At 56.8% G+C, this 249,757-nt stretch overlaps 7 protein-coding genes and 1 pseudogene across 10 annotated transcripts in view; all 8 read left to right on the forward strand.

Moving 5' to 3' along the window:
- LOC308609744 (putative GTP-binding protein 6) overlaps positions 1 to 2,024 on the forward strand; it is a 2,340-nt gene extending 316 nt beyond the window's left edge. Inside the window, exons 3-5 of the mRNA XM_081223454.1 lie at positions 293 to 363; positions 1,215 to 1,373; positions 1,561 to 2,024. Of these exons, the coding sequence (XP_081079580.1) occupies positions 293 to 363; positions 1,215 to 1,373; positions 1,561 to 1,607 (277 nt within the window). The 3' untranslated portion in view covers positions 1,608 to 2,024. The remainder of the gene's footprint in view (positions 1 to 292; positions 364 to 1,214; positions 1,374 to 1,560) is intronic.
- A 1,302-nt stretch (positions 2,025 to 3,326) lies between these two features.
- On the forward strand, positions 3,327 to 5,945 carry LOC308609721 (putative GTP-binding protein 6; the record flags this gene model as incomplete). Its single annotated transcript, XM_081223431.1, has 5 exons — positions 3,327 to 3,396; positions 3,843 to 4,024; positions 4,152 to 4,282; positions 4,609 to 4,679; positions 5,528 to 5,945. 5 exons carry the CDS (start codon positions 3,327 to 3,329, stop codon positions 5,785 to 5,787), a joined length of 714 nt encoding a protein of 237 aa, XP_081079557.1. The 3' UTR covers positions 5,788 to 5,945.
- Positions 5,946 to 7,800: 1,855 nt separating this feature from the next.
- On the forward strand, positions 7,801 to 8,704 carry LOC308609746 (putative GTP-binding protein 6). Its single transcript, XM_081223458.1, has 2 exons — positions 7,801 to 8,330; positions 8,458 to 8,704. Exons 1-2 carry the CDS (start codon positions 8,313 to 8,315, stop codon positions 8,674 to 8,676), a joined length of 237 nt encoding a protein of 78 aa, XP_081079584.1. The 5' UTR covers positions 7,801 to 8,312; the 3' UTR covers positions 8,677 to 8,704.
- Position 8,705: 1 nt separating this feature from the next.
- Positions 8,706 to 13,011, forward strand: LOC308609722 (uncharacterized protein; the record flags this gene model as incomplete). Its single annotated transcript, XM_081223432.1, has 3 exons — positions 8,706 to 8,985; positions 9,834 to 12,637; positions 12,765 to 13,011. Coding segments are annotated over 2 exons (540 nt in total), but the record flags the coding sequence as incomplete, so codon positions are not given.
- Positions 13,012 to 16,417: 3,406 nt separating this feature from the next.
- Positions 16,418 to 19,433, forward strand: LOC308609745 (putative GTP-binding protein 6). Of its 3 annotated transcripts, XM_081223456.1 has the most exons (6): positions 16,418 to 16,947; positions 17,075 to 17,205; positions 17,532 to 17,602; positions 18,454 to 18,612; positions 18,800 to 18,902; positions 19,376 to 19,433. In XM_081223456.1, exons 1-5 carry the CDS (start codon positions 16,930 to 16,932, stop codon positions 18,844 to 18,846), a joined length of 426 nt encoding a protein of 141 aa, XP_081079582.1. In that variant the 5' UTR covers positions 16,418 to 16,929; the 3' UTR covers positions 18,847 to 18,902; positions 19,376 to 19,433. The 3 variants fall into 3 exon arrangements, with proteins under 3 accessions (XP_081079582.1, XP_081079581.1, XP_081079583.1); XM_081223455.1 differs by lacking the exons at positions 18,800 to 18,902; positions 19,376 to 19,433 and having other exon boundaries at positions 18,454 to 18,720; XM_081223457.1 differs by lacking the exons at positions 18,800 to 18,902; positions 19,376 to 19,433 and having other exon boundaries at positions 17,532 to 18,108; positions 18,454 to 18,534.
- A 1,744-nt stretch (positions 19,434 to 21,177) lies between these two features.
- LOC308609743 (putative GTP-binding protein 6) lies at positions 21,178 to 24,776 on the forward strand. Its single transcript, XM_081223453.1, has 5 exons — positions 21,178 to 21,257; positions 21,385 to 21,515; positions 21,842 to 21,912; positions 22,764 to 22,922; positions 23,110 to 24,776. The coding sequence occupies exons 1-5, from the start codon at positions 21,240 to 21,242 to the stop codon at positions 23,154 to 23,156; spliced, it is 426 nt and encodes a 141-aa protein (XP_081079579.1). The 5' UTR covers positions 21,178 to 21,239; the 3' UTR covers positions 23,157 to 24,776.
- Positions 24,777 to 25,484: 708 nt separating this feature from the next.
- On the forward strand, positions 25,485 to 218,368 carry LOC308609741 (putative GTP-binding protein 6). Its single transcript, XM_081223451.1, has 16 exons — positions 25,485 to 25,567; positions 25,695 to 25,825; positions 26,152 to 26,222; positions 27,074 to 27,232; positions 27,857 to 27,944; positions 28,637 to 28,845; positions 29,356 to 30,000; positions 34,748 to 34,885; positions 35,438 to 35,508; positions 35,636 to 35,766; positions 36,093 to 36,163; positions 37,019 to 37,177; positions 38,582 to 38,790; positions 215,661 to 215,809; positions 216,152 to 216,304; positions 216,728 to 218,368. Exons 1-16 carry the CDS (start codon positions 25,550 to 25,552, stop codon positions 216,849 to 216,851), a joined length of 2,526 nt encoding a protein of 841 aa, XP_081079577.1. The 5' UTR covers positions 25,485 to 25,549; the 3' UTR covers positions 216,852 to 218,368.
- Positions 218,369 to 230,979: 12,611 nt separating this feature from the next.
- Positions 230,980 to 231,836, forward strand: LOC308609708 (phosphoethanolamine/phosphocholine phosphatase-like; annotated as a pseudogene). Its single transcript has one exon. The product of its transcript is annotated as a phosphoethanolamine/phosphocholine phosphatase-like (transcript).
- Positions 231,837 to 249,757: the final 17,921 nt, after the last annotated feature.

Here is a 249,757-nt window from a genome sequence, read left to right on the forward strand (position 1 = left end):
CCCTCCTTGGACCCCTTCTTGCTTTCCCTACCTGGAGTGTTGCCAGGGTGGTGAGGGTGGAATGTGGCCAGTGGGGACGTGGTCAAGCGGCACACCTACCAGGGCACGCGGCCCACAAGGAGCGCCACCCAGCAAGGGACCCTGCGTCCCCGCCCGTGAAGGCCCACGCGGCGGGGAGGTCCCGAGCGAGCCTGTTCTTCCTGTCTAGATGCCCACTCCCCACCCAGGGCTCTGTGCCAGCCTCCCACGGGCACGTGCCCCCGTCTCCTGCGCCGACCCATTTCCACGCCAGGTCCTGCCTGAAAAACCACGTTGCCCACCTGGGCGGCCGAGGGCGGGACTCCCGCAACGTCACGGGGTCAGGTACAGTGTCTGACGTCTTGTCACCGGGAGCTCAGAAGGGCGGGTGTCGTGGCCACCACCCCTACAAAGGGGACGACGTCCCTCAGAGGTCCTGCTGGGGCCTCGTCCGTGGTCACAGTCAAAGGAGGGTGTCAAGGTGTTTCCCTGGTGCGGCCGTAACGAAGGACCACGAACCGGTGCCTTAAAACCACAGACATTGATCCTCCGTGAGTCCCGCAGAGCAGATCAAGGAGTTACAGGGGCTGGTTCCTTCTGGAGGCTCCAGGGGAGGGTCCTTCCCGCCCCTTCCAGCTTCTGGGGGCTCCGGGCGTCCCTGGGCTCGTGGCCGCGTCCCTCCCGTCTCTGCCTCTATCTTCACGTGGCTTCTCCTCTGTGTCTCTCCTCTTCTGTCTCTTAGAAGGACCCTGTCATTGGACGTAGGGCCACCCTCCTCCAGGAGGACCTCATCTCAGACCCTTCCCTGCATCACACCTGCAGAGACCCTGTTTCTTAATAAGGCCCCATTTGTAGGTCCTGGGGGTCAGGGTGTGGACACATCTTTGGGGCACCACTCAGCCCGCTGTGGGTATCATGGGGGCCCTTCTGAGGCTCTCCCCTTGGCCTCTTCCTCCTGGGTAAAGGGGAGCCCAGGTGACCTCAGAGGGCAGAAGTGCCAGGCCGCCTCGCGCTGGGCAGAGCTGTCTCAGGACAGAAGGTGTGGGGGCCAAGTGTACAGGGGAGCAGGCTGGGATGGGGAGGGGGGTCCCTGCAGCCCCAAGAGGGAGCCTGTCCACGTCCCCCGCAGGCACCCCCGTGTCTCTTGCGCCTTTCGTGTCTGCCCACTGACATCTTGCCATCTTGCATGTTTCTAGGAGAGTCTTTCCTGCAGGGGCAGCAGCGCCTCCTGAAAGATAAGGAAGCGAAGATTCGGAAGGCCCTGGACAGACTCCGCCGGAAGAGGCTTCTCCTGGGCCCGCAGCGGAGGCGGCGGGAGATCCCTGTGGTCTCCGTGGTGGGCTACACAAACTGCGGTGAGGAGTGGGCCCGCCGGGGCTGGGCGGGGTGCGCTAGGAGAACCCGCTTGCCGACCCGGCGAGACTGGGTGCTCGCGGAGGGCTATAGCCCCCGGTGAGGAGGATGGGACTCGGGCCCCATCCCTGGGCGTCTCGGGGGCGACGCGGCCCCCGTGTGACTGCTGTGCGCTGACGTCCCTCTCAGTGGATGTCCTCCAGACTCTGAGAACGACGAAGTGGGGACAGTTGTAAGTCCGTTGACAGTGGGCAGGATCTTCCAGGGATCAGAGTGAGAGCCGGATTGTGTGGTAAGCGTGTGTTTAGCTTTGTAAGAAACTGCCAGACCATCCTCCAACGTGGCCGTACCATCTTGCGTCCCTCCCAGCGATGCGTGGGGGGGGGGTGCTGCACATGCTTGTCGGCATTTCGTGTTGTCAGGATTGTGGATTCCGGCTGTTCTGATAGGTGTGTGGTGGTGCCTCATTGCTGTTTTAGTTTGCATTTCCCTGATGACAGAGGACGTGGAGCATCTTGTCACACGCTCATTTGCCATCAGTATATCTTTTTGGTGAGGTGTCTGTTACGGCCTCTGGCCCACGTTGTAGTAGGTTGTTTCCTTATTGCTGAACTTTAAGAATTGTTTTTATATTTTGGATACCAGTGCTTATGGATGCGTGTTTTGTACGTATTTTCTCCTAGGTCTGTGGCTTAACTTCTCAGTCCGCTGATGACGTCTTTGCAGAGCAGGCGTGTTTAATTTTCCGTGTTGTCATATGCTCAGACTCCGGGATCCTTTCTCTGCCGAGTCCAGTCTACCAGCAGGCCCATGAGAGGCGCTCGTCATTTCTGCCAGAGCGCTTGTGATCTCTAGCAGGTCTTTTTGGTTCTTTCTCGGGATTTCCACCTCTGCTTGCCTTGCCCATCCGTCCTTGCATGCTGTCTACTAAATCCATCAGGGCCCTTGGCACGTTCATCATAGTTGTTGTAAATTCCTGGTCCAGTAATTCCAGCATCCCTGGCACGTCTGGTTCTCACGCTTGCTGTGTCTCTTCGGGTTGCCTTTTGGTGCGCCTGGTAATTTTTTCTCGATAGCTGGACGTGATGCACGAGGTGAAAGGAACTGCTGTAAGTGGACCTTTGTGGGGAGGGGCTGATGTGTGGGGGAGGGGAAGCCTGCTGTGGTCCTGGGATCAGGGTTCAGTGCCTTACGGTGCCTGTGCCCCTGGGCTGTCACCTGCACAAGTGCTTCTCCGTTTCCATCCCCACCGAATCCTAACCCTGGCCTTCGGGGTGGGGTTGCGGGGTGCCAGACCCCCAAGCGAGCAGCTGTGCAGCGCAGCAGGAGGGAGGCCGCTGGCCCCCGCGCAGGCTCTCACCACGGAGCTGGGGCCGCGGCACCTGGGATCGGGAGAGACAGCACCTGCAGGGATTACTGCTGGGTCAGACCTGCAGCTGAAGGACGGAGGTCAGGCGTGACCAAGCACCTGCTGACCTGAGCGACCAGCAGCTGGAGGAGGTGGGACGAGCTGGCGGGCCCATGGGGAGTCACACCCAAGAAGACTCCGCCTCCCCTTGGCCTAGAGAATGGGGGACCCCGCCCCCTATGTCCCAGAGGATGGGGAGACCCCACCCCCCATGTCCCAGAAGATGGGGACCCCCGCACAGCCCAGAGAATGGGGGGACCCTGCTCTGTGGCCTCAGGCCCTGCCCGGCCCCTACTCCCGAGCCTCTGGCCTGTGTCCTGGCTGTGCCCTGAGGAGGGTCAGGTGACCCCAGAGACGGCAGCACCCAGGTGTCCGGGGAGTGGGGACAGACAGCGAAGCAGGGGCGCCACAGAGGGGCCGCGGCTCTGAGACTCTGTGCGAGGGTGGCCTCCCAGGGGGCGGGGGCGGGGGCGTGGGGACGGGATGGGGGGCTGGCCTCCCGTGGGGCTTGGGGCGCACGCTGGATGGCTGGTCGGTGGTGGACACGATGGTGGTGCCCACCAAAACGCCAGACCGGAAGCTCATCTTCGGCAGAGGGACCTTGGAGCGCCTGACAGGTGAGTCCAGCACACGTGTCCCCATCACCCTCCCAGAAACAGAGCAAGCATGGCCGTCCCTCTGGGCCTCACAGGAACTTGGATGAGACGGCAAAAGCCACCACGCCCGCGTGAGAATTCAAACGAGGCCCCAGGACACAGGCGGGACCTGTGAGAGTCGGGCGCACGCCAGCCCCGCGCCCCAGCCCAGCCCAGCCCACGCCCCGCCAGTGCCCGGCGGAGGGGGTCCTGCGTGTGACCCCTGCCTTCCATGGACCCCGACGTCCCCGCCCCAAACCCATGTCTAGCTCACAGCTCAGAGCCGGAGACGTGCCAAGGGGGGCGCTCACCGCCCATCTGTTGTCTAACGGGCACTCAGTCCCCGTGGGGTCACGGGACCCCCATGTGTGTGAGATCTACTCCCCTGACGAGGGACCCGGTCCGGTCCTCCCCGACCCACACTTGACAAATACTGTGCTCAGAGACTCGGGGTGTCCGGCGAACACGGCCAAAGTGCAGGGTCCCCAGACAGACATCGTGGGCATGCAGGCCTCTGAGAGGCCAGCCTCTTTTCCTAGAGAAAATCAGAGGGTCCCCGGAAATCACCGCCGTCTTCCTGAATGTGGAGAGGATGGCTGCAGCCACCAAGGTACCTCAGAAGCTCGCTGTTTCCCGCCCACGGCGGCTGAGGGAGTGGGTCAGTGTCCCCGTGAGGACACAGGTCTCCACGGGCCTGGGGTCACCACAGGTCCCCTCCCTCGCACTCCATCTTCTAGAAAGAACTGGAAGCCGCCTGGAGCGTGCGGGTGTTCGACCGATTCACGGTGGTTCTTCATATTTTCCGCTGCAGCGCCCGCACCGAGGAGGCCCGGCTGCAGGTGGCACTGGCCGAGCTCCCCCTGCTCAGGTACCTGCAGAGCCTGGGCTCGGGGCAGACGGAACCCTCCTTGGACCCTTTCTTGCTTTCCCTACCTGGAGTGTTGCCAGGGTGGTGAGGGTGGAATGTGGCCAGTGGGGACGTGGCCAAGCGGCACACCTACCAGGGCACGCGGCCCACAAGGAGCGCCACCCAGCAAGGGACCCTGCGTCCCCGCCCGTGAAGGCCCACGCGGCGGGGAGGTCCCGAGCGAGCCTGTTCTTCCTGTCTAGATGCCCACTCCCCACCCAGGGCTCTGTGCCAGCCTCCCACGGGCACGTGCCCCCGTCTCCTGCGCCGACCCATTTCCACGCCAGGTCCTGCCTGAAAAACCACGTTGCCCACCTGGGCGGCCGAGGGCGGGACTCCCGCAACATCACGGGGTCAGGTACAGTGTCTGACGTCTTGTCACCGGGAGCTCAGAAGGGCGGGTGTCGTGGCCACCACCCCTACAAAGGGGACGACGTCCCTCAGAGGTCCTGCTGGGGCCTCGTCCGTGGTCACAGTCAAAGGAGGGTGTCAAGGTGTTTCCCTGGTGCGGCCGTAACGAAGGACCACGAACCGGTGCCTTAAAACCACAGACATTGATCCTCCGTGAGTCCCGCAGAGCAGATCAAGGAGTTACAGGGGCTGGTTCCTTCTGGAGGCTCCAGGGGAGGGTCCTTCCCGCCCCTTCCAGCTTCTGGGGGCTCCGGGCGTCCCTGGGCTCGTGGCCGCGTCCCTCCCGTCTCTGCCTCTATCTTCACGTGGCTTCTCCTCTGTGTCTCTCCTCTTCTGTCTCTTAGAAGGACCCTGTCATTGGATGTAGGGCCACCCTCCTCCAGGAGGACCTCATCTCAGACCCTTCCCTGCATCACACCTGCAGAGACCCTGTTTCTTAATAAGGCCCCATTTGTAGGTCCTGGGGGTCAGGGTGTGGACACATCTTTGGGGCACCACTCAGCCCGCTGTGGGTATCATGGGGGCCCTTCTGAGGCTCTCCCCTTGGCCTCTTCCTCCTGGGTAAAGGGGAGCCCAGGTGACCTCAGAGGGCAGAAGTGCCAGGCCGCCTCACGCTGGGCAGAGCTGTCTCAGGACAGAAGGTGTTGGGGCCAAGTGTACAGGGGAGCAGGCTGGGATGGGGAGGGGGGTCCCTGCAGCCCCAAGAGGGAGCCTGTCCACGTCCCCCGCAGGCACCCCCGTGTCTCTTGCGCCTTTCGTGTCTGCCCACTGACTCGCCACCTTGCATGTTTCTAGGAGAGTCTTTCCTGCAGGTGCAGCAGCGCCTCCTGAAAGATAAGGAAGCGAAGATTCGGAAGGCCCTGGACAGACTCCGCCGGAAGAGGCTTCTCCTGGGCCCGCAGCGGAGGCGGCGGGAGATCCCTGTGGTCTCCGTGGTGGGCTACACAAACTGCGGTGAGGAGTGGGCCCGCCGGGGCTGGGCGGGGTGCGCTAGGAGAACCCGCTTGCCGACCCGGCGAGACTGGGTGCTCGCGGAGGGCTATAGCCCCCGGTGAGGAGGATGGGACTCGGGCCCCATCCCTGGGCGTCTCGGGGGCGACGCGGCCCCCGTGTGACTGCTGTGCGCTGACGCCCCTCTCAGTGGATGTCCTCCAGACTCTGAGAACGACGAAGTGGGGACAGTTGTAAGTCCGTTGACAGTGGGCTGGATCTTCCAGGGATCAGAGTGAGAGCCGGATTGTGTGGTAAGCGTGTGTTTAGCTTTGTAAGAAACTGCCAGACCATCCTCCAACGTGGCCGTACCATCTTGCGTCCCTCCCAGCGATGCGTGGGGGGGGGTGCTGCACATGCTTGTCGGCATTTCGTGTTGTCAGGATTGTGGATTTCGGCTGTTCTGATAGGTGTGTGGTGGTGCCTCATTGCTGTTTTAGTTTGCATTTCCCTGATGACAGAGGACGTGGAGCATCTTGTCACACGCTCATTTGCCATCAGTATATCTTTTTGGTGAGGTGTCTGTTACGGCCTCTGGCCCACGTTGTAGTAGGTTGTTTCCTTATTGCTGAACTTTAAGAATTGTTTTTATATTTTGGATACCAGTGCTTATGGATGCGTGTTTTGCACGTATTTTCTCCCAGGTCTGTGGCTTAACTTCTCAGTCCGCTGATGACGTCTTTGCAGAGCAGGCGTGTTTAATTTTCCGTGTTGTCATATGCTCAGACTCCGGGATCCTTTCTCTGCCGAGTCCAGTCTACCAGCAGGCCCATGAGAGGCGCTCGTCATTTCTGCCAGAGCGCTTGTGATCTCTAGCAGGTCTTTTTGGTTCTTTCTCGGGATTTCCACCTCTGCTTGCCTTGCCCATCCGTCCTTGCATGCTGTCTACTAAATCCATCAGGGCCCTTGGCACGTTCATCATAGTTGTTGTAAATTCCTGGTCCAGTAATTCCAGCATCCCTGGCACGTCTGGTTCTCACGCTTGCTGTGTCTCTTCGGGTTGCCTTTTGGTGCGCCTGGTAATTTTTTCTCGATAGCTGGACGTGATGCACGAGGTGAAAGGAACTGCTGTAAGTGGACCTTTGTGGGGAGGGGCTGATGTGTGGGGGAGGGGAAGCCTGCTGTGGTCCTGGGATCAGGGTTCAGTGCCTTACGGTGCCTGTGCCCCTGGGCTGTCACCTGCACAAGTGCTTCTCCGTTTCCATCCCCACCGAATCCTAACCCTGGCCTTCGGGGTGGGGTTGCGGGGTGCCAGACCCCCAAGCGAGCAGCTGTGCAGCGCAGCAGGAGGGAGGCCGCTGGCCCCCGCGCAGGCTCTCACCACGGAGCTGGGGCCGCGGCACCTGGGATCGGGAGAGACAGCACCTGCAGGGATTACTGCTGGGTCAGACCTGCAGCTGAAGGACGGAGGTCAGGCGTGACCAAGCACCTGCTGACCTGAGCGACCAGCAGCTGGAGGAGGTGGGACGAGCTGGCGGGCCCATGGGGAGTCACACCCAAGAAGACTCCGCCTCCCCTTGGCCTAGAGAATGGGGGACCCCGCCCCTTATGTCCCAGAGGATGGGGAGACCCCACCCCCCATGTCCCAGAAGATGGGGACCCCCGCACAGCCCAGAGAATGGGGGGACCCTGCTCTGTGGCCTCAGGCCCTGCCCGGCCCCTACTCCCGAGCCTCTGGCCTGTGTCCTGGCTGTGCCCTGAGGAGGGTCAGGTGACCCCAGAGACGGCAGCACCCAGGTGTCCGGGGAGTGGGGACAGACAGCGAAGCAGGGGCGCCACAGAGGGGCCGCGGCTCTGAGACTCTGTGCGAGGGTGGCCTCCCAGGGGGCGGGGGCGTGGGGACGGGATGGGGGGCTGGCCTCCCGTGGGGCTTGGGGCGCACGCTGGATGGCTGGTCGGTGGTGGACACGATGGTGGTGCCCACCAAAACGCCAGACCGGAAGCTCATCTTCGGCAGAGGGACCTTGGAGCGCCTGACAGGTGAGTCCAGCACACGTGTCCCCATCACCCTCCCAGAAACAGAGCAAGCATGGCCGTCCCTCTGGGCCTCACAGGAACTTGGATGAGACGGCAAAAGCCACCACGCCCGCGTGAGAATTCAAACGAGGCCCCAGGACACAGGCGGGACCTGTGAGAGTCGGGCGCACGCCAGCCCCGCGCCCCAGCCCAGCCCAGCCCACGCCCCGCCAGTGCCCGGCGGAGGGGGTCCTGCGTGTGACCCCTGCCTTCCATGGACCCCGACGTCCCCGCCCCAAACCCATGTCTAGCTCACAGCTCAGAGCCGGAGACGTGCCAAGGGGGGCGCTCACCGCCCATCTGTTGTCTAACGGGCACTCAGTCCCCGTGGGGTCACGGGACCCCCATGTGTGTGAGATCTACTCCCCTGACGAGGGACCCGGTCCGGTCCTCCCCGACCCACACTTGACAAATACTGTGCTCAGAGACTCGGGGTGTCCGGCGAACACGGCCAAAGTGCAGGGTCCCCAGACAGACATCGTGGGCATGCAGGCCTCTGAGAGGCCAGCCTCTTTTCCTAGAGAAAATCAGAGGGTCCCCGGAAATCACCGCCGTCTTCCTGAATGTGGAGAGGATGGCTGCAGCCACCAAGGTACCTCAGAAGCTCGCTGTTTCCCGCCCACGGCGGCTGAGGGAGTGGGTCAGTGTCCCCGTGAGGACACAGGTCTCCACGGGCCTGGGGTCACCACAGGTCCCCTCCCTCGCACTCCATCTTCTAGAAAGAACTGGAAGCCGCCTGGGGCGTGCGGGTGTTCGACCGATTCACGGTGGTTCTTCATATTTTCCGCTGCAGCGCCCGCACCGAGGAGGCCCGGCTGCAGGTGGCACTGGCCGAGCTCCCCCTGCTCAGGTACCTGCAGAGCCTGGGCTCGGGGCAGACGGAACCCTCCTTGGACCCCTTCTTGCTTTCCCTACCTGGAGTGTTGCCAGGGTGGTGAGGGTGGAATGTGGCCAGTGGGGACGTGGCCAAGCGGCACACCTACCAGGGCACGCGGCCCACAAGGAGCGCCACCCAGCAAGGGACCCTGCGTCCCCGCCCGTGAAGGCCCACGCGGCGGGGAGGTCCCGAGCGAGCCTGTTCTTCCTGTCTAGATGCCCACTCCCCACCCAGGGCTCTGTGCCAGCCTCCCACGGGCACGTGCCCCCGTCTCCTGCGCCGACCCATTTCCACGCCAGGTCCTGCCTGAAAAACCACGTTGCCCACCTGGGCGGCCGAGGGCGGGACTCCCGCAACGTCACGGGGTCAGGTACAGTGTCTGACGTCTTGTCACCGGGAGCTCAGAAGGGCGGGTGTCGTGGCCACCACCCCTACAAAGGGGACGACGTCCCTCAGAGGTCCTGCTGGGGCCTCGTCCGTGGTCACAGTCAAAGGAGGGTGTCAAGGTGTTTCCCTGGTGCGGCCGTAACGAAGGACCACGAACCGGTGCCTTAAAACCACAGACATTGATCCTCCGTCAGTCCCGCAGAGCAGATCAAGGAGTTACAGGGGCTGGTTCCTTCTGGAGGCTCCAGGGGAGGGTCCTTCCCGCCCCTTCCAGCTTCTGGGGGCTCCGGGCGTCCCTGGGCTCGTGGCCGCGTCCCTCCCGTCTCTGCCTCTATCTTCACGTGGCTTCTCCTCTGTGTCTCTCCTCTTCTGTCTCTTAGAAGGACCCTGTCATTGGACGTAGGGCCACCCTCCTCCAGGAGGACCTCATCTCAGACCCTTCCCTGCATCACACCTGCAGAGACCCTGTTTCTTAATAAGGCCCCATTTGTAGGTCCTGGGGGTCAGGGTGTGGACACATCTTTGGGGCACCACTCAGCCCGCTGTGGGTATCATGGGGGCCCTTCTGAGGCTCTCCCCTTGGCCTCTTCCTCCTGGGTAAAGGGGAGCCCAGGTGACCTCAGAGGGCAGAAGTGCCAGGCCGCCTCACGCTGGGCAGAGCTGTCTCAGGACAGAAGGTGTGGGGGCCAAGTGTACAGGGGAGCAGGCTGGGATGGGGAGGGGGGTCCCTGCAGCCCCAAGAGGGAGCCTGTCCACGTCCCCCGCAGGCACCCCCGTGTCTCTTGCGCCTTTCGTGTCTGCCCACTGACTCGCCACCTTGCATGTTTCTAGGAGAGTCTTTCCTGCAGGTGCAGCAGCGCCTCCTGAAAGATAAGGAAGCGAAGATTCGGAAGGCCCTGGACAGACTCCGCCGGAAGAGGCTTCTCCTGGGCCCGCAGCGGAGGCGGCGGGAGATCCCTGTGGTCTCCGTGGTGGGCTACACAAACTGCGGTGAGGAGTGGGCCCGCCGGGGCTGGGCGGGGTGCGCTAGGAGAACCCGCTTGCCGACCCGGCGAGACTGGGTGCTCGCGGAGGGCTATAGCCCCCGGTGAGGAGGATGGGACTCGGGCCCCATCCCTGGGCGTCTCGGGGGCGACGCGGCCCCCGTGTGACTGCTGTGCGCTGACGCCCCTCTCAGTGGATGTCCTCCAGACTCTGAGAACGACGAAGTGGGGACAGTTGTAAGTCCGTTGACAGTGGGCAGGATCTTCCAGGGATCAGAGTGAGAGCCGGATTGTGTGGTAAGCGTGTGTTTAGCTTTGTAAGAAACTGCCAGACCATCCTCCAACGTGGCCGTACCATCTTGCGTCCCTCCCAGCGATGCGTGGGGGGGGGGTGCTGCACATGCTTGTCGGCATTTCGTGTTGTCAGGATTGTGGATTTCGGCTGTTCTGATAGGTGTGTGGTGGTGCCTCATTGCTGTTTTAGTTTGCATTTCCCTGATGACAGAGGACGTGGAGCATCTTGTCACACGCTCATTTGCCATCAGTATATCTTTTTGGTGAGGTGTCTGTTACGGCCTCTGGCCCACGTTGTAGTAGGTTGTTTCCTTATTGCTGAACTTTAAGAATTGTTTTTATATTTTGGATACCAGTGCTTATGGATGCGTGTTTTGCACGTATTTTCTCCCAGGTCTGTGGCTTAACTTCTCAGTCCGCTGATGACGTCTTTGCAGAGCAGGCGTGTTTAATTTTCCGTGTTGTCATATGCTCAGACTCCGGGATCCTTTCTCTGCCGAGTCCAGTCTACCAGCAGGCCCATGAGAGGCGCTCGTCATTTCTGCCAGAGCGCTTGTGATCTCTAGCAGGTCTTTTTGGTTCTTTCTCGGGATTTCCACCTCTGCTTGCCTTGCCCATCCGTCCTTGCATGCTGTCTACTAAATCCATCAGGGCCCTTGGCACGTTCATCATAGTTGTTGTAAATTCCTGGTCCAGTAATTCCAGCATCCCTGGCACGTCTGGTTCTCACGCTTGCTGTGTCTCTTCGGGTTGCCTTTTGGTGCGCCTGGTAATTTTTTCTCGATAGCTGGACGTGATGCACGAGGTGAAAGGAACTGCTGTAAGTGGACCTTTGTGGGGAGGGGCTGATGTGTGGGGGAGGGGAAGCCTGCTGTGGTCCTGGGATCAGGGTTCAGTGCCTTACGGTGCCTGTGCCCCTGGGCTGTCACCTGCACAAGTGCTTCTCCGTTTCCATCCCCACCGAATCCTAACCCTGGCCTTCGGGGTGGGGTTGCGGGGTGCCAGACCCCCAAGCGAGCAGCTGTGCAGCGCAGCAGGAGGGAGGCCGCTGGCCCCCGCGCAGGCTCTCACCACGGAGCTGGGGCCGCGGCACCTGGGATCGGGAGAGACAGCACCTGCAGGGATTACTGCTGGGTCAGACCTGCAGCTGAAGGACGGAGGTCAGGCGTGACCAAGCACCTGCTGACCTGAGCGACCAGCAGCTGGAGGAGGTGGGACGAGCTGGCGGGCCCATGGGGAGTCACACCCAAGAAGACTCCGCCTCCCCTTGGCCTAGAGAATGGGGGACCCCGCCCCCTATGTCCCAGAGGATGGGGAGACCCCACCCCCCATGTCCCAGAAGATGGGGACCCCCGCACAGCCCAGAGAATGGGGGGACCCTGCTCTGTGGCCTCAGGCCCTGCCCGGCCCCTACTCCCGAGCCTCTGGCCTGTGTCCTGGCTGTGCCCTGAGGAGGGTCAGGTGACCCCAGAGACGGCAGCACCCAGGTGTCCGGGGAGTGGGGACAGACAGCGAAGCAGGGGCGCCACAGAGGGGCCGCGGCTCTGAGACTCTGTGCGAGGGTGGCCTCCCAGGGGGCGGGGGCGTGGGGACGGGATGGGGGGCTGGCCTCCCGTGGGGCTTGGGGCGCACGCTGGATGGCTGGTCGGTGGTGGACACGATGGTGGTGCCCACCAAAACGCCAGACCGGAAGCTCATCTTCGGCAGAGGGACCTTGGAGCGCCTGACAGGTGAGTCCAGCACACGTGTCCCCATCACCCTCCCAGAAACAGAGCAAGCATGGCCGTCCCTCTGGGCCTCACAGGAACTTGGATGAGACGGCAAAAGCCACCACGCCCGCGTGAGAATTCAAACGAGGCCCCAGGACACAGGCGGGACCTGTGAGAGTCGGGCGCACGCCAGCCCCGCGCCCCAGCCCAGCCCAGCCCACGCCCCGCCAGTGCCCGGCGGAGGGGGTCCTGCGTGTGACCCCTGCCTTCCATGGACCCCGACGTCCCCGCCCCAAACCCATGTCTAGCTCACAGCTCAGAGCCGGAGACGTGCCAAGGGGGGCGCTCACCGCCCATCTGTTGTCTAACGGGCACTCAGTCCCCGTGGGGTCACGGGACCCCCATGTGTGTGAGATCTACTCCCCTGACGAGGGACCCGGTCCGGTCCTCCCCGACCCACACTTGACAAATACTGTGCTCAGAGACTCGGGGTGTCCGGCGAACACGGCCAAAGTGCAGGGTCCCCAGACAGACATCGTGGGCATGCAGGCCTCTGAGAGGCCAGCCTCTTTTCCTAGAGAAAATCAGAGGGTCCCCGGAAATCACCGCCGTCTTCCTGAATGTGGAGAGGATGGCTGCAGCCACCAAGGTACCTCAGAAGCTCGCTGTTTCCCGCCCACGGCGGCTGAGGGAGTGGGTCAGTGTCCCCGTGAGGACACAGGTCTCCACGGGCCTGGGGTCACCACAGGTCCCCTCCCTCGCACTCCATCTTCTAGAAAGAACTGGAAGCCGCCTGGGGCGTGCGGGTGTTCGACCGATTCACGGTGGTTCTTCATATTTTCCGCTGCAGCGCCCGCACCGAGGAGGCCCGGCTGCAGGTGGCACTGGCCGAGCTCCCCCTGCTCAGGTACCTGCAGAGCCTGGGCTCGGGGCAGACGGAACCCTCCTTGGACCCCTTCTTGCTTTCCCTACCTGGAGTGTTGCCAGGGTGGTGAGGGTGGAATGTGGCCAGTGGGGACGTGGCCAAGCGGCACACCTACCAGGGCACGCGGCCCACAAGGAGCGCCACCCAGCAAGGGACCCTGCGTCCCCGCCCGTGAAGGCCCACGCGGCGGGGAGGTCCCGAGCGAGCCTGTTCTTCCTGTCTAGATGCCCACTCCCCACCCAGGGCTCTGTGCCAGCCTCCCACGGGCACGTGCCCCCGTCTCCTGCGCCGACCCATTTCCACGCCAGGTCCTGCCTGAAAAACCACGTTGCCCACCTGGGCGGCCGAGGGCGGGACTCCCGCAACGTCACGGGGTCAGGTACAGTGTCTGACGTCTTGTCACCGGGAGCTCAGAAGGGCGGGTGTCGTGGCCACCACCCCTACAAAGGGGACGACGTCCCTCAGAGGTCCTGCTGGGGCCTCGTCCGTGGTCACAGTCAAAGGAGGGTGTCAAGGTGTTTCCCTGGTGCGGCCGTAACGAAGGACCACGAACCGGTGCCTTAAAACCACAGACATTGATCCTCCGTGAGTCCCGCAGAGCAGATCAAGGAGTTACAGGGGCTGGTTCCTTCTGGAGGCTCCAGGGGAGGGTCCTTCCCGCCCCTTCCAGCTTCTGGGGGCTCCGGGCGTCCCTGGGCTCGTGGCCGCGTCCCTCCCGTCTCTGCCTCTATCTTCACGTGGCTTCTCCTCTGTGTCTCTCCTCTTCTGTCTCTTAGAAGGACCCTGTCATTGGACGTAGGGCCACCCTCCTCCAGGAGGACCTCATCTCAGACCCTTCCCTGCATCACACCTGCAGAGACCCTGTTTCTTAATAAGGCCCCATTTGTAGGTCCTGGGGGTCAGGGTGTGGACACATCTTTGGGGCACCACTCAGCCCGCTGTGGGTATCATGGGGGCCCTTCTGAGGCTCTCCCCTTGGCCTCTTCCTCCTGGGTAAAGGGGAGCCCAGGTGACCTCAGAGGGCAGAAGTGCCAGGCCGCCTCACGCTGGGCAGAGCTGTCTCAGGACAGAAGGTGTGGGGGCCAAGTGTACAGGGGAGCAGGCTGGGATGGGGAGGGGGGTCCCTGCAGCCCCAAGAGGGAGCCTGTCCACGTCCCCCGCAGGCACCCCCGTGTCTCTTGCGCCTTTCGTGTCTGCCCACTGACATCTTGCCATCTTGCATGTTTCTAGGAGAGTCTTTCCTGCAGGGGCAGCAGCGCCTCCTGAAAGATAAGGAAGCGAAGATTCGGAAGGCCCTGGACAGACTCCGCCGGAAGAGGCTTCTCCTGGGCCCGCAGCGGAGGCGGCGGGAGATCCCTGTGGTCTCCGTGGTGGGCTACACAAACTGCGGTGAGGAGTGGGCCCGCCGGGGCTGGGCGGGGTGCGCTAGGAGAACCCGCTTGCCGACCCGGCGAGACTGGGTGCTCGCGGAGGGCTATAGCCCCCGGTGAGGAGGACGGGACTCGGGCCCCATCCCTGGGCGTCTCGGGGGCGACGCGGCCCCCGTGTGACTGCTGTGCGCTGACGCCCCTCTCAGTGGATGTCCTCCAGACTCTGAGAACGACGAAGTGGGGACAGTTGTAAGTCCGTTGACAGTGGGCAGGATCTTCCAGGGATCAGAGTGAGAGCCGGATTGTGTGGTAAGCGTGTGTTTAGCTTTGTAAGAAACTGCCAGACCATCCTCCAACGTGGCCGTACCATCTTGCGTCCCTCCCAGCGATGCGTGGGGGGGGGGTGCTGCACATGCTTGTCGGCATTTCGTGTTGTCAGGATTGTGGATTCCGGCTGTTCTGATAGGTGTGTGGTGGTGCCTCATTGCTGTTTTAGTTTGCATTTCCCTGATGACAGAGGACGTGGAGCATCTTGTCACACGCTCATTTGCCATCAGTATATCTTTTTGGTGAGGTGTCTGTTACGGCCTCTGGCCCACGTTGTAGTAGGTTGTTTCCTTATTGCTGAACTTTAAGAATTGTTTTTATATTTTGGATACCAGTGCTTATGGATGCGTGTTTTGCACGTATTTTCTCCCAGGTCTGTGGCTTAACTTCTCAGTCCGCTGATGACGTCTTTGCAGAGCAGGCGTGTTTAATTTTCCGTGTTGTCATATGCTCAGACTCCGGGATCCTTTCTCTGCCGAGTCCAGTCTACCAGCAGGCCCATGAGAGGCGCTCGTCATTTCTGCCAGAGCGCTTGTGATCTCTAGCAGGTCTTTTTGGTTCTTTCTCGGGATTTCCACCTCTGCTTGCCTTGCCCATCCGTCCTTGCATGCTGTCTACTAAATCCATCAGGGCCCTTGGCACGTTCATCATAGTTGTTGTAAATTCCTGGTCCAGTAATTCCAGCATCCCTGGCACGTCTGGTTCTCACGCTTGCTGTGTCTCTTCGGGTTGCCTTTTGGTGCGCCTGGTAATTTTTTCTCGATAGCTGGACGTGATGCACGAGGTGAAAGGAACTGCTGTAAGTGGACCTTTGTGGGGAGGGGCTGATGTGTGGGGGAGGGGAAGCCTGCTGTGGTCCTGGGATCAGGGTTCAGTGCCTTACGGTGCCTGTGCCCCTGGGCTGTCACCTGCACAAGTGCTTCTCCGTTTCCATCCCCACCGAATCCTAACCCTGGCCTTCGGGGTGGGGTTGCGGGGTGCCAGACCCCCAAGCGAGCAGCTGTGCAGCGCAGCAGGAGGGAGGCCGCTGGCCCCCGCGCAGGCTCTCACCACGGAGCTGGGGCCGCGGCACCTGGGATCGGGAGAGACAGCACCTGCAGGGATTACTGCTGGGTCAGACCTGCAGCTGAAGGACGGAGGTCAGGCGTGACCAAGCACCTGCTGACCTGAGCGACCAGCAGCTGGAGGAGGTGGGACGAGCTGGCGGGCCCATGGGGAGTCACACCCAAGAAGACTCCGCCTCCCCTTGGCCTAGAGAATGGGGGACCCCGCCCCTTATGTCCCAGAGGATGGGGAGACCCCACCCCCCATGTCCCAGAAGATGGGGACCCCCGCACAGCCCAGAGAATGGGGGGACCCTGCTCTGTGGCCTCAGGCCCTGCCCGGCCCCTACTCCCGAGCCTCTGGCCTGTGTCCTGGCTGTGCCCTGAGGAGGGTCAGGTGACCCCAGAGACGGCAGCACCCAGGTGTCCGGGGAGTGGGGACAGACAGCGAAGCAGGGGCGCCACAGAGGGGCCGCGGCTCTGAGACTCTGTGCGAGGGTGGCCTCCCAGGGGGCGGGGGCGTGGGGACGGGATGGGGGGCTGGCCTCCCGTGGGGCTTGGGGCGCACGCTGGATGGCTGGTCGGTGGTGGACACGATGGTGGTGCCCACCAAAACGCCAGACCGGAAGCTCATCTTCGGCAGAGGGACCTTGGAGCGCCTGACAGGTGAGTCCAGCACACGTGTCCCCATCACCCTCCCAGAAACAGAGCAAGCATGGCCGTCCCTCTGGGCCTCACAGGAACTTGGATGAGACGGCAAAAGCCACCACGCCCGCGTGAGAATTCAAACGAGGCCCCAGGACACAGGCGGGACCTGTGAGAGTCGGGCGCACGCCAGCCCCGCGCCCCAGCCCAGCCCAGCCCACGCCCCGCCAGTGCCCGGCGGAGGGGGTCCTGCGTGTGACCCCTGCCTTCCATGGACCCCGACGTCCCCGCCCCAAACCCATGTCTAGCTCACAGCTCAGAGCCGGAGACGTGCCAAGGGGGGCGCTCACCGCCCATCTGTTGTCTAACGGGCACTCAGTCCCCGTGGGGTCACGGGACCCCCATGTGTGTGAGATCTACTCCCCTGACGAGGGACCCGGTCCGGTCCTCCCCGACCCACACTTGACAAATACTGTGCTCAGAGGCTCGGGGTGTCCGGCGAACACGGCCAAAGTGCAGGGTCCCCAGACAGACATCGTGGGCATGCAGGCCTCTGAGAGGCCAACCTCTTTTCCTAGAGAAAATCAGAGGGTCCCCGGAAATCACCGCCGTCTTCCTGAATGCGGAGAGGATGGCTGCAGCCACCAAGGTACCTCAGAAGCTCGCTGTTTCCCGCCCACGGCGGCTGAGGGAGTGGGTCAGTGTCCCCGTGAGGACACAGGTCTCCACGGGCCTGGGGTCACCACAGGTCCCCTCCCTCGCACTCCATCTTCTAGAAAGAACTGGAAGCCGCCTGGGGCGTGCGGGTGTTCGACCGATTCACGGTGGTTCTTCATATTTTCCGCTGCAGCGCCCGCACCGAGGAGGCCCGGCTGCAGGTGGCACTGGCCGAGCTCCCCCTGCTCAGGTACCTGCAGAGCCTGGGCTCGGGGCAGACGGAACCCTCCTTGGACCCCTTCTTGCTTTCCCTACCTGGAGTGTTGCCAGGGTGGTGAGGGTGGAATGTGGCCAGTGGGGACGTGGCCAAGCGGCACACCTACCAGGGCACGCGGCCCACAAGGAGCGCCACCCAGCAAGGGACCCTGCGTCCCCGCCCGTGAAGGCCCACGCGGCGGGGAGGTCCCGAGCGAGCCTGTTCTTCCTGTCTAGATGCCCACTCCCCACCCAGGGCTCTGTGCCAGCCTCCCACGGGCACGTGCCCCCGTCTCCTGCGCCGACCCATTTCCACGCCAGGTCCTGCCTGAAAAACCACGTTGCCCACCTGGGCGGCCGAGGGCGGGACTCCCGCAACGTCACGGGGTCAGGTACAGTGTCTGACGTCTTGTCACCGGGAGCTCAGAAGGGGGGCTGTCGTGGCCACCACCCCTACAAAGGGGACGACGTCCCTCAGAGGTCCTGCTGGGGCCTCGTCCGTGGTCACAGTCAAAGGAGGGTGTCAAGGTGTTTCCCTGGTGCGGCCGTAACGAAGGACCACGAACCGGTGCCTTAAAACCACAGACATTGATCCTCCGTGAGTCCCGCAGAGCAGATCAAGGAGTTACAGGGGCTGGTTCCTTCTGGAGGCTCCAGGGGAGGGTCCTTCCCGCCCCTTCCAGCTTCTGGGGGCTCCGGGCGTCCCTGGGCTCGTGGCCGCGTCCCTCCCGTCTCTGCCTCTATCTTCACGTGGCTTCTCCTCTGTGTCTCTCCTCTTCTGTCTCTTAGAAGGACCCTGTCATTGGACGTAGGGCCACCCTCCTCCAGGAGGACCTCATCTCAGACCCTTCCCTGCATCACACCTGCAGAGACCCTGTTTCTTAATAAGGCCCCATTTGTAGGTCCTGGGGGTCAGGGTGTGGACACATCTTTGGGGCACCACTCAGCCCGCTGTGGGTATCATGGGGGCCCTTCTGAGGCTCTCCCCTTGGCCTCTTCCTCCTGGGTAAAGGGGAGCCCAGGTGACCTCAGAGGGCAGAAGTGCCAGGCCGCCTCGCGCTGGGCAGAGCTGTCTCAGGACAGAAGGTGTGGGGGCCAAGTGTACAGGGGAGCAGGCTGGGATGGGGAGGGGGGTCCCTGCAGCCCCAAGAGGGAGCCTGTCCACGTCCCCCGCAGGCACCCCCGTGTCTCTTGCGCCTTTCGTGTCTGCCCACTGACATCTTGCCATCTTGCATGTTTCTAGGAGAGTCTTTCCTGCAGGTGCAGCAGCGCCTCCTGAAAGATAAGGAAGCGAAGATTCGGAAGGCCCTGGACAGACTCCGCCGGAAGAGGCTTCTCCTGGGCCCGCAGCGGAGGCGGCGGGAGATCCCTGTGGTCTCCGTGGTGGGCTACACAAACTGCGGTGAGGAGTGGGCCCGCCGGGGCTGGGCGGGGTGCGCTAGGAGAACCCGCTTGCCGACCCGGCGAGACTGGGTGCTCGCGGAGGGCTATAGCCCCCGGTGAGGAGGATGGGACTCGGGCCCCATCCCTGGGCGTCTCGGGGGCGACGCGGCCCCCGTGTGACTGCTGTGCGCTGACGCCCCTCTCAGTGGATGTCCTCCAGACTCTGAGAACGACGAAGTGGGGACAGTTGTAAGTCCGTTGACAGTGGGCAGGATCTTCCAGGGATCAGAGTGAGAGCCGGATTGTGTGGTAAGCGTGTGTTTAGCTTTGTAAGAAACTGCCAGACCATCCTCCAACGTGGCCGTACCATCTTGCGTCCCTCCCAGCGATGCGTGGGGGGGGGGTGCTGCACATGCTTGTCGGCATTTCGTGTTGTCAGGATTGTGGATTTCGGCTGTTCTGATAGGTGTGTGGTGGTGCCTCATTGCTGTTTTAGTTTGCATTTCCCTGATGACAGAGGACGTGGAGCATCTTGTCACACGCTCATTTGCCATCAGTATATCTTTTTGGTGAGGTGTCTGTTACGGCCTCTGGCCCACGTTGTAGTAGGTTGTTTCCTTATTGCTGAACTTTAAGAATTGTTTTTATATTTTGGATACCAGTGCTTATGGATGCGTGTTTTGCACGTATTTTCTCCCAGGTCTGTGGCTTAACTTCTCAGTCCGCTGATGACGTCTTTGCAGAGCAGGCGTGTTTAATTTTCCGTGTTGTCATATGCTCAGACTCCGGGATCCTTTCTCTGCCGAGTCCAGTCTACCAGCAGGCCCATGAGAGGCGCTCGTCATTTCTGCCAGAGTGCTTGTGATCTCTAGCAGGTCTTTTTGGTTCTTTCTCGGGATTTCCACCTCTGCTTGCCTTGCCCATCCGTCCTTGCATGCTGTCTACTAAATCCATCAGGGCCCTTGGCACGTTCATCATAGTTGTTGTAAATTCCTGGTCCAGTAATTCCAGCATCCCTGGCACGTCTGGTTCTCACGCTTGCTGTGTCTCTTCGGGTTGCCTTTTGGTGCGCCTGGTAATTTTTTCTCGATAGCTGGACGTGATGCACGAGGTGAAAGGAACTGCTGTAAGTGGACCTTTGTGGGGAGGGGCTGATGTGTGGGGGAGGGGAAGCCTGCTGTGGTCCTGGGATCAGGGTTCAGTGCCTTACGGTGCCTGTGCCCCTGGGCTGTCACCTGCACAAGTGCTTCTCCGTTTCCATCCCCACCGAATCCTAACCCTGGCCTTCGGGGTGGGGTTGCGGGGTGCCAGACCCCCAAGCGAGCAGCTGTGCAGCGCAGCAGGAGGGAGGCCGCTGGCCCCCGCGCAGGCTCTCACCACGGAGCTGGGGCCGCGGCACCTGGGATCGGGAGAGACAGCACCTGCAGGGATTACTGCTGGGTCAGACCTGCAGCTGAAGGACGGAGGTCAGGCGTGACCAAGCACCTGCTGACCTGAGCGACCAGCAGCGGGAGGAGGTGGGACGAGCTGGCGGGCCCATGGGGAGTCACACCCAAGAAGACTCCGCCTCCCCTTGGCCTAGAGAATGGGGGACCCCGCCCCCTATGTCCCAGAGGATGGGGAGACCCCAGCCCCCATGTCCCAGAAGATGGGGACCCCCGCACAGCCCAGAGAATGGGGGGACCCTGCTCTGTGGCCTCAGGCCCTGCCCGGCCCCTACTCCCGAGCCTCTGGCCTGTGTCCTGGCTGTGCCCTGAGGAGGGTCAGGTGACCCCAGAGACGGCAGCACCCAGGTGTCCGGGGAGTGGGGACAGACAGCGAAGCAGGGGCGCCACAGAGGGGCCGCGGCTCTGAGACTCTGTGCGAGGGTGGCCTCCCAGGGGGCGGGGGCGTGGGGACGGGATGGGGGGCTGGCCTCCCGTGGGGCTTGGGGCGCACGCTGGATGGCTGGTCGGTGGTGGACACGATGGTGGTGCCCACCAAAACGCCAGACCGGAAGCTCATCTTCGGCAGAGGGACCTTGGAGCGCCTGACAGGTGAGTCCAGCACACGTGTCCCCATCACCCTCCCAGAAACAGAGCAAGCATGGCCGTCCCTCTGGGCCTCACAGGAACTTGGATGAGACGGCAAAAGCCACCACGCCCGCGTGAGAATTCAAACGAGGCCCCAGGACACAGGCGGGACCTGTGAGAGTCGGGCGCACGCCAGCCCCGCGCCCCAGCCCAGCCCAGCCCACGCCCCGCCAGTGCCCGGCGGAGGGGGTCCTGCGTGTGACCCCTGCCTTCCATGGACCCCGACGTCCCCGCCCCAAACCCATGTCTAGCTCACAGCTCAGAGCCGGAGACGTGCCAAGGGGGGCGCTCACCGCCCATCTGTTGTCTAACGGGCACTCAGTCCCCGTGGGGTCACGGGACCCCCATGTGTGTGAGATCTACTCCCCTGACGAGGGACCCGGTCCGGTCCTCCCCGACCCACACTTGACAAATACTGTGCTCAGAGGCTCGGGGTGTCCGGCGAACACGGCCAAAGTGCAGGGTCCCCAGACAGACATCGTGGGCATGCAGGCCTCTGAGAGGCCAGCCTCTTTTCCTAGAGAAAATCAGAGGGTCCCCGGAAATCACCGCCGTCTTCCTGAATGCGGAGAGGATGGCTGCAGCCACCAAGGTACCTCAGAAGCTCGCTGTTTCCCGCCCACGGCGGCTGAGGGAGTGGGTCAGTGTCCCCGTGAGGACACAGGTCTCCACGGGCCTGGGGTCACCACAGGTCCCCTCCCTCGCACTCCATCTTCTAGAAAGAACTGGAAGCCGCCTGGGGCGTGCGGGTGTTCGACCGATTCACGGTGGTTCTTCATATTTTCCGCTGCAGCGCCCGCACCGAGGAGGCCCGGCTGCAGGTGGCACTGGCCGAGCTCCCCCTGCTCAGGTACCTGCAGAGCCTGGGCTCGGGGCAGACGGAACCCTCCTTGGACCCCTTCTTGCTTTCCCTACCTGGAGTGTTGCCAGGGTGGTGAGGGTGGAATGTGGCCAGTGGGGACGTGGCCAAGCGGCACACCTACCAGGGCACGCGGCCCACAAGGAGCGCCACCCAGCAAGGGACCCTGCGTCCCCGCCCGTGAAGGCCCACGCGGCGGGGAGGTCCCGAGCGAGCCTGTTCTTCCTGTCTAGATGCCCACTCCCCACCCAGGGCTCTGTGCCAGCCTCCCACGGGCACGTGCCCCCGTCTCCTGCGCCGACCCATTTCCACGCCAGGTCCTGCCTGAAAAACCACGTTGCCCACCTGGGCGGCCGAGGGCGGGACTCCCGCAACGTCACGGGGTCAGGTACAGTGTCTGACGTCTTGTCACCGGGAGCTCAGAAGGGCGGGTGTCGTGGCCACCACCCCTACAAAGGGGACGACGTCCCTCAGAGGTCCTGCTGGGGCCTCGTCCGTGGTCACAGTCAAAGGAGGGTGTCAAGGTGTTTCCCTGGTGCGGCCGTAACGAAGGACCACGAACCGGTGCCTTAAAACCACAGACATTGATCCTCCGTGAGTCCCGCAGAGCAGATCAAGGAGTTACAGGGGCTGGTTCCTTCTGGAGGCTCCAGGGGAGGGTCCTTCCCGCCCCTTCCAGCTTCTGGGGGCTCCGGGCGTCCCTGGGCTCGTGGCCGCGTCCCTCCCGTCTCTGCCTCTATCTTCACGTGGCTTCTCCTCTGTGTCTCTCCTCTTCTGTCTCTTAGAAGGACCCTGTCATTGGACGTAGGGCCACCCTCCTCCAGGAGGACCTCATCTCAGACCCTTCCCTGCATCACACCTGCAGAGACCCTGTTTCTTAATAAGGCCCCATTTGTAGGTCCTGGGGGTCAGGGTGTGGACACATCTTTGGGGCACCACTCAGCCCGCTGTGGGTATCATGGGGGCCCTTCTGAGGCTCTCCCCTTGGCCTCTTCCTCCTGGGTAAAGGGGAGCCCAGGTGACCTCAGAGGGCAGAAGTGCCAGGCCGCCTCACGCTGGGCAGAGCTGTCTCAGGACAGAAGGTGTGGGGGCCAAGTGTACAGGGGAGCAGGCTGGGATGGGGAGGGGGGTCCCTGCAGCCCCAAGAGGGAGCCTGTCCACGTCCCCCGCAGGCACCCCCGTGTCTCTTGCGCCTTTCGTGTCTGCCCACTGACATCTTGCCATCTTGCATGTTTCTAGGAGAGTCTTTCCTGCAGGGGCAGCAGCGCCTCCTGAAAGATAAGGAAGCGAAGATTCGGAAGGCCCTGGACAGACTCCGCCGGAAGAGGCTTCTCCTGGGCCCGCAGCGGAGGCGGCGGGAGATCCCTGTGGTCTCCGTGGTGGGCTACACAAACTGCGGTGAGGAGTGGGCCCGCCGGGGCTGGGCGGGGTGCGCTAGGAGAACCCGCTTGCCGACCCGGCGAGACTGGGTGCTCGCGGAGGGCTATAGCCCCCGGTGAGGAGGATGGGACTCGGGCCCCATCCCTGGGCGTCTCGGGGGCGACGCGGCCCCCGTGTGACTGCTGTGCGCTGACGCCCCTCTCAGTGGATGTCCTCCAGACTCTGAGAACGACGAAGTGGGGACAGTTGTAAGTCCGTTGACAGTGGGCAGGATCTTCCAGGGATCAGAGTGAGAGCCGGATTGTGTGGTAAGCGTGTGTTTAGCTTTGTAAGAAACTGCCAGACCATCCTCCAACGTGGCCGTACCATCTTGCGTCCCTCCCAGCGATGCGTGGGGGGGGGGTGCTGCACATGCTTGTCGGCATTTCGTGTTGTCAGGATTGTGGATTCCGGCTGTTCTGATAGGTGTGTGGTGGTGCCTCATTGCTGTTTTAGTTTGCATTTCCCTGATGACAGAGGACGTGGAGCATCTTGTCACACGCTCATTTGCCATCAGTATATCTTTTTGGTGAGGTGTCTGTTACGGCCTCTGGCCCACGTTGTAGTAGGTTGTTTCCTTATTGCTGAACTTTAAGAATTGTTTTTATATTTTGGATACCAGTGCTTATGGATGCGTGTTTTGCACGTATTTTCTCCCAGGTCTGTGGCTTAACTTCTCAGTCCGCTGATGACGTCTTTGCAGAGCAGGCGTGTTTAATTTTCCGTGTTGTCATATGCTCAGACTCCGGGATCCTTTCTCTGCCGAGTCCAGTCTACCAGCAGGCCCATGAGAGGCGCTCGTCATTTCTGCCAGAGCGCTTGTGATCTCTAGCAGGTCTTTTTGGTTCTTTCTCGGGATTTCCACCTCTGCTTGCCTTGCCCATCCGTCCTTGCATGCTGTCTACTAAATCCATCAGGGCCCTTGGCACGTTCATCATAGTTGTTGTAAATTCCTGGTCCAGTAATTCCAGCATCCCTGGCACGTCTGGTTCTCACGCTTGCTGTGTCTCTTCGGGTTGCCTTTTGGTGCGCCTGGTAATTTTTTCTCGATAGCTGGACGTGATGCACGAGGTGAAAGGAACTGCTGTAAGTGGACCTTTGTGGGGAGGGGCTGATGTGTGGGGGAGGGGAAGCCTGCTGTGGTCCTGGGATCAGGGTTCAGTGCCTTACGGTGCCTGTGCCCCTGGGCTGTCACCTGCACAAGTGCTTCTCCGTTTCCATCCCCACCGAATCCTAACCCTGGCCTTCGGGGTGGGGTTGCGGGGTGCCAGACCCCCAAGCGAGCAGCTGTGCAGCGCAGCAGGAGGGAGGCCGCTGGCCCCCGCGCAGGCTCTCACCACGGAGCTGGGGCCGCGGCACCTGGGATCGGGAGAGACAGCACCTGCAGGGATTACTGCTGGGTCAGACCTGCAGCTGAAGGACGGAGGTCAGGCGTGACCAAGCACCTGCTGACCTGAGCGACCAGCAGCTGGAGGAGGTGGGACGAGCTGGCGGGCCCATGGGGAGTCACACCCAAGAAGACTCCGCCTCCCCTTGGCCTAGAGAATGGGGGACCCCGCCCCTTATGTCCCAGAGGATGGGGAGACCCCACCCCCCATGTCCCAGAAGATGGGGACCCCCGCACAGCCCAGAGAATGGGGGGACCCTGCTCTGTGGCCTCAGGCCCTGCCCGGCCCCTACTCCCGAGCCTCTGGCCTGTGTCCTGGCTGTGCCCTGAGGAGGGTCAGGTGACCCCAGAGACGGCAGCACCCAGGTGTCCGGGGAGTGGGGACAGACAGCGAAGCAGGGGCGCCACAGAGGGGCCGCGGCTCTGAGACTCTGTGCGAGGGTGGCCTCCCAGGGGGCGGGGGCGTGGGGACGGGATGGGGGGCTGGCCTCCCGTGGGGCTTGGGGCGCACGCTGGATGGCTGGTCGGTGGTGGACACGATGGTGGTGCCCACCAAAACGCCAGACCGGAAGCTCATCTTCGGCAGAGGGACCTTGGAGCGCCTGACAGGTGAGTCCAGCACACGTGTCCCCATCACCCTCCCAGAAACAGAGCAAGCATGGCCGTCCCTCTGGGCCTCACAGGAACTTGGATGAGACGGCAAAAGCCACCACGCCCGCGTGAGAATTCAAACGAGGCCCCAGGACACAGGCGGGACCTGTGAGAGTCGGGCGCACGCCAGCCCCGCGCCCCAGCCCAGCCCAGCCCACGCCCCGCCAGTGCCCGGCGGAGGGGGTCCTGCGTGTGACCCCTGCCTTCCATGGACCCCGACGTCCCCGCCCCAAACCCATGTCTAGCTCACAGCTCAGAGCCGGAGACGTGCCAAGGGGGGCGCTCACCGCCCATCTGTTGTCTAACGGGCACTCAGTCCCCGTGGGGTCACGGGACCCCCATGTGTGTGAGATCTACTCCCCTGACGAGGGACCCGGTCCGGTCCTCCCCGACCCACACTTGACAAATACTGTGCTCAGAGGCTCGGGGTGTCCGGCGAACACGGCCAAAGTGCAGGGTCCCCAGACAGACATCGTGGGCATGCAGGCCTCTGAGAGGCCAGCCTCTTTTCCTAGAGAAAATCAGAGGGTCCCCGGAAATCACCGCCGTCTTCCTGAATGCGGAGAGGATGGCTGCAGCCACCAAGGTACCTCAGAAGCTCGCTGTTTCCCGCCCACGGCGGCTGAGGGAGTGGGTCAGTGTCCCCGTGAGGACACAGGTCTCCACGGGCCTGGGGTCACCACAGGTCCCCTCCCTCGCACTCCATCTTCTAGAAAGAACTGGAAGCCGCCTGGGGCGTGCGGGTGTTCGACCGATTCACGGTGGTTCTTCATATTTTCCGCTGCAGCGCCCGCACCGAGGAGGCCCGGCTGCAGGTGGCACTGGCCGAGCTCCCCCTGCTCAGGTACCTGCAGAGCCTGGGCTCGGGGCAGACGGAACCCTCCTTGGACCCCTTCTTGCTTTCCCTACCTGGAGTGTTGCCAGGGTGGTGAGGGTGGAATGTGGCCAGTGGGGACGTGGCCAAGCGGCACACCTACCAGGGCACGCGGCCCACAAGGAGCGCCACCCAGCAAGGGACCCTGCGTCCCCGCCCGTGAAGGCCCACGCGGCGGGGAGGTCCCGAGCGAGCCTGTTCTTCCTGTCTAGATGCCCACTCCCCACCCAGGGCTCTGTGCCAGCCTCCCACGGGCACGTGCCCCCGTCTCCTGCGCCGACCCATTTCCACGCCAGGTCCTGCCTGAAAAACCACGTTGCCCACCTGGGCGGCCGAGGGCGGGACTCCCGCAACGTCACGGGGTCAGGTACAGTGTCTGACGTCTTGTCACCGGGAGCTCAGAAGGGGGGCTGTCGTGGCCACCACCCCTACAAAGGGGACGACGTCCCTCAGAGGTCCTGCTGGGGCCTCGTCCGTGGTCACAGTCAAAGGAGGGTGTCAAGGTGTTTCCCTGGTGCGGCCGTAACGAAGGACCACGAACCGGTGCCTTAAAACCACAGACATTGATCCTCCGTGAGTCCCGCAGAGCAGATCAAGGAGTTACAGGGGCTGGTTCCTTCTGGAGGCTCCAGGGGAGGGTCCTTCCCGCCCCTTCCAGCTTCTGGGGGCTCCGGGCGTCCCTGGGCTCGTGGCCGCGTCCCTCCCGTCTCTGCCTCTATCTTCACGTGGCTTCTCCTCTGTGTCTCTCCTCTTCTGTCTCTTAGAAGGACCCTGTCATTGGACGTAGGGCCACCCTCCTCCAGGAGGACCTCATCTCAGACCCTTCCCTGCATCACACCTGCAGAGACCCTGTTTCTTAATAAGGCCCCATTTGTAGGTCCTGGGGGTCAGGGTGTGGACACATCTTTGGGGCACCACTCAGCCCGCTGTGGGTATCATGGGGGCCCTTCTGAGGCTCTCCCCTTGGCCTCTTCCTCCTGGGTAAAGGGGAGCCCAGGTGACCTCAGAGGGCAGAAGTGCCAGGCCGCCTCGCGCTGGGCAGAGCTGTCTCAGGACAGAAGGTGTGGGGGCCAAGTGTACAGGGGAGCAGGCTGGGATGGGGAGGGGGGTCCCTGCAGCCCCAAGAGGGAGCCTGTCCACGTCCCCCGCAGGCACCCCCGTGTCTCTTGCGCCTTTCGTGTCTGCCCACTGACATCTTGCCATCTTGCATGTTTCTAGGAGAGTCTTTCCTGCAGGGGCAGCAGCGCCTCCTGAAAGATAAGGAAGCGAAGATTCGGAAGGCCCTGGACAGACTCCGCCGGAAGAGGCTTCTCCTGGGCCCGCAGCGGAGGCGGCGGGAGATCCCTGTGGTCTCCGTGGTGGGCTACACAAACTGCGGTGAGGAGTGGGCCCGCCGGGGCTGGGCGGGGTGCGCTAGGAGAACCCGCTTGCCGACCCGGCGAGACTGGGTGCTCGCGGAGGGCTATAGCCCCCGGTGAGGAGGATGGGACTCGGGCCCCATCCCTGGGCGTCTCGGGGGCGACGCGGCCCCCGTGTGACTGCTGTGCGCTGACGTCCCTCTCAGTGGATGTCCTCCAGACTCTGAGAACGACGAAGTGGGGACAGTTGTAAGTCCATTGACAGTGGGCAGGATCTTCCAGGGATCAGAGTGATTCAGGTGTCATCGAGGAAGACCTCACAGTCTGTTCTCAGCTTTGTCTGCACGAGCACATCAAGTGGACTCCCCGTGGGGGACAGAGTGCAGGGCGTCCTGTAGGGTCCCCGGTGCCCTGAGATAAGGGGAAAGCACCCAGTTCCCTGCACTGCGGGGACTCAGTCCACAGCGCTCGCTGGGCTGCCCTGAGGCCCCGCCCCGCCACGTGCTCGGGAAGCACCGCCATGCCGGGCCCGTCCCTGTATCAGGCGCTCACGGTCTGCGTCCAGAGGAGGGAGGGAATGTCCCACAGACGTGCACAGGAAGCTGTGGGGCATGCAGGCTTGAAAAGTCATAAATGTCTACAGGTAAAATCACCCATGCCGGGAAACCCCGACGGCCCCTCCTGGCCGCATCCTCAGAGGGCGGCGTGTCCTCTAACTGTCAGAGCATCCAGTGAGTGTCCGCTTGGTCCCGACTCTCACCGGCCGGGAGTTCGGGGCCCTTCACTGAGCAGCGGCGTCCAGGCTGCGCCCCGCCCTCCAGTGACTCGATGGCAGGACCCGTCACCACCTCCTGGTGGACCAGGCGTAGCCAGGGCGTGTCCCTGGGCTGGACGGTTACTGCTGGTGCCCCTGAGCCTGGGCTCAGTGGACAGTGTCCACGTTGTCAGGAAAGGCTGTGGAGGCGGGTGCTCTAGGGCCCCTCAGGTACACACAGCACTGTCTACACCCTCACTACCTATCTGCACACAGTGCACCCCCTACTCCACCATCCCCTCGTCTACACAGACATCACACCACAGCTCGGTTACTCCACGGTACCATCCCTCCGCCTGTGTGGACGCCTGCCCACCTCACATGCACGTCACCACTGTCTGTGTCTACGCCGTCTCTCCCTTGTACACCAGCACGCTTGCCCTGGCCCTGGTCCACTTTACCCTGAAGCCTAGACCGCGGCAGCTCAGTCCACGCACAGCCCGCGCAGCGTCCCACGGGTCCTGCACAGAGTTCCCAGCGCACAGACCTCCTGCCCCTGCCCACCCTCCAGCGGCATGTGGTCAGCGTGGGGCAGCCCCGAGGTCCACAGTGCTCACTGGGGGACCAGAGGGGTCTGACACGCACGGTCCCCTTGTGCCCCACGTGCAGGAAAGACCACGTTGATCATGGCGCTGACGGGGGACGCTGCCATCCAGCCCCGGGACCAGCTGTTTGCCACGCTGGACGTCACAGCGCATGCGGGGTGGCTGCCCTCCCGGGTGACCGTCATCTACGTGGACACCATTGGCTTCCTCTCGCAGCTGCCCCACAGCCTGGTCGAGTCCTTCTCGGCGACCCTGGAGGATGTGCGCCACTCGGTGAGTGTGGAGGGCCAGGTCGCCTCAAATACCCAGAAACGGGAGGCAGGTCCCCTCATCCCAACATCACGGGCCAGGGTCCCCTCATTACAACATCTAGGGAAAGGGTCCCCTCGTCACACCATCAACGGACAGGGTCCCCTAATCACAGCATCAAGAGACAGGGTCCCCTAATCACAACATCATGGGGCAGGGTTCCCTCATCGCAGCATCACGGGGCAGGGTCCCCTCATCACTGTATCAAGGGACAGGGTCCCTTCATCACAGCATCACTGGGAAGGGTCCCCTCATCACAGCATCATGGGACAGGGTCTCCTCAGCGCGGCAACCCTAAGGCAGGACCTGGGACCCCAGGGCTGCACTCGGACCATTAAGGCAGCGTTTGGGACTCCCGGGGCCGCCCTCGGACTTCCACCAAGGCAGGGTCTGGGACCCCTGGAGCCACACTCGGATCCACCAAGGCAGAGTTCAGGGTTCCGGAACTGATCCCCAGATGGAACTGATCCCCAGGACCGGACCCGGACCCTGCGCGGAGGCCTGACCGGGGCGCGGAGAGGTGGCGAGCGTGGGGGAGCGCCCACCGGGTTGGGTGCCCGGCCGGGCCCTGCTCCGGCACCACCTGCCTTGGGAGGTCGCCTCGACCACCCGCGGCAGAGAAAAGCATATCCCCAGGCTGCGGCGTCCCAGACTGGCCTCCCGGCCCGGACCGCGCGCACCAATCAGGCGTCTGCGAGCACGTGACCCGGGCGGCCAATGGGCAACTGCACGAGAGCACGCTCCCGAGGCCCCGCCCGTGGCGTAGGAGCGCTTGCGGTATGTGCGCCCTGCGAGCCGCTGTCCGCCCGGGGTCCTGGCTCTTTCGCGTCGTTCGTGGCTGCGGGGCTCCGAGGGCCGCGCCGCCGCTGCCACCCTGCCCCGAGCGCGCGCTCGCCGCCTTCCGCGGGGGCCTGGGGGGCCCGGAGGGGCGAGGGGGTGGGGGGCGGGGCCCACATGCAGGTGGCCGGAGAAGTCGGACTGGAGGAAAGGAGGAGGCTGAGGAAGCGGAGGAGGAGGAGCTGCTGAGGAGGGACCCTTTGCTGCCGGCGGGAGCCCAGCGCGTGTGCTTGCTTCACCCTGACGTCACGTGGGGACCCGGGAAGCCGCAGGGGACCCGAGGTGACCGGGACTGTGGCCGTGGACTCGGTGGGGGTGGGGGTGGGGGTGGGAGTCATGAAGAGGGCCAAGTCTCGGAACTTAAAGGGCGGGGACGCCGGGGGCGGGTTTCGAGGTCTGGCGCTCTGGGCAGAGACGCCGACGGGCGGGACTTCTGATTGGCCGGACTGAAGGGGCGTGGTGTTGGGGGGCGTGACTCTGAGGGCTGGAGCCCATAGGGCAGGGCTTCAGGGAGCGGGGCTCCGAGAGCTGGAGCTCGTAGAGCGGGGACGTCGGGGGCGGGGCTCCTGAGTGGCCGGGTTGAAGGGGTGGGGCTTATGGCGGCGTGACTCCGAGGGCTGGGACCCCTAGGGCCGGGCTTATGGGGGCGGGGACTCGGAGGCTGGGCCGCCCCCACCCGACCCGCTCCCGGGAGCCGCATCCCTGCAGCGGGCCTGGAAATGCTAATTCTGGGCTGGGGCGCCTTCCCCCGTGCACACAGCGGGTCCGGGGCCCCTTCCCCTTTCGGACGCGCCCCAGGTTGTCGCTCGGCCCTGCTGCCGCGCGCAGCATCCCCATCTGTAAAGGAAGAGAATCCAACAACTAACGCCGGTTTGCACGGGGTGTGTCCCTCAGCTTTAAGCCTTTATTGACCCGCTTTCACTGTGTACCACTGAGTACTGCGCCCAAAGGTTGTGCACAGGCGTGTTCACAGGCCCTTTGTAGCAGAAACCGTGAGCCCGGCTGAGCCCCTGAGACGCCTGGGACCTGCCTCCATGGCCCTCGGCCATCAGCAACCCCACTGTACCCGCTCCGGTGGGGCTGGGGGGACAGCAGACACGCCAGGCAGGAGCCCGCCGCCTGACCTGAGTGCTGTGTTCAGAACCCAGCGGGAAGGCGGACGGAGGGGGGCGGGGACGGGGCCGTCTCACCAGGGTGGTCCTGGATGGCCTGGGGAGACGGACCCCACGGATGAACAGGGACAGTGTCCAGGGTTAGGGCTCCTGAGCGAGCACGTCCTGGGCCCTCCTGGGACCGCCGCTCCTCGGCTGTTTCGGGGCTGTCAGAGGCAAGTCACTGCAGTGGTGCAGCCATGCGAGGAGTCAGGTCATCACAGGTCTTCTGGGTTTGAGCAGAGCAGTGACCCAGTTGCGGGGGAGGGGTGGCATTCTCCGTATTCCTTTCCTCCTCTTAGACCTTTATTGAGATACAGTTCGCAGAGCGTAAGATGAACCGCTTTGAAGGGTACCACTCGGAGGCAACTAGTACGTTCACAGCCTTGTGCAGCCACCACCTGTGTCTGGTTCCACAACGTGCTCATCTCCCCGGAAGGAGACCCTGTGCCCTCAGTAGCAGGCCTCCCCCCTGCTTCTCCCGCACCCAACCCCTGGGAACCGGGAATCGGCCTTCTGGCCCCGTGGATTTGCCTGTCGTGGACATTTCACGTGAGTGATACGTGGCCTTGTGTGTCTGGCTTCTCTCACTGAGCGCCACGTTTCTGAGGCAGACGGATGTCGTAGCCTGTGTCAGTGCTTCATTCCTTTTTTTTCTTAAAAACTTTTGTTTAGGGTGCTTTTAGTTTCACAGCAAAATTGAGAGGAACGTATGCAGATTTTTCACATATACTCAGTGCCCTCACCAATGGATGGCCTCTGCCGTTTTCAGCATCCCCGCCAGACGGTGAATTTGTTATAGCTGACGAGCCTATGTTGACATAACGTCGTCACCCCAAGTCCACGGTTTACATTAATTAGGGTTCACTCCTGGTGGTGTACATTCTGTGGGTTTGGGCAAATGGATGGTGACATGTATCCACCGTTACAGCATCACACAGAGTAGTTTCACTGCCCTGAACATCCCCTGTGCTCCACCCATTCATCCCTCCCTCCCCCTCTTAAACCCCTGACAACCAGTGGGCCTTTTACTGTCTCCATTGTTGGGCCTTTTCCAGAGTGTCATAGAGCTGGAATCACACAGTCTGCAGCCTTCTCTCACTGCCTTCTTTCACTCAGTCATATGCATTTAAGGTTCCTCCATGTCTTTTCATGGCCTGACAGCTCATTTCACTTTAGCGCTGAATAATATTCTGTTGTCTGGATAGACCACAGTTTACTTATCTAGTCATGTACTAAAGGACATCTTTGTTGCTTCCGTTTTGACAATTATGAATAAAGCTGCTATAAACATCGATGTGCAGGTTTTTGTGCGGCTGTAAGTTTTCTCATCCTTTGGGCAAATAGCAAGGAGTATGAGAGCCGGATTGTGTGGTAAGCGTGTGTTTAGCTTTGTAAGAAACTGCCAGACCATCCTCCAACGTGGCCGTACCATCTTGCGTCCCTCCCAGCGATGCGTGGTGGGGGGGGTGCTGCACATGCTTGTCGGCATTTCGTGTTGTCAGGATTGTGGATTCCGGCTGTTCCGATAGGTGTGTGGTGGTGCCTCATTGCTGTTTTAGTTTGCATTTCCCTGATGACAGAGGACGTGGAGCATCTTGTCACACGCTCATTTGCCATCTGTATATCTTTTTGGTGAGGTGTCTGTTACGGTCTCTGGCCCACGTTGTAGTAGGTTGTTTCCTTATTGCTGAACTTTAAGAATTGTTTTTATATTTTGGATACCAGTGCTTATGGATGCGTGTTTTGCACGTATTTTCTCCCAGGTCTGTGGCTTAACTTCTCAGTCCGCTGATGACGTCTTTGCAGAGCAGGCGTGTTTAATTTTCCGTGTTGTCATATGCTCAGACTCCGGGATCCTTTCTCTGCCGAGTCCAGTCTACCAGCAGGCCCATGAGAGGCGCTCGTCATTTCTGCCAGAGCGCTTGTGATCTCTAGCAGGTCTTTTTGGTTCTTTCTCGGGATTTCCACCTCTGCTTGCCTTGCCCATCCGTCCTTGCATGCTGTCTACTAAATCCATCAGGGCCCTTGGCACGTTCATCATAGTTGTTGTAAATTCCTGGTCCAGTAATTCCAGCATCCCTGGCACGTCTGGTTCTCACGCTTGCTGTGTCTCTTCGGGTTGCCTTTTGGTGCGCCTGGTAATTTTTTCTCGATAGCTGGACGTGATGCACGAGGTGAAAGGAATTGCTGTAAGTGGACCTTTGTGGGGAGGGGCTGATGTGTGGGGGAGGGGAAGCCTGCTGTGGTCCTGGGATCAGGGTTCAGTGCCTTACGGTGCCTGTGCCCCTGGGCTGTCACCTGCACAAGTGCTTCTCCGTTTCCATCCCCACCGAATCCTAACCCTGGCCTTCGGGGTGGGGTTGCGGGGTGCCAGACCCCCAAGCGAGCAGCTGTGCAGCGCAGCAGGAGGGAGGCCGCTGGCCCCCGCGCAGGCTCTCACCACGGAGCTGGGGCCGTGGCACCTGGGATCGGGAGAGACAGCACCTGCAGGGATTACTGCTGGGTCAGACCTGCAGCTGAAGGACGGAGGTCAGGGGTGACCAAGCACCTGCTGACCTGAGTGACCAGCAGCTGGAGGAGGTGGGACGAGCTGGCGGGCCTATGGGGAGTCACACCCAAGAAGACTCCGCCTCCCCTTGGCCTAGAGAATGGGGGACCCCACCCCCTATGTCCCAGAGGATGGGGAGACCCCACCCCTCATGTCCCAGAAGATGGGGACCCCCGCACAGCCCAGAGAATGGGGGGACCCTGCTCTGTGGCCTCAGACCCTGCCCGGCCCCTACTCCCGAGCCTCTGGCCTGTGTCCTGGCTGTGCCCTAAGGAGGGTCAGGTGACCCCAGAGACGGCAGCACCCAGGTGTCCGGGGAGTGGGGACAGACAGCGAAGCAGGGGCGCCACAGAGGGGCCGCGGCTCTGAGACTCTGTGCGTGGGTGGCCTCCCAGGGGGCGGGGGCGTGGGGACGGGATGGGGGGCCGGCCTCCCGTGGGGCTTGGAGCACACGCTCCCCATCTCACAGAGAACACGCCTGGGGCCCCGCAGAGCTGTCCTCCAGGCCACCGCCCTTCCAGACCTGAGTCAGCCTCGTCCACCCTGTCTGGGCCCAGCCCCGGGGCATGTTTGCGTCACTGCCCACCTGCCTGCTCTCCCTCAGGGGAGAGTCTCTGCTGCCCCGTGCCCCCTTCCTCCTCGGGAAGGGCCATGAGGAGGAGAGCCTAGGGCGGGGTGGCCCCGTCAGCCCTCCATCCATGGCCTGTGCCGTCAGTGTCCTGGGCTCCTGCCCTGGGTGGGCCCTGCCTCTCCCACCACCCACGCCCCACGCGCGTACCCATCATCATCATCATCATCATCATCCTGACCGTTCACGGCCAGGGACCCTGGGTGGGCGCTGCTTTTTTGGGGCCAGGCTCGGTATGGGCAGCCACTGGGGCCAGGTTAAAACCAGGCTGGGCTCACCGAGGACAGGGAACCCACGGGGACACAGCCCACCCTGCAGGCAGTGCGGCAGGTTCTATGGGCCCTTGGGAGCCTCACAGGGGACGCTGTCCAGTGGGTCACAAGGGACCATGTGTCCCCACGGGGCAGACATCCCAGATTCCAACACGGGGGGCGGGGGGCGGCCATCCCCGCATCCTTGCTCAGCTCAGTGCCCTCCTCCCCTCCCCGGTCCTGTGTCCACCCCTCCTGACTATCTACCCAGAAGAACAGAGCTGCATTTCGAGCAAATGCTGACTGGGGCGCACTCTCGGGACCATTGTGTAGGCAGGAAGCAGGAAGCCGTCCCAGTCCGGGGCACGTGGCCCTGGGCAGGGCTGGACACAGCCCGGGGCTGACCCAGCTGGAAATGACCCTCACACTGGCCTGTCTCTCCCCAAAGTTGAGTGGCAGGTGGTGGAGGCACAAGCGCTGGTGCACACGCTGGATGGCTGGTCGGTGGTGGACACGATGGTGGTGCCCACCAGAACGCCAGACCGGAAGCTCATCTTCGGCAGAGGGACCTTGGAGCGCCTGACAGGTGAGTCCAGCACACGTGTCCCCATCACCCTCCCAGAAACAGAGCAAGCATGGCCGTCCCTCTGGGCCTCACAGGAACTTGGATGAGACGGTAAAAGCCACTACGCCCGCGTGAGAATTCAAACGAGGCCCCAGGACACAGGCGGGACCTGTGAGAGTCGGGCGCACGCCAGCCCCACGCCCCAGCCCAGCCTAGCCCACACCCCCCAGTGCCCGGCGGAGGGGGTCCTGCGTGTGACCCCTGCCTTCCATGGACCCCGACGTCCCCGCCCCAAACCCATGTCTAGCTCACAGCTCAGAGCAGGAGACATGCCAAGGGGGGCGCTCATCGCCCATCTCTGTCTAACGGGCACTCAGTCCCCGTGGGGTCACGGGACCCCCATGTGTGTGAGATCTACTCCCCTGAAGAGGGACCCGGTCCGGTCCTCCCCGACCCACACTTGACAAATACTGTGCTCAGAGACTCGGGGTGTCCGGCGAACACGGCCAAAGTGCAGGGTCCCCAGACATTATGGGCATGCAGGCCTCTTGAGAAGCCAACCTCTTTTCCTAGAGAAAATCAGAGGGTCCCCGGAAATCACCGCCGTCTTCCTGAATGTGGAGAGGATGGCTGCAGCCACCAAGGTACCTCAGAAGCTCGCTGTTTCCCGCCCACGGCGGCTGAGGGAGTGGGTCAGTGTCCCCGTGAGGACACAGGTCTCCACGGGCCTGGGGTCACCACAGGTCCCCTCCCTTGCACTCTATCTTCTAGAAAGAACTGGAAGCCGCCTGGGGTGTGCGGGTGTTCGACCGATTCACGGTGGTTCTTCATATTTTCCGCTGCAACGCCCGCACCAAGGAGGCCCGGCTGCAGGTGGCACTGGCCGAGCTCCCCCTGCTCAGGTACCTGCAGAGCCTGGGCTCGGGGCAGACGGAACCCTCCTTGGACCGCTTCTTGCTTTCCCTACCTGGAGTGTTGCCAGGGTGGTGAGGGTGGAATGTGGCCAGTGGGGACGTGGCCAAGCGGCACACCTACCAGGGCACGCGGCCCACAAGGACCGCCACCCCGCAAGGGACCCTGCGTCCCCGCCTGTGAAGGCCCACGTGGCGGGGAGGTCCCGAGCGAGCCTGTTCTTCCTGTCTAGATGCCCACTCCCCACCCAGGGCTCTGTGCCAGCTTCCCACGGGCACGTGCTCCCGTCTCCTGAGCCGACCCATTTCCACGCCAGGTCCTGCCTGAAAAACCACGTTGCCCACCTGGGCGGCCGAGGGCGGGACTCCCGCAACATCATGGGGTCAGGTACAGTGTCTGACGTCTTGTCACCGGGAGCTCAGAAGGTGGGGTTGTCGTGGCCACCTCCCCTACAAAGGGGATGACGTCCCTCAGAGGTCCTGCTGGGGCCTTGTCCGTGGTCACAGTCAAAGGAAGGTTTCAAGGTGTTTCCCTGGTGCGGCCGTAACGAAGGACCACGAACCGGTGCCTTAAAACCACAGACATTGATCCTCCGTGAGTCCTGCAGAGCAGATCAAGGAGTTACAGGGGCTGGTTCCTTCTGGAGGCTCCAGGGGAGGGTCTTTCCCGCCCCTTCCAGCTTCTGGGGGCTCCGGGCGTCCCTGGGCTCGTGGCCGCGTCCCTCCCGTCTCTTCCTCTGTCTTCACGGGGCTTTTCCTCTGTGTCTGTGTCTCTCCTCTTCTGTCTCTTAGAAGGACCTTGTCATTGGATGTAGGGCCACCCTCCTCCAGGAGGACCTCATCTCAGACCCTTCCCTGCATCACACCTGCAGAGACCCTGTTTCTTAATAAGGCCCCATTTGTAGGTCCTAGGGGTCAGGGTGTGGACACATCTTTGGGGCACCACTCAGCCCGCTGTGGGTATCATGGGGGCCCTTTTGAGGCTCTCCCCTTGGCCTCCTCCTCCTGGGTAAAGGGGAGCCCAGGTGACCTCAGAGGGCAGAAGTGCCAGGCCGCCTCGCGCTGGGCAGAGCTGTCTTAGGACAGAAGGTGTTGGGGCCAAGTGTACAGGGGAGCAGGCTGGGGTGGGGAGGCGGATCCCTGCAGCCCCAAGAGGGAGCCTGTCCACGTCCCCCGCAGGCACCCCCGTGTCTCTTGCGCCTTTCGTGTCTGCCCACTGACTCGCCATCTTGTATGTTTCTAGGAGAGTCTTTCGTGCAGGTGCAGCAGCGCCTCCTGAAAGATAAGGAAGCGAAGATTCGGAAGGCCCTGGACAGACTCCGCCGGAAGAGGCTTCTCCTGGGCCAGCAGCGGAGGCGGCGGGAGATCCCTGTGGTCTCCGTGGTGGGCTACACAAACTGCGGTGAGGAGTGGGCCCGCCTGGGCTGGGCGGGGTGCGCTAGGAGAACCCGCTTGCCGACCCGGCGAGACTGGGTGCTCGCGGAGGGCTATAGCCCCCGGTGAGGAGGACGGGACTCGGGCCCCATCCCTGGGCGTCCCGGGGGCGACGCGGCCCCCGTGTGACTGCTGTGCGCTGACGCCCCTCTCAGTGGATGTTTTCCAGACTCTGAGAAGGAGGAAGTGGGGACAGTTGTAAGTCCATTGACAGTGGGCAGGATCTTCCAGGGATCAGAGTGATTCAGGTGTCATCGAGGAAGACCTCACAGTCTGTTCTCAGCTTTGTCTGCACGAGCACATCAAGTGGACTCCCCGTGGGGGACAGAGTGCAGGGCGTCCTGTAGGGTCCCCGGTGCCCTGAGATAAGGGGAAAGCACCCAGTTCCCTGCACTGCGGGGACTCAGTCCACAGCGCTCGCTGGGCTGCCCTGAGGCCCCGCCCCGCCACGTGCTCGGGAAGCACCGCCATGCCGGGCCCGTCCCTGTATCAGGCGCTCACGGTCTGCGTCCAGAGGAGGGAGGGAATGTCCCACAGACGTGCACAGGAAGCTGTGGGGCATGCAGGCTTGAAAAGTCATGAATGTCTACAGGTAAAATCACCCATGCCGGGAAACCCCGACGGCCCCTCCTGGCCGCATCCTCAGAGGGCGGCGTGTCCTCTAACTGTCAGAGCATCCAGTGAGTGTCCGCTTGGTCCCGACTCTCACCGGCCGGGAGTTCGGGGCCCTTCACTGAGCAGCGGCGTCCAGGCTGCGCCCCGCCCTCCAGTGACTCGATGGCAGGACCCGTCACCACCTCCTGGTGGACCAGGCGTAGCCAGGGCGTGTCCCTGGGCTGGACGGTTACTGCTGGTGCCCCTGAGCCTGGGCTCAGTGGACAGTGTCCACGTTGTCAGGAAAGGCTGTGGAGGCGGGTGCTCTAGGGCCCCTCAGGTACACACAGCACTGTCTACACCCTCACTACCTATCTGCACACAGTGCACCCCCTACTCCACCATCCCCTCGTCTACACAGACATCACACCACAGCTCGGTTACTCCACGGTACCATCCCTCCGCCTGTGTGGACGCCTGCCCACCTCACATGCACGTCACCACTGTCTGTGTCTACGCCGTCTCTCCCTTGTACACCAGCACGCTTGCCCTGGCCCTGGTCCACTTTACCCTGAAGCCTAGACCGCGGCAGCTCAGTCCACGCACAGCCCGCGCAGCGTCCCACGGGTCCTGCACAGAGTTCCCAGCGCACAGACCTCCTGCCCCTGCCCACCCTCCGGCGGCATGTGGTCAGCGTGGGGCAGCCCCGAGGTCCACAGTGCTCACTGGGGGGCCAGAGGGGTCTGACACGCACGGTCCCCTTGTGCCCCACATGCAGGAAAGACCACGTTGATCAAGGCGCTGACAGGGGACGCCGCCATCCAGCCCCGGGACCAGCTGTTTGCCACGCTGGACGTCACAGCGCATGCGGGGTGGCTGCCCTCCCGGGTGACCGTCATCTACGTGGACACCATTGGCTTCCTCTCCCAGCTGCCCCACAGCCTGGTCGAGTCCTTCTCGGCGACCCTGGAGGACGTGCGCCACTCGGTGAGTGTGGAGGGCCAGGTCGCCTCAAATACCCAGAAACAGGAGGCAGGTCTCATCATCCCAACATCACGGGCCAGGGTCCCCTCATTACAACATCTAGGGAAAGGGTCCCCTCATCACACCACCAACAGACAGGGTCCACTAATCACAGCATCAAGAGACAGGGTCCCCTAATCACAACATCATGGGGCAGGGTTCCCTCATCGCAGCATCACGGAGCAGGGTCCCCTCATCACAGCATCACTGGGCAGGGTCCCCTCATCAGTACATCAAGGGACAGGGTCGCTTCATCACAGCATCACAGGGAAGCGTCCCCTCATCACAACATCATTGGGCAGGGTCCAGTCATCACAGCATCACTGGGAAGGGTTCCCTCATCACCATATCAAGGGACAGGTTCCTCTCATCACAGCATCACTGGGCAGGGTCCCCTCATCAGAGCATCACAGAAAAGCATACCCTCAGCACACCATCAAGGGACAGGCTCCCCTAATGACAGCGTCACGGGGCAGGGTCCCCTCATCACCACAGCAAGGGACAGGTTCCTCTCAGCATCACTGGGAAGGGTCCACTCATCACAGCATAATTGGGCAGGGTCCGCTCATCACCCAATCAAGGGACAGGGGCCCCTCAACACAACATCAAGGGACAGGGTGCCGTCATCATAGCAGCAACAGACAGGGTCCCCTCATCACAGCATCACGGGACAGGGTCCCCTCATCAGAGCATCAAGGGACAGGATCCCCTCGTCACCACATCACGTGACAGGGTCCCTGCATCACAGCATCAAGGGACAGGGTCCCCTTATCACAGCATCACTGGGCAGGGTCCCCTCATCACGACATCAAGGGACACGATCCCCTCATCACAGCACCACGGGGCCAGGTCCCCTCATCACAGTATCACGAGACAGGGTCTCCTCATCGCAGCATCAAGGGATAGGATCACCTCATCAAACTGTCAAGGGATAGGGTCCCCTCATCGCAGTACCATGGGACAGGTTCCCCTCATCACAGCATCACTGGGCAGGGTCCCCTCATCAGAGCATCAAGGGACAGGGTCCCATCGTCACCACATCACGTGACAGGGTCTCCGCATCACAGCATCACGGGTTAGGTCCCCTCATCACAGCATCACGGTACAGGGTCCCCTCATCACAGCATCACTGAGCAGGGTCCCCACATCACCACATCACCACATCAAGGCACAGTGTCCCCTCATCACAGCATCACGGTACAGGGTCCCCTCATCACAGCATCACTGAGAAGGGTCCCCACATCACTACATCAAGGCACAGTGTCCCCTCATTACAGCATCACGGTACAGGGTTCTCTCATCACAGAATCATGGAACAGGGTCCCCTTATTACAACATCAATAGACAGGGTCCCTCATCATGGCATCAAGGGACAGGATCCTCTCCTCACAGCATCACGGGACAGGGTCCCCTCATCACCCAATCAAGGGATAGGGGCCCCTCAACACAACATCAAGGGACAGGGTCCCGTCATCACAGCAGCAACAGTCAGGGTCCCCTCATCACAGCATCACGGGACAATGTGTCCGCATCCCAGCATGCCGGGACAGTGTCCCCTCATCACAGCATCTCTGGACAGGGTCCCCACATCAGCACATCAAGGGACAGTGTCCCCTCATCACAGCGTCACGGTACAGGGTCCCCTGATCACAGCATCACGGGACAGGGTCCCCTCATCACAGCATCACTGGGCAGGGTCCCCACATCACCACATCAAGGGACATTGTCCCCTCATCACACCATCACGCGACAGGGTCCCCTCAGCACAGTATCAAGGGTCACGGTCCCCTCATCACAGCATCACGGGTCAGGTCCCCTCATCACAGTATCACGAGACACGGTCCACTCATCACAGCGTCACGGGACAACGTCCCCGCATCACAGCATGAAGGGACAGTTTCCCTCATCCCAGAATCACTGGGCAGGATCCCCTCATCACCACACCAATGGAGAGTGTCCCCTAATCACAGCATCACGGGACAGGGTCCCCTCATCAGAGCATCACGGAAAAGCATCCCCTCATCACAGCATCAAGGGACAGAGTCCCCTCATCACAGCATCATGGGTCAGGTCCCCTCATCACAGTATCACGAGACAGGGTCCCCTCATCACAATATCACTGGGCAGGGTCCCCTCATCACCACACCAATGGAGAGTGTCCCCTAATCACAGCATCACGGGTCACGTCCCCGCATCACAGTATCACGAGACAGGGTCCCCTCATGACAACATCAAGGGATAGGGTCCCCTCATCACAGCATCACTGGGTAGGGTCCCCACATCACCACATCAAGGGACAGTGTGCCCTCATCACAGCATCACGGTACATGGTCCCCTCATCACAGGATCACTGGGCAGGGTGCCCTCATCAACACACCAAGGGACAATGTCCCCTCATCACAGCATCAGTGGACAAGGTCCGCTCATAAAAGCAACACGGGCCAGGGTCCCCACATCACAGAATCAAGGCACAGGGTCCTCTCATCGCAGTATCATGGGACAGGGTCCCCTCATCACAGCATCACTGGGCAGGGTCCCCTCATCACGACATCAAGGGACACGATCCCCTCATCACAGCATCACAGGGCCAGGTCCCCTCATCACCGTATCACGAGACTGGGTCTCCTCATCGCAGCATCAAGGGATAGGGTCACCTCATCAAAATGTCAAGGGACAGGGTCCCCTCATGACAACATCAAGGCCTAGGGTCCCCTCATCACAGCATCAAGGGACACGGTCCCCTCAACTCAACATCATGGGACAGGGTTCCCTCATCACAGCATCGCGGGACAATGTGTCCACATCACAGCATCACGGGACAGGGTCCCCTCATCACAGCATCACTGGGCAGGGTCCCCACATCACCACATCAAGGGACAGTGTCCCCTCATCACAGCATCATGGTACAGGGTTCCCTCATCACACAATCATGGAACAGGGTCCCCTCATTACAACATCAAGAGACAAGGTCCCTCATCACAGCATGAAGGCACACGATCCTCTCCTCAGAGCATCACGGGACAGGGTCCCCTCATCACCAAGTCAGTGGGCAGGGTCCCCTCATCACCACATGAAGGGACATTGTCCCCTCATCACACCATCACGCGACAGGGTCCCCTCATCACAGCATCACTGGACAGGATCCCCTCATCACCTCACCAATGGAGCGTGTCCCCTAATCACAGCATCACGGGACAGGGTCCCCTCATCAGAGCATCACAGAAAAGCATCCCCTCATCACAACATCAAGGGAAAGGGTCCCCTCATCACAACATCACTGGGAACGGTCGACTCATCACAGCATCACGGGACAGGGTCCCCTCATCAGAACATCAAGGGACAGGGTCCCATCGTCACCACATCACGTGACAGGGTCCCCTCATCACAGCATCACTGGGCAGGGTCCCCTCATCAGCAAATTAAGGGACAGGGGCCCCTCAACACAACATCAAGGGACAGTCTCCCGTCATCACAACAGCAACCGACAGGGTCCCCTCATCACAGCATCACGAGACAATGTGTCCGCATACCAGCATCACGGGACAGGGTCCCCGCATCACAGCATCAAGGGACAGGGTCCCCTGATTACAACATCAAGAGACAGGGTCCCTCATCACAGCATCAAGGGACAGGATCCACTCCTCACAGCATCACGGGACAGGGTCCCTCATCAACACATGAAGAGACATTGTCCCCTCATCACACCATCACGCGACAGGGTCCCCTCACCGCAGCATCAAGGGACACGGTCCCCTCATCACAGCGTCACGGGCCCAGGTCCCCTCATCACAGTATCACGAGACAGGGTCTCCTCATCGCAGCATCAAGGGATAGGGTCACCTCATCAGAAGGTCAAGGGACAGGGTCCCCTCATGACAATATCAAGGGATAGGGTCCCCTCATCACAGCATCACTGGGTAGGGTCCCCACATCACCACATCAAGGGACAGTGTCCCCTCATCACAGCATCACGGTACATGGTCCCCTCATCACAGCATCACTGGGGAGGGTGCCCTCATCAACACACCAAGGGACAATGTCCCCTCATCACAGCATCACTGGACAAGGTCCGCTCATAAAAGCAGCACGGGCCAGGGTCCCCTCATCGCAGTATCATGGGACAGGTTCCCCTCATCACAGCATCACTGGGCAGGGTCCCCACATCACCACATCAAGGGACAGTGTCCCCTCATCACAGCATCAGTGGACACGGTCCCCTCATCACAGCATCACGGGTCAGGTCCCCTCATCACAGTATCAAGAGACAGGGTCTCCTCATCGCAGCCTCAAGGGATAGGGTCTCCTCATCAAAATGTCAAGGGACAGGGTCCTCTCATGACAACATCAAGGGCTAGGGTCCCCTCATCACAGAATCGCAGGACAGGGTCCCCACATCACATCAAGGGACAGTGTCTCCTCATCACAGCATCACGGGACAGGGTTGCCTCATCACAGAATCATGGAACAGGGTCCCCTGATTACAACATCAAGAGAGAGGGTCCCTCATCACAGCATCAAGGGACAGGATCCTCTCCTCACAGCATCACGGGACAGGGTCCCCTCATCAGCACGTCAATGGGCAGGGTCCCCTCATCACCACATGAAGAGACATTGTCCCCTCATCACACCATCACGCGACAGGGTCCCCTCACCGCAGCATCAAGGGACACGGTCCCCTCATCACAGCGTCACGGGCCCAGGTCCCCTCATCACAGTATCACGAGACAGGGTCTCCTCATCGCAGCATCAAGGGATAGGGTCACCTCATCAGAATGTCAAGGGACAGGGTCCCCTCATGACAATATCAAGGGATAGGGTCCCCTCATCACAGCATTACTGGGTAGGGTCCCCACATCACCACATCAAGGGACAGTGTCCCCTCATCACAGCATCACGGTACATGGTCCCCTCATCACAGCATCACTGGGCAGGGTGCCCTCATCAACACACCAAGGGACAATGTCCGCTCATCACAGCATCACTGGACAAGGTCCGCTCATAAAAGCAGCACGGGCCAGGGTCCCCTCATCGCAGTACCATGGGACAGGTTCCCCTCATCACAGCATCACTGGGCAGGGTCCCCTCATCAGAGCATCAAGGGACAGGGTCCCATCGTCACCACATCACGTGACAGGGTCTCCGCATCACAGCATCACGGGTTAGGTCCCCTCATCACAGCATCACGGTACAGGGTCCCCTCATCACAGCATCACTGAGCAGGGTCCCCACATCACCACATCAAGGCACAGTGTCCCCTCATCACAGCATCACGGTACAGGGTCCCCTCATCACAGCATCACTGAGAAGGGTCCCCACATCACTACATCAAGGCACAGTGTCCCCTCATTACAGCATCACGGTACAGGGTTCTCTCATCACAGAATCATGGAACAGGGTCCCCTTATTACAACATCAATAGACAGGGTCCCTCATCATGGCATCAAGGGACAGGATCCTCTCCTCACAGCATCACGGGACAGGGTCCCCTCATCACCCAATCAAGGGATAGGGGCCCCTCAACACAACATCAAGGGACAGGGTCCCGTCATCACAGCAGCAACAGTCAGGGTCCCCTCATCACAGCATCACGGGACAATGTGTCCGCATCCCAGCATGCCGGGACAGTGTCCCCTCATCACAGCATCTCTGGACAGGGTCCCCACATCAGCACATCAAGGGACAGTGTCCCCTCATCACAGCGTCACGGTACAGGGTCCCCTGATCACAGCATCACGGGACAGGGTCCCCTCATCACAGCATCACTGGGCAGGGTCCCCACATCACCACATCAAGGGACATTGTCCCCTCATCACACCATCACGCGACAGGGTCCCCTCAGCACAGTATCAAGGGTCACGGTCCCCTCATCACAGCATCACGGGTCAGGTCCCTTCATCACAGTATCACGAGACACGGTCCACTCATCACAGCGTCACGGGACAACGTCCCCGCATCACAGCATGAAGGGACAGTTTCCCTCATCCCAGAATCACTGGGCAGGATCCCCTCATCACCACACCAATGGAGAGTGTCCCCTAATCACAGCATCACGGGACAGGGTCCCCTCATCAGAGCATCACGGAAAAGCATCCCCTCATCACAGCATCAAGGGACAGAGTCCCCTCATCACAGCATCATGGGTCAGGTCCCCTCATCACAGTATCACGAGACAGGGTCCCCTCATCACAATATCACTGGGCAGGGTCCCCTCATCACCACACCAATGGAGAGTGTCCCCTAATCACAGCATCACGGGTCACGTCCCCGCATCACAGTATCACGAGACAGGGTCCCCTCATGACAACATCAAGGGATAGGGTCCCCTCATCACAGCATCACTGGGTAGGGTCCCCACATCACCACATCAAGGGACAGTGTCCCCTCATCACAGCATCACGGTACAGGATCCCCTCATCACAGGATCACTGGGCAGGGTGCCCTCATCAACACACCAAGGGACAATGTCCCCTCATCACAGCATCAGTGGACAAGGTCCGCTCATAAAAGCAACACGGGCCAGGGTCCCCTCATCACAGAATCAAGGCACAGGGTCCTCTCATCGCAGTATCATGGGACAGGGTCCCCTCATCAGAGCATCACTGGGCAGGGTCCCCTCATCACGACATCAAGGGACACGATCCCCTCATCACAGCATCACAGGGCCAGGTCCCCTCATCACCGTATCACGAGACTGGGTCTCCTCATCGCAGCATCAAGGGATAGGGTCACCTCATCAAAATGTCAAGGGACAGGGTCCCCTCATGACAACATCAAGGCCTAGGGTCCCCTCATCACAGCATCAAGGGACACGGTCCCCTCAACTCAACATCATGGGACAGGGTTCCCTCATCACAGCATCACGGGACAATGTGTCCACATCACAGCATCACGGGACAGGGTCCCCTCATCACAGCATCACTGGGCAGGGTCCCCACATCACCACATCAAGGGACAGTGTCCCCTCATCACAGCGTCACGGTACAGGGTCCCCTGATCACAGCATCACGGGACAGGGTCCCCTCATCACAGCATCACTGGGCAGGGTCCCCACATCACCACATCAAGGGACAGTGTTCCCTCATCACAGCATCACGGGACAGGGTTCCCTCATCACAGAATCATGGAACAGGGTCCCCTCATTACAACATCAAGAGACAGGGTCCCTCATCACAGCATCAAGGGACAGGATCCTCTCCTCACAGCATCACGGGACAGGGTCCCCTCATCACCACGCCAATGGGCAGGGGCCCCTCATCACCACAGCAAGGGACAGGTTCCTCTCAGCATCACTGGAAAGGGTCCACTCATCACAGCATCACTGGGCAGGGTCCCCTCATCACCCAATCAAGGGACAGGGGCCCCTCAACACAATATCAAGGGACAGTGTGCCGTCATCACAGCAGCAACGGACAGGGTCCCCTCATCACAGCGTCACGGGACAGGGTCCCCTCATCAGAGCATCAAGGGACAGGGTCCCCTCGTCACCACATCACGTGACAGGGTCCCTGCATCACAGCATCAAGGGACAGGGTCCCCTTATCACAGCATCACTGGGCAGGGTCCCCTCATCACGACAGCAAGGGACACGATCCCCTCATCACAGCACCACGGGGCCAGGTCCCCTCATCACAGTATCACGAGACAGGGTCTCCTCATCGCAGCATCAAGGGATAGGATCACCTCATCAAACTGTCAAGGGACAGGGTCCCCTCATGACAACATCAAGGCCTAGGGTCCCCTCATCACAGCAGCACTGGACAGGGTCCCCACATCACCCCATCAAGGGGCAGTGTCCCCTCATCACAGCATCACGGTACAGGGTCCACTCATTACAGCATCACTCGGCAGGGTCCCCACATCACCGCATCAAGGGAGAGTGTCCCCTCATCACAGCATCACGGGACAGGTTTCCCTCATCACAGAATCATGGAACAGGGTCCCCTCATTACAACATCAAGAGACAGGGTCCCTCATCACAGCATCAAGGAACAGGATCCTCTCCTCACAGCATCACGGGACAGGGTCCCCTCATCAGCACGTCAATGGGCAGGGTCCCCTCATCACCACATGAAGAGACATTGTCCCCTCATCACACCATCACGCGACAGGGTCCCCTCGACGCAGCATCAAGGGACACGGTCCCCTCATCACAGCGTCACGGGCCCAGGTCCCCTCATCACAGTATCACGAGACAGGGTCTCCTCATCGCAGCATCAAGGGATAGGGTCACCTCATCAGAACGTCAAGGGACAGGGTCCCCTCATGACAATATCAAGGGATAGGGTCCCCTCATCACAGCATCACTGGGTAGGGTCCCCACATCACCACATCAAGGGACAGTGTCCCCTCATCACAGCATCACGGTACATGGTCCCCTCATGACAGCATCACTGGGCAGGGTGCCCTCATCAACACACCAAGGAACAATGTCCCCTCATCACAGCATCACTGGACAAGGTCCGCTCATAAAAGCAGCACGGGCCAGGGTCCCCTCATCGCAGTATCATGGGACAGGTTCCCCTCATCACAGCATCACTGGGCAGGGTCCCCTCATCAGAGCATCAAGGGACAGGGTCCCATCGTCACCACATCACGTGACAGGGTCCCCGCATCACAGCATCACGGGTTAGGTCCCCTCATCACAGCATCACAGTACAGGGTCCCCTCATCACAGCATCACTGAGCAGGGTCCCCACATCACCACATCAAGGCACAGTGTCCCCTCATCACAGCATCACGGTACAGGGTCCACTCATTACAGCATCACTGGGCAGGGTCCCCACATCACCGCATCAAGGGACAGTGTCCCCTCATCACAGCATCACGGGACAGGTTTCCCTCATCACAGAATCATGGAACAGGGTCCCCTCATTACAACATCAAGAGACAGGGTCCCTCATCACAGCATCAAGGAACAGGATCCTCTCCTCACAGCATCATGGGACAGGGTCCCCTCATCAGCACGTCAATGGGCAGGGTCCCCTCATCACCACATGAAGAGACATTGTCCCCTCATCACACCATCACGCGACAGGGTCCCCTCACCGCAGCATCAAGGGACACGGTCCCCTCATCACAGCGTCACGGGCCCAGGTCCCCTCATCACAGTATCACGAGACAGGGTCTCCTCATCGCAGCATCAAGGGATAGGGTCACCTCATCAGAATGTCAAGGGACAGGGTCCCCTCATGACAATATCAAGGGATAGGGTCCCCTCATCACAGCATCACTGGGTAGGGTCCCCACATCACCACATCAAGGGACAGTGTCCCCTCATCACAGCATCACGGTACGTGGTCCCCTCATCACAGCATCACTGGGCAGGGTGCCCTCATCAACACACCAAGGGACAATGTCCCCTCATCACAGCATCACTGGACAAGGTCCGCTCATAAAAGCAGCACGGGCCAGGGTCCCCTCATCGCAGTATCATGGGACAGGTTCCCCTCATCACAGCATCACTGGGCAGGGTCCCCTCATCACGACATCAAGGGACACGATCCCCTCATCACAGCATCACGGGGCCAGGTCCCCTCATCACCGTATCACGAGACAGGGTCTCCTCATCGCAGCATCAAGGGATAGGGTCACCTCATGAAAATGTCAAGGGACAGGGTCCCCTCATGACAACATCAAGGCCTAGGGTCCCCTCATCACAGCATCAAGGGACACGATCCCCTCAACATCATGGGACAGGGTTCCCTCATCACAGCATCACGGTACAATGTGTCCACATCACAGCATCGCAGGACAGGGTCCCCTCATCACAGCATCAGTGGGCAGGGTCCCCACATCACCACATCAAGGGACAGTGTCCCCTCATCACAGCATCACGGGACAGGGTTCCCTCATCACAGAATCATGAAACAGGGTCCCCTCATTACAACATCAAGAGACAGGGTCCCTCATCACAGCATGAAGGCACACGATCCTCTCCTCAGAGCATCACGGGACAGGGTCCCCTCATCACCACGTCAGTGGGCAGGGTCCCCTCATCACCACATGAAGGGACATTGTCCCCTCATCACACCATCACGCGACAGGGTCCCCTCACCACAGCGTCAAGGGACAGTGTCCCCTCATCACAGCATCACAGGTCAGGTCCCCTCATCACAGTATCACGAGACAGGGTCTCCTCATCGCAGCATCAAGGGATAGGGTCAACTCATCAAAATGTCAAGGGACAGGGTCCCCTGATGACAACATCAACGGATAGGGTTCCCTCATCACAGCATCACTGGGTAGGATCCCCACATCACCACATCAAGGGACAGTGTCCCCTTATCACAGCATCATGGTACATGGTCCCCTCATCACAGCATCACGGTACGTGGTCCCCTCATGACAGCATCACTGGGCAGGGTGCCCTCATCACAGCATCAGTGGCCAGGGTCCCCACATCACCACATCAAGGGTCAGTGTCCCCTCATCACAGCATCATGGTACAGGGTTCCCTCATCACAGAATCATGGAGCAGGGTCCCCTCATGACAACATCAAGAGACAGGGTCCCTCATCACAGCATGAAGGCACACGATCCTCTCCTCAGAGCATCACAGGACAGGGTCCCCTCATCACCACGTCAGTGGGCAGGGTCCCCTCATCACCACATGAAGGGACATTGTCCCCTCATCACACCATCACGCGACAGGGTACCCTCATCACAGCATCACTGGACAGGATCCCCTCATCACCTCACCAATGGAGCGTGTCCCCTAATCACAGCATCACGGGACAGGGTCCCCTCATCAGAGCATCACAGAAAAGCATCCCCTCATCACAACATCAAGGGACAGGGTCCCCTCATCACAGCATCACTGGGCAGGGTCCTCTCATCACCACAGCAAGGGAAAGGGTCCCCTTATCACAACATCACTGGGAACGGTCGACTCATCACAGCATCACGGGACAGGGTCCCCTCATCAGAACATCAAGGGACAGGGTCCCATCGTCACCAAATCACGTGACAGGGTCCCCTCATCACAGCATCACTGGGCAGGGTCCCCTCATCAGCAAATTAAGGGACAGGGGCCCCTCAACACAACATCAAGGGACAGTCTCCCGTCATCACAACAGCAACCGACAGGGTCCCCTCATCACAGCATCACGAGACAATGTGTCCGCATACCAGCATCACGGGACAGGGTCCCCGCATCACAGCATCAAGGGACAGGGTCCCCTGATTACAACATCAAGAGACAGGGTCCCTCATCACAGCATCAAGGGACAGGATCCACTCCTCACAGCATCACGGGACAGGGTCCCTCATCACCTCATGAAGAGACATTGTCCCCTCATGACACCATCGCGTGACAGGGTCCCCTCACCACAGCATCAAGGGACACGGTCCCCTCATCACAACATTACGGGTCAGGTACCCTCATCACAGTATCACGAGACAGGGTCTCCTCATCGCAGCATCAAGGGATAGGGTCTCCTCATCAGAACGTCAAGGGACAGGGTCCCCTCATGACAACATCAAGGGCTAGGGTCCCCTCATCACAGCATCGCAGGACAGGGTCCCCTCATCACAGCATCACTGGGCAGGGTGCCCTCATCAACACACCAAGGGACAGTGTCCCCTCATCACAGCATCACTGGACAAGGTCCGCTCATAAAAGCAGCACGGGCCAGGGTCCCCTCATGGCAGTATCATGGGACAGGTTCCCCTCATCACAGCATCACTGGGCAGGGTCCCCTCATCAGAGCATCAAGGGACAGGGTCCCATCGTCACCACATCACGTGACAGGGTCCCCGCATCACAGCATCACGGGTTAGGTCCCCTCATCACAGCATCACGGTACAGGGTCCCCTCATCACAGCATCACTGAGCAGGGTCCCCACATCACCACATCAAGGCACAGTGTCCCCTCATCACAGCATCACGGTACCGGGTTCTCTCATCACAAAATCATGGAACAGGGTCCCCTTATTACAACATCAATAGACAGGGTCCCTCATCACGGCATCAAGGGACAGGATCCTCTCCTCACAGCATCACGGGACAGGGTCCCCTCATCACCCAATCAAGGGATAGGGGCCCCTCAACACAACATCAAGGGACAGGGTCCCGTCATCACAGCAGCAACAGTCAGGGTCCCCTCATCACAGCATCACGGGACAATGTGTCCGCATCCCAGCATGCCGGGACAGTGTCCCCTCATCACAGCATCACTGGACAGGGTCCCCACATCAGCACATCAAGGGACAGTGTCCCCTCATCACAGCGTCACGGTACAGGGTCCCCTGATCACAGCATCACGGGACAGGGTCCCCTCATCACAGCATCACTGGGCAGGGTCCCCTCATCACGACATCAAGGGACACGATCCCCTCATCACAGCATCACAGGGCCAGGTCCCCTCATCACCGTATCACGAGACTGGGTCTCCTCATCGCAGCATCAAGGGATAGGGTCACCTCATCAAAATGTCAAGGGACAGGGTCCCCTCATGACAACATCAAGGCCTAGGGTCCCCTCATCACAGCATCAAGGGACACGGTCCCCTCAACTCAACATCATGGGACAGGGTTCCCTCATCACAGCATCACGGTACAATGTGTCCACATCACAGCATCACGGGACAGGGTCCCCTCATCACAGCATCACTGGGCAGGGTCCCCACATCACCACATCAAGGGACAGTGTCCCCTCATCACAGCGTCACGGTACAGGGTCCCCTGATCACAGCATCACGGGACAGGGTCCCCTCATCACAGCATCACTGGGCAGGGTCCCCACATCACCACATCAAGGGACAGTGTTCCCTCATCACAGCATCACGGGACAGGGTTCCCTCATCACAGAATCATGGAAGAGGGTCCCCTCATTACAACATCAAGAGACAGGGTCCCTCATCACAGCATCAAGGGACAGGATCCTCTCCTCACAGCATCACGGGACAGGGTCCCCTCATCACCACGCCAATGGGCAGGGGCCCCTCATCACCACATGAAGGGACATTGTCCCGTCATCACAACATCACGCGACAGGGTCCCCTCACCACAGCATCAAGGGACACGGTCCCCTCATCACAGCGTCACGGACAACGTCCCCGCATCACAGCATGAAGGGACAGTTTTCCTCATCCCAGAATCATTGGGCAGGATCCCCTCATCACCTCACCAATGGAGAGTGTCCTCTAATCACAGCATCACGGGACAGGGTCCCCTCATCAGAGCATCACGGAAAAGCATCCCCTCATCACAGCATCAAGGGACAGAGTCCCCTCATCTCAGCATCATGGGTCAGGTCCCCTCATCACAGTATCACGAGACAGGGTCCCCTCATCACAATATCACTGGGCAGGGTCCCCTCATCACCACACCAATGGAGAGTGTCCCCTAATCACAGCATCACGGGTCACGTCCCCGCATCACAGTATCACGAGACAGGGTCCCCTCATGACAACATCAAGGGATAGGGTCCCCTCATCACAGCATCACTGGGTAGGGTCCCCACATCACCACATCAAGGGACAGTGTGCCCTCATCACAGCATCACGGTACATGGTCCCCTCATCACAGGATCACTGGGCAGGGTGCCCTCATCAACACACCAAGGGACAATGTCCCCTCATCACAGCATCAGTGGACAAGGTCCGCTCATAAAAGCAACACGGGCAGGGTCCCCTCATCACAGAATCAAGGCACAGGGTCCTCTCATCGCAGTATCATGGGACAGGGTCCCCTCATTACAGCATCACTGGGCAGGGTCCCCTCATCACGACATCAAGGGACACGATCCCCTCATCACAGCATCACAGGGCCAGGTCCCCTCATCACCGTATCACGAGACTGGGTCTCCTCATCGCAGCATCAAGGGATAGGGTCACCTCATCAAAATGTCAAGGGACAGGGTCCCCTCATGACAACATCAAGGCCTAGGGTCCCCTCATCACAGCATCAAGGGACACGGTCCCCTCAACTCAACATCATGGGACAGGATTCCCTCATCACAGCATCACGGGACAATGTTTCCACATCACAGCATCACGGGACAGGGTCCCCTCATCACAGCATCACTGGGCAGGGTCCCCACATCACCACATCAAGGGACAGTGTCCCCTCATCACAGCGTCACGGTACAGGGTCCCCTGATCACAGCATCACTGAGCAGGGTCCCCACATCACCATATCAAGGGACAGTGTTCCCTCATCACAGCATCACGGGACAGGGTTCCCTCATCACAGAATCATGCAACAGGGTCCCCTCATTACAACATCAAGAGACAGGGTCCCTCATCACAGCATCAAGGGACAGGATCCTCTCCTCACAGCATCACGGGACAGGGTCCCCTCATCACCCAATCAAGGGATAGGGGCCCCTCAACACAACATCAAGGGACAGGGTCCCGTCATCACAGAAGCAACAGTCAGGGTCCCCTCATCACAGCATCACGGGACAATGTGTCCGCATCCCAGCATGCCGGGACAGTGTCCCCTCATCACAGCATCACTGGACAGGGTCCCCACATCAGCACATCAAGGGACAGTGTCCCCTCATCACAGCGTCACGGTACAGGGTCCCCTGATCACAGCATCACGGGACAGGGTCCCCTCATCACAGCATCACTGGACAGGGTCCCCTCAGCACAGTATCAAGGGTCACGGTCCCCTCATCACAGCATCACGGGTCAGGTCCCCTCATCACAGTATCACGAGACACGGTCCACTCATCACAGCGTCACGGGACAACGTCCCCGCATCACAGCATGAAGGGGCAGTTTCCCTCATCCCAGAATCACTGGGCAGGATCCCCTCATCACCACACCAATGGAGAGTGTCCCCTAATCACAGCATCACGGGACAGGGTCCCCTCATCAGAGCATCACGGAAAAGCATCCCCTCATCACAGCATCAAGGGACAGAGTCCCCTCATCACAGCATCATGGGTCAGGTCCCCTCATCACAGTATCACGAGACAGGGTCCCCTCATCACAATATCACTGGGCAGGGTCCCCTCATCACCACACAATGGAGAGTGTCCCCTAATCACAGCATCACGGGTCACGTCCCCGCATCACAGTATGACGAGACAGGGTCCCCTCATGACAACATCAAGGGATAGGGTCCCCTCATCACAGCATCACTGGGTAGGGTCCCCACATCACCACATCAAGGGACAGTGTCCCTTCATCACAGCATCACGGTACATGGTCCCCTCATCACAGGATCACTGGGCAGGGTGCCCTCATCAACACACCAAGGGACAATGTCCCCTCATCACAGCATCAGTGGACAAGGTCCGCTCATAAAAGCAACACGGGCCAGGGTCCCCTCATCACAGAATCAAGGCACAGGGTCCTCTCATCGCAGTATCATGGGACAGGGTCCCCTCATCAGAGCATCACTGGGCAGGGTCCCCTCATCACGACATCAAGGGACACGATCCCCTCATCACAGCATCACAGGGCCAGGTCCCCTCATCACCGTATCACGAGACTGGGTCTCCTCATCGCAGCATCAAGGGATAGGGTCACCTCATCAAAATGTCAAGGGACAGGGTCCCCTCATGACAACATCAAGGCCTAGGGTCCCCTCATCACAGCATCAAGGGACACGGTCCCCTCAACTCAACATCATGGGACAGGGTTCCCTCATCACAGCATCATGGGACAATGTGTCCACAGCATCACGGGACAGGGTTCCCTCATCACATCATCACTGGGTAGGGTCCCCACATCACCACATCAAGGGACAGTTTCCCCTTATCACAGCATCACGGTACATGGTCCCGTCATCACAGCATCACTGGGCAGGGTGCCCTCATCACAGCATCAGTGGGCAGGGTCCCCACATCACCACATCAAGGGTCAGTGTCCCCTCATCACAGCATCATGGTACAGGGTTCCCTCATCACAGAATCATGGAACAGGGTCCCCTCATTACAACATCAAGAGACAGGGTCCCTCATCACAGCATGAAGGCACACGATCCTCTCCTCAGAGCCTCACGGGACAGGGTCCCCTCATCACCACGTCAGTGGGCAGGGTCCCCTCATCACCACATGAAGGGACATCGTCCCCTCATCACACCATCACGCGACAGGGTCCCCTCATCACAGCATCACTGGACAGGATCCCCTCATCACCTCACCAATGGAGCGTGTCCCCTAATCACAGCATCACGGGACAGGGTCCCCTCATCAGAGCATCACAGAAAAGCATCCCCTCATCACAACATCAAGGGACAGGGTCCCCTCATCACAGCATCACTGGGCAGGGTCCTCTCATCACCACAGCAAGGGAAAGGGTCCCCTCATCACAACATCACTGGGAACGGTCGACTCATCACAGCATCACGGGACAGGGTCCCCTCATCAGAACATCAAGGGACAGGGTCACATCGTCACCACATCACGTGACAGGGTCCCCTCATCACAGCATCACTGGGCAGGGTCCCCTCATCACCAAATTAAGGGACAGGGGCCCCTCAACACAACATCAAGGGACAGTCTCCCGTCATCACAACACCAACCGACAGGGTCCCCTCATCACAGCATCACGAGACAATGTGTCCGCATACCAGCATCACGGGACAGGGTCCCCGCATCACAGCATCAAGGGACAGGGTCCCCTGATTACAACATCAAGAGACAGGGTCCCTCATCACAGCATCAAGGGACAGGATCCACTCTTCACAGCATCACGGGACAGGGTCCCTCATCACCACATGAAGAGACATTGTCCCCTCATCACACCATCACGCGACAGGGTCCCCTCACCGCACCATCAAGGGACACGGTCCCCTCATCACAGCGTCACGGGCCCAGGTCCCCTCATCACAGTATCACGAGACAGGGTCTCCTCATCGCAGCATCAAGGGATAGGGTCACCTCATCAGAATGTCAAGGGACAGGGTCCCCTCATGACAATAACAAGGGATAGGGTCCCCTCATCACAGCATCACTGGGTAGGGTCCCCACATCACCACATCAAGGGACAGTGTTCCCTCATCACAGCATCACGGTACATGGTCTCCTCATCACAGCATCACTGGGCAGGGTGCCCTCATCAACACACCAAGGGACAATGTCCCCTCATCACAGCATCACTGGACAAGGTCCGCTCATAAAAGCAGCACGGGCCAGGGTCCCCTCATCGCAGTATCATGGGACAGGTTCCCCTCATCACAGCATCACTGGGCAGGGTCCCCACATCACCACATCAAGGGACAGTGTCCCCTCATCACAGCATCAGTGGACACGGTCCCCTCATCACAGCATCACGGGTCAGGTCCCCTCATCACAGTATCAAGAGACAGGGTCTCCTCGTCGCAGCATCAAGGGATAGGGTCTCCTCATCAAAATGTTAAGGGACAGGGTCCTCTCATGACAACATCAAGGGCTAGGGTCCCCTCATCACAGAATCGCAGGGCAGGGTCCCCTCATCACAGCATCACTGGACAGGGTCCCCACATCACATCAAGGGACAGTGTCTCCTCATCACAGCATCATGGGACAGGGTTGCCTCATCACAGAATCATGGAACAGGGTCCCCTGATTACAACATCAAGAGAGAGGGTCCCTCATCACAGCATCAAGGGACACGATCCCCTCATCACAGCACCACGGGGCCAGGTCCCCTCATCACAGTATCACGAGACAGGGTCTCCTCATCGCAGCATCAAGGGATAGGGTCACCTCATCAAACTGTCAAGGGACAGGGTCCCCTCATGACAACATCAAGGCCTAGGGTCCCCTCATCATAGCAGCACTGGACAGGGTCCCCACATCACCCCATCAAGGGGCAGTGTCCCCTCATCACAGCATCACGGTACAGGGTCCACTCATTACAGCATCACTGGGCAGGGTCCCCACATCACCGCGTCAAGGGACAGTGTCCCCTCATCACAGCATCACGGGACAGGTTTCCCTCATCACAGAATCATGGAACAGGGTCCCCTCATTACAACATCAAGAGACAGGGTCCCTCATCACAGCATCAAGGAACAGGATCCTCTCCTCACAGCATCACGGGACAGGGTCCCCTCATCAGCACGTCAATGGGCAGGGTCCCCTCATCACCACATGAAGAGACATTGTCCCCTCATCACACCATCACGCGACAGGGTCCCCTCACCGCAGCATCAAGGGACACGGTCCCCTCATCACAGCGTCACGGGCCCAGGTCCCCTCATCACAGTATCACGAGACAGGGTCTCCTCATCGCAGCATCAAGGGATAGGGTCACCTCATCAGAATGTCAAGGGACAGGGTCCCCTCATGACAATATCAAGGGATAGGGTCCCCTCATCACAGCATCACTGGGTAGGGTCCCCACATCACCACATCAAGGGACAGTGTCCCCTCATCACAGCATCACGGTACATGGTCCCCTCATGACAGCATCACTGGGCAGGGTGCCCTCATCAACACACCAAGGGACAATGTCCCCTCATCACAGCATCACTGGAGAAGGTCCGCTCATAAAAGCAGCACGGGCCAGGGTCCCCTCATCGCAGTATCATGGGACAGGTTCCCCTCATCACAGCATCACTGGGCAGGGTCCCCTCATCAGAGCATCAAGGGACAGGGTCCCATCGTCACCACATCACGTGACAGGGTCCCCGCATCACAGCATCACGGGTTAGGTCCCCTCATCACAGCATCACTGAGCAGGGTCCCCACATCACCACATCAAGGCACAGTGTCCCCTCATCACAGCATCACGGTACAGGGTCCCCTCATCACAGCATCACTGAGCAGGGTCCCCACATCACCACATCAAGGCACAGTGTCCCCTCATCACAGCATCACGGTACAGGGTTCTCTCATCACAGAATCATGGAACAGGGTCCCCTTATTACAACATCAATAGACAGGGTCCCTCATCACGGCATCAAGGGACAGGATCCTCTCCTCACAGCATCACGCGACAGGGTCCCCTCATCACCCAATCAAGGGATAGGGGCCCCTCAACACAACATCAAGGGACAGGGTCCCGTCATCACAGCAGCAACAGTCAGGGTCCCCTCATCACAGCATCACTGGGTAGGGTCCCCACATCACCACATCAAGGGACAGTGTGCCCTCATCACAGCATCACGGTACATGGTCCCCTCATCACAGGATCACTGGGCAGGGTGCCCTCATCAACACACCAAGGGACAATGTCCCCTCATCACAGCATCAGTGGACAAGGTCCGCTCATAAAAGCAACACGGGCCAGGGTCCCCTCATCACAGAATCAAGGCACAGGGTCCTCTCATCGCAGTATCATGGGACAGGGTCCCCTCATCAGAGCATCACTGGGCAGGGTCCCCTCATCACGACATCAAGGGACACGATCCCCTCATCACAGCATCACAGGGCCAGGTCCCCTCATCACCGTATCACGAGACTGGGTCTCCTCATCGCAGCATCAAGGGATAGGGTCACCTCATCAAAATGTCAAGGGACAGGGTCCCCTCATGACAACATCAAGGCCTAGGGTCCCCTCATCACAGCATCAAGGGACACGGTCCCCTCAACTCAACATCATGGGACAGGGTTCCCTCATCACAGCATCACGGGACAATGTGTCCACATCACAGCATCACGGGACAGGGTCCCCTCATCACAGCATCACTGGGCAGGGTCCCCACATCACCACATCAAGGGACAGTGTCCCCTCATCACAGCGTCACGGTACAGGGTCCCCTGATCACAGCATCACGGGACAGGGTCCCCTCATCACAGCATCACTGGGCAGGGTCCCCACATCACCACATCAAGGGACAGTGTTCCCTCATCACAGCATCACGGGACAGGGTTCCCTCATCACAGAATCATGGAACAGGGTCCCCTCATTACAACATCAAGAGACAGGGTCCCTCATCACAGCATCAAGGGACAGGATCCTCTCCTCACAGCATCACGGGACAGGGTCCCCTCATCACCACGCCAATGGGCAGGGGCCCCTCATCACCACATGAAGGGACATTGTCCCCTCATCACACCATCACGCGACAGGGTCCCCTCACCACAGCATCAAGGGACACGGTCCCCTCATCACAGCGTCACGGGACAACGTCCCCGCATCACAGCATGAAGGGACAGTTTTCCTCATCCCAGAATCATTGGGCAGGATCCCCTCATCACCTCACCAATGGAGAGTGTCCCCTAATCACAGCATCACGGTACATGGTCCCCTCATCAGAGCATCACGGAAAAACATCCCCTCATCACAGCATCAAGGGACAGAGTCCCCTCATCACAGCATCATGGGTCAGGTCCCCTCATCACAGTATCACGAGACAGGGTCCCCTCATCACAATATCACTGGGCAGGGTCCCCTCATCACCACACCAATGGAGAGTGTCCCCTAATCACAGCATCACGGGTCACGTCCCCGCATCACAGTATCACGAGACAGGGTCCCCTCATGACAACATCAAGGGATAGGGTCCCCTCATCACAGCATCACTGGGTAGGGTCCCCACATCACCACATCAAGGGACAGTGTCCCCTCATCACAGCATCACGGTACATGGTCCCCTCATCACAGGATCACTGGGCAGGGTGCCCTCATCAACACACCAAGGGACAATGTCCCCTCATCACAGCATCAGTGGACAAGGTCCGCTCATAAAAGCAACACGGGCCAGGGTCCCCTCATCACAGAATCAAGGCACAGGGTCCTCTCATCGCAGTATCATGGGACAGGGTCCCCTCATCACAGCATCACTGGGCAGGGTCCCCTCATCACGACATCAAGGGACACGATCCCCTCATCACAGCATCACAGGGCCAGGTCCCCTCATCACCGTATCACGAGACTGGGTCTCCTCATCGCAGCATCAAGGGATAGGGTCACCTCATCAAAATGTCAAGGGACAGGGTCCCCTCATGACAACATCAAGGCCTAGGGTCCCCTCATCACAGCATGAAGGGACACGGTCCCCTCAACTCAACATCATGGGACAGGGTTCCCTCATCACAGTATCACGGGACAATGTGTCCACATCACAGCATCACGGGACAGGGTCCCCTCATCACAGCATCACTGGGCAGGGTCCCCACATCACCACATCAAGGGACAGTGTCCCCTCATCACAGCGTCACGGTACAGGGTCCCCTGATCACAGCATCACGGGACAGGGTCCCCTCATCACAGCATCACTGGGCAGGGTCCCCACATCACATCAAGGGACAGTGTTCCCTCATCACAGCATCACGGGACAGGGTTCCCTCATCACAGAATCATGGAACAGGGTCCCCTCATTACAACATCAAGAGACAGGGTCCCTCATCCCAGCATCAAGGGTCAGGATCCTCTCCTCACAGCATCACGGGACAGGGTCCCCTCATCAGCACGTCAATGGGCAGGGTCCCCTCATCACCACATGAAGAGACATTGTCCCCTCATCACACCATCACGCGACAGGGTCCCCTCACCGCAGCATCAAGGGACACGGTCCCCTCATCACAGCGTCACGGGCCCAGGTCCCCTCATCACAGTATCACGAGACAGGGTCTCCTCATCGCAGCATCAAGGGATAGGGTCACCTCATCAGAATGTCAAGGGACAGGGTCCCCTCATGACAATATCAAGGGATAGGGTCCCCTCATCACAGCATCACTGGGTAGGGTCCCCACATCACCACATCAAGGGACAGTGTCCCCTCATCACAGCATCACGGTACATGGTCCCCTCATCACAGCATCACTGGGCAGGGTGCCCTCATCAACACACCAAGGGACAATGTCCCCTCATCACAGCATCACTGGACAAGGTCCGCTCATAAAAGCAGCACGGGCCAGGGTCCCCTCATCGCAGTATCATGGGACAGGTTCCCCTCATCACAGCATCACTGGGCAGGGTCCCCTCATCAGAGCATCAAGGGACAGGGTCCCATCGTCACCACATCACGTGACAGGGTCCCCGCATCACAGCATCACGGGTTAGGTCCCCTCATCACAACATCACAGTACAGGGTCCCCTCATCACAGCATCACTGAGCAGGGTCCCCACATCACCACATCAAGGCACAGTGTCCCCTCATCACAGCATCACGGTACAGGGTCCACTCATTACAGCATCACTGGGCAGGGTCCCCACATCACCACATCAAGGGACAGTGTCCCCTCATCACAGCATCACGGTACATGGTCTCCTCATCACAGCATCACTGGGCAGGGTCCCCTCATCACGACATCAAGGGACACGATCCCCTCATCACAGCATCACGGGGCCAGGTTCCCTCATCACCGTATCACGAGACAGGGTCTCCTCATCGCAGCATCAAGGGATAGGGTCACCTCATCAAAATGTCAAGGGACAGGGTCCCCTCATGACAACATCAAGGCCTAGAGTCCCCTCATCACAGCATCAAGGCACACGGTCCCCTCAACATCATGGGACAGGGTTCCCTCATCACAGCATCACGATACAATGTGTCCACATCACAGCATCGCAGGACAGCGTCCCCTCATCACAGCATCAGTGGGCAGGGGCCCCACATCACCACATCAAGGGACAGTGTCCCCTCATCACAGCATCACGGGTCAGGGTTCCCTCATCACAGAATCATGAAACAGGATCCCCTCATTACAACATCAGGAGACAGGGTCCCTCATCACAGCATCAAGGGACAGGATCCTCTCCTCACAGCATCACGGGACAGGGTCCCCTCATCACCCCGTCAATGGGCAGGGTCCCCTCATCACCACATGAAGGGACATTGTCACCTCATCACACCATCACGCGACAGGGTCCCCTCACCACAGCGTCAAGGGACACGGTCCCCTCATCACAGCATCACAGGTCAGGTCCCTTCATCACAGTATCACGAGACAGGGTCTCCTCATCGCAGCATCAAGGGATAGGGTCAACTCATCAAAATTTCAAGGGACAGGGTCCCCTGATGACAACATCAACGGATAGGGTTCCCTCATCACAGCATCACTGGGTAGGGTCCCCACATCACCACATCAAGGGACAGTTTCCCCTTATCACAGCATCACGGTACATGGTCCCCTCATCACAGCATCACTGGGCAGAGTGCCCTCATCACAGCATCAGTGGGCAGGGTCCCCACATCACCACATCAAGGGTCAGTGTCCCCTCATCACAGCATCATGGTACAGGGTTCCCTCATCACAGAATCATGGAACAGGGTCCCCTCATTACAACATCAAGAGACAGGGTCCCTCATCACAGCATGAAGGCACACAATCCTCTCCTCAGAGCCTCACGGGACAGGGTCCCCTCATCACCACGTCAGTGGGCAGGGTCCCCTCATCACCACATGAAGGGACATTGTCCCCTCATCACACCATCACGCGACAGGGTCCCCTCATCACAGCATCACTGGACAGGATCCCCTCATCACCTCACCAATGGAGCGTGTCCCCTAATCACAGCATCACGGGACAGGGTCCCCTCATCAGAGCATCACAGAAAAGCATCCCCTCATCACAACATCAAGGGACAGGGTCCCCTCATCACAGCATCACTGGGCAGGGTCCTCTCATCACCACAGCAAGGGAAAGGGTCCCCTCATCACAACATCACTGGGAACGGTCGACTCATCACAGCATCACGGGACAGGGTCCCCTCATCACAGCATCACGGTACATGGTCCCCTCATCACAGCATCACTGGGCAGGGTGCCCTCATCAACACACCAAGTGACAATGTCCCCTCATCACAGCATCACTGGACAAGGTCCGCTCATAAAAGCAGCACGGGCCAGGGTCCCCTCATCGCAGTATCATGGGACAGGTTCCCCTCATCACAGCATCACTGGGCAGGGTCCCCACATCACCACATCAAGGGACAGTGTCCCCTCATCACAGCATCAGTGGACACGGTCCCCTCATCACAGCATCACGGGTCAGGTCCCCTCATCACAGTATCAAGAGACAGGGTCTCCTCGTTGCAGCATCAAGGGATAGGGTCTCCTCATCAAAATGTTAAGGGACAGGGTCCTCTCATGACAACATCAAGGGCTAGGGTCCCCTCATCACAGAATCGCAGGGCAGGGTCCCCTCATCACAGCATCACTGGACAGGGTCCCCACATCACATCAAGGGACAGTGTCTCCTCATCACAGCATCATGGGACAGGGTTGCCTCATCACAGAATCATGGAACAGGGTCCCCTGATTACAACATCAAGAGAGAGGGTCCCTCATCACAGCATCAAGGGACACGATCCCCTCATCACAGCACCACGGGGCCAGGTCCCCTCATCACAGTATCACGAGACAGGGTCTCCTCATCGCAGCATCAAGGGATAGGGTCACCTCATCAAACTGTCAAGGGACAGGGTCCCCTCATGACAACATCAAGGCCTAGGGTCCCCTCATCATAGCAGCACTGGACAGGGTCCCCACATCACCCCATCAAGGGGCAGTGTCCCCTCATCACAGCATCACGGTACAGGGTCCACTCATTACAGCATCACTGGGCAGGGTCCCCACATCACCGCGTCAAGGGACAGTGTCCCCTCATCACAGCATCACGGGACAGGTTTCCCTCATCACAGAATCATGGAACAGGGTCCCCTCATTACAACATCAAGAGACAGGGTCCCTCATCACAGCATCAAGGAACAGGATCCTCTCCTCACAGCATCACGGGACAGGGTCCCCTCATCAGCACGTCAATGGGCAGGGTCCCCTCATCACCACATGAAGAGACATTGTCCCCTCATCACACCATCACGCGACAGGGTCCCCTCACCGCAGCATCAAGGGACACGGTCCCCTCATCACAGCGTCACGGGCCCAGGTCCCCTCATCACAGTATCACGAGACAGGGTCTCCTCATCGCAGCATCAAGGGATAGGGTCACCTCATCAGAATGTCAAGGGACAGGGTCCCCTCATGAGAATATCAAGGGATAGGGTCCCCTCATCACAGCATCACTGGGTAGGGTCCCCACATCACCACATCAAGGGACAGTGTCCCCTCATCACAGCATCACGGTACATGGTCCCCTCATGACAGCATCACTGGGCAGGGTGCCCTCATCAACACACCAAGGGACAATGTCCCCTCATCACAGCATCACTGGACAAGGTCCGCTCATAAAAGCAGCACGGGCCAGGGTCCCCTCATCGCAGTATCATGGGACAGGTTCCCCTCATCACAGCATCACTGGGCAGGGTCCCCTCATCAGAGCATCAAGGGACAGGGTCCCATCGTCACCACATCACGTGACAGGGTCCCCGCATCACAGCATCACGGGTTAGGTCCCCTCATCACAGCATCACGGTACAGGGTCCCCTCATCACAGCATCACTGAGCAGGGTCCCCACAGCACCACATCAAGGCACAGTGTCCCCTCATCACAGCATCACGGTACAGGGTCCCCTCATCACAGCATCACTGAGCAGGGTCCCCACATCACCACATCAAGGCACAGTGTCCCCTCATCACAGCATCACGGTACAGGGTTCTCTCATCACAGAATCATGGAACAGGGTCCCCTTATTACAACATCAGTAGACAGGGTCCCTCATCACGGCATCAAGGGACAGGATCCTCTCCTCACAGCATCACGGGACAGGGTCCCCTCATCACCCAATCAAGGGATAGGGGCCCCTCAACACAACATCAAGGGACAGGGTCCCGTCATCACAGCAGCAACAGTCAGGGTCCCCTCATCACAGCATCACGGGACAATGTGTCCGCATCCCAGCATGCCGGGACAGTGTCCCCTCATCACAGCATCACTGGACAGGGTCCCCACATCACAGCATCACTGGGCAGGGTCCCCACATCACCACATCAAGGGACAGTGTCCCCTCATCACAGCGTCACGGTACAGGGTCCCCTGATCACAGCATCACGGGACAGGGTCCCCTCATCACAGCATCACTGGGCAGGGTCCCCACATCACCACATCAAGGGGCATTGTCCCCTCATCACACCATCACGCGACAGGGTCCCCTCAGCACAGTATCAAGGGTCACGGTCCCCTCATCACAGCATCACGGGTCAGGTCCCCTCATCACAGTATCACGAGACACGGTCCACTCATCACAGCGTCACGGGACAACGTCCCCGCATCACAGCATGAAGGGGCAGTTTCCCTCATCCCAGAATCACTGGGCAGGATCCCCTCATCACCACACCAATGGAGAGTGTCCCCTAATCACAGCATCACAGGACAGGGTCCCCTCATCAGAGCATCACGGAAAAGCATCCCCTCATCACAGCATCAAGGGACAGAGTCCCCTCATCACAGCATCATGGGTCAGGTCCCCTCATCACAGTATCACGAGACAGGGTCCCCTCATCACAATATCACTGGGCAGGGTCCCCTCATCACCACACCAATGGAGAGTGTCCCCTAATCACAGCATCACGGGTCACGTCCCCGCATCACAGTATCACGAGACAGGGTCCCCTCATGACAACATCAAGGGATAGGGTCCCCTCATCACAGCATCACTGGGTAGGGTCCCCACATCACCACATCAAGGGACAGTGTGCCCTCATCACAGCATCACGGTACATGGTCCCCTCATCACAGGATCACTGGGCAGGGTGCCCTCATCAACACACCAAGGGACAATGTCCCCTCATCACAGCATCAGTGGACAAGGTCCGCTCATAAAAGCAACACGGGCCAGGGTCCCCTCATCACAGAATCAAGGCACAGGGTCCTCTCATCGCAGTATCATGGGACAGGGTCCCCTCATCACAGCATCACTGGGCAGGGTCCCCTCATCACGACATCAAGGGACACGATCCCCTCATCACAGCATCACAGGGCCAGGTCCCCTCATCACCGTATCACGAGACTGGGTCTCCTCATCGCAGCATCAAGGGATAGGGTCACCTCATCAAAATGTCAAGGGACAGGGTCCCCTCATGACAACATCAAGGCCTAGGGTCCCCTCATCACAGCATCAAGGGACACGGTCCCCTCAACTCAACATCATGGGACAGGGTTCCCTCATCACAGCATCACGGGACAATGTGTCCACATCACAGCATCACGGGACAGGGTCCCCTCATCACAGCATCACTGGGCAGGGTCCCCACATCACCACATCAAGGGACAGTGTCCCCTCATCACAGCGTCACGGTACAGGGTCCCCTGATCACAGCATCACGGGACAGGGTCCCCTCATCACAGCATCACTGGGCAGGGTCCCCACATCACCACATCAAGGGACAGTGTTCCCTCATCACAGCATCACGGGACAGGGTTCCCTCATCACAGAATCATGGAACAGGGTCCCCTCATTACAACATCAAGAGACAGGGTCCCTCATCACAGCATCAAGGGACAGGATCCTCTCCTCACAGCATCACGGGACAGGGTCCCCTCATCACCACGCCAATGGGCAGGGGCCCCTCATCACCACATGAAGGGACATTGTCCCCTCATCACACCATCACGCGACAGGGTCCCCTCACCACAGCATCAAGGGACACGGTCCCCTCATCACAGCGTCACGGGACAACGTCCCCGCATCACAGCATGAAGGGACAGTTTTCCTCATCCCAGAATCATTGGGCAGGATCCCCTCATCACCTCACCAATGGAGAGTGTCCCCTAATCACAGCATCACGGTACATGGTCCCCTCATCAGAGCATCACGGAAAAACATCCCCTCATCACAGCATCAACGGACAGAGTCCCCTCATCACAGCATCATGGGTCAGGTCCCCTCATCACAGTATCACGAGACAGGGTCCCCTCATCACAATATCACTGGGCAGGGTCCCCTCATCACCACACCAATGGAGAGTGTCCCCTAATCACAGCATCACGGGTCACGTCCCCGCATCACAGTATCACGAGACAGGGTCCCCTCATGACAACATCAAGGGATAGGGTCCCCTCATCACAGCATCACTGGGTAGGGTCCCCACATCACCACATCAAGGGACAGTGTGCCCTCATCACAGCATCACGGTACATGGTCCCCTCATCACAGGATCACTGGGCAGGGTGCCCTCATCAACACACCAAGGGACAATGTCCCCTCATCACAGCATCAGTGGACAAGGTCCGCTCATAAAAGCAACACGGGCCAGGGTCCCCTCATCACAGAATCAAGGCACAGGGTCCTCTCATCGCAGTATCATGGGACAGGGTCCCCTCATCACAGCATCACTGGGCAGGGTCCCCTCATCACGACATCAAGGGACACGATCCCCTCATCACAGCATCACAGGGCCAGGTCCCCTCATCACCGTATCACGAGACTGGGTCTCCTCATCGCAGCATCAAGGGATAGGGTCACCTCATCAAAATGTCAAGGGACAGGGTCCCCTCATGACAACATCAAGGCCTAGGGTCCCCTCATCACAGCATCAAGGGACATGGTCCCCTCAACTCAACATCATGGGACAGGGTTCCCTCATCACAGCATCACGGGACAATGTGTCCACATCACAGCATCACGGGACAGGGTCCCCTCATCACAGCATCACTGGGCAGGGTCCCCACATCACCACATCAAGGGACAGTGTCCCCTCATCACAGCGTCACGGTACAGGGTCCCCTGATCACAGCATCACGGGACAGGGTCCCCTCATCACAGCATCACTGGGCAGGGTCCCCACATCACATCAAGGGACAGTGTTCCCTCATCACAGCATCACGGGACAGGGTTCCCTCATCACAGAATCATGGAACAGGGTCCCCTCATTACAACATCAAGAGACAGGGTCCCTCATCCCAGCATCAAGGGACAGGATCCTCTCCTCACAGCATCACGGGACAGGGTCCCCTCATCAGCACGTCAATGGGCAGGGTCCCCTCATCACCACATGAAGAGACATTGTCCCCTCATCACACCATCACGCGACAGGGTCCCCTCACCGCAGCATCAAGGGACACGGTCCCCTCATCACAGCGTCACGGGCCCAGGTCCCCTCATCACAGTATCACGAGACATGGTCTCCTCATCGCAGCATCAAGGGATAGGGTCACCTCATCAGAATGTCAAGGGACAGGGTCCCCTCATGACAATATCAAGGGATAGGGTCCCCTCATCACAGCATCACTGGGTAGGGTCCCCACATCACCACATCAAGGGACAGTGTCCCCTCATCACAGCATCACGGTACATGGTCCCCTCATCACAGCATCACTGGGCAGGGTGCCCTCATCAACACACCAAGGGACAATGTCCCCTCATCACAGCATCACTGGACAAGGTCCGCTCATAAAAGCAGCACGGGCCAGGGTCCCCTCATCGCAGTATCATGGGACAGGTTCCCCTCATCACAGCATCACTGGGCAGGGTCCCCTCATCAGAGCATCAAGGGACAGGGTCCCATCGTCACCACATCACGTGACAGGGTCCCCGCATCACAGCATCACGGGTTAGGTCCCCTCATCACAGCATCACAGTACAGGGTCCCCTCATCACAGCATCACTGAGCAGGGTCCCCACATCACCACATCAAGGCACAGTGTCCCCTGATCACAGCATCACGGTACAGGGTCCACTCAGTACAGCATCACTGGGCAGGGTCCCCACATCACCACATCAAGGGACAGTGTCCCCTCATCACAGCATCACGGGACAGGTTTTCCTCATCACAGAATCATGGAACAGGGTCCCCTGATTACAACATCAAGAGACAGGGTCCCTCATCACAGCATCAAGGAACAGGATCCTCTCCTCACAGCATCACGGGACAGGGTCCCCTCATCAGCACGTCAATGGGCAGGGTCCCCTCATCAACACATGAAGAGACATTGTCCCCTCATCACACCATCACGTGACAGGGTCCCCTCACCGCAGCATCAAGGGACACGGTCCCCTCATCACAGCGTCACGGGCCCAAGTCCCCTCATCACAGTATCACGAGACAGGGTCTCCTCATCGCAGCATCAAGGGATAGGGTCACCTCATCAGAATGTCAAGGGACAGGGTCCCCTTATGACAATATCAATGGATAGGGTCCCCTCATCACAGCATCACTGGGTAGGGTCCCCACATCACCACCTCAAGGGACAGTGTCCCCTCATCACAGCATCACGGTACATGGTCTCCTCATCACAGCATCACTGGGCAGGGTCCCCTCATCACGACATCAAGGGACACGATCCCCTCATCACAGCATCACGGGGCCAGGTTCCCTCATCACCGTATCACGAGACAGGGTCTCCTCATCGCAGCATCAAGGGATAGGGTCACCTCATCAAAATGTCAAGGGACAGGGTCCCCTCATGACAACATCAAGGCCTAGAGTCCCCTCATCACAGCATCAAGGCACACGGTCCCCTCAACATCATGGGACAGGGTTCCCTCATCACAGCATCACGATACAATGTGTCCACATCACAGCATCGCAGGACAGGGTCCCCTCATCACAGCATCAGTGGGCAGGGGCCCCACATCACCACATCAAGGGACAGTGTCCCCTCATCACAGCATCACGGGTCAGGGTTCCCTCATCACAGAATCATGAAACAGGATCCCCTCATTACAACATCAAGAGACAGGGTCCCTCATCACAGCATCAAGGGACAGGATCCTCTCCTCACAGCATCACGGGACAGGGTCCCCTCATCACCCCGTCAATGGGCAGGGTCCCCTCATCACCACATGAAGGGACATTGTCACCTCATCACACCATCACGCGACAGGGTCCCCTCACCACAGCGTCAAGGGACACGGTCCCCTCATCACAGCATCACAGGTCAGGTCCCTTCATCACAGTATCACGAGACAGGGTCTCCTCATCGCAGCATCAAGGGATAGGGTCAACTCATCAAAATTTCAAGGGACAGGGTCCCCTGATGACAACATCAACGGATAGGGTTCCCTCATCACAGCATCACTGGGTAGGGTCCCCACATCACCACATCAAGGGACAGTTTCCCCTTATCACAGCATCACGGTACATGGTCCCCTCATCACAGCATCACTGGGCAGAGTGCCCTCATCACAGCATCAGTGGGCAGGGTCCCCACATCACCACATCAAGGGTCAGTGTCCCCTCATCACAGCATCATGGTACAGGGTTCCCTCATCACAGAATCATGGAACAGGGTCCCCTCATTACAACATCAAGAGACAGGGTCCCTCATCACAGCATGAAGGCACACAATCCTCTCCTCAGAGCCTCACGGGACAGGGTCCCCTCATCACCACGTCAGTGGGCAGGGTCCCCTCATCACCACATGAAGGGACATTGTCCCCTCATCACACCATCACGCGACAGGGTCCCCTCATCACAGCATCACTGGACAGGATCCCCTCATCACCTCACCAATGGAGCGTGTCCCCTAATCACAGCATCACGGGACAGGGTCCCCTCATCAGAGCATCACAGAAAAGCATCCCCTCATCACAACATCAAGGGACAGGGTCCCCTCATCACAGCATCACTGGGCAGGGTCCTCTCATCACCACAGCAAGGGAAAGGGTCCCCTCATCACAACATCACTGGGAACGGTCGACTCATCACAGCATCACGGGACAGGGTCCCCTCATCACAGCATCACGGTACATGGTCCCCTCATCACAGCATCACTGGGCAGGGTGCCCTCATCAACACACCAAGGGACAATGTCCCCTCATCACAGCATCACTGGACAAGGTCCGCTCATAAAAGCAGCACGGGCCAGGGTCCCCTCATCGCAGTATCATGGGACAGGTTCCCCTCATCACAGCATCACTGGGCAGGGTCCCCACATCACCACATCAAGGGACAGTGTCCCCTCATCACAGCATCAGTGGACACGGTCCCCTCATCACAGCATCACGGGTCAGGTCCCCTCATCACAGTATCAAGAGACAGGGTCTCCTCGTTGCAGCATCAAGGGATAGGGTCTCCTCATCAAAATGTTAAGGGACAGGGTCCTCTCATGACAACATCAAGGGCTAGGGTCCCCTCATCACAGAATCGCAGGGCAGGGTCCCCTCATCACAGCATCACTGGACAGGGTCCCCACATCACATCAAGGGACAGTGTCTCCTCATCACAGCATCATGGGACAGGGTTGCCTCATCACAGAATCATGGAACAGGGTCCCCTGATTACAACATCAAGAGAGAGGGTCCCTCATCACAGCATCAAGGGACACGATCCCCTCATCACAGCACCACGGGGCCAGGTCCCCTCATCACAGTATCACGAGACAGGGTCTCCTCATCGCAGCATCAAGGGATAGGGTCACCTCATCAAACTGTCAAGGGACAGGGTCCCCTCATGACAACATCAAGGCCTAGGGTCCCCTCATCATAGCAGCACTGGACAGGGTCCCCACATCACCCCATCAAGGGGCAGTGTCCCCTCATCACAGCATCACGGTACAGGGTCCACTCATTACAGCATCACTGGGCAGGGTCCCCACATCACCGCGTCAAGGGACAGTGTCCCCTCATCACAGCATCACGGGACAGGTTTCCCTCATCACAGAATCATGGAACAGGGTCCCCTCATTACAACATCAAGAGACAGGGTCCCTCATCACAGCATCAAGGAACAGGATCCTCTCCTCACAGCATCACGGGACAGGGTCCCCTCATCAGCACGTCAATGGGCAGGGTCCCCTCATCACCACATGAAGAGACATTGTCCCCTCATCACACCATCACGCGACAGGGTCCCCTCACCGCAGCATCAAGGGACACGGTCCCCTCATCACAGCGTCACGGGCCCAGGTCCCCTCATCACAGTATCACGAGACAGGGTCTCCTCATCGCAGCATCAAGGGATAGGGTCACCTCATCAGAATGTCAAGGGACAGGGTCCCCTCATGACAATATCAAGGGATAGGGTCCCCTCATCACAGCATCACTGGGTAGGGTCCCCACATCACCACATCAAGGGACAGTGTCCCCTCATCACAGCATCACGGTACATGGTCCCCTCATGACAGCATCACTGGGCAGGGTGCCCTCATCAACACACCAAGGGACAATGTCCCCTCATCACAGCATCACTGGACAAGGTCCGCTCATAAAAGCAGCACGGGCCAGGGTCCCCTCATCGCAGTATCATGGGACAGGTTCCCCTCATCACAGCATCACTGGGCAGGGTCCCCTCATCAGAGCATCAAGGGACAGGGTCCCATCGTCACCACATCACGTGACAGGGTCCCCACATCACAGCATCACGGGTTAGGTCCCCTCATCACAGCATCACGGTACAGGGTCCCCTCATCACAGCATCACTGAGCAGGGTCCCCACATCACCACATCAAGGCACAGTGTCCCCTCATCACAGCATCACGGTACAGGGTTCTCTCATCACAGAATCATGGAACAGGGTCCCCTTATTACAACATCAGTAGACAGGGTCCCTCATCACGGCATCAAGGGACAGGATCCTCTCCTCACAGCATCACGGGACAGGGTCCCCTCATCACCCAATCAAGGGATAGGGGCCCCTCAACACAACATCAAGGGACAGGGTCCCGTCATCACAGCAGCAACAGTCAGGGTCCCCTCATCACAGCATCACGGGACAATGTGTCCGCATCCCAGCATGCCGGGACAGTGTCCCCTCATCACAGCATCACTGGACAGGGTCCCCACATCAGCACATCAAGGGACAGTGTCCCCTCATCACAGCGTCACGGTACAGGGTCCCCTGATCACAGCATCACGGGACAGGGTCCCCTCATCACAGCATCACTGGGCAGGGTCCCCACATCACCACATCAAGGGGCATTGTCCCCTCATCACACCATCACGCGACAGGGTCCCCTCAGCACAGTATCAAGGGTCACGGTCCCCTCATCACAGCATCACGGGTCAGGTCCCCTCATCACAGTATCACGAGACACGGTCCACTCATCACAGCGTCACGGGACAACGTCCCCGCATCACAGCATGAAGGGGCAGTTTCCCTCATCCCAGAATCACTGGGCAGGATCCCCTCATCACCACACCAATGGAGAGTGTCCCCTAATCACAGCATCACAGGACAGGGTCCCCTCATCAGAGCATCACGGAAAAGCATCCCCTCATCACAGCATCAAGGGACAGAGTCCCCTCATCACAGCATCATGGGTCAGGTCCCCTCATCACAGTATCACGAGACAGGGTCCCCTCATCACAATATCACTGGGCAGGGTCCCCTCATCACCACACCAATGGAGAGTGTCCCCTAATCACAGCATCACGGGTCACGTCCCCGCATCACAGTATCACGAGACAGGGTCCCCTCATGACAACATCAAGGGATAGGGTCCCCTCATCACAGCATCACTGGGTAGGGTCCCCACATCACCACATCAAGGGACAGTGTGCCCTCATCACAGCATCACGGTACATGGTCCCCTCATCACAGGATCACTGGGCAGGGTGCCCTCATCAACACACCAAGGGACAATGTCCCCTCATCACAGCATCAGTGGACAAGGTCCGCTGATAAAAGCAACACGGGCCAGGGTCCCCTCATCACAGAATCAAGGCACAGGGTCCTCTCATCGCAGTATCATGGGACAGGGTCCCCTCATCACAGCATCACTGGGCAGGGTCCCCTCATCACGACATCAAGGGACACGATCCCCTCATCACAGCATCACAGGGCCAGGTCCCCTCATCACCGTATCACGAGACTGGGTCTCCTCATCGCAGCATCAAGGGATAGGGTCACCTCATCAAAATGTCAAGGGACAGGGTCCCCTCATGACAACATCAAGGCCTAGGGTCCCCTCATCACAGCATCAAGGGACACGGTCCCCTCAACTCAACATCATGGGACAGGGTTCCCTCATCACAGCATCACGGGACAATGTGTCCACATCACAGCATCACGGGACAGGGTCCCCTCATCACAGCATCACTGGGCAGGGTCCCCACATCACCACATCAAGTGACAGTGTCCCCTCATCACAGCGTCACGGTACAGGGTCCCCTGATCACAGCATCACGGGACAGGGTCCCCTCATCACAGCATCACTGGGCAGGGTCCCCACATCACCACATCAAGGGACAGTGTTCCCTCATCACAGCATCACGGGACAGGGTTCCCTCATCACAGAATCATGGAACAGGGTCCCCTCATTACAACATCAAGAGACAGGGTCCCTCATCACAGCATCAAGGGACAGGATCCTCTCCTCACAGCATCACGGGACAGGGTCCCCTCATCACCACGCCAATGGGCAGGGGCCCCTCATCACCACATGAAGGGACATTGTCCCCTCATCACACCATCACGCGACAGGGTCCCCTCACCACAGCATCAAGGGACACGGTCCCCTCATCACAGCGTCACGGGACAACGTCCCCGCATCACAGCATGAAGGGACAGTTTTCCTCATCCCAGAATCATTGGGCAGGATCCCCTCATCACCTCACCAATGGAGAGTGTCCCCTAATCACAGCATCACGGTACATGGTCCCCTCATCAGAGCATCACGGAAAAACATCCCCTCATCACAGCATCAAGGGACAGAGTCCCCTCATCACAGCATCATGGGTCAGGTCCCCTCATCACAGTATCACGAGACAGGGTCCCCTCATCACAATATCACTGGGCAGGGTCCCCTCATCACCACACCAATGGAGAGTGTCCCCTAATCACAGCATCACGGGTCACGTCCCCGCATCACAGTATCACGAGACAGGGTCCCCTCATGACAACATCAAGGGATAGGGTCCCCTCATCACAGCATCACTGGGTAGGGTCCCCACATCACCACATCAAGGGACAGTGTGCCCTCATCACAGCATCACGGTACATGGTCCCCTCATCACAGGATCACTGGGCAGGGTGCCCTCATCAACACACCAAGGGACAATGTCCCCTCATCACAGCATCAGTGGACAAGGTCCGCTGATAAAAGCAACACGGGCCAGGGTCCCCTCATCACAGAATCAAGGCACAGGGTCCTCTCATCGCAGTATCATGGGACAGGGTCCCCTCATCACAGCATCACTGGGCAGGGTCCCCTCATCACGACATCAAGGGACACGATCCCCTCATCACAGCATCACAGGGCCAGGTCCCCTCATCACCGTATCACGAGACTGGGTCTCCTCATCGCAGCATCAAGGGATAGGGTCACCTCATCAAAATGTCAAGGGACAGGGTCCCCTCATGACAACATCAAGGCCTAGGGTCCCCTCATCACAGCATCAAGGGACACGGTCCCCTCAACTCAACATCATGGGACAGGGTTCCCTCATCACAGCATCACGGGACAATGTGTCCACATCACAGCATCACGGGACAGGGTCCCCTCATCACAGCATCACTGGGCAGGGTCCCCACATCACCACATCAAGGGACAGTGTCCCCTCATCACAGCGTCACGGTACAGGGTCCCCTGATCACAGCATCACGGGACAGGGTCCCCTCATCACAGCATCACTGGGCAGGGTCCCCACATCACATCAAGGGACAGTGTTCCCTCATCACAGCATCACGGGACAGGGTTCCCTCATCACAGAATCATGGAACAGGGTCCCCTCATTACAACATCAAGAGACAGGGTCCCTCATCCCAGCATCAAGGGACAGGATCCTCTCCTCACAGCATCACGGGACAGGGTCCCCTCATCAGCACGTCAATGGGCAGGGTCCCCTCATCACCACATGAAGAGACATTGTCCCCTCATCACACCATCACGCGACAGGGTCCCCTCACCGCAGCATCAAGGGACACGGTCCCCTCATCACAGCGTCACGGGCCCAGGTCCCCTCATCACAGTATCACGAGACATGGTCTCCTCATCGCAGCATCAAGGGATAGGGTCACCTCATCAGAATGTCAAGGGACAGGGTCCCCTCATGACAATATCAAGGGATAGGGTCCCCTCATCACAGCATCACTGGGTAGGGTCCCCACATCACCACATCAAGGGACAGTGTCCCCTCATCACAGCATCACGGTACATGGTCCCCTCATCACAGCATCACTGGGCAGGGTCCGCTCATAAAAGCAGCACGGGCCAGGGTCCCCTCATCGCAGTATCATGGGACAGGTTCCCCTCATCACAGCATCACTGGGCAGGGTCCCCTCATCAGAGCATCAAGGGACAGGGTCCCATCGTCACCACATCACGTGACAGGGTCCCCGCATCACAGCATCACGGGTTAGGTCCCCTCATCACAGCATCACAGTACAGGGTCCCCTCATCACAGCATCACTGAGCAGGGTCCCCACATCACCACATCAAGGCACAGTGTCCCCTGATCACTGCATCACGGTACAGGGTCCACTCATTACAGCATCACTGGGCAGGGTCCCCACATCACCACATCAAAGGACAGTGTCCCCTCATCACAGCATCACGGGACAGGTTTTCCTCATCACAGAATCATGGAACAGGGTCCCCTGATTACAACATCAAGAGACAGGGTCCCTCATCACAGCATCACGATACAATGTGTCCACATCACAGCATCGCAGGACAGGGTCCCCTCATCACAGCATCAGTGGGCAGGGGCCCCACATCACCACATCAAGGGACAGTGTCCCCTCATCACAGCATCACGGGTCAGGGTTCCCTCATCACAGAATCATGAAACAGGATCCCCTCATTACAACATCAAGAGACAGGGTCCCTCATCACAGCATCAAGGGACAGGATCCTCTCCTCACAGCATCACGGGACAGGGTCCCCTCATCACCCCGTCAATGGGCAGGGTCCCCTCATCACCACATGAAGGGACATTGTCACCTCATCACACCATCACGCGACAGGGTCCCCTCACCACAGCGTCAAGGGACACGGTCCCCTCATCACAGCATCACAGGTCAGGTCCCTTCATCACAGTATCACGAGACAGGGTCTCCTCATCGCAGCATCAAGGGATAGGGTCAACTCATCAAAATTTCAAGGGACAGGGTCCCCTGATGACAACATCAACGGATAGGGTTCCCTCATCACAGCATCACTGGGTAGGGTCCCCACATCACCACATCAAGGGACAGTTTCCCCTTATCACAGCATCACGGTACATGGTCCCCTCATCACAGCATCACTGGGCAGAGTGCCCTCATCACAGCATCAGTGGGCAGGGTCCCCACATCACCACATCAAGGGTCAGTGTCCCCTCATCACAGCATCATGGTACAGGGTTCCCTCATCACAGAATCATGGAACAGGGTCCCCTCATTACAACATCAAGAGACAGGGTCCCTCATCACAGCATGAAGGCACACAATCCTCTCCTCAGAGCCTCACGGGACAGGGTCCCCTCATCACCACGTCAGTGGGCAGGGTCCCCTCATCACCACATGAAGGGACATTGTCCCCTCATCACACCATCACGCGACAGGGTCCCCTCATCACAGCATCACTGGACAGGATCCCCTCATCACCTCACCAATGGAGCGTGTCCCCTAATCACAGCATCACGGGACAGGGTCCCCTCATCAGAGCATCACAGAAAAGCATCCCCTCATCACAACATCAAGGGACAGGGTCCCCTCATCACAGCATCACTGGGCAGGGTCCTCTCATCACCACAGCAAGGGAAAGGGTCCCCTCATCACAACATCACTGGGAACGGTCGACTCATCACAGCATCACGGGACAGGGTCCCCTCATCACAGCATCACGGTACATGGTCCCCTCATCACAGCATCACTGGGCAGGGTGCCCTCATCAACACACCAAGGGACAATGTCCCCTCATCACAGCATCACTGGACAAGGTCCGCTCATAAAAGCAGCACGGGCCAGGGTCCCCTCATCGCAGTATCATGGGACAGGTTCCCCTCATCACAGCATCACTGGGCAGGGTCCCCACATCACCACATCAAGGGACAGTGTCCCCTCATCACAGCATCAGTGGACACGGTCCCCTCATCACAGCATCACGGGTCAGGTCCCCTCATCACAGTATCAAGAGACAGGGTCTCCTCGTTGCAGCATCAAGGGATAGGGTCTCCTCATCAAAATGTTAAGGGACAGGGTCCTCTCATGACAACATCAAGGGCTAGGGTCCCCTCATCACAGAATCGCAGGGCAGGGTCCCCTCATCACAGCATCACTGGACAGGGTCCCCACATCACATCAAGGGACAGTGTCTCCTCATCACAGCATCATGGGACAGGGTTGCCTCATCACAGAATCATGGAACAGGGTCCCCTGATTACAACATCAAGAGAGAGGGTCCCTCATCACAGCATCAAGGGACACGATCCCCTCATCACAGCACCACGGGGCCAGGTCCCCTCATCACAGTATCACGAGACAGGGTCTCCTCATCGCAGCATCAAGGGATAGGGTCACCTCATCAAACTGTCAAGGGACAGGGTCCCCTCATGACAACATCAAGGCCTAGGGTCCCCTCATCATAGCAGCACTGGACAGGGTCCCCACATCACCCCATCAAGGGGCAGTGTCCCCTCATCACAGCATCACGGTACAGGGTCCACTCATTACAGCATCACTGGGCAGGGTCCCCACATCACCGCGTCAAGGGACAGTGTCCCCTCATCACAGCATCACGGGACAGGTTTCCCTCATCACAGAATCATGGAACAGGGTCCCCTCATTACAACATCAAGAGACAGGGTCCCTCATCACAGCATCAAGGAACAGGATCCTCTCCTCACAGCATCACGGGACAGGGTCCCCTCATCAGCACGTCAATGGGCAGGGTCCCCTCATCACCACATGAAGAGACATTGTCCCCTCATCACACCATCACGCGACAGGGTCCCCTCACCGCAGCATCAAGGGACACGGTCCCCTCATCACAGCGTCACGGGCCCAGGTCCCCTCATCACAGTATCACGAGACAGGGTCTCCTCATCGCAGCATCAAGGGATAGGGTCACCTCATCAGAATGTCAAGGGACAGGGTCCCCTCATGACAATATCAAGGGATAGGGTCCCCTCATCACAGCATCACTGGGTAGGGTCCCCACATCACCACATCAAGGGACAGTGTCCCCTCATCACAGCATCACGGTACATGGTCCCCTCATGACAGCATCACTGGGCAGGGTGCCCTCATCAACACACCAAGGGACAATGTCCCCTCATCACAGCATCACTGGACAAGGTCCGCTCATAAAAGCAGCACGGGCCAGGGTCCCCTCATCGCAGTATCATGGGACAGGTTCCCCTCATCACAGCATCACTGGGCAGGGTCCCCTCATCAGAGCATCAAGGGACAGGGTCCCATCGTCACCACATCACGTGACAGGGTCCCCGCATCACAGCATCACGGGTTAGGTCCCCTCATCACAGCATCACGGTACAGGGTCCCCTCATCACAGCATCACTGAGCAGGGTCCCCACATCACCACATCAAGGCACAGTGTCCCCTCATCACAGCATCACGGTACAGGGTTCTCTCATCACAGAATCATGGAACAGGGTCCCCTTATTACAACATCAGTAGACAGGGTCCCTCATCACGGCATCAAGGGACAGGATCCTCTCCTCACAGCATCACGGGACAGGGTCCCCTCATCACCCAATCAAGGGATAGGGGCCCCTCAACACAACATCAAGGGACAGGGTCCCGTCATCACAGCAGCAACAGTCAGGGTCCCCTCATCACAGCATCACGGGACAATGTGTCCGCATCCCAGCATGCCGGGACAGTGTCCCCTCATCACAGCATCACTGGACAGGGTCCCCACATCAGCACATCAAGGGACAGTGTCCCCTCATCACAGCGTCACGGTACAGGGTCCCCTGATCACAGCATCACGGGACAGGGTCCCCTCATCACAGCATCACTGGGCAGGGTCCCCACATCACCACATCAAGGGGCATTGTCCCCTCATCACACCATCACGCGACAGGGTCCCCTCAGCACAGTATCAAGGGTCACGGTCCCCTCATCACAGCATCACGGGTCAGGTCCCCTCATCACAGTATCACGAGACACGGTCCACTCATCACAGCGTCACGGGACAACGTCCCCGCATCACAGCATGAAGGGGCAGTTTCCCTCATCCCAGAATCACTGGGCAGGATCCCCTCATCACCACACCAATGGAGAGTGTCCCCTAATCACAGCATCACAGGACAGGGTCCCCTCATCAGAGCATCACGGAAAAGCATCCCCTCATCACAGCATCAAGGGACAGAGTCCCCTCATCACAGCATCATGGGTCAGGTCCCCTCATCACAGTATCACGAGACAGGGTCCCCTCATCACAATATCACTGGGCAGGGTCCCCTCATCACCACACCAATGGAGAGTGTCCCCTAATCACAGCATCACGGGTCACGTCCCCGCATCACAGTATCACGAGACAGGGTCCCCTCATGACAACATCAAGGGATAGGGTCCCCTCATCACAGCATCACTGGGTAGGGTCCCCACATCACCACATCAAGGGACAGTGTGCCCTCATCACAGCATCACGGTACATGGTCCCCTCATCACAGGATCACTGGGCAGGGTGCCCTCATCAACACACCAAGGGACAATGTCCCCTCATCACAGCATCAGTGGACAAGGTCCGCTGATAAAAGCAACACGGGCCAGGGTCCCCTCATCACAGAATCAAGGCACAGGGTCCTCTCATCGCAGTATCATGGGACAGGGTCCCCTCATCACAGCATCACTGGGCAGGGTCCCCTCATCACGACATCAAGGGACACGATCCCCTCATCACAGCATCACAGGGCCAGGTCCCCTCATCACCGTATCACGAGACTGGGTCTCCTCATCGCAGCATCAAGGGATAGGGTCACCTCATCAAAATGTCAAGGGACAGGGTCCCCTCATGACAACATCAAGGCCTAGGGTCCCCTCATCACAGCATCAAGGGACACGGTCCCCTCAACTCAACATCATGGGACAGGGTTCCCTCATCACAGCATCACGGGACAATGTGTCCACATCACAGCATCACGGGACCGGGTCCCCTCATCACAGCATCACTGGGCAGGGTCCCCACATCACCACATCAAGTGACAGTGTCCCCTCATCACAGCGTCACGGTACAGGGTCCCCTGATCACAGCATCACGGGACAGGGTCCCCTCATCACAGCATCACTGGGCAGGGTCCCCACATCACCACATCAAGGGACAGTGTTCCCTCATCACAGCATCACGGGACAGGGTTCCCTCATCACAGAATCATGGAACAGGGTCCCCTCATTACAACATCAAGAGACATGGTCCCTCATCACAGCATCAAGGGACAGGATCCTCTCCTCACAGCATCACGGGACAGGGTCCCCTCATCACCACGCCAATGGGCAGGGGCCCCTCATCACCACATGAAGGGACATTGTCCCCTCATCACACCATCACGCGACAGGGTCCCCTCACCACAGCATCAAGGGACACGGTCCCCTCATCACAGCGTCACGGGACAACGTCCCCGCATCACAGCATGAAGGGACAGTTTTCCTCATCCCAGAATCATTGGGCAGGATCCCCTCATCACCTCACCAATGGAGAGTGTCCCCTAATCACAGCATCACGGTACATGGTCCCCTCATCAGAGCATCACGGAAAAACATCCCCTCATCACAGCATCAAGGGACAGAGTCCCCTCATCACAGCATCATGGGTCAGGTCCCCTCATCACAGTATCACGAGACAGGGTCCCCTCATCACAATATCACTGGGCAGGGTCCCCTCATCACCACACCAATGGAGAGTGTCCCCTAATCACAGCATCACGGGTCACGTCCCCGCATCACAGTATCACGAGACAGGGTCCCCTCATGACAACATCAAGGGATAGGGTCCCCTCATCACAGCATCACTGGGTAGGGTCCCCACATCACCACATCAAGGGACAGTGTGCCCTCATCACAGCATCACGGTACATGGTCCCCTCATCACAGGATCACTGGGCAGGGTGCCCTCATCAACACACCAAGGGACAATGTCCCCTCATCACAGCATCAGTGGACAAGGTCCGCTCATAAAAGCAACACGGGCCAGGGTCCCCTCATCACAGAATCAAGGCACAGGGTCCTCTCATCGCAGTATCATGGGACAGGGTCCCCTCATCACAGCATCACTGGGCAGGGTCCCCTCATCACGACATCAAGGGACACGATCCCCTCATCACAGCATCACAGGGCCAGGTCCCCTCATCACCGTATCACGAGACTGGGTCTCCTCATCGCAGCATCAAGGGATAGGGTCACCTCATCAAAATGTCAAGGGACAGGGTCCCCTCATGACAACATCAAGGCCTAGGGTCCCCTCATCACAGCATCAAGGGACACGGTCCCCTCAACTCAACATCATGGGACAGGGTTCCCTCATCACAGCATCACGGGACAATGTGTCCACATCACAGCATCACGGGACAGGGTCCCCTCATCACAGCATCACTGGGCAGGGTCCCCACATCACCACATCAAGGGACAGTGTCCCCTCATCACAGCGTCACGGTACAGGGTCCCCTGATCACAGCATCACGGGACAGGGTCCCCTCATCACAGCATCACTGGGCAGGGTCCCCACATCACATCAAGGGACAGTGTTCCCTCATCACAGCATCACGGGACAGGGTTCCCTCATCACAGAATCATGGAACAGGGTCCCCTCATTACAACATCAAGAGACAGGGTCCCTCATCCCAGCATCAAGGGACAGGATCCTCTCCTCACAGCATCACGGGACAGGGTCCCCTCATCAGCACGTCAATGGGCAGGGTCCCCTCATCACCACATGAAGAGACATTGTCCCCTCATCACACCATCACGCGACAGGGTCCCCTCACCGCAGCATCAAGGGACACGGTCCCCTCATCACAGCGTCACGGGCCCAGGTCCCCTCATCACAGTATCACGAGACATGGTCTCCTCATCGCAGCATCAAGGGATAGGGTCACCTCATCAGAATGTCAAGGGACAGGGTCCCCTCATGACAATATCAAGGGATAGGGTCCCCTCATCACAGCATCACTGGGTAGGGTCCCCACATCACCACATCAAGGGACAGTGTCCCCTCATCACAGCATCACGGTACATGGTCCCCTCATCACAGCATCACTGGGCAGGGTCCGCTCATAAAAGCAGCACGGGCCAGGGTCCCCTCATCGCAGTATCATGGGACAGGTTCCCCTCATCACAGCATCACTGGGCAGGGTCCCCTCATCAGAGCATCAAGGGACAGGGTCCCATCGTCACCACATCACGTGACAGGGTCCCCGCATCACAGCATCACGGGTTAGGTCCCCTCATCACAGCATCACAGTACAGGGTCCCCTCATCACAGCATCACTGAGCAGGGTCCCCACATCACCACATCAAGGCACAGTGTCCCCTGATCACAGCATCACGGTACAGGGTCCACTCATTACAGCATCACTGGGCAGGGTCCCCACATCACCACATCAAGGGACAGTGTCCCCTCATCACAGCATCACGGGACAGGTTTTCCTCATCACAGAATCATGGAACAGGGTCCCCTGATTACAACATCAAGAGACAGGGTCCCTCATCACAGCATCAAGGAACAGGATCCTCTCCTCACAGCATCACGGGACAGGGTCCCCTCATCAGCACGTCAATGGGCAGGGTCCCCTCATCACCACATGAAGAGACATTGTCCCCTCATCACACCATCACGTGACAGGGTCCCCTCACCGCAGCATCAAGGGACACGGTCCCCTCATCACAGCGTCACGGGCCCAGGTCCCCTCATCACAGTATCACGAGACAGGGTCTCCTCATCGCAGCATCAAGGGATAGGGTCACCTCATCAGAATGTCAAGGGACAGGGTCCCCTTATGACAATATCAATGGATAGGGTCCCCTCATCACAGCATCACTGGGTAGGGTCCCCACATCACCACCTCAAGGGACAGTGTCCCCTCATCACAGCATCACGGTACATGGTCTCCTCATCACAGCATCACTGGGCAGGGTCCCCTCATCACGACATCAAGGGACACGATCCCCTCATCACAGCATCACGGGGCCAGGTTCCCTCATCACCGTATCACGAGACAGGGTCTCCTCATCGCAGCATCAAGGGATAGGGTCACCTCATCAAAATGTCAAGGGACAGGGTCCCCTCATGACAACATCAAGGCCTAGAGTCCCCTCATCACAGCATCAAGGCACACGGTCCCCTCAACATCATGGGACAGGGTTCCCTCATCACAGCATCACGATACAATGTGTCCACATCACAGCATCGCAGGACAGGGTCCCCTCATCACAGCATCAGTGGGCAGGGGCCCCACATCACCACATCAAGGGACAGTGTCCCCTCACCACAGCATCACGGGTCAGGGTTCCCTCATCACAGAATCATGAAACAGGATCCCCTCATTACAACATCAAGAGACAGGGTCCCTCATCACAGCATCAAGGGACAGGATCCTCTCCTCACAGCATCACGGGACAGGGTCCCCTCATCACCCCGTCAATGGGCAGGGTCCCCTCATCACCACATGAAGGGACATTGTCACCTCATCACACCATCACGCGACAGGGTCCCCTCACCACAGCGTCAAGGGACACGGTCCCCTCATCACAGCATCACAGGTCAGGTCCCTTCATCACAGTATCACGAGACAGGGTCTCCTCATCGCAGCATCAAGGGATAGGGTCAACTCATCAAAATTTCAAGGGACAGGGTCCCCTGATGACAACATCAACGGATAGGGTTCCCTCATCACAGCATCACTGGGTAGGGTCCCCATATCACCACATCAAGGGACAGTTTCCCCTTATCACAGCATCACGGTACATGGTCCCCTCATCACAGCATCACTGGGCAGAGTGCCCTCATCACAGCATCAGTGGGCAGGGTCCCCACATCACCACATCAAGGGTCAGTGTCCCCTCATCACAGCATCATGGTACAGGGTTCCCTCATCACAGAATCATGGAACAGGGTCCCCTCATTACAACATCAAGAGACAGGGTCCCTCATCACAGCATGAAGGCACACAATCCTCTCCTCAGAGCCTCACGGGACAGGGTCCCCTCATCACCACGTCAGTGGGCAGGGTCCCCTCATCACCACATGAAGGGACATTGTCCCCTCATCACACCATCACGCGACAGGGTCCCCTCATCACAGCATCACTGGACAGGATCCCCTCATCACCTCACCAATGGAGCGTGTCCCCTAATCACAGCATCACGGGACAGGGTCCCCTCATCAGAGCATCACAGAAAAGCATCCCCTCATCACAACATCAAGGGACAGGGTCCCCTCATCACAGCATCACTGGGCAGGGTCCTCTCATCACCACAGCAAGGGAAAGGGTCCCCTCATCACAACATCACTGGGAACGGTCGACTCATCACAGCATCACGGGACAGGGTCCCCTCATCACAGCATCACGGTACATGGTCCCCTCATCACAGCATCACTGGGCAGGGTGCCCTCATCAACACACCAAGGGACAATGTCCCCTCATCACAGCATCACTGGACAAGGTCCGCTCATAAAAGCAGCACGGGCCAGGGTCCCCTCATTGCAGTATCATGGGACAGGTTCCCCTCATCACAGCATCACTGGGCAGGGTCCCCACATCACCACATCAAGGGACAGTGTCCCCTCATCACAGCATCAGTGGACACGGTCCCCTCATCACAGCATCACGGGTCAGGTCCCCTCATCACAGTATCAAGAGACAGGGTCTCCTCGTTGCAGCATCAAGGGATAGGGTCTCCTCATCAAAATGTTAAGGGACAGGGTCCTCTCATGACAACATCAAGGGCTAGGGTCCCCTCATCACAGAATCGCAGGGCAGGGTCCCCTCATCACAGCATCACTGGACAGGGTCCCCACATCACATCAAGGGACAGTGTCTCCTCATCACAGCATCATGGGACAGGGTTGCCTCATCACAGAATCATGGAACAGGGTCCCCTGATTACAACATCAAGAGAGAGGGTCCCTCATCACAGCATCAAGGGACACGATCCCCTCATCACAGCACCACGGGGCCAGGTCCCCTCATCACAGTATCACGAGACAGGGTCTCCTCATCGCAGCATCAAGGGATAGGGTCACCTCATCAAACTGTCAAGGGACAGGGTCCCCTCATGACAACATCAAGGCCTAGGGTCCCCTCATCATAGCAGCACTGGACAGGGTCCCCACATCACCCCATCAAGGGGCAGTGTCCCCTCATCACAGCATCACGGTACAGGGTCCACTCATTACAGCATCACTGGGCAGGGTCCCCACATCACCGCGTCAAGGGACAGTGTCCCCTCATCACAGCATCACGGGACAGGTTTCCCTCATCACAGAATCATGGAACAGGGTCCCCTCATTACAACATCAAGAGACAGGGTCCCTCATCACAGCATCAAGGAACAGGATCCTCTCCTCACAGCATCACGGGACAGGGTCCCCTCATCAGCACGTCAATGGGCAGGGTCCCCTCATCACCACATGAAGAGACATTGTCCCCTCATCACACCATCACGCGACAGGGTCCCCTCACCGCAGCATCAAGGGACACGGTCCCCTCATCACAGCGTCACGGGCCCAGGTCCCCTCATCACAGTATCACGAGACAGGGTCTCCTCATCGCAGCATCAAGGGATAGGGTCACCTCATCAGAATGTCAAGGGACAGGGTCCCCTCATGACAATATCAAGGGATAGGGTCCCCTCATCACAGCATCACTGGGTAGGGTCCCCACATCACCACATCAAGGGACAGTGTCCCCTCATCACAGCATCACGGTACATGGTCCCCTCATGACAGCATCACTGGGCAGGGTGCCCTCATCAACACACCAAGGGACAATGTCCCCTCATCACAGCATCACTGGACAAGGTCCGCTCATAAAAGCAGCACGGGCCAGGGTCCCCTCATCGCAGTATCATGGGACAGGTTCCCCTCATCACAGCATCACTGGGCAGGGTCCCCTCATCAGAGCATCAAGGGACAGGGTCCCATCGTCACCACATCACGTGACAGGGTCCCCGCATCACAGCATCACGGGTTAGGTCCCCTCATCACAGCATCACGGTACAGGGTCCCCTCATCACAGCATCACTGAGCAGGGTCCCCACATCACCACATCAAGGCACAGTGTCCCCTCATCACAGCATCACGGTACAGGGTCCCCTCATCACAGCATCACTGAGCAGGGTCCCCACATCACCACATCAAGGCACAGTGTCCCCTCATCACAGCATCACGGTACAGGGTTCTCTCATCACAGAATCATGGAACAGGGTCCCCTTATTACAACATCAATAGACAGGGTCCCTCATCACGGCATCAAGGGACAGGATCCTCTCCTCACAGCATCACGGGACAGGGTCCCCTCATCACCCAATCAAGGGATAGGGGCCCCTCAACACAACATCAAGGGACAGGGTCCCGTCATCACAGCAGCAACAGTCAGGGTCCCCTCATCACAGCATCACGGGACAATGTGTCCGCATCCCAGCATGCCGGGACAGTGTCCCCTCATCACAGCATCACTGGACAGGGTCCCCACATCAGCACATCAAGGGACAGTGTCCCCTCATCACAGCGTCACGGTACAGGGTCCCCTGATCACAGCATCACGGGACAGGGTCCCCTCATCACAGCATCACTGGGCAGGGTCCCCACATCACCACATCAAGGGACATTGTCCCCTCATCACACCATCACGCGACAGGGTCCCCTCAGCACAGTATCAAGGGTCACGGTCCCCTCATCACAGCATCACGGGTCAGGTCCCCTCATCACAGTATCACGAGACACGGTCCACTCATCACAGCGTCACGGGACAACGTCCCCGCATCACAGCATGAAGGGACAGTTTCCCTCATCCCAGAATCACTGGGCAGGATCCCCTCATCACCACACCAATGGAGAGTGTCCCCTAATCACAGCATCACGGGACAGGGTCCCCTCATCAGAGCATCACGGAAAAGCATCCCCTCATCACAGCATCAAGGGACAGAGTCCCCTCATCACAGCATCATGGGTCAGGTCCCCTCATCACAGTATCACGAGACAGGGTCCCCTCATCACAATATCACTGGGCAGGGTCCCCTCATCACCACACCAATGGAGAGTGTCCCCTAATCACAGCATCACGGGTCACGTCCCCGCATCACAGTATCACGAGACAGGGTCCCCTCATGACAACATCAAGGGATAGGGTCCCCTCATCACAGCATCACTGGGTAGGGTCCCCACATCACCACATCAAGGGACAGTGTGCCCTCATCACAGCATCACGGTACATGGTCCCCTCATCACAGGATCACTGGGCAGGGTGCCCTCATCAACACACCAAGGGACAATGTCCCCTCATCACAGCATCAGTGGACAAGGTCCGCTGATAAAAGCAACACGGGCCAGGGTCCCCTCATCACAGAATCAAGGCACAGGGTCCTCTCATCGCAGTATCATGGGACAGGGTCCCCTCATCACAGCATCACTGGGCAGGGTCCCCTCATCACGACATCAAGGGACACGATCCCCTCATCACAGCATCACAGGGCCAGGTCCCCTCATCACCGTATCACGAGACTGGGTCTCCTCATCGCAGCATCAAGGGATAGGGTCACCTCATCAAAATGTCAAGGGACAGGGTCCCCTCATGACAATATCAAGGCCTAGGGTCCCCTCATCACAGCATCAAGGGACACGGTCCCCTCAACTCAACATCATGGGACAGGGTTCCCTCATCACAGCATCACGGGACAATGTGTCCACATCACAGCATCACGGGACAGGGTCCCCTCATCACAGCATCACTGGGCAGGGTCCCCACATCACCACATCAAGGGACAGTGTCCCCTCATCACAGCGTCACGGTACAGGGTCCCCTGATCACAGCATCACGGGACAGGGTCCCCTCATCACAGCATCACTGGGCAGGGTCCCCACATCACCACATCAAGGGACAGTGTTCCCTCATCACAGCATCACGGGACAGGGTTCCCTCATCACAGAATCATGGAACAGGGTCCCCTCATTACAACATCAAGAGACAGGGTCCCTCATCACAGCATCAAGGGACAGGATCCTCTCCTCACAGCATCACGGGACAGGGTCCCCTCATCCCCACGCCAATGGGCAGGGGCCCCTCATCACCACATGAAGGGACATTGTCCCCTCATCACACCATCACGCGACAGGGTCCCCTCACCACAGCATCAAGGGACACGGTCCCCTCATCACAGCGTCACGGGACAACGTCCCCGCATCACAGCATGAAGGGACAGTTTTCCTCATCCCAGAATCATTGGGCAGGATCCCCTCATCACCTCACCAATGGAGAGTGTCCCCTAATCACAGCATCACGGGAGAGGGTCCCCTCCTCAGAGCATCACAGAAAAGCATGCCCTCATCGCACCATCAAGGGACAGGGTCCCCTCATGACAGCGTCACGGGGCAGGGTCCCCTCATCACCACAGCAAGGGACAGGTTCCTCTCAGCATCACTGGAAAGGGTCCACTCATCACAGCATCACTGGGCAGGGTCCCCTCATCACCCAATCAAGGGACAGGGGCCCCTCAACACAACATCAAGGGACAGTGTGCCGTCATCACAGCAGCAACAGACAGGGTCCCCTCATCACAGCATCATGGGACAGGGTCCCCTCATCAGAGCATCAAGGGACAGGGTCCCCTCGTCACCACATCACGTGACAGGGTCCCTGCATCACAGCATCAAGGGACAGGGTCCCCTTATCACAGCATCACTGGGCAGGGTCCCCTCATCACGACATCAAGGGACACGATCCCCTCATCACAGCACCACGGGGCCAGGTCCCCTCATCACAGTATCACGAGACAGGGTCTCCTCATCGCAGCATCAAGGGATAGGATCACCTCATCAAACTGTCAAGGGACAGGGTCCCCTCATGACAACATCAAGGCCTAGGGTCCCCTCATCACAGCAGCACTGGACAGGGTCCCCACATCACCCCATCAAGGGGCAGTGTCCCCTCATCACAGCATCACGGTACAGGGTCCACTCATTACAGCATCACTGGGCAGGGTCCCCACATCACCGCATCAAGGGACAGTGTCCCCTCATCACAGCATCACGGGACAGGTTTCCCTCATCACAGAATCATGGAACAGGGTCCCCTCATTACAACATCAAGAGACAGGGTCCCTCATCACAGCATCAAGGAACAGGATCCTCTCCTCACAGTATCACGGGACAGGGTCCCCTCATCAGCACGTCAATGGGCAGGGTCCCCTCATCACCACATGAAGAGACATTGTCCCCTCATCACACCATCACGCGACAGGGTCCCCTCACCGCAGCATCAAGGGACACGGTCCCCTCATCACAGCGTCACGGGCCCAGGTCCCCTCATCACAGTATCACGAGACAGGGTCTCCTCATCGCAGCATCAAGGGATAGGGTCACCTCATCAGAATGTCAAGGGACAGGGTCCCCTCATGACAATATCAAGGGATAGGGTCCCCTCATCACAGCATCACTGGGTAGGGTCCCCACATCACCACATCAAGGGACAGTGTCCCCTCATCACAGCATCACGGTACATGGTCCCCTCATGACAGCATCACTGGGCAGGGTGCCCTCATCAACACACCAAGGGACAATGTCCCCTCATCACAGCATCACTGGACAAGGTCCGCTCATAAAAGCAGCACGGGCCAGGGTCCCCTCATCGCAGTATCATGGGACAGGTTCCCCTCATCACAGCATCACTGGGCAGGGTCCCCTCATCAGAGCATCAAGGGACAGGGTCCCATCGTCACCACATCACGTGACAGGGTCCCCGCATCACAGCATCACGGGTTAGGTCCCCTCATCACAGCATCACTGAGCAGGGTCCCCACATCACCACATCAAGGCACAGTGTCCCCTCATCACAGCATCACGGTACAGGGTCCCCTCATCACAGCATCACTGAGCAGGGTCCCCACATCACCACATCAAGGCACAGTGTCCCCTCATCACAGCATCACGGTACAGGGTTCTCTCATCACAGAATCATGGAACAGGGTCCCCTTATTACAACATCAATAGACAGGGTCCCTCATCACGGCATCAAGGGACAGGATCCTCTCCTCACAGCATCACGGGACAGGGTCCCCTCATCACCCAATCAAGGGATAGGGGCCCCTCAACACAACATCAAGGGACAGGGTCCCGTCATCACAGCAGCAACAGTCAGGGTCCCCTCATCACAGCATCACGGGACAATGTGTCCGCATCCCAGCATGCCGGGACAGTGTCCCCTCATCACAGCATCACTGGACAGGGTCCCCACATCAGCACATCAAGGGACAGTGTCCCCTCATCACAGCGTCACGGTACAGGGTCCCCTGATCACAGCATCACGGGACAGGGTCCCCTCATCACAGCATCACTGGGCAGGGTCCCCACATCACCACATCAAGGGGCATTGTCCCCTCATCACACCATCACGCGACAGGGTCCCCTCAGCACAGTATCAAGGGTCACGGTCCCCTCATCACAGCATCACGGGTCAGGTCCCCTCATCACAGTATCACGAGACACGGTCCACTCATCACAGCGTCACGGGACAACGTCCCCGCATCACAGCATGAAGGGACAGTTTCCCTCATCCCAGAATCACTGGGCAGGATCCCCTCATCACCACACCAATGGAGAGTGTCCCCTAATCACAGCATCACGGGACAGGGTTCCCTCATCAGAGCATCACGGAAAAGCATCCCCTCATCACAGCATCAAGGGACAGAGTCCCCTCATCACAGCATCATGGGTCAGGTCCCCTCATCACAGTATCACGAGACAGGGTCCCCTCATCACAATATCACTGGGCAGGGTCCCCTCATCACCACACCAATGGAGAGTGTCCCCTAATCACAGCATCACGGGTCACGTCCCCGCATCACAGTATCACGAGACAGGGTCCCCTCATGACAACATCAAGGGATAGGGTCCCCTCATCACAGCATCACTGGGTAGGGTCCCCACATCACCACATCAAGGGACAGTGTGCCCTCATCACAGCATCACGGTACATGGTCCCCTCATCACAGGATCACTGGGCAGGGTGCCCTCATCAACACACCAAGGGACAATGTCCCCTCATCACAGCATCAGTGGACAAGGTCCGCTGATAAAAGCAACACGGGCCAGGGTCCCCTCATCACAGAATCAAGGCACAGGGTCCTCTCATCGCAGTATCATGGGACAGGGTCCCCTCATCACAGCATCACTGGGCAGGATCCCCTCATCACGACATCAAGGGACACGATCCCCTCATCACAGCATCACAGGGCCAGGTCCCCTCATCACCGTATCACGAGACTGGGTCTCCTCATCGCAGCATCAAGGGATAGGGTCACCTCATCAAAATGTCAAGGGACAGGGTCCCCTCATGACAACATCAAGGCCTAGGGTCCCCTCATCACAGCATCAAGGGACACGGTCCCCTCAACTCAACATCATGGGACAGGGTTCCCTCATCACAGCATCACGGGACAATGTGTCCACATCACAGCATCACGGGACAGGGTCCCCTCATCACAGCATCACTGGGCAGGGTCCCCACATCACCACATCAAGGGAGAGTGTCCCCTCATCACAGCGTCACGGTACAGGGTCCCCTGATCACAGCATCACGGGACAGGGTCCCCTCATCACAGCATCACTGGGCAGGGTCCCCACATCACCACATCAAGGGACAGTGTTCCCTCATCACAGCATCACGGGACAGGGTTCCCTCATCACAGAATCATGGAACAGGGTCCCCTCATTACAACATCAAGAGACAGGGTCCCTCATCACAGCATCAAGGGACAGGATCCTCTCCTCACAGCATCACGGGACAGGGTCCCCTCATCACCACGCCAATGGGCAGGGGCCCCTCATCACCACATGAAGGGACATTGTCCCCTCATCACACCATCACGCGACAGGGTCCCCTCACCACAGCATCAAGGGACACGGTCCCCTCATCACAGCGTCACGGGACAACGTCCCCGCATCACAGCATGAAGGGACAGTTTTCCTCATCCCAGAATCATTGGGCAGGATCCCCTCATCACCTCACCAATGGAGAGTGTCCCCTAATCACAGCATCACGGGACAGGGTCCCCTCCTCAGAGCATCACAGAAAAGCATGCCCTCATCGCACCATCAAGGGACAGGGTCCCCTCATGACAGCGTCACAGGGCAGGGTCCCCTCATCACCACAGCAAGGGACAGGTTCCTCTCAGCATCACTGGAAAGGGTCCACTCATCACAGCATCACTGGGCAGGGTCCCCTCATCACCCAATCAAGGGACAGGGGCCCCTCAACACAACATCAAGGGACAGTGTGCCGTCATCACAGCAGCAACAGACAGGGTCCCCTCATCACAGCATCATGGGACAGGGTCCCCTCATCAGAGCATCAAGGGACAGGGTCCCCTCGTCACCACATCACGTGACAGGGTCCCTGCATCACAGCATCAAGGGACAGGGTCCCCTTATCACAGCATCACTGGGCAGGGTCCCCTCATCACGACATCAAGGGACACGATCCCCTCATCACAGCACCACGGGGCCAGGTCCCCTCATCACAGTATCACGAGACAGGGTCTCCTCATCGCAGCATCAAGGGATAGGATCACCTCATCAAACTGTCAAGGGACAGGGTCCCCTCATGACAACATCAAGGCCTAGGGTCCCCTCATCACAGCAGCACTGGACAGGGTCCCCACATCACCCCATCAAGGGGCAGTGTCCCCTCATCACAGCATCACGGTACAGGGTCCACTCATTACAGCATCACTGGGCAGGGTCCCCACATCACCGCATCAAGGGACAGTGTCCCCTCATCACAGCATCACGGGACAGGTTTCCCTCATCACAGAATCATGGAACAGGGTCCCCTCATTACAACATGAAGAGACAGGGTCCCTCATCACAGCATCAAGGAACAGGATCCTCTCCTCACAGTATCACGGGACAGGGTCCACTCATCAGCACGTCAATGGGCAGGGTCCCCTCATCACCACATGAAGAGACATTGTCCCCTCATCACACCATCACGCGACAGGGTCCCCTCACCGCAGCATCAAGGGACACGGTCCCCTCATCACAGCGTCACGGGCCCAGGTCCCCTCATCACAGTATCACGAGACAGGGTCTCCTCATCGCAGCATCAAGGGATAGGGTCACCTCATCAGAATGTCAAGGGACAGGGTCCCCTCATGACAATATCAAGGGATAGGGTCCCCTCATCACAGCATCACTGGGTAGGGTCCCCACATCACCACATCAAGGGACAGTGTCCCCTCATCACAGCATCACGGTACATGGTCCCCTCATCACAGCATCACTGGGCAGGGTGCCCTCATCAACACACCAAGGGACAATGTCCCCTCATCACAGCATCACTGGACAAGGTCCGCTCATAAAAGCAGCACGGGCCAGGGTCCCCTCATCGCAGTATCATGGGACAGGTTCCCCTCATCACAGCATCTACTGGGCAGGGTCCCCTCATCAGAGCATCAAGGGACAGGGTCCCATCGTCACCACATCACGTGACAGGGTCCCCGCATCACAGCATCACGGGTTAGGTCCCCTCTTCACAGCATCACGGTACAGGGTCCCCTCATCACAGCATCACTGAGCAGGGTCCCCACATCACCACATCAAGGCACAGTGTCCCCTCATCACAGCATCACGGTACAGGGTTCTCTCATCACAGAATCATGGAACAGGGTCCCCTTATTACAACATCAATAGACAGGGTCCCTCATCACGGCATCAAGGGACAGGATCCTCTCCTCACAGCATCACGGGACAGGGTCCCCTCATCACCCAATCAAGGGATAGGGGCCCCTCAACACAACATCAAGGGACAGGGTCCCGTCATCACAGCAGCAACAGTCAGGGTCCCCTCATCACAGCATCACGGGACAATGTGTCCGCATCCCAGCATGCCGGGACAGTGTCCCCTCATCACAGCATCACTGGACAGGGTCCCCACATCAGCACATCAAGGGACAGTGTCCCCTCATCACAGCGTCACGGTACAGGGTCCCCTGATCACAGCATCACGGGACAGGGTCCCCTCATCACAGCATCACTGGGCAGGGTCCCCACATCACCACATCAAGGGGCATTGTCCCCTCATCACACCATCACGCGACAGGGTCCCCTCAGCACAGTATCAAGGGTCACGGTCCCCTCATCACAGCATCACGGGTCAGGTCCCCTCATCACAGTATCACGAGACACGGTCCACTCATCACAGCGTCACGGGACAACGTCCCCGCATCACAGCATGAAGGGACAGTTTCCCTCATCCCAGAATCACTGGGCAGGATCCCCTCATCACCACACCAATGGAGAGTGTCCCCTAATCACAGCATCACGGGACAGGGTCCCCTCATCAGAGCATCACGGAAAAGCATCCCCTCATCACAGCATCAAGGGACAGAGTCCCCTCATCACAGCATCATGGGTCAGGTCCCCTCATCACAGTATCACGAGACAGGGTCCCCTCATCACAATATCACTGGGCAGGGTCCCCTCATCACCACACCAATGGAGAGTGTCCCCTAATCACAGCATCACGGGTCACGTCCCCGCATCACAGTATCACGAGACAGGGTCCCCTCATGACAACATCAAGGGATAGGGTCCCCTCATCACAGCATCACTGGGTAGGGTCCCCACATCACCACATCAAGGGACAGTGTGCCCTCATCACAGCATCACGGTACATGGTCCCCTCATCACAGGATCACTGGGCAGGGTGCCCTCATCAACACACCAAGGGACAATGTCCCCTCATCACAGCATCAGTGGACAAGGTCCGCTCATAAAAGCAACACGGGCCAGGGTCCCCTCATCACAGAATCAAGGCACAGGGTCCTCTCATCGCAGTATCATGGGACAGGGTCCCCTCATCACAGCATCACTGGGCAGGGTCCCCTCATCACGACATCAAGGGACACGATCCCCTCATCACAGCATCACAGGGCCAGGTCCCCTCATCACCGTATCACGAGACTGGGTCTCCTCATCGCAGCATCAAGGGATAGGGTCACCTCATCAAAATGTCAAGGGACAGGGTCCCCTCATGACAACATCAAGGCCTAGAGTCCCCTCATCACAGCATCAAGGCACACGGTCCCCTCAACATCATGGGACAGGGTTCCCTCATCACAGCATCAGTGGGCAGGGGCCCCACATCACCACATCAAGGGACAGTGTCCCCTCATCACAGCATCACGGGTCAGGGTTCCCTCATCACAGAATCATGAAACAGGATCCCCTCATTACAACATCAAGAGACAGGGTCCCTCATCACAGCATCAAGGGACAGGATCCTCTCCTCACAGCATCATGGGACAGGGTCCCCTCATCACCCCGTCAATGGGCAGGGTCCCCTCATCACCACATGAAGGGACATTGTCACCTCATCACACCATCACGCGACAGGGTCCCCTCACCACAGCGTCAAGGGACACGGTCCCCTCATCACAGCATCACAGGTCAGGTCCCTTCATCACAGTATCACGAGACAGGGTCTCCTCATCGCAGCATCAAGGGATAGGGTCAACTCATCAAAATTTCAAGGGACAGGGTCCCCTGATGACAACATCAACGGATAGGGTTCCCTCATCACAGCATCACTGGGTAGGGTCCCCACATCACCACATCAAGGGACAGTTTCCCCTTATCACAGCATCACGGTACATGGTCCCCTCATCACAGCATCACTGGGCAGAGTGCCCTCATCACAGCATCAGTGGGCAGGGTCCCCACATCACCACATCAAGGGTCAGTGTCCCCTCATCACAGCATCATGGTACAGGGTTCCCTCATCACAGAATCATGGAACAGGGTCCCCTCATTACAACATCAAGAGACAGGGTCCCTCATCACAGCATGAAGGCACACAATCCTCTCCTCAGAGCCTCACGGGACAGGGTCCCCTCATCACCACGTCAGTGGGCAGGGTCCCCTCATCACCACATGAAGGGACATTGTCCCCTCATCACACCATCACGCGACAGGGTCCCCTCACCGCAGCATCAAGGGACACGGTCCCCTCATCACAGCGTCACGGGCCCAGGTCCCCTCATCACAGTATCACGAGACAGGGTCTCCTCATCGCAGCATCAAGGGATAGGGTCACCTCATCAGAATGTCAAGGGACAGGGTCCCCTCATGACAATATCAAGGGATAGGGTCCCCTCATCACAGCATCACTGGGTAGGGTCCCCACATCACCACATCAAGGGACAGTGTCCCCTCATCACAGCATCACGGTACATGGTCCCCTCATCACAGCATCACTGGGCAGGGTGCCCTCATCAACACACCAAGGGACAATGTCCCCTCATCACAGCATCACTGGACAAGGTCCGCTCATAAAAGCAGCACGGGCCAGGGTCCCCTCATCGCAGTATCATGGGACAGGTTCCCCTCATCACAGCATCACTGGGCAGGGTCCCCTCATCAGAGCATCAAGGGACAGGGTCCCATCGTCACCACATCACGTGACAGGGTCCCCGCATCACAGCATCACGGGTTAGGTCCCCTCATCACAGCATCACGGTACAGGGTCCCCTCATCACAGCATCACTGAGCAGGGTCCCCACATCACCACATCAAGGCACAGTGTCCCCTCATCACAGCATCACGGTACAGGGTCCCCTCATCACAGCATCACTGAGCAGGGTCCCCACATCACCACATCAAGGCACAGTGTCCCCTCATCACAGCATCACGGTACAGGGTTCTCTCATCACAGAATCATGGAACAGGGTCCCCTTATTACAACATCAATAGACAGGGTCCCTCATCACGGCATCAAGGGACAGGATCCTCTCCTCACAGCATCACGGGACAGGGTCCCCTCATCACCCAATCAAGGGATAGGGGCCCCTCAACACAACATCAAGGGACAGGGTCCCGTCATCACAGCAGCAACAGTCAGGGTCCCCTCATCACAGCATCACGGGACAATGTGTCCGCATCCCAGCATGCCGGGACAGTGTCCCCTCATCACAGCATCACTGGACAGGGTCCCCACATCAGCACATCAAGGGACAGTGTCCCCTCATCACAGCGTCACGGTACAGGGTCCCCTGATCACAGCATCACGGGACAGGGTCCCCTCATCACAGCATCACTGGGCAGGGTCCCCACATCACCACATCAAGGGGCATTGTCTCCTCATCACACCATCACGCGACAGGGTCCCCTCAGCACAGTATCAAGGGTCACGGTCCCCTCATCACAGCATCACGGGTCAGGTCCCCTCATCACAGTATCACGAGACACGGTCCACTCATCACAGCGTCACGGGACAACGTCCCCGCATCACAGCATGAAGGGACAGTTTCCCTCATCCCAGAATCACTGGGCAGGATCCCCTCATCACCACACCAATGGAGAGTGTCCCCTAATCACAGCATCACGGGACAGGGTCCCCTCATCAGAGCATCACGGAAAAGCATCCCCTCATCACAGCATCAAGGGACAGAGTCCCCTCATCACAGCATCATGGGTCAGGTCCCCTCATCACAGTATCACGAGACAGGGTCCCCTCATCACAATATCACTGGGCAGGGTCCCCTCATCACCACACCAATGGAGAGTGTCCCCTAATCACAGCATCACGGGTCACGTCCCCGCATCACAGTATCACGAGACAGGGTCCCCTCATGACAACATCAAGGGATAGGGTCCCCTCATCACAGCATCACTGGGTAGGGTCCCCACATCACCACATCAAGGGACAGTGTGCCCTCATCACAGCATCACGGTACATGGTCCCCTCATCACAGGATCACTGGGCAGGGTGCCCTCATCAACACACCAAGGGACAATGTCCCCTCATCACAGCATCAGTGGACAAGGTCCGCTCATAAAAGCAACACGGGCCAGGGTCCCCTCATCACAGAATCAAGGCACAGGGTCCTCTCATCGCAGTATCATGGGACAGGGTCCCCTCATCACAGCATCACTGGGCAGGGTCCCCTCATCACGACATCAAGGGACACGATCCCCTCATCACAGCATCACAGGGTCAGGTCCCCTCATCACCGTATCACGAGACTGGGTCTCCTCATCGCAGCATCAAGGGATAGGGTCACCTCATCAAAATGTCAAGGGACAGGGTCCCCTCATGACAACATCAAGGCCTAGGGTCCCCTCATCACAGCATCAAGGGACACGGTCCCCTCAACTCAACATCATGGGACAGGGTTCCCTCATCACAGCATCACGGGACAATGTGTCCACATCACAGCGTCACGGGACAGGGTCCCCTCATCACAGCATCACTGGGCAGGGTCCCCACATCACCACATCAAGGGACAGTGTCCCCTCATCACAGCGTCACGGTACAGGGTCCCCTGATCACAGCATCACGGGACAGGGTCCCCTCATCACAGCATCACTGGGCAGGGTCCCCACATCACCACATCAAGGCACAGTGTCCCCTCATCACAGCATCACGGTACAGGGTCCCCTCATCACAGCATCACTGAGCAGGGTCCCCACATCACCACATCAAGGCACAGTGTCCCCTCATCACAGCATCACGGTACAGGGTTCTCTCATCACAGAATCATGGAACAGGTTCCCCTTATTACAACATCAATAGACAGGGTCCCTCATCACGGCATCAAGGGACAGGATCCTCTCCTCACAGCATCACGGGACAGGGTCCCCTCATCACCCAATCAAGGAATAGGGGCCCCTCAACACAACATCAAGGGACAGGGTCCCGTCATCACAGCAGCAACAGTCAGGGTCCCCTCATCACAGCATCACGGGACAATGTGTCCGCATCCCAGCATGCCGGGACAGTGTCCCCTCATCACAGCATCACTGGACAGGGTCCCCACATCAGCACATCAAGGGACAGTGTCCCCTCATCACAGCGTCACGGTACAGGGTCCCCTGATCACAGCATCACGGGACAGGGTCCCCTCATCACAGCATCACTGGGCAGGGTCCCCACATCATCACATCAAGGGACATTGTCCCCTCATCATACCATCACGCGACAGGGTCCCCTCAGCACAGTATCAAGGGTCATGGTCCCCTCATCACAGCATCACGGGTCAGGTCCCCTCATCACAGTATCACGAGACACGGTCCACTCATCACAGCGTCACGGGACAACGTCCCCGCATCACAGCATGAAGGGACAGTTTCCCTCATCCCAGAATCACTGGGCAGGATCCCCTCATCACCACACCAATGGAGAGTGTCCCCTAATCACAGCATCACGGGACAGGGTCCCCTCATCAGAGCATCACGGAAAAGCATCCCCTCATCACAGCATCAAGGGACAGAGTCCCCTCATCACAGCATCATGGGTCAGGTCCCCTCATCACAGTATCACGAGACAGGGTCCCCTCATCACAATATCACTGGGCAGGGTCCCCTCATCACCACACCAATGGAGAGTGTCCCCTAATCACAGCATCACGGGTCACGTCCCCGCATCACAGTATCACGAGACAGGGTCCCCTCATGACAACATCAAGGGATAGGGTCCCCTCATCACAGCATCACTGGGTAGGGTCCCCACATCACCACATCAAGGGACAGTGTGCCCTCATCACAGCATCACGGTACATGGTCCCCTCATCACAGGATCACTGGGCAGGGTGCCCTCATCAACACACCAAGGGACAATGTCCCCTCATCACAGCATCAGTGGACAAGGTCCGCTCATAAAAGCAACACGGGCCAGGGTCCCCTCATCACAGAATCAAGGCACAGGGTCCTCTCATCGCAGTATCATGGGACAGGGTCCCCTCATCACAGCATCACTGGGCAGGGTCCCCTCATCACGACATCAAGGGACACGATCCCCTCATCACAGCATCACAGGGCCAGGTCCCCTCATCACCGTATCACGAGACTGGGTCTCCTCATCGCAGCATCAAGGGATAGGGTCACCTCATCAAAATGTCAAGGGACAGGGTCCCCTCATGACAACATCAAGGCCTAGGGTCCCCTCATCACAGCATCACGGGACACGGTCCCCTCAACTCAACATCATGGGACAGGGTTCCCTCATCACAGCATCACGGGACAATGTGTCCACATCACAGCATCACGGGACAGGGTCCCCTCATCACAGCATCACTGGGCAGGGTCCCCACATCACCACATCAAGGGACAGTGTCCCCTCATCACAGCGTCACGGTACAGGGTCCCCTGATCACAGCATCACGGGACAGGGTCCCCTCATCACAGCATCACGGGACAGGGTTCCCTCATCACAGAATCATGGAACAGGGTCCCCTCATTACAACATCAAGAGACAGGGTCCCTCATCACAGCATCAAGGGACAGGATCCTCTCCTCACAGCATCACGGGACAGGGTCCCCTCATCACCACGCCAATGGGCAGGGGCCCCTCATCACCACATGAAGGGACATTGTCCCCTCATCACACCATCACGCGACAGGGTCCCCTCACCACAGCATCAAGGGACACGGTCCCCTCATCACAGCGTCACGGGACAACGTCCCCGCATCACAGCATGAAGGGACAGTTTTCCTCATCCCAGAATCATTGGGCAGGATCCCCTCATCACCTCACCAATGGAGAGTGTCCCCTAATCACAGCATCACGGTACATGGTCCCCTCATCAGAGCATCACGGAAAAACATCCCCTCATCACAGCATCAACGGACAGAGTCCCCTCATCACAGCATCATGGGTCAGGTCCCCTCATCACAGTATCACGAGACAGGGTCCCCTCATCACAATATCACTGGGCAGGGTCCCCTCATCACCACACCAATGGAGAGTGTCCCCTAATCACAGCATCACGGGTCACGTCCCCGCATCACAGTATCACGAGACAGGGTCCCCTCATGACAACATCAAGGGATAGGGTCCCCTCATCACAGCATCACTGGGTAGGGTCCCCACATCACCACATCAAGGGACAGTGTGCCCTCATCACAGCATCACGGTACATGGTCCCCTCATCACAGGATCACTGGGCAGGGTGCCCTCATCAACACACCAAGGGACAATGTCCCCTCATCACAGCATCAGTGGACAAGTTCCGCTCATAAAAGCAACACGGGCCAGGGTCCCCTCATCACAGAATCAAGGCACAGGGTCCTCTCATTGCAGTATCATGGGACAGGGTCCCCTCATCACAGCATCACTGGGCAGGGTCCCCTCATCACGACATCAAGGGACACGATCCCCTCATCACAGCATCACAGGGCCAGGTCCCCTCATCACCGTATCACGAGACTGGGTCTCCTCACCGCAGCATCAAGGGATAGGGTCACCTCATCAAACTGTCAAGGGACAGGGTCCCCTCATGACAACATCAAGGCCTAGGGTCCCCTCATCATAGCAGCACTGGACAGGGTCCCCACATCACCCCATCAAGGGGCAGTGTCCCCTCATCACAGCATCACGGTACAGGGTCCACTCATTACAGCATCACTGGGCAGGGTCCCCACATCACCGCGTCAAGGGACAGTGTCCCCTCATCACAGCATCACGGGACAGGTTTCCCTCATCACAGAATCATGGAACAGGGTCCCCTCATTACAACATCAAGAGACAGGGTCCCTCATCACAGCATCAAGGAACAGGATCCTCTCCTCACAGCATCACGGGACAGGGTCCCCTCATCAGCACGTCAATGGGCAGGGTCCCCTCATCACCACATGAAGAGACATTGTCCCCTCATCACACCATCACGCGACAGGGTCCCCTCACCGCAGCATCAAGGGACATGGTCCCCGCATCACAGCGTCACGGGCCCAGGTCCCCTCATCACAGTATCACGAGACAGGGTCTCCTCATCGCAGCATCAAGGGATAGGGTCACCTCATCAGAATGTCAAGGGACAGGGTCCCCTCATGACAATATCAAGGGATAGGGTCCCCTCATCACAGCATCACTGGGTAGGGTCCCCACATCACCACATCAAGGGACAGTGTCCCCTCATCACAGCATCACGGTACATGGTCCCCTCATCACAGCATCACTGGGCAGGGTGCCCTCATCAACACACCAAGGGACAATGTCCCCTCATCACAGCATCACTGGACAAGGTCCGCTCATAAAAGCAGCACGGGCCAGGGTCCCCTCATCGCAGTATCATGGGACAGGTTCCCCTCATCACAGCATCACTGGGCAGGGTCCCCTCATCAGAGCATCAAGGGACATGGTCCCATCGTCACCACATCACGTGACAGGGTCCCCGCATCACAGCATCACGGGTTAGGTCCCCTCATCACAGCATCACAGTACAGGGTCCCCTCATCACAGCATCACTGAGCAGGGTCCCCACATCACCACATCAAGGCACAGTGTCCCCTCATCACAGCATCACGGTACAGGGTCCACTCATTACAGCATCACTGGGCAGGGTCCCCACATCACCACATCAAGGGACAGTGTCCCCTCATCACAGCATCACGGGACAGGTTTTCCTCATCACAGAATCATGGAACAGGGTCCCCTGATTACAACATCAAGAGACAGGGTCCCTCATCACAGCATCAAGGAACAGGATCCTCTCCTCACAGCATCACGGGACAGGGTCCCCTCATCAGCACGTCAATGGGCAGGGTCCCCTCATCACCACATGAAGAGACATTGTCCCCTCATCACACCATCACGTGACAGGGTCCCCTCACCGCAGCATCAAGGGACACGGTCCCCTCATCACAGCGTCACGGGCCCAGGTCCCCTCATCACAGTATCACGAGACAGGGTCTCCTCATCGCAGCATCAAGGGATAGGGTCACCTCATCAGAATGTCAAGGGACAGGGTCCCCTCATGACAATATCAAGGGATAGGGTCCCCTCATCACAGCATCACTGGGTAGGGTCCCCACATCACCACATCAAGGGACACGATCCCCTCATCACAGCATCACGGGGCCAGGTTCCCTCATCACCGTATCACGAGACAGGGTCTCCTCATCGCAGCATCAAGGGATAGGGTCACCTCATCAAAATGTCAAGGGACAGGGTCCCCTCATGACAACATCAAGGCCTAGAGTCCCCTCATCACAGCATCAACGCACACGGTCCCCTCAACATCATGGGACAGGGTTCCCTCATCACAGCATCACGATACAATGTGTCCACATCACAGCATCGCAGGACAGGGTCCCCTCATCACAGCATCAGTGGGCAGGGGCCCCACATCACCACATCAAGGGACAGTGTCCCCTCATCACAGCATCACGGGTCAGGGTTCCCTCATCACAGAATCATGAAACAGGATCCCCTCATTACAACATCAAGAGACAGGGTCCCTCATCACAGCATCAAGGGACAGGATCCTCTCCTCACAGCATCACGGGACAGGGTCCCCTCATCACCCCGTCAATGGGCAGGGTCCCCTCATCACCACATGAAGGGACATTGTCACCTCATCACACGATCACGCGACAGGGTCCCCTCACCACAGCGTCAAGGGACACGGTCCCCTCATCACAGCATCACAGGTCAGGTCCCTTCATCACAGTATCACGAGACAGGGTCTCCTCATCGCAGCATCAAGGGATAGGGTCAACTCATCAAAATTTCAAGGGACAGGGTCCCCTGATGACAACATCAACGGATAGGGTTCCCTCATCACAGCATCACTGGGTAGGGTCCCCACATCACCACATCAAGGGACAGTTTCCCCTTATCACAGCATCACGGTACATGGTCCCCTCATCACAGCATCACTGGGCAGAGTGCCCTCATCACAGCATCAGTGGGCAGGGTCCCCACATCACCACATCAAGGGTCAGTGTCCCCTCATCACAGCATCATGGTACAGGGTTCCCTCATCACAGAATCATGGAACAGGGTCCCCTCATTACAACATCAAGAGACAGGGTCCCTCATCACAGCATGAAGGCACACAATCCTCTCCTCAGAGCCTCACGGGACAGGGTCCCCTCATCACCACGTCAGTGGGCAGGGTCCCCTCATCACCACATGAAGGGACATTGTCCCCTCATCACACCATCACGCGACAGGGTCCCCTCATCACAGCATCACTGGACAGGATCCCCTCATCACCTCACCAATGGAGCGTGTCCCCTAATCACAGCATCACGGGACAGGGTCCCCTCATCAGAGCATCACAGAAAAGCATCCCCTCATCACAACATCAAGGGACAGGGTCCCCTCATCACAGCATCACTGGGCAGGGTCCTCTCATCACCACAGCAAGGGAAAGGGTCCCCTCATCACAACATCACTGGGAACGGTCGACTCATCACAGCATCACGGGACAGGGTCCCCTCATCACAGCATCACGGTACATGGTCCCCTCATCACAGCATCACTGGGCAGGGTGCCCTCATCAACACACCAAGGGACAATGTCCCCTCATCACAGCATCACTGGACAAGGTCCGCTCATAAAAGCAGCACGGGCCAGGGTCCCCTCATCGCAGTATCATGGGACAGGTTCCCCTCATCACAGCATCACTGGGCAGGGTCCCCACATCACCACATCAAGGGACAGTGTCCCCTCATCACAGCATCAGTGGACACGGTCCCCTCATCACAGCATCACGGGTCAGGTCCCCTCATCACAGTATCAAGAGACAGGGTCTCCTCGTCGCAGCATCAAGGGATAGGGTCTCCTCATCAAAATGTTAAGGGACAGGGTCCTCTCATGACAACATCAAGGGCTAGGGTCCCCTCATCACAGAATCGCAGGGCAGGGTCCCCTCATCACAGCATCAAGGGACAGGGTCCCCACATCACATCAAGGGACAGTGTCTCCTCATCACAGCATCATGGGACAGGGTCGCCTCATCACAGAATCATGGAACAGGGTCCCCTGATTACAACATCAAGAGAGAGGGTCCCTCATCACAGCATCAAGGGACACGATCCCCTCATCACAGCACCACGGGGCCAGGTCCCCTCATCACAGTATCACGAGACAGGGTCTCCTCATCGCAGCATCAAGGGATAGGGTCACCTCATCAAACTGTCAAGGGACAGGGTCCCCTCATGACAACATCAAGGCCTAGGGTCCCCTCATCATAGCAGCACTGGACAGGGTCCCCACATCACCCCATCAAGGGGCAGTGTCCCCTCATCACAGCATCACGGTACAGGGTCCACTCATTACAGCATCACTGGGCAGGGTCCCCACATCACCGCGTCAAGGGACATTGTCCCCTCATCACAGCATCACGGGACAGGTTTCCCTCATCACAGAATCATGGAACAGGGTCCCCTCATTACAACATCAAGAGACAGGGTCCCTCATCACAGCATCAAGGAACAGGATCCTCTCCTCACAGCATCACGGGACAGGGTCCCCTCATCAGCACGTCAATGGGCAGGGTCCCCTCATCACCACATGAAGAGACATTGTCCCCTCATCACACCATCACGCGACAGGGTCCCCTCACCGCAGCATCAAGGGACACGGTCCCCTCATCACAGCGTCACGGGCCCAGGTCCCCTCATCACAGTATCACGAGACAGGGTCTCCTCATCGCAGCATCAAGGGATAGGGTCACCTCATCAGAATGTCAAGGGACAGGGTCCCCTCATGACAATATCAAGGGATAGGGTCCCCTCATCACAGCATCACTGGGTAGGGTCCCCACATCACCACATCAAGGGACAGTGTCCCCTCATCACAGCATCACGGTACATGGTCCCCTCATGACAGCATCACTGGGCAGGGTGCCCTCATCAACACACCAAGGGACAATGTCCCCTCATCACAGCATCACTGGACAAGGTCCGCTCATAAAAGCAGCACGGGCCAGGGTCCCCTCATCGCAGTATCATGGGACAGGTTCCCCTCATCACAGCATCACTGGGCAGGGTCCCCTCATCAGAGCATCAAGGGACAGGGTCCCATCGTCACCACATCACGTGACAGGGTCCCCGCATCACAGCATCACGGGTTAGGTCCCCTCATCACAGCATCACGGTACAGGGTCCCCTCATCACAGCATCACTGAGCAGGGTCCCCACATCACCACATCAAGGCACAGTGTCCCCTCATCACAGCATCACGGTACAGGGTCCCCTCATCACAGCATCACTGAGCAGGGTCCCCACATCACCACATCAAGGCACAGTGTCCCCTCATCACAGCATCACGGTACAGGGTTCTCTCATCACAGAATCATGGAACAGGGTCCCCTTATTACAACATCAATAGACAGGGTCCCTCATCACGGCATCAAGGGACAGGATCCTCTCCTCACAGCATCACGCGACAGGGTCCCCTCATCACCCAATCAAGGGATAGGGGCCCCTCAACACAACATCAAGGGACAGGGTCCCGTCATCACAGCAGCAACAGTCAGGGTCCCCTCATCACAGCATCACGGGACAATGTGTCCGCATCCCAGCATGCCGGGACAGTGTCCCCTCATCACAGCATCACTGGACAGGGTCCCCACATCAGCACATCAAGGGACAGTGTCCCCTCATCACAGCGTCACGGTACAGGGTCCCCTGATCACAGCATCACGGGACAGGGTCCCCTCATCACAGCATCACTGGGCAGGGTCCCCACATCACCACATCAAGGGGCATTGTCCCCTCATCACACCATCACGCGACAGGGTCCCCTCAGCACAGTATCAAGGGTCACGGTCCCCTCATCACAGCATCACGGGTCAGGTCCCCTCATCACAGTATCACGAGACACGGTCCACTCATCACAGCGTCACGGGACAACGTCCCCGCATCACAGCATGAAGGGACAGTTTCCCTCATCCCAGAATCACTGGGCAGGATCCCCTCATCACCACACCAATGGAGAGTGTCCCCTAATCACAGCATCACGGGACAGGGTCCCCTCATCAGAGCATCACGGAAAAGCATCCCCTCATCACAGCATCAAGGGACAGAGTCCCCTCATCACAGCATCATGGGTCAGGTCCCCTCATCACAGTATCACGAGACAGGGTCCCCTCATCACAATATCACTGGGCAGGGTCCCCTCATCACCACACCAATGGAGAGTGTCCCCTAATCACAGCATCACGGGTCACGTCCCCGCATCACAGTATCACGAGACAGGGTCCCCTCATGACAACATCAAGGGATAGGGTCCCCTCATCACAGCATCACTGGGTAGGGTCCCCACATCACCACATCAAGGGACAGTGTGCCCTCATCACAGCATCACGGTACATGGTCCCCTCATCACAGGATCACTGGGCAGGGTGCCCTCATCAACACACCAAGGGACAATGTCCCCTCATCACAGCATCAGTGGACAAGGTCCGCTCATAAAAGCAACACGGGCCAGGGTCCCCTCATCACAGAATCAAGGCACAGGGTCCTCTCATCGCAGTATCATGGGACAGGGTCCCCTCATCACAGCATCACTGGGCAGGGTCCCCTCATCATGACATCAAGGGACACGATCCCCTCATCACAGCATCACAGGGTCAGGTCCCCTCATCACCGTATCACGAGACTGGGTCTCCTCATCGCAGCATCAAGGGATAGGGTCACCTCATCAAAATGTCAAGGGACAGGGTCCCCTCATGACAACATCAAGGCCTAGGGTCCCCTCATCACAGCATCAAGGGACACGGTCCCCTCAACTCAACATCATGGGACAGGGTTCCCTCATCACAGCATCACGGGACAATGTGTCCACATCACAGCGTCACGGGACAGGGTCCCCTCATCACAGCATCACTGGGCAGGGTCCCCACATCACCACATCAAGGGACAGTGTCCCCTCATCACAGCGTCACGGTACAGGGTCCCCTGATCACAGCATCACGGGACAGGGTCCCCTCATCACAGCATCACTGGGCAGGGTCCCCACATCACCACATCAAGGCACAGTGTCCCCTCATCACAGCATCACGGTACAGGGTCCCCTCATCACAGCATCACTGAGCAGGGTCCCCACATCACCACATCAAGGCACAGTGTCCCCTCATCACAGCATCACGGTACAGGGTTCTCTCATCACACAATCATGGAACAGGGTCCCCTTATTACAACATCAATAGACAGGGTCCCTCATCACGGCATCAAGGGACAGGATCCTCTCCTCACAGCATCACGGGACAGGGTCCCCTCATCACCCAATCAAGGAATAGGGGCCCCTCAACACAACATCAAGGGACAGGGTCCCGTCATCACAGCAGCAACAGTCAGGGTCCCCTCATCACAGCATCACGGGACAATGTGTCCGCATCCCAGCATGCCGGGACAGTGTCCCCTCATCACAGCATCACTGGACAGGGTCCCCACATCAGCACATCAAGGGACAGTGTCCCCTCATCACAGCGTCACGGTACAGGGTCCCCTGATCACAGCATCACGGGACAGGGTCCCCTCATCACAGCATCACTGGGCAGGGTCCCCACATCATCACATCAAGGGACATTGTCCCCTCATCATACCATCACTCGACAGGGTCCCCTCAGCACAGTATCAAGGGTCATGGTCCCCTCATCACAGCATCACGGGTCAGGTCCCCTCATCACAGTATCACGAGACACGGTCCACTCATCACAGCGTCACGGGACAACGTCCCCGCATCACAGCATGAAGGGGCAGTTTCCCTCATCCCAGAATCACTGGGCAGGATCCCCTCATCACCACACCAATGGAGAGTGTCCCCTAATCACAGCATCACGGGACAGGGTCCCCTCATCAGAGCATCACGGAAAAGCATCCCCTCATCACAGCATCAAGGGACAGAGTCCCCTCATCACAGCATCATGGGTCAGGTCCCCTCATCACAGTATCACGAGACAGGGTCCCCTCATCACAATATCACTGGGCAGGGTCCCCTCATCACCACACCAATGGAGAGTGTCCCCTAATCACAGCATCACGGGTCACGTCCCCGCATCACAGTATCACGAGACAGGGTCCCCTCATGACAACATCAAGGGATAGGGTCCCCTCATCACAGCATCACTGGATAGGGTCCCCACATCACCACATCAAGGGACAGTGTGCCCTCATCACAGCATCACGGTACATGGTCCCCTCATCACAGGATCACTGGGCAGGGTGCCCTCATCAACACACCAAGGGACAATGTCCCCTCATCACAGCATCAGTGGACAAGGTCCGCTGATAAAAGCAACACGGGCCAGGGTCCCCTCATCACAGAATCAAGGCACAGGGTCCTCTCATCGCAGTATCATGGGACAGGGTCCCCTCATCACAGCATCACTGGGCAGGGTCCCCTCATCACGACATCAAGGGACACGATCCCCTCATCACAGCATCACAGGGCCAGGTCCCCTCATCACCGTATCACGAGACTGGGTCTCCTCATCACAGCATCAAGGGATAGGGTCACCTCATCAAAATGTCAAGGGACAGGGTCCCCTCATGACAACATCAAGGCCTAGGGTCCCCTCATCACAGCATCACGGGACACGGTCCCCTCAACTCAACATCATGGGACAGGGTTCCCTCATCACAGCATCACGGGACAATGTGTCCACATCACAGCATCACGGGACAGGGTCCCCTCATCACAGCATCACTGGGCAGGGTCCCCACATCACCACATCAAGGGACAGTGTCCCCTCATCACAGCGTCACGGTACAGGGTCCCCTGATCACAGCATCACGGGACAGGGTCCCCTCATCACAGCATCACTGGGCAGGGTCCCCACATCACCACATCAAGGGACAGTGTTCCCTCATCACAGCATCACGGGACAGGGTTCCCTCATCACAGAATCATGGAACAGGGTCCCCTCATTACAACATCAAGAGACAGGGTCCCTCATCACAGCATCAAGGGACAGGATCCTCTTCTCACAGCATCACGGGACAGGGTCCCCTCATCACCACGCCAATGGGCAGGGGCCCCTCATCACCACATGAAGGGACATTGTCCCCTCATCACACCATCACGCGACAGGGTCCCCTCACCACAGCATCAAGGGACACGGTCCCCTCATCACAGCGTCACGGGACAACGTCCCCGCATCACAGCATGAAGGGACAGTTTTCCTCATCCCAGAATCATTGGGCAGGATCCCCTCATCACCTCACCAATGGAGAGTGTCCCCTAATCACAGCATCACGGTACATGGTCCCCTCATCAGAGCATCACGGAAAAACATCCCCTCATCACAGCATCAACGGACAGAGTCCCCTCATCACAGCATCATGGGTCAGGTCCCCTCATCACAGTATCACGAGACAGGGTCCCCTCATCACAATATCACTGGGCAGGGTCCCCTCATCACCACACCAATGGAGAGTGTCCCCTAATCACAGCATCACGGGTCACGTCCCCGCATCACAGTATCACGAGACAGGGTCCCCTCATGACAACATCAAGGGATAGGGTCCCCTCATCACAGCATCACTGGGTAGGGTCCCCACATCACCACATCAAGGGACAGTGTGCCCTCATCACAGCATCACGGTACATGGTCCCCTCATCACAGGATCACTGGGCAGGGTGCCCTCATCAACACACCAAGGGACAATGTCCCCTCATCACAGCATCAGTGGACAAGTTCCGCTCATAAAAGCAACACGGGCCAGGGTCCCCTCATCACAGAATCAAGGCACAGGGTCCTCTCATTGCAGTATCATGGGACAGGGTCCCCTCATCACAGCATCACTGGGCAGGGTCCCCTCATCACGACATCAAGGGACACGATCCCCTCATCACAGCATCACAGGGCCAGGTCCCCTCATCACCGTATCACGAGACTGCGTCTCCTCACCGCAGCATCAAGGGATAGGGTCACCTCATCAAACTGTCAAGGGACAGGGTCCCCTCATGACAACATCAAGGCCTAGGGTCCCCTCATCATAGCAGCACTGGACAGGGTCCCCACATCACCCCATCAAGGGGCAGTGTCCCCTCATCACAGCATCACGGTACAGGGTCCACTCATTACAGCATCACTGGGCAGGGTCCCCACATCACCGCGTCAAGGGACAGTGTCCCCTCATCACAGCATCACGGGACAGGTTTCCCTCATCACAGAATCATGGAACAGGGTCCCCTCATTACAACATCAAGAGACAGGGTCCCTCATCACAGCATCAAGGAACAGGATCCTCTCCTCACAGCATCACGGGACAGGGTCCCCTCATCAGCACGTCAATGGGCAGGGTCCCCTCATCACCACATGAAGAGACATTGTCCCCTCATCACACCATCACGCGACAGGGTCCCCTCACCGCAGCATCAAGGGACATGGTCCCCGCATCACAGCGTCACGGGCCCAGGTCCCCTCATCACAGTATCACGAGACAGGGTCTCCTCATCGCAGCATCAAGGGATAGGGTCACCTCATCAGAATGTCAAGGGACAGGGTCCCCTCATGACAATATCAAGGGATAGGGTCCCCTCATCACAGCATCACTGGGTAGGGTCCCCACATCACCACATCAAGGGACAGTGTCCCCTCATCACAGCATCACGGTACATGGTCCCCTCATCACAGCATCACTGGGCAGGGTGCCCTCATCAACACACCAAGGGACAATGTCCCCTCATCACAGCATCACTGGACAAGGTCCGCTCATAAAAGCAGCACGGGCCAGGGTCCCCTCATCGCAGTATCATGGGACAGGTTCCCCTCATCACAGCATCACTGGGCAGGGTCCCCTCATCAGAGCATCAAGGGACATGGTCCCATCGTCACCACATCACGTGACAGGGTCCCCGCATCACAGCATCACGGGTTAGGTCCCCTCATCACAGCATCACAGTACAGGGTCCCCTCATCACAGCATCACTGAGCAGGGTCCCCACATCACCACATCAAGGCACAGTGTCCCCTCATCACAGCATCACGGTACAGGGTCCACTCATTACAGCATCACTGGGCAGGGTCCCCACATCACCACATCAAGGGACAGTGTCCCCTCATCACAGCATCACGGGACAGGTTTTCCTCATCACAGAATCATGGAACAGGGTCCCCTGATTACAACATCAAGAGACAGGGTCCCTCATCACAGCATCAAGGAACAGGATCCTCTCCTCACAGCATCACGGGACAGGGTCCCCTCATCAGCACGTCAATGGGCAGGGTCCCCTCATCACCACATGAAGAGACATTGTCCCCTCATCACACCATCACGTGACAGGGTCCCCTCACCGCAGCATCAAGGGACACGGTCCCCTCATCACAGCGTCACGGGCCCAGGTCCCCTCATCACAGTATCACGAGACAGGGTCTCCTCATCGCAGCATCAAGGGATAGGGTCACCTCATCAGAATGTCAAGGGACAGGGTCCCCTTATGACAATATCAATGGATAGGGTCCCCTCATCACAGCATCACTGGGTAGGGTCCCCACATCACCACCTCAAGGGACAGTGTCCCCTCATCACAGCATCACGGTACATGGTCTCCTCATCACAGCATCACTGGGCAGGGTCCCCTCATCACGACATCAAGGGACACGATCCCCTCATCACAGCATCACGGGGCCAGGTTCCCTCATCACCGTATCACGAGACAGGGTCTCCTCATCGCAGCATCAAGGGATAGGGTCACCTCATCAAAATGTCAAGGGACAGGGTCCCCTCATGACAACATCAAGGCCTAGAGTCCCCTCATCACAGCATCAAGGCACACGGTCCCCTCAACATCATGGGACAGGGTTCCCTCATCACAGCATCACGATACAATGTGTCCACATCACAGCATCGCAGGACAGGGTCCCCTCATCACAGCATCAGTGGGCAGGGGCCCCACATCACCACATCAAGGGACAGTGTCCCCTCATCACAGCATCACGGGTCAGGGTTCCCTCATCACAGAATCATGAAACAGGATCCCCTCATTACAACATCAAGAGACAGGGTCCCTCATCACAGCATCAAGGGACAGGATCCTCTCCTCACAGCATCACGGGACAGGGTCCCCTCATCACCCCGTCAATGGGCAGGGTCCCCTCATCACCACATGAAGGGACATTGTCACCTCATCACACCATCACGCGACAGGGTCCCCTCACCACAGCGTCAAGGGACACGGTCCCCTCATCACAGCATCACAGGTCAGGTCCCTTCATCACAGTATCACGAGACAGGGTCTCCTCATCGCAGCATCAAGGGATAGGGTCAACTCATCAAAATTTCAAGGGACAGGGTCCCCTGATGACAACATCAACGGATAGGGTTCCCTCATCACAGCATCACTGGGTAGGGTCCCCACATCACCACATCAAGGGACAGTTTCCCCTTATCACAGCATCACGGTACATGGTCCCCTCATCACAGCATCACTGGGCAGAGTGCCCTCATCACAGCATCAGTGGGCAGGGTCCCCACATCACCACATCAAGGGTCAGTGTCCCCTCATCACAGCATCATGGTACAGGGTTCCCTCATCACAGAATCATGGAACAGGGTCCCCTCATTACAACATCAAGAGACAGGGTCCCTCATCACAGCATGAAGGCACACGATCCTCTCCTCAGAGCCTCACGGGACAGCGTCCCCTCATCACCACGTCAGTGGGCAGGGTCCCCTCATCACCACATGAAGGGACATTGTCCCCTCATCACACCATCACGCGACAGGGTCCCCTCATCACAGCATCACTGGACAGGATCCCCTCATCACCTCACCAATGGAGCGTGTCCCCTAATCACAGCATCACGGGACAGGGTCCCCTCATCAGAGCATCACAGAAAAGCATCCCCTCATCACAACATCAAGGGACAGGGTCCCCTCATCACAGCATCACTGGGCAGGGTCCTCTCATCACCACAGCAAGGGAAAGGGTCCCCTCATCACAACATCACTGGGAACGGTCGACTCATCACAGCATCACGGGACAGGGTCCCCTCATCAGAACATCAAGGGACAGGGTCACATCGTCACCACATCACGTGACAGGGTCCCCTCATCACAGCATCACTGGGCAGGGTCCCCTCATCACCAAATTAAGGGACAGGGGCCCCTCAACACAACATCAAGGGACAGTCTCCCGTCATCACAACACCAACCGACAGGGTCCCCTCATCACAGCATCACGAGACAATGTGTCCGCATACCAGCATCACGGGACAGGGTCCCCGCATCACAGCATCAAGGGACAGGGTCCCCTGATTACAACATCAAGAGACAGGGTCCCTCATCACAGCATCAAGGGACAGGATCCACTCCTCACAGCATCACGGGACAGGGTCCCTCATCACCACATGAAGAGACATTGTCCCCTCATCACACCATCACGCGACAGGGTCCCCTCACCGCAGCATCAAGGGACACGGTCCCCTCATCACAGCGTCACGGGCCCAGGTCCCCTCATCACAGTATCACGAGACAGGGTCTCCTCATCGCAGCATCAAGGGATAGGGTCACCTCATCAGAATGTCAAGGGACAGGGTCCCCTCATGACAATATCAAGGGATAGGGTCCCCTCATCACAGCATCACTGGGTAGGGTCCCCACATCACCACATCAAGGGACAGTGTCCCCTCATCACAGCATCACGGTACATGGTCCCCTCATCACAGCATCACTGGGCAGGGTGCCCTCATCAACACACCAATGGACAATGTCCCCTCATCACAGCATCACTGGACAAGGTCCGCTCATAAAAGCAGCACAGGCCAGGGTCCCCTCATCGCAGTATCATGGGACAGGTTCCCCTCATCACAGCATCACTGGGCAGGGTCCCCTCATCAGAGCATCAAGGGACAGGGTCCCATCGTCACCACGTCACGTGACAGGGTCCCCGCATCACAGCATCACGGGTTAGGTCCCCTCATCACAGCATCACGGTACAGGGTCCCCTCATCACAGCATCACTGAGCAGGGTCCCCACATCACCACATCAAGGCACAGTGTCCCCTCATCACAGCATCACGGTACAGGGTCCCCTCATCACAGCATCACTGAGCAGGGTCCCCACATCACCACATCAAGGCACAGTGTCCCCTCATCACAGCATCACGGTACAGGGTTCTCTCATCACAGAATCATGGAACAGGGTCCCCTTATTACAACATCAATAGACAGGGTCCCTCATCACGGCATCAAGGGACAGGATCCTCTCCTCACAGCATCACGGGACAGGGTCCCCTCATCACCCAATCAAGGGATAGGGGCCCCTCAACACAACATCAAGGGACAGGGTCCCGTCATCACAGCAGCAACAGTCAGGGTCCCCTCATCACAGCATCACGGGACAATGTGTCCGCATCCCAGCATGCCGGGACAGTGTCCCCTCATCACAGCATCACTGGACAGGGTCCCCACATCAGCACATCAAGGGACAGTGTCCCCTCATCACAGCGTCACGGTACAGGGTCCCCTGATCACAGCATCACGGGACAGGGTCCCCTCATCACAGCATCACTGGGCAGGGTCCCCACATCACCACATCAAGGGGCATTGTCCCCTCATCACACCATCACGCGACAGGGTCCCCTCAGCACAGTATCAAGGGTCACGGTCCCCTCATCACAGCATCACGGGTCAGGTCCCCTCATCACAGTATCACGAGACACGGTCCACTCATCACAGCGTCACGGGACAACGTCCCCGCATCACAGCATGAAGGGACAGTTTCCCTCATCCCAGAATCACTGGGCAGGATCCCCTCATCACCACACCAATGGAGAGTGTCCCCTAATCACAGCATCACGGGACAGGGTTCCCTCATCAGAGCATCACGGAAAAGCATCCCCTCATCACAGCATCAAGGGACAGAGTCCCCTCATCACAGCATCATGGGTCAGGTCCCCTCATCACAGTATCACGAGACAGGGTCCCCTCATCACAATATCACTGGGCAGGGTCCCCTCATCACCACACCAATGGAGAGTGTCCCCTAATCACAGCATCACGGGTCACGTCCCCGCATCACAGTATCACGAGACAGGGTCTCCTCATCGCAGCATCAAGGGATAGGGTCACCTCATCAAAATGTCAAGGGACAGGGTCCCCTCATGACAACATCAAGGCCTAGGGTCCCCTCATCACAGCATCACGGGACACGGTCCCCTCAACTCAACATCATGGGACAGGGTTCCCTCATCACAGCATCACGGGACAATGTGTCCACATCACAGCATCACGGGACAGGGTCCCCTCATCACAGCATCACTGGGCAGGGTCCCCACATCACCACATCAAGGGACAGTGTCCCCTCATCACAGCGTCACGGTACAGGGTCCCCTGATCACAGCATCACGGGACAGGGTCCCCTCATCACAGCATCACTGGGCAGGGTCCCCACATCACCACATCAAGGGACAGTGTTCCCTCATCACAGCATCACGGGACAGGGTTCCCTCATCACAGAATCATGGAACAGGGTCCCCTCATTACAACATCAAGTGACAGGGTCCCTCATCACAGCATCAAGGGACAGGATCCTCTCCTCACAGCATCACGGGACACGGTCCCCTCATCACCACGCCAATGGGCAGGGGCCCCTCATCACCACATGAAGGGACATTGTCCCCTCATCACACCATCACGCGACAGGGTCCCCTCACCACAGCATCAAGGGACACGGTCCCGTCATCACAGCGTCACGGGACAACGTCCCCGCATCACAGCATGAAGGGACAGTTTTCCTCATCCCAGAATCATTGGGCAGGATCCCCTCATCACCTCACCAATGGAGAGTGTCCCCTAATCACAGCATCACGGGACAGGGTCCCCTCCTCAGAGCATCACAGAAAAGCATGCCCTCATCGCACCATCAAGGGACAGGGTCCCCTCATGACAGCGTCACGGGGCAGGGTCCCCTCATCACCACAGCAAGGGACAGGTTCCTCTCAGCATCACTGGAAAGGGTCCACTCATCACAGCATCACTGGGCAGGGTCCCCTCATCACCCAATCAAGGAACAGGGGCCCCTCAACACAACATCAAGGGACAGTGTGCCGTCATCACAGCAGCAACAGACAGGGTCCCCTCATCACAGCATCATGGGACAGGGTCCCCTCATGACAACATCAAGGCCTAGGTTCCCCTCATCACAGCAGCACTGGACAGGGTCCCCACATCACCCCATCAAGGGGCAGTGTCCCCTCATCACAGCATCACGGTACAGGGTCCACTCATTACAGCATCACTGGGCAGGGTCCCCACATCACCGCATCAAGGGACAGTGTCCCCTCATCACAGCATCACGGGACAGGTTTCCCTCATCACAGAATCATGGAACAGGGTCCCCTCATTACAACATCAAGAGACAGGGTCCCTCATCACAGCATCAAGGAACAGGATCCTCTCCTCACAGCATCACGGGACAGGGTCCCCTCATCAGCACGTCAATGGGCAGGGTCCCCTCATCACCACATGAAGAGACATTGTCCCCTCATCACACCATCACGCGACAGGGTCCCCTCACCGCAGCATCAAGGGACACGGTCCCCTCATCACAGCGTCACGGGACAACGTCCCCGCATCACAGCATGAAGGGACAGTTTTCCTCATCCCAGAATCATTGGGCAGGATCCCCTCATCACCTCACCAATGGAGAGTGTCCCCTAATCACAGCATCACGGTACATGGTCCCCTCATCAGAGCATCACGGAAAAACATCCCCTCATCACAGCATCAACGGACAGAGTCCCCTCATCACAGCATCATGGGTCAGGTCCCCTCATCACAGTATCACGAGACAGGGTCCCCTCATCACAATATCACTGGGCAGGGTCCCCTCATCACCACACCAATGGAGAGTGTCCCCTAATCACAGCATCACGGGTCACGTCCCCGCATCACAGTATCACGAGACAGGGTCCCCTCATGACAACATCAAGGGATAGGGTCCCCTCATCACAGCATCACTGGGTAGGGTCCCCACATCACCACATCAAGGGACAGTGTGCCCTCATCACAGCATCACGGTACATGGTCCCCTCATCACAGGATCACTGGGCAGGGTGCCCTCATCAACACACCAAGGGACAATGTCCCCTCATCACAGCATCAGTGGACAAGTTCCGCTCATAAAAGCAACACGGGCCAGGGTCCCCTCATCACAGAATCAAGGCACAGGGTCCTCTCATTGCAGTATCATGGGACAGGGTCCCCTCATCACAGCATCACTGGGCAGGGTCCCCTCATCACGACATCAAGGGACACGATCCCCTCATCACAGCATCACAGGGCCAGGTCCCCTCATCACCGTATCACGAGACTGGGTCTCCTCACCGCAGCATCAAGGGATAGGGTCACCTCATCAAACTGTCAAGGGACAGGGTCCCCTCATGACAACATCAAGGCCTAGGGTCCCCTCATCATAGCAGCACTGGACAGGGTCCCCACATCACCCCATCAAGGGGCAGTGTCCCCTCATCACAGCATCACGGTACAGGGTCCACTCATTACAGCATCACTGGGCAGGGTCCCCACATCACCGCGTCAAGGGACAGTGTCCCCTCATCACAGCATCACGGGACAGGTTTCCCTCATCACAGAATCATGGAACAGGGTCCCCTCATTACAACATCAAGAGACAGGGTCCCTCATCACAGCATCAAGGAACAGGATCCTCTCCTCACAGCATCACGGGACAGGGTCCCCTCATCAGCACGTCAATGGGCAGGGTCCCCTCATCACCACATGAAGAGACATTGTCCCCTCATCACACCATCACGCGACAGGGTCCCCTCACCGCAGCATCAAGGGACATGGTCCCCGCATCACAGCGTCACGGGCCCAGGTCCCCTCATCACAGTATCACGAGACAGGGTCTCCTCATCGCAGCATCAAGGGATAGGGTCACCTCATCAGAATGTCAAGGGACAGGGTCCCCTCATGACAATATCAAGGGATAGGGTCCCCTCATCACAGCATCACTGGGTAGGGTCCCCACATCACCACATCAAGGGACAGTGTCCCCTCATCACAGCATCACGGTACATGGTCCCCTCATCACAGCATCACTGGGCAGGGTGCCCTCATCAACACACCAAGGGACAATGTCCCCTCATCACAGCATCACTGGACAAGGTCCGCTCATAAAAGCAGCACGGGCCAGGGTCCCCTCATCGCAGTATCATGGGACAGGTTCCCCTCATCACAGCATCACTGGGCAGGGTCCCCTCATCAGAGCATCAAGGGACATGGTCCCATCGTCACCACATCACGTGACAGGGTCCCCGCATCACAGCATCACGGGTTAGGTCCCCTCATCACAGCATCACAGTACAGGGTCCCCTCATCACAGCATCACTGAGCAGGGTCCCCACATCACCACATCAAGGCACAGTGTCCCCTCATCACAGCATCACGGTACAGGGTCCACTCATTACAGCATCACTGGGCAGGGTCCCCACATCACCACATCAAGGGACAGTGTCCCCTCATCACAGCATCACGGGACAGGTTTTCCTCATCACAGAATCATGGAACAGGGTCCCCTGATTACAACATCAAGAGACAGGGTCCCTCATCACAGCATCAAGGAACAGGATCCTCTCCTCACAGCATCACGGGACAGGGTCCCCTCATCAGCACGTCAATGGGCAGGGTCCCCTCATCACCACATGAAGAGACATTGTCCCCTCATCACACCATCACGTGACAGGGTCCCCTCACCGCAGCATCAAGGGACACGGTCCCCTCATCACAGCGTCACGGGCCCAGGTCCCCTCATCACAGTATCACGAGACAGGGTCTCCTCATCGCAGCATCAAGGGATAGGGTCACCTCATCAGAATGTCAAGGGACAGGGTCCCCTCATGACAATATCAAGGGATAGGGTCCCCTCATCACAGCATCACTGGGTAGGGTCCCCACATCACCACATCAAGGGACAGTGTCCCCTCATCACAGCATCACGGTACATGGTCTCCTCATCACAGCATCACTGGGCAGGGTCCCCTCATCACGACATCAAGGGACACGATCCCCTCATCACAGCATCACGGGGCCAGGTTCCCTCATCACCGTATCACGAGACAGGGTCTCCTCATCGCAGCATCAAGGGATAGGGTCACCTCATCAAAATGTCAAGGGACAGGGTCCCCTCATGACAACATCAAGGCCTAGAGTCCCCTCATCACAGCATCAAGGCACACGGTCCCCTCAACATCATGGGACAGGGTTCCCTCATCACAGCATCACGATACAATGTGTCCACATCACAGCATCGCAGGACAGGGTCCCCTCATCACAGCATCAGTGGGCAGGGGCCCCACATCACCACATCAAGGGACAGTGTCCCCTCATCACAGCATCACGGGTCAGGGTTCCCTCATCACAGAATCATGAAACAGGATCCCCTCATTACAACATCAAGAGACAGGGTCCCTCATCACAGCATCAAGGGACAGGATCCTCTCCTCACAGCATCACGGGACAGGGTCCCCTCATCACCCCGTCAATGGGCAGGGTCCCCTCATCACCACATGAAGGGACATTGTCACCTCATCACACCATCACGCGACAGGGTCCCCTCACCACAGCGTCAAGGGACACGGTCCCCTCATCACAGCATCACAGGTCAGGTCCCTTCATCACAGTATCACGAGACAGGGTCTCCTCATCGCAGCATCAAGGGATAGGGTCAACTCATCAAAATTTCAAGGGACAGGGTCCCCTGATGACAACATCAACGGATAGGGTTCCCTCATCACAGCATCACTGGGTAGGGTCCCCACATCACCACATCAAGGGACAGTTTCCCCTTATCACAGCATCACGGTACATGGTCCCCTCATCACAGCATCACTGGGCAGAGTGCCCTCATCACAGCATCAGTGGGCAGGGTCCCCACATCACCACATCAAGGGTCAGTGTCCCCTCATCACAGCATCATGGTACAGGGTTCCCTCATCACAGAATCATGGAACAGGGTCCCCTCATTACAACATCAAGAGACAGGGTCCCTCATCACAGCATGAAGGCACACGATCCTCTCCTCAGAGCCTCACGGGACAGCGTCCCCTCATCACCACGTCAGTGGGCAGGGTCCCCTCATCACCACATGAAGGGACATTGTCCCCTCATCACACCATCACGCGACAGGGTCCCCTCATCACAGCATCACTGGACAGGATCCCCTCATCACCTCACCAATGGAGCGTGTCCCCTAATCACAGCATCACGGGACAGGGTCCCCTCATCAGAGCATCACAGAAAAGCATCCCCTCATCACAACATCAAGGGACAGGGTCCCCTCATCACAGCATCACTGGGCAGGGTCCTCTCATCACCACAGCAAGGGAAAGGGTCCCCTCATCACAACATCACTGGGAACGGTCGACTCATCACAGCATCACGGGACAGGGTCCCCTCATCAGAACATCAAGGGACAGGGTCACATCGTCACCACATCACGTGACAGGGTCCCCTCATCACAGCATCACTGGGCAGGGTCCCCTCATCACCAAATTAAGGGACAGGGGCCCCTCAACACAACATCAAGGGACAGTCTCCCGTCATCACAACACCAACCGACAGGGTCCCCTCATCACAGCATCACGAGACAATGTGTCCGCATACCAGCATCACGGGACAGGGTCCCCGCATCACAGCATCAAGGGACAGGGTCCCCTGATTACAACATCAAGAGACAGGGTCCCTCATCACAGCATCAAGGGACAGGATCCACTCCTCACAGCATCACGGGACAGGGTCCCTCATCACCACATGAAGAGACATTGTCCCCTCATCACACCATCACGCGACAGGGTCCCCTCACCGCAGCATCAAGGGACACGGTCCCCTCATCACAGCGTCACGGGCCCAGGTCCCCTCATCACAGTATCACGAGACAGGGTCTCCTCATCGCAGCATCAAGGGATAGGGTCACCTCATCAGAATGTCAAGGGACAGGGTCCCCTCATGACAATAACAAGGGATAGGGTCCCCTCATCACAGCATCACTGGGTAGGGTCCCCACATCACCACATCAAGGGACAGTGTTCCCTCATCACAGCATCACGGTACATGGTCCCCTCATCACAGCATCACTGGGCAGGGTGCCCTCATCAACACACCAAGGGACAATGTCCCCTCATCACAGCATCACTGGACAAGGTCCGCTCATAAAAGCAGCACGGGCCAGGGTCCCCTCATCGCAGTATCATGGGACAGGTTCCCCTCATCACAGCATCACTGGGCAGGGTCCCCACATCACCACATCAAGGGACAGTGTCCCCTCATCACAGCATCAGTGGACACGGTCCCCTCATCACAGCATCACGGGTCAGGTCCCCTCATCACAGTATCAAGAGACAGGGTCTCCTCGTCGCAGCATCAAGGGATAGGGTCTCCTCATCAAAATGTTAAGGGACAGGGTCCTCTCATGACAACATCAAGGGCTAGGGTCCCCTCATCACAGAATCGCAGGGCAGGGTCCCCTCATCACAGCATCACTGGACAGGGTCCCCACATCACATCAAGGGACAGTGTCTCCTCATCACAGCATCATGGGACAGGGTTGCCTCATCACAGAATCATGGAACAGGGTCCCCTGATTACAACATCAAGAGAGAGGGTCCCTCATCACAGCATCAAGGGACACGATCCCCTCATCACAGCACCACGGGGCCAGGTCCCCTCATCACAGTATCACGAGACAGGGTCTCCTCATCGCAGCATCAAGGGATAGGGTCACCTCATCAAACTGTCAAGGGACAGGGTCCCCTCATGACAACATCAAGGCCTAGGGTCCCCTCATCACAGCAGCACTGGACAGGGTCCCCACATCACCCCATCAAGGGGCAGTGTCCCCTCATCACAGCATCACGGTACAGGGTCCACTCATTACAGCATCACTGGGCAGGGTCCCCACATCACCGCATCAAGGGACAGTGTCCCCTCATCACAGCATCACGGGACAGGTTTCCCTCATCACAGAATCATGGAACAGGGTCCCCTCATTACAACATCAAGAGACAGGGTCCCTCATCACAGCATCAAGGAACAGGATCCTCTCCTCACAGCATCACGGGACAGGGTCCCCTCTTCAGCACGTCAATGGGCAGGGTCCCCTCATCACCACATGAAGAGACATTGTCCCCTCATCACACCATCACGCGACAGGGTCCCCTCACCGCAGCATCAAGGGACACGGTCCCCTCATCACAGCGTCACGGGACAACGTCCCCGCATCACAGCATGAAGGGACAGTTTTCCTCATCCCAGAATCATTGGGCAGGATCCCCTCATCACCTCACCAATGGAGAGTGTCCCCTAATCACAGCATCACGGGACAGGGTCCCCTCATCAGAGCATCACGGAAAAACATCCCCTCATCACAGCATCAAGGGACAGAGTCCCCTCATCACAGCATCATGGGTCAGGTCCCCTCATCACAGTATCACGAGACAGGGTCCCCTCATCACAATATCACTGGGCTGGGTCCCCTCATCACCACACCAATGGAGAGTGTCCCCTAATCACAGCATCACGGGTCACGTCCCCGCATCACAGTATCACGAGACAGGGTCCCCTCATGACAACATCAAGGGATAGGGTCCCCTCATCACAGCATCACTGGGTAGGGTCCCCACATCACCACATCAAGGGACAGTGTGCCCTCATCACAGCATCACGGTACATGGTCCCCTCATCACAGGATCACTGGGCAGGGTGCCCTCATCAACACACCAAGGGACAATGTCCCCTCATCACAGCATCAGTGGACAAGGTCCGCTCATAAAAGCAACACGGGCCAGGGTCCCCTCATCACAGAATCAAGGCACAGGGTCCTCTCATCGCAGTATCATGGGACAGGGTCCCCTCATCACAGCATCACTGGGCAGGGTCCCCTCATCACGACATCAAGGGACACGATCCCCTCATCACAGCATCACAGGGCCAGGTCCCCTCATCACCGTATCACGAGACTGGGTCTCCTCATCGCAGCATCAAGGGATAGGGTCACCTCATCAAAATGTCAAGGGACAGGGTCCCCTCATGACAACATCAAGGCCTAGGGTCCCCTCATCACAGCATCACGGGACACGGTCCCCTCAACTCAACATCATGGGACAGGGTTCCCTCATCACAGCATCACGGGACAATGTGTCCACATCACAGCATCACGGGACAGGGACCCCTCATCACAGCATCACTGGGCAGGGTCCCCACATCACCACATCAAGGGACAGTGTCCCCTCATCACAGAGTCACGGTACAGGGTCCCCTGATCACAGCATCACGGGACAGGGTCCCCTCATCACAGCATCACTGGGCAGGGTCCCCACATCACCACATCAAGGGACAGTGTTCCCTCATCACAGCATCACGGGACAGGGTTCCCTCATCACAGAATCATGGAACAGGGTCCCCTCATTACAACATCAAGAGACAGGGTCCCTCATCACAGCATCAAGGGACAGGATCCTCTCCTCACAGCATCACGGGACAGGGTCCCCTCATCACCACGCCAATGGGCAGGGGCCCCTCATCACCACATGAAGGGACATTGTCCCCTCATCACACCATCACGCGACAGGGTCCCCTCACCACAGCATCAAGGGACACGGTCCCCTCATCACAGCGTCACGGGACAACGTCCCCGCATCACAGCATGAAGGGACAGTTTTCCTCATCCCAGAATCATTGGGCAGGATCCCCTCATCACCTCACCAATGGAGAGTGTCCCCTAATCACAGCATCACGGGACAGGGTCCCCTCCTCAGAGCATCACAGAAAAGCATGCCCTCATCGCACCATCAAGGGACAGGGTCCCCTCATGACAGCGTCACGGGGCAGGGTCCCCTCATCACCACAGCAAGGGACAGGTTCCTCTCAGCATCACTGGAAAGGGTCCACTCATCACAGCATCACTGGGCAGGGTCCCCTCATCACCCAATCAAGGAACAGGGGCCCCTCAACACAACATCAAGGGACAGTGTGCCGTCATCACAGCAGCAACAGACAGGGTCCCCTCATCACAGCATCATGGGACAGGGTCCCCTCATGACAACATCAAGGCCTAGGTTCCCCTCATCACAGCAGCACTAGACAGGGTCCCCACATCACCCCATCAAGGGGCAGTGTCCCCTCATCACAGCATCACGGTACAGGGTCCACTCATTACAGCATCACTGGGCAGGGTCCCCACATCACCGCATCAAGGGACAGTGTCCCCTCATCACAGCATCACGGGACAGGTTTCCCTCATCACAGAATCATGGAACAGGGTCCCCTCATTACAACATCAAGAGACAGGGTCCCTCATCACAGCATCAAGGAACAGGATCCTCTCCTCACAGCATCACGGGACAGGGTCCCCTCATCAGCACGTCAATGGGCAGGGTCCCCTCATCACCACATGAAGAGACATTGTCCCCTCATCACACCATCACGTGACAGGGTCCCCTCACCGCAGCATCAAGGGACACGGTCCCCTCATCACAGCGTCACGGGCCCAGGTCCCCTCATCACAGTATCACGAGACAGGGTCTCCTCATCGCAGCATCAAGGGATAGGGTCACCTCATCAGAATGTCAAGGGACAGGGTCCCCTCATGACAATATCAAGGGATAGGGTCCCCTCATCACAGCATCACTGGGTAGGGTCCCCACATCACCCCATCAAGGGGCAGTGTCCCCTCATCACAGCATCACGGTACAGGGTCCACTCATTACAGCATCACTGGGCAGGGTCCCCACATCACCGCATCAAGGGGCAGTGTCCCCTCATCACAGCATCACGGTACATGGTCCCCTCATCACAGCATCACTGGGCAGGGTGCCCTCATCAACACACCAAGGGACAATGTCCCCTCATCACAGCATCACTGGACAAGGTCCGCTCATAAAAGCAGCACGGGCCAGGGTCCCCTCATCGCAGTATCATGGGACAGGTTCCCCTCATCACAGCATCACTGGGCAGGGTCCCCTCATCAGAGCATCAAGGGACAGGGTCCCATCGTCACCACATCACGTGACAGGGTCCCCGCATCACAGCATCACGGGTTAGGTCCCCTCATCACAGCATCACGGTACAGGGTCCCCTCATCACAGCATCACTGAGCAGGGTCCCCACATCACCACATCAAGGCACAGTGTCCCCTCATCACAGCATCACGGTACAGGGTCCACTCATTACAGCATCACTGGGCAGGGTCCCCACATCACCACATCAAGGGACAGTGTCCCCTCATCACAGCATCACGGGACAGGTTTTCCTCATCACAGAATCATGGAACAGGGTCCCCTGATTACAACATCAAGAGACAGGGTCCCTCATCACAGCATCAAGGAACAGGATCCTCTCCTCACAGCATCACGGGACAGGGTCCCCTCATCAGCACGTCAATGGGCAGGGTCCCCTCATCACCACATGAAGAGACATTGTCCCCTCATCACACCATCACGTGACAGGGTCCCCTCACCGCAGCATCAAGGGACACGGTCCCCTCATCACAGCGTCACGGGCCCAGGTCCCCTCATCACAGTATCACGAGACAGGGTCTCCTCATCGCAGCATCAAGGGATAGGGTCACCTCATCAGAATGTCAAGGGACAGGGTCCCCTCATGACAATATCAAGGGATAGGGTCCCCTCATCACAGCATCACTGGGTAGGGTCCCCACATCACCACATCAAGGGACACGATCCCCTCATCACAGCATCACGGGGCCAGGTTCCCTCATCACCGTATCACGAGACAGGGTCTCCTCATCGCAGCATCAAGGGATAGGGTCACCTCATCAAAATGTCAAGGGACAGGGTCCCCTCATGACAACATCAAGGCCTAGAGTCCCCTCATCACAGCATCAACGCACACGGTCCCCTCAACATCATGGGACAGGGTTCCCTCATCACAGCATCACGATACAATGTGTCCACATCACAGCATCGCAGGACAGGGTCCCCTCATCACAGCATCAGTGGGCAGGGGCCCCACATCACCACATCAAGGGACAGTGTCCCCTCATCACAGCATCACGGGTCAGGGTTCCCTCATCACAGAATCATGAAACAGGATCCCCTCATTACAACATCAAGAGACAGGGTCCCTCATCACAGCATCAAGGGACAGGATCCTCTCCTCACAGCATCACGGGACAGGGTCCCCTCATCACCCCGTCAATGGGCAGGGTCCCCTCATCACCACATGAAGGGACATTGTCACCTCATCACACGATCACGCGACAGGGTCCCCTCACCACAGCGTCAAGGGACACGGTCCCCTCATCACAGCATCACAGGTCAGGTCCCTTCATCACAGTATCACGAGACAGGGTCTCCTCATCGCAGCATCAAGGGATAGGGTCAACTCATCAAAATTTCAAGGGACAGGGTCCCCTGATGACAACATCAACGGATAGGGTTCCCTCATCACAGCATCACTGGGTAGGGTCCCCACATCACCACATCAAGGGACAGTTTCCCCTTATCACAGCATCACGGTACATGGTCCCCTCATCACAGCATCACTGGGCAGAGTGCCCTCATCACAGCATCAGTGGGCAGGGTCCCCACATCACCACATCAAGGGTCAGTGTCCCCTCATCACAGCATCATGGTACAGGGTTCCCTCATCACAGAATCATGGAACAGGGTCCCCTCATTACAACATCAAGAGACAGGGTCCCTCATCACAGCATGAAGGCACACAATCCTCTCCTCAGAGCCTCACGGGACAGGGTCCCCTCATCACCACGTCAGTGGGCAGGGTCCCCTCATCACCACATGAAGGGACATTGTCCCCTCATCACACCATCACGCGACAGGGTCCCCTCATCACAGCATCACTGGACAGGATCCCCTCATCACCTCACCAATGGAGCGTGTCCCCTAATCACAGCATCACGGGACAGGGTCCCCTCATCAGAGCATCACAGAAAAGCATCCCCTCATCACAACATCAAGGGACAGGGTCCCCTCATCACAGCATCACTGGGCAGGGTCCTCTCATCACCACAGCAAGGGAAAGGGTCCCCTCATCACAACATCACTGGGAACGGTCGACTCATCACAGCATCACGGGACAGGGTCCCCTCATCACAGCATCACGGTACATGGTCCCCTCATCACAGCATCACTGGGCAGGGTGCCCTCATCAACACACCAAGGGACAATGTCCCCTCATCACAGCATCACTGGACAAGGTCCGCTCATAAAAGCAGCACGGGCCAGGGTCCCCTCATCGCAGTATCATGGGACAGGTTCCCCTCATCACAGCATCACTGGGCAGGGTCCCCACATCACCACATCAAGGGACAGTGTCCCCTCATCACAGCATCAGTGGACACGGTCCCCTCATCACAGCATCACGGGTCAGGTCCCCTCATCACAGTATCAAGAGACAGGGTCTCCTCGTCGCAGCATCAAGGGATAGGGTCTCCTCATCAAAATGTTAAGGGACAGGGTCCTCTCATGACAACATCAAGGGCTAGGGTCCCCTCATCACAGAATCGCAGGGCAGGGTCCCCTCATCACAGCATCAAGGGACAGGGTCCCCACATCACATCAAGGGACAGTGTCTCCTCATCACAGCATCATGGGACAGGGTCGCCTCATCACAGAATCATGGAACAGGGTCCCCTGATTACAACATCAAGAGAGAGGGTCCCTCATCACAGCATCAAGGGACACGATCCCCTCATCACAGCACCACGGGGCCAGGTCCCCTCATCACAGTATCACGAGACAGGGTCTCCTCATCGCAGCATCAAGGGATAGGGTCACCTCATCAAACTGTCAAGGGACAGGGTCCCCTCATGACAACATCAAGGCCTAGGGTCCCCTCATCATAGCAGCACTGGACAGGGTCCCCACATCACCCCATCAAGGGGCAGTGTCCCCTCATCACAGCATCACGGTACAGGGTCCACTCATTACAGCATCACTGGGCAGGGTCCCCACATCACCGCGTCAAGGGACAGTGTCCCCTCATCACAGCATCACGGGACAGGTTTCCCTCATCACAGAATCATGGAACAGGGTCCCCTCATTACAACATCAAGAGACAGGGTCCCTCATCACAGCATCAAGGAACAGGATCCTCTCCTCACAGCATCACGGGACAGGGTCCCCTCATCAGCACGTCAATGGGCAGGGTCCCCTCATCACCACATGAAGAGACATTGTCCCCTCATCACACCATCACGCGACAGGGTCCCCTCACCGCAGCATCAAGGGACACGGTCCCCTCATCACAGCGTCACGGGCCCAGGTCCCCTCATCACAGTATCACGAGACAGGGTCTCCTCATCGCAGCATCAAGGGATAGGGTCACCTCATCAGAATGTCAAGGGACAGGGTCCCCTCATGACAATATCAAGGGATAGGGTCCCCTCATCACAGCATCACTGGGTAGGGTCCCCACATCACCACATCAAGGGACAGTGTCCCCTCATCACAGCATCACGGTACATGGTCCCCTCATCACAGCATCACTGGGCAGGGTGCCCTCATCAACACACCAAGGGACAATGTCCCCTCATCACAGCATCACTGGACAAGGTCCGCTCATAAAAGCAGCACGGGCCAGGGTCCCCTCATCGCAGTATCATGGGACAGGTTCCCCTCATCACAGCATCACTGGGCAGGGTCCCCTCATCAGAGCATCAAGGGACAGGGTCCCATCGTCACCACATCACGTGACAGGGTCCCCGCATCACAGCATCACGGGTTAGGTCCCCTCATCACAGCATCACGGTACAGGGTCCCCTCATCACAGCATCACTGAGCAGGGTCCCCACATCACCACATCAAGGCACAGTGTCCCCTCATCACAGCATCACGGTACAGGGTCCCCTCATCACAGCATCACTGAGCAGGGTCCCCACATCACCACATCAAGGCACAGTGTCCCCTCATCACAGCATCACGGTACAGGGTTCTCTCATCACAGAATCATGGAACAGGGTCCCCTTATTACAACATCAATAGACAGGGTCCCTCATCACGGCATCAAGGGACAGGATCCTCTCCTCACAGCATCACGCGACAGGGTCCCCTCATCACCCAATCAAGGGATAGGGGCCCCTCAACACAACATCAAGGGACAGGGTCCCGTCATCACAGCAGCAACAGTCAGGGTCCCCTCATCACAGCATCACGGGACAATGTGTCCGCATCCCAGCATGCCGGGACAGTGTCCCCTCATCACAGCATCACTGGACAGGGTCCCCACATCAGCACATCAAGGGACAGTGTCCCCTCATCACAGCGTCACGGTACAGGGTCCCCTGATCACAGCATCACGGGACAGGGTCCCCTCATCACAGCATCACTGGGCAGGGTCCCCACATCACCACATCAAGGGGCATTGTCCCCTCATCACACCATCACGCGACAGGGTCCCCTCAGCACAGTATCAAGGGTCACGGTCCCCTCATCACAGCATCACGGGTCAGGTCCCCTCATCACAGTATCACGAGACACGGTCCACTCATCACAGCGTCACGGGACAACGTCCCCGCATCACAGCATGAAGGGACAGTTTCCCTCATCCCAGAATCACTGGGCAGGATCCCCTCATCACCACACCAATGGAGAGTGTCCCCTAATCACAGCATCACGGGACAGGGTCCCCTCATCAGAGCATCACGGAAAAGCATCCCCTCATCACAGCATCAAGGGACAGAGTCCCCTCATCACAGCATCATGGGTCAGGTCCCCTCATCACAGTATCACGAGACAGGGTCCCCTCATCACAATATCACTGGGCAGGGTCCCCTCATCACCACACCAATGGAGAGTGTCCCCTAATCACAGCATCACGGGTCACGTCCCCGCATCACAGTATCACGAGACAGGGTCCCCTCATGACAACATCAAGGGATAGGGTCCCCTCATCACAGCATCACTGGGTAGGGTCCCCACATCACCACATCAAGGGACAGTGTGCCCTCATCACAGCATCACGGTACATGGTCCCCTCATCACAGGATCACTGGGCAGGGTGCCCTCATCAACACACCAAGGGACAATGTCCCCTCATCACAGCATCAGTGGACAAGGTCCGCTCATAAAAGCAACACGGGCCAGGGTCCCCTCATCACAGAATCAAGGCACAGGGTCCTCTCATCGCAGTATCATGGGACAGGGTCCCCTCATCACAGCATCACTGGGCAGGGTCCCCTCATCACGACATCAAGGGACACGATCCCCTCATCACAGCATCACAGGGTCAGGTCCCCTCATCACCGTATCACGAGACTGGGTCTCCTCATCGCAGCATCAAGGGATAGGGTCACCTCATCAAAATGTCAAGGGACAGGGTCCCCTCATGACAACATCAAGGCCTAGGGTCCCCTCATCACAGCATCAAGGGACACGGTCCCCTCAACTCAACATCATGGGACAGGGTTCCCTCATCACAGCATCACGGGACAATGTGTCCACATCACAGCGTCACGGGACAGGGTCCCCTCATCACAGCATCACTGGGCAGGGTCCCCACATCACCACATCAAGGGACAGTGTCCCCTCATCACAGCGTCACGGTACAGGGTCCCCTGATCACAGCATCACGGGACAGGGTCCCCTCATCACAGCATCACTGGGCAGGGTCCCCACATCACCACATCAAGGCACAGTGTCCCCTCATCACAGCATCACGGTACAGGGTCCCCTCATCACAGCATCACTGAGCAGGGTCCCCACATCACCACATCAAGGCACAGTGTCCCCTCATCACAGCATCACGGTACAGGGTTCTCTCATCACAGAATCATGGAACAGGGTCCCCTTATTACAACATCAATAGACAGGGTCCCTCATCACGGCATCAAGGGACAGGATCCTCTCCTCACAGCATCACGGGACAGGGTCCCCTCATCACCCAATCAAGGAATAGGGGCCCCTCAACACAACATCAAGGGACAGGGTCCCGTCATCACAGCAGCAACAGTCAGGGTCCCCTCATCACAGCATCACGGGACAATGTGTCCGCATCCCAGCATGCCGGGACAGTGTCCCCTCATCACAGCATCACTGGACAGGGTCCCCACATCAGCACATCAAGGGACAGTGTCCCCTCATCACAGCGTCACGGTACAGGGTCCCCTGATCACAGCATCACGGGACAGGGTCCCCTCATCACAGCATCACTGGGCAGGGTCCCCACATCATCACATCAAGGGACATTGTCCCCTCATCATACCATCACTCGACAGGGTCCCCTCAGCACAGTATCAAGGGTCATGGTCCCCTCATCACAGCATCACGGGTCAGGTCCCCTCATCACAGTATCACGAGACACGGTCCACTCATCACAGCGTCACGGGACAACGTCCCCGCATCACAGCATGAAGGGGCAGTTTCCCTCATCCCAGAATCACTGGGCAGGATCCCCTCATCACCACACCAATGGAGAGTGTCCCCTAATCACAGCATCACGGGACAGGGTCCCCTCATCAGAGCATCACGGAAAAGCATCCCCTCATCACAGCATCAAGGGACAGAGTCCCCTCATCACAGCATCATGGGTCAGGTCCCCTCATCACAGTATCACGAGACAGGGTCCCCTCATCACAATATCACTGGGCAGGGTCCCCTCATCACCACACCAATGGAGAGTGTCCCCTAATCACAGCATCACGGGTCACGTCCCCGCATCACAGTATCACGAGACAGGGTCCCCTCATGACAACATCAAGGGATAGGGTCCCCTCATCACAGCATCACTGGGTAGGGTCCCCACATCACCACATCAAGGGACAGTGTGCCCTCATCACAGCATCACGGTACATGGTCCCCTCATCACAGGATCACTGGGCAGGGTGCCCTCATCAACACACCAAGGGACAATGTCCCCTCATCACAGCATCAGTGGACAAGGTCCGCTGATAAAAGCAACACGGGCCAGGGTCCCCTCATCACAGAATCAAGGCACAGGGTCCTCTCATCGCAGTATCATGGGACAGGGTCCCCTCATCACAGCATCACTGGGCAGGGTCCCCTCATCACGACATCAAGGGACACGATCCCCTCATCACAGCATCACAGGGCCAGGTCCCCTCATCACCGTATCACGAGACTGGGTCTCCTCATCACAGCATCAAGGGATAGGGTCACCTCATCAAAATGTCAAGGGACAGGGTCCCCTCATGACAACATCAAGGCCTAGGGTCCCCTCATCACAGCATCACGGGACACGGTCCCCTCAACTCAACATCATGGGACAGGGTTCCCTCATCACAGCATCACGGGACAATGTGTCCACATCACAGCATCACGGGACAGGGTCCCCTCATCACAGCATCACTGGGCAGGGTCCCCACATCACCACATCAAGGGACAGTGTCCCCTCATCACAGCGTCACGGTACAGGGTCCCCTGATCACAGCATCACGGGACAGGGTCCCCTCATCACAGCATCACTGGGCAGGGTCCCCACATCACCACATCAAGGGACAGTGTTCCCTCATCACAGCATCACGGGACAGGGTTCCCTCATCACAGAATCATGGAACAGGGTCCCCTCATTACAACATCAAGAGACAGGGTCCCTCATCACAGCATCAAGGGACAGGATCCTCTTCTCACAGCATCACGGGACAGGGTCCCCTCATCACCACGCCAATGGGCAGGGGCCCCTCATCACCACATGAAGGGACATTGTCCCCTCATCACACCATCACGCGACAGGGTCCCCTCACCACAGCATCAAGGGACACGGTCCCCTCATCACAGCGTCACGGGACAACGTCCCCGCATCACAGCATGAAGGGACAGTTTTCCTCATCCCAGAATCATTGGGCAGGATCCCCTCATCACCTCACCAATGGAGAGTGTCCCCTAATCACAGCATCACGGTACATGGTCCCCTCATCAGAGCATCACGGAAAAACATCCCCTCATCACAGCATCAACGGACAGAGTCCCCTCATCACAGCATCATGGGTCAGGTCCCCTCATCACAGTATCACGAGACAGGGTCCCCTCATCACAATATCACTGGGCAGGGTCCCCTCATCACCACACCAATGGAGAGTGTCCCCTAATCACAGCATCACGGGTCACGTCCCCGCATCACAGTATCACGAGACAGGGTCCCCTCATGACAACATCAAGGGATAGGGTCCCCTCATCACAGCATCACTGGGTAGGGTCCCCACATCACCACATCAAGGGACAGTGTGCCCTCATCACAGCATCACGGTACATGGTCCCCTCATCACAGGATCACTGGGCAGGGTGCCCTCATCAACACACCAAGGGACAATGTCCCCTCATCACAGCATCAGTGGACAAGTTCCGCTCATAAAAGCAACACGGGCCAGGGTCCCCTCATCACAGAATCAAGGCACAGGGTCCTCTCATTGCAGTATCATGGGACAGGGTCCCCTCATCACAGCATCACTGGGCAGGGTCCCCTCATCACGACATCAAGGGACACGATCCCCTCATCACAGCATCACAGGGCCAGGTCCCCTCATCACCGTATCACGAGACTGCGTCTCCTCACCGCAGCATCAAGGGATAGGGTCACCTCATCAAACTGTCAAGGGACAGGGTCCCCTCATGACAACATCAAGGCCTAGGGTCCCCTCATCATAGCAGCACTGGACAGGGTCCCCACATCACCCCATCAAGGGGCAGTGTCCCCTCATCACAGCATCACGGTACAGGGTCCACTCATTACAGCATCACTGGGCAGGGTCCCCACATCACCGCGTCAAGGGACAGTGTCCCCTCATCACAGCATCACGGGACAGGTTTCCCTCATCACAGAATCATGGAACAGGGTCCCCTCATTACAACATCAAGAGACAGGGTCCCTCATCACAGCATCAAGGAACAGGATCCTCTCCTCACAGCATCACGGGACAGGGTCCCCTCATCAGCACGTCAATGGGCAGGGTCCCCTCATCACCACATGAAGAGACATTGTCCCCTCATCACACCATCACGCGACAGGGTCCCCTCACCGCAGCATCAAGGGACATGGTCCCCGCATCACAGCGTCACGGGCCCAGGTCCCCTCATCACAGTATCACGAGACAGGGTCTCCTCATCGCAGCATCAAGGGATAGGGTCACCTCATCAGAATGTCAAGGGACAGGGTCCCCTCATGACAATATCAAGGGATAGGGTCCCCTCATCACAGCATCACTGGGTAGGGTCCCCACATCACCACATCAAGGGACAGTGTCCCCTCATCACAGCATCACGGTACATGGTCCCCTCATCACAGCATCACTGGGCAGGGTGCCCTCATCAACACACCAAGGGACAATGTCCCCTCATCACAGCATCACTGGACAAGGTCCGCTCATAAAAGCAGCACGGGCCAGGGTCCCCTCATCGCAGTATCATGGGACAGGTTCCCCTCATCACAGCATCACTGGGCAGGGTCCCCTCATCAGAGCATCAAGGGACATGGTCCCATCGTCACCACATCACGTGACAGGGTCCCCGCATCACAGCATCACGGGTTAGGTCCCCTCATCACAGCATCACAGTACAGGGTTCCCTCATCACAGCATCACGATACAATGTGTCCACATCACAGCATCGCAGGACAGGGTCCCCTCATCACAGCATCAGTGGGCAGGGGCCCCACATCACCACATCAAGGGACAGTGTCCCCTCATCACAGCATCACGGGTCAGGGTTCCCTCATCACAGAATCATGAAACAGGATCCCCTCATTACAACATCAAGAGACAGGGTCCCTCATCACAGCATCAAGGGACAGGATCCTCTCCTCACAGCATCACGGGACAGGGTCCCCTCATCACCCCGTCAATGGGCAGGGTCCCCTCATCACCACATGAAGGGACATTGTCACCTCATCACACCATCACGCGACAGGGTCCCCTCACCACAGCGTCAAGGGACACGGTCCCCTCATCACAGCATCACAGGTCAGGTCCCTTCATCACAGTATCACGAGACAGGGTCTCCTCATCGCAGCATCAAGGGATAGGGTCAACTCATCAAAATTTCAAGGGACAGGGTCCCCTGATGACAACATCAACGGATAGGGTTCCCTCATCACAGCATCACTGGGTAGGGTCCCCACATCACCACATCAAGGGACAGTTTCCCCTTATCACAGCATCACGGTACATGGTCCCCTCATCACAGCATCACTGGGCAGAGTGCCCTCATCACAGCATCAGTGGGCAGGGTCCCCACATCACCACATCAAGGGTCAGTGTCCCCTCATCACAGCATCATGGTACAGGGTTCCCTCATCACAGAATCATGGAACAGGGTCCCCTCATTACAACATCAAGAGACAGGGTCCCTCATCACAGCATGAAGGCACACGATCCTCTCCTCAGAGCCTCACGGGACAGCGTCCCCTCATCACCACGTCAGTGGGCAGGGTCCCCTCATCACCACATGAAGGGACATTGTCCCCTCATCACACCATCACGCGACAGGGTCCCCTCATCACAGCATCACTGGACAGGATCCCCTCATCACCTCACCAATGGAGCGTGTCCCCTAATCACAGCATCACGGGACAGGGTCCCCTCATCAGAGCATCACAGAAAAGCATCCCCTCATCACAACATCAAGGGACAGGGTCCCCTCATCACAGCATCACTGGGCAGGGTCCTCTCATCACCACAGCAAGGGAAAGGGTCCCCTCATCACAACATCACTGGGAACGGTCGACTCATCACAGCATCACGGGACAGGGTCCCCTCATCAGAACATCAAGGGACAGGGTCACATCGTCACCACATCACGTGACAGGGTCCCCTCATCACAGCATCACTGGGCAGGGTCCCCTCATCACCAAATTAAGGGACAGGGGCCCCTCAACACAACATCAAGGGACAGTCTCCCGTCATCACAACACCAACCGACAGGGTCCCCTCATCACAGCATCACGAGACAATGTGTCCGCATACCAGCATCACGGGACAGGGTCCCCGCATCACAGCATCAAGGGACAGGGTCCCCTGATTACAACATCAAGAGACAGGGTCCCTCATCACAGCATCAAGGGACAGGATCCACTCCTCACAGCATCACGGGACAGGGTCCCTCATCACCACATGAAGAGACATTGTCCCCTCATCACACCATCACGCGACAGGGTCCCCTCACCGCAGCATCAAGGGACACGGTCCCCTCATCACAGCGTCACGGGCCCAGGTCCCCTCATCACAGTATCACGAGACAGGGTCTCCTCATCGCAGCATCAAGGGATAGGGTCACCTCATCAGAATGTCAAGGGACAGGGTCCCCTCATGACAATAACAAGGGATAGGGTCCCCTCATCACAGCATCACTGGGTAGGGTCCCCACATCACCACATCAAGGGACAGTGTTCCCTCATCACAGCATCACGGTACATGGTCCCCTCATCACAGCATCACTGGGCAGGGTGCCCTCATCAACACACCAAGGGACAATGTCCCCTCATCACAGCATCACTGGACAAGGTCCGCTCATAAAAGCAGCACGGGCCAGGGTCCCCTCATCGCAGTATCATGGGACAGGTTCCCCTCATCACAGCATCACTGGGCAGGGTCCCCACATCACCACATCAAGGGACAGTGTCCCCTCATCACAGCATCAGTGGACACGGTCCCCTCATCACAGCATCACGGGTCAGGTCCCCTCATCACAGTATCAAGAGACAGGGTCTCCTCGTCGCAGCATCAAGGGATAGGGTCTCCTCATCAAAATGTTAAGGGACAGGGTCCTCTCATGACAACATCAAGGGCTAGGGTCCCCTCATCACAGAATCGCAGGGCAGGGTCCCCTCATCACAGCATCACTGGACAGGGTCCCCACATCACATCAAGGGACAGTGTCTCCTCATCACAGCATCATGGGACAGGGTTGCCTCATCACAGAATCATGGAACAGGGTCCCCTGATTACAACATCAAGAGAGAGGGTCCCTCATCACAGCATCAAGGGACACGATCCCCTCATCACAGCACCACGGGGCCAGGTCCCCTCATCACAGTATCACGAGACAGGGTCTCCTCATCGCAGCATCAAGGGATAGGGTCACCTCATCAAACTGTCAAGGGACAGGGTCCCCTCATGACAACATCAAGGCCTAGGGTCCCCTCATCACAGCAGCACTGGACAGGGTCCCCACATCACCCCATCAAGGGGCAGTGTCCCCTCATCACAGCATCACGGTACAGGGTCCACTCATTACAGCATCACTGGGCAGGGTCCCCACATCACCGCGTCAAGGGACAGTGTCCCCTCATCACAGCATCACGGGACAGGTTTCCCTCATCACAGAATCATGGAACAGGGTCCCCTCATTACAACATCAAGAGACAGGGTCCCTCATCACAGCATCAAGGAACAGGATCCTCTCCTCACAGCATCACGGGACAGGGTCCCCTCATCAGCACGTCAATGGGCAGGGTCCCCTCATCACCACATGAAGAGACATTGTCCCCTCATCACACCATCACGCGACAGGGTCCCCTCACCGCAGCATCAAGGGACACGGTCCCCTCATCACAGCGTCACGGGCCCAGGTCCCCTCATCACAGTATCACGAGACAGGGTCTCCTCATCGCAGCATCAAGGGATAGGGTCACCTCATCAGAATGTCAAGGGACAGGGTCCCCTCATGACAATATCAAGGGATAGGGTCCCCTCATCACAGCATCACTGGGTAGGGTCCCCACATCACCACATCAAGGGACAGTGTCCCCTCATCACAGCATCACGGTACATGGTCCCCTCATCACAGCATCACTGGGCAGGGTGCCCTCATCAACACACCAAGGGACAATGTCCCCTCATCACAGCATCACTGGACAAGGTCCGCTCATAAAAGCAGCACAGGCCAGGGTCCCCTCATCGCAGTATCATGGGACAGGTTCCCCTCATCACAGCATCACTGGGCAGGGTCCCCTCATCAGAGCATCAAGGGACAGGGTCCCATCGTCACCACGTCACGTGACAGGGTCCCCGCATCACAGCATCACGGGTTAGGTCCCCTCATCACAGCATCACGGTACAGGGTCCCCTCATCACAGCATCACTGAGCAGGGTCCCCACATCACCACATCAAGGCACAGTGTCCCCTCATCACAGCATCACGGTACAGGGTCCCCTCATCACAGCATCACTGAGCAGGGTCCCCACATCACCACATCAAGGCACAGTGTCCCCTCATCACAGCATCACGGTACAGGGTTCTCTCATCACAGAATCATGGAACAGGGTCCCCTTATTACAACATCAATAGGGTCCCTCATCACGGCATCAAGGGACAGGATCCTCTCCTCACAGCATCACGGGACAGGGTCCCCTCATCACCCAATCAAGGGATAGGGGCCCCTCAACACAACATCAAGGGACAGGGTCCCGTCATCACAGCAGCAACAGTCAGGGTCCCCTCATCACAGCATCACGGGACAATGTGTCCGCATCCCAGCATGCCGGGACAGTGTCCCCTCATCACAGCATCACTGGACAGGGTCCCCACATCAGCACATCAAGGGACAGTGTCCCCTCATCACAGCGTCACGGTACAGGGTCCCCTGATCACAGCATCACGGGACAGGGTCCCCTCATCACAGCATCACTGGGCAGGGTCCCCACATCACCACATCAAGGGGCATTGTCCCCTCATCACACCATCACGCGACAGGGTCCCCTCAGCACAGTATCAAGGGTCACGGTCCCCTCATCACAGCATCACGGGTCAGGTCCCCTCATCACAGTATCACGAGACACGGTCCACTCATCACAGCGTCACGGGACAACGTCCCCGCATCACAGCATGAAGGGACAGTTTCCCTCATCCCAGAATCACTGGGCAGGATCCCCTCATCACCACACCAATGGAGAGTGTCCCCTAATCACAGCATCACGGGACAGGGTTCCCTCATCAGAGCATCACGGAAAAGCATCCCCTCATCACAGCATCAAGGGACAGAGTCCCCTCATCACAGCATCATGGGTCAGGTCCCCTCATCACAGTATCACGAGACAGGGTCCCCTCATCACAATATCACTGGGCAGGGTCCCCTCATCACCACACCAATGGAGAGTGTCCCCTAATCACAGCATCACGGGTCACGTCCCCGCATCACAGTATCACGAGACAGGGTCTCCTCATCGCAGCATCAAGGGATAGGGTCACCTCATCAAAATGTCAAGGGACAGGGTCCCCTCATGACAACATCAAGGCCTAGGGTCCCCTCATCACAGCATCACGGGACACGGTCCCCTCAACTCAACATCATGGGACAGGGTTCCCTCATCACAGCATCACGGGACAATGTGTCCACATCACAGCATCACGGGACAGGGTCCCCTCATCACAGCATCACTGGGCAGGGTCCCCACATCACCACATCAAGGGACAGTGTCCCCTCATCACAGCGTCACGGTACAGGGTCCCCTGATCACAGCATCACGGGACAGGGTCCCCTCATCACAGCATCACTGGGCAGGGTCCCCACATCACCACATCAAGGGACAGTGTTCCCTCATCACAGCATCACGGGACAGGGTTCCCTCATCACAGAATCATGGAACAGGGTCCCCTCATTACAACATCAAGTGACAGGGTCCCTCATCACAGCATCAAGGGACAGGATCCTCTCCTCACAGCATCACGGGACAGGGTCCCCTCATCACCACGCCAATGGGCAGGGGCCCCTCATCACCACATGAAGGGACATTGTCCCCTCATCACACCATCACGCGACAGGGTCCCCTCACCACAGCATCAAGGGACACGGTCCCGTCATCACAGCGTCACGGGACAACGTCCCCGCATCACAGCATGAAGGGACAGTTTTCCTCATCCCAGAATCATTGGGCAGGATCCCCTCATCACCTCACCAATGGAGAGTGTCCCCTAATCACAGCATCACGGGACAGGGTCCCCTCCTCAGAGCATCACAGAAAAGCATGCCCTCATCGCACCATCAAGGGACAGGGTCCCCTCATGACAGCGTCACGGGGCAGGGTCCCCTCATCACCACAGCAAGGGACAGGTTCCTCTCAGCATCACTGGAAAGGGTCCACTCATCACAGCATCACTGGGCAGGGTCCCCTCATCACCCAATCAAGGAACAGGGGCCCCTCAACACAACATCAAGGGACAGTGTGCCGTCATCACAGCAGCAACAGACAGGGTCCCCTCATCACAGCATCATGGGACAGGGTCCCCTCATGACAACATCAAGGCCTAGGTTCCCCTCATCACAGCAGCACTGGACAGGGTCCCCACATCACCCCATCAAGGGGCAGTGTCCCCTCATCACAGCATCACGGTACAGGGTCCACTCATTACAGCATCACTGGGCAGGGTCCCCACATCACCGCATCAAGGGACCGTGTCCCCTCATCACAGCATCACGGGACAGGTTTCCCTCATCACAGAATCATGGAACAGGGTCCCCTCATTACAACATCAAGAGACAGGGTCCCTCATCACAGCATCAAGGAACAGGATCCTCTCCTCACAGCATCACGGGACAGGGTCCCCTCATCAGCACGTCAATGGGCAGGGTCCCCTCATCACCACATGAAGAGACATTGTCCCCTCATCACACCATCACGCGACAGGGTCCCCTCACCGCAGCATCAAGGGACACGGTCCCCTCATCACAGCGTCACGGGACAACGTCCCCGCATCACAGCATGAAGGGACAGTTTTCCTCATCCCAGAATCATTGGGCAGGATCCCCTCATCACCTCACCAATGGAGAGTGTCCCCTAATCACAGCATCACGGTACATGGTCCCCTCATCAGAGCATCACGGAAAAACATCCCCTCATCACAGCATCAACGGACAGAGTCCCCTCATCACAGCATCATGGGTCAGGTCCCCTCATCACAGTATCACGAGACAGGGTCCCCTCATCACAATATCACTGGGCAGGGTCCCCTCATCACCACACCAATGGAGAGTGTCCCCTAATCACAGCATCACGGGTCACGTCCCCGCATCACAGTATCACGAGACAGGGTCCCCTCATGACAACATCAAGGGATAGGGTCCCCTCATCACAGCATCACTGGGTAGGGTCCCCACATCACCACATCAAGGGACAGTGTGCCCTCATCACAGCATCACGGTACATGGTCCCCTCATCACAGGATCACTGGGCAGGGTGCCCTCATCAACACACCAAGGGACAATGTCCCCTCATCACAGCATCAGTGGACAAGTTCCGCTCATAAAAGCAACACGGGCCAGGGTCCCCTCATCACAGAATCAAGGCACAGGGTCCTCTCATTGCAGTATCATGGGACAGGGTCCCCTCATCACAGCATCACTGGGCAGGGTCCCCTCATCACGACATCAAGGGACACGATCCCCTCATCACAGCATCACAGGGCCAGGTCCCCTCATCACCGTATCACGAGACTGGGTCTCCTCACCGCAGCATCAAGGGATAGGGTCACCTCATCAAACTGTCAAGGGACAGGGTCCCCTCATGACAACATCAAGGCCTAGGGTCCCCTCATCATAGCAGCACTGGACAGGGTCCCCACATCACCCCATCAAGGGGCAGTGTCCCCTCATCACAGCATCACGGTACAGGGTCCACTCATTACAGCATCACTGGGCAGGGTCCCCACATCACCGCGTCAAGGGACAGTGTCCCCTCATCACAGCATCACGGGACAGGTTTCCCTCATCACAGAATCATGGAACAGGGTCCCCTCATTACAACATCAAGAGACAGGGTCCCTCATCACAGCATCAAGGAACAGGATCCTCTCCTCACAGCATCACGGGACAGGGTCCCCTCATCAGCACGTCAATGGGCAGGGTCCCCTCATCACCACATGAAGAGACATTGTCCCCTCATCACACCATCACGCGACAGGGTCCCCTCACCGCAGCATCAAGGGACATGGTCCCCGCATCACAGCGTCACGGGCCCAGGTCCCCTCATCACAGTATCACGAGACAGGGTCTCCTCATCGCAGCATCAAGGGATAGGGTCACCTCATCAGAATGTCAAGGGACAGGGTCCCCTCATGACAATATCAAGGGATAGGGTCCCCTCATCACAGCATCACTGGGTAGGGTCCCCACATCACCACATCAAGGGACAGTGTCCCCTCATCACAGCATCACGGTACATGGTCCCCTCATCACAGCATCACTGGGCAGGGTGCCCTCATCAACACACCAAGGGACAATGTCCCCTCATCACAGCATCACTGGACAAGGTCCGCTCATAAAAGCAGCACGGGCCAGGGTCCCCTCATCGCAGTATCATGGGACAGGTTCCCCTCATCACAGCATCACTGGGCAGGGTCCCCTCATCAGAGCATCAAGGGACATGGTCCCATCGTCACCACATCACGTGACAGGGTCCCCGCATCACAGCATCACGGGTTAGGTCCCCTCATCACAGCATCACAGTACAGGGTCCCCTCATCACAGCATCACTGAGCAGGGTCCCCACATCACCACATCAAGGCACAGTGTCCCCTCATCACAGCATCACGGTACAGGGTCCACTCATTACAGCATCACTGGGCATGGTCCCCACATCACCACATCAAGGGACAGTGTCCCCTCATCACAGCATCACGGGACAGGTTTTCCTCATCACAGAATCATGGAACAGGGTCCCCTGATTACAACATCAAGAGACAGGGTCCCTCATCACAGCATCAAGGAACAGGATCCTCTCCTCACAGCATCACGGGACAGGGTCCCCTCATCAGCACGTCAATGGGCAGGGTCCCCTCATCACCACATGAAGAGACATTGTCCCCTCATCACACCATCACGTGACAGGGTCCCCTCACCGCAGCATCAAGGGACACGGTCCCCTCATCACAGCGTCACGGGCCCAGGTCCCCTCATCACAGTATCACGAGACAGGGTCTCCTCTTCGCAGCATCAAGGGATAGGGTCACCTCATCAGAATGTCAAGGGACAGGGTCCCCTCATGACAATATCAAGGGATAGGGTCCCCTCATCACAGCATCACTGGGTAGGGTCCCCACATCACCACATCAAGGGACAGTGTCCCCTCATCACAGCATCACGGTACATGGTCTCCTCATCACAGCATCACTGGGCAGGGTCCCCTCATCACGACATCAAGGGACACGATCCCCTCATCACAGCATCACGGGGCCAGGTTCCCTCATCACCGTATCACGAGACAGGGTCTCCTCATCGCAGCATCAAGGGATAGGGTCACCTCATCAAAATGTCAAGGGACAGGGTCCCCTCATGACAACATCAAGGCCTAGAGTCCCCTCATCACAGCATCAAGGCACACGGTCCCCTCAACATCATGGGACAGGGTTCCCTCATCACAGCATCACGATACAATGTGTCCACATCACAGCATCGCAGGACAGGGTCCCCTCATCACAGCATCAGTGGGCAGGGGCCCCACATCACCACATCAAGGGACAGTGTCCCCTCATCACAGCATCACGGGTCAGGGTTCCCTCATCACAGAATCATGAAACAGGATCCCCTCATTACAACATCAAGAGACAGGGTCCCTCATCACAGCATCAAGGGACAGGATCCTCTCCTCACAGCATCACGGGACAGGGTCCCCTCATCACCCCGTCAATGGGCAGGGTCCCCTCATCACCACATGAAGGGACATTGTCACCTCATCACACCATCACGCGACAGGGTCCCCTCACCACAGCGTCAAGGGACACGGTCCCCTCATCACAGCATCACAGGTCAGGTCCCTTCATCACAGTATCACGAGACAGGGTCTCCTCATCGCAGCATCAAGGGATAGGGTCAACTCATCAAAATTTCAAGGGACAGGGTCCCCTGATGACAACATCAACGGATAGGGTTCCCTCATCACAGCATCACTGGGTAGGGTCCCCACATCACCACATCAAGGGACAGTTTCCCCTTATCACAGCATCACGGTACATGGTCCCCTCATCACAGCATCACTGGGCAGAGTGCCCTCATCACAGCATCAGTGGGCAGGGTCCCCACATCACCACATCAAGGGTCAGTGTCCCCTCATCACAGCATCATGGTACAGGGTTCCCTCATCACAGAATCATGGAACAGGGTCCCCTCATTACAACATCAAGAGACAGGGTCCCTCATCACAGCATGAAGGCACACGATCCTCTCCTCAGAGCCTCACGGGACAGCGTCCCCTCATCACCACGTCAGTGGGCAGGGTCCCCTCATCACCACATGAAGGGACATTGTCCCCTCATCACACCATCACGCGACAGGGTCCCCTCATCACAGCATCACTGGACAGGATCCCCTCATCACCTCACCAATGGAGCGTGTCCCCTAATCACAGCATCACGGGACAGGGTCCCCTCATCAGAGCATCACAGAAAAGCATCCCCTCATCACAACATCAAGGGACAGGGTCCCCTCATCACAGCATCACTGGGCAGGGTCCTCTCATCACCACAGCAAGGGAAAGGGTCCCCTCATCACAACATCACTGGGAACGGTCAACTCATCACAGCATCACGGGACAGGGTCCCCTCATCAGAACATCAAGGGACAGGGTCACATCGTCACCACATCACGTGACAGGGTCCCCTCATCACAGCATCACTGGGCAGGGTCCCCTCATCACCAAATTAAGGGACAGGGGCCCCTCAACACAACATCAAGGGACAGTCTCCCGTCATCACAACACCAACCGACAGGGTCCCCTCATCACAGCATCACGAGACAATGTGTCCGCATACCAGCATCACGGGACAGGGTCCCCGCATCACAGCATCAAGGGACAGGGTCCCCTGATTACAACATCAAGAGACAGGGTCCCTCATCACAGCATCAAGGGACAGGATCCACTCCTCACAGCATCACGGGACAGGGTCCCTCATCACCACATGAAGAGACATTGTCCCCTCATCACACCATCACGCGACAGGGTCCCCTCACCGCAGCATCAAGGGACACGGTCCCCTCATCACAGCGTCACGGGCCCAGGTCCCCTCATCACAGTATCACGAGACAGGGTCTCCTCATCGCAGCATCAAGGGATAGGGTCACCTCATCAGAATGTCAAGGGACAGGGTCCCCTCATGACAATAACAAGGGATAGGGTCCCCTCATCACAGCATCACTGGGCAGGGTCCCCACATCACCACATCAAGGGACAGTGTTCCCTCATCACAGCATCACGGTACATGGTCCCCTCATCACAGCATCACTGGGCAGGGTGCCCTCATCAACACACCAAGGGACAATGTCCCCTCATCACAGCATCACTGGACAAGGTCCGCTCATAAAAGCAGCACGGGCCAGGGTCCCCTCATCGCAGTATCATGGGACAGGTTCCCCTCATCACAGCATCACTGGGCAGGGTCCCCACATCACCACATCAAGGGACAGTGTCCCCTCATCACAGCATCAGTGGACACGGTCCCCTCATCACAGCATCACGGGTCAGGTCCCCTCATCACAGTATCAAGAGACAGGGTCTCCTCGTCGCAGCATCAAGGGATAGGGTCTCCTCATCAAAATGTTAAGGGACAGGGTCCTCTCATGACAACATCAAGGGCTAGGGTCCCCTCATCACAGAATCGCAGGGCAGGGTCCCCTCATCACAGCATCACTGGACAGGGTCCCCACATCACATCAAGGGACAGTGTCTCCTCATCACAGCATCATGGGACAGGGTTGCCTCATCACAGAATCATGGAACAGGGTCCCCTGATTACAACATCAAGAGAGAGGGTCCCTCATCACAGCATCAAGGGACACGATCCCCTCATCACAGCACCACGGGGCCAGGTCCCCTCATCACAGTATCACGAGACAGGGTCTCCTCATCGCAGCATCAAGGGATAGGGTCACCTCATCAAACTGTCAAGGGACAGGGTCCCCTCATGACAACATCAAGGCCTAGGGTCCCCTCATCACAGCAGCACTGGACAGGGTCCCCACATCACCCCATCAAGGGGCAGTGTCCCCTCATCACAGCATCACGGTACAGGGTCCACTCATTACAGCATCACTGGGCAGGGTCCCCACATCACCGCATCAAGGGACAGTGTCCCCTCATCACAGCATCACGGGACAGGTTTCCCTCATCACAGAATCATGGAACAGGGTCCCCTCATTACAACATCAAGAGACAGGGTCCCTCATCACAGCATCAAGGAACAGGATCCTCTCCTCACAGCATCACGGGACAGGGTCCCCTCTTCAGCACGTCAATGGGCAGGGTCCCCTCATCACCACATGAAGAGACATTGTCCCCTCATCACACCATCACGCGACAGGGTCCCCTCACCGCAGCATCAAGGGACACGGTCCCCTCATCACAGCGTCACGGGACAACGTCCCCGCATCACAGCATGAAGGGACAGTTTTCCTCATCCCAGAATCATTGGGCAGGATCCCCTCATCACCTCACCAATGGAGAGTGTCCCCTAATCACAGCATCACGGGACAGGGTCCCCTCATCAGAGCATCACGGAAAAACATCCCCTCATCACAGCATCAAGGGACAGAGTCCCCTCATCACAGCATCATGGGTCAGGTCCCCTCATCACAGTATCACGAGACAGGGTCCCCTCATCACAATATCACTGGGCAGGGTCCCCTCATCACCACACCAATGGAGAGTGTCCCCTAATCACAGCATCACGGGTCACGTCCCCGCATCACAGTATCACGAGACAGGGTCCCCTCATGACAACATCAAGGGATAGGGTCCCCTCATCACAGCATCACTGGGTAGGGTCCCCACATCACCACATCAAGGGACAGTGTGCCCTCATCACAGCATCACGGTACATGGTCCCCTCATCACAGGATCACTGGGCAGGGTGCCCTCATCAACACACCAAGGGACAATGTCCCCTCATCACAGCATCAGTGGACAAGGTCCGCTCATAAAAGCAACACGGGCCAGGGTCCCCTCATCACAGAATCAAGGCACAGGGTCCTCTCATCGCAGTATCATGGGACAGGGTCCCCTCATCACAGCATCACTGGGCAGGGTCCCCTCATCACGACATCAAGGGACACGATCCCCTCATCACAGCATCACAGGGCCAGGTCCCCTCATCACCGTATCACGAGACTGGGTCTCCTCATCGCAGCATCAAGGGATAGGGTCACCTCATCAAAATGTCAAGGGACAGGGTCCCCTCATGACAACATCAAGGCCTAGGGTCCCCTCATCACAGCATCACGGGACACGGTCCCCTCAACTCAACATCATGGGACAGGGTTCCCTCATCACAGCATCACGGGACAATGTGTCCACATCACAGCATCACGGGACAGGGACCCCTCATCACAGCATCACTGGGCAGGGTCCCCACATCACCACATCAAGGGACAGTGTCCCCTCATCACAGAGTCACGGTACAGGGTCCCCTGATCACAGCATCACGGGACAGGGTCCCCTCATCACAGCATCACTGGGCAGGGTCCCCACATCACCACATCAAGGGACAGTGTTCCCTCATCACAGCATCACGGGACAGGGTTCCCTCATCACAGAATCATGGAACAGGGTCCCCTCATTACAACATCAAGAGACAGGGTCCCTCATCACAGCATCAAGGGACAGGATCCTCTCCTCACAGCATCACGGGACAGGGTCCCCTCATCACCACGCCAATGGGCAGGGGCCCCTCATCACCACATGAAGGGACATTGTCCCCTCATCACACCATCACGCGACAGGGTCCCCTCACCACAGCATCAAGGGACACGGTCCCCTCATCACAGCGTCACGGGACAACGTCCCCGCATCACAGCATGAAGGGACAGTTTTCCTCATCCCAGAATCATTGGGCAGGATCCCCTCATCACCTCACCAATGGAGAGTGTCCCCTAATCACAGCATCACGGGACAGGGTCCCCTCCTCAGAGCATCACAGAAAAGCATGCCCTCATCGCACCATCAAGGGACAGGGTCCCCTCATGACAGCGTCACGGGGCAGGGTCCCCTCATCACCACAGCAAGGGACAGGTTCCTCTCAGCATCACTGGAAAGGGTCCACTCATCACAGCATCACTGGGCAGGGTCCCCTCATCACCCAATCAAGGAACAGGGGCCCCTCAACACAACATCAAGGGACAGTGTGCCGTCATCACAGCAGCAACAGACAGGGTCCCCTCATCACAGCATCATGGGACAGGGTCCCCTCATGACAACATCAAGGCCTAGGTTCCCCTCATCACAGCAGCACTAGACAGGGTCCCCACATCACCCCATCAAGGGGCAGTGTCCCCTCATCACAGCATCACGGTACAGGGTCCACTCATTACAGCATCACTGGGCAGGATCCCCACATCACCGCATCAAGGGACAGTGTCCCCTCATCACAGCATCACGGGACAGGTTTCCCTCATCACAGAATCATGGAACAGGGTCCCCTCATTACAACATCAAGAGACAGGGTCCCTCATCACAGCATCAAGGAACAGGATCCTCTCCTCACAGCATCACGGGACAGGGTCCCCTCATCAGCACGTCAATGGGCAGGGTCCCCTCATCACCACATGAAGAGACATTGTCCCCTCATCACACCATCACGCGACAGGGTCCCCTCACCGCAGCATCAAGGGACACGGTCCCCTCATCACAGCGTCACGGGCCCAGGTCCCCTCATCACAGTATCACGAGACAGGGTCTCCTCATCGCAGCATCAAGGGATAGGGTCACCTCATCAGAATGTCAAGGGACAGGGTCCCCTCATGACAATATCAAGGGATAGGGTCCCCTCATCACAGCATCACTGGGTAGGGTCCCCACATCACCACATCAAGGGACAGTGTCCCCTCATCACAGCATCACGGTACATGGTCCCCTCATCACAGCATCACTGGGCAGGGTGCCCTCATCAACACACCAAGGGACAATGTCCCCTCATCACAGCATCACTGGACAAGGTCCGCTCATAAAAGCAGCACGGGCCAGGGTCCCCTCATCGCAGTATCATGGGACAGGTTCCCCTCATCACAGCATCACTGGGCAGGGTCCCCTCATCAGAGCATCAAGGGACAGGGTCCCATCGTCACCACATCACGTGACAGGGTCCCCGCATCACAGCATCACGGGTTAGGTCCCCTCATCACAGCATCACGGTACAGGGTCCCCTCATCACAGCATCACTGAGCAGGGTCCCCACATCACCACATCAAGGCACAGTGTCCCCTCATCACAGCATCACGGTACAGGGTCCACTCATTACAGCATCACTGGGCAGGGTCCCCACATCACCACATCAAGGGACAGTGTCCCCTCATCACAGCATCACGGGACAGGTTTTCCTCATCACAGAATCATGGAACAGGGTCCCCTGATTACAACATCAAGAGACAGGGTCCCTCATCACAGCATCAAGGAACAGGATCCTCTCCTCACAGCATCACGGGACAGGGTCCCCTCATCAGCACGTCAATGGGCAGGGTCCCCTCATCACCACATGAAGAGACATTGTCCCCTCATCACACCATCACGTGACAGGGTCCCCTCACCGCAGCATCAAGGGACACGGTCCCCTCATCACAGCGTCACGGGCCCAGGTCCCCTCATCACAGTATCACGAGACAGGGTCTCCTCATCGCAGCATCAAGGGATAGGGTCACCTCATCAGAATGTCAAGGGACAGGGTCCCCTCATGACAATATCAAGGGATAGGGTCCCCTCATCACAGCATCACTGGGTAGGGTCCCCACATCACCACATCAAGGGACAGTGTCCCCTCATCACAGCATCACGGTACATGGTCTCCTCATCACAGCATCACTGGGCAGGGTCCCCTCATCACGACATCAAGGGACACGATCCCCTCATCACAGCATCACGGGGCCAGGTTCCCTCATCACCGTATCACGAGACAGGGTCTCCTCATCGCAGCATCAAGGGATAGGGTCACCTCATCAAAATGTCAAGGGACAGGGTCCCCTCATGACAACATCAAGGCCTAGAGTCCCCTCATCACAGCATCAAGGCACACGGTCTCCTCAACATCATGGGACAGGGTTCCCTCATCACAGCATCACGATACAATGTGTCCACATCACAGCATCGCAGGACAGGGTCCCCTCATCACAGCATCAGTGGGCAGGGGCCCCACATCACCACATCAAGGGACAGTGTCCCCTCATCACAGCATCACGGGTCAGGGTTCCCTCATCACAGAATCATGAAACAGGATCCCCTCATTACAACATCAAGAGACAGGGTCCCTCATCACAGCATCAAGGGACAGGATCCTCTCCTCACAGCATCACGGGACAGGGTCCCCTCATCACCCCATCAATGGGCAGGGTCCCCTCATCACCACATGAAGGGACATTGTCACCTCATCACACCATCACGCGACAGGGTCCCCTCACCACAGCGTCAAGGGACACGGTCCCCTCATCACAGCATCACAGGTCAGGTCCCTTCATCACAGTATCACGAGACAGGGTCTCCTCATCGCAGCATCAAGGGATAGGGTCAACTCATCAAAATTTCAAGGGACAGGGTCCCCTGATGACAACATCAACGGATAGGGTTCCCTCATCACAGCATCACTGGGTAGGGTCCCCACATCACCACATCAAGGGACAGTTTCCCCTTATCACAGCATCACGGTACATGGTCCCCTCATCACAGCATCACTGGGCAGAGTGCCCTCATCACAGCATCAGTGGGCAGGGTCCCCACATCACCACATCAAGGGTCAGTGTCCCCTCATCACAGCATCATGGTACAGGGTTCCCTCATCACAGAATCATGGAACAGGGTCCCCTCATTACAACATCAAGAGACAGGGTCCCTCATCACAGCATGAAGGCACACGATCCTCTCCTCAGAGCCTCACGGGACAGCGTCCCCTCATCACCACGTCAGTGGGCAGGGTCCCCTCATCACCACATGAAGGGACATTGTCCCCTCATCACACCATCACGCGACAGGGTCCCCTCATCACAGCATCACTGGACAGGATCCCCTCATCACCTCACCAATGGAGCGTGTCCCCTAATCACAGCATCACGGGACAGGGTCCCCTCATCAGAGCATCACAGAAAAGCATCCCCTCATCACAACATCAAGGGACAGGGTCCCCTCATCACAGCATCACTGGGCAGGGTCCTCTCATCACCACAGCAAGGGAAAGGGTCCCCTCATCACAACATCACTGGGAACGGTCGACTCATCACAGCATCACGGGACAGGGTCCCCTCATCAGAACATCAAGGGACAGGGTCACATCGTCACCACATCACGTGACAGGGTCCCCTCATCACAGCATCACTGGGCAGGGTCCCCTCATCACCAAATTAAGGGACAGGGGCCCCTCAACACAACATCAAGGGACAGTCTCCCGTCATCACAACACCAACCGACAGGGTCCCCTCATCACAGCATCACGAGACAATGTGTCCGCATACCAGCATCACGGGACAGGGTCCCCGCATCACAGCATCAAGGGACAGGGTCCCCTGATTACAACATCAAGAGACAGGGTCCCTCATCACAGCATCAAGGGACAGGATCCACTCTTCACAGCATCACGGGACAGGGTCCCTCATCACCACATGAAGAGACATTGTCCCCTCATCACACCATCACGCGACAGGGTCCCCTCACCGCAGCATCAAGGGACACGGTCCCCTCATCACAGCGTCACGGGCCCAGGTCCCCTCATCACAGTATCACGAGACAGGGTCTCCTCATCGCAGCATCAAGGGATAGGGTCACCTCATCAGAATGTCAAGGGACAGGGTCCCCTCATGACAATAACAAGGGATAGGGTCCCCTCATCACAGCATCACTGGGTAGGGTCCCCACATCACCACATCAAGGGACAGTGTTCCCTCATCACAGCATCACGGTATATGGTCCCCTCATCACAGCATCACTGGGCAGTGTGCCCTCATCAACACACCAAGGGACAATGTCCCCTCATCACAGCATCACTGGACAAGGTCCGCTCATAAAAGCAGCACGGGCCAGGGTCCCCTCATCGCAGTATCATGGGACAGGTTCCCCTCATCACAGCATCACTGGGCAGGGTCCCCACATCACCACATCAAGGGACAGAGTCCCCTCATCACAGCATCAGTGGACACGGTCCCCTCATCACAGCATCACGGGTCAGGTCCCCTCATCACAGTATCAAGAGACAGGGTCTCCTCGTCGCAGCATCAAGGGACACGGTCCCCTCATCACAGCGTCACGGGACAACGTCCCCGCATCACAGCATGAAGGGACAGTTTTCCTCATCCCAGAATCATTGGGCAGGATCCCCTCATCACCTCACCAATGGAGAGTGTCCCCTAATCAGAGCATCACGGGACAGGGTCCCCTCCTCAGAGCATCACAGAAAAGCATGCCCTCATTGCACCATCAAGGGACAGGGTCCCCTCATGACAGCGTCACGGGGCAGGGTCCCCTCATCACCACAGCAAGGGACAGGTTCCTCTCAGCATCACTGGAAAGGGTCCACTCATCACAGCATCACTGGGCAGGGTCCCCTCATCACCCAATCAAGGGACAGGGGCCCCTCAACACAACATCAAGGGACAGTGTGCCGTCATCACAGCAGCAACAGACAGGGTCCCCTCATCACAGCATCATGGGACAGGGTCCCCTCATCACGACACCAAGGGACACGATCCCCTCATCACAGCACCACGGGGCCAGATCCCCTCATCACAGTATCACGAGACAGGGTTCTCTCATCACAGAATCATGGAACAGGGTCCCCTTATTACAACATCAATAGACAGGGTCCCTCATCACGGCATCAAGGGACAGGTTCCCCTCATCACAGCATCACTGGGCAGGGTCCCCACATCACCACATCAAGGGACAGTGTCCCCTCATCACAGCATCAGTGGACACGGTCCCCTCATCACAGCATCACGGGTCAGGTCCCCTCATCACAGTATCAAGAGACAGGGTCTCCTCGTCGCAGCATCAAGGGATAGGGTCTCCTCATCAAAATGTTAAGGGACAGGGTCCTCTCATGACAACATCAAGGGCTAGGGTCCCCTCATCACAGAATCGCAGGGCAGGGTCCCCTCATCACAGCATCACTGGACAGGGTCCCCACATCACATCAAGGGACAGTGTCTCCTCATCACAGCATCATGGGACAGGGTCGCCTCATCACAGAATCATGGAACAGGGTCCCCTGATTACAACATCAAGAGAGAGGGTCCCTCATCACAGCATCAAGGGACACGATCCCCTCATCACAGCACCACGGGGCCAGGTCCCCTCATCACAGTATCACGAGACAGGGTCTCCTCATCGCAGCATCAAGGGATAGGGTCACCTCATCAGAATGTCAAGGGACAGGGTCCCCTCATGACAATATCAAGGGATAGGGTCCCCTCATCACAGCATCACTGGGTAGGGTCCCCACATCACCACATCAAGGGACAGTGTCCCCTCATCACAGCATCACGGTACATGGTCCCCTCATCACAGCATCACTGGGCAGGGTGCCCTCATCAACACACCAAGGGACAATGTCCCCTCATCACAGCATCACTGGACAAGGTCCGCTCATAAAAGCAGCACGGGCCAGGGTCCCCTCATCGCAGTATCATGGGACAGGTTCCCCTCATCACAGCATCACTGGGCAGGGTCCCCTCATCAGAGCATCAAGGGACAGGGTCCCATCGTCACCACATCACGTGACAGGGTCCCCGCATCACAGCATCACGGGTTAGGTCCCCTCATCACAGCATCACGGTACAGGGTCCCCTCATCACAGCATCACTGAGCAGGGTCCCCACATCACCACATCAAGGCACAGTGTCCCCTCATCATAGCATCACGGTACAGGGTCCCCTCATCACAGCATCACTGAGCAGGGTCCCCACATCACCACATCAAGGCACAGTGTCCCCTCATCACAGCAGCACGGGCCAGGGTCCCCTCATCGCAGTATCATGGGACAGGTTCCCCTCATCACAGCATCACTGGGCAGGGTCCCCACATCACCACATCAAGGGACAGTGTCCCCTCATCACAGCATCAGTGGACACGGTCCCCTCATCACAGCATCACGGGTCAGGTCCCCTCATCACAGTATCAAGAGACAGGGTCTCCTCGTCGCAGCATCAAGGGACACGGTCCCCTCATCACAGCGTCACGGGACAACGTCCCCGCATCACAGCATGAAGGGACAGTTTTCCTCATCCCAGAATCATTGGGCAGGATCCCCTCATCACCTCACCAATGGAGAGTGTCCCCTAATCAGAGCATCACGGGACACGGTCCCCTCCTCAGAGCATCACAGAAAAGCATGCCCTCATCGCACCATCAAGGGACAGGGTCCCCTCATGACAGCGTCACGGGGCAGGGTCCCCTCATCACCACAGCAAGGGACAGGTTCCTCTCAGCATCACTGGAAAGGGTCCACTCATCACAGCATCACTGGGCAGGGTCCCCTCATCACCCAATCAAGGGACAGGGGCCCCTCAACACAACATCAAGGGACAGTGTGCCGTCATCACAGCAGCAACAGACAGGGTCCCCTCATCACAGCATCATGGGACAGGGTCCCCTCATCAGAGCATCAAGGGACAGGGTCCCCTCGTCACCACATCACGTGACAGGGTCCCTGCATCACAGCATCAAGGGACAGGGTCCCCTTATCACAGCATCACGGGGCAGGGTCCCCTCATCACGACACCAAGGGACACGATCCCCTCATCACAGCACCACGGGGCCAGATCCCCTCATCACAGTATCACGAGACAGGGTCTCCTCATGGCAGCATCAAGGGATAGGGTCAACTCATCAAAATGTCAAGGGACAGGGTCCCCTGATGACAACATCAACGGATAGTATTCTCTCATCACAGCATCACTGGGTAGGGTCCCCACATCACCACATCAAGGGACAGTGTCCCCTTATCACAGCATCACGGTACATGGTCCCCTCATCACAGCATCACTGGGCAGGGTGCCCTCATCACAGCATCTGTGGGCAGGGTCCCCACATCACCACATCAAGGGTCAGTGTCCCCTCATCACAGCATCATGGTACAGGGTTCCCTCATCACAGAATCATGGAACAGGGTCCCCTCATTACAACATCAAGAGACAGGGTCCCTCATCACAGCATGAAGGCACACGATCCTCTCCTCAGAGCTTCACGGGACAGGGTCCCCTCATCACCACGTCAGTGGGCAGGGTCCCCTCATCACCACATGAAGGGACATTGTCCCCTCATCACACCATCACGCGACAGGGTCCCCTCATCACAGCATCACTGGACAGGATCCCCTCATCACCTCACCAATGGAGCGTGTCCCCTAATCACAGCATCACGGGACAGGGTCCCCTCATCAGAGCATCACAGAAAAGCATCCCCTCATCACAACATCAAGGGACAGGGTCCCCTCATCACAGCATCACTGGGCAGGGTCCTCTCATCACCACAGCAAGGGAAAGGGTCCCCTCATCACAACATCACTGGGAACGGTCGACTCATCACAGCATCACGGGACAGGGTCCCCTCATCAGAACATCAAGGGACAGGGTCACATCGTCACCACATCACGTGACAGGGTCCCCTCATCACAGCATCACTGGGCAGGGTCCCCTCATCACCAAATTAAGGGACAGGGGCCCCTCAACACAACATCAAGGGACAGTCTCCCGTCATCACAACACCAACCGACAGGGTCCCCTCATCACAGCATCACGAGACAATGTGTCCGCATACCAGCATCACGGGACAGGGTCCCCGCATCACAGCATCAAGGGACAGGGTCCCCTGATTACAACATCAAGAGACAGGGTCCCTCATCACAGCATCAAGGGACAGGATCCACTCCTCACAGCATCACGGGACAGGGTCCCTCATCACCACATGAAGAGACATTGTCCCCTCATCACACCATCACACGACAGGGTCCCCTCACTGCAGCATCAAGGGACACGGTCCCCTCATCACAGCGTCACGGGCCCAGGTCCCCTCATCACAGTATCACGAGACAGGGTCTCCTCATCGCAGCATCAAGGGATAGGGTCACCTCATCAGAATGTCAAGGGACAGGGTCCCCTCATGACAATATCAAGGGATAGGGTCCCCTCATCACAGCATCACTGGGTAGGGTCCCCACATCACCACATCAAGGGACAGTGTCCCCTCATCACAGCATCACGGTACATGGTCCCCTCATCACAGCATCACTGGGCAGGGTGCCCTCATCAACACACCAAGGGACAATGTCCCCTCATCACAGCATCACTGGACAAGGTCCGCTCATAAAAGCAGCACGGGCCAGGGTCCCCTCATCGCAGTATCATGGGACAGGTTCCCCTCATCACAGCATCACTGGGCAGGGTCCCCTCATCAGAGCATCAAGGGACAGGGTCCCATCGTCACCACATCACGTGACAGGGTCCCCGCATCACAGCATCACGGGTTAGGTCCCCTCATCACAGCATCACGGTACAGGGTCCCCTCATCACAGCATCACTGAGCAGGGTCCCCACATCACCACATCAAGGCACAGTGTCCCCTCATCACAGCATCACGGTACAGGGTTCTCTCATCACAGAATCATGGAACAGGGTCCCCTTATTACAACATCAATAGACAGGGTCCCTCATCACGGCATCAAGGGACAGGATCCTCTCCTCACAGCATCACGGGACAGGGTCCCCTCATCACCCAATCAAGGGATAGGGGCCCCTCAACACAACATCAAGGGACAGGGTCCCGTCATCACAGCAGCAACAGTCAGCGTCCCCTCATCACAGCATCACGGGACAATGTGTCCGCATCCCAGCATGCCGGGACAGTGTCCCCTCATCACAGCATCACTGGACAGGGTCCCCACATCAGCACATCAAGGGACAGTGTCCCCTCATCACAGCGTCACGGTACAGGGTCCCCTGATCACAGCATCACGGGACAGGGTCCCCTCATCACAGCATCACTGGGCAGGGTCCCCACATCACCACATCAAGGGGCATTGTCCCCTCATCACACCATCACGCGACAGGGTCCCCTCAGCACAGTATCAAGAGTCACGGTCCCCTCATCACAGCATCACGGGTCAGGTCCCCTCATCACAGTATCACGAGACACGGTCCACTCATCACAGCGTCACGGGACAACGTCCCCGCATCACAGCATGAAGGGACAGTTTCCCTCATCCCAGAATCACTGGGCAGGATCCCCTCATCACCACACCAATGGAGAGTGTCCCCTAATCACAGCATCACGGGACAGGGTCCCCTCATCAGAGCATCACGGAAAAGCATCCCCTCATCACAGCATCAAGGGACAGAGTCCCCTCATCACAGCATCATGGGTCAGGTCCCCTCATCACAGTATCACGAGACAGGGTCCCCTCATCACAATATCACTGGGCAGGGTCCCCTCATCACCACACCAATGGAGAGTGTCCCCTAATCACAGCATCACGGGTCACGTCCCCGCATCACAGTATCACGAGACAGGGTCCCCTCATGACAACATCAAGGGATAGGGTCCCCTCATCACAGCATCACTGGGTAGGGTCCCCACATCACCACATCAAGGGACAGTGTGCCCTCATCACAGCATCACGGTACATGGTCCCCTCATCACAGGATCACTGGGCAGGGTGCCCTCATCAACACACCAAGGGACAATGTCCCCTCATCACAGCATCAGTGGACAAGGTCCGCTCATAAAAGCAACACGGGCCAGGGTCCCCTCATCACAGAATCAAGGCACAGGGTCCTCTCATCGCAGTATCATGGGACAGGGTCCCCTCATCACAGCATCACTGGGCAGGGTCCCCTCATCACGACATCAAGGGACACGATCCCCTCATCACAGCATCACAGGGCCAGGTCCCCTCATCACCGTATCACGAGACAGGGTCTCCTCATCGCAGCATCAAGGGATAGGGTCACCTCATCAAAATGTCAAGGGACAGGGTCCCCTCATGACAACATCAAGGCCTAGAGTCCCCTCATCACAGCATCAAGGCACACGGTCCCCTCAACATCATGGGACAGGGTTCCCTCATCACAGCATCACGATACAATGTGTCCACATCACAGCATCGCAGGACAGGGTCCACTCATCACAGCATCAGTGGGCAGGGGCCCCACATCACCACATCAAGGGACAGTGTCCCCTCATCACAGCATCACGGGTCAGGGTTCCCTCATCACAGAATCATGAAACAGGATCCCCTCATTACAACATCAAGAGACAGGGTCCCTCATCACAGCATCAAGGGACAGGATCCTCTCCTCACAGCATCACGGGACAGGGTCCCCTCATCACCCCGTCAATGGGCAGGGTCCCCTCATCACCACATGAAGGGACATTGTCACCTCATCACACCATCACGCGACAGGGTCCCCTCACCACAGCGTCAAGGGACACGGTCCCCTCATCACAGCATCACAGGTCAGGTCCCTTCATCACAGTATCACGAGACAGGGTCTCCTCATCGCAGCATCAAGGGATAGGGTCAACTCATCAAAATTTCAAGGGACAGGGTCCCCTGATGACAACATCAACGGATAGGGTTCCCTCATCACAGCATCACTGGGTAGGGTCCCCACATCACCACATCAAGGGACAGTTTCCCCTTATCACAGCATCACGGTACATGGTCCCCTCATCACAGCATCACTGGGCAGAGTGCCCTCATCACAGCATCAGTGGGCAGGGTCCCCACATCACCACATCAAGGGTCAGTGTCCCCTCATCACAGCATCATGGTACAGGGTTCCCTCATCACAGAATCATGGAACAGGGTCCCCTCATTACAACATCAAGAGACAGGGTCCCTCATCACAGCATGAAGGCACACGATCCTCTCCTCAGAGCCTCACGGGACAGCGTCCCCTCATCACCACGTCAGTGGGCAGGGTCCCCTCATCACCACATGAAGGGACATTGTCCCCTCATCACACCATCACGCGACAGGGTCCCCTCATCACAGCATCACTGGACAGGATCCCCTCATCACCTCACCAATGGAGCGTGTCCCCTAATCACAGCATCACGGGACAGGGTCCCCTCATCAGAGCATCACAGAAAAGCATCCCCTCATCACAACATCAAGGGACAGGGTCCCCTCATCACAGCATCACTGGGCAGGGTCCTCTCATCACCACAGCAAGGGAAAGGGTCCCCTCATCACAACATCACTGGGAACGGTCAACTCATCACAGCATCACGGGACAGGGTCCCCTCATCAGAACATCAAGGGACAGGGTCACATCGTCACCACATCACGTGACAGGGTCCCCTCATCACAGCATCACTGGGCAGGGTCCCCTCATCACCAAATTAAGGGACAGGGGCCCCTCAACACAACATCAAGGGACAGTCTCCCGTCATCACAACACCAACCGACAGGGTCCCCTCATCACAGCATCACGAGACAATGTGTCCGCATACCAGCATCACGGGACAGGGTCCCCGCATCACAGCATCAAGGGACAGGGTCCCCTGATTACAACATCAAGAGACAGGGTCCCTCATCACAGCATCAAGGGACAGGATCCACTCCTCACAGCATCACGGGACAGGGTCCCTCATCACCACATGAAGAGACATTGTCCCCTCATCACACCATCACGCGACAGGGTCCCCTCACCGCAGCATCAAGGGACACGGTCCCCTCATCACAGCGTCACGGGCCCAGGTCCCCTCATCACAGTATCACGAGACAGGGTCTCCTCATCGCAGCATCAAGGGATAGGGTCACCTCATCAGAATGTCAAGGGACAGGGTCCCCTCATGACAATAACAAGGGATAGGGTCCCCTCATCACAGCATCACTGGGCAGGGTCCCCACATCACCACATCAAGGGACAGTGTTCCCTCATCACAGCATCACGGTACATGGTCCCCTCATCACAGCATCACTGGGCAGGGTGCCCTCATCAACACACCAAGGGACAATGTCCCCTCATCACAGCATCACTGGACAAGGTCCGCTCATAAAAGCAGCACGGGCCAGGGTCCCCTCATCGCAGTATCATGGGACAGGTTCCCCTCATCACAGCATCACTGGGCAGGGTCCCCACATCACCACATCAAGGGACAGTGTCCCCTCATCACAGCATCAGTGGACACGGTCCCCTCATCACAGCATCACGGGTCAGGTCCCCTCATCACAGTATCAAGAGACAGGGTCTCCTCGTCGCAGCATCAAGGGATAGGGTCTCCTCATCAAAATGTTAAGGGACAGGGTCCTCTCATGACAACATCAAGGGCTAGGGTCCCCTCATCACAGAATCGCAGGGCAGGGTCCCCTCATCACAGCATCACTGGACAGGGTCCCCACATCACATCAAGGGACAGTGTCTCCTCATCACAGCATCATGGGACAGGGTTGCCTCATCACAGAATCATGGAACAGGGTCCCCTGATTACAACATCAAGAGAGAGGGTCCCTCATCACAGCATCAAGGGACACGATCCCCTCATCACAGCACCACGGGGCCAGGTCCCCTCATCACAGTATCACGAGACAGGGTCTCCTCATCGCAGCATCAAGGGATAGGGTCACCTCATCAAACTGTCAAGGGACAGGGTCCCCTCATGACAACATCAAGGCCTAGGGTCCCCTCATCACAGCAGCACTGGACAGGGTCCCCACATCACCCCATCAAGGGGCAGTGTCCCCTCATCACAGCATCACGGTACAGGGTCCACTCATTACAGCATCACTGGGCAGGGTCCCCACATCACCGCATCAAGGGACAGTGTCCCCTCATCACAGCATCACGGGACAGGTTTCCCTCATCACAGAATCATGGAACAGGGTCCCCTCATTACAACATCAAGAGACAGGGTCCCTCATCACAGCATCAAGGAACAGGATCCTCTCCTCACAGCATCACGGGACAGGGTCCCCTCTTCAGCACGTCAATGGGCAGGGTCCCCTCATCACCACATGAAGAGACATTGTCCCCTCATCACACCATCACGCGACAGGGTCCCCTCACCGCAGCATCAAGGGACACGGTCCCCTCATCACAGCGTCACGGGACAACGTCCCCGCATCACAGCATGAAGGGACAGTTTTCCTCATCCCAGAATCATTGGGCAGGATCCCCTCATCACCTCACCAATGGAGAGTGTCCCCTAATCACAGCATCACGGGACAGGGTCCCCTCATCAGAGCATCACGGAAAAACATCCCCTCATCACAGCATCAAGGGACAGAGTCCCCTCATCACAGCATCATGGGTCAGGTCCCCTCATCACAGTATCACGAGACAGGGTCCCCTCATCACAATATCACTGGGCAGGGTCCCCTCATCACCACACCAATGGAGAGTGTCCCCTAATCACAGCATCACGGGTCACGTCCCCGCATCACAGTATCACGAGACAGGGTCCCCTCATGACAACATCAAGGGATAGGGTCCCCTCATCACAGCATCACTGGGTAGGGTCCCCACATCACCACATCAAGGGACAGTGTGCCCTCATCACAGCATCACGGTACATGGTCCCCTCATCACAGGATCACTGGGCAGGGTGCCCTCATCAACACACCAAGGGACAATGTCCCCTCATCACAGCATCAGTGGACAAGGTCCGCTCATAAAAGCAACACGGGCCAGGGTCCCCTCATCACAGAATCAAGGCACAGGGTCCTCTCATCGCAGTATCATGGGACAGGGTCCCCTCATCACAGCATCACTGGGCAGGGTCCCCTCATCACGACATCAAGGGACACGATCCCCTCATCACAGCATCACAGGGCCAGGTCCCCTCATCACCGTATCACGAGACTGGGTCTCCTCATCGCAGCATCAAGGGATAGGGTCACCTCATCAAAATGTCAAGGGACAGGGTCCCCTCATGACAACATCAAGGCCTAGGGTCCCCTCATCACAGCATCACGGGACACGGTCCCCTCAACTCAACATCATGGGACAGGGTTCCCTCATCACAGCATCACGGGACAATGTGTCCACATCACAGCATCACGGGACAGGGACCCCTCATCACAGCATCACTGGGCAGGGTCCCCACATCACCACATCAAGGGACAGTGTCCCCTCATCACAGAGTCACGGTACAGGGTCCCCTGATCACAGCATCACGGGACAGGGTCCCCTCATCACAGCATCACTGGGCAGGGTCCCCACATCACCACATCAAGGGACAGTGTTCCCTCATCACAGCATCACGGGACAGGGTTCCCTCATCACAGAATCATGGAACAGGGTCCCCTCATTACAACATCAAGAGACAGGGTCCCTCATCACAGCATCAAGGGACAGGATCCTCTCCTCACAGCATCACGGGACAGGGTCCCCTCATCACCACGCCAATGGGCAGGGGCCCCTCATCACCACATGAAGGGACATTGTCCCCTCATCACACCATCACGCGACAGGGTCCCCTCACCACAGCATCAAGGGACACGGTCCCCTCATCACAGCGTCACGGGACAACGTCCCCGCATCACAGCATGAAGGGACAGTTTTCCTCATCCCAGAATCATTGGGCAGGATCCCCTCATCACCTCACCAATGGAGAGTGTCCCCTAATCACAGCATCACGGGACAGGGTCCCCTCCTCAGAGCATCACAGAAAAGCATGCCCTCATCGCACCATCAAGGGACAGGGTCCCCTCATGACAGCGTCACGGGGCAGGGTCCCCTCATCACCACAGCAAGGGACAGGTTCCTCTCAGCATCACTGGAAAGGGTCCACTCATCACAGCATCACTGGGCAGGGTCCCCTCATCACCCAATCAAGGAACAGGGGCCCCTCAACACAACATCAAGGGACAGTGTGCCGTCATCACAGCAGCAACAGACAGGGTCCCCTCATCACAGCATCATGGGACAGGGTCCCCTCATGACAACATCAAGGCCTAGGTTCCCCTCATCACAGCAGCACTAGACAGGGTCCCCACATCACCCCATCAAGGGGCAGTGTCCCCTCATCACAGCATCACGGTACAGGGTCCACTCATTACAGCATCACTGGGCAGGATCCCCACATCACCGCATCAAGGGACAGTGTCCCCTCATCACAGCATCACGGGACAGGTTTCCCTCATCACAGAATCATGGAACAGGGTCCCCTCATTACAACATCAAGAGACAGGGTCCCTCATCACAGCATCAAGGAACAGGATCCTCTCCTCACAGCATCACGGGACAGGGTCCCCTCATCAGCACGTCAATGGGCAGGGTCCCCTCATCACCACATGAAGAGACATTGTCCCCTCATCACACCATCACGCGACAGGGTCCCCTCACCGCAGCATCAAGGGACACGGTCCCCTCATCACAGCGTCACGGGCCCAGGTCCCCTCATCACAGTATCACGAGACAGGGTCTCCTCATCGCAGCATCAAGGGATAGGGTCACCTCATCAGAATGTCAAGGGACAGGGTCCCCTCATGACAATATCAAGGGATAGGGTCCCCTCATCACAGCATCACTGGGTAGGGTCCCCACATCACCACATCAAGGGACAGTGTCCCCTCATCACAGCATCACGGTACATGGTCCCCTCATCACAGCATCACTGGGCAGGGTGCCCTCATCAACACACCAAGGGACAATGTCCCCTCATCACAGCATCACTGGACAAGGTCCGCTCATAAAAGCAGCACGGGCCAGGGTCCCCTCATCGCAGTATCATGGGACAGGTTCCCCTCATCACAGCATCACTGGGCAGGGTCCCCTCATCAGAGCATCAAGGGACAGGGTCCCATCGTCACCACATCACGTGACAGGGTCCCCGCATCACAGCATCACGGGTTAGGTCCCCTCATCACAGCATCACGGTACAGGGTCCCCTCATCACAGCATCACTGAGCAGGGTCCCCACATCACCACATCAAGGCACAGTGTCCCCTCATCACAGCATCACGGTACAGGGTCCACTCATTACAGCATCACTGGGCAGGGTCCCCACATCACCACATCAAGGGACAGTGTCCCCTCATCACAGCATCACGGGACAGGTTTTCCTCATCACAGAATCATGGAACAGGGTCCCCTGATTACAACATCAAGAGACAGGGTCCCTCATCACAGCATCAAGGAACAGGATCCTCTCCTCACAGCATCACGGGACAGGGTCCCCTCATCAGCACGTCAATGGGCAGGGTCCCCTCATCACCACATGAAGAGACATTGTCCCCTCATCACACCATCACGTGACAGGGTCCCCTCACCGCAGCATCAAGGGACACGGTCCCCTCATCACAGCGTCACGGGCCCAGGTCCCCTCATCACAGTATCACGAGACAGGGTCTCCTCATCGCAGCATCAAGGGATAGGGTCACCTCATCAGAATGTCAAGGGACAGGGTCCCCTCATGACAATATCAAGGGATAGGGTCCCCTCATCACAGCATCACTGGGTAGGGTCCCCACATCACCACATCAAGGGACAGTGTCCCCTCATCACAGCATCACGGTACATGGTCTCCTCATCACAGCATCACTGGGCAGGGTCCCCTCATCACGACATCAAGGGACACGATCCCCTCATCACAGCATCACGGGGCCAGGTTCCCTCATCACCGTATCACGAGACAGGGTCTCCTCATCGCAGCATCAAGGGATAGGGTCACCTCATCAAAATGTCAAGGGACAGGGTCCCCTCATGACAACATCAAGGCCTAGAGTCCCCTCATCACAGCATCAAGGCACACGGTCTCCTCAACATCATGGGACAGGGTTCCCTCATCACAGCATCACGATACAATGTGTCCACATCACAGCATCGCAGGACAGGGTCCCCTCATCACAGCATCAGTGGGCAGGGGCCCCACATCACCACATCAAGGGACAGTGTCCCCTCATCACAGCATCACGGGTCAGGGTTCCCTCATCACAGAATCATGAAACAGGATCCCCTCATTACAACATCAAGAGACAGGGTCCCTCATCACAGCATCAAGGGACAGGATCCTCTCCTCACAGCATCACGGGACAGGGTCCCCTCATCACCCCATCAATGGGCAGGGTCCCCTCATCACCACATGAAGGGACATTGTCACCTCATCACACCATCACGCGACAGGGTCCCCTCACCACAGCGTCAAGGGACACGGTCCCCTCATCACAGCATCACAGGTCAGGTCCCTTCATCACAGTATCACGAGACAGGGTCTCCTCATCGCAGCATCAAGGGATAGGGTCAACTCATCAAAATTTCAAGGGACAGGGTCCCCTGATGACAACATCAACGGATAGGGTTCCCTCATCACAGCATCACTGGGTAGGGTCCCCACATCACCACATCAAGGGACAGTTTCCCCTTATCACAGCATCACGGTACATGGTCCCCTCATCACAGCATCACTGGGCAGAGTGCCCTCATCACAGCATCAGTGGGCAGGGTCCCCACATCACCACATCAAGGGTCAGTGTCCCCTCATCACAGCATCATGGTACAGGGTTCCCTCATCACAGAATCATGGAACAGGGTCCCCTCATTACAACATCAAGAGACAGGGTCCCTCATCACAGCATGAAGGCACACGATCCTCTCCTCAGAGCCTCACGGGACAGCGTCCCCTCATCACCACGTCAGTGGGCAGGGTCCCCTCATCACCACATGAAGGGACATTGTCCCCTCATCACACCATCACGCGACAGGGTCCCCTCATCACAGCATCACTGGACAGGATCCCCTCATCACCTCACCAATGGAGCGTGTCCCCTAATCACAGCATCACGGGACAGGGTCCCCTCATCAGAGCATCACAGAAAAGCATCCCCTCATCACAACATCAAGGGACAGGGTCCCCTCATCACAGCATCACTGGGCAGGGTCCTCTCATCACCACAGCAAGGGAAAGGGTCCCCTCATCACAACATCACTGGGAACGGTCGACTCATCACAGCATCACGGGACAGGGTCCCCTCATCAGAACATCAAGGGACAGGGTCACATCGTCACCACATCACGTGACAGGGTCCCCTCATCACAGCATCACTGGGCAGGGTCCCCTCATCACCAAATTAAGGGACAGGGGCCCCTCAACACAACATCAAGGGACAGTCTCCCGTCATCACAACACCAACCGACAGGGTCCCCTCATCACAGCATCACGAGACAATGTGTCCGCATACCAGCATCACGGGACAGGGTCCCCGCATCACAGCATCAAGGGACAGGGTCCCCTGATTACAACATCAAGAGACAGGGTCCCTCATCACAGCATCAAGGGACAGGATCCACTCTTCACAGCATCACGGGACAGGGTCCCTCATCACCACATGAAGAGACATTGTCCCCTCATCACACCATCACGCGACAGGGTCCCCTCACCGCAGCATCAAGGGACACGGTCCCCTCATCACAGCGTCACGGGCCCAGGTCCCCTCATCACAGTATCACGAGACAGGGTCTCCTCATCGCAGCATCAAGGGATAGGGTCACCTCATCAGAATGTCAAGGGACAGGGTCCCCTCATGACAATAACAAGGGATAGGGTCCCCTCATCACAGCATCACTGGGTAGGGTCCCCACATCACCACATCAAGGGACAGTGTTCCCTCATCACAGCATCACGGTATATGGTCCCCTCATCACAGCATCACTGGGCAGTGTGCCCTCATCAACACACCAAGGGACAATGTCCCCTCATCACAGCATCACTGGACAAGGTCCGCTCATAAAAGCAGCACGGGCCAGGGTCCCCTCATCGCAGTATCATGGGACAGGTTCCCCTCATCACAGCATCACTGGGCAGGGTCCCCACATCACCACATCAAGGGACAGAGTCCCCTCATCACAGCATCAGTGGACACGGTCCCCTCATCACAGCATCACGGGTCAGGTCCCCTCATCACAGTATCAAGAGACAGGGTCTCCTCGTCGCAGCATCAAGGGACACGGTCCCCTCATCACAGCGTCACGGGACAACGTCCCCGCATCACAGCATGAAGGGACAGTTTTCCTCATCCCAGAATCATTGGGCAGGATCCCCTCATCACCTCACCAATGGAGAGTGTCCCCTAATCAGAGCATCACGGGACAGGGTCCCCTCCTCAGAGCATCACAGAAAAGCATGCCCTCATTGCACCATCAAGGGACAGGGTCCCCTCATGACAGCGTCACGGGGCAGGGTCCCCTCATCAACACAGCAAGGGACAGGTTCCTCTCAGCATCACTGGAAAGGGTCCACTCATCACAGCATCACTGGGCAGGGTCCCCTCATCACCCAATCAAGGGACAGGGGCCCCTCAACACAACATCAAGGGACAGTGTGCCGTCATCACAGCAGCAACAGACAGGGTCCCCTCATCACAGCATCATGGGACAGGGTCCCCTCATCACGACACCAAGGGACACGATCCCCTCATCACAGCACCACGGGGCCAGATCCCCTCATCACAGTATCACGAGACAGGGTTCTCTCATCACAGAATCATGGAACAGGGTCCCCTTATTACAACATCAATAGACAGGGTCCCTCATCACGGCATCAAGGGACAGGTTCCCCTCATCACAGCATCACTGGGCAGGGTCCCCACATCACCACATCAAGGGACAGTGTCCCCTCATCACAGCATCAGTGGACACGGTCCCCTCATCACAGCATCACGGGTCAGGTCCCCTCATCACAGTATCAAGAGACAGGGTCTCCTCGTCGCAGCATCAAGGGATAGGGTCTCCTCATCAAAATGTTAAGGGACAGGGTCCTCTCATGACAACATCAAGGGCTAGGGTCCCCTCATCACAGAATCGCAGGGCAGGGTCCCCTCATCACAGCATCACTGGACAGGGTCCCCACATCACATCAAGGGACAGTGTCTCCTCATCACAGCATCATGGGACAGGGTCGCCTCATCACAGAATCATGGAACAGGGTCCCCTGATTACAACATCAAGAGAGAGGGTCCCTCATCACAGCATCAAGGGACACGATCCCCTCATCACAGCACCACGGGGCCAGGTCCCCTCATCACAGTATCACGAGACAGGGTCTCCTCATCGCAGCATCAAGGGATAGGGTCACCTCATCAGAATGTCAAGGGACAGGGTCCCCTCATGACAATATCAAGGGATAGGGTCCCCTCATCACAGCATCACTGGGTAGGGTCCCCACATCACCACATCAAGGGACAGTGTCCCCTCATCACAGCATCACGGTACATGGTCCCCTCATCACAGCATCACTGGGCAGGGTGCCCTCATCAACACACCAAGGGACAATGTCCCCTCATCACAGCATCACTGGACAAGGTCCGCTCATAAAAGCAGCACGGGCCAGGGTCCCCTCATCGCAGTATCATGGGACAGGTTCCCCTCATCACAGCATCACTGGGCAGGGTCCCCTCATCAGAGCATCAAGGGACAGGGTCCCATCGTCACCACATCACGTGACAGGGTCCCCGCATCACAGCATCACGGGTTAGGTCCCCTCATCACAGCATCACGGTACAGGGTCCCCTCATCACAGCATCACTGAGCAGGGTCCCCACATCACCACATCAAGGCACAGTGTCCCCTCATCATAGCATCACGGTACAGGGTCCCCTCATCACAGCATCACTGAGCAGGGTCCCCACATCACCACATCAAGGCACAGTGTCCCCTCATCACAGCAGCACGGGCCAGGGTCCCCTCATCGCAGTATCATGGGACAGGTTCCCCTCATCACAGCATCACTGGGCAGGGTCCCCACATCACCACATCAAGGGACAGTGTCCCCTCATCACAGCATCAGTGGACACGGTCCCCTCATCACAGCATCACGGGTCAGGTCCCCTCATCACAGTATCAAGAGACAGGGTCTCCTCGTCGCAGCATCAAGGGACACGGTCCCCTCATCACAGCGTCACGGGACAACGTCCCCGCATCACAGCATGAAGGGACAGTTTTCCTCATCCCAGAATCATTGGGCAGGATCCCCTCATCACCTCACCAATGGAGAGTGTCCCCTAATCAGAGCATCACGGGACACGGTCCCCTCCTCAGAGCATCACAGAAAAGCATGCCCTCATCGCACCATCAAGGGACAGGGTCCCCTCATGACAGCGTCACGGGGCAGGGTCCCCTCATCACCACAGCAAGGGACAGGTTCCTCTCAGCATCACTGGAAAGGGTCCACTCATCACAGCATCACTGGGCAGGGTCCCCTCATCACCCAATCAAGGGACAGGGGCCCCTCAACACAACATCAAGGGACAGTGTGCCGTCATCACAGCAGCAACAGACAGGGTCCCCTCATCACAGCATCATGGGACAGGGTCCCCTCATCAGAGCATCAAGGGACAGGGTCCCCTCGTCACCACATCACGTGACAGGGTCCCTGCATCACAGCATCAAGGGACAGGGTCCCCTTATCACAGCATCACGGGGCAGGGTCCCCTCATCACGACACCAAGGGACACGATCCCCTCATCACAGCACCACGGGGCCAGATCCCCTCATCACAGTATCACGAGACAGGGTCTCCTCATGGCAGCATCAAGGGATAGGGTCAACTCATCAAAATGTCAAGGGACAGGGTCCCCTGATGACAACATCAACGGATAGTATTCTCTCATCACAGCATCACTGGGTAGGGTCCCCACATCACCACATCAAGGGACAGTGTCCCCTTATCACAGCATCACGGTACATGGTCCCCTCATCACAGCATCACTGGGCAGGGTGCCCTCATCACAGCATCTGTGGGCAGGGTCCCCACATCACCACATCAAGGGTCAGTGTCCCCTCATCACAGCATCATGGTACAGGGTTCCCTCATCACAGAATCATGGAACAGGGTCCCCTCATTACAACATCAAGAGACAGGGTCCCTCATCACAGCATGAAGGCACACGATCCTCTCCTCAGAGCTTCACGGGACAGGGTCCCCTCATCACCACGTCAGTGGGCAGGGTCCCCTCATCACCACATGAAGGGACATTGTCCCCTCATCACACCATCACGCGACAGGGTCCCCTCATCACAGCATCACTGGACAGGATCCCCTCATCACCTCACCAATGGAGCGTGTCCCCTAATCACAGCATCACGGGACAGGGTCCCCTCATCAGAGCATCACAGAAAAGCATCCCCTCATCACAACATCAAGGGACAGGGTCCCCTCATCACAGCATCACTGGGCAGGGTCCTCTCATCACCACAGCAAGGGAAAGGGTCCCCTCATCACAACATCACTGGGAACGGTCGACTCATCACAGCATCACGGGACAGGGTCCCCTCATCAGAACATCAAGGGACAGGGTCACATCGTCACCACATCACGTGACAGGGTCCCCTCATCACAGCATCACTGGGCAGGGTCCCCTCATCACCAAATTAAGGGACAGGGGCCCCTCAACACAACATCAAGGGACAGTCTCCCGTCATCACAACACCAACCGACAGGGTCCCCTCATCACAGCATCACGAGACAATGTGTCCGCATACCAGCATCACGGGACAGGGTCCCCGCATCACAGCATCAAGGGACAGGGTCCCCTGATTACAACATCAAGAGACAGGGTCCCTCATCACAGCATCAAGGGACAGGATCCACTCCTCACAGCATCACGGGACAGGGTCCCTCATCACCACATGAAGAGACATTGTCCCCTCATCACACCATCACACGACAGGGTCCCCTCACTGCAGCATCAAGGGACACGGTCCCCTCATCACAGCGTCACGGGCCCAGGTCCCCTCATCACAGTATCACGAGACAGGGTCTCCTCATCGCAGCATCAAGGGATAGGGTCACCTCATCAGAATGTCAAGGGACAGGGTCCCCTCATGACAATATCAAGGGATAGGGTCCCCTCATCACAGCATCACTGGGTAGGGTCCCCACATCACCACATCAAGGGACAGTGTCCCCTCATCACAGCATCACGGTACATGGTCCCCTCATGACAGCATCACTGGGCAGGGTGCCCTCATCAACACACCAAGGGACAATGTCCCCTCATCACAGCATCACTGGACAAGGTCCGCTCATAAAAGCAGCACGGGCCAGGGTCCCCTCATCGCAGTATCATGGGACAGGTTCCCCTCATCACAGCATCACTGGGCAGGGTCCCCTCATCAGAGCATCAAGGGACAGGGTCCCATCGTCACCACATCACGTGACAGGGTCCCCGCATCACAGCATCACGGGTTAGGTCCCCTCATCACAGCATCACGGTACAGGGTCCCCTCATCACAGCATCACTGAGCAGGGTCCCCACATCACCACATCAAGGCACAGTGTCCCCTCATCACAGCATCACGGTACAGGGTTCTCTCATCACAGAATCATGGAACAGGGTCCCCTTATTACAACATCAATAGACAGGGTCCCTCATCACGGCATCAAGGGACAGGATCCTCTCCTCACAGCATCACGGGACAGGGTCCCCTCATCACCCAATCAAGGGATAGGGGCCCCTCAACACAACATCAAGGGACAGGGTCCCGTCATCACAGCAGCAACAGTCAGCGTCCCCTCATCACAGCATCACGGGACAATGTGTCCGCATCCCAGCATGCCGGGACAGTGTCCCCTCATCACAGCATCACTGGACAGGGTCCCCACATCAGCACATCAAGGGACAGTGTCCCCTCATCACAGCGTCACGGTACAGGGTCCCCTGATCACAGCATCACGGGACAGGGTCCCCTCATCACAGCATCACTGGGCAGGGTCCCCACATCACCACATCAAGGGGCATTGTCCCCTCATCACACCATCACGCGACAGGGTCCCCTCAGCACAGTATCAAGAGTCACGGTCCCCTCATCACAGCATCACGGGTCAGGTCCCCTCATCACAGTATCACGAGACACGGTCCACTCATCACAGCGTCACGGGACAACGTCCCCGCATCACAGCATGAAGGGACAGTTTCCCTCATCCCAGAATCACTGGGCAGGATCCCCTCATCACCACACCAATGGAGAGTGTCCCCTAATCACAGCATCACGGGACAGGGTCCCCTCATCAGAGCATCACGGAAAAGCATCCCCTCATCACAGCATCAAGGGACAGAGTCCCCTCATCACAGCATCATGGGTCAGGTCCCCTCATCACAGTATCACGAGACAGGGTCCCCTCATCACAATATCACTGGGCAGGGTCCCCTCATCACCACACCAATGGAGAGTGTCCCCTAATCACAGCATCACGGGTCACGTCCCCGCATCACAGTATCACGAGACAGGGTCCCCTCATGACAACATCAAGGGATAGGGTCCCCTCATCACAGCATCACTGGGTAGGGTCCCCACATCACCACATCAAGGGACAGTGTGCCCTCATCACAGCATCACGGTACATGGTCCCCTCATCACAGGATCACTGGGCAGGGTGCCCTCATCAACACACCAAGGGACAATGTCCCCTCATCACAGCATCAGTGGACAAGGTCCGCTCATAAAAGCAACACGGGCCAGGGTCCCCTCATCACAGAATCAAGGCACAGGGTCCTCTCATCGCAGTATCATGGGACAGGGTCCCCTCATCACAGCATCACTGCGCAGGGTCCCCTCATCACGACATCAAGGGACACGATCCCCTCATCACAGCATCACAGGGCCAGGTCCCCTCATCACCGTATCACGAGACTGGGTCTCCTCATCGCAGCATCAAGGGATAGGGTCACCTCATCAAAATGTCAAGGGACAGGGTCCCCTCATGACAACATCAAGGCCTAGGGTCCCCTCATCACAGCATCACGGGACACGGTCCCCTCAACTCAACATCATGGGACAGGGTTCCCTCATCACAGCATCACGGGACAATGTGTCCACATCACAGCATCACGGGACAGGGACCCCTCATCACAGCATCACTGGGCAGGGTCCCCACATCACCACATCAAGGGACAGTGTCCCCTCATCACAGAGTCACGGTACAGGGTCCCCTGATCACAGCATCACGGGACAGGGTCCCCTCATCACAGCATCACTGGGCAGGGTCCCCACATCACCACATCAAGGGACAGTGTTCCCTCATCACAGCATCACGGGACAGGGTTCCCTCATCACAGAATCATGGAACAGGGTCCCCTCATTACAACATCAAGAGACAGGGTCCCTCATCACAGCATCAAGGGACAGGATCCTCTCCTCACAGCATCACGGGACAGGGTCCCCTCATCACCACGCCAATGGGCAGGGGCCCCTCATCACCACATGAAGGGACATTGTCCCCTCATCACACCATCACGCGACAGGGTCCCCTCACCACAGTATCAAGGGACACGGTCCCCTCATCACAGCGTCACGGGACAACGTCCCCGCATCACAGCATGAAGGGACAGTTTTCCTCATCCCAGAATCATTGGGCAGGATCCCCTCATCACCTCACCAATGGAGAGTGTCCCCTAATCACAGCATCACGGTACAGGGTCCCCTCATCAGAGCATCACGGAAAAACATCACCTCATCACAGCATCAAGGGACAGAGTCCCCTCATCACAGCATCATGGGTCAGGTCCCCTCATCACAGTATCACGAGACAGGGTCCCCTCATCACAATATCACTGGGCAGGGTCCCCTCATCACCACACCAATGGAGAGTGTCCCCTAATCACAGCATCACGGGTCACGTCCCCGCATCACAGTATCACGAGACAGGGTCCCCTCATGACAACATCAAGGGATAGGGTCCCCTCATCACAGCATCACTGGGTAGGGTCCCCACATCACCACATCAAGGGACAGTGTGCCCTCATCACAGCATCACGGTACATGGTCCCCTCATCACAGGATCACTGGGCAGGGTGCCCTCATCAACACACCAAGGGACAATGTCCCCTCATCACAGCATCAGTGGACAAGGTCCGCTCATAAAAGCAACACGGGCCAGGGTCCCCTCATCACAGAATCAAGGCACAAGGTCCTCTCATCGCAGTATCATGGGACAGGGTCCCCTCATCACAGCATCACTGGGCAGGGTCCCCTCATCACGACATCAAGGGACACGATCCCCTCATCACAGCATCACAGGGCCAGGTCCCCTCATCACCGTATCACGAGACTGGGTCTCCTCATCGCAGCATCAAGGGATAGGGTCACCTCATCAAAATGTCAAGGGACAGGGTCCCCTCATGACAACATCAAGGCCTAGGGTCCCCTCATCACAGCATCAAGGGACACGGTCCCCTCAACTCAACATCATGGGACAGGGTTCCCTCATCACAGCATCACGGGACAATGTGTCCACATCACAGCATCACGGGACAGGGTCCCCTCATCACAGCATCACTGGGCAGGGTCCCCACATCACCACATCAAGGGACAGTGTCCCCTCATCACAGCGTCACGGTACAGGGTCCCCTGATCACAGCATCACGGGACAGGGTCCCCTCATCACAGCATCACTGGGCAGGGTCCCCACATCACCACATCAAGGGACAGTGTTCCCTCATCACAGCATCACGGGACAGGGTTCCCTCATCACAGAATCATGGAACAGGGTCCCCTCATTACAACATCAAGAGACAGGGTCCCTCATCACAGCATCAAGGGACAGGATCCTCTCCTCACAGCATCACGGGACAGGGTCCCCTCATCACCACGCCAATGGGCAGGGGCCCGTCATCACCACATGAAGGGACATTGTCCCCTCATCACACCATCACGCGACAGGGTTCCCTCACCACAGCATCAAGGGACACGGTCCCCTCATCACAGCGTCACGGGACAACGTCCCCGCATCACAGCATGAAGGGACAGTTTTCCTCATCCCAGAATCATTGGGCAGGATCCCCTCATCACCTCACCAATGGAGAGTGTCCCCTAATCAGAGCATCACGGGACAGGGTCCCCTCCTCAGAGCATCACAGAAAAGCATGCCCTCATCGCACCATCAAGGGACAGGGTCCCCTCATGACAGCGTCACGGGGCAGGGTCCCGTCATCACCACAGCAAGGGACAGGTTCCTCTCAGCATCACTGGAAAGGGTCCACTCATCACAGCATCACTGGGCAGGGTCCCCTCATCACCCAATCAAGGGACAGGGGCCCCTCAACACAACATCAAGGGACAGTGTGCCGTCATCACAGCAGCAACAGACAGGGTCCCCTCATCACAGCATCATGGGACAGGGTCCCCTCATCAGAGCATCAAGGGACAGGGTCCCCTCGTCACCACATCACGTGACAGGGTCCCTGCATCACAGCATCAAGGGACAGGGTCCCATTATCACAGCATCACTGGGCAGGGTCCCCTCATCACGACATCAAGGGACACGATCCCCTCATCACAGCACCACGGGGCCAGGTCCCCTCATCAGAGTATCACGAGACAGGGTCTCCTCATCGCAGCATCAAGGGATAGGATCACCTCATCAAACTGTCAAGGGACAGGGTCCCCTCATGACAACATCAAGGCCTAGGGTCCCCTCATCACAGCAGCACTGGACAGGGTCCCCACATCACCCCATCAAGGGGCAGTGTCCCCTCATCACAGCATCACTGTACAGGGTCCACTCATTACAGCTTCACTGGGCAGGGTCCCCACATCACCGCATCAAGGGACAGTGTCCCCTCATCACAGCATCACGGGACAGGTTTCCCTCATCACAGAATCATGGAACAGGGTCCCCTCATTACAACATCAAGAGACAGGGTCCCTCATCACAGCATCAAGGAACAGGATCCTCTCCTCACAGCATCACGGGACAGGGTCCCCTCATCAGCACGTCAATGGGCAGGGTCCCCTCATCACCACATGAAGAGACATTGTCCCCTCATCACACCATCACGCGACAGGGTCCCCTCACCGCAGCATCAAGGGACACGGTCCCCTCATCACAGCGTCACGGGCCCAGGTCCCCTCATCACAGTATCACGAGACAGGGTCTCCTCATCGCAGCATCAAGGGATAGGGTCACCTCATCAGAATGTCAAGGGACAGGGTCCCCTCATGACAATATCAAGGGATAGGGTCCCCTCATCACAGCATCACTGGGTAGGGTCCCCACATCACCACATCAAGGGACAGTGTCCCCTCATCACAGCATCACGGTACATGGTCTCCTCATCACAGCATCACTGGGCAGGGTCCCCTCATCACGACATCAAGGGACACGATCCCCTCATCACAGCATCACGGGGCCAGGTTCCCTCATCACCGTATCACGAGACAGGGTCTCCTCATCGCAGCATCAAGGGATAGGGTCACCTCATCAAAATGTCAAGGGATAGGGTCCCCTCATGACAACATCAAGGCCTAGAGTCCCCTCATCACAGCATCAAGGCACACGGTCCCCTCAACATCATGGGACAGGGTTCCCTCATCACAGCATCACGATACAATGTGTCCACATCACAGCATCGCAGGACAGGGTCCCCTCATCACAGCATCAGTGGGCAGGGGCCCCACATCACCACATCAAGGGACAGTGTCCCCTCATCACAGCATCACGGGTCAGGGTTCCCTCATCACAGAATCATGAAACAGGATCCCCTCATTACAACATCAAGAGACAGGGTCCCTCATCACAGCATCAAGGGACAGGATCCTCTCCTCACAGCATCACGGGACAGGGTCCCCTCATCACCCCGTCAATGCGCAGGGTCCCCTCATCACCACATGAAGGGACATTGTCACCTCATCACACCATCACGCGACAGGGTCCCCTCACCACAGCGTCAAGGGACACGGTCCCCTCATCACAGCATCACAGGTCAGGTCCCTTCATCACAGTATCACGAGACAGGGTCTCCTCATCGCAGCATCAAGGGATAGGGTCAACTCATCAAAATTTCAAGGGACAGGGTCCCCTGATGACAACATCAACGGATAGGGTTCTCTCATCACAGCATCACTGGGTAGGGTCCCCACATCACCACATCAAGGGACAGTTTCCCCTTATCACAGCATCACGGTACATGGTCCCCTCATCACAGCATCACTGGGCAGAGTGCCCTCATCACAGCATCAGTGGGCAGGGTCCCCACATCACCACATCAAGGGTCAGTGTCCCCTCATCACAGCATCATGGTACAGGGTTCCCTCATCACAGAATCATGGAACAGGGTCCCCTCATTACAACATCAAGAGACAGGGTCCCTCATCACAGCATGAAGGCACACGATCCTCTCCTCAGAGCCTCACGGGACAGCGTCCCCTCATCACCACGTCAGTGGGCAGGGTCCCCTCATCACCACATGAAGGGACATTGCCCCCTCATCACACCATCACGCGACAGGGTCCCCTCATCACAGCATCACTGGACAGGATCCCCTCATCACCTCACCAATGGAGCGTGTCCCCTAATCACAGCATCACGGGACAGGGTCCCCTCATCAGAGCATCACAGAAAAGCATCCCCTCATCACAACATCAAGGGACAGGGTCCCGTCATCGCAGCATCACTGGGCAGGGTCCTCTCATCACCACAGCAAGGGAAAGGGTCCCCTCATCACAACATCACTGGGAACGGTCGACTCATCACAGCATCACGGGACTGGGTCCCCTCATCAGAACATCAAGGGACAGGGTCACATCGTCACCACATCACGTGACAGGGTCCCCTCATCACAGCATCACTGGGCAGGGTCCCCTCATCACCAAATTAAGGGACAGGGGCCCCTCAACACAACATCAAGGGACAGTCTCCCGTCATCACAACACCAACCGACAGGGTCCCCTCATCACAGCATCACGAGACAATGTGTCCGCATACCAGCATCACGGGACAGGGTCCCCGCATCACAGCATCAAGGGACAGGGTCCCCTGATTACAACATCAAGAGACAGGGTCCCTCATCACAGCATCAAGGGACAGGATCCACTCTTCACAGCATCACGGGACAGGGTCCCTCATCACCACATGAAGAGACATTGTCCCCTCATCACACCATCACGCGACAGGGTCCCCTCACCACAGCATCAAGGGACACGGTCCCCTCATCACAGCGTCACGGGCCCAGGTCCCCTCATCACAGTATCACGAGACAGGGTCCCCTCATCACAGCATCAGGGGACACGGTCCCCTCATCACAGCATCACGGGTCAGGTCCCCTCATCACAGTATCAAGAGACAGGGTCTCCTCGTCGCAGCATCAAGGGACACGGTCCCCTCATCACAGCGTCACGGGACAACGTCCCCGCATCACAGCATGAAGGGACAGTTTTCCTCATCCCAGAATCATTGGGCAGGATCCCCTCATCACCTCACCAATGGAGAGTGTCCCCTAATCAGAGCATCACGGGACAGGGTCCCCTCCTCAGAGCATCACAGAAAAGCATGCCCTCATCGCACCATCAAGGGACAGGGTCCCCTCATGACAGCGTCACGGGGCAGGGTCCCCTCATCACCACAGCAAGGGACAGGTTCCTCTCAGCATCACTGGAAAGGGTCCACTCATCACAGCATCACTGGGCAGGGTCCCCTCATCACCCAATCAAGGGACAGGGGCCCCTCAACAAAGCATCAAGGGACAGTGTGCCGTCATCACAGCAGCAACAGACAGGGTCCCCTCATCACAGCATCATGGGACAGGGTCCCCTCATCAGAGCATCAAGGGACAGGGTCCCCTCGTCACCACATCACGTGACAGGGTCCCTGCATCACAGCATCAAGGGACAGGGTCCCCTTATCACAGCATCACTGGGCAGGGTCCCCTCATCACGACACCAAGGGACACGATCCCCTCATCACAGCACCACGGGGCCAGATCCCCTCATCACAGTATCACGAGACAGGGTCTCCTCATCGCAGCATCAAGGGATAGGGTCAACTCATCAAAATGTCAAGGGACAGGGTCCCCTGATGACAACATCAACGGATAGGGTTCTCTCATCACAGCATCACTGGGTAGGGTCCCCACATCACCACATCAAGGGACAGTGTCCCCTTATCACAGCATCACGGTACATGGTCCCCTCATCACAGCATCTGTGGGCAGGGTCCCCACATCACCACATCAAGGGTCAGTGTCCCCTCATCACAGCATCATGGTACAGGGTTCCCTCATCACAGAATCATGGAACAGGGTCCCCTCATTACAACATCAAGAGACAGGGTCCCTCATCACAGCATGAAGGCACACGATCCTCTCCTCAGAGCCTCACGGGACAGGGTCCCCTCATCACCACGTCAGTGGGCAGGGTCCCCTCATCACCACATGAAGGGACATTGTCCCCTCATCACACCATCACGCGACAGGGTCCCCTCATCACAGCATCACTGGACAGGATCCCCTCATCACCTCACCAATGGAGCGTGTCCCCTAATCACAGCATCACGGGACAGGGTCCCCTCATCAGAGCATCACAGAAAAGCATCCCCTCATCACAACATCAAGGGACAGGGTCCCCTCATCGCAGCATCACTGGGCAGGGTCCTCTCATCACCACAGCAAGGGAAAGGGTCCCCTCATCACAACATCACTGGGAACGGTCGACTCATCACAGCATCACGGGACAGGGTCCCCTCATCAGAACATCAAGGGACAGGGTCACATCGTCACCACTTCACGTGACAGGGTCCCCTCGTCACAGCATCACTGGGCAGGGTCCCCTCATCACCAAATTAAGGGACAGGGGCCCCTCAACACAACATCAAGGGACAGTCTCCCGTCATCACAACACCAACCGACAGGGTCCCCTCATCACAGCATCACGAGACAATGTGTCCGTATACCAGCATCACGGGAAAGGGTCCCCGCATCACAGCATCAAGGGACAGGGTCCCCTGATTACAACATCAAGAGATAGGGTCCCTCATCACAGCATCAAGGGACAGGATCCACTCCTCACAGCATCACGGGACAGGGTCCCTCATCACCACATGAAGAGACATTGTCCCCTCATCACACCATCACACGACAGGGTCCCCTCACTGCAGCATCAAGGGACACGGTCCCCTCATCACAGCGTCACGGGCCCAGGTCCCCTCATCACAGTATCACGAGACAGGGTCTCCTCATCGCAGCATCAAGGGATAGGGTCACCTCATCAGAATGTCAAGGGACAGGGTCCCCTCATGACAATATCAAGGGATAGGGTCCCCTCATCACAGCATCACTGGGTAGGGTCCCCACATCACCACATCAAGGGACAGTGTCCCCTCATCACAGCATCACGGTACATGGTCTCCTCATCACAGCATCACTGGGCAGGGTCCCCTCATCACGACATCAAGGGACACGATCCCCTCATCACAGCATCACGGGGCCAGGTTCCCTCATCACCGTATCACGAGACAGGGTCTCCTCATCGCAGCATCAAGGGATAGGGTCACCTCATCAAAATGTCAAGGGACAGGGTCCCCTCATGACAACATCAAGGCCTAGAGTCCCCTCATCACAGCATCAAGGCACACGGTCCCCTCAACATCATGGGACAGGGTTCCCTCATCACAGCATCACGATACAATGTGTCCACATCACAGCATCGCAGGACAGGGTCCCCTCATCACAGCATCAGTGGGCAGGGGCCCCACATCACCACATCAAGGGACAGTGTCCCCTCATCACAGCATCACGGGTCAGGGTTCCCTCATCACAGAATCATGAAACAGGATCCCCTCATTACAACATCAAGAGACAGGGTCCCTCATCACAGCATCAAGGGACAGGATCCTCTCCTCACAGCATCACGGGACAGGGTCCCCTCATCACCCCATCAATGGGCAGGGTCCCCTCATCACCACATGAAGGGACATTGTCACCTCATCACACCATCACGCGACAGGGTCCCCTCACCACAGCGTCAAGGGACACGGTCCCCTCATCACAGCATCACAGGTCAGGTCCCTTCATCACAGTATCACGAGACAGGGTCTCCTCATCGCAGCATCAAGGGATAGGGTCAACTCATCAAAATTTCAAGGGACAGGGTCCCCTGATGACAACATCAACGGATAGGGTTCCCTCATCACAGCATCACTGGGTAGGGTCCCCACATCACCACATCAAGGGACAGTTTCCCCTTATCACAGCATCACGGTACATGGTCCCCTCATCACAGCATCACTGGGCAGAGTGCCCTCATCACAGCATCAGTGGGCAGGGTCCCCACATCACCACATCAAGGGTCAGTGTCCCCTCATCACAGCATCATGGTACAGGGTTCCCTCATCACAGAATCATGGAACAGGGTCCCCTCATTACAACATCAAGAGACAGGGTCCCTCATCACAGCATGAAGGCACACGATCCTCTCCTCAGAGCCTCACGGGACAGCGTCCCCTCATCACCACGTCAGTGGGCAGGGTCCCCTCATCACCACATGAAGGGACATTGTCCCCTCATCACACCATCACGCGACAGGGTCCCCTCATCACAGCATCACTGGACAGGATCCCCTCATCACCTCACCAATGGAGCGTGTCCCCTAATCACAGCATCACGGGACAGGGTCCCCTCATCAGAGCATCACAGAAAAGCATCCCCTCATCACAACATCAAGGGACAGGGTCCCCTCATCACAGCATCACTGGGCAGGGTCCTCTCATCACCACAGCAAGGGAAAGGGTCCCCTCATCACAACATCACTGGGAACGGTCGACTCATCACAGCATCACGGGACAGGGTCCCCTCATCAGAACATCAAGGGACAGGGTCACATCGTCACCACATCACGTGACAGGGTCCCCTCATCACAGCATCACTGGGCAGGGTCCCCTCATCACCAAATTAAGGGACAGGGGCCCCTCAACACAACATCAAGGGACAGTCTCCCGTCATCACAACACCAACCGACAGGGTCCCCTCATCACAGCATCACGAGACAATGTGTCCGCATACCAGCATCACGGGACAGGGTCCCCGCATCACAGCATCAAGGGACAGGGTCCCCTGATTACAACATCAAGAGACAGGGTCCCTCATCACAGCATCAAGGGACAGGATCCACTCTTCACAGCATCACGGGACAGGGTCCCTCATCACCACATGAAGAGACATTGTCCCCTCATCACACCATCACGCGACAGGGTCCCCTCACCGCAGCATCAAGGGACACGGTCCCCTCATCACAGCGTCACGGGCCCAGGTCCCCTCATCACAGTATCACGAGACAGGGTCTCCTCATCGCAGCATCAAGGGATAGGGTCACCTCATCAGAATGTCAAGGGACAGGGTCCCCTCATGACAATAACAAGGGATAGGGTCCCCTCATCACAGCATCACTGGGTAGGGTCCCCACATCACCACATCAAGGGACAGTGTCCCCTCATCACAGCATCACGGTACATGGTCTCCTCATCACAGCATCACTGGGCAGGGTCCCCTCATCACGACATCAAGGGACACGATCCCCTCATCACAGCATCACGGGGCCAGGTTCCCTCATCACCGTATCACGAGACAGGGTCTCCTCATCGCAGCATCAAGGGATAGGGTCACCTCATCAAAATGTCAAGGGACAGGGTCCCCTCATGACAACATCAAGGCCTAGAGTCCCCTCATCACAGCATCAAGGCACACGGTCCCCTCAACATCATGGGACAGGGTTCCCTCATCACAGCATCACGATACAATGTGTCCACATCACAGCATCGCAGGACAGGGTCCCCTCATCACAGCATCAGTGGGCAGGGGCCCCACATCACCACATCAAGGGACAGTGTCCCCTCATCACAGCATCACGGGTCAGGGTTCCCTCATCACAGAATCATGAAACAGGATCCCCTCATTACAACATCAAGAGACAGGGTCCCTCATCACAGCATCAAGGGACAGGATCCTCTCCTCACAGCATCACGGGACAGGGTCCCCTCATCACCCCATCAATGGGCAGGGTCCCCTCATCACCACATGAAGGGACATTGTCACCTCATCACACCATCACGCGACAGGGTCCCCTCACCACAGCGTCAAGGGACACGGTCCCCTCATCACAGCATCACAGGTCAGGTCCCTTCATCACAGTATCACGAGACAGGGTCTCCTCATCGCAGCATCAAGGGATAGGGTCAACTCATCAAAATTTCAAGGGACAGGGTCCCCTGATGACAACATCAACGGATAGGGTTCCCTCATCACAGCATCACTGGGTAGGGTCCCCACATCACCACATCAAGGGACAGTTTCCCCTTATCACAGCATCACGGTACATGGTCCCCTCATCACAGCATCACTGGGCAGAGTGCCCTCATCACAGCATCAGTGGGCAGGGTCCCCACATCACCACATCAAGGGTCAGTGTCCCCTCATCACAGCATCATGGTACAGGGTTCCCTCATCACAGAATCATGGAACAGGGTCCCCTCATTACAACATCAAGAGACAGGGTCCCTCATCACAGCATGAAGGCACACGATCCTCTCCTCAGAGCCTCACGGGACAGCGTCCCCTCATCACCACGTCAGTGGGCAGGGTCCCCTCATCACCACATGAAGGGACATTGTCCCCTCATCACACCATCACGCGACAGGGTCCCCTCATCACAGCATCACTGGACAGGATCCCCTCATCACCTCACCAATGGAGCGTGTCCCCTAATCACAGCATCACGGGACAGGGTCCCCTCATCAGAGCATCACAGAAAAGCATCCCCTCATCACAACATCAAGGGACAGGGTCCCCTCATCACAGCATCACTGGGCAGGGTCCTCTCATCACCACAGCAAGGGAAAGGGTCCCCTCATCACAACATCACTGGGAACGGTCGACTCATCACAGCATCACGGGACAGGGTCCCCTCATCAGAACATCAAGGGACAGGGTCACATCGTCACCACATCACGTGACAGGGTCCCCTCATCACAGCATCACTGGGCAGGGTCCCCTCATCACCAAATTAAGGGACAGGGGCCCCTCAACACAACATCAAGGGACAGTCTCCCGTCATCACAACACCAACCGACAGGGTCCCCTCATCACAGCATCACGAGACAATGTGTCCGCATACCAGCATCACGGGACAGGGTCCCCGCATCACAGCATCAAGGGACAGGGTCCCCTGATTACAACATCAAGAGACAGGGTCCCTCATCACAGCATCAAGGGACAGGATCCACTCTTCACAGCATCACGGGACAGGGTCCCTCATCACCACATGAAGAGACATTGTCCCCTCATCACACCATCACGCGACAGGGTCCCCTCACCGCAGCATCAAGGGACACGGTCCCCTCATCACAGCGTCACGGGCCCAGGTCCCCTCATCACAGTATCACGAGACAGGGTCTCCTCATCGCAGCATCAAGGGATAGGGTCACCTCATCAGAATGTCAAGGGACAGGGTCCCCTCATGACAATAACAAGGGATAGGGTCCCCTCATCACAGCATCACTGGGTAGGGTCCCCACATCACCACATCAAGGGACAGTGTTCCCTCATCACAGCATCACGGTATATGGTCCCCTCATCACAGCATCACTGGGCAGTGTGCCCTCATCAACACACCAAGGGACAATGTCCCCTCATCACAGCATCACTGGACAAGGTCCGCTCATAAAAGCAGCACGGGCCAGGGTCCCCTCATCGCAGTATCATGGGACAGGTTCCCCTCATCACAGCATCACTGGGCAGGGTCCCCACATCACCACATCAAGGGACAGAGTCCCCTCATCACAGCATCAGTGGACACGGTCCCCTCATCACAGCATCACGGGTCAGGTCCCCTCATCACAGTATCAAGAGACAGGGTCTCCTCGTCGCAGCATCAAGGGACACGGTCCCCTCATCACAGCGTCACGGGACAACGTCCCCGCATCACAGCATGAAGGGACAGTTTTCCTCATCCCAGAATCATTGGGCAGGATCCCCTCATCACCTCACCAATGGAGAGTGTCCCCTAATCAGAGCATCACGGGACAGGGTCCCCTCCTCAGAGCATCACAGAAAAGCATGCCCTCATTGCACCATCAAGGGACAGGGTCCCCTCATGACAGCGTCACGGGGCAGGGTCCCCTCATCACCACAGCAAGGGACAGGTTCCTCTCAGCATCACTGGAAAGGGTCCACTCATCACAGCATCACTGGGCAGGGTCCCCTCATCACCCAATCAAGGGACAGGGGCCCCTCAACACAACATCAAGGGACAGTGTGCCGTCATCACAGCAGCAACAGACAGGGTCCCCTCATCACAGCATCATGGGACAGGGTCCCCTCATCAGAGCATCAAGGGACAGGGTCCCCTCGTCACCACATCACGTGACAGGGTCCCTGCATCACAGCATCAAGGGACAGGGTCCCCTTATCACAGCATCACTGGGCAGGGTCCCCTCATCACGACACCAAGGGACACGATCCCCTCATCACAGCACCACGGGGCCAGATCCCCTCATCACAGTATCACGAGACAGGGTTCTCTCATCACAGAATCATGGAACAGGGTCCCCTTATTACAACATCAATAGACAGGGTCCCTCATCACGGCATCAAGGGACAGGTTCCCCTCATCACAGCATCACTGGGCAGGGTCCCCACATCACCACATCAAGGGACAGTGTCCCCTCATCACAGCATCAGTGGACACGGTCCCCTCATCACAGCATCACGGGTCAGGTCCCCTCATCACAGTATCAAGAGACAGGGTCTCCTCGTCGCAGCATCAAGGGATAGGGTCTCCTGATCAAAATGTTAAGGGACAGGGTCCTCTCATGACAACATCAAGGGCTAGGGTCCCCTCATCACAGAATCGCAGGGCAGGGTCCCCTCATCACAGCATCACTGGACAGGGTCCCCACATCACATCAAGGGACAGTGTCTCCTCATCACAGCATCATGGGACAGGGTTGCCTCATCACAGAATCATGGAACAGGGTCCCCTGATTACAACATCAAGAGAGAGGGTCCCTCATCACAGCATCAAGGGACACGATCCCCTCATCACAGCACCACGGGGCCAGGTCCCCTCATCACAGTATCACGAGACAGGGTCTCCTCATCGCAGCATCAAGGGATAGGGTCACCTCATCAGAATGTCAAGGGACAGGGTCCCCTCATGACAATATCAAGGGATAGGGTCCCCTCATCACAGCATCACTGGGTAGGGTCCCCACATCACCACATCAAGGGACAGTGTCCCCTCATCACAGCATCACGGTACATGGTCCCCTCATCACAGCATCACTGGGCAGGGTGCCCTCATCAACACACCAAGGGACAATGTCCCCTCATCACAGCATCACTGGACAAGGTCCGCTCATAAAAGCAGCACGGGCCAGGGTCCCCTCATCGCAGTATCATGGGACAGGTTCCCCTCATCACAGCATCACTGGGCAGGGTCCCCTCATCAGAGCATCAAGGGACAGGGTCCCATCGTCACCACATCACGTGACAGGGTCCCCGCATCACAGCATCACGGGTTAGGTCCCCTCATCACAGCATCACGGTACAGGGTCCCCTCATCACAGCATCACTGAGCAGGGTCCCCACATCACCACATCAAGGCACAGTGTCCCCTCATCATAGCATCACGGTACAGGGTCCCCTCATCACAGCATCACTGAGCAGGGTCCCCACATCACCACATCAAGGCACAGTGTCCCCTCATCACAGCAGCACGGGCCAGGGTCCCCTCATCGCAGTATCATGGGACAGGTTCCCCTCATCACAGCATCACTGGGCAGGGTCCCCACATCACCACATCAAGGGACAGTGTCCCCTCATCACAGCATCAGTGGACACGGTCCCCTCATCACAGCATCACGGGTCAGGTCCCCTCATCACAGTATCAAGAGACAGGGTCTCCTCGTCGCAGCATCAAGGGACACGGTCCCCTCATCACAGCGTCACGGGACAACGTCCCCGCATCACAGCATGAAGGGACAGTTTTCCTCATCCCAGAATCATTGGGCAGGATCCCCTCATCACCTCACCAATGGAGAGTGTCCCCTAATCAGAGCATCACGGGACAGGGTCCCCTCCTCAGAGCATCACAGAAAAGCATGCCCTCATTGCACCATCAAGGGACAGGGTCCCCTCATGACAGCGTCACGGGGCAGGGTCCCCTCATCACCACAGCAAGGGACAGGTTCCTCTCAGCATCACTGGAAAGGGTCCACTCATCACAGCATCACTGGGCAGGGTCCCCTCATCACCCAATCAAGGGACAGGGGCCCCTCAACACAGCATCAAGGGACAGTGTGCCGTCATCACAGCAGCAACAGACAGGGTCCCCTCATCACAGCATCATGGGACAGGGTCCCCTCATCAGAGCATCAAGGGACAGGGTCCCCTCGTCACCACATCACGTGACAGGGTCCCTGCATCACAGCATCAAGGGACAGGGTCCCCTTATCACAGCATCACGGGGCAGGGTCCCCTCATCACGACACCAAGGGACACGATCCCCTCATCACAGCACCACGGGGCCAGATCCCCTCATCACAGTATCACGAGACAGGGTCTCCTCATGGCAGCATCAAGGGATAGGGTCAACTCATCAAAATGTCAAGGGACAGGGTCCCCTGATGACAACATCAACGGATAGTATTCTCTCATCACAGCATCACTGGGTAGGGTCCCCACATCACCACATCAAGGGACAGTGTCCCCTTATCACAGCATCACGGTACATGGTCCCCTCATCACAGCATCACTGGGCAGGGTGCCCTCATCACAGCATCTGTGGGCAGGGTCCCCACATCACCACATCAAGGGTCAGTGTCCCCTCATCACAGCATCATGGTACAGGGTTCCCTCATCACAGAATCATGGAACAGGGTCCCCTCATTACAACATCAAGAGACAGGGTCCCTCATCACAGCATGAAGGCACACGATCCTCTCCTCAGAGCCTCACGGGACAGGGTCCCCTCATCACCACGTCAGTGGGCAGGGTCCCCTCATCACCACATGAAGGGACATTGTCCCCTCATCACACCATCACGCGACAGGGTCCCCTCATCACAGCATCACTGGACAGGATCCCCTCATCACCTCACCAATGGAGCGTGTCCCCTAATCACAGCATCACGGGACAGGGTCCCCTCATCAGAGCATCACAGAAAAGCATCCCCTCATCACAACATCAAGGGACAGGGTCCCCTCATCACAGCATCACTGGGCAGGGTCCTCTCATCACCACAGCAAGGGAAAGGGTCCCCTCATCACAACATCACTGGGAACGGTCGACTTATCACAGCATCACGGGACAGGGTCCCCTCATCAGAGCATCACAGAAAAGCATCCCCTCATCACAACATCAAGGGACAGGGTCCCCTCATCACAGCATCACTGGGCAGGGTCCTCTCATCACCACAGCAAGGGAAAGGGTCCCCTCATCACAACATCACTGGGAACGGTCGACTCATCACAGCATCACGGGACAGGGTCCCCTCATCAGAACATCAAGGGACAGGGTCACATCGTCACCACATCACGTGACAGGGTCCCCTCATCACAGCATCACTGGGCAGGGTCCCCTCATCACCAAATTAAGGGACAGGGGCCCCTCAACACAACATCAAGGGACAGTCTCCCGTCATCACAACACCAACCGACAGGGTCCCCTCATCACAGCATCACGAGACAATGTGTCCGCATACCAGCATCACGGGACAGGGTCCCCGCATCACAGCATCAAGGGACAGGGTCCCCTGATTACAACATCAAGAGACAGGGTCCCTCATCACAGCATCAAGGGACAGGATCCACTCTTCACAGCATCACGGGACAGGGTCCCTCATCACCACATGAAGAGACATTGTCCCCTCATCACACCATCACGCGACAGGGTCCCCTCACCGCAGCATCAAGGGACACGGTCCCCTCATCACAGCGTCACGGGCCCAGGTCCCCTCATCACAGTATCACGAGACAGGGTCTCCTCATCGCAGCATCAAGGGATAGGGTCACCTCATCAGAATGTCAAGGGACAGGGTCCCCTCATGACAATAACAAGGGATAGGGTCCCCTCATCACAGCATCACTGGGTAGGGTCCCCACATCACCACATCAAGGGACAGTGTTCCCTCATCACAGCATCACGGTATATGGTCCCCTCATCACAGCATCACTGGGCAGTGTGCCCTCATCAACACACCAAGGGACAATGTCCCCTCATCACAGCATCACTGGACAAGGTCCGCTCATAAAAGCAGCACGGGCCAGGGTCCCCTCATCGCAGTATCATGGGACAGGTTCCCCTCATCACAGCATCACTGGGCAGGGTCCCCACATCACCACATCAAGGGACAGAGTCCCCTCATCACAGCATCAGTGGACACGGTCCCCTCATCACAGCATCACGGGTCAGGTCCCCTCATCACAGTATCAAGAGACAGGGTCTCCTCGTCGCAGCATCAAGGGACACGGTCCCCTCATCACAGCGTCACGGGACAACGTCCCCGCATCACAGCATGAAGGGACAGTTTTCCTCATCCCAGAATCATTGGGCAGGATCCCCTCATCACCTCACCAATGGAGAGTGTCCCCTAATCAGAGCATCACGGGACAGGGTCCCCTCCTCAGAGCATCACAGAAAAGCATGCCCTCATTGCACCATCAAGGGACAGGGTCCCCTCATGACAGCGTCACGGGGCAGGGTCCCCTCATCACCACAGCAAGGGACAGGTTCCTCTCAGCATCACTGGAAAGGGTCCACTCATCACAGCATCACTGGGCAGGGTCCCCTCATCACCCAATCAAGGGACAGGGGCCCCTCAACACAACATCAAGGGACAGTGTGCCGTCATCACAGCAGCAACAGACAGGGTCCCCTCATCACAGCATCATGGGACAGGGTCCCCTCATCAGAGCATCAAGGGACAGGGTCCCCTCGTCACCACATCACGTGACAGGGTCCCTGCATCACAGCATCAAGGGACAGGGTCCCCTTATCACAGCATCACTGGGCAGGGTCCCCTCATCACGACACCAAGGGACACGATCCCCTCATCACAGCACCACGGGGCCAGATCCCCTCATCACAGTATCACGAGACAGGGTTCTCTCATCACAGAATCATGGAACAGGGTCCCCTTATTACAACATCAATAGACAGGGTCCCTCATCACGGCATCAAGGGACAGGTTCCCCTCATCACAGCATCACTGGGCAGGGTCCCCACATCACCACATCAAGGGACAGTGTCCCCTCATCACAGCATCAGTGGACACGGTCCCCTCATCACAGCATCACGGGTCAGGTCCCCTCATCACAGTATCAAGAGACAGGGTCTCCTCGTCGCAGCATCAAGGGATAGGGTCTCCTGATCAAAATGTTAAGGGACAGGGTCCTCTCATGACAACATCAAGGGCTAGGGTCCCCTCATCACAGAATCGCAGGGCAGGGTCCCCTCATCACAGCATCACTGGACAGGGTCCCCACATCACATCAAGGGACAGTGTCTCCTCATCACAGCATCATGGGACAGGGTTGCCTCATCACAGAATCATGGAACAGGGTCCCCTGATTACAACATCAAGAGAGAGGGTCCCTCATCACAGCATCAAGGGACACGATCCCCTCATCACAGCACCACGGGGCCAGGTCCCCTCATCACAGTATCACGAGACAGGGTCTCCTCATCGCAGCATCAAGGGATAGGGTCACCTCATCAGAATGTCAAGGGACAGGGTCCCCTCATGACAATATCAAGGGATAGGGTCCCCTCATCACAGCATCACTGGGTAGGGTCCCCACATCACCACATCAAGGGACAGTGTCCCCTCATCACAGCATCACGGTACATGGTCCCCTCATCACAGCATCACTGGGCAGGGTGCCCTCATCAACACACCAAGGGACAATGTCCCCTCATCACAGCATCACTGGACAAGGTCCGCTCATAAAAGCAGCACGGGCCAGGGTCCCCTCATCGCAGTATCATGGGACAGGTTCCCCTCATCACAGCATCACTGGGCAGGGTCCCCTCATCAGAGCATCAAGGGACAGGGTCCCATCGTCACCACATCACGTGACAGGGTCCCCGCATCACAGCATCACGGGTTAGGTCCCCTCATCACAGCATCACGGTACAGGGTCCCCTCATCACAGCATCACTGAGCAGGGTCCCCACATCACCACATCAAGGCACAGTGTCCCCTCATCATAGCATCACGGTACAGGGTCCCCTCATCACAGCATCACTGAGCAGGGTCCCCACATCACCACATCAAGGCACAGTGTCCCCTCATCACAGCAGCACGGGCCAGGGTCCCCTCATCGCAGTATCATGGGACAGGTTCCCCTCATCACAGCATCACTGGGCAGGGTCCCCACATCACCACATCAAGGGACAGTGTCCCCTCATCACAGCATCAGTGGACACGGTCCCCTCATCACAGCATCACGGGTCAGGTCCCCTCATCACAGTATCAAGAGACAGGGTCTCCTCGTCGCAGCATCAAGGGACACGGTCCCCTCATCACAGCGTCACGGGACAACGTCCCCGCATCACAGCATGAAGGGACAGTTTTCCTCATCCCAGAATCATTGGGCAGGATCCCCTCATCACCTCACCAATGGAGAGTGTCCCCTAATCAGAGCATCACGGGACAGGGTCCCCTCCTCAGAGCATCACAGAAAAGCATGCCCTCATTGCACCATCAAGGGACAGGGTCCCCTCATGACAGCGTCACGGGGCAGGGTCCCCTCATCACCACAGCAAGGGACAGGTTCCTCTCAGCATCACTGGAAAGGGTCCACTCATCACAGCATCACTGGGCAGGGTCCCCTCATCACCCAATCAAGGGACAGGGGCCCCTCAACACAGCATCAAGGGACAGTGTGCCGTCATCACAGCAGCAACAGACAGGGTCCCCTCATCACAGCATCATGGGACAGGGTCCCCTCATCAGAGCATCAAGGGACAGGGTCCCCTCGTCACCACATCACGTGACAGGGTCCCTGCATCACAGCATCAAGGGACAGGGTCCCCTTATCACAGCATCACGGGGCAGGGTCCCCTCATCACGACACCAAGGGACACGATCCCCTCATCACAGCACCACGGGGCCAGATCCCCTCATCACAGTATCACGAGACAGGGTCTCCTCATGGCAGCATCAAGGGATAGGGTCAACTCATCAAAATGTCAAGGGACAGGGTCCCCTGATGACAACATCAACGGATAGTATTCTCTCATCACAGCATCACTGGGTAGGGTCCCCACATCACCACATCAAGGGACAGTGTCCCCTTATCACAGCATCACGGTACATGGTCCCCTCATCACAGCATCACTGGGCAGGGTGCCCTCATCACAGCATCTGTGGGCAGGGTCCCCACATCACCACATCAAGGGTCAGTGTCCCCTCATCACAGCATCATGGTACAGGGTTCCCTCATCACAGAATCATGGAACAGGGTCCCCTCATTACAACATCAAGAGACAGGGTCCCTCATCACAGCATGAAGGCACACGATCCTCTCCTCAGAGCCTCACGGGACAGGGTCCCCTCATCACCACGTCAGTGGGCAGGGTCCCCTCATCACCACATGAAGGGACATTGTCCCCTCATCACACCATCACGCGACAGGGTCCCCTCATCACAGCATCACTGGACAGGATCCCCTCATCACCTCACCAATGGAGCGTGTCCCCTAATCACAGCATCACGGGACAGGGTCCCCTCATCAGAGCATCACAGAAAAGCATCCCCTCATCACAACATCAAGGGACAGGGTCCCCTCATCACAGCATCACTGGGCAGGGTCCTCTCATCACCACAGCAAGGGAAAGGGTCCCCTCATCACAACATCACTGGGAACGGTCGACTTATCACAGCATCACGGGACAGGGTCCCCTCATCAGAGCATCACAGAAAAGCATCCCCTCATCACAACATCAAGGGACAGGGTCCCCTCATCACAGCATCACTGGGCAGGGTCCTCTCATCACCACAGCAAGGGAAAGGGTCCCCTCATCACAACATCACTGGGAACGGTCGACTCATCACAGCATCACGGGACAGGGTCCCCTCATCAGAACATCAAGGGACAGGGTCACATCGTCACCACATCACGTGACAGGGTCCCCTCATCACAGCATCACTGGGCAGGGTCCCCTCATCACCAAATTAAGGGACAGGGGCCCCTCAACACAACATCAAGGGACAGTCTCCCGTCATCACAACACCAACCGACAGGGTCCCCTCATCACAGCATCACGAGACAATGTGTCCGCATACCAGCATCACGGGACAGGGTCCCCGCATCACAGCATCAAGGGACAGGGTCCCCTGATTACAACATCAAGAGACAGGGTCCCTCATCACAGCATCAAGGGACAGGATCCACTCTTCACAGCATCACGGGACAGGGTCCCTCATCACCACATGAAGAGACATTGTCCCCTCATCACACCATCACGCGACAGGGTCCCCTCACTGCAGCATCAAGGGACACGGTCCCCTCATCACAGCGTCACGGGCCCAGGTCCCCTCATCACAGTATCACGAGACAGGGTCTCCTCATCGCAGCATCAAGGGATAGGGTCACCTCATCAGAATGTCAAGGGACAGGGTCCCCTCATGACAATATCAAGGGATAGGGTCCCCTCATCACAGCATCACTGGGTAGGGTCCCCACATCACCACATCAAGGGACAGTGTCCCCTCATCACAGCATCACGGTACATGGTCCCCTCATGACAGCATCACTGGGCAGGGTGCCCTCATCAACACACCAAGGGACAATGTCCCCTCATCACAGCATCACTGGACAAGGTCCGCTCATAAAAGCAGCACGGGCCAGGGTCCCCTCATCGCAGTATCATGGGACAGGTTCCCCTCATCACAGCATCACTGGGCAGGGTCCCCACATCACCACATCAAGGGACAGTGTCCCCTCATCACAGCATCAGTGGACACGGTCCCCTCATCACAACATCACGGGTCAGGTCCCCTCATCACAGTATCAAGAGACAGGGTCTCCTCGTCGCAGCATCAAGGGATAGGGTCTCCTCATCAAAATGTTAAGGGACAGGGTCCTCTCATGACAACATCAAGGGCTAGGGTCCCCTCATCACAGAATCGCAGGGCAGGGTCCCCTCATCACAGCATCAAGGGACAGGGTCCCCACATCACATCAAGGGACAGTGTCTCCTCATCACAGCATCATGGGACAGGGTTGCCTCATCACAGAATCATGGAACAGGGTCCCCTGATTACAACATCAAGAGAGAGAGTCCCTCATCACAGCATCAAGGGACACGATCCCCTCATCACAGCACCACGGGGCCAGGTCCCCTCATCACAGTATCACGAGACAGGGTCTCCTCATCGCAGCATCAAGGGATAGGATCACCTCATCAAACTGTCAAGGGACAGGGTCCCCTCATGACAACATCAAGGCCTAGGGTCCCCTCATCACAGCAGCACTGGACAGGGTCCCCACATCACCCCATCAAGGGGCAGTGTCCCCTCATCACAGCATCACGGTACAGGGTCCACTCATTACAGCATCACTGGGCAGGGTCCCCACATCACCGCATCAAGGGACAGTGTCCCCTCATCACAGCATCACGGGACAGGTTTCCCTCATCACAGAATCATGGAACAGGGTCCCCTCATTACAACATCAAGAGACAGGGTCCCTCATCACAGCATCAAGGAACAGGATCCTCTCCTCACAGCATCACGGGACAGGGTCCCCTCATCAGCACGTCAATGGGCAGGGTCCCCTCATCACCACATGAAGAGACATTGTCCCCTCATCACACCATCACGCGACAGGGTCCCCTCACCGCAGCATCAAGGGACACGGTCCCCTCATCACAGCGTCACGGGCCCAGGTCCCCTCATCACAGTATCACAAGACAGGGTCTCCTCATCGCAGCATCAAGGGATAGGGTCACCTCATCAGAATGTCAAGGGACAGGGTCCCCTCATGACAATATCAAGGGATAGGGTCCCCTCATCACAGCATCACTGGGTAGGGTCCCCACATCACCACATCAAGGGACAGTGTCCCCTCATCACAGCATCACGGTACATGGTACCCTCATGACAGCATCACTGGGCAGGGTGCCCTCATCAACACACCAAGGGACAATGTCCCCTCATCACAGCATCACTGGAGAAGGTCCGCTCATAAAAGCAGCACGGGCCAGGGTCCCCTCATCGCAGTATCATGGGACAGGTTCCCCTCATCACAGCATCACTGGGCAGGGTCCCCTCATCAGAGCATCAAGGGACAGGGTCCCATCGTCACCACATCACGTGACAGGGTCCCCGCATCACAGCATCACGGGTTAGGTCCCCTCATCACAGCATCACGGTACAGGGTCCCCTCATCACAGCATCACTGAGCAGGGTCCCCACATCACCACATCAAGGCACAGTGTCCCCTCATCACAGCATCACGGTACAGGGTCCCCTCATCACAGCATCACTGAGCAGGGTCCCCACATCACCACATCAAGGCACAGTGTCCCCTCATCACAGCATCACGGTACAGGGTTCTCTCATCACAGAATCATGGAACAGGGTCCCCTTATTACAACATCAATAGACAGGGTCCCTCATCACGGCATCAAGGGACAGGATCCTCTCCTCACAGCATCACGCGACAGGGTCCCCTCATCACCCAATCAAGGGATAGGGGCCCCTCAACACAACATCAAGGGACAGGGTCCCGTCATCACAGCAGCAACAGTCAGGGTCCCCTCATCACAGCATCACGGGACAATGTGTCCGCATCCCAGCATGCCGGGACAGTGTCCCCTCATCACAGCATCACTGGACAGGGTCCCCACATCAGCACATCAAGGGACAGTGTCCCCTCATCACAGCGTCACGGTACAGGGTCCCCTGATCACAGCATCACGGGACAGGGTCCCCTCATCACAGCATCACTGGGCAGGGTCCCCACATCACCACATCAAGGGGCATTGTCCCCTCATCACACCATCACGCGACAGGGTCCCCTCAGCACAGTATCAAGGGTCACGGTCCCCTCATCACAGCATCACGGGTCAGGTCCCCTCATCACAGTATCACGAGACACGGTCCACTCATCACAGCATCACTGGGCAGGGTCCCCTCATCAGAGCATCAAGGGACAGGGTCCCATCGTCACCACATCACGTGACAGGGTCCCCGCATCACAGCATCACGGGTTAGGTCCCCTCATCACAGCATCACAGTACAGGGTCCCCTCATCACAGCATCACTGAGCAGGGTCCCCACATCACCACATCAAGGCACAGTGTCCCCTGATCACAGCATCACGGTACAGGGTCCACTCATTACAGCATCACTGGGCAGGGTCCCCACATCACCACATCAAGGGACAGTGTCCCCTCATCACAGCATCACGGGACAGGTTTTCCTCATCACAGAATCATGGAACAGGGTCCCCTGATTACAACATCAAGAGACAGGGTCCCTCATCACAGCATCAAGGAACAGGATCCTCTCCTCACAGCATCACGGGACAGGGTCCCCTCATCAGCACGTCAATGGGCAGGGTCCCCTCATCACCACATGAAGAGACATTGTCCCCTCATCACACCATCACGTGACAGGGTCCCCTCACCGCAGCATCAAGGGACACGGTCCCCTCATCACAGCGTCACGGGCCCAGGTCCCCTCATCACAGTATCACGAGACAGGGTCTCCTCATCGCAGCATCAAGGGATAGGGTCACCTCATCAGAATGTCAAGGGACAGGGTCCCCTCATGACAATATCAAGGGATAGGGTCCCCTCATCACAGCATCACTGGGTAGGGTCCCCACATCACCACATCAAGGGACAGTGTCCCCTCATCACAGCATCACGGTACATGGTCTCCTCATCACAGCATCACTGGGCAGGGTCCCCTCATCACGACATCAAGGGACACGATCCCCTCATCACAGCATCACGGGGCCAGGTTCCCTCATCACCGTATCACGAGACAGGGTCTCCTCATCGCAGCATCAAGGGATAGGGTCACCTCATCAAAATGTCAAGGGATAGGGTCCCCTCATGACAACATCAAGGCCTAGAGTCCCCTCATCACAGCATCAAGGCACACGGTCCCCTCAACATCATGGGACAGGGTTCCCTCATCACAGCATCACGATACAATGTGTCCACATCACAGCATCGCAGGACAGGGTCCCCTCATCACAGCATCAGTGGGCAGGGGCCCCACATCACCACATCAAGGGACAGTGTCCCCTCATCACAGCATCACGGGTCAGGGTTCCCTCATCACAGAATCATGAAACAGGATCCCCTCATTACAACATCAAGAGACAGGGTCCCTCATCACAGCATCAAGGGACAGGATCCTCTCCTCACAGCATCACGGGACAGGGTCCCCTCATCACCCCGTCAATGGGCAGGGTCCCCTCATCACCACATGAAGGGACATTGTCACCTCATCACACCATCACGCGACAGGGTCCCCTCACCACAGCGTCAAGGGACACGGTCCCCTCATCACAGCATCACAGGTCAGGTCCCTTCATCACAGTATCACGAGACAGGGTCTCCTCATCGCAGCATCAAGGGATAGGGTCAACTCATCAAAATTTCAAGGGACAGGGTCCCCTGATGACAACATCAACGGATAGGGTTCTCTCATCACAGCATCACTGGGTAGGGTCCCCACATCACCACATCAAGGGACAGTTTCCCCTTATCACAGCATCACGGTACATGGTCCCCTCATCACAGCATCACTGGGCAGAGTGCCCTCATCACAGCATCAGTGGGCAGGGTCCCCACATCACCACATCAAGGGTCAGTGTCCCCTCATCACAGCATCATGGTACAGGGTCCCCTCATGACAACATCAAGAGACAGGGTCCCTCATCACAGCATGAAGGCACACGATCCTCTCCTCAGAGCCTCACGGGACAGGGTCCCCTCATCACCACGTCAGTGGGCAGGGTCCCCTCATCACCACATGAAGGGACATTGTCCCCTCATCACACCATCACGCGACAGGGTCCCCTCATCACAGCATCACTGGACAGGATCCCCTCATCACCTCACCAATGGAGCGTGTCCCCTCATCACAGCATCACTGGGCAGGGTCCTCTCATCACCACAGCAAGGGAAAGGGTCCCCTCATCACAACATCACTGGGAACGGTCGACTCATCACAGCATCACGGGACAGGGTCCCCTCATCACAGCATCACTGGGCAGGGTCCCCTCATCACCAAATTAAGGGACAGGGGCCCCTCAACACAACATCAAGGGACAGTCTCCCGTCATCACAACACCAACCGACAGGGTCCCCTCATCACAGCATCACGAGACAATGTGTCCGCATACCAGCATCACGGGACAGGGTCCCCGCATCACAGCATCAAGGGACAGGGTCCCCTGATTACAACATCAAGAGACAGGGTCCCTCATCACAGCATCAAGGGACAGGATCCACTCTTCACAGCATCACGGGACAGGGTCCCTCATCACCACATGAAGAGACATTGTCCCCTCATCACACCATCACGCGACAGGGTCCCCTCACCGCAGCATCAAGGGACACGGTCCCCTCATCACAGCGTCACGGGCCCAGGTCCCCTCATCACAGTATCACGAGACAGGGTCCCCTCATCACAGCATCAGGGGACACGGTCCCCTCATCACAGCATCACGGGTCAGGTCCCCTCATCACAGTATCAAGAGACAGGGTCTCCTCGTCGCAGCATCAAGGGACACGGTCCCCTCATCACAGCGTCACGGGACAACGTCCCCGCATCACAGCATGAAGGGACAGTTTTCCTCATCCCAGAATCATTGGGCAGGATCCCCTCATCACCTCACCAATGGAGAGTGTCCCCTAATCAGAGCATCACGGGACAGGGTCCCCTCCTCAGAGCATCACAGAAAAGCATGCCCTCATCGCACCATCAAGGGACAGGGTCCCCTCATGACAGCGTCACGGGGCAGGGTCCCCTCATCACCACAGCAAGGGACAGGTTCCTCTCAGCATCACTGGAAAGGGTCCACTCATCACAGCATCACTGGGCAGGGTCCCCTCATCACCCAATCAAGGGACAGGGGCCCCTCAACAAAGCATCAAGGGACAGTGTGCCGTCATCACAGCAGCAACAGACAGGGTCCCCTCATCACAGCATCATGGGACAGGGTCCCCTCATCAGAGCATCAAGGGACAGGGTCCCCTCGTCACCACATCACGTGACAGGGTCCCTGCATCACAGCATCAAGGGACAGGGTCCCCTTATCACAGCATCACTGGGCAGGGTCCCCTCATCACGACACCAAGGGACACGATCCCCTCATCACAGCACCACGGGGCCAGATCCCCTCATCACAGTATCACGAGACAGGGTCTCCTCATGGCAGCATCAAGGGATAGGGTCAACTCATCAAAATGTCAAGGGACAGGGTCCCCTGATGACAACATCAACGGATAGGGTTCTCTCATCACAGCATCACTGGGTAGGGTCCCCACATCACCACATCAAGGGACAGTGTCCCCTTATCACAGCATCACGGTACATGGTCCCCTCATCACAGCATCACTGGGCAGGGTGCCCTCATCACAGCATCTGTGGGCAGGGTCCCCACATCACCACATCAAGGGTCAGTGTCCCCTCATCACAGCATCATGGTACAGGGTTCCCTCATCACAGAATCATGGAACAGGGTCCCCTCATTACAACATCAAGAGACAGGGTCCCTCATCACAGCATGAAGGCACACGATCCTCTCCTCAGAGCCTCACGGGACAGGGTCCCCTCATCACCACGTCAGTGGGCAGGGTCCCCTCATCACCACATGAAGGGACATTGTCCCCTCATCACACCATCACGCGACAGGGTCCCCTCATCACAGCATCACTGGACAGGATCCCCTCATCACCTCACCAATGGAGCGTGTCCCCTAATCACAGCATCACGGGACAGGGTCCCCTCATCAGAGCATCACAGAAAAGCATCCCCTCATCACAACATCAAGGGACAGGGTCCCCTCATCGCAGCATCACTGGGCAGGGTCCTCTCATCACCACAGCAAGGGAAAGGGTCCCCTCATCACAACATCACTGGGAACGGTCGACTCATCACAGCATCACGGGACAGGGTCCCCTCATCAGAACATCAAGGGACAGGGTCACATCGTCACCACTTCACGTGACAGGGTCCCCTCATCACAGCATCACTGGGCAGGGTCCCCTCATCACCAAATTAAGGGACAGGGGCCCCTCAACAGAACATCAAGGGACAGTCTCCCGTCATCACAACACCAACCGACAGGGTCCCCTCATCACAGCATCACGAGACAATGTGTCCGTATACCAGCATCACGGGAAAGGGTCCCCGCATCACAGCATCAAGGGACAGGGTCCCCTGATTACAACATCAAGAGACAGGGTCCCTCATCACAGCATCAAGGGACAGGATCCACTCCTCACAGCATCACGGGACAGGGTCCCTCATCACCACATGAAGAGACATTGTCCCCTCATCACACCATCACACGACAGGGTCCCCTCACTGCAGCATCAAGGGACACGGTCCCCTCATCACAGCGTCACGGGCCCAGGTCCCCTCATCACAGTATCACGAGACAGGGTCTCCTCATCGCAGCATCAAGGGATAGGGTCACCTCATCAGAATGTCAAGGGACAGGGTCCCCTCATGACAATATCAAGGGATAGGGTCCCCTCATCACAGCATCACTGGGTAGGGTCCCCACATCACCACATCAAGGGACAGTGTCCCCTCATCACAGCATCACGGTACATGGTCCCCTCATGACAGCATCACTGGGCAGGGTGCCCTCATCAACACACCAAGGGACAATGTCCCCTCATCACAGCATCACTGGACAAGGTCCGCTCATAAAAGCAGCACGGGCCAGGGTCCCCTCATCGCAGTATCATGGGACAGGTTCCCCTCATCACAGCATCACTGGGCAGGGTCCCCACATCACCACATCAAGGGACAGTGTCCCCTCATCACAGCATCAGTGGACACGGTCCCCTCATCACAGCATCACGGGTCAGGTCCCCTCATCACAGTATCAAGAGACAGGGTCTCCTCGTCGCAGCATCAAGGGATAGGGTCTCCTCATCAAAATGTTAAGGGACAGGGTCCTCTCATGACAACATCAAGGGCTAGGGTCCCCTCATCACAGAATCGCAGGGCAGGGTCCCCTCATCACAGCATCACTGGACAGGGTCCCCACATCACATCAAGGGACAGTGTCTCCTCATCACAGCATCATGGGACAGGGTTGCCTCAACACAGAATCATGGAACAGGGTCCCCTGATTACAACATCAAGAGAGAGGGTCCCTCATCACAGCATCAAGGGACACGATCCCCTCATCACAGCACCACGGGGCCAGGTCCCCTCATCACAGTATCACGAGACAGGGTCTCCTCATCGCAGCATCAAGGGATAGGGTCACCTCATCAAACTGTCAAGGGACAGGGTCCCCTCATGACAACATCAAGGCCTAGGGTCCCCTCATCACAGCAGCACTGGACAGGGTCCCCACATCACCCCATCAAGGGGCAGTGTCCCCTCATCACAGCATCACGGTACAGGGTCCACTCATTACAGCATCACTGGGCAGGGTCCCCACATCACCGCGTCAAGGGACAGTGTCCCCTCATCACAGCATCACGGGACAGGTTTCCCTCATCACAGAATCATGGAACAGGGTCCCCTCATTACAACATCAAGAGACAGGGTCCCTCATCACAGCATCAAGGAACAGGATCCTCTCCTCACAGCATCACGGGACAGGGTCCCCTCATCAGCACGTCAATGGGCAGGGTCCCCTCATCACCACATGAAGAGACATTGTCCCCTCATCACACCATCACGCGACAGGGTCCCCTCACCGCAGCATCAAGGGACACGGTCCCCTCATCACAGCGTCACGGGCCCAGGTCCCCTCATCACAGTATCAGGAGACAGGGTCTCCTCATCGCAGCATCAAGGGATAGGGTCACCTCATCAGAATGTCAAGGGACAGGGTCCCCTCATGACAATATCAAGGGATAGGGTCCCCTCATCACAGCATCACTGGGTAGGGTCCCCACATCACCACATCAAGGGACAGTGTCCCCTCATCACAGCATCACGGTACATGGTCCCCTCATGACAGCATCACTGGGCAGGGTGCCCTCATCAACACACCAAGGGACAATGTCCCCTCATCACAGCATCACTGGACAAGGTCCGCTCATAAAAGCAGCACGGGCCAGGGTCCCCTCATCGCAGTATCATGGGACAGGTTCCCCTCATCACAGCATCACTGGGCAGGGTCCCCACATCACCACATCAAGGGACAGTGTCCCCTCGTCACAGCATCAGTGGACACGGTCCCCTCATCACAGCATCACGGGTCAGGTCCCCTCATCACAGTATCAAGAGACAGGGTCTCCTCGTCGCAGCATCAAGGGATAGGGTCTCCTCATCAAAATGTTAAGGGACAGGGTCCTCTCATGACAACATCATGGGCTAGGGTCCCCTCATCACAGAATCGCAGGGCAGGGTCCCCTCATCACAGCATCACTGGACAGGGTCCCCACATCACATCAAGGGACAGTGTCTCCTCATCACAGCATCATGGGACAGGGTTGCCTCAACACAGAATCATGGAACAGGGTCCCCTGATTACAACATCAAGAGAGAGGGTCCCTCATCACAGCATCAAGGGACACGATCCCCTCATCACAGCACCACGGGGCCAGGTCCCCTCATCACAGTATCACGAGACAGGGTCTCCTCATCGCAGCATCAAGGGATAGGGTCACCTCATCAAACTGTCAAGGGACAGGGTCCCCTCATGACAACATCAAGGCCTAGGGTCCCCTCATCACAGCAGCACTGGACAGGGTCCCCACATCACCCCATCAAGGGGCAGTGTCCCCTCATCACAGCATCACGGTACAGGGTCCACTCATTACAGCATCACTGGGCAGGGTCCCCACATCACCGCGTCAAGGGACAGTGTCCCCTCATCACAGCATCACGGGACAGGTTTCCCTCATCACAGAATCATGGAACAGGGTCCCCTCATTACAACATCAAGAGACAGGGTCCCTCATCACAGCATCAAGGAACAGGATCCTCTCCTCACAGCATCACGGGACAGGGTCCCCTCATCAGCACGTCAATGGGCAGGGTCCCCTCATCACCACATGAAGAGACATTGTCCCCTCATCACACCATCACGCGACAGGGTCCCCTCACCGCAGCATCAAGGGACACGGTCCCCTCATCACAGCGTCACGGGCCCAGGTCCCCTCATCACAGTATCACGAGACAGGGTCTCCTCATCGCAGCATCAAGGGATAGGGTCACCTCATCAGAATGTCAAGGGACAGGGTCCCCTCATGACAATATCAAGGGATAGGGTCCCCTCATCACAGCATCACTGGGTAGGGTCCCCACATCACCACATCAAGGGACAGTGTCCCCTCATCACAGCATCACGGTACATGGTCCCCTCATCACAGCATCACTGGGCAGGGTGCCCTCATCAACACACCAAGGGACAATGTCCCCTCATCACAGCATCACTGGACAAGGTCCGCTCATAAAAGCAGCACGGGCCAGGGTCCCCTCATCGCAGTATCATGGGACAGGTTCCCCTCATCACAGCATCACTGGGCAGGGTCCCCTCATCAGAGCATCAAGGGACAGGGTCCCATCGTCACCACATCACGTGACAGGGTCCCCGCATCACAGCATCACGGGTTAGGTCCCCTCATCACAGCATCACGGTACAGGGTCCCCTCATCACAGCATCACTGAGCAGGGTCCCCACATCACCACATCAAGGCACAGTGTCCCCTCATCACAGCATCACGGTACAGGGTTCTCTCATCACAGAATCATGGAACAGGGTCCCCTTATTACAACATCAATAGACAGGGTCCCTCATCACGGCATCAAGGGACAGGATCCTCTCCTCACAGCATCACGGGACAGGGTCCCCTCATCACCCAATCAAGGGATAGGGGCCCCTCAACACAACATCAAGGGACAGGGTCCCGTCATCACAGCAGCAACAGTCAGGGTCCCCTCATCACAGCATCACGGGACAATGTGTCCGCATCCCAGCATGCCGGGACAGTGTCCCCTCATCACAGCATCACTGGACAGGGTCCCCACATCAGCACATCAAGGGACAGTGTCCCCTCATCACAGCGTCACGGTACAGGGTCCCCTGATCACAGCATCACGGGACAGGGTCCCCTTATCACAGCATCACTGGGCAGGGTCCCCACATCACCACATCAAGGGGCATTGTCCCCTCATCACACCATCACGCGACAGGGTCCCCTCAGCACAGTATCAAGGGTCACGGTCCCCTCATCACAGCATCACGGGTCAGGTCCCCTCATCACAGTATCACGAGACACGGTCCACTCATCACAGCGTCACGGGACAACGTCCCCGCATCACAGCATGAAGGGACAGTTTCCCTCATCCCAGAATCACTGGGCAGGATCCCCTCATCACCACACCAATGGAGAGTGTCCCCTAATCACAGCATCACGGGACAGGGTCCCCTCATCAGAGCATCACGGAAAAGCATCCCCTCATCACAGCATCAAGGGACAGAGTCCCCTCATCACAGCATCATGGGTCAGGTCCCCTCATCACAATATCACGAGACAGGGTCCCCTCATCACAATATCACTGGGCAGGGTCCCCTCATCACCACACCAATGGAGAGTGTCCCCTAATCACAGCATCACGGGTCACGTCCCCGCATCACAGTATCACGAGACAGGGTCCCCTCATGACAACATCAAGGGATAGGGTCCCCTCATCACAGCATCACTGGGTAGGGTCCCCACATCACCACATCAAGGGACAGTGTGCCCTCATCACAGCATCACGGTACATGGTCCCCTCATCACAGGATCACTGGGCAGGGTGCCCTCATCAACACACCAAGGGACAATGTCCCCTCATCACAGCATCAGTGGACAAGGTCCGCTCATAAAAGCAACACGGGCCAGGGTCCCCTCATCACAGAATCAAGGCACAGGGTCCTCTCATCGCAGTATCATGGGACAGGGTCCCCTCATCACAGCATCACTGGGCAGGGTCCCCTCATCACGACCTCAAGGGACACGATCCCCTCATCACAGCATCACAGGGCCAGGTCCCCTCATCACCGTATCACGAGACTGGGTCTCCTCATCGCAGCATCAAGGGATAGGGTCACCTCATCAAAATGTCAAGGGACAGGGTCCCCTCATGACAACATCAAGGCCTAGGGTCCCCTCATCACAGCATCAAGGGACACGGTCCCCTCAACTCAGCATCATGGGACAGGGTTCCCTCATCACAGCATCACGGGACAATGTGTCCACATCACAGCATCACGGGACAGGTTCCCCTCATCACAGCATCACTGGGCAGGGTCCCCACATCACCACATCAAGGGACAGTGTCCCCTCAGCACAGCATCAGTGGACACGGTCCCCTCATCACAGCATCACGGGTCAGGTCCCCTCATCACAGTATCAAGAGACAGGGTCTCCTCATCGCAGCCTCAAGGGATAGGGTCTCCTCATCAGAATGTTAAGGGACAGGGTCCTCTCATGACAACATCAAGGGCTAGGGTCCCCTCATCACAGAATCGCAGGACAGGGTCCCCTCATCACAGCATTACTGGACAGGGTCCCCACATCACATCAAGGGTCAGTGTCTCCTCATCACAGCATCACGGGACAGGGTTGCCTCATCACAGAATCATGGAACAGGGTCCCCTGATTACAACATCAAGAGAGAGGGTCCCTCATCACAGCATCAAGGAACAGGATCCTTTCCTCACAGCATCACGGGACAGGGTCCCCTCATCAGCACGTCAATGGGCAGGGTCCCCTCATCACCACATGAAGAGACATTGTCCCCTCATCACACCATCACACGACAGGGTCCCCTCACCGCAGCATCAAGGGACACGGTCCCCTCATCACAGCGTCACGGGCCCAGGTCCCCTCATCACAGTATCAGGAGACAGGGTCTCCTCATCGCAGCATCAAGGGATAGGGTCACCTCATCAGAACGTCAAGGGACAGGGTCCCCTCATGACAATATCAAGGGATAGGGTCCCCTCATCACAGCATCACTGGGTAGGGTCCCCACATCACCACATCAAGGGACAGTGTCCCCTCATCACAGCATCACGGTACATGGTCCCCTCATGACAGCATCACTGGGCAGGGTGCCCTCATCAACACACCAAGGGACAATGTCCCCTCATCACAGCATCACTGGACAAGGTCCGCTCATAAAAGCAGCACGGGCCAGGGTCCCCTCATCGCAGTATCATGGGACAGGTTCCCCTCATCACAGCATCACTGGGCAGGGTCCCCTCATCAGAGCATCAAGGGACAGGGTCCCATCGTCACCACATCACGTGACAGGGTCCCCGCATCACAGCATCACGGTACAGGGTCCCCTCATCACAGCATCACTGAGCAGGGTCCCCACATCACCACATCAAGGCACAGTGTCCCCTCATCACAGCATCACGGTACCGGGTTCTCTCATCACAGAATCATGGAACAGGGTCCCCTTATTACAACATCAATAGACAGGGTCCCTCATCACGGCATCAAGGGACAGGATCCTCTCCTCACAGCATCACGGGACAGGGTCCCCTCATCACCCAATCAAGGGATAGGGGCCCCTCAACACAACATCAAGGGACAGGGTCCCGTCATCACAGCAGCAACAGTCAGGGTCCCCTCATCACAGCATCACGGGACAATGTGTCCGCATCCCAGCATGCCGGGACAGTGTCCCCTCATCACAGCATCACTGGACAGGGTCCCCACATCAGCACATCAAGGGACAGTGTCCCCTCATCACAGCGTCACGGTACAGGGTCCCCTGATCACAGCATCACGGGATAGGGTCCCCTCATCACAGCATCACTGGGCAGGGTCCCCACATCACCACATCAAGGGACATTGTCCCCTCATCACACCATCACGCGACAGGGTCCCCTCAGCACAGTATCAAGGGTCACGGTCCCCTCATCACAGCATCACGGGTCAGGTCCCCTCATCACAGTATCACGAGACACGGTCCACTCATCACAGCGTCACGGGACAACGTCCCCGCATCACAGCATGAAGGGGCAGTTTCCCTCATCCCAGAATCACTGGGCAGGATCCCCTCATCACCACACCAATGGAGAGTGTCCCCTAATCACAGCATCACGGGACAGGGTGCCCTCATCACAGCATCAGTGGCCAGGGTCCCCACATCACCACATCAAGGGTCAGTGTCCCCTCATCACAGCATCATGGTACAGGGTTCCCTCATCACAGAATCATGGAACAGGGTCCCCTCATTACAACATCAAGAGACAGGGTCCCTCATCACAGCATGAAGTCACACGATCCTCTCCTCAGAGCATCACGGGACAGGGTCCCCTCATCACCACGTCAGTGGGCAGGGTCCCCTCATCACCACATGAAGGGACATTGTCCCCTCATCACACCATCACGCGACAGGGTCCCCTCATCACAGCATCACTGGACAGGATCCCCTCATCACCTCACCAATGGAGCGTGTCCCCTAATCACAGCATCACGGGACAGGGTCCCCTCATCAGAGCATCACAGAAAAGCATCCCCTCATCACAACATCAAGGGACAGGGTCCCCTCATCACAGCATCACTGGGCAGGGTCCTCTCATCACCACAGCAAGGGAAAGGGTCCCCTCATCACAACATCACTGGGAACGGTCGACTCATCACAGCATCACGGGACAGGGTCCCCTCATCAGAACATCAAGGGACAGGGTCCCATCGTCACCACATCACGTGACAGGGTCCCCGCATCACAGCATCACGGAACAGTGTCTCCTCATCACGGCATCAAGGGACAGGGTCCCCTCATCACAGCATCACTGGGCTGGGTCCCCTCATCACCAAATTAAGGGACACGTGCCCCTCAACACAACATCAAGGGTAGGGTCCCGTCATCACAACAGCAACCGACAGGGTCCCCTCATCACAGCATCACTGGGCTGGGTCCCCTCATCACCAAATTAAGGGACACGTGCCCCTCAACACAACATCAAGGGACAGTCTCCCGTCATCACAACAGCAACCGACAGGGTCCCCTCATCACAGCATCACGAGACAATGTGTCCGCATCCCAGCATCACGGGACAGGGTCCCCGCATCACGGAACAGGGTCTCCTCATCACGGCATCAAGGGACAGGGTCCCCTCATCACAGCATCGCTGGGCAGGGTCCCCTCATCACCAAATCAAGGGACACGTGCCCCTCAACACAACATCAAGGGTAGGGTCCCGTCATCACAGCAGCAACCGACAGGGTCCCCTCATCACAGCATCACGAGACAATGTGTCCACATCCCAGCATCACGGGACAGGGTCCCCGCATCACAGCATCAAGGGACAGGGTCCCCTCATCCCAGAATCACTGGGCAGGATCCCCTCATCACCACACCAATGGAGAGTGTCCCCTAATCACAGCATCACGGGACAGGGTCCCCTCATCAGAGCATCACTGGGCAGGGTCCCCACATCACCACATCAAGGGACAGTGTCCCCTCATCACAGCATCACGGGACAGGGTCCCCTTATCAGAGCATCAAGGGACAGGGTCCCCTCGTCACCACATCACGTGACAGGGTCCCTGCATCACAGCATCAAGGGACAGGGTCCCCTTATCACAGCATCACTGGGCAGGGTCCCCTCATCACGACATCAAGGGACACGATCCCCTCATCACAGCATCACGGGGTCAGGTCCCCTCATCACCGTATCACGAGACTGGATCTCCTCATCGCAGCATCAAGGGATAGGGTCACCTCATCAAAATGTCAAGGGACAGGGTCCCCTCATGACAACATCAAGGGATATGGTCCCCTCATCACAGCATCAAGGGACACGGTCCCCTCAACTCAACATCATGGGACAGGGTTCCCTCATCACAGCATCACGGGACAATGTGTCCACATCACAGCATCACGGGACAGGGTCCCCTCATCACAGCATCACTGGGCAGGGTCCCCACATCACCACATCAAGGGACAGTGTCCCCTCATCACAGCGTCACGGTACAGGGTCCCCTGATCACAGCATCACGAGACAGGGTCCCCTCATTACAACATCAAGAGACAGGGTCCCTCATCACAGCATCAAGGGACAGGATCCTCTCCTCACAGCATCACGGGACAGGGTCCCCTCATCACCACGTCAATGGGCAGGGTCCCCTCATCACCACATGAAGGGACATTGTCCCCTCATCACACCATCACGCGACAGGGTCCCCTCACCACAGCGTCAAGGGACACGGTCCCCTCATCACAGCATCACAGGTCAGGTCCCCTCATCACAGTATCACGAGACAGGGTCTCCTCATCGCAGCATCAAGGGATAGGGTCAACTCATCAAAATGTCAAGCGACAGGGTCCCCTGATGACAGCATCAACGGATAGGGTTCCCTCATCACAGCATCACTGGGTAGGGTCCCCACATCACCACATCAAGGGACACTGTCCCCTTATCACAGCATCACGGTACATGGTCCCCTCATCACAGCATCACTGGGCAGGGTGCCCTCATCACAGCATCACTGGCAAGGGTCCCCACATCACCACATCAAGGGTCAGTGTCCCCTCATCACAGCATCACGGTACAGGGTTCCCTCATCACAGAATCATGGAACAGGGTCCCCTCCTTACAACATCAAGAGACACGGTCCCTCATCACAGCATCAAGGCACACGATCCTCTCCTCAGAGCATCACGGGACAGGGTCCCCTAATCTCCACGTCAGTGGGCAGGGGCCCCTCATCACCACATGAAGGGACATTGTCCCCTCATCACACCATCACGCGACAGGGTCCCCTCATCACAGCATCACTGGAGAGGATCCCCTCATCACCTCACCAATGGAGCGTGTCCCCTAATCACAGCGTCACGGGACAGGGTCCCCTCATCAGAGCATCACAGAAAAGCATCCCCTCTTCACAATATCAAGGGACAGGGTCCCCTCATCACAGCATCACTGGGCAGGGTCCTCTCATCACCACAGCAAGGGAAAGGGTCCCCTCATCACAACATCACTGGGAACGGTCGACTCATCACAGCATCACGGGACAGGGTCCCCTCATCAGAACATCAAGGGACAGGGTCCCATCGTCACCACATCACGTGACAGGGTTCCCGCATCACAGCATCACGGAACAGTGTCTCCTTATCACGGCATCAAGGGACAGGGTCCCCTCATCACAGCATCACTGGGCAGGGTCCCCTCATCACCAAATTAAGGGACAGGGGCCCCTCAACACAACATCAAGGGACAGTCTCCCGTCATCACAACAGCAACCGACAGGGTCCCCTCATCACAGCATCACGAGACAATGTGTCCGCATCCCAGCATCACGGGACAGGGTCCCCTCATCACGGAACACGGTCTCCTCATCACGGCATCAAGGGACAGGGTCCCCTCATCACAACATCGCTGGGCAGGGTCCCCTCATCACCAAATCAAGGGACAGGGGCCCCTCCACACAACATCAAGGGTAGGGTCCCGTCATCACAGCAGCAACCGACAGGGTCCTCTCATCACAGCATCACGAGACAATGTGTCCGCATCCCAGCATCACGGGACAGCGTCCCCGCATCACAGCATCAAGGGACAGGGTCCCCTCATCCCAGAATCACTGGGCAGGATCCCCTCATCACCACACCAATGGAGAGTGTCCTCTAATCACAGCATCACGGGACAGGGTCCCCTCATCAGAGCATCACTGGGCAGGGTCCCCACATCACCACAGCAAGGGACAGTGTCCCCTCATCACAGCATCAAGGGACAGAGTCCCCTCGTCGCCACATCACGTGACAGGGTCCCTGCATCACAGCATCAAGGGACAGGGTCCCCTTATCACAGCATCACTGGGCAGGGTCCCCTCATCACGACATCAAGGGACACGATCCCCTCATCACAGCACCAGGGGGCAGGGTCCCCTCATCACCACACCAATGGAGAGTGTCCCCTAATCACAGCATCACGGGTCACGTCCCCGCATCACAGTATCACGAGACAGGGTCCCCTCATGACAACATCAAGGGATAGGGTCCCCTCATCACAGCATCACTGGGTAGGGTCCGCACATCACCACATCAAGGGACAGGGTCCCTCATCACAGCATCAAGGGACACGATCCTCTCCTCACAGCATCACGGGACAGGGTCCCCTCATCACCACGTCAGTGGGCAGGGTCTCCTCATCACCACATGAAGGGACATTGTCCTCTCATCACACCATCACGCGACAGGGTCCCCTCACTGCAGCATCAAGGGACACGGTCCCCTCATCACAGTATCATGGGAAAGGGTCACCTCATCAAACTGTCAAGGGACCGGGTCCCGTCATGACAACATCAAGGGATAGGGTCCCCTCATCACAGCATCACTGGGTAGTGTCCCCACATCACCACATCAAAGGACAGTGTCCCCTCATCACAGCATCACGGCACAGGGTCCCCTCATCACAGCATCACTGGGCAGGGTGCCCTCATCAACACACCAAGGGACAATGTCCACTCATCACAGCATCACTGGACAATGTCCGCTTATAAAAGCAGCACGGGACAGGGTCCCCTCATCACCCCATCTCGGGACAGGGTCCCCTCATTACAGCACCAAGGAACAGGGTCCCGTCATCACCACATGAACGGACAGTGTCCCCTCATCACAGCATCACGGTACATGGTCCCCTCATCACAGCATTACTGGGCAGGGTGCCCTCATCAACACAGCAAGGGACAATGTCCCCTAATCACAGTATCACGGGACATGGTCCCCTCATCACAGCATCAAGGGACACGGTCCCCTCATCACAGCATCTCAGGACAGGGTCCCATCATCACAGCATCACACTGCCAGGTCCCCTCATCACAGTATCACAAGACAGGGTCTCCTCATCGCAGCATCAAGGGATAAGGTCAGCTCATCAAAACGTCAATGGACAGGGTCCCCTCATGACAACATCAAGGAATAGGGTCCCCTCATCACAGCATCACTGAGCACGGTTCTCTCATCAACACACCAAGGGACAATGTCCCTTCATCATAGCATCACCGGACAGGGTCCCCTCATCACAGCGTCACGGACAGGGTCACCTCATTACACCACCAAGGGGCAGTTCCCCTCATCACCACATGAACGGACAGGGTCATCTCATCAAAACATCAAGGGACAGGGTTCCCCCTTCACAGCATCACGGAACAGGGTCCCCTCATTACAACATCAAGGGACTGTGTCCCCTCATCACCATATCAAGGGACAGGGTCCCCTCATCACAGCATCACGGGGCAGGGTTCCCTCATCACAGCATCACGGACAGGGTACCCTCATCACCCAATCAAGGGACAGGGGCCCCTCAACACAACATCAAGGGACAGGGTCCCGTCATCACAGCAGCAACAGACAGGTTCCCCTCCTCACAGCATCAAGGGACACGGTCCCCTCAACACAACATCAAGGGACAGGGTCCCCTCATCACAGCATCAAGGGATAGGGTCCCCTCATCCCAGAATCACTGGGCAGGATCCCCTCATCACCACACCATTGGAGAGTGTCCCCTAATCACAGCATCATGGGACAGGGTCCCCTCATCAGAGCATCACGGAAAAGCATCCCCTCATCACAGCATCAAGGGATAGGTTCCCCTCATCACAGTATCACGAGACAGGGTCTCCTCATCGCAGCATCAAGGGATAGGGTCACCTCATCAAACTGTCAAGGGACAGGGTCCCCTCATGACAACATCAAGGGATAGGGTCCCCTCATCACAGCATCAATGGACAGGGTCCCCTCATCACCACATCAAGGGACACGTCCCCTCATCACAGCATCACGGGGCAAGGTTCCCTCATCACCTCATCAAGGGACAGGTTCCTCTCATCACAGTATCACTGGGAAGGGTCCACTCATCGCAGCATCACTGGGCAGCGTCCCCTCATCACGACATCAAGGGACACGGTCCCCTCAACACAACATCAAGGGACAGGGTTCCCTCATCACAGCATCACGGGACAATGTGTCCACAGCATCATGGGACAGGGTCCCCTCATCACAGCATCAAGGGACAGGGTCCCCTCATCACAGCATCTCGGGACAGGATCCCCTCATCACAGCATCTCGGGACAGGGTCCCCTCATCACAGCATCAAGGGACAGGTTCCCCTCATCACCACATCAATGGACATTGTCCCCTCATCACACCATCACGCGACAGGGTCCCCTCACCACAGCATCAAGGGACACGTTCCCCTCATCACAGCATCACGGGACAACGTCCCCGCATCACAGCATCAAGGGACAGTTTCCCTCATCCCAGAATCACTGGGCAGGATCCCCTCATCACCTCACCAATGGAGAGTGTCCCCTAATCACAGCATCGTGGGACAGGGTCCCCTCATCACAGCACCATGGAAAAGGGTCCCCTCATCACAGCGTCACGGGACAAGGTCCCCTGATCACACCATCAGTGGGCAGTTCCCCTCATCACCACACCCAGGGACAATGTCCCCTCATCACAGCATCACCGAACAGTGTCCCCTCATAACAGCATCGCTGGGCAGGTTCCCCTCATCACCACACCAATCGACAGTGTCCCCTCATCACAGCATCACGGGACTGGGTCCCCTCATCACAGCATCATCGGGCACGGTCCCCTCATCACAGCATCACGCGGCAGGGTTACCTCATCACAGCGGCCAGGGTCCCATTATAGAAAACTTCGCGATGACTGTATCCCCACATCCATGCCGGTCAGCGAGCTGTGCTTTGACCGTCCGATTGTAATTGCTGTACATTCAATGCTAATGAAGAAGGGGTTCTCTGCACCCTTTGGCTGCACTGGGCCCCGGAGCCAGTGCTCCCTGGTATCTACTCAGGGCACAGGGGCTGCGGGGCCTTCCGTGTGACAGATGCCCCAACACCTTCGAGGTCACAACAGCTGAGCCTGAGGGCCATGTGCAGCTGCCAGCACCGTCCTCAAAAGTTTCTGAAAATGTAGAACTTCTGAACTGAAACACTGATTAAAAGATAATTTAAGTTCATAAAAAAAAAGAGATAGAGACAACCCAGAAGCGAGCCTCCCAAATCATAAAGGGCACATCCTTCCTGTGGCAGAATTACCCTCAGTTGCTATTTCTCCTTTTCTGTCTCTTCTGAATTTTGCATAAGGTACCTGCCGGTAAAACATGTGGAAAGGGGTGGAAGCCTTTTTAGAACGTGAGCTTGGTTTCACAGAAAAGTGGAGCGGCCCGGAGCCTCGAGCACAGTACCCGCCGGTTGGGGGGTTGGTGACGGGGGCAACTGGCCGCACGCAGGCGTAGGGCCAGCACCTGCGGGGCGGGGACACAAGGCGGCCCCTCAGTCCGGATGCACCTGGAGCAGCATCCTGGCCCGGAACGAGGGGCACTGGGGGGCTCCGTGCACGGCAGAGCGGCTCTGTGGCCTCAGGTCCCACCCTCCCCCTTGGGGCACAAGCCTCTGTGGGGCAGCCGCACCCTCCCCCCACGGAGAGCGGTGCGCAGCCCCCATCGTGGGCCTGGCAGGTTCTCCCGAGCGGGTCCAGGCACCGCGGGACCCGAGCTCTCTGACCGCCCGGCCCCTCTGGTCCTCAGGATTTGATCGTCCACGTGCGAGACGTGAGCCACCCCGAGACAGAGCTGCAGAAGGCCAGCGTCCTGTCGGCCCTGCGGGCCCTGCAGCTGCCGCGCCCGCTGCTGGACTGCATGGTGGAAGTGCCCAACAAGGTGGACCTGGTGCCCGGGTGAGCGCCTGCCGCCTTCCCACCGCCGGACCCCACGCGCTGGCGACCAGGGCGCGCGCGGGTCTCCCGCCGGCGGGGCGGCCGCCTCCCCGCTGCTGCTCCCAGGCGTGCCCTGCCTGCTCCGCCTGCTGCCGCTCGAGCAGCGGCGCGCGGAGTGGGCTGCGCGCTTGGACCCCGCCACCCCGCGCGCCCGGATCGCACCCCAGCCCCACGCACGTCCTTCCTCTCACCTTCCGGCGGGGCCGCGTCCTCGCCCGCCACAATCCGAGCCCGTCACGGCTGGGCCTGTGGGCGGGGACCTCCCTCCGGCCCCTCTCGCTGAGCGGGCGGCCGCCCCTACAGGTACAGACCCGCCGAACCCGGCGCGGTGGCCGTGTCTGCGCTCCTGGGGCTCGGGCTGGAGGAGCTGAAAGCCAGGCTGGAGGAAGCAGTTCTGAGAGCCACGGGCAGACGGGTCCTCACGCTGCGAGTGGAGCTGGCGGGGCCGCAGCTGAGGTGCGTCGGGTTGGGCTGGCCTGGCGGGGGGGGCGGGGGGGTCGCAGCCGTCGCTGCGCGGGGCGGGGGGAGCGGGGGGGGTCGCACCAGTCGCTGCGGGGGGAGCGGGGGGGTCGCACCAGTCGCTGCGGGGGGAGCGGGAGGGGTCGCACCAGTCGCTGCGCGGGGCGGGGGGGCGGGGAGGTCGCACCAGTCGCTGCGCGGGGCGGGGAAGACGGCGCCAGGTGGGGCCCGGGTGCAACGCGGGGGCATCCGCATCCCCCGTAACCGGTCTGGCTGCTCAGGCTGTGAGCAGGTGCCCGGCCGCTTACCCGCACGCCTGGGCCGTGGTCGATGTCACCCGCCAAGAAGCAGGACGCCTCGCTGGGGGCTTCGGAGCTCCGTCGGGGCCGCCTGTTCCCACCAAACGCGTCTTCCTCCCAGCTGGCTGCATCAGGAGGCCACGGTGCAGGCGGTGGACGTGAGGCCTGAGGCCGGGGTGGCTGACGTCAAGGTCATCATAAGCGACTCAGCTTACGGCAGGTTCAGGAAGCTCTTTCCGGGGTGAAAGGACGCCGAAGGATGGGGGTGCTCCCCGAGGACTGAGGGGGGCGCTCACGGGGGTCTGGGGGGCTGCAGCGTTCCCGCCTCAGAGAGAAGCGGCCTCGCTGCGCGGGCCCTACACCCCCGTGAGCCTGGCGGGAGGGCCGGTGGGGCTGGGAGCTGACGTCCCGTCCAGGGCGCTTGAGCCGCGAGACAGTAAAAGTTCTGCGTGTGTTCGTGAACCAGCCTTTCCGATTCTTCCGTGCCGGCTGCCCGGCAGAAGCCCTGCGAAGGCTGGCCGTGAAGGAGGCAGGTCCGGCTTCCCCGTCCGCTCTGCGTCCACGCGTTCACGGCTGCCAGTCCTCGCCCTTCCCCACGGTAGCGTCAGGGGTATAATTAAAATGTCTCCCGACAGCCCAGCAAGCAGGAAGAATCTCCCCGTTTACAGGGCCAGGCGGCCCGGACCACCCATCACACGCCTGTTAGTTGTCTTTACCCAAAGGAAAAAATACAACTTTGGGCATCTTGTCGATAAGCAGGGAATCACATCCTGGGGCCAAACTCCCCACGGTGAGGCAGGACCCCCTTCCCGATGTTCACTTTGCAGAGAGGCTCCAGGGCCCCCAGACAGACGTTCCCGGGATGCAAACAGGCCGGGGGACCTTCTGCTTAAAGAGAGTCACGCACATCTCAGGGAGATGGGACACTCTACGCTGCAGGTTTTCTAAAGGGAAAGCGAATGAGAAGGGCGTTCCCTTGCCCTTTGGGCGCCAGGAAAGGATTATTTTCTTTACCTCTGTATTCAGCGTTACAGGGGCGTTTTCCGAGTTGTCCCAGGCTTTCAGCACAGCTGGAAAAAGTCTCTGCGGGGCTTCCCTGGTGGCTCAGTGGTTAAGAGTCCGCCTGCCAATGCAGGGGACACGGGTTCGTGCCCCGGTCCGGGAGGATCCCACATGCCGCGGAGTGGCTGGGCCCATGAGCCATGGCCGCTGAGCCTGCACGTCTGGAGCCTGTGCCCCGCAACGGGAGAGGCCGCGACAGTGAGAGGCCCGTGCACCGCGATGAAGAGTGGCCCCCGCTTGCCGCAGCTGGAGAAAGCCCTTGCACAGAAACGAAGACCCAACACAGCCAAAAATAAATATTAAAAAAAAAAAAAGTCTGCGCTTCTCCTAGGCGCGTGGATGCAGGGTGTCCATGTGAGCTTTCCTTGTTTTCTGAGACTCGGTTGTGCACACGCGGCTCTACAGGCCTCCAGCTAAGTCCTTGGTGCTCCCAGGCCCTCCACGCTTGCTTCTGTAACTGCCATCCTGTGGGGTTTCCGCCTGGGGCAGTGTGGCAGGCGGAATCGTGTCCCCTACAACGTCCACGTCCTAATTCCAGAGACACCCCCCCCGCCCCCGAGGCACCCAGGTGAACCCACCAAGCCCCCTCCCTGTGGGTCCCCGTGAGCAGGAGGCAGAAGTGAGAGTCGGGGCAGGTGTGAGGAGAGAACTGGAGTCTGGGCTCAGAGGAAACTGCCTCTGCGGAGATGCTGCTGTGAGGTGCGGAGAGGGGTCCCGACCCCAGCAATCCGGTGGCTCCAGACCTGGGAAAGGGACGAAACAGTCCTCCCTGGAGCCTCCAGAAGGATGAGCCCTGCCCGTCCTGGGCGTCTGCCTGGGGGGACCACGTGCGACTACTGCCTGTAGGACGGGGACAATTAATCTGTGTGCTTTCAGCCGCCATCTGGGCGCCTGTGGCAGTGTGTACAGGGCCTGCATGGGGCCCCGGGAACTTTGGGGCACAGGACAGTCAGGATGCGAGCCCCTGAGCCTGCGTGTGCAGGACAGCCTCCCTGATCCTCCCGAGAGGAGCTGGCTCCAGGGACCCCGCAGGCCGAGTGAGGAGCGGGACCAGGTCCCACAGCCCCATCCGGTCCTCTGGCACGGGGTGCAGGAGGAGGGGCTGCAGGGTGGCCCCTGGGAGCAGAGTCTCCTCTCCGAGGGAGGACCAGGCCAGGGAGTCAGCCAGCCAGGGTCTCACAACAGCTGCTCCAACGGCCTGTCCCCTTCCTTCTGCTCAGCCCCTGGGGGTCTCATTCCTACAGGGTCCTTGAGGCAGGGGAGGCTTTGCATAGACCCTGGTGGGTGGGGAGCATTCAGGCTCCCGGAGTCCAGTCCCCCAGGCTCCCCGGGTCCAGCCCACTTGTTTGCCAGGCTGGGGGTGCCCTGTGGTCCCAGGGGCCCCGTCAGCCATCCTCCCTGCCGGGGACCCCTGGGCTTAGCTGCCCAGCTCCTACCAGGTCCAGCCTCCTGGCTCGAGTCTGGTCCACCCCCAACTCCTCCCTGCTGGCAAGACACAAGCAGGGGCTGTAGGGTGTCGGTTCTGGACTCTGGCCCCCTCTCCTGGTGCCCCTCACCCGCTGCCCGGGCTCCCCCCCCCACCCCTGGAAGCCCCCTCCCCAAAGACTCAGGAGGCGAGCTCAGCGCGCGGCTGCTTTGGGCGCTGGCGAGGTGCTGCCAGGCCAGACACGCCCCCGCGGGAGCTGAGCGAGCGCACCCCAGGCAGGAGGACGAGGCGGCGCCTCACGGGGCCTGGGGGAGGGCAGGGGTCTCGGGGAGCCCGGAGGGGGGGATCGGGCTCGTGTAGGGTGGGAACAGGTGTAAGGCCACCCCTCCCCGCAGTATCCAGACCCTCCCAAGACCCTTCTGCAGAGACGGTCTCCCCTCCCAACCGGGGTCCACTGTGCCTCGGGTTGCCCAGGGCTCTGAGAACAGGCCCGGGTGTGTGGCAGGCTGTCGTCACAGGAAGGGGGTGTACTCAGGGCCACGCGGCCGCGCTGCCTCTGAAGATGTGATCCCGCACGTCTGGCTTCACCTCCGTGGGCCGGCAGCACGAGTTCCCAGCCTCGATGCTGCCCCACCAGAAACATCCTGCCAGAACTCATCCCTCAAATGCGAAAGTCTCAAAAACTCATCTTGAAAAAGAACCCAGAAGCTTCAGTTAATATCCCCATGGGGAACTACAGATATTCCCAACTGCACACCTTTGATCCAGAGCTTAAGTTTATAAATCAAAATAAACCGGAGGAAGGAGGCATGGTTTGATTTCTGAAAAACTCACCACGATGTGAGAAAAGTGCTCCATCAACTTCGGATTTCTAAGGATCCTCCCCGAGCGTTACCATGAAAGCCGCCAACAACCTCTCGGTTGTTTGGTAACAAAAATCCACAAATGCAACTGACTTTAATGTCTTTTAATCATTCTCTAGAGTTTAAATTTTATTTTTTTTTATTTTTTGCTTTATAACAAATTTAATCAGTTATACATATACATATGTTCCCATATCCCCTCCCTTTTGCGTCTCCCTCCCACCCTCCCTATCCCACCCCTCCAGGCGGTCAGAAAGCACCGAGCTGATCTCCCTGTGCTATGCGGCTCCTTCCCACTAGCTATCTACCTTACGTTTGGTACTGTATATATGTCCATGTCTCTCTTTCGCTTTGTCACAGCTTACCCTTCCCCCTCCCCATATCCTCAAGTCCATTCTCTAGTAGGTCTGTGTCTTTATTCCTGTCTTACCCCTATGTTCTTCATGACATTCTTTTCCCTTAAATTCCATATATATGTGTCAGCATACAGTATTTGTCTTTCTCTTTCTGACTTACTTCACTCTGTATGACAGACTCTAGGTCCATCCACCTCATTACAAATAGCTCAATTTCGTTTCTTTTTATGGCTGAGTAATATTTCATTGTATGTATGTGCCTCATCTTCTTTATCCATTCATCCGATGATGGACACTTAGGTTGTTTCCATCTCCGGGCTATTGTAAGTAGGGCTGCTATGAACATTTTGGTACATGACTCTTTTTGAATTATGGTTTTCTCAGGGTATGTGCCCAGTAGTGGGATTGCTGGGTCATATGGTAGTTCTATTTGTAGTTTTTTTAAGGAACCTCCATACCATTCGCCATAGTGGCTGTACCAATTCACATTCCCACCAGCAGTGCAAGAGTGTTCCCTTTTTTCCACACCCTCTCCAGCATTTATTGTTTCTAGATTTTTTGATGATGGCCATTCTGGCTGGTGTGAGATGATATCTCATTGTAGTTTTGATTTGCATTTCTCTAATGAGTCAAGATGTTGAGCATCCTTTCATGTGTTTGTTGGCAGTCTGTATATCTTCTGTGGAGAAATGTCTGTTTAGGTCTTCTGCCCATTTTTGGATTGGGTTGTTTGTTTTTTTGTTATTGAGCTGCATGAGCTGCTTATAAATTTTGGAGATTAATCCTTTGTCAGTTGCTTCATTTGCAAATATTTTCTCCCATTCTGAGGGTTGTCTTTTGGTCTTGTTCATGGTTTCCTTTGCTGTGCAAAAGCTTTTAAGTTTCATTAGCTACCATGTGTTTATTTTTGTCTTTATTTCCATTTCTCTAGGAGGTGGGTCAAAAAGGATCTTGCTGTGATTTATGTCATAGAGTGTTCTGCCTCTGTTTTCCTCTAAGAGTTTGATAGTGTCTGGCCTTACATTTAGGTCTTTAATCCATTTTGAGCTTATTTTTGTGTATGGTGTTAGGGAGTGATCTAATCTCATACTTTTACATGTCCCTGTCCAGTTTTCCCAGCACCACTTATTGAAGAGACTGTCCTTTCTCCACTGTACATTCCTGCCTCCTTTATCAAAGATAAGGTGACCATATGTGCGTGGGTTTATCTCTGAGCTTTCTATCCTGTTCCATTGATCTATCTTTCTGTTTTTGTGCCAGTACCATACTGTCTTGATTACTGTAGCTTTGTAGTATAGTCTGAAGTCAGGGAGCCTGATTCCTCCAGCTCCATTTTTCGTTCTCAAGATTGCTTTGGCTATTCGGGGTCTTTTGTGTTTCCATAAAAATTGTGAAATTTTTTGTTCTAGTTCTGTGAAAAATGCCAGTGGTAGTTTGATAGGGATTGCATTGAATCTGTAGATTGCTTTCGTTAGTAGAGTCATTTTCACAATGTTGATTCTTCCAATCCAAGAACATGGTACATCTCTCCATCTATTTGTATCATCTTTAATTTCTTTCATCAGTGTCTTATAATTTTCTGCATACAGGTCTTTTGTCTCCTTAGGTAGGTTTATTCCTAGATATTTTATTCTTTTTTTTGCAATGGTAAATGGGAGTGTTTCCTTGATTTCACTTTCAGATTTTTCATCATTAGTATATAGGAATGCCAGAGATTTCTGTGCATTAATTTTGTATCCTGCTACTTTACCACATTCATTGATTAGCTCTAGTAGTTTTCTGGTAGCATCTTTAGGATTCTTTATGTATAGTATCATGTCATCTGCAAACAGTGACAGCTTTACTTCTTCTTTTCTGATTTGGATTCCTTTTATTTCCTTTTCTTCTCTGATTGCTGTGGCTAAAACTTCCAAAACTAGGTTGAATAAGAGTGGTGAGAGTGGGCAACCTTGTCTTGTTCCTGATCTTAGTGGAAATGGTTTCAGTTTTTCACCATTGAGGGCGATGCTGGCTGCGGGTTTGTCATATATGGCCTTTATTATGTTGAGGAAAGTTCCCTCTATGCCTACTTTCTGCAGGGTTTTTATCATAAATGGGTGTTGAATTTTGTCGAAAGCTTTCTCTGCATCTATTGAGATGATCTTATGGTTTTTCTCCTTCAATTTGTTAATATGGTGTATCACATTGATTGATTTGCGTATATTGAAGAATCCTTGCATTCCTGGAACAAACCCCACTTGATCATGGTGTATGATCCTTTTAATGTGCTGTTGGATTCTGTTTGCTAGTATTTTGTTGAGGATTTTTGCATCTATCTTCATCAGTGATATTGGCCTGTAGTTTTCTTTCTTTGTGACATCCTTGTCTGGTTTTGGTATCAAGGTGATGGTGGCCTCGTAGAATGAGTTTGGGAGTGTTCCTCCCTCTGCTATATTTTGGAAGAGCTTGAGAAGGATAGGTGTTAGCTCTTCTCTAAATGCTTGATAGAATTCGCCTGTAACATTCTCTAGAGTTAAATGATCCATGTTGAACCATTTCTGACCCAAATGTGAGGTAATCGCGGTTGGATCCAGCAGGAGACACTGATTATTGAGTCGTAATTACCGTTAACCACATGCCCTGATCTCCACCTGATCCCCCAAGCGTGAGCTCCACGGGCCCACCGAGCAAGTTCAAGGCCAAGGTAGCCCCTGGGATGACCCGTGAGTTTCTTCTTCTGGGTTTCAGGCACGTTTGTTCAGTGAGGGATCCTGGTACCGAAAACAAGCGGATTTTCTAGTGGAAAATGAGTACTTCAATCCCAAAGGGAAGGCCTTCCAACGTGGATTAAATGGTCATTTTCCAGGCTCTCCAGAGAACCTAGTCCCTAAAGTCTTTGCTTTACACTAAGACTGTTCCAGAACACAAGACACAGACTCCCCAGGTACCCTCTCAAGAGGGATGTGACATTGAAATTATGGTTGGGGTTCATCCTTTGGCTGAGACATGTACAAAATGAGCTATTTCTGTGCTCTCTGAGTTTGTGAGACTCCTGGTTATCAGAAAGTGAGGAATAACAGCACAGATTTTCTGTAGAATACCCAGATTTTGACTGGTTAGAAAGTCAAGGAGGAACGCTTTTGTTCTGAAGATATAAACCCTCTTCTAAATTGAGCTGTTATTGGAAGTTAGAAATTTTTTGTTGCTGTTGTATTGCTTTGTGTTTTCACGATTATTCTGCCAGCATCTCCCTTGTTAAACCTTCGATTTGGGGAAGAGTGCCATTACTGGAAATGAGTTTACAGAATTATTCTCAAAAACAGAAGGAAATGGTTTTCACCTAAATATTAAGAAATAATCTGTATACTGGTGTACTAACAGAATTATGATTCAGGGATAATAATTCTATGAAATTAATTAAACACACAATATATATTTTTTTCTTTTAAATTTCCATTGTTACTTTTTTTTTTTTCGCAGTACACGGGCCTCTCACTGCTGTGGCCTCTCCTGTTGCGGAGCACAGGCTCTGAACGTGCAGGCTCAGCGACCATGGCTCACGGGCCCAGCTGCTCCGCGGCATGTGGGATCTTCCCAGACTGGGACACGAACCCGTGTCCCCTGCATCGGCAGGCGGACTCTTAACCACTGCGCCACCAGGGAAGCCCCCATTGTTACTTTTTAAAAGTACAATTATAATTCAAGTTCTTTGGAACAAGTGAAATTTAAAAAGATTAAAGGAAAAGATAATATTTTACCACTTGCCATCCTTTCCCACTCCCTGAAACGATCAGCATAATGTGTAGCTTTCTCATTTTATCCAGGTGTTCCTTACATCTGGAACATCATGTTTCTCACTGCAGAAAAACAGACTTAGCTCTCACACTCTTTACAGGCTACTTAACAGTCCAGAGAACAGAAGTACCAAGTATTTCAGACTTAGCTTTTTGAGAAACACTCAGGTTACTTTCTGTTTTATTTTGCTGTTCTGCAATTTGTTTTATCCCCAGAAAAATATCTTAAAAAATTAATTTAGGGGTAAGGATTAGGGTTTAGGGTACAGGTTAGGGTACGGGTACAGCTTAGGGTACAGGTACAGCTTAGGGTATGGGTTAGGTTACAGGTTAGGATTAGGGTACAGTTTAGGGTTAGGGTTAGGGTTAGGGTACGGGCTAGGGTACAGGTTAGGGTTCGGCTATGGGTTAGGGTTAGGGTATGGGTTAGGGTACAGGTTAGGGTACGGGTTAGAGTAGGGGCTAGGGTTAGGGTACGGGTTAGGGTATGCCTAGGGGTTGGGGTTAGGGTTAGGGTATGGGTTAGGGTACAGGTTAGGGTACGGGTTAGGTTATGGGCTAGGTTTAGGGTACAGTTTACGGTACGGAGCTAGGGTGTCCTGAAGGGAGTGGCTTGGTGTCAGCAGGTGGTGGAGACTCTGTTTCGTGGGAGAGTCTTGCACGCCTGTGACATTTCGTCCTTGGGGTCAGCACGGCAGCGCGGATCCACCATCTGCCCATTTGTCTGTTCCTTCATCGCTCACTCATTATCTTGCTCATTCATTCATTGACCCTCTCCATCCGTGATTTGAGGAGTTACTAAGGGTGTGCTCCCTGCAGGAAAACACAGGACGCAGAGGGCCCGAGAGATCTGGCCGTCGTTAAGACTCAGGCCTGCTCAGCGCATCACTCACGGTGAGCCCGGGAGTGAACTGTGCACCAGGGCAGGGGCTCCAGGGGGACGAGAAGACCATGGAACTGGGGTGTCACCGCTTCCCGCCTCCTCTCCTTCAGGCTCCCTGGCCTGCCCGTGTCCCTGTGGCACAGCTCTGTGTTTGGTCACCCTTTGTGTGGTAGAGGCCTGGAGGAGATGGTCAGTGTCCTCATGGGAAGATCCTGCTGCCCACAGAGCACCTGGGGCTCTGAATCCAAGTTCAGCAAGGGGAATACTTGAGCTTTCTGACCCTCCAGTCCCCAAAAGCCTGGGAGCTTGGCTGGGCTCCCATACCCACTTCTTATGCAGTCTCCCTGGGTCCCCCATCCCATCACAGTGAGGATCCAGAAGGTGCTATGTGAGGCCCTTTCCACGCTGGGCAGCACAATGGCCCTGGGGCTCTTCCAGGCCCAGAGCATCTCTGAGTGTGTTCCAGTGTAGTGAAAAATTTACAGTTTTCACACAGTGTAGAACAAGCCAGGCTGTTATTTATGGTTCGTGTTGTGTGTGATTTTTCATGGTCTTGGAGAGTCCTAACATTTTTTTTATGCATCAGCACATTTTCCCACAGCATGTGCTTGAGTCCACAGGCTCAGGGGGTATTCCTGGGTTCTCTGGTCAGGAAGGCCCAGTCAGACTGGAGGGGAGACTGACCACACCCAAGGCCTGGTCCTTGTCAGGCAGAGGGCAGGAGAGAGTCCAGTTGAGGCAGGATTGAGGCTCATTCCAGGAGGGTCATCCTGACTGTGGTCTAAAGAGATGCTGCTGCTTCTGGGAATATTTTTTTCTAGAGGAGAAAAACAGAGATGTTGTATAGAGCATGACTTGGACTAACAGGCAAAGGCAAGTCCGTGCAGGCCTGCGAGAGGGGGATCATGTCTCCCAGATCTTCATGGACTGTAGACCCAGCACCTCCGCAATCAGCCCCAGGTGGAGCAGCATTAAGACATAGAAGAAGTGGACTTGGGTCAGACTGCAGCTTTGTGATTGTGCACAGAGACGGCTGACTGTTTCTCAACTCCAGTGTTCTAGAACTGGGGCCTCTGGAGGGCATAGGCATTCAGGAATATGGTGAAGTGCTTATGGAAGAGTAGATAGAAAAATGTAAGCCTCAGCCCAGAGCAAGATACCATGCAAGATACCACAAGACCCCCAGTCCGGAAGTAGCACAGACATGACCTGCAAGTGACACTCAGACTTGCTTCTCCCACGAGCGGCTGGGGCAGCGGAAGGCTCGGCTGAGGCAGCTGAGCAGGCTGGGTCTGTACCCCACGACTGGGCAGGGCAGAGCGTGCTTGAGCCTTCAACGAGCCTCAGTGACAGGTGCAGGGCTGTGACCATCTTTATTTCCCAGGGACCATCTGCTGTCTCCTCGTTCTTGGGGAGGGTGAAACAAAAACAAACTTTGTGAAATCTCCTGAGCTTTTGTGTGTATGTGTGTGTATTACGTGAGTGTGCGCAAGCATGTGCCTGTGTGTGCTGTCTGTGCACAGGTCTGTGTACATCCGAGTGCATGTGGGTGTGTTTATGTGCAGGCAGGCACATGTGTGTATGCACGTGTTTTTGCATGCGCAGCACGTGTGATTGTGTGCCTGTGTGTGACTGCACTCCATCTTTTCATGTGTGTGTGTACATGTGTGTGAATGCCGGTATGCTTAGGCGTGTACGTGCACATGTGTGTGTACACATGCATGCTGTGGGGGGATGAGGAAGGCACCGGGTTGTTGCTTTCTGGTGCCGCCTTCCCCCACCCTCCCTTTTGCTGTGGCCTCAGCACTTTGTGGTGAAGTGTAGAGACTCAAAAGGAGGACCACTACCCGCTACCGTGAGTGATCTGCCTGCTCATCCTCACGGTCATCCATCTGTCCAGTAAACATCCCTGAGCCTGTGCCATGTGCTGGGGCCTGGGGTCCACAGTGAAGCAGGCGCATGCTCTCAGCTGTGCTCAGCCCAGCCGGGCGCGGGACACAGAAGCTGCAGGCCAGGTGTGTCTGCGGAGGGAGAGGTTACCTCTGGCTGGTGGGTCAGCGGAGGTGGCAGCTGAGCTGAACTGAAGGAGCGGGATGGACGGAGCTCGCTCTAGAGGAGGGTGGGGACAGGGGGCAGGGGAAGGGGCTGGGTGCCTGGCTCGCAGGGAGGACGCATCGCAGAGGGGCTGCAAGAGTGGCCAGACAGCTAGCTTTGACTTCGTTTTATAGACAGAGAGAACAGTTTTGGAACCAGAGTGACAGGATTAGGCCCACATTTTTCCTCTGGTGGCGGCTGAGGGGTTTGATGGTAGAAGAGAGAAGCTGGGCCGAGGAACAGGGGTGACGGTAGGGGCTGTGCCTCTGCCAGGCTTCCAGCCTCTTTGTGGTGGTCCCTTGGGTCCACAAGGTTAGCACACACCTTGTGTGAGGCCGGAATGGGGCTTCCTCTTCATTCCTTCTTTCCCAGAAGTAAACGCAACACAGTTTGGAGTTGGTGAGACTGAGGGGGCCATCTTGCAGGAAAGGCAAGTGTCAGCGTTGGCTGGGGTGCCTACCCGGGGTCAAGGGGGAACCCTTAGCCAGACCCGCAGACCCCAGGGAAGGACACAGTGTGCTCAGAGAGGCAGGGATAGTCAGGAGAGCCAGGTGTGCAGAGAAGGCTCGGCCAAGGGGACCCTGGGGGCTCAGGCACTCAGGGAGTGAGGGGAGGGGCGGCCAGACAGCCGTGAATGAGGCCCAGGGGTCGACGGGGTCGTGCTGTGTGCAGGGTGGACACACACGGTCCCAGGCTGTTCTGTAGGGAACGTCTCCCGGCTGCAGTGGGCTCTGGAAATTGTCTGCGGGTTGCCATGCCTCCTGGGGCTCTCCGGCCCAGGCCCTAGCTGGGAGCTGCCTGTCCAGCCTACCCCGGCTCCACCTCCAGACTGTGCAAGGCTGGGCGGGCGGGATGGGCTCCTCGTGTCTCAGTTGCCATGACCTGTGACGTTTCCTTTCCAGTTGCCAGATTCATTATAAGTATATATGTACAGTTTGTTGCGTTGTTTTGCGCCACCCGTTGGCTTAGGGAAGAACTGCCCTAGTAGGTTGGCCTGCAAGGTGTACTACTTAAGAGCCTCCATCTGACATACTCTTCCCTGTCCGAAATGCAAACACAGCACACACTCCCTACCTGGTTTGGGAATGATGACACCTCACCTCTCGCCCCTCCTACCCTGTCCTGCCCACCCTCCAACCTCAAGGACACTTCGGTTCCCCATCTGACTCCCGACCCCTCCAGCTGGCTGGGGACAGGCAGCCTCATGACACAGTGTGCACAAAGGTTTCTGGCCGGGCTGTGAGGATGGGGACCAGGTCCCACCTGTGCCAATGAAGCAGGCGTCTCACCTGGATTTGTCTCCGGGCTCTTGAAGGTGGACTGAATGTCAGACAGTCCAGAGGCCAAGGGCCCCAGAGGAGGGGGGTGTGGACGCAGGTAGACCAGGAGCAGCTGCCCCTCTGGTCAGGAGAGTCCAACAACCCAGGGCTTTCTGGTTCCTGGGGGGAGGAGAGGGCAGAGGCAGTGGGGGCCCAAAGACAGGTCCTGCTTCACCTCTGGATGGAGCCAGTCAGCTGAGCCCAGGTTTTGAGGAATTACAGTTAAAGGATGCAGGCTAGAGGGTCAGGGTTAGAGGGTCAGGTTAGATGGTCTGAGTCATAGTCAGGGTAAGGGTTAGGAGTTTACAGGTCAAGGTCGAGTATCTAGGGGCTAGGGGTTAGGAACCTTAGGGTTTAGGATTAGAGATTAGGAGGTAAGGGTTAGGGAGTGAACAGTAGAGATTTGGGCGTTAGGGTTAGTGGGTTAGTGTTAAGCACAACTGGCCCACGGCCCCCCTAACCCCACACCTCTGAGTCCTGTAGGATGGACAGGACTTGCCCGGGGTCACTCACGAGTGGGGGTTCATCTGGGCCACTGGTTATCTACCCCCGTCCTGGAACCTGATGGCAGAAGAATGAAATGTCTGCTCGGGTCACTGACTGTTTCAAATCCAACCCAACCTCAGTCAATGGCTGTTAGGACATCAGAAGCCCACAGGGTTTCCTCCTACCATCTGAACTGGAGAGAGTAGTGCTGGCCCCACTTGGCCTGGGCAGCCCGGGTCCAGCAGAGGCCTGACTGAGCTCACTCCATGGTCATGTTATGAATTTATACAGAACTTGGTGCAGCGACCTACCAGCCCCCAGGTGCTGCCTCCTGAGGGCTGGTGGGGCCCTCCTGAGACTGCAGGCATCCTTTGTCCCATCTGAGAGGGCACCAATAGACATCAAGTCTCAGGACAGCCCTTGACCTCTGACCATCCAGGTAGTCATCTGTGGTCCTCCAGCTCAGGCCAGTCTGGTCCCTGTCAAGCCCCTGTGGCCAATTACTGAGCTGACCTTGCTGCTGGGCAATTGAACAGCTACCTGGGTAGCACAGACAGCCCTTTGGGATGTTTCAGTTACTAACATGCATGTGGTTGAGAAAAGGGCCTCCCCCTCACAGGCTCATAGCCTGCCAAGCGAGGTGATAACCGTCTAAACATTTGAGTGTGTCCCTGACACAACAACCATACAGCAGACCATGGCCTTGCAATCCTTTGGGCTTCCAGCTCTAACAAACTTTTGATATTCATACTCATTAAGAGTCAAAGATACGGGAGCAACTGTGCCACCCAATGGACAGTTTCACACTGAGGCTGCATGGTCTTGGAGAGCCACGTGCACCCATGTGGTCTCTGAAAGCTGCCAATGATGGATTCCATGATACGGCATAATCCTTGAGCCTCCCACTGCTTCACTGAGCAAGAATTTCCTAACCACCATAGCATTTAGTCTCTGCTCTTTGTAAAGGAGGGAGGAGACTGGATAAATGAGCAGTATTGTTCTTGGGGGATGGGTGAGTCACGTGGCAGGGGGCAGGTGTGACTCCTGGGCTCCCGCCACCAGAGACATCAAGGAGGGCTGTGCCTTTTGCAAGAGGAAGAGGTTCTTGCTGTTGTGGATGGACAGCAAGAGCACTGGATGGGTGGCTGCAGCCCCTGACCCTAAATCAGCCCCTTCCTTCCTTGGCCTTCAGATCCCACAGCTGTGCAGTGGGCCGTCAGTGGTGTGGAATCTGCCGCTTTCCCCAATCCAGCATCTGTTCTCATGCCAAAGTCCAGAACCTCATCTTTCCTTTGGGAACTTCTTACCTGTTTCCAGTCCAAACAGTTCCAGAGGGCTGATGCTACGTTCCACCCACCTTGAAGATGGGCATATGATCCACATTTAGCCAATCCCATGTTCCATCCTATGGGTGCTCTCATGGGTTCAAGGATGATGCTATGATCCAAACCAGGCCAATGACGTTTATTTTATTTTATTTTTTGGCCATACTGTGCACGCGGGATTTTAGTTCCCTGACCAAGGATCGAACCTGTGCCCCTTACATTGGGAGCTCAGAGTCTTAACCACTGGACCACCAGGGAAGTCCCATCCCCTCATTTTCAAAACTGCTATGGATTTAAAGCACATAAGATGGTTGTGATATGAGCGGCCTTTTCAGTATGACTTCTTTGACGTAGAATGTTTTCAATGTTTATCCATGTTGTAACATGTATTATCAGTGTTTCATTCATTTTTTTTATTGTGGTAAAAATACATAACATGGGGATGGGGGGCAAGTGGAGGGAACGGCCCAGATGCACACCATTCACGGACTCTCTGGACTGGAAGGACTCGTGAGAGCCGGAGCCCAGAAATCCGGGGATGGATAAGACGCAGCGTCCCCTCCAATTCCCGTGAGCACCCCTTGCTCCATCCTGCGCCCAAATACCTCAGCTAGGCCCTCTCCCCACTCTTGACACTCCAGTCTCAGCCGGGACAGACCTCCGCAGCCGCCGCTCCCCACCCTGCAGGAGAAGCTCAGAGGTCCTGTCCCCCTTTCCTCAGAGGGACTCTTTGGTGACCACAAAAGGATTTGGTCGCTCAGGAGAAAGCTGGTAGAGGACAGTGGGATGGCTGCGCCCGGCGCGCCACGCTTCCTCCTGACCTTCGACTTGGACGAGACTATCGTGGATGAAAACAGCGACGACTCCGTCGTGCGCGTGCTGCGGCGGGCCAGCGGCTGCCCGAGAGCCTGCGTGCCACCTAGCGCGAGGGCTTCTACAACGAGTACATGCAGCGCGTCTTCCAGTACCTGGGCGAGCAGGGCGTGCGGCCGCGGGACTTGCGCGCCATCTACGAGGCCATCCCCCTGTCGCCCGGCACGGGCGAGCTGCTGGAGTTTGTGGCCAAGCAGGGAGCCTGCTTTGAGGTTATTCTCATCTCAGACGCCAACACCTTTGGCGTGGAGAGTGCGCTGCGCGCCGCCGGCCACCACGGCCTGTTCTGCCGCATCTTCAGCAACCCGTCGGGGCCCGACCCTTGGGGGCTGCTGGCGCTGCGGCCCTTCCATGCGCACAGCTGCGCTCGCTGCCCCGCCAACATGTGCCAGCGCAAGGTGCTCAGCGACTATCTGCGCGAGCAGGCCCACGACGGCCTGCCCTTCGAGCACCTTTTCTACGTGAGCGACGGCGCCAACGACTTCTGCCCCATGGGGCTGCTGGTAGGCGGCGACGTGGCCTTCCCGCGCCGCCACTACCCCATGCGCCGCCTTATGCAGGAGGCGCAGAAGGCCGAGCCCAGCTCCTTCCGCGCCAGGGTGGTGCCCTGGGAAACCTCCACCGAAGTGCGCCTACACCTGCATCAGGTGCTGAGGACGTGGCCTGCAGGGGCCACCCGGGCGGGGAGGGGGTGGGGCGGTGGGGGTCGGGAAAGAGAAAGCTAGTTTTATTACTCCCTTTCCCTTTCGTTTCGGTATATCCCTCCAGCATTTCCCGGAATCCCAGGTTGGTCCATTTGGGGACTGGAGGAGGGAGTTGGGAGCTGTCCCCATCTGTGCAGTTAAACCCAGCTCGGCTGCCTCCCCCAGTTCCACTGCAAGCGAATTCTGGAGTCCGGCCGCAGCAGCGTGGCGCGCATATCTGAGCAGGCAGCAGTGTTTCCACAAACCTTGTCCTCTCAGTTGGGAGGACGGGGTTCCCTGTCAGGGTAGAGAAGGAACATGTCCCGCCGCGTTGTGGTTAACTGTTGCCTTGGGCTGCGTGGCCTCCCTCCTCCAGTCTTCTGTCCAGGGGACCCAGGCCCCGAAATGTTCCCCCCCCGACCTCCCCCGCACCGGACTCCCCGCGGAGAGAGGTGCTCCCTACCGACGGTCCCAGGCCTAGATCTTGCTTTACCTACTGTGACTCTACACTACACTCCTTGCCCCCCGCCCCCCCACCCTGTTAGCATCCCCACAGGATAAAAAGCTAGAGGGAACAGTCACCTCCTGTTGGTGGAAAGAGGTAGCACACTGTTCCGGGGCTCGGGTCTGGCCAGCCAGGGACCTCACAGAGCCCGAAGATGTCTTCTTGCACCCCAGCCTCGTCTATGCAGCAAGAAAGCAGGGACTTAACCAAAGTCGCCCCACTGACTGGGCCCTTTTGAGCCCCCCTCCTCCCGTATGGAACAGAAAGCCATGATGCTGTAAAGCAGAGCCAGTGGAAACACAAGGCCCACCTCCCTCTTCTGGGGTTTCAGAGCTGTGAAGGAGGTGAAGGGGCGGAGGTGAGCGAGGTGTCTCACGCTGCCGTCTGGGGGATGAGGGCGAGGTGAGCTCTGCTCTCAGAGAGCCCCACCTAAGTGAGGGAGCTGGTCCCCACTCTTGGAGGAGTGCCCAGCCTGGGGAACCAAGACTGAATACATAACAAAGCAGGCAACAGGCAAAAGAGCAGGGTGAGGCCCACCTTCGCAGAGGGGCACAGGGGTCTAGTGTGGAGGGCTCAGTGAGCACCGAGGAGATGGGAGATACTGCTTAGGGCAGGCAGAGGAGGCTCAATGAGCAGGAGCCTTATAAGTGGGTTGCCTTTCAGTCCCTCGGCCCGCTAGCCCTGCAGGGCAAATCATCAGGAGGTCATCAGAATTTTATTCAAAGTTGGCACTTGCAGCTGGAGACCCTGTCTTGCATGGCGTAAGGGTCCCCTGTGGGTAAGGTCACCAAACTCCTTGGCTTCCAGTTCTTTCCTGTCTCCAGCAGGCCTCTGGGTACCTCCTCTGTCTTTACCAGGACCCCTTCCCACTGAAATGGGGGGAAGGAACAGACACAGCTCACAGTCCAGGAGGCGTGCCGGTCTGGTCCAGTCTTGACTGGAGCAGGCTTTGGTGTGGGACTCAAGAGGCTCACTCAAGGCGGTGCTTGGGTCAGCATCCCAGAGATCCCAGGCTGTCAGCAGCTGGGCTGCGCATAGTTCCTGGGGAAGAATCCAGACCCCTCTGAGCCGATGCCCTCACACCAGCCATTGGAGTAGCGGCGGGTGATGCAGATAATGGTGCCCTCAGAGAAGGAAAGTTCATTGTCCTTCTGGCGGGTGTATGGGTACAGTGTCATTACTGCAGGGCGGGAGGAGAGGGGTGCCATGAGATGTGTCTCCTGCCCCGCCATAGGGATGCTTGTGCCCACATACTGGACTCTAGGGGGCAATGTAGGGAGTGGGGCAGGAGATGCCTTCTTCAAAGCCCCAGGACTCCTCCCCAGCTGAGCTAATATTCAGTATCAGGCCAGCTGCTTCCCTCCTCTGTGGGGGTGCGGTGGGGTGGAATAAAAGGCTCCACAAGGGTGACAAAGGCCATCCCCTCCACTCCAAGAAACTTCAGTGTTTGAGAGCAGGGCCCCAGGATCTACCCATGTTTTGTAATCTGCTTTCAGCCCCCGTTCATCCTGGTCTTCCCACAATGTCTCTGGCAGGTGCTGGAGGTATTGCTTAGTAGGTGCTCTAGTAGGTGCTCAGTAAATACAGCAACATTGAACAGTGTAGACTTGGCCGAGTGAGCCTTGGGCAAGTCACTTAGTTTAACCTCTCAGGCTCAGCTTCTTCTGTTAAATGGGAGTGTGAAGATCGTAGGAGGTTTAAGTAAAAGTGAGAAAATGGATGAGAAGCTTTGACTCTGGGGTCTGGTATAAAGCAGGGGCTAAATTATGTTACCCCCCCACATAACATAACATTTACCATTTAAATCATTTTGAGCATACAGTTCTATGGCATTAACTACATTCACGTTGTTGTACAAATATTCTCAGCATCCACCTCCGGAACTTATTCATTTTCCGTATGGAAAATTGTGTATCAGTTTCTCTAAATTTTTGCCAACATTTGTTATTTTTAGCTTTCTTGATTGTAGGCCTTCTAGTGTGTGGAGGGGTCGGCGTTTTGGTGTTAACTTGCATTTCATCACGACTAATGACGATTAACATCTCTTCATGTGCTTGCTGACCATTTGTATGTCTTATCTGGAGAAGGGTCTTTTGAAGTCCTTTTTCCATTTAAAATATTGGGTTGTTTGCCGAGTCCCGCCAAGCGCTCCTCCTGGCGGCGTTGGTGTCTGTGAGTCCAGCCTGGAGCGGTCTCCGCGCCGCAGGGGCCCGCGCCCCGGGGCATCGCTAGCTGCCTCTCAGGAGAGGAGACGCCCGCCCCCCGGCTTCCGTGCCTGGAGCGCCGAGATCGTGGTGCGCCTAACGGGGCGGGTCTTGCTCGGCATTGGCTGCGGGTCACCTGAGCGCGGCGGCTTTCTGCGCGCTTTTCCTGGAGGAGAGTGTCCCGGAAGTGGGCGTTCCGGCGCCCGTGCCTGGAGCGCCGAGATCATGCTGCGCCGCGCGGACGCGGCGCCGCCGGGGCGGGTCTTGCTCGGCATTGGCTGCGGCTCACCTGAGCGCGGCGGCGGTCTGCGCGCCTCTCCCGGAGGAGCGTGTCCCGGAAGTGGGCGTTCCGGTGCCCGTGCCTGGAGCGCCGAGATCATGCTGCGCCGCGCGGACGCTGCGCCGCCGGGGCGGGTCTTGCTCGGCATTGGCTGCGGCTCACCTGAGCGCGGCGGCGGTCTGAGCGCCTCTCCCGGAAGAGAGTGTCCCGGAAGTGGGCGTCCCGTTCAGAGCGCACCTGGCGCGGGGCGTCCTTGGGGCTCTTCGCAGTCGGCGCCACGCGAGCCGGAGGGGGTCTAGAGAGCCAGCGCCCGGCGGCTGGGAACGACCCGTCCCGTGGGTCCCTGGCACCCCAGCGGCATCCGAGTGCGGAGCGGAGGGAGTCTAGGGAGCCAGCGCCCGGCGGCTGGGAACGACCCGTCCCGTGGGTCCCTGGCACCCCAGCGGCATTCGAGCGCGGAGCGGAGGGCTGCGGACCGCAGGTAAGCGGACAGGGGTTGTTGGGGGTGGCTGGAAGAAGGAACGACGAAATTACACCAGAGCTGTTTGGTACAGGGGCAGAAACAGAAAACTCAGACGTAGCACTGCAGAGGCCATGGGAGTTAAGTTGTAAATGCTGCTGGTTTTCAGTAGCCGGCAGCCATTCTGTTTTTGTAGCTGATGGGATACAAAGCTCTACTGGGTTGTTCTTTGCACGGGGTAGTCTTGTTTTGCAGAAATTCAGCTCATAGCCATACTTGATGTGTAAATGTAAATGTAAACGGCATCGCGAAACAGAGGAAAGCTTCAAGTGAGCTTTATTAGGGAGAGCTCCCGGTCGAGGTTCACTGGTCCTAGAGAAAGGGGCCAGAGAAGTCGCCCCCGGGCGAGGGCTGGGCAAGATTTTATAGGGGAAGAAGGGAAAGGGGTGTGGTGAATCTGGGAGGGCGCAGGGAATTCCTTATCTGGTGGTCTCTTCGGGTGTCGTGGCACTATCTGGTGCCGGTTCCATTAGTCTTGGGACCGCTAGTCCCGCCCCTCGAAAGGCGGGAAGGCTGGGCCGGGTGGAAAGCTCCCAGGTCAGTTTCTGGAACTGGGTGTTCCGGAATGTCTCTAGGTCAGTTTCTGGAACTGGGTGGTCCTGAGAGTTTTGGTCTGATGCAACCTGTGAATCTGATTGCGTTCCCCTGCCTCGGGCCAGTTGGCCTTACATCCCGACATCTTTGGTGTAATGGGGCGGCGTTCCGATCTCTGGCTACTTCATGCTGAATGGGGGCGTCGAAAGGGGAGTCGGGCGACCAGCGGTCCGAGGCTTAGGGGAGACCAGTGGGGGGTTCTGTAGGAAGCAAGGTGTAAGGACCGAGGAACATTTGGTTTGTGGCCACCCGAGAGACTTCCTCCATGCGCCGGCGAAGGAACCTAAGAAAACGGGGCAATCATGAGCAAGATACAGATGAGAATTAAGGGGCCTCAGGTTGGTGTTAGCCAGGTATAGACGGTGGATCGCCACCAATCGGGAGTTGGGGAGGCGGACTGTTGGTGTTTGCGTTGGAGTTCTTCTCTTAAGCGATGGAGGGCGTTTACAGCAGCATTCCTCCTGTAGGAAGAGGCAGGTACCTCCTTTGTCGGCCGTCAGGAGATCCAGGGCTCATCGATTCTGGAGAGCGACTCGGGCTATGGAGGTGATTTGGCACTGGAGAGAGGAGATGGAGGCGGCGGAGCCTTCAATGGCTAGCTGGAGTTTATGTTCTAAGTCGCGAGATGTTGAAACACTATGTGTTAGAGCTCCCCCCCCGCCCCCCGAGGCCTGCAGCGACCAGGGAGGAGGCGAGAGAGATGCCTGCGACCAGAGGAAGAAAGATAGCTCTTTTCCGTCGGGTAAAGGGCGGCGTGATGAGTGAGGAAAATTCGGCTTGGCTATACAGTGTGAGTTGTGGGACGAGAGTAACGGGGATACATGGGAAGGGGGAGGAAGAATTGATCTCTTTTGTGAGGGAAGCATTGCACCAGAAAAACATGCCTGGTGGTGCTTCAATTGATGTGTTTACCGTGAGGGATGTGTTGCAAAGAAACCCAGTATCAGCTAGATTTGGGCGGCTGCCGTAACAGGTGGTGAGATTTTTTTGAATCAAGGAATATGGGGACTTTTAACGGGGAAAAAGGTGGGTTTTGGGTTGTGTAGGAAGTAGAATTGAAGGGCTGGTCGAGTGGGATAGCAGCCAAGGGTGGCCGGCCAAGCGAGGCACATAGAAAGCAGTCGGAGATGTTACCTATTCCTGTGTGGTTGAGTATCTGTAGTGTTTGGTCAGTTCGGCTGCTGCTGCTAAGGCTCGAAGGCATGGTTGCCATCCCCGAATGGTTGGGTGTAGCTGTTTGGAGAGGTAAGCCACGGGGCGGTAGGAAGGCCCTACAGGCTGGGCAAGGAGTCCAGTGGCTATTCTGGCCCGTTCATTCACAAAAAGGTGAAAAGGTCGGTTTGGGTTGGGTAGAGAAAGGGGAGGAAAAGATATCAGAGCGTTACGGAGGGTGAGAAAGGCCTGTTGAATGGCGGAAGGAGAGGTGAGGGGTCCTTGAGAGGTTTCTTTAGCGGCTAGATATAAGGGTTTAGCGAGGAGAGCAAAGTTAGGGAAAAAATCCTATAAGGCCCCAAAGGAGACGATATGTTCCACTGTTTCCGGAGGCTGGAGTTCACGGATAATCCGGGTGCGATCGGCTGTTAGACCTTTGGTGGTGGGGGTAAGGTGGAGCCCCAGGTAGGTTACAGAAGATACAGGTAACTGAGCCTTGTCTGGGGAGACCCGATAACCGCGAGAGCCAAGGTAATTGAGGAGGTCTGCAGTATGTTGTCTTGAGAGGCTGAGAGATGGGCTACAAAGGAGGAGGTCATCTACATATTGAAGGAGTGTGCTGGGGGTAAGGGAGCAGGAAGTGAGGTCCCGTGCCAGTGCCTGACCGAAGAGGTGAGGACTGTCGCAGAAGTCCTGGGGAAGAACTGTCCAGGTGAGCTGACTGGAAGTATGAGTATGCGGATCTGTCCAGGTAAAGGTGAAGAGGAAATAGAAGTCGGGATGTAGGGGGATAGTGAAAAAGGCATCTTTGAGATCCAGAACCGTAAAGTGGGTTGTGGATGGGGGGATATGGGAGAGCAAGGTGTATGGGTTTGGCACTACTGGGTGGAGAGGAATTATGGTCTCATTGATTAGTCGGAGGTCCTGGACCAGGCGATAATCCCCAGAGGCCTTGCGGACAGGCAGGATGGGGTTGTTTCAGGGAGAGTCAGTGGGGATAAGGAGTCCCTGGTTTAGGAGTCTGGTGATAATAGGTTGTAGGCCCCTAAGGTGAGTCTCAGAGATGGGAAATTGGGGCCTTGATGGAAATTTGGAGGGGTCCTTCAGGCGGATGAGGACGGGGGAGTGGTGTGTTGCTATTATGGGCTTAGAAGTATCCCAGACTTGGGGATTGATTGGGTTCAGTGTGATTGGAAGAGGGGGATAGGAGGGGGAGGGTTCTAGAGACAGGCCGAGAAGAGGAAGCAGGAGTTGGGAGGAGGGGACCTTAGGGTCAAGTCTAACCAGCTGGAGGGAGGCCCCTAAGTGGAAAAGGACATCTTGGCCTAGCAAGGGAACTGGGCAGGTTGGTATGACTAAGAAGGAATGAGTAAAAGGGAGTCCTTCGATATGACATGGGAGTGGACCGGTCTGGAGTGGGAAGGATGGTTTGCCATCAGTACCCATGACCGAGATCTGGGAAGGAGAAACTGGCTCGGAATAAGTAGGCAGGACCGAATAGATAGCCCCCGTGTCCACCAGGAATGAGATGGACTTACCCGCTACCTGTAGCGTTACCCTGGGCTCGGTGAGGGTGATGGGGGTCTTCGAGTCTGGGCGCCGTCAGTCGTCAGCCAATTCCAGCAGTTCGAGTGGTAATGCCGTTGGGTCGGCCGCCCCCCGCGTGGAGATGCGGAGAGAGGGCCAGTCGTAGGGCAGTCGCTCTTCCAGTGGCCCGTTAGCCCGCAGCTGGGACAGGGCTTAGAAGGAGGAGAGCGAGTTAGGGTTAGGGGTTAGGGGTTAGGGTTAGGGTTAGGGTTAGAGTACAGGTCAGTGTTAGGGTCAAGGTCAGGGTCAGGGGTTAGGGTCAGGGTCGGGTTAGGGGTCAGGGTCAGGGTAGTGGTTAGGGTCAGGTTTAGGGTACGGGTTAGGGTTAGGGTACGGGTTAGGTTTAGGGTACGGGTTAGGGTACGGGTTAGGGTTAGGGTACGGGTTGCATGCATTATTGCTTTAAATGGTGTGCATTTGCTCACAGAACCTCACCAATCGTCTCAGCCCCAAGTGTCCAGCCTTATGTCTCATCCAGCTGTGGGTGTAGATGTGGTCAGTCCAGACTGCATCAAAGCCCCTTAATGAATTCTGTAAGGATTTCGCTGTTTTTGTGTTTGAAATTTATTTTTATAATGGGGTTGAGCTGATTTTCACGGCCGTGTTTATGCCACTCTGTACACCCTTGAATCCCTTACGGAGACATATCATCACTTAGGTATTAAGATTATTACTAGTCAGATATATTAATCTGCAGGGAATAGGGGATGTTGAGTTCAGTTCACTGAGCAAGGAGTAGGTCTTGTCTATTACACATTGGTTTTATGGAACGGTACCTGTGCTAATATCAAACTCTGGTTTTATGCATCAACCCACCTCACCTTTCCCCTTAAGCAGGCATAAGAGTTTTTTTTTTCTAAATGTGAGACTGTTCTGTTTTCTAATTCAGCTCATGTGTAGCCATGTTTACATTCCCTTCATAAGTAATATCTTATGATAAGTTTCTTTTTCTGTGTTACTTATTTCACTTAGAAACATCGTACCTTAATCCAGTCATTACACTGCTACTGTCTTTATGACATTGATTCCATGGCTGAGGGATATCCCATAGTACGTAAGTACCACAACTTCTTTATCCACTTTTGTCTTTCCTGGGATATTTAAGGTGTACTGAAGTCGATTTTTTTGTAAACAAAGCAGCCCTAAACTTTGGGGTGGCTGTTTCTTGTTGATTTTCAGTTTTCCCAATGTATACGCCCATGAGTGTAAGTACCTTAGGCTCTGTAGCTCTGATTTTAGATGTTTTAGGAAACAGCATGGACTTCTCCAGAGCGGCTCTTGTCAATTTACATCCCGCCCATCATTGTCACAAGACTCCCTGTTCCACACAGCTGTGCTACCTTTCTAGTTTTTACAATTTTTTGGGATGTTTAACCGGTTGGAAATGAGACTACTTTGTAGTGAGGATTTGCATTGCCCACTTGCTTGGTTGGCTAAAAAGGGCATATGCGTGTTTACTTGAATATATTGCAGGAAAACACATACGCCATTTTTGGTCAAGTGCATCATTGTCAAAATTGGGCCGCATTTCCTGTGCTTAAAAATGCGATTCCAATCTACTTCTTGAAATATGTTTCGTGAAATCCTGCCTCGAATTAAAGTCCTCCTCGTTTCCTTCCTTCAACAGATTTTTGGACGATAGTTGTCCATTATAACTCTGAAAGTTTGTGAATTCCTGAGACCCTGAGCTCCGTTTTTCAATTCGCTTTTTTCTGAGCTTGCCAGGAATCCGCAGGATTGCTTCAGGCCCTGTGTGGGTTCTGGGGCAGCAGACTGAGCCTTTGGTAAAGTCTTCTTCATGACGGGAAATTAGAGTGACATGTGCCTCTCCAAATGGTTTCAGCATGTCTCTCATTGGTTCCCCCTATTCCCTTTTATCCTCCGCACAAATTGCAAACATTGTGATACAGGAGGTTAAAGACGCTGACTCTCCAGGATGGGAGATTTATAGCAAAGTGGCTGGAATGGCGAGCCCGAACACAATTAGAGGAAAAAGAAGGAGCATTTTAGAAACCTGTTTGGATCATTCGTTGTCCCATCCTCTGTGTTTCCCATGCATGTTTTAGCTATAATAAGATCCCCTGGACGCTAGAGTTGGGACCCATGGAATGGGTTGCACGCATTATTGCTTTAAATGGTCTGCATTTGCTCACACAACCTCACCAATCCTCTCAGCTCCAAGTGTCCAGCCTTATGTCTCATCCAGCTGTGGGTGTAGATGTGGTCAGTCCCGATTGCATCAGAGACCCTTAACGAATTCTGTAAGGATTTCGCTGTTTTTGTGTTTTAGTTTGAAATTTATTTTTTTAATGGGGTTGAGCTGATTTTCACTGCTGTGTTTATGCCACTCTATAGATTCCCTTACGGAGACATACCAATACATAGGTATTAAGATTCTTATTAGTCAGATATATTCCTCTGCAGGGAATAGGGGTTGTTGAGTCCAGTTCACTGAGCAAGGAGTAGGCCTTTTCTATTATACATTTGGTTTATGGAAAGGTACCTGTGCTAATATCAAACACTGGTTTCATGCATCACCCCACCTCACCTTTCCCCTTAAGCAGACATAATAGTTTTTTTTTCTAAATGTGAGAATTTGTTCTGTTTTCCAATTAAGTTCATGTGTAGCCATGTTTACATTCCCTTCTTAAGTGATATTTTATGATAAGTTTCTTTATCTGTTTTACTTATTTCCCTTGGAATCATTGTACCTTAATCCAGTCATTATGTTGCTACTGGCTTTATGACATTGATTCCATGCCTGAGGGATTTCCCATAGTACGTAAGTACCACAACTTCTTTATCCACTTTTTTCTTTCCTGGGATATTTAAGTTGTACCGAAGTCGGTTTTCCTGTAAACAGTGGAGCCATAAACTTTTGGGTGGCTGTTTCTTTTTGATATTCAGTTTTCCCAATGTATACGCCCATTAGTAGACGTACCCTAGGCTCTGTAGCTCAGTTTTCAGATGTTTTAGGAAACACGATGGACTTGTCCAGAGTGGCTCTTGGCAATTTACATCTGTCCCATCAGCGTAACAAGGCTCCCTGTTCCACACGGCTGTGCTGCGTTCCTAGTTTTTACAATTTTTTTGGGTGTTCTGTTTGACCGGTTGGAAATGAGACTTTTTTTAGTGCGGATTTGCATTGCCCACCTGCTTGGTTGGCCAAAAATGGCAAATGTATGTATTCCTGAATATACTGAGGATATAACACACATGCCATTTTTGGCCAAGTGCATCATTGTCGAAGTTGTGCAGTATTTCCTGTCCTTAAAAGGCGAGCAATGGACAAACACCATGTCACTCTTTAATTTCCGCGTCACGAAGAAGAGTTAACCAAAGGGCTCAGCGTGCCGCCCCCAGAAACAGAATAGGATCTGAAGTAATCCTGCGGGTTTGCGGCCAGCTCACAAAGAAGCGAAATGATAAGTGGGAGCTCAGATGCTCAGGAATTCGCAAACCTGCAGGATTACTTCAGATCCTATTCTGTTTCTGGGGCGGCACGCTGAGCCTTTGGTTAACTCTTCTTCGTGACGGGAAATTAAGAGTGACATGTGTTTGTCCCATTGCTTACAGCAAATGTTTCACTGTTTCCCCCCCTTCCCTTTCGTCCTCCACACAAATTGCAAACTGTGTGAAACAGGAGGTTAAATGCGCTGACTCTCCAAGAGGGGAGATTAATAGTAAAGTGACTGGAATGGGAACCCGAGCACAAGGAGAGGAAAAAGGAGGAGCGTTTTAGAAAGTTGTCCAGATCACACGTTTTCCCATCCTCTGGGTTTCCCATACATGTTTTAGCTGTAATAAGGTTCCATTGAACACAGAGAGTTGGGCCCCATGGAATGGTTTGCATGCATTATTGTTTTAAATGGCCTGCATTTGCTCACACAACCTCACCAATCCTCTCAGCCCCAAGTGTCCAGCCTTATGTCTCATCCAGCTGTGGGTGTAGATGTGGTCAATCCAGGTTGCATCAGAGCCCCTGAATGAATTGTGTAAGAAGTTCGCCGTTAGTGTGTTTTGTTTTTGAAATTTATTTTTATAGTGAGGTTGAGGTGATTTTCACTGCCATGTTTATGCCACTCTCTACATGCTTGATTCCCTTACGGAGACATATCAATATATAGGTATTAAGATTCTTACTAGTCAGATATATTCCTCTGCATGGAATAGGGGATGTTGAGTCCAGTTCACTGAGCAAGGAGGAGGTCTTGTCTATTACACATTTGGTTTTTGGAATGGAACCTGTGCTAATATCAAACTCTGGTTTTATGCACCACCTCACCTGTCCTTTCCCCTGAAGCAGGCATAAGATTTTTTTTTCTAAATGTGAGACTCCTTTGTGTTTTCTAATTCAGTTCATGTGTAGCCATGTTTACATTCCCTTCATAAGTGATATCTTATGATAAGTTTCTATTTTTGTGTTACTTATTTCACTTAGAGTCATCGTACCTAAATCCAGTCATTATGCTGCTACTGGCTTTATGACATTGATTCCATGGCTGAGGGATATCCCATCGTACATAACTACCACAATTTTTTTTATCAACTTTTGTCTTTCCTGGGATATTTAAGGTGTAGCGAAGTCGATTTTCTTGTAAACAGTGCAGCCCTAAACTTTGGTGTCGCTGATTCTTGTTGATTTTCAATTTTCCCATGGTATACGCCCATGAGTGGAAGTACCGTATGCTCTGTAGCTCTGTTTCTAGCTGTTTTAGCAAACACCATGGACTTGTCCAGAGTGGCTCTTGGCAATTTACATCCCTCCCATCAGTGTAACAAGGCTCTCTGTTCCACACGGCTGTGCTGCCTTTGTAGTTTTTACAGTTTTCTTGGATAGTCTGTTTGACTGGTGGGAAATGAGACTTCTTTGTACTGTGGATTTGCATTGCCCACTTGCTTGGTTGGCCAGAAGGAGAGTATGCGTGTTTTCTTGAATATATTTTGGAAAATATGCATAAGCACTTTTTGGCCAAGTGCATCATTGTCAAAATTGTGCTGCATTTCCTGTGCTTAAAAGTTTTTTCCAATCTAACTCTTGAAATATATTTCCTCCAATCCTGCCTCGATTTCAAATCCTCCTGGTTGTCTTCCCTCAACATATTTTTGGACGATAGTTGTCCATTATAATACTGCAGGTTTGTGAATTCCTGTGCACCTGAGCTCCACTTATCAACTCGCTTTTTTTGTGAGATGTCCGCAAACTTGCAGGACCGCTTCAGGCCCTATCCTTGTTGTGGGGCGGCAGGCTGAGCCTTTGGTTAACTCTTCTGCGTGACAGGAAATTAAAGTGATATGTGCCCGTCCAAATGCTTACAGGAAGTCTCTCATTGTTTCCCCATCTTCCCTTTCATCCTGCGCACAAATTGTAAACTTTGTGAAACAGGAGGTTAAAGGTGCTCACTCTACAAGAGTGGAGATTGATAGTAAAGTGGCTGGAATGCCTAACCCGAGCACAAGGAGAAGAAAAAGGAGGAGCGTTTTAGAAACCTGTCCAGATCACACGTTGTCCCATTCTCTGGGTTTCCCATGCATGTTTTAGCTGAAATAAGATTCCCTTGAACCTAGAGAGTTGGGACACATGGAAAGGGTTGCATGCATTATTGCTTTAAATCGTCTGCATTTGCTCACCCAACCTCATCAATCCTCTCAGTCCCTAGTGTCCAGGCCTATGTCTCATCCAGCTGTGTGTGTAGATGTGGTCAATCCAGGTTGCATCAGAGCCCCTGAAGGAATTGTGTAAGAATTTCGCTGTTTCTGTGTTTTGTTTTTGAAATTTATTTATTTATTTATTTTTTTTTTTGCTGTACGTGGGCCTCTCACTGTTGTGGCCTCTCCCATTGCGGAGCACAGGCTCCGGCTGCGCAGGCTCAGCGGCCATGGCTCACGGGCCCAGCCGCTCCGCGGCATGTGGGATCTTCCCAGACCGGGGCACGAACCCGTGTCCCCTGCATCGGCAGGCGGACTCTCAACCACTGCGCCACCAGGGAAGCCCTGAAATTTATTTTTATAATTGGTTTGAGCTGATCATCACTGCCGTGTTTATGTCACTCTATACACGCTTTATTCCCTTACGGAGACATATCAATACATAGGTATTAAGATTATTACTAGTCAGATCTATTCCTCTGCGGGGAAAAGGGGGTGTTGAGTCCCGTTCACTGAGGAAGGAGTAGGTCTTGTCTATTACACATTTGATTTATGGAACGGTACTTGTGCTAATATCAAACTCTGGTTTTATGCATCAATTCATCTCTCCTTTCCCCTTAATTAGGCATAAGTGTTTGGTTTTTTTTGGTAAATGTGAGACTCTGTTCTGTTTTCTAATTCAGTTCATTTGTCGCCATGTTTACTTTCCCTTCATTAGTAATATCTTATGATACGTTGCTTTTTCTGTGTTATTTATTTCACTTTGAATCATCATACCTAAATCCAGTCATTATGTTGCTACTGGCTTTATGACATTGATTCCATGGCTGAGGGTTATCCCATCGAACGTAAGTACCACAACTTCTTTATCCACTTTTGTCTTTCCTGGGGTTTTTAAGGTGTACTGAAGTCGAGGTTCTTGGAAACAGAGCAGCCCTAAACTTCTGGGTTGCAACGGTAAGTGTTAGGGTTAGGGGTAGCGAATGGGTAAGGTTTATTGTAAACGTGAAGGTACGAAAATATGTTAGTGTTAGGGTAAGTGTTAGGGTATGCGTTAGTGTTAGTGTACATGTTGGATTAGGGAAGGGGTTGCTTAGGGTTGGGTTTGGGTTAGTGGTTAGGTTTGGGGTTAGGTTTGGGTTTAGGGTTGTGGTTGGGGTTGGGTTTAGGGTTGGGGTTGTGGTTGAGGTTGGGTTTGGGTTTGAGGTTAGGGTTTAGGTTTAGGTTTAGTGTTAGGGTTAGGGTTAGGGTTTAGGTTTAGCTTTAGCGTTAGGGTCTGGGTTAGGTTTAGGGTTATTGTTAGGGTACAGTTTAGGGTAAGGCTACGGGTTACGTTTAGGGTACGGGTTAAGGTTTGTTTTACGGTTAGGGTACGGGTTTGGTTTAGGGTACGGGCTAGGGTTAGGGGTAGGGTACGGGTTAGGGTTAGGGTATGGGTCAGGGTACCCTTTAGGTCTTGGGTATTTATTAAACCTCTCCCACTCTCCAGATATCACTTAGCACATAAAGGAACATTATTTGGGGTCCAGCTATGGAGAAGACTTTAGACACTCGGATAAGAGAAAGAACACATATATTATAAATAAATCACATTAGGGTTTTGTTTTTAAACTGTACATAAAAACACTAGTGCTTAGGAAATTTAATGGAGGTAGAAGCAGTAAAGGGTAGTTTTATGGGAATAACAGCACAGATTTTCTGTAGAATACCCAGATTTTGACTGGTTAGAAAGTCAAGAGGAGTGCTTTTGTTCTGAAGATATAAACCCTCTTCTAAATTGAGCTGTTATTGGAAATTAGAAATTTTTTGTTGCTGTTGTATTGCTTTGTGTTTTCATGATTATTCTGCTTGCATCTCCCTTGTTAAACCTTTGATTTGGGGAGGAGTGCCATTACTGGAAATGAGTTTACAGAATTATTTTGAAAATCAGAAGGAAATGGTTCTCACCTAAATATTAAGAAATAATCTCTATACTGGTGTACTAACAGAATTATGATTCAGGGATAATTCTATGAAATGCAATTAAACACAATATATATTTTTTCTTTTAAATTTCCATTGTTACTTTTTAAAAGTACAATTATAATTCAAGTTCTTTGTAACAAGTGAAATTTAAAAAGATTAAAGGAAAAGATAATATTTTACCACTTGCCATCCTTTCCCACTCCCTGAAACGACCATCATAATGTGTAGCTTTCTCATTTTATCCAGGTGTTCCTTACATCTGGAACATCATGTTTCTCACTGTAGAAAAACAGATTTAGTCCTCACACTTTTTATAGGCTACATAACAGTCCATAGAACAGAAGTATCAAGTATACCCAGGTATAGTGCAAACTCCTTAGTTACTGAGAAATCAAGGCCTTCTTTAGAACCAGTGTCAGGGCTTCAGGTAGGGACAGCGTCAGAGCCTGACGTAAGGAGAGCGACAGGCACTGAGTGAGGCGTAGCATCAGTCCCTTCGCTGGGGACACTGTCAGGGCAAGGCTTAGGAGGAGCAGAAGGGCCTTTGTAGGATCAGCATCAGCGTCTTGGTTAAAGACATTCTCAGGGCCTCTGTTAGGGTCAGAGTCAGGGCCTCACTTAGGGACAGTTCCAGTACTTTAGTAAGAGATGGAACAGGATATACGCTCAGGATAGTGTAAGGACTTTAGATATTGATGAAGCAGAGCCTTTGTTAGGGGCAGAGTCAGGGCCTGAGTTAGGACTAGCATCAGAGCCTTTGCTAGGTATTGTGTGATACCTGAGTTAGGAGTACTGTCAAGGCCTTAGTTAGGGACAGTGTCAGTGTCTTAGGACTAGTCAGGGCCTTAGGGACAAAATTAGGGCTTCAGTTAGAAAAGAGGCAGGACATTATCTATAGGCCGAGTCATGTTTCGGGCTAGGGATAATGTATGGAAATGAGCAAGAGATAGTTTGAAGGTCTTAGTTATTGAGAGTATCAGGGACTTATTTAGGCCCCTTGTCAGGACCTTAGCCAGGGACAGTGTCAGGGTAAGGGTTAGGAATAGCCTAAGGGCCTCTGTAGGATCAGCATCAGGGTATTTGTTAAAGACATGGTCAGTGTCTCTTATGGATAGCCTCAGGGCGTCACTTAGGGACCACGTCAAGTTTCACTTAGGGACAGTTTCAGGACCTTAGTAATAGATGGGTCAGGATATGAGCTCAGGATTTTAGATATTGATGGCAGCACGGCCTTAGTTAGGGATAGTTGTCAGGGCCTGAGTTAGGAGTAGTGTTGGGGCCTTAGGGAGAGTATCCTGCATTGAGTTAGGACCAGCATCTAGGCCTTAGTTTGGGACAGTGTCACGGCCTTTGGGCTAAATTCAGGGCCTGAGTTAGGCACAGCATCAGGAATTTAGTTGGCATAAGAGGCTCGAATTTAGCTAAAGACAGTGTTAGGTTAACATCTAGGTATAGTGTCAGGAAATGACCTGGGGATAATGTCAATCCCATAGTTACTGAGAGTACCAGGGCCTTGTTTATAACCAGTGTCAGGGCTTCAGGTAGGGACAGCATCAGAGCCTGACGTAGGGAGAGCGACACGGCCTGAGTGAGGCCTAGCATCAGGCCCTTAGCTAGGGACACTGTCAGGACATGAGTTAGGAGCAGCATCAGGGCCTTTGTAGGATGAGCATTAGGGTCCTAGCTAAAGAGATGATCAGGGCCTGAGTTAGGAGTAGGTTCAGGGCCTTAGGTAGGGAGAGTGTCAGGGCGTTAGTTAAGACTAGCATCAGAGCCTTTGTTAGGTATCGTCTCAGGGCCTGTGTTATGAGTAGTGTCAGGGTATTTGTTAGGGACAGTGTCAGGACCTGAGTTAGGAGTAGTGTGAAGGCTTTAGTTAGGGCCAGTGTCAGGGCCTGAGTTAGGAGTAGTCAGCGACTTAAGTTAGGGACAGTATTAAGGCTTCAGGTAGGATAAGAGGCAGGACATTATCTGCAGACCGAGTCAGGTTACGGGCTAGGGAAAATGTTAGGAAATGAGCGAGGGATAGTTTGAAGGCCTTAGTTATTCAGAGTATCAGGGACTTATTTAGGCCCCTTCTCAGGACCTTAGCCAGGGACAGTGTCAGGGTAAGGCTTAGGAGCAGCACAATAGCCTCTGTAGGATCAGCATCAGGGTCTTTGTTAAAGACATTATCTGGGCCTCTGTTAGGGACAGCTTCAGGGCCTCACTTAGGGACAGTGTCAAGGCTTAAATCAGGAGAGTTTTTGGACGTTATTAAGACATTCTTTAGGATATATTCTCAGCATAGTGTCAGGACTTTAGATATTGACAGCAGCAGGGCCTTAGTTAGGGTAGTGTCAGGGCCTTAGGACTAGTATGAGAGCCTTCAAAGGCATCGTGTGAGGGCCTGTGTTAGGAGTAGTGTCACAGCCCTAGTTAGGGATAGTATCAGGGCCTGAGTTACGAATAGTGTCAGTGCTTTAGTTAGGGCCAGTGTCAGGGCCTGAGTTAGGTGTAGGGTCAGGGCCTTAGTTAGAACTAGCGTCAGAGCCTGAGTTAGGAGTAGTGTCAGGGCCTTGGTTAGGACTAGCGTCAGGGCCTTCTGTTACGTAGTGTCAGACCCTGAGTTAGGAATAGTGTTAGGGCCTTAGGAACAGTATCAAGCGCTGACATAGGACAAGGATCTAGGCCTTAATTAGGGACAGTGTCAAGGACTTGGGACTAAATACAGGGCCTGAGTTAGGCGCAGCATAAGGGTTTTAGTTATCCTAAGAGGGAGGACATTAGCTAGTGAGAGGGTCAGGTTAACATCTAGGGATCGTGTCAGGAAATGACCTAGGGATAGTGTCAAGACGTTAGTTATTGAGAGTACCAGGGCCTTGTTTAAAACCAGTGCCAGGGCTTCAGGTAGGGACAGCGTCAGAGCCTGACGTAGGGAGAGCGACAGGGCCTGAGTGAGGGCTATCATCAGGTCCTAGCTGGGGACACTGTCAGGGCATGACTCAGGAGCAGCATCAGGGCCTCTGTAGGATCAGCATTACGGTCTTAGTTAAACACATGGTCAGGGCCTGAGTTAGGCAGAGTGTCAAGGCCTCAGTTAGGGATAGCTTCAGGGCCTGTGTTAGGGACAGCCTCAGGGCTTTATTTAGGGCCAGCATCAGGGCTGACTTAGGGGTCAGGGGTCAGGGTTTAGGGGTCAGGGTTTAGGGGTCGGGGTTTAGGGGTCGGGGTTTAGGGGTCAGGGGTTAGGGTTAGGGTTAGGGTTAGGGGTTAGAGGGTTAGGGTTAGGGGTTAGGGGTTAGGGTTAGGGGTTAGGGGTTAGGGGTTAGGGTTAGGGGTTAGGGGTTAGGGTTAGGGTTAGGGGTTAGGGTTAGGGTTAGGGTTAGGGGTTAGGGGTTAGGGGTTAGGGTTAGGGATTAGGGGTTAGGGGTTAGGGTTAGGGTTAGGGTTAGGGTTAGGGTTAGGGTTAGGGTTAGGGTTAGGGTTAGGGGTTAGGGTTAGGGTTAGGGTTAGGGTTAGGGTTAGGGTTAGGGGGTTAGGGTTAGGGTTAGGGGGTTAGGGTTAGGGTTA

The sequence above is a fragment of the Mesoplodon bidens genome, assembly GCF_964165515.1.
Source record: "Mesoplodon bidens genome assembly, chromosome: Y".
Taxonomy (NCBI): domain Eukaryota; kingdom Metazoa; phylum Chordata; class Mammalia; order Artiodactyla; family Ziphiidae; genus Mesoplodon; species Mesoplodon bidens.

Bases quoted from the DNA above. Each gene is read 5' to 3' on its own strand.
- LOC308609745 (XM_081223455.1), top strand. The intron at 17,206-17,531 runs GTACCTGCAGAG...TTTCCACGCCAG, and splicing joins GCCGAGCTCCCCCTGCTCAG to GTCCTGCCTGAAAAACCACG. The intron at 17,603-18,453 runs GTACAGTGTCTG...GCATGTTTCTAG, and splicing joins CCGCAACGTCACGGGGTCAG to GAGAGTCTTTCCTGCAGGTG.
- LOC308609743 (XM_081223453.1), top strand. The intron at 21,913-22,763 runs GTACAGTGTCTG...GCATGTTTCTAG, and splicing joins CCGCAACGTCACGGGGTCAG to GAGAGTCTTTCCTGCAGGGG. The intron at 22,923-23,109 runs GTGAGGAGTGGG...CGCCCCTCTCAG, and splicing joins GGTGGGCTACACAAACTGCG to TGGATGTCCTCCAGACTCTG.
- LOC308609741 (XM_081223451.1), top strand. The intron at 27,233-27,856 runs GTGAGGAGTGGG...AAATGTCTACAG, and splicing joins GGTGGGCTACACAAACTGCG to GTAAAATCACCCATGCCGGG. The intron at 35,767-36,092 runs GTACCTGCAGAG...TTTCCACGCCAG, and splicing joins GCCGAGCTCCCCCTGCTCAG to GTCCTGCCTGAAAAACCACG.